The 237337-nt window shown below is 40.5% G+C and overlaps 1 protein-coding gene across 1 annotated transcript; it reads right to left on the bottom strand.

The window, feature by feature from the left end:
- Positions 1-16317: 16317 nt before the first annotated feature.
- On the bottom strand, positions 16318-207303 carry HMCN1 (hemicentin 1; the record flags this gene model as incomplete). Its single annotated transcript, XM_084291227.1, has 106 exons — positions 16318-17697; positions 18482-18608; positions 19218-19337; positions 21618-21971; positions 26023-26172; positions 27008-27133; positions 27461-27574; positions 27957-28091; positions 28309-28428; positions 29793-29855; positions 29985-30222; positions 31695-31816; positions 32127-32264; positions 32583-32732; positions 33161-33331; positions 36478-36648; positions 37325-37495; positions 38721-38891; positions 40442-40612; positions 41145-41414; positions 42578-42659; positions 43388-43578; positions 43788-43922; positions 44459-44672; positions 45046-45236; positions 45592-45861; positions 46133-46267; positions 46410-46547; positions 46801-46908; positions 47135-47299; positions 47497-47618; positions 47786-47942; positions 48351-48478; positions 49438-49582; positions 50673-50814; positions 53719-53855; positions 54643-54724; positions 56333-56523; positions 57058-57336; positions 57761-57858; positions 58017-58200; positions 59748-59872; positions 60459-60618; positions 62020-62169; positions 62401-62532; positions 62663-62744; positions 62998-63200; positions 63336-63449; positions 64529-64690; positions 67670-67766; positions 68664-68851; positions 69665-69778; positions 71890-72093; positions 72834-72984; positions 74934-75079; positions 76425-76538; positions 77747-77920; positions 78651-78842; positions 79248-79334; positions 82866-82979; positions 86181-86348; positions 87526-87807; positions 88505-88666; positions 90475-90597; positions 92653-92749; positions 94321-94496; positions 98510-98633; positions 99420-99571; positions 102315-102491; positions 103891-103992; positions 105332-105455; positions 106767-106921; positions 107163-107332; positions 107923-108031; positions 109126-109407; positions 110026-110304; positions 115004-115158; positions 116037-116163; positions 116684-116831; positions 117500-117630; positions 118673-118867; positions 119282-119377; positions 120441-120713; positions 122517-122644; positions 125015-125189; positions 126940-127099; positions 128176-128288; positions 129786-129930; positions 132193-132320; positions 133800-133898; positions 134827-135021; positions 135741-135899; positions 136633-136746; positions 137456-137583; positions 138661-138802; positions 146885-147160; positions 150588-150709; positions 153934-154078; positions 154350-154613; positions 155208-155328; positions 159159-159265; positions 161126-161297; positions 175167-175289; positions 175644-175802; positions 179908-179978; positions 207039-207303. The coding sequence occupies 106 exons, from the start codon at positions 207301-207303 to the stop codon at positions 17331-17333; spliced, it is 16770 nt and encodes a 5589-aa protein (XP_084147353.1). The 3' UTR covers positions 16318-17330.
- Positions 207304-237337: the final 30034 nt, after the last annotated feature.

Here is a 237337-nt window from a genome sequence, read left to right as displayed (position 1 = left end):
AGCATTAGGGTTGGGGGGGAGGTTCTGAATTAGTCCTCAAATCTCTCCTCAGGTGTACCTGTGCTTGAAGCTGGGGCTTGGTCAAGCTTTGGAAAGATAAAAACTTGAAGGGATGTGTCGGCAGATTTTAAAAGCCCCATGAGTTAAAGACAGCTGGCAGCAGCACAGATGAGGCATGTGGGGTTTTGTATGCATGTGTCTTAATGATTCATTCCCCTTCTAGACTTCAAATTAGGGTTATGATTTGTATTAAAGTTAGATTATAGGAATCTAGTGATTCAGCTTCATGGCTTTCTGTTTTAGGAGTGTGTCAGGCAGACCCTGTTTACTCCCATTTACCACAGAGATTGATCAATATGTTGATGTTATTAAGTATGTATATTGGCTCAGAACACCCAGTTTTGAAGTCCAGTTACTAAAGCTTAACTAAAAGGGTAAAAGGAGGGCTGGGGATTGATGAAGATCTGTTTCACTGTAGGAATTGGTCTTCAAAGTAAAATACAGTTTTTGTAGTTTGCACTATTAAGACCCTGATATGTGGCTACATTGCTCAGTATATGCTCAGCAATAGTGTTACAGTAATGTTTGATTTATGTTTCAGCTTCAGGATACATTTTCAGATTACTTGTGTGTTGCTTACTGTAAACATTGGCCACATTCTTATAACCGGGGTTAGTGTAAGGATGTGGGCTGCAGCTAATATTGAGGAATTTTCAGCTTTAAGAACCAAGAAGCATGGGCAGACGTGCACCACAAAGATGTATTTTACTTTTCTAAAGGGAACGATCTCTGAATATTAAAAAAGATTAAATTTAGGTTGCAAAGATCCAACAATTCAATACACCAGTATATACATTATCAAGGAACTACAGAGATTAGGTTAGAGTTATACATCGGATTTGTGTTGTGTTATACATTGGATAAAGGTTTGTGATTGTAAATGTTCAAGAGCTTCCACTGTTAAGGGCTCTTCAGAGTTAGTCTGCTACCAGCAATTGCTCATGACTTAGGTTTTCTTTCAGTGTTTGAGTGAGGCCCATAAGAATGAGTCCTGTAACTAAGTTACAGTGGCTTAGGACAGAAGTATGAGAATTTTGAAATGCCTGTCTTATCTCTGAAAAACAAGGGACAGGGGAAAGGGGTGTAAAATTATGCTTAGATTAGTAACCATTTAATTTTAGAGTGATTTTAGCTTCTTGCTCTATTTCACAGGCACTGGACATCTAAGCATTGGATTGATGTTAGTAGGAGATAATGTTTCATGTTAGGGGGTGTTTTTGCATATATGAATCCCATACTTATGGCAGAGTTCAAAACCCAAAGGCCAGACGTCTGTAAACCTCATGTTAACCAGAGACATAAAGAAGAGATTTTTTTCATCAGAAGGTCTAGTGCCTTATATGCTGGCTTGGGATGCAAATAATACTTTAGATTTTTATTAAGTTAATTTAGCCATAGGGTTACACTAGAGGCTGAGAAAACAGCACTCCAGGAGCCTTATTTGTTGATGAGTTGAAAAGGGTCACAAGAGTCAGTACTAGTCTGTAGTTGGTAGAGAAGTGGTAGAGAATTCAGGAGTTTGCATCATTCTGAGTGGGGCAGAAGTTTTATGGATAAAACCTGTCATTAAAAAAAAAAAAAAAAAGAAAAAAAAAAAAGAAAAAAAAAAGACCTGCAATAGAAGCTAGGTGTGAAAATGGCATCTTTCCTTGGCTGGACTGTGGTGACGATTCCCTTTTTTAGTGTAGCCTGTAGGAATTCATCTCCATTTTTTCCCCCTCAAAGTTAGAACAAGTTTTGGTTGTGAGGTTCTGCAGTGAGGAAGGAGGTGCCCTTTGAACTGGGATGCCATGAGAAGGTGTTTCAAGTAACTAGCAAGCCATCTTTATAAGCTTCTGCTCTTCCAAAGAAAATCTCATCCATTAGCACTTAAACCACCGTGGGCATACTCCCTTGCAGGAATTCCCTCTGTTGGGCTCTCTAAGTTGGCAGCCAATATCTTCTGGTCTTCAGCTGTATGTCAGTGAGTGATCCTGAGTCATGGCAGTTTGCTTTTTTATTATCATTGTTTCACAGTAATATTTTCACAAAATTTAGAATCTGTTAAGTGCTTTTCAGAACAAGAAAAAGTCCTCACTGTATAGATCTAACAACCTAATTTTAGTATATCATGGAAGATGTATCTGGAGGGTGGGACTTCATTCAGACAGCTTCCTTAGCCTTTCATACCAAGCTCAATAGAAATTCAGATCTCTTGATGTTTTGATTCCTCTTTTTTTTTTCCTTGATTCTTTGAGTATGCAAGGAATAGACACATCAAGTGTGTAAGAATATAACAAGTGTTTCAGTTAAGGATATGCCCCAAATCTGCCATCCTTTTCTGAAGAGCAGTTCCTTCAAAATATTTTGTTTAATTTTTAGATTAAAGTATTTTTAGGAAAGTGTAAGGTGAGCTCCACACTTTCAAAATAGCCTTTTGAATCCTAAAGTTTGACCTCAGTTACTAGGATGAATTATTAGGAAAGGTGTAAGGATGGAGAAGGTAAAGCAGGTGGATTACAGACAGTCTGGGCATTCTGAAATTCATCTTAGAACTTAACAACAGTGCATGACTTGTGTTTACAGGTAAGGCAAGAGCTCCTCTGAAAGTACTGTATTTATTTTAAATAAATCTGTTCTAATGTGGGCTTATGAGACATGTCTAAAAAAGAAATATCTAATATTTAAACACGCACATAAAATAATAGATGGTATGGTAATGTATTCCTGTCTTTTACCTCCTAGCAAAAATACTACAAAGAATCTGAGCCTTTTTTTTTTATCCCCAACATGGAATAGATTTTAAGCATTAGAATGCTTTCAAATTCCCAAGAGTTATGTAAAAGATGTCATCTTCCATTCTAAAACAGTTTTGCAATATGTACGAAACCTGAATATTGTTTTGATGCTTTATTGAGATTATTGATTTTTTGAAACTATTGCTTTTGGTGTGGAAAACTTGAAGGACAGACTGGCACTACTGTCAGGTTGTCCCTTTTCTAGGTGGTGTAGGTTTGTGATAAGGCCTTTTGTTTCACTTCAAAATTACTGAAACAGGTGGTGAAATAAATGGTATCCAGTGTTGGTAGTTGTCTTCTGTTTTGACTAGCTGCATTATTAGATCTAGTGACAAATTGGGCCAATTAAGATAAACTTAAAAAATTTTTTTTAAAATAAGATGTAAAATTTCACATCCTAGTGTGAAGTTTAGCAGCAGCATTACAAGCAAGCTTGAATCCCTGGCAGGAAAGTGCAAGGAGACCTTAGAGGACATAAGTAAAGACTGAGTGGCATTGAAAGCGTAAATGAATACTGCAGTACTGGTGGAGATGAGGTATTGGTTTGTTTGGCCAGTGTGGCGTTGATGTTAAAGGGCTGGGTCGCAGACACAGGACGTGTGAGAAGAAGGAGAACTCAGTGTCAGGAATCGGCCACCAAGCCGTAAGCAGCGGAGACTGGCTGGAATATACAGTCATGAAGGAAGCAGGAACATGCCCTCTGCCAGCAGATAGGTTTATGTTTTTGTCCTTGGCAATCCTATGGGGGCTGTATGAGAAGGCTGTGGAATGTGCAGAGGTTGCAGGAGCCTGGCAGACTTTCAGGACTGATGTTACGTCCTGTTCCAAGGCTCCGGCTTGGGCTGATGACTCTGCCTTACTTCATGGTAACGCCCTAACGTCCTGCTCCTGAGGGCTCGGATTACTCAGCGAAGTTCATTATTTGGCCAGATAAAACTTTGTGGTTATTGTGACATGTTGTTGAGATTTTCTGATGACATTTAAACCAGAACATCGTAGAGGTCCAGTGTCCTAGGTTCACTGAAAGTGGAGATCATAACTTAAAAATATTAACCCAACACCATGGGTTACTTAAATATTAACCCAACACTATATGGGGTATTGTGAGCACATTGGGCTACCTATGCACAAGTTACTGAGACTGAGGTGAAAAAAGGGGCTAAAGCAATAAATTAGGTAATGGAAAGATGCAAGAGGAAATTCTTGAAGGGTTTGGTTTAATTCTAGCAAAGAAGGGCTTAGAGTTTTGTTCCTTAGTACCTCCAGGCAATAAGGATTAGAGGGACTGAGTGGAAGAGGGTTTTTTTAAGCTAAAGGGAACTAAGAGCTAGAAGTCAAGTAGTTCTACGCAGTGTGCAAGTAAATAAGGCAGAAAATTAGAATAAGGTTCCTAACCATTGTGTCACTGAGGGTTTGAAACAGCCTTCCCATCAAATAAGTTTAAAGATGGAGCCCGATGCATTTTCGAGCAGGGTATTTTTGGAATGTGGCTGCGTGGGGAAGGGCACGCACAATGCTGCTCCTGCCCACACTACCCTTGGGCAGCATCACCCAAGGGTGGCCGTGGAGCTGGGGCCGTGCTGGTCACCTGCCACCACTCTGCGAGGCTGCTTCTGTCAGACAGCGCAGTGGTGATGGTTACTTTAGAGACATTACTTCACTGTAAGTGGATGTGACTTGTTTCCACTTAGTAGGTCGTTTATCATGACCATCTGTAGCAAAGACCTCTTTGGGCAGCCAGGAAAGCTTTGCCATTACATAGCTACATGGAGAGGCAACAACCTCGTTGTCTCCAGTTCCCTGGTTCTGGAACTCAAATGCCAGTGGCACTAATATTTTGCTCGTATCCTTTTTCTGCTGAGGGCAGTTTCCTTCTTAGTGTATTTGGGCATCTGGGAAGAGGAAGCAAGAACTCCATCATTCCTCTGAACTTGGTTCTTCTACTTCTGTGCACTCCCTGCTTCTCTTACTGCCTTTCTCTTGCTAACCATGAAATTCAAGCAGTATAAATTTTTATGAGAGCAAGACTCACAAAAACCATGTGTACCACAGTAGTCCTAAAAGATCAGGCATGTAGCGTCTGCAGCTTTGTGTGTCATATAAAATTTTATAGAATATTAATTCTTGCTGTTCAACGCCAGTTCCTATCCAGGTTGTTTTGTTTTGTTTTGTTTTGTTTTTTATGTTAGAAGGAATGTTGAATTTGATTGTTATTGTTGAAGATGATGTTGTTAGAGCTTCCTGAGCACAGTATAAGGCCATTTTTTAATCCAATTTTGGACCTAAAGCTAAATTTAAACTTATATCTTCTTAGTGACAAAGATGATAACCTCCAATGTTATGCACTACTATTTCTCTGAAATGCCAGGTTAGGATAACACATTGCATTTAAATGCAGCTTTCCCTCTTCATGTATTTTATAACAAAATCACATCAGTAAATAGTGGAGAGAAAGTGTGTGTTAGTGATTAGCCCCTCCGTGTTACTGTCAAACAAGAGGAAATAGTTGTATTAGCCCAGCTGTAAAATAACGTTAATGTTTTTGAACATTAACCATTCCAACATTACTTTTTGGGGAAATTAGTTTAATTCATGAGTCTCAAACTTAGCTGTCTCACTTCATTTATAAACAGTAGTCCTTTGGAGAATGAGGACATTCACAGAGCATGATAAAAAGCTGTTGTTTTCTCTCCTGTTTTTGTCCTTCTTTGTGATCGTCGTGTATGTTCACTCTCTGGGATCTCAGACTTGTGCCAAGATGGTAGTTCATTTGTGATTCATATGTGATCCTCAGAAAATATGAGCACTTAGTGATAATTTGGGGGATGTGATGTTACTTCTGTCCTTTTAAGGTTTTTACATTTATTGTAATGGCTGTGTCTGGAGTAAAATTGCAAATAACATTTATTTGGAGAAATTACTCTTTCACAAGACTGTCTGGGAGATTACAGAATTCTTACCAGATGTTCTGATCTACAAATACTGTTGCTTGTCTTTCAAAGCAAAATGATTTTAAATAGGACCAAAAAAAACCATTGCATAATATGTGGATGCAAACTAATATTTTATTTACCTACAAAATCTGTTGAAACCTCCTGAAGAAAATTCACTGAATAACTGTCATATTAATGTTGCTGCTGCCAGCAGAGCTGAAATTTTTATGATGTTTGAATTTTGTGTTCCTTGTGTTGTTCTGCTGTCCAGATTTAATGTAAAAATTGTGAATTAATGTCTTCTGAGAACTTCCAGCAAGAGGAGAGATCCTTTTCCTTTGCAGTGATAATTCAGGTGATAACAATGATTATTTTGCCAAACTGAAGCTGCATTCCTTGCGCTCAAATCAGCTTATTTCAGTGCTTCAAAAGCACTCTGAGATCAGGGATGGGGCACAGTCAGCTTTCTACTTTCACAGATCCGTCTGTTTTGCAACAACTTTTTGGTTACCTGCAGGCTGTTCCCATGACTATCCTTAATTTACCACCTTTCAGCTATCCTTTTGGTTCTAATTCCTACATCGCATTTTCCAAGTTTCTGTTAATTCATCTTCTCATCAGAGTCTCTCAGAAATCATCTGCTGCTCTCTTGGAACATGGGGCCCAAAAATGGATACGATACTCCAGATGAATAATGTATAATAAATAATAGAAAATGAAGCAAGAATACATTGCATATCTTGTATGCTGTGCTTTGTTCAAGTATTGGTAGGAAGCCTTTTCCACCTCAGAGTATGAACATTAACTCCCGTTTAGCTTGTGATTCTGAGTAATACCTTGAAATGCAGCTGTCACCAGGCACTGTACATGTTATTTTTGTACAATTGCCTTTTCTCGTCTAATGCGCAACACATCATTTTTGATCTTTGACCAGCACACTGTTTTTACACAAGGCATCTTCAACTGATCAGCTTTGTAGTTAAAGTCCTAATTCTACTCTCTTCCTCTTGGGTTGTCCGCTAATATTCACCCTGCCCCAGTCATTCATAGAAACATATAATGTGGGTACCAAAACCAGCCCTTGCAAAATCTCATTGAATGTCTCCTTCAGACTGGACAGTAAACAAATAAGCAGTTGAAGGAAGTCTGGTTGCACAAAGTACAATGTGTGCCGTCTATGGTTGCCTTCCTTGTGTTGTATTGTAATTCCATATTTTTCTCTACCCTTAGAAGCCTGAACACAAGAAATGCCAGGTGCTTATTTCTGTTGACAGCCTTACAAATTTGGAAATTGATGTTCCTTACACACATGTCACAATGTTGCAAAACCCACTATTTCATCTCCAAAGTTCAGAACCAAGGTCAAGCCCTATCACTACAGACATGCCTGTCACTTAACAAAGCTTTTTAATAGTGTGTTTATTCTGCTGTCATCAAAAGCATTCCCAAACATACAAAAAATAATACTATCCATTGTTTCAGCAAATATGGACTGACATTCTCTTTTTTGAATTGAAATTGTTCCAGTGGTTGCATGGTTGCATTGCAACTTGCATAGAAATACAGTTGCATTTATAAGCACTCAAATACTCCATCAGTAGTTGCTCCAGATGCTGTGGGGAATTAGTGATGGCTCTCACTAGGACAGGCATCATAAATCCACCGTGTAATACACAACGGGATCCAGTGCTCTCTTACACCTTTTCTGATTTAAATGTAGAGACGGTCTTTGGTTTGGGCTTTTTTTTTTGCTGTTGGTAAGAGACACTCATGTTCATTGATGCTCACGGATCCATGCTTTTTTTTTTTTCCCCCAGTAACGATCACTTGAGACCAGCATGTTGGATAAACCAGATAAAGAGTACTGTTTACAAACATGACATTACTCTGGGAAATGTTTGTCTTCCAAAGCTACAATAATTTTTATTGGAAAAAAGATGATTTCCTCCTTATCATTACTTTTCTTTCTCGTAGGTATGTGTTTCCCTGTACCTTTGTTTTCCACTGTCTTTAATGGTATCCTACCAGAGGAGCACTCTGGAAGAAGCTTTGGAGGAGCGAAATTAAATGCTTTTGTGTGCATGAGGCGCACTTCTGCTATGTACAGAGAGCAATTTGAGGGGAAGAGCAAACTTCTTGTCTAGTGAGTCTGTTTCTTGATGGTAAGGAAAGACTGCAGAGAACATTAAAACAGAGAAGCAGCAGCTCGTGTTATGTGGCTAAGGTAAAAGTCTTTGTAGCAGCAATCCATGTTATGGTGAATGGGGAGAAAAGGATTTGCTGTGGTCAGAGAAAAGGTTATTGCTACTAATGAGAGACAGCTGGGAAGTCTGGGCGCTCAGACACTTAACACTCATTGTGACCATGCTGCAGTGGTCATTATGGCTTTTCATAGATAGCCATGTTGTTATGGTCAATTAAAAAACACCACACCACCACCACCAAAAAAAACCACCATGTTGGTTTCAGAGCAATTCAAACTAAATATCTCATTTGAAGATGATGTCCAGGTTGTGCAGAGTATCAGAAATACTTCCTGAAAGAGGCAAAAGCTGGGAAAAATGCCACTGAGGAAACAACTTTGATTTTGCCAGGTTGAAAAGACATACATCTACCCATTTGGGGATGTCAGAGAAGCTGAGATTTATTTTAGCCAGAAGAAAAAGGGATGGGATTTTCTCAGCTCAGCTTTAAGTGCTTAGAGATCTTTGGCAAAGTGCTATCAATGTTTCCACCTGAAACAGTCCTCCTTCAACTTTTGTAACTGGAAAATTAGCTAAGTATCCAACCATGGCACCTAGAGATCATGAAATAAATCAGTTTAGAGACAGATGGTGATATGCTGTGTAATAGGGCAGGCAGCCCCAAGGTAAACGTGTCAAAGACAAGTGCGTATTGCAAAGTGTTATACAAATTATATTCTAGCCACTGATGGTTTCCCTCATACAAATACACGTAAACATCTAACAATGGTTAATTTCTTCAAATTTCTTTAGATCCTGAAAATGTTTCAGATTGTATCACAACCGATTTAGATTAAAGGTGATTATTTTCTCTTAATTCATTTGTTGCACACAAAGTAGAAGCAAAACCAGTGCTATGTGATTTATTTAGGTAATCAACAGGGCTTTATAAATAAATAGTGACTAATTTGGCAAAGGCTGAACTTCACTGCTCAAATAACAATCTTACTGCTCCAAAAAACTAGTTCCCAGCAACATACAGAGGATTTTGACTCACTGCTCCGTTCGACGTATCTTAAGGCAATGTTTTGCTGTTGTTATCATCTGCTGAAAACTGGTTTTATGATTAAGAGAGATTGTATTGGGCAAGATTTCCAATTCAAGAACATTGGGGTTGTCTAGAAAGGTTGTAACTGGCTTTCACTTGATGCCACTCTGGAAATCACCGCTGTCTTTTTTTGTTTGTCCAGAGTAAAGCTTATAGATGGTAAAGGTACCTTGGCATTCCCTTCCTGTGCAGTTCAGTTGGTGAACACAAATCACTTTTGTGATAGAGCCTCATCTACTAAAGGACATCATTTTTTGCATCCCAAAACTTTTCAAAACATGAGCTGCAAAATGTTAGCTGTAATACTTTGGCAAAGGCTTTGCAGGGTTACACCCAATTTGAGGTTCCCTATCAGCCTCCACATTGCTGAGAGCATCGCAAATGAACCAGTAGGCAAACAAACCTTTTTTTTTAAAAAAGGCCAGACCGCAGAAAACACAGAACACAGTCTGACCGGTATGGTTAGTAAATATTTGAAGATTTGTGAGCTAATTCTGTTAGCAGACAGTAATGAGGAGGGATAAATAAATTTGATGTAATCTGCGTTATTTATGAGGTTCGTATTCAAAGTCCAGTTCCTGTCAGCGGAAGAGGAATCAAAGATGTGACAGTTCAGTTGCAGATTTGTGTGTCTTTTCAGCCCATCTCCTGCTCATATACTCTCTGCCATTTAAGAGTTTTCGTCAAGCGGTGACATGCCAGCACGTTTATGCAGAAACCATACTACTCCGGTACAAGAATGCCTTGCCTCTGCCATTTATCACTAAGGCTCCATCAGCATGTGTTTTTAATGTCTTTCCTCTGCCAGGTGGCTAGACAGGTGGTAAGGCTCCCCCAAGCCCTCCCTCCAGGATAAACTGTTCCAGCTCTCTCGGCATCTTCTCATACGTCAGATGCTCCAGTCCCTTAACCATGGCTGGACTCCCTCCAGTACATCCGTGTTGGTCTCGTACTGGGAGCCCAACACTGGCCACAGCACTGTTGATGTCTCACCAGTGCTGACCAGTGGGGAATCCCCTGGGCCAGCTGGCAGTTCTCCTCCCAGTGGTGGCCTTTGCCAGCAGGGCACATGGCTGGCTCATACTCAGCATGGCACCCATCAGGACCCCCAGGTCCCTTCTGCCAGACTGCTTTCCAGCAGCTGGGGTTGTTCCTCCTCAGGACCTGGTCTTTCCCCCTGTCAAGCCTCACGATTCCCCTCTGCCCACTTGTCCAGCCAAGCCTCTTTCCTAATGATGTCCTTGACTTAGGGCAGGGCACGACTGAGCGCAGAGATTCGTGTGTGCTGTAGGCTGTGGGGATGCCACTTTCAGCCTGCTCATTCATCTGATACCAGATTGTGTAAATGTTGTCCTCGATGTTGTAATGGTAGGCGCTTGGTGTGGAGAAGTGCGAGTCAAAAAGCAGCAGTGGGTGAGATCAGTAGTGTTCACTGTTACTGTTGATAGCTACTGCATGCCAAAAATTTTACACATCTTTTTCACTTCTCTGTTCTTGTTATGTGTGACGTGATGACAAAGAAGATGTATACAGAAACTTCCTCCTTAGTGTCTGGGACCCTAAGCTCATCACTCGGACTCATCACTGGGACGTGAGAACAAGGCGGGCTGCAGCACTGTGGGTGTGCCATGCTCTCACTGAGGCAATCTGAGTGGTGTCTCTTCTTTCTGCATGCCGTCTCTTTCTGTGCCTTATGTGATGCCAGTATTTTCACTGGAAACACGGAGCTGCATTGCTGCGGCTGTCACTGAGACTAAGGGCAGAGGAGTAACCTGGTGTGAAATACAAAGGTTTTTCTGTGGCTGTTGGATTTCCTTTGTTCTGTACCCATGTGCGTACACTACCTGTGCTGGCAGCCTCCTGCTCTCTCAGAGGGTGCCCTGGGATATGCTCCCTGGGGCGATTGCTGCCACTAAGCTCTGCAGCACTCCCCGGCCTTGCCATCGACAGAGGGTAGGGAAGGGATACCCCAGATACATGGTTATTGCACAGTGCTGCTTCAGAGCACATCCAAACTACTGCTCTGGGTGCTGAGCTGCTTCCTGGCATGATTATTCTCCCGATACCTTTGTCAACTGGCAATTCATAAATGATCAGGTGAACCTCTGTGTAAAAGATTAAAGCTATTTATTTCTATATTTATTTTCTATATTTATTTTCTATATTTATTTTCTATATTTATTTAATTTCTATATTTATTTTATTTAAATTTTAATTTCTATATTTATATAATTTGTATCTCTGTGCCTTCGTCTGTAAGCAGGTATTCTTCGTTTTTATTCCTTGTATAAAATTTATCAAATCAGGAGACAAAGCAGCAGTGCATACCGTCTGGCACCGGTTGAATGTTGAAGGTACTGGAGAGCTGAACTCAATGACCTAAAAAAGTAATTGGAGTTGTGTTCATTGCATCCACACATGCAAATGTGCTTATAAAAAACATCTGCTTGCACAGCAGGAATTACATCTAACATTGTTTAGGAGGCACAGCTGGATAAATTGTGCTTGGTTGTTAAGTTTATTCGTGCAATGCTGCTGGCTGTGGTATGCGCAACAGCCCCTTTTAGTTCTGTTAATCTGCTGACACTCTCTAGTGTTTCTTGTCTTTCCCAGCTCACACCCAGAGATACCCTTGGCCTGGCTTTCCCCTTTCTGTTTCAGAAAGTACATCTGGGGACAGAAAGGACAGAATCACAGAATCATCTAGGTTGGAAGAGACCTCCAAGCTCATCCAGTCCAACCTCTGACCTAACACTAACAAGTCCTCCACCATATAACTAAGCTCTACTTCTAAACAGGTAAGGTCATCTGCTGAGGGTTTCTCACATCCCATGTGGAGCAGCAGGGCCCAACAAGCCGAGCTCCCAGAGCACTACCGCAAGTGCAGGAGCTGGAACCCCCTCATGCAAGAGATCTGGCTGTGCTTGAACAAGGCAGTGGCTGCTCAGGCTTTTTACCATTTATGACTGTTGGTGTAAGAACGTGTTTTAGCTTTCTGGACTTCACTTGATTTCTCAATTCGTTGTTGAATAACTACAGATACTAGTCTGTCTGGGTTTGTGCTGATTCTCCGGACAGTGACCAAACCATGTGTGAAGAACAGGTTCAAGCCCAGAAGCCTGGAGGAGCCTCCATCTGCCCACAGGTTTTCCTCAGGGATGAAGCAGCCTGGCCTGGCAGCGCTCAGCCCCACAGCTCTGTACGTCAACACACCTTGGCGGGCAGGCGTGGAACGGAAATGTGCCAGACTCCTGCAGCGCCGTGCCTCGGTGAGCGGCCATGGGCAGTGCAGTGGTGGCGACACATCCCTCCCTGCACCGTCCCACCCATCCTGGCCACGGCCTGCATGCAGCTGGGAGGCGGATGGTTGGATTCCAGTCTCATAAACTAGTCTGTGTATTTCAAAGGTCATAACGTGCTGGCAGTGGTCTTAGAGTGGAGCTGCCAGAAGTAGAAATGCCTCTGAAGTCAAAGGGTGCCAGAGCTCCCACTTGTACCCTGAGAACATAGTCCTGCTGGAATCGCCATGCTGCCGTGGGAGTGATGACGCTCGCTTTACTCATTATCCTTCTGCTTCGTTTAGCATTAACTCTCTGCTCTGTACTTGGCAAGGGGACATAACCTGTCAAGCACTGTTACTCTCGCATTTTCCGAGCATCGTTCTCTTCTGGTAACTGTTTCCCCTTCCATCCATAGTAGTGTGTGCCCTGCGTTGATCCATTGCTGTAAGCATTTAATAGCTTTTATATTCAGCCAGTGCAGGAAAACAAACAGTGGTGAATTCCTGGCTCAAAGCTTTGGCAAGCCAGCCTTGTGGGGGGTCCTCTTACCCATCTCTGGTTCTTGAACACATCCTGTGTAGTCAGTGGGATCATTGCAGCTTCCCGGCCTGCCTCTGGCTCCTGGCCCAGGGCTCCTCCCTCCCCTCCTTTTTGTGCTGTACTCATCTGCCAGGACTTAGATCTGGAAGAATTGCGCAAAGTGCTGCATCTCCGCATGGGCTGTAGTAAGCAAGTCATAAGTGGGACTGGCTGTACCCTAGCAGTATGGTACCCTAGCTGTATGGTGCCCTGGGTGGAGTAACGCAGGGCCATGTGGTGCACAGGGCCGGTACCCAACGCGTACGTGCACAGAGACTTGTGTAACCAGCTGTGTGCCACTGGAGAGCCACAAGATGTCACACTTAAACCACCAGCATATATAAACTCATCTCTTCAACATATAAAACACATTTGCCATCTTTTGCAATGTCTGCTTCATCTCTGTAGCAGTTAGATGCTGCCCTGTTAGTGCCTAGGGGAGGCCCAGGGATGCAGCAGGTATTGTGGGTGTGGGTCAGGATGAGGATCAGAAGGAAAAGCCATGTCCCTTCCCTGAGAACTGAAAGGCAGTGGGAGTAGGCTCGTACAAAATGATCACACAGTCTCTAGGTAGCATGACATGTTACTAGCTTGCTTTTTGGCCTGTCTGAAAGAATTGAGAACTGGGACCACCTGCTTACTTGTTGTTCTAAGGTCATTCAGTGCTCTTCATACAGCTATTGTACAGCATGAAACAGGCACCAGCATATACTGACCATGTCCCTTAACAATTCCAGGATGTGAGCAGGAATGGTGATAGTGCACTAGGACAAACAGCAGGAGCCAGTCAGTTACATGTGGTACAGATCAGAACATTTCCTTTACATACTTCTCTTTGCATCTTTTAACGGCTACGTACTTTGCTCTTTGTCCTGGTGGTGGGGTGGTTGTTGTTTTTAATAAAGCTTTAGGTTCTCCTACACACCACACTAACATGCTAGGAAGGGTGTTTGCTCCGCAATTAGGTAGCCAGAAAGTAATGAAAGGTATTTCTGTCTGAGAAAGAGGCCATGTCTCTAGCTGAACTCTAACAGTGTTCCTGACTCTTTGCATGGTGCCTCCCACTAAGCACAGTGGCTTCAGCACCAGGGCTTTCTTTGTCTCTGCTGTGCGCCTGTGGCTGTGTCCTGCTGGCTGCAAAGAGAAAGTCAGTCTCTGGGCTGCTTTTAATCTTTAAGCCACATGATGGACAGAGATAGTAATTAATTTCTACCATTCCTTGATGCATTATTTAATTAAAATATAGGGTGATGACTGGGTAAGGCCAATGGGGAACCAACAATTTGTTTTCAGCACTGATGCCATTATAAGTGAGGCTCCCTAGGAGATCCCGTATTGCTTGCTGGACCAGCCCCAGTTCTGTAGAGGGGCACTGGCCAACAGGGCTGCAGGTTCGAGCCTACAGCTGCAGTCCTTAGACACTGAAAACCCCATGGAGTTATCAGTTTTAATGCAAAAGATAAAACTCCATCCACAGGATTTTGCTAACCTTACCTAAAGTAAATACAAATACAGTAGAATATTTATTGTTCATTAGGATTTATACAGATTTTGTTTTTAAACACTAACAATTAACAACTGCACAATTTGATGTAGGCATGTACACATGCACAAAAACCAACCTGCCTCTTACCACGCAAGTTTGTTTACAAACTAATGGCACAGCTAACATTCTGGCCTGTTAAGACTAGGGTCAAATCGTTTTTGGAGGTAGAACTGAGCAGATCTATTTGCTCTGCCAGTTAATCCAACATTTGTGAGTCTTAAAGCACAAGAGATTGGCATTTCGTAACATAGAATGAGATGTCCAAGGAAGAGAAGGGCATGGCCCATATCCCCCTTTCTAATTCAGAAGTTCACTTCAGCCAGTAAACCAACTGAAAACCAGACAGCTTATGCCATACAATATACCTAATTTTGCTCTTCCCTCAGGCCTGCGGTCCTCTAGCGCCACCTCAGCATAAGCAACTGCTTCCAGATGGGCAAGTGGCTCCTCCTGTTTGAGCTGCAGCTGAACACCTGAAAAACACAGCATGGGAAAACAACCAGAAGTGACAAAGCTGTGGATCTGTCTGGAAGTGTCATTGATTTCTGTCTGGTAAGTAAGTTCCTAACCCTAAACTAAGTAATAAGGTTGCCATAAAGCATTTGAATCCTATTATTTCTTTATTTCCCCTCTCAAGCAGCGTATAATAGAAGCTGGTTCTTTTCCTTCATGCCTCACAGTGGAAATAAATTCCTTCAAGGGAATAGTTTTCAGTGTGCTTATCAGCCTTAAAAGAAATCGCATGACTGTACTTCTTAGCACTTACTCTCATTTGTAGTTCCTTCTCATTTTTTACCATGTAAGTTATCTCCTTTTTCTTCTTAAATTGCTTTTACTTTTCAAGTCAGGCTTACAAGAAACCAACCTGTTTCATTTGAAATCTGTCACTTGTATAAATAATTTGTACAAAGAGCAATATGATGTTAAATCATCCTTATTTTTCAGGACTGTCTCACTTCTTGCAATGGATATTGAACAAAAAAGCAGCTGAGGAAAACTGGTAGGGCTTTCACTAGGGACCACTATTAAGGGAAACATAGATTCAAAGTTCCATTAAGGAGTCTTTTGGCCCTGTTGTGAAAAAATGCTCTTGAATGCTGGTGATAATCGCTCACTTTGCCTTAGTGTCAGGTGGAGGGAAGACAGCAGCAGTCAGGTGGGTTATCACTGGCAGGAATTATTCTTGGGCTATTCCATGCAGCCCAATCATGCTGCAACAATCTGAGGCTGTCTCAGCAGCAAGGGTTCTGTTGACATCTTGTTCTCATGTTGACTGAAAAACTGTAGAACTTTCACAGGGAAAACTGATAGTTGCCAGTAGGTTTTAATCTCAATGCCCTCTGTGGATTTTTTTTTCCCCATTTTCTTTTTTTATGTACATTGGAATTATAGCAATGTATTTAATGTTTGGCAAGAATATTTACAAATAGACACTTCCTATACATGCAACAAAAATGTAACTTTTAGCAAAATCTATTTCCTCAGAGGAAATGACATGTCTCCTAGACAGTAGATACTGGCTAAACTAAGAGGCCTTGGTGTAAGTAAGAGTACGTATGGTAAGTGCAACAGCCTCCATGACTTCTTCTGAAAAACTGGAGGATGGGGGAAGCCAGAAGATCACTAAGCAGGAGACATGGCTACATTTGTGTCAGCAGCTCCCTGGTTTGCTGGGCACAGTGCCTTTTGCATTCTTCTCTGGTACTAAAGGCCAGTGTGCCTTACACATGGGAAAGATTTTATTTTTTTTACAATGATAAAACTTGCAGCAATCTCAAAGGCAATGGGAACTTTTATTTTGATTATTTCCAATGTACTGACATCGTCCTCTTATGAAAACTTAACTGTAGAACAGTCTTGAGATACTGCATAGAAAATACAAATAGGAAAAAACATATATACACTTTCATAAAAATAGAATACATCTTGGCAAAATTACTTGTGTACAGTGTATTGACATTATTGAACCAAACTTACTACATCTTTGGAGAAAAATGTTCTATTTGAAAGAAAACAAAAAAACAAAACATTTAAACTGAGGTGGGAGTACTGAAGTGGATATGGTTTTGAGCTAAATAAATGGCTATACCAGAATGTCAAATGTCAGCTAAAAAAAATTATAAAATACTTGCTGTATAAAGTAGAAGTAGCCATGTTGGTTTTTTTCTTCCAACCAATAGTGATGTTCCTAAACTTGCACAGGAAACAAATGTACCAGTTCCTAATTCTACGGTAGATTCTTTAGCTGAAAACAAACTTTACTAATGTCATGTTTCAGCACTTGCAATCATTAAGTACAGTGGTATTTGTGTTTTGTTTTGTGTTTTGTTTTTGTTTTTTTTGAGCACATGACATAGTATATGTACAGCCCTAGTTCTATCAGGTATTTGAAAAGAAAAAAAAATCTAACAGATCTAAAATTTAACATACTTAGCAACCTTTAACATATGTAGACCATTTGAAATTGCCATTTCTTCTTCTGGTTAGGCATTCCTTTAGTTGCTTTTAACACAGGCTGCTCCTTGCTTACTGCTTTTGACCATATACTTTAGCTCATACTTTGATTTGTTCTGCTGGTTTTCAGAACAAACTGTGGAAGATGACTACTAATGTAGCCAGTTGTGTAATAAATACAGGAAGCGGTAATGGGTCCTCAAAGCCATGGATTTTCCTCCTGACTTGGAATAATGGGACTGTATAGGCAGCCTTGGGGTAGGAAAAAGAAAAGAGCATAGCACCGTTTTCAAGTTACATGGTTCACAACTGTTTGGCAGGCAGTAGAATCAGTCTGGAAGTGGTAATACCCACTGGCATTTATGAATGTGGTTAAAATACTGTGATTACTGTCAAGTAGTTTAGGCGTTTAATAGGGATAGGCTGACACAGCTATATAAAGAATGAAAGTTGTCTGATACTCAATGTTTCCATCAACGCTGTAGGATAAGGCTCTGACTCTCATGCGGTATGTCTTTGGCTCTCGCAGTGGTCTGATGGTGAATACAACTCCTTTCAAATTCTCGTCTCTCAGGGCAAATGGGATTGTGGGGTCCTCATCTGCCATTAAAAAAGTTGTCCTTGGATGCATGACTTGATCTTGTGTATAGGCAACCAGCCGGATTAGATCCTGACCAGCAGCTATGCCAAAGGGGAGGGAAAGGAGTTTGTATTCCAAGGCGTAGGTACTCAGGGCACACTCCAGATCATTGGCTGGGCAGTTTTTGAGACAGAACCTGGGAATAAACAGAGCACTGTAAGTCCTACTCCAGTACCTGCCATGTGGTGCCTAATCCCTTGGCTAAAGATCTTCCCATTGGTCCTGTTGTGATATACAGATTCAAACTTCCCAAGAGAGCTAACCTCATGCACTCTTTATCCACTCTTCCTTAAAGTTGCATCCCAGTTTAACATCCCATTTTCCTCAACAGGATCATCTCAGAAAACACCAAGAGGATATATAAAAGAAAAAATAATGAATGCAGTATTTGCCATTGAAGTGAATAGTGCATGTTTTAGTGACCCTTAAAAATTACAGTTGACAATATTCGTGTAAAGTGTACTGGCAGCTCCATGTGATGTGTCTGTGTGTTAAATCGTTAAACAAAGAATTTGGAATAAAGAAGGGCAGAATTAATTTTACTTCTACTAATCTGTAGTCAAAATAGAAGGTTCCTTAACTCTGTTCATCAGTGAACGTTTATCCATTTTAATTTAAATATAATTCTAGCTCGTACTCAGAAACCATCTTTTGTGATCAGACTGAACCAAGCTATTTCCCTGCTTACATTTAAAGATTAAAAATAATTAATGTGTTGTTTATTTTCCAGAAGAGGAAAAACATAGAGTAATTTAAAGAAAAACTGCCTATGAACCGTAGTGTTATTTTCACAATGAAAACAATACTTTCAAAGCTTTGAAAATGATGGCAAATTAGGACTTTGGCAAATTAGGATCAAGTATTTGAGCTTGGAGTGGGCAGGAAAACAAGACCTAAAAGGGGCTGCAAATAAAACATACCCAGAAAGAGGCTCTCGCTGATAGTTTGGTGGACAAGGTGTGTCTATGCACTGGTAGCTGCCTCTCATGTTGAAACACATTTGATTTGATCCACAATCAATGTTCTGTTCGAGACACTCATCAATATCTGAAGGTTACAAAAAAAAATAGACAAATTAGTTGCTGGTACCATGAATTTAACAGAATTAGAAACTAGTTGGATCAGTAAAGGCTGAACAAGAAGACAGAGGGCACCTGTACCCATAAGTGAGATTTTTAGAAACCTGTCTTGGTATCTGAGGCACTGGTTCCAATAATATGCATTTATTATATTTCATAAACTGTAGTTGTCTTGTCAATAGAGGCTAATTGGTTTTTGTTGTTGTTGTTGTTTTTTGTGGAACAGAAAATTTGGCTACCTCTTTTTTTTTTTTTTTTCCTGTCTTTCTAATTTTCTCTTTTTTTTTTTTTTTTTGACAGAGACAGTTAAAGATTTTATTGGCTTTGACCCTAGAGTTGCTTTGTACTTGCATGAGTTAAATGTATAATGTAAGGGTACAAGAGGTAACTTCAGAGAATAAGAAGTTGTAGTTGTCTAATTTGCCAGTATTGTAGGAAGTGTTATAACGCGAAATACTTGCCATTTTGAATGCTGTATCTCAAACCAAATTCAACAAGTGCTTATACATGCTCTGAATATGATCTAAATCTTATGATTTACAAACACGTTTCTGAACGGTTAAAGAGACTTTTGTACCTTGGCAGGTTTTGCCATTGGGTGTAAGACGATAACCAGGTGGACAAGTACATTGGTAACTTCCTAGGGTGTTTCTGCATTCATGCTGACAGGTATCTCTGGTTTCACATTCATCAATGTCTGTGGAAAAGAAACATCGAAAGATAAAAACCAGGCTTACCAGAACATAGGTAGTTCTTGTTCTATTTATGTACAAACATATGGGTGGAGTTGGAAGTTACAGGGATCTTGTTTTCTAAGGGGGTTGAAAGACTAAGCTTAGCAAATTCCTTCACAACTTACCTGCTTCCATTCCCTATAGCTTTTAAAGCCACCTGTCCTGGTTCCAGCTAGGATAGAGTTGATTTTCCTCCTAGTAGTTGTTATGGTGCTGTGTTTGGGATTTGGAATGAGAAGAATGTTGATAACACGCTGATGTTTTAATTGCTGCAGAGCAGTGCTTACACCAAGTCAAGGACTTTCCAGCTTCTTGCTGTCCTGCCAGCGGGCAGGCTGCAAGTGCAGCAGGAGCTGGGAGGGGAGAGACCCAGAACAGCTGACCCAAACTGGCCAAAGGGGTATTCCACACCATATGGGGTCATGCTGAACAATTATATGGGGAGGCTGGCCGGGTGGGGGGACTGGCTGCTTGGGGATAGACTGAGCATCGGTCAGCAGGTGGTGAGCAACTGCATTGTACATCACTTGTTTGTACACATTATTATTAGTAGTACTATTATCATTATTATTATTATGTTCCCTTCTTTTCTGTCCTAATAAACTGTCTTTATTTCAACCCGCAGGCTTCATTTTTTTCTGATTCTCTCCCTGGTACCAGAGAGGGAGGGGGAAGGGTGAGCAAACGGCTGTGTGGTGCTGAGCTGCTGGGTTAAACCACAGCACCACCTTTGAGGGGATTCTCACTTCCTCTGACAACAGCTATAACAGGTCTCTACTAGCTGGAGAGACCAGTCTGATACAGAGTTCTGGGAAGAAAAGGGGATACACAAGCTACATAAATCCACAAAGGTTACAAATATAGTCTTGTCCCAGAAAGCAAGTCAAGCTGCCTGACGATAAGGTTTTAGGCAGTATGCTTAGCATATACACATATCAGTTTTCTTTTCAGAGAAAGCCTTCACCCCAGGGAGTTGTTCTTACAGTTAATCCCTCCTCTGGCAAAGCTGTTTCCTTTCCAGACCAATTTCTCTCATGCCATGGGAATGAATCTCAGTATCTGGAAAGACTACCTATAAATGCTCTCAAACCTTTTTTTTTTTCTTTTTTTTTTTTTTAAAAAAAATCTCCCTCTCAAATACGGAAGTAGCATACCACTTTATTTAAAATTTTCAAAGCAGACTAATGTGATTTAGATCATATATAATTATTACTTCTTTTGAAATTTCTGCCTGCTTCAGGAGGGTAACAGAGCTCCTACTCAAGTTACTGTCATGTGCAGGAATTAAGACTTGATTAAATCAGTGAAAGGAAGGTCTTTGCTTCCCCTCTCTTTGTCTGATTTACAGGTCTTGCATTAGATACAAATGCAAACACAAAAGAGAAACAAATGTGACACTAAATATTTAATATGTGTTGTTATCAAATCTTGATGGTTGTCTACTCAAAGGACCCTCTTAAAAAAAAAAAAAAAAGGAACATTATTGGGATGTGTTTTTCATATTAAACAGTAAATTTTAAATCTACATATTTATTCCTTTGAAACAGAAGTACAGGAATATTAACTACCTGGAACTGGAAGCTGGGGTATGGATCATACAGTTCTAGTTCTTTCAATTAAAGCAGCTACACCCATAACAAACTGTATCTATGAGACATCATTATAACATATATACAAGGTTAATCTGATGTCTATTTATCTATATTATCAGTGATAAAAATACATTCATATTTTTCAATATTATATATTGCTATATAATTGTAGCAATAACTCTGGTGGCTGGAATCTAGCTGTAGGTCACTATTTATCCTGGAGGTATATTGCTCCTCCTATGATGTGCCATTGGTATATATATTGGGTTGAGGCACATATCTAAGGCATTACAAACTCCTATGTTAAACGTGCTGGGAAAAGTTCTCATAAGAGCTAGACTGCAGTACCCTTGGTCTTAAACTCAGCAGTATTATCAAAAAATGATTGACTATATAGATAGATAGATAATGATACTCAAAACATGAGTTAATGTGGCAAAAACCTAACCTAAGAGAAGCTTATTTCAGAACAAAAATATTTTTGCTATGCTTGCTTGGGAAATAAAAACATGCATAACTCACTGAATATTCATCATGGTAATATGAAAAAAAATACAGCACCACAAACCATAGGCCCCTAACATATATATAACAGTAACCTAAGAATAAGGTCTAAAATAGAAGAATTGCATAGATATGACTGACATTTACCTACACATGTGTCATTTCTTGCCTCATAGCCTTCAGGACAAGTTTCTCTAATGTTCCTTCTAGTCCTGGAGAAAGGTATTCTGCTGTTCCTATACTCTGAGAAGGAGCTGTAGAGATTTGAGGAGTGCCTGTAATATTGTTGAGGTTGATAGTTGTCTCTCACAGGGGAGAATTGAGCATAGTTATAGCTATTGTAATAGGCACCATTATTTGGCAATCTCTCCAATCCAGCGCAAGATTTCCCATCACCTAATAAATGTTGTCCAGGTGGACAGATACACTTGAAGCTGCCGGGGGTGTTGGTGCATTGAAATGCACAGGGTTTAGGCACTTGTTCACATTCATTAATGTCTGCTCATGTGACATGATCCAGAGCAACAAACCATGTGGAAAGGAAAAAAAAAACAGAAAAAAAAAAACAAAACAAAACAAAACAAACAAACAAAAAAACCACATAACTATATGTGTATATATATATATACATATATACTTAACTCAGTCTGCGTAACAAACTGAAGACAAAAGTGAGATCTTGAAGGCAGTACAATACAAAGAACACAAATGCCAAGCAGGGAGTTTTTCTTCTACCCTGTACAGTAATATACCTTTATTCTTCTTGTAAGGCTACCTGTGACATAAAATTTCTCATATAGGACAAAAAATCTGTTGAAGGTCTTGCCTTGAGAGCTACTGAAGGTAAGATGTGACTACAAAACAGGGATCCAAATCTCTTCCCCTGCTTTTGCAGCAGCAGAGCTGTGTGACAGCCTGACTACTGCTGACTGTAGTGAGCAACTCCTGTTCACCCAAACAGAAATAAGTGACCCCTAGTACCCAAGCCATTCGTTGTTTCCCTATAAGCTGTTCACTGCTACTACAGAATTGTTTTATTTTTTTTCACTTTGTTTAGTGCTCTGCAGATGAGCAGGAGAAGCTGTGGGGCTCCTTCTTAAAGGAGGACACAGCACAAAGCACTCTTGAGAAGTACAGTTAGTCTTCCAGGTCCTTCAAGCTGGTACTGAGGTAAGCTCGAAATGCACTGATACGGTTGTTGCGCTCTGTCAGGGGAAAAATCCCATCTTGAGGACGTGTTGCAGGGCTGCAGGGGAAGAAGGCTGGGTATGTTCTAACCTTTTGCATTGTTATTGGTCGTTCCAGTTATGAATGTTTTAACACTTACCAGTACATATTAATTCTCTTTCATACAATTTAAAAATGAAGTTATTTCTGTTTGCTTAGGAAATCCTTTTCTCAGGTCATTTCTCTTTCCCTTTAAACTGTAATCCCAAATAACTAGACCAACCCTAGCAGTAAATTGTCATCTTTAAAACCAAAACAGAGAGGTGAGCATACAGAGTATAGCAGCAGGTTTAAGGATATAACACAATGAGTGTCCTTGTGTTCTTCAATGAAAATAAATTCAGGATGAGTGCTGGATATTGTAGGATCCACAGTCTCTCTGGCACTAGCAGAAAAAAGTTTACCAAAGTTTTCACTGAGTTTCTCTGGCCCAACTAAAATTTTGACATATATGGTATTCAATTCCAAACTTGCAAACGTCCTATACTAGAAAAAGGCAAAAGATGGCCAATTCCATCCAGGAATGTGCAATTCTGGAATGACCAGAAATAACCTGATATTACTAAGATATTCTTAAAATACATGACATGTCTATTAACTGACATATATCCCACAACTTTTTAAACTACAATTTAAAGGTTATTTTAATGGTGACTCAGTAAGGGTTTATTTCGTATTAGTGGAAAGTGTGTATTTCTAAATTATTACTGTAAAAATGCCATTACACTAGCATTACGGTTTCATTTGAACATATTTTGTGCATAGTGTGTAAACCTATGCATACTAATGCATAGTATGCATGCATACTAATGGTATTCTGAGAGTAATGCTGTTTAGAAACTTGTTTTAAAGACTTTTTTTGGTCTTAGCAATTTAATGCTTTGAGAATCAGAAATCCAGGGGTAATTTATCGTAGAGTACTGCAGTATTATCCAATTGTTACTTCAAAAATGCATAATTTAACAGATATATGTCAGTTATCATTGGTGTAATATTGTCAGGTGTTGTAAAAAAATAACTTTATTTTTAATAAAGTAACAACTAGTATGATTTTTAAGAAAACCAGAGCAAGTTCTTTTGCAAGGAGCAACCTATGCAGTATCAACAAAATTGAATACAACAAGCCATTGCATTTACATCATTGCCATCCTTGTGAAATTTGATCACTTACAGACTGGTAAGACAAAGTTTCCCTGGACAGTATCCCTTTGATCATGTACCATAAATACTAAATATTTACAAGAATAAAGTGAAATGACTTTGAAACTTAAATTCTTGGGCTTTCTTTTATTTTAAGAATATTATTTGATTTTAAATTCTAGGTTACCTTACATGTGTTGGATGCAAAAATGCATTACAATAGCTTTTGACAATGCCCTTCCATCTACAATGTGGCATGTTGACATGGGACATAGTTCACAGAAATGTTATAGTTTAGCTGAGTGGGCACACACAACATATCTATCCATGTTTTGATGACAAATACCTTACCCCATCTAAATCTAACAGTCTGTGAACTGTGTCATGAATGATTTTACACATGGCAGCAGTGGCACAGGTAGGAACAAAGTTTGACTCTTCTGTTTCAGTCTGGGTTCCTACTTACTTTTCAACTCTCCAATGTGCTCACTGGAAACACTAACACTAAAACCTATTTTTATTAACAGGTGAACTAATATTTTTGCATATATGTTTCAAACATATTTTAAACAGATAAAGAAAAAATCAAAGGAGCATAAAAGTCATACTTCATTAATTTAAAGAGGGAACTTTCAGTGGTCATTACCCCGAAAACAGTTTTAGGGCAGCTGCTGGTGTTTTCTGAAAATCTGTAGTCCTAAAGTTCATCCCATTAATTACTGTAAGAAATTTAAATGTTTTTAAGATATGTTAAAGAGTCTGGGACTGATTTTATTTTAGTAGAGAGGAAGCTGGTGGAAGAAATTTCTTGGTCTGCAGCCAAACAGTTTCTTACTGAAATTTAATCTTTAAAAAAGCATTTCAGCCTGGCTTTTGGCACTACAAAAACTTAGGCACTTTAAAAAGAAAAAAAAATCCTATCCTCCAAAGCAGTTATTTATCACTTATGAAGCCTAATATTGAAGAAGTCATCATGGAGGAAAGCTTCTCTGATATGATATGTCAGAGCAATGGAAACTGACTTCACTTAGGTGTCACATACTGACAGTTATAAATGATTATATTTTAGGAGGAAATTCTTCACTGTAAGGATAGTGAGGCACTGGAACACGTTTCCAAGAAATGTTGTGGATGCCTCATCCGTGGAGGTGTTCAAGGCCAGGTTGGATGAGGCTTTGGGCAATCTAATCTAGTGGGTGGTATATCCCTGCCTATGGCAGGGGGGTTAAAACAAGATGATCTTTAACGGCCCTTCCAACCCGAGCCATTCTACAAATCTAAAATTCTGCGATTATGAGCAGGGTGGATCAGCTATTGAATTTTAAATACTCTACATATATAAATTGTGAATATAAATGATCCTAGTACCATGCTGAGGTCTGTGAAATGCCAAGGGATTTTTTATTTTTTTTTATACACTTGCACTGACATCATACATTAAATAAACTCTCTTGCTATCCACATTAGAATTACGAGAGTATCTGTGAAACGCTGCGTGTGTTTGCATGGGCCAAAGGTCTGCACATTTTTGCCAAAGGGTTCTACACAGATAGCATAGGGGAGTAACTACATGGTCAGCATTCCTATGTCTGTGGGGATTCCTCCTGTGATTCACCCAAAATCAGAAAAAGGAGTGTTAATTGATAAGTGCAGCTTCGTCCCATATGGGGAAAACCTTCTGCAATTCCAGAGGGTAGATAAGGGTGGTTGTGACATTTGCTTGCAGATGCAGGTTCTGGGTGTACCACGCCGCTCGCAACACACTTCCTTTAGGTGTTCTCCTTTAGTAGAGTCCACATTGCTCCCTGCTTGACTAGCTTCAGGTGTGAATGGTTGCAGTCCAGTGTAGAGCCAAACATGTGTCACTGTCCAGTCAACTCACAAAACTGATCTGAATTTTATAAATTAAGCCTGTTGTTGAGTGGTAGGTTGTTGCATCTATCCATCAGTACCTTAGAGGTCCTCAGCCCTTGTACACTTTGTTTTCAAAGTATGGGTCTGTAGCAATCTCAGCTTGGAATCACTGAGTTTTGACTATTTGTTTTGACTGGGACACTGTTTTATATGGGTAATTTTGAACTTCAAAGCAGATTTATCTACATAGAACAGTCTTCAAATAGAATAGAGTTGTTGGATGTAACTGCAGAAAGCACAGACAAAACCAGTAGCAGAAAATATGCAATACTAGTGTGATTGGACAGCTTACCCACACAAGGTCTTCCAACTCCCTGGGACCGATATCCTCTTGGACACACACAGCGGTAACTTCCTCGTGTGTTCTCACAAATCTGGTTATAGCGGCACTGATGGGTTCCATCCCGGCATTCATCAATGTCTGCAAGCAATAAGGCAAGAGGGCAAGAATCAGATTTTTTCTTGAAAGTTCCTACAGCTTTACATTTTTTACATGTAATGAATGCAGCTAAACCACAAACAAATTTGGCTCTTTAGATAGATTTTGCTTCTGAATACACTTTTCTCACCATGATGAAGGGTTAATCTTTAACAGTTGTTACAAATCTGTGAAACAATCTTTGTTTCACAACCTGAAAGCAGATTTTGAACAGATACACATATTTTTTAACTGCACTGCATTTACTCTTTCCATTAACTTTCAAAACTTTGAATTGAGGATTTCAGTTCTAACAGTTATGCCATCCAAATAGACATAATCCATCTTTCTCTCGTATCCCATTATATTTGGTAACCTCTGTGATGTTGGTTATGTTTAGAAACAGTCCTGAGTAGCAGAAAGGACCGCCAGTCTTGATTTAGAGCTCCTGAGACAAACTAGTTAGAAAGAACTCACGAGTCAAAACATTTCAGTCAGTGAACGATTTCTAGAATTGAAGGTGACAATGCAGAAGAGATGCCGATGAGAACTTCCCCATTCTTATTTAAGAGCAAAGGAAAACTGGAAGTGGTAAGGATATCTAATGTGTTTTTTGATTTGTTTTTTTTTTTTTTTTTTTTTTTTTTATTTTTGTTTAATTAATTGATATTAAAAGAAGTTAAATATGTATGTTCCCATAAATTAAACAAGTCAGTGCCTTGATATGTGTGAATCTTAATAACTGAAAATGGACCGTCTTAAGGATTTCTTTCAAAATATATTAATAATTGTCCCTGTGTTTACCATCACCATACAGTACACTAATGTTTCTACTCACCAACACAAGTTCCATTTTCTGCTTTGGTCATTCCATTTGGGCACAGATCGATGCACTTATAGCCACCACGGGTGTTTTTGCAAAGTTGATCAGGCCTGCATACATTCTGCCTGCATTCATTTACATCTTATTAAAAAAAAAAAAAAAAAAAAAAAAAGCAAGAATGGAAATGAACATAGTTCCTTATGTTCAATTCCTAAAGAGCAGAATAATCCAGGTGTAATTATGCTGTGTACATACATTTGAATGCATTTCATGTACATTTATTGGTCAGCCCAGTTCCCACTCTAGATTTTAGTAGTACTTCACAAACAAATTCAAAAATACATCCTGGTATCATTTGTAGTAGGAGTTTCATTCATAAGGTTTCAGGTAAGATTGCATATAGTAACAAATACATATCGAACTATTTCCTTTATAAAGAGAGAATGAAAATTCAAAATTGATTCATACCCATGCATTTTCTGCCCTTTAGCTGGAATCCTGGATCACAGCCACACTGGAAACTTCCTATAGTATTGAAGCAACGGTGGTGACAGGAGTTGGGTTCTTGACACTCATTAATATCTGTTGGACAAAACAGACTATCAATGTCATAGCTGTGAATCACCTTGTCATCATTTAGATGAATGGTGTTTTGGTTTAGACAACATTTTGGGCTCTGTTTTGAACTCTATTTATTACACTACTGACATACGTTTGGAAGTGTATACTTTTCTCACTTCTTCATAGAAGAAAATGCAAATGGGACACAAAAGCAAGATTTTAATTTATTTCTAAAGATGGAAAAAGCAAAAGGTTTTTAAAAAAATCTTGCTAGGATAATATTGAAGATTTATAGACACCTTAGTTGCAGATGTATCTTTTTAAAAGTTACTTTTTTATTTTGTGTGAAAGACATTTTCAGTTCATGAAAGCTAACACCAACAACCAAAAGGTAACTCCAAACCTTGGCAGCTAAATCCATCAGCTGTCCTTCTAAAACCATTCCCACATCTAACTACGCAACGGTATGAACCAATGACGTTTTCGCAGTCTTGGCCACCATGGCAGGTATGTCCACCTAATGCACACTCATCAATATCTGTAATTAAAAAGAAGCTGTAAACCTCACCATGGCAAAATGACACAGACTAAGTAGCATTGAACATGATGGATTATGAAATACTTTATTGCAAACATACTCAGAATAATTAGAACACATTTTGTACAATGACAAAACTGCCCAGCCTGAACAAAGCATTTACCCAGCGATTTATTTGCCATGGGGCTTTTTCTGTCAATAACATCACTCATCTTACCTTGGCATGTTCTACCATCTGCGGAGATGGTGAGGCCTTTTGGACAGGAGCAGTGGTAAGTTCCTATGGCATTATGACAGGTATGGGAACAAGGATTTCGCACAACACATTCATCTTCATCTGGAAGAAGGAAATATTAGAAAAAACAGTCAGACTTTACAGGACTTGAGAAACTACGCCAAAATAACCTTCATAGGAGGTATGTGTCTGGTACAGATCCCAGGTCAAGACTAATCTAGCAATTGAGCAGCTTCACAGAACCAGTTCAGCAATGCATGCTCCTTCCTTCCCATCCCCATTCTGTTCCCATGGTAAAGAGCATCTGCCTTGCTCTCTGTGTCACTCAGAACACCCCTTCACGGAGCTCCCAGATCACATCAACAAATCTCATGAACGCCAGTCTCTGCTTGTTTGACCCTGCTCAGCTAAAGCAAAAGGCCGCTGTGGTCAGCAGAACTACACCAGGTGACCACGTGCAGTCATCCTTGGAGTGCTTTAGGAAAGTGAGCAGAGGCAATTAGCAAGGCACAAACCGGAGCATAAAAATGCTGTGACTGAAGTTCTAGTTAAAATCTTAGTAATAAACCCCCCTGAAGCCTCCTTTACATGTTACTGGTGTGAAATGTCCACTGCTACACATTGAGAAGACTAGAATTTGCATATAGTACATTCTCTATGTCTAATTTAAGATCCTGCTCTTTACTGCTACCAAACCTACACTAAGGTCCCAGAAATCTTGCTTGTGTTAGATCTGCAGGCCTGGGCCACTATTGCAGTAATGAATGTTTGATACAATCTATTACAGGTAATCTCTATACAGCAGAAAAGATGGAGTTCAGTGTTATTCTTAGCATTCCCACATAGACTTGCAAAGATTATTACATTTTTTGTATTAAAATTTTAGAACTCACTGTTTTACAGAAAATCTGCAGGTGGAAAACTTTTAAGCAGCTTTATTATTTTCAGCTTTCCTGGTTTTAAATTTTTCTGATGCCATAGCATTTTGTTTTTAATTTCCTTAATTTTTAAACTTTCCAGGGGCAATGAAGTAAGTCCACAAAAGTATATCAAATGATTGTTTCCTAAAACAAACATGACTCAGTTATCTAGAGGAGACAGCTAAAACGCTTGTGAGTTTCTTTTCACACTCACTCCCCAGGCAACAGTTGTTTTTTTTTTTTTAAGTGGGCTGTTGTCTAGATTGGCAACCCTCATCCTTCCTCCCCACAGATCATGTAAGTGTTTCGCTGCCTTGCAGGCTCAGCAGATAGCATAGTTCAGCATCCCCAGCTCACATCTGAAGAAAGGCTGCCTGGGCACTACTTCTGTTCTAGATGAATACAGAAGTGAAGTTCTCACCCACCTCTGGATCCACACCCTGTAATCAACAGTAATTTTTACTTTTTGAAGTATGTACTGCATGCTTTGAAACTGCAAATAAGTTGCTGGTAGTTGATTACATATTACATTTGTTACATCATTACCTGTACAGTAAGGCCCGATTGAGTCCAAACCAAACCCAGCAGGACACTGATTGCTGCGATCTCCTACATGGTAAAGGAATCACATTACTTGTGGATGAAAAGTAAGGATGAAAACTATGATGCTAGTAAATGCTAGTAAAATAGGATATTATTTTTCCATTGCTTTATTTCTGTGAAAGAATTGAACAATACCTTTTGCAATGGAAGCATGGATTTTAAAAGCCACAGTTTCTTCCTGGGGGTTGTATTCTGCTGTGATAGAGGAAGCATGGAGTGTTTCCACCAAGAAAGGCATTTTTCCTTTCGTATAATCATAGGTAATAGTGTGGTTCCATGTATAGGGAACACTAACTCCATCTATAGTGAAGAGACGAGTAGAATGGGCATACAGCTGTCCAGGGCCGGTTTGAATATAGTCCTCTGTGTAATCCTGAAATAGCAAACATCAGCCACTGAGCACAATTAACACCACTGGGGTCTTCATGTTTAAAGATTAAAACAAAGAAACAAAAAAAAAGCAAACACTTTTTCAGAATGTACTAGATGAACAAATTGTATTTCACATAATACGTCTTTACTCTTAATTTGTCTGTTGAATCTTAACAGCCTCTGTATGTTTCTTTTAATAAGAAATAGGATGATGGTCCTGATAATTGGGACTACTATTCTACAAAAAACAAACCTGGCCATATTGTTCAATAACAATATTTTGAGGCCTAAATATTTTTAATCTTCTAAATCAGATTCTGACAACATGTACTAAATAAACAGTCAGTAGAGAAGAATTATGCTACTGAAAAGGGGTATAAATATTGAGGATGCTTCTTATGGAAATGTAACAAAATACTGAGAATTTCATAAATATGTATTGCATTGTAGAATTAATATATGTTTGTACAGGTTACCTACCACCAACTAAGTATCACCTATGTAAAAACAACTTTAAAAAATGCTTTTTCTTCCAGAGTAAAATCAGTTATCAAGCACATGATTCTAACCCAAAATTTTAATACCATGAATCATATTAAGTAAAATGTTTTTCATGGCTTACACTAAACCCAAAAGGTAGAAAAAAAATTCCTTTGAACTTCATCATTCTATTAAGCGTACAGGGCCAGTAACAGAAGCTTGTTTTCTTACTACTAGCATATCCTGGAAAAAACAGACAGATTATAACTTCTTACCATAATGTCATGCAAACCACCCTCTCTAATTATTCTTGAAAAAGTTTGAGAGATTTCATTCTTTGGAAAGGAAAACTCTGGAAAATGTTTCAGAGGCATTGTGTAACGGGACTGTTTGCCATATTAGATACATGCACAAGACCAAATTTTGATGTTATGGCAGAGAAAGGAGCATATCATTAACAGTATCATGACAGCATGCATGACACGAATACGTAAAATGGCCTGTGATGTAATCTGATTTGGAATCTGTTAATGCTGTCGTTGCAATTTTCTCAGCCAAAGAAATGTTTCTCTGCCAGACTATGTATAATTGTAGCTGCAAACAAATCATCAGTAACATTCCAAAGTTTTTTTGCAGGGTGCCGTGGCATAGAAAAACTGATGAAAAGCTGTAAAATTGGAGAGCCTTAAGACACGCTTCATAGCTCTATTAAAAGCCACACATGCCTCTCTGCAGTACCTAGCCCTGAAGACACTACAGTGTTCCCTTCTAACATCTCAGAATTTTGAGTGACCATTACTACCTTTCTGACAGCATCTTTTAGTTTTCAAAGGCAGTGTTAACATCTGTCAATTAAACCAGGCATGAAATAAGTTACATACAGTAAAACATTTTTCAGGACTTAATGTCTAGCACTTTAATATAGACAGGTGAGGAAATATGGAAATATGTATCAATTAGAGAGGAGAGGGTGGCATCTGAGGGCAGCTTTACCTTCACATTAACATCGGCTAATGACTGGAGCTGCAGAACATGGCCACTCACAACGACATCCAGCATTAAGGCTCCATCTGAATCTAAGCCTCGGGCAATATGAGTCATTCGCAGAATCTCTCCTATGAATTTTAAGAGCATGCTGATTTATAAAACATCCTAACTAGGGACTCCTGTAAGCCACACAATATCTGAACCAGATCCCTTGACCACTTATTTTACACTAGTATTTTTATAAGGCATACCATACCTATAATATAAACATTACATGTTCCAAATTAAAGCTCTAAGGGCTATATTTAAGCCATAGATACTCAGAAAACAGCGTCATGAGCACAAGACAAAATTCAGCAATGGTGAGGTGGTATTTTTAAAGGAATGTGGTATCTATTAAGCTTATTGGAAAGAGATGGTGTATCACAGGTAGCTAACCAGTTGCAAACTCCACTTGAGTTTCTCTCTTGAAGACCGCATCGGTGAGTGTAAACCCATTCATTGCTTCTCCAATTTCTTTTGCAGTTGTCCAATAAACTGGGCTCAGAATAGAAACAAGCTTTCTAATGGCTGGACCTGAAAGAAATCCAATATAACATGTGAAGTTTTTTTCCTAACTGTGTATGTTCCACATCAGTAGGTGCTGAAAGAAGACAAGCGCCTGAATCTAACATATAGCCTTAAGATTTAAACCACAAAAATAAGAGGAAACATTTTACAAATATTAATATACTGGAGATAAATAGTGAAGATTCCCTTTTCCCCACTCTGTCTATGAAAAGTTTAGGTCAGTTTCTCCAGTGACATTATGGAAATGAAGTAGTGAAAACTAACATTGCACAGAATTCAATCTAGTTCAAGAAAAAAAGAAAAAAAAAGTAGCAAAAAGCCTACCAAGGCTCTGAGGGATGTTGGTAATCTTTGCTTGTATTACTCTGTTTTCAGAGTCAAGGCTGTCTGTTACTGTGGCATTCAGGAAAGCAATTCCAAATTCAATATTGTTTATGTTTCCAATGATACTGCCTTTGGCATGAGAAGGCCCACCTGTGCAGGGGAGGGAAGGGAGGAAGGGAAAAAAAGTACCATAGGAAAACTCAGTCGTCTGATATTTTTGGGGGAGAGAAAATCCAGAAATATGGCCTATCATGTTAAGAAATAAAGGTATTTCTGCATATGTTATTACTACAATAATCGCAACAGTAAAGTTTACAACCTGCAAATAAGAGGATGCTGTTTATATATGATCTAAGATATACTCACAATAACATAGTAATCACCTTATACAGTCACCTCTGTCAGAAAAGCAGCTATGCTTTAAGAGCATACTGTAGTGCTACATAACAAGTTACAACAACAGAGTTATCCACCTACAGTTGCAGGGAACATGTAAACCAAAAATATGTACCAGTTAGATGAGGAGAACCACAGGCCTTCATGACATTCTCACTCTGTATTGCTGTAAATTAACTCACCTGGACATGCTTGGACATTGCACCTGGAGATCTGAGAGGAGTCTCCAGGACAAGGACGTCCACGATTTAATGGGGCTGGATTGCTGCACAGCCGTACTCGGGTCTGCTCTCCTCCTCCACATGAAGCAGAGCATTGGCTCCATGTTTGCCACTGACCCCAGTTCCCATCCACTTGAAGAAAGAAAGGAGGAGGAAAATAACATCTCAATTAAAATATTTTAGACTGCATCAGTCATGCTTTTGTGTCAATCCTTCTTGGTGGAAACAATGTGATAAAGAAAAGATAGCTAAAAGGATGATAGAAAGACCTTAATGGGTAGAGGTGAACAGTGAACACTTCTTTCTTCAAGAAACACACCACCTTCAAAATTTTGTTTGTATATTGGCTATACTGGAAATGAGGAGACTCCTCCAGAAAGTGCTTCCTGTACAATGGTTGGGGATTTGGCAAGAGCTGGGCAAAATTCTTCCCCGTGTCATGTCGAATAGCTACTTCTTCATGGCTGGCCAGGAAAGTTTTGAACAGTGTGAACTATGCAAGTCCCTCTGCACAGCCCTGTACAACCGCACCAAGGGCAGTGTGTCGAGAGGCCCACAGTGCACAGAATTATCTCAGGCTGCCTCTGGGTGTGCCTATGCATCATGCTCTGCGGGGTGAAGATAATCATAACCACGTAATCAACTGCTGCCTAACTTCTGTGAGCTGCCCTGTCCAAGAGCTTCTGTAGAGATTCCTTTTGCCAGTCTCTCTGCATCTGTCCTGAGAATATCAAGCTACACAGAAACTGATTTCAAAACTAAGAAGCAGTGTTGAATATATGCAGATCCATCAGAAACCAGTTTGTGAATATTGACAGTGGTTCTTTACAATCTCCTATCATCCTTTGTCGTAGTCTTAGTAGAGAAGCAACCAATCTGTTCAGAGCTCTGGGTGCTTTTCCTCCTAAAAATAAGTTATCTGAAATTGCATGAGGATAAAATTGATGGAAGATTACAAGAAACCAAACAAACCATATATTTTGCAAATAAAGAACACATGTAAGAGCTCAATTAGATTTGGCTCAAATTATATGGAGGGGGAGTCTCCATTGCCTCCTCTTGGTAGCATGGCCTCAATCACAACAGATGTAACTATAAGAATGTGGCTGTATACAACGTGAACAGAGTATCTGGAAACGCCTTATCAGAGCTGACAGTTGCCCAAAACTGACAATGGTAAGGAGAAGGTAACAATGAAAAGTTTGCCTAACACAGCCATTGGCCAAATTAAGCAATAACTGGGGAAATACTAGGAGACTTTCTAATAAAGGGGGAAACGATTTGAAAAGTGATATTAGGTTTACATGGCAAGGGGTTGGTAGCAGGGGGGGCTGCAGGGGTGTCCTCTGTGAGCAGAGCCCGACAGCTGCCACATGTCAGATCAGAGCCAGCTCCAGACGGCTCCAAAGGGACCCACTGCTGGCCAGAGCTGAGCCAGGAGGGCCTCTGAGAGAGCAGAGTTAAGAAAGGGAAGAAATTGCAGCTGGCAGAGAAGAGTGAGAAAAGGAGAGAGAATGAATCCCACAGACACCGAGGTCAGTGCAGGAGGTGCTCCAAGTACCAGAACAGAAGTTCCCCCGCAGCCCATGGAGTCCCATGGTGAGGCAAGCTGTCTTCCTGCTGCCCATGGTGTACCATGTCAGACCAGATCTCCACACTGTAGCCTGTGGAGGAGCAGGTGGATCTAGCCTGCAGCCCATGGAGAGCCCCCACAGGAGTAGGTCCCAGGTTGGCGCTGCAGCCCGTGGAGAGAAGCCCACGCAGCAGCAGGTGGATCTGGGGGGAGCTGCTGCCCTGGGGGAGGCCTGTGATGGAGCCAATTGCTGCTAAAGGATGGACTACTTGGTACAGACCAATATGGGAGCAGTTCTCAACTGCAGTCTGTGGGAAGCCCACACAGGATCATATCAGGAAGGATGGCATCCTGTGGAAGGGGCTCCATGCTGGAGCATGGGAAGGGAGTGACCCTGAAAGAGAGGCAGATAAGAAAGCAACATGGGCTGATGCAGCCCCTGTTCCACTGCATGGCTCAGGGGGAGGAGGTAAAAGAGGGAGGATGGGAGAAGGTGGTTTTAGTTTGCTTTTAGTTCTCACTGCCCTACTTTGATATTAATTGGCAATAAATTAATCTTCCCTACACTGAGTCTGTTTTGCCCATACCACTATTGATGAGTGATCTCCCTGTCCTTATCCCATGAGCTTTTTTTTTTTTTTTTTTTTTTTTACATCATACATGTATTTTCTCATTCTGTCCTTCTGAGATGGGAGACTGAGATAGCAGTGTGGTGATACTCAGCTACTTACTGGTGTTAAACCAGCACACAAGTATAGAAGCAGCATAAAAATCTGTGACTGGGGGGAGAAACCTGAATACAAGGAAGGTAAACAATCAAGTCAAACTGACCCTGCCAGAAGTTGTCCCATCTGCAACCTCCATCAAGACCTGATGGAGCACTGTCCCCCTCACACACCATGAGCAGCTGGGATCCAAGATAGAAGAGCTGACGGTATGGGGTGCAAGAAGCAGAGATCCACAGCCCATGAGTATAAATGTGTCCTTGGTAGGGGCTTTGTCACCAATGTGTGGGTCAGCAGGGTGTCAAAAGTGGCACGGGTACACAAAAAAGATGCTGCACCTCCCACAAAAGACAAGTGTGTAAAGGAGTGTGCACAGAGCAGGGGTTTAATAATTTCTTATTATATCAGGAATACTAATAATTTAAGAACAATGCTTTTCTGGGATGAATTATGGAAGGATGTTTAGAACTTTGTAGGTGTTTAGTAAGTCTCTAGCATCATGGTTTATCTCAAATATTGCTGATATGGATTTTGAATGCGTTAAGTTCACTGACTGCCCTTTGGTTTTGTGTTGTTAATACTGCTTTTATCATGACTTGATTTAAACCACGAGCTTAGCATTCTTCCTTGCTCCTGGAATACATTATAAAATTTTGCTGGGAGCCTCATAAACTGTATTTACTGTAAAACAAAAGTAGAATTTCTAGGTGTAGGAGTGATTTTCATATGCTATTTCCTGTTTAGGATTATTCCACCTCATTTTGGTAAAACCTAACATGTGAAAGGGGAAAGCATGGTAAGGTGACAGTCATGTAAAGAAGAAAAAAAAAGGTGAGAATAGATTATTAGGCTGTATGAAAATGTAAATTACAAGAATGTTCTACACTCCTCTCACGACATGAAAATACTGCATACATTATGTGACCTGCAGTATTCCAGAGGAAGCTGTGTTTAATTTCTCTGTTAGGTTGAGGACTCACCAGGGCACAGTTCAGTGCTGCATCTCTGTATTTGCATATCAGCCCCTGCACATGCCCTTCCACCACTGACAGGGCGAGGATTGTCACAGGTCCGGTATCGCCTCATCTGCCCTCCGTTGCACGTGCGACTACAAGTTCCCCAGCTACTCCATGGGCCCCAGTTGCCATGAACTGTGAAAATAAATGTTAGATTTTTATCTGCCTTCTCCTTAATAACAGATACTAAAAACAGACACTCAAGCTAGGAAAATATTCCTATTGGACAGTAATTTTTAAATACTTTTTTCCTAAAATAAAAAACAAAATAATCGACTGACAGATTTATGAAAGTTATCTCGTCCAGCATTCAGTGATTTCTCAGTGTGTATTAACCAGCTTTGGAACATTGTAGCTCATTAACTGACTAATATAGAAAAGCATGAAGCAGATATTGTTAACAAAGGGAATCACTTAATTATGGTGTGAGATCCCGAGAGATTTGATTTGCAGTATTTTGTGACTGGACAGTTGTAACTTTACAGAAGTGCACAACCAGGCCATCTTGATGGTTGGTCTTGATGATCTTGAAGGTCTTTCTCTCTATGAGAAGTCACAGAACATCTAGAGTCTGGCAGGAGCTTATGCACCAGCTGCCACCGGTTTGTGTTCCTACCAGCTGGTGTTTAAAATGCCACAGTTTTGCTGATGCAGAGATCTAGTACCACTTACCTGTGTTCAGATCCTCTTATTTTTCTGTGCACATGGAAAGGGAGTACAAACGAGTGTGTAATTTGTAGAGGACTTCTGTCCTCTTATCCATCCCTACAAACCCAGTAGGTGGATAAGCAGCTTAACCTGAAGCACTTACTGGGACAAGGATCACTGTTGCAAAAATCAATCTGTATGTCGGATCCTTCACATTTGTGACCCCCAAATTGTGGGGCTGGGTCTGAGCAGTGCCGTGTTCTCTGCCTGCTGCCTCCTCCACAAGATACAGTGCAGGCACTCCAGCTGCTCCACGTGGCCCACTTCCCGTCCACTGGTCAGAAAGGCAAAGCATGGTACAGTTACAGTCACTGATGTTAGAAACAACAAAGTCAGGGTTACACCAAGGTAAAGCTTACTGTAGGATGTTATTGACAGTCTCTATAGAGTATCTCAGCTATGTAGGGATTTATACATAGGGATTTCCAGGAGTGAAGGCTGGTGAAAAGCACATGTCTTTTAGATAAGCTGTGAGCCTGACTAGATCCACAGTGAGGGATCACTGAGTCCTTGGGCTCAGTCACCTATTTTTAGGTATCAACGTATAAAGTGATGCCCAAAATTACTGCACTCATGGTACTCGTGCCATCCTAAAAATCTAGTTTTTAGTTGTGTCCTCCCTGGTTGCAGCTGCACTGTCTGAAGATGTGACCATTACCATCATCTCCCTGCTCCTTCTTAGCCACGCTTCCTGCTTCCTTTGACTTACAGGCTCATCTGTTTATGTGAGTTATTGTTAAATTATCTCACATGAGCAGGTCTAAGCATTTGAATAGTAGGGGCTTTGCTCTCCCACCGCATCGTGGCACAAACTGTTATGCATACATCCATGTGAACACTTGAGCTGGTAGCTGAGAAGAGGCAGGTTCATCACAAATCAGCTGGAGCAATAGCATCCTCTGCAGAGGTACCTCTATCCAGGTAAGTGTGCAACATCAAGCCCTCAGTTGCTCAGCTACTACACAAACAGTTCTCTCTTCTACTGCTTAATAGTTACAGGAGACACAGCTTAGGATCTGGCATGAGCAAAATGGAGTGTGAAGCCAGAGGAATCTAATCTGAACTGCTGCATATTCCACTTCATTAAATTTCCCTTCATTATCCCTGCACTCAGCCAAATACAAAGGTCATATTTCAAAAATGAGCTTTCCTATCCAGTCATTGAAATGTGGAAGAAAAGGATAAACGAGTAACAGACCCTAGGAAAATTTAAATTAAAAAACAAGCTTAGGAAACCTGTAATTTAATTGCCAAGGATTCAAAATGCTGCTTTTGCACAGTGGAAGAGTAAAGAAAGGGACTGGAGAAGAAATCCCATGTTAAGTCTCTAGAGGATTGTTGAAGATGGTGAGAGGGGGCCACTGAAAACAAAAGACTTCAGTGGAATTTTTTCTGGGATTTCATTTTTAGTACCGGAAAGCATTAGATTAAGTACAAATTAAGTAGAGTATGGAAACAAGAAGTTTGTCATGTTTCTCTTTGTATTTGATGTATCTTACCTGGGCAGCGTTTCTTGTTGCAAACCTGCATCTGTGCATCAGATCCCTCGCAGTATGATCCATCATGTGAAGGAGGAGGGTTATTGCAGAGCCTCAGTCGTGTCTGAGTACCTTTCCCACAAGTCTCACTGCAAGGACCCCATGGCAGCCAAGAACTCCACTCACCATCAACTGCAAAGGCAGTATAGCCATAAAACTGTTTAAACCATACAGCTACTTTACTTGAAATTATAGTTCCACAGCCTAAGGCAAAAAGAAAAGAAAAAGGGGGGGGGGGGGGGGAAAAAACAACAACAACAACAAAAAACACCACTACCTTCTTCAATATCAATAAATGAAATACTCTGAATAAGCACTTTAAAAAAAAACAACACAAAACTTCACCTTGAGCAACAGCTGAAACAGATCAGAAGTTTCCAAAGGAGAGATTTTTTCCTTTTTGTTTCCTGAATCACTTCACCTGATTACAATCTTTAAACAACAGAACTGAATGCTTGGTCAAGTCTGGTGTTTTCATAAATTACCCGGATCTGAATGTTATGTACTAGCTAGGCTGAAGGTCTCAGTAGGAGAAGGGGGCATGCCAGCTAAAAGCTGGCACACCGGCTTCAGGGGCTACTAGTAAGCAGGAGCCAGAACTGACTTTGTTGCCAGGATCCAGAGAAATCAATCTCAGGCGGTGGATGAACGTTTGGCTTTGCGGTGGGACGAACATCAGGGGAAAAGGGAAAAATCAATATCATAAAAAATGTACAGAAGGAAACATGCCAGTGGTTACAGGCTATGAATAAACTACATCCTGTCAAACTGAGTAGGTAGTACCAAGGCAGAAAGGAAACCTTAACATTCAGTTAGTGAGGAGAAAGACATATGGCTGAAAATTTAAAAAGCAGAGAAAAAATACTGATAATATCTTAAAGTATTAATTAGCATGCTTTACATGGCCTTTTTATCTTTTTTTTTTTTTTTTTCAATTTTAATAGGCTTTGCAGAATAGGTTTAAAGTAGCAAGTTTTACTCTGTGATCGTGTGTAATAAATACTGAAAAACATAAAAATACAGAATTTTATACAGCATTTTAATTGGGTATGGGAAAAAAAAAAAGAGTGCTGAAATTTCTCCTTGTGTTTAGTTTTATGATTTCTATTTCCAAGAAGTGCTCCCATTCAATACATTGCAAATAATGTTAAAACAAACTAAAAAAAAAAAAAGGGCATTTAATTCTTTTATAAGCTAATCACTTGAAACAAATGGAAAGAATTTAGGTTTTCAGAAAAACAAGAAATCTACAGAGAAAGTGTCTTAAGCAGCTAATTCTTAACCAATTTTCCCTTACCTGGGCAAGGCCTAATATTACACATGACTGAATCCACAGCGCTACCATCACATGGCTTCCCACCGTGCTGAGCTGATGGATTGCTGCAGATTCTGGTTCTGGTCCTGTTACCTTGTCCACAGCTCTTTGAACACTCTTCCCAAAGCCCCCACTCTGACCAGTTGCCATCCACTAAGAAAGAGAAAACTCCAGCTTTATTATTTATCTATTTATTTATTTATTTATTTATTTTAAACAGTATATGCTGAAATTTACTTTCCACAAAAGTCAAGATGAATTACACCTTGTTAAAAAAAATCCAGCTGTCATGAAGATCCATGGTGATAATTGTTTATTACTAGGGCACTCAGCATACAGCAAATGCATCAATTCATTAAAGAAATACCTGGACACAGCTTGTTGTGGCAGCTGCGTACATCTGTATCAGGCCCCTCGCACATCTTCCCACCATTTGCTGGAAGAGGGTTGTTGCACTGACGAATCCTCTCCTGAACACCTTGACCACATGTTACACTGCAAGGTTGCCATTCAAGCCATTCAGAAAATCCACCATGCACTGCAGTGGGAAAAATGATGCTCTGTTTGGAACATGTGCTTGTGGTAATAACTCTTAGATTGGCAGAGCAGAGAGAAATATACATTTGTGAAGCCATACTTGGAAACCCAACTCACCCAACTCACTTCGTATCTTCATTACTGCAGAAATATCTTTCTACAGGTTCAGAGAACACCTCAACTGCTCTGAAATAGTGTTCATGTTTCTAAATGCTTTTCTTTAGAGATATGATGAAGTAATGGCTTATGTTCTGATAATGGGATCAAGATCCTTTCATTATTATTTATGTCTCTCACTCCTTCACATTCATCTGTCTCACAAAGCTGGGTGAGGAGCATAATTACATGAAGGAGCAAAATTACATGAAGAACAAACCCACTGACATCTCAGACTAGATTTAACATGCACCTAATGCAATCTGCAATCACCTAATGCATATATGGAAGGGATAAAATAAAATCTTGCTCTTATACTGAGTTAATGCTGGAATCTAGCAGTTTGACAGTCACAGTCCTATATTTTGTGCACCTACCCTGGACAATCAGTGGCACTCTGACAAGAACAGATCCCATTAGATTCCTTGCTACACACTCATATTCAGACGTATCTTCTTTCCGTGCTGCAACAATACGCAAGGAACCATTAGACAGGACAGTCACTCTCTCCTCACTCACAACTGGATGACCTTGACGGGACCATGTGATGGTTGGAGGAGGTTCTCCCTTTGCCTGGCAGTTCAGCATTGCTGTGGCACCAGCTTCAATAACAGTCCCTGCAGGTTCAATGGTGATGACTGGAGGACCTTGAAGAGAAGTAGCACACGGGTACATTTTTTCATTGGGATAAATAACAAAAGTCTGGTCAGAAAGAGGGCACAACAATGTAGTCTTTTTATTTTGACTACAATTATTATTTTGGTCTTCGGCTGTCAAATGGTAGGCTACACGCAAGTTAAATCAATGCTGATAGGCTGTTTTTAATGTGTAGCTGAGGGCCAAGGTTGGGACTGAGGCCTAACGGCATGAGCATACAGTATTCCTATATTACTAAAATCTATTGTTTTTTATAAAACCTGCAGGAAGACGCTATTAATCATACCTGTTATATATTAAATTATGCATAATATATTAAAATTAAAATAGCTGTTATAAATAATATTAATTAATTATATTATTGTAATTAATATAATTTAATTATAAATTTATTAAATTATAATTGTAATTAATTATAATTTAATAAATTTATAATTAAATTATATTAATTACATTAATTATATTATTATTAATTATAAATATTTAATATTATAAATAATATTAAATTATGCATGATACCTATTATATATATATTAAACCTACTATATATATATATTAAACCTGTTATACATTAAATTATATATTAAATCTCACACTATTGTTGTATTAATCAGACGCTATTAATCATTACGATCTTCAGAGGTCCCTTCCAACCTCAGCCATTCTGTGATACCCTAAGACAACTGAGACAGAAGTAATACATCCATATGAGTTAAGGTTATAATAGAAAAAGGATGTTTAGAAACTACCACCAGTGAAAAAATAATTCTAAAATATTATTTCCACAATGCATAAAATATTGTCAGTGAAGGCTGGAATTCATCTCATATAACTTTCTCAATGTGAAAGTTAGTTCTACTTTAATTCTGTTGTATGGACTCTAAGTCAATTATGAGAAATGGACCCCTTCAGAGGGTGATTCTTCCCTATCTAAGCTGGTTTCTAAGATAAATGGGCTAAATCATTCCCTGCATTCTTTCCTTCATTGACCTCAGTTACTAGCTTAACCACTAATGATGAAAGATGAGGTGAATCTTAACCTTAAGTGCAGTGAGGTGCCCAACCTCCAAAATTTCAACAGGAGCTGCATATACCTATCCAAAGGTAGATTACTGCTCCAATCTAGTATTGGACTTTTCATTTTGAGTCTTACTCTGAAGTGTTAGTGTCAGACTGCGTTCCACCACACCAGCGTCATTGGTAGCCACGCACTTGTAGTCACCAGCATCTTCATTCTAAAGAGCAAATAGCAAGCAATCATATAACTCCTCAACATGTTTGTAAAGAAGGTTTCAGTTTATAGTGCATCTCATGTAAGTGAATTTTCTGCAACATGGCATGCACTAGATCCTAAGAGGCACACTGTCAGATTTGACAGTATTCAAACATTTTGTTGTAATTAACAGCAATACTGTGAATTATTTTTACTGTGATTGTTCTATTTCTTACTACCTGGAATTTTTAAACTTTGAGGTATATATATATATTTTTCTCCTAAATCAACTCCAGGGAGCTGTTTTTAACCTTACTTCAAAATACAGGCATGAGTTTATGGTGGGGGGTGCGTGGGAAAGATCTTGTCATTCATATTAGGAATTTTGATGCTATGAGGTTTGCACTTGAAGAACACAATTGCTTTTTAGCTGACCTAACTGGGTAGAACTTGGGCTCTTTTAAGGTCCAAAGAAAAATTCCCATGTAATTGGGCATCACCAGGATTTCACATACCCAAGATTAGTGTGCAGATGCAGTCCTTCTTACAATTAAATAGAATGATGTCTCTCTGGATTTTTTGTCATGATAACTTGAGTGTATTCTAGCCTGAACTAAACCAACATTTGTTAAAGGTAAAAGCAAAACTGGATTAAATGCCTAGCCTCAGTCTTTCAAAATGATACGATCTAGAATGCCTTTATTAACTAACTGCAATGCACAAACACATTGTAACAGTCCAGTGACTCACCACAGTGCCATAAATAGCAAGAGAACCATTGTTAAGCTGTTGGATCCTGTTGCTGATCTGAACATCCACTCCTTTTTTGCTCCACTGGATGGTTGGAGGTGGATCTCCTCTGACTTCACAATTCAGCATAGCATTGCCACCCAAGGGCTCAGTTCGGATAGGATGGTAATCCCCTTTGAAGACTGGAGGCTCTGAAATTCCAAGTGATAGCAAACAAGTAGCAGAGTCAAAATAAAATGCCCTGAGTGGAAACATTCTTCCATGGCTTTAAGACATTCTGAAATGTGAATTTCAGCCTGTTTCTATTTTTTCCACTTAACCGTAGACAAGGTACCAAATAATATGAAGACATCTGCATAAAACTGTGACAGTGATCACAACTGCTGTTATTTATACATACCTTTGACATACACAAAACCAATAGCTTTGACTGAGCCAACTGTGTTTTCTGCTGTGCATATATATGTACCAGAGTCATCTTTAGATACTCTATCAATAACAAGTTCACTGTGTCCATTTACATCATCATACTGTGCTGAAAGGAGAACACAGCACAAGATTACTTCAATGATTTTAAACATATATTTCTTACGATTTTTTGAATTACAGTGCTATTAAGCAGCACAATGGCATCATGCCGTTTAATTTCTGAGATGCCTCAGAAACACACAGAAAAGTCACAGCTACAACATTTGCCCACATGCATGCATTCATTTAAGTTGTCTCTTAATTTCATGCTTTGTGCATCTGTATTCTATGAACTGCTGAGGTTTTCTTCATATTTGAGAGAAATAGCTTTAGCTGTTGGATAAATGTCATCAGTTACTGAAAGTTTTTAATGTGTTACATTATTCACTGCAGAACAGGAACAATTTCTTCATTATCTTTCTTACAGCTGTGTCTCAGGCAATTTAATCATGTAATTGCAGAATACTGAAGATATTTCTCACACAACTGCTGCCTAATAAGTTTCTCTCTGTATTCTTTTTCTCTCTTATGCCAAACTAATTGCAGTGCTGTGTGGGGAAAAAATCTAGAGCAGAATGACCAGTAAGATCCAGTGTTTCCCACCTGGAATGATGTTATTGTTAAAGGTCCATGTTATTTTGGGTATAGGTATCCCAGTTGCTTTGCAAGTTAATCTGAGTTGTTCTCCTTTAGTCAAAGCTACATCTCCAGGCAGTTCACTAAAAGCTGGGAGTATCTGGACAATGAGAGTGACAGTATGTGTCTCTTCTCCAGCAGCATTGTTAGCAATACAGGTGTAATTGCCAGAATCTTCAGGCTGAAAAATCATATTAGGAAGATCTCAGTTTTGATATATCCTAAACAAAATTATCACATGTACTGACAAGAGAAGCTCAAAACAGCATTCAGTAGAATTGCTCATCTGTACTCCTGCTTCCTCTAAATTTGAAAGATGACCTATACTTGCTTTTGCCTTTTCTGAGAATTTATCACTACAAGTTTTTCAGACATTTTACTCTTCAGTTGAAAATGAAATATTTATGAGGACTTTGGAATATTAACAATGAGAAAACAAGCAAGCAAGCAAGCAAACAACAAAAAAATAATCCAGAAATGGGTGAAAATGAAGAGAAGTAGGGTTGTATTATGTGCAAACTAGTCAAGTCAGACCTTAAGTTTAGTGAACTTACAACGACATTGTCCAAAATGAGGTCTCCATCTGGCATGGCCCTGTATTTTCCCACCATCTCTGTTAACAGTGTATTGTCCTTCTTCCAGTTTATTGTTGGTGTTGGAATCCCATCAGCCACACAAGTCAGAACAGCCCTGGAGTCCTCCATGACAGTGTATTCCACCTCTGTACTGCGAATCTTGGGTGGAACTGTGAAAAGATTTATTTAAATAAATAAATAAAGTTACCTCTATGTGTTATCCAAGCTTTACTGTGAAAACATACAATACTGGATTGAAGAAACTTGGATCTTATATATTGTTTCTTGTCTCAATCAGTGACCTCCCATTAAACATGCCAGCTAAATGTGTGAAATAAACGAAGCAAAGCAGAAATTGAGCTCAGGGAATGTAATACTCTTCCTTAATTCAAACAACTGGCTGATGCTACAAACCAATAAACTTCACACATTAAGGAGCATAACTTCTCCCTTACATCCTAGCTCCTCACCCTCCATAGGTTCATGCTGTCATACTCTACACTGTTTCCATACAGTCCCACTTACTGTGCACAATGAGCTCCATGCTGGAACTGCTGGACCCTGCCAGGTTTGCTGCTATGCATGTGTATCGGCCCGTGTCAGCAGGCTGCACAAACACAATCTGCAGAGTGCCAGTGCTAAGAACTCTTCTTCTCATTGACTCAGTTATCTGCTGTCCGTCTTTATGCCAACTGATCTCTGGCCCAGGGTAGCCTTCAGCTTCACACTGCAGAGTGACAGATTGATCTACAGGAACAACATACTCCTTCAGGTGAGACTTGATGACAGGAGGAACTGAAAAAGAATAAAAAATATTTAGAAACGAATCAGATGATGTAAGAAGCATGAAACACCTAAATTCTTTGTGAAAACAACCCTAAAAGCAATCTTTGATCCTAAAGTAGACAGACAAATAAAGGGAATAAACCTCCTAGGCTTTGCTCAGTGTCACATCAAATAGGGAAGCATTAGGTCTTTTTGTGTTGCTCATATTTAGGCTTTGACTAACAGAAAATGTTCATGAATTTCCTGTCCGTCAATCACAATAGTTTAGAAGACAATCTACCTTGAACTTTCAGTTTGATCTTCCCCAGAGCAGTGCCAGCTGGATTTTGAGCAACACACGTGTAAGTACCAGCATCTTCAACAGTTGATTTTGCAATCTGTAAACTGCCACTGGGAAGAACCATGTAACCATTGCCTAAAACAAATATAAGCAAAGTATGACTTTCTTTTATTTAAATGAATGGCTTTCTTAGACATAAATTTGAATATTCATAGAAGAGAGAGAAAGTATCTGAGTTCCAGTAAATAGGCTAGAATTACAGGCTTCCAGAGGATACCTGCTGTGATTACATTGATGCCTTCCTTTTGCCACGTTATTATGGGTTGAGGTGTACCCATGGCTTCGCATGGTAATAGGACGGGATTGTTCACAATGACATCCAGCATCCCTGGTTGAGTTTGGATAACTGGTGGTTCTGTACAACAAAATGCAAGGCAAAATGCAACTGGTAAATTTTCAAGGCTAGATAACACAGAGGATATTAGAAATCACATAATATGAGGAGTCTGAGAAGGCTGAATTAGCAACAGCTTGATTCTGCCAACCTTTTGAAGAGCTCTTCTACTGACAGTCCAATCTGTGCTTACCATTACTCTACAGCACTTGTACTTATTATATAGGTAATGCTTTCTGATAGAATGCATTTTCTCCTCAGCTTCCCATCTTACCCTGAACGTGAAGAGTGGCGTGTCTGTGAGCAGACCCAGCTGCATTGCGGGCCACACAGGTATACCGACCTGCATGCACTAACTGCGCAGCAGGTATTTCAACAGCACCTACATCAGAAATAGAGAACATTACGACATACAGCAATACCCTGTATTCATGGAGAACTCTCTTAAAGCATTCATATTAAGAGGTCTATACTCTTATTCTAATAAAATTGGACAGTGGTGCTTTTTTTGAGAGACTGTATTTAATTTATTGCTTCCAGATATGCACAATCATCTCCCCAAACCCTTCACTAATTTTCTGCATCTGAACTCCATCCATGCACAGTACCTGAAGAGAGTATTCTGTAGCCATCTCCTCTGGGAATCAACTTTATGCCATTTTTGGTCCAATGAACTGAGGGAGTAGGAACCCCTGATGCGGTGCAGGAAATTATTACTGGAGAAAGCTTTGTTACCAACACATCTGTGGCTTCATCTGCTATGGATGGGGGCACTAAAAACGAAGATCAGTGTTACTTGCTCATTTTTATTTGTTGTTAATCATTGGAAATAACTTACTGTCTTTCTTGGGAATACCATAGACTTAAGGATATCAGTATCATAAAAGAACCATATACAAATCTCATTTTAAGATTGGAATAATCCAGTGAAATGCTACACATACACATGCAATAGCAATATCCCCTCTACCTTGAACAGTGAGTTCAACTGCTCTTCGATCTTCTCCTGCATCGTTTGACACAGAGCACTCATAGACAGCTGTGTCATCAACAGTAGGAGAAATGATAACTAAGGAACCAGAAGACAGAAGTCTGAAAAAAGAAAAGAAAGTAAAAGACATTGAAATACTTCTTCTCAGGTAATCAGACGACTGATTTTATAGGCTATTCAAGATTACATTTATGTATGGCTGTTTTTTAAAGTGCCAGATTCATCACTGAACATTTTAAACCCACAAAGAAATGAAAACATCCCTCACCTGTAAGTATTCTGGTTCTGGTCAACACTAAGAAGATGGCCATTCTTCTTCCAGCTAATTGCTGGCCTGGGAATTCCAGTGGTTTCACAGGGCAAAGTGGTCTGCACATTTACAGTAACTGTAATATTAGTATGTCCAGGAGCAATAGTTGGAGGAACTAAGGACAAACAAAACCTAATTATTCAGAATCATTATACACACATGTCCATCCACCCCTTCCTCCCCCCTCATATACACAGAGCTGCACCGCCTGAGCACATTCACTTGATTTTTATACAGAGTAACTTGGCAGTAATTAACCTACTAAACATGTAGTATTGGATGTGTCACGTCTTTCTATTTCCAGTTGGTGTGCACACAACAGATAACAAAGAATAAATATTTTCTTTTCACTTATATTTGGTTGTATTCTTAAAGTTGTCAATTCATTTTTTTTTTATTTTTTAAACAGAGAAACTGAAAAGGGACTAAACTTAATATTGGATCAGGCTGAACAAGAAAAATGATATATCTGGACTTTAGACTTGTAAAAATAAGTGTATTGATCTAAACCCAAAACTTTTACCAAGGACCTGCAGATCAATTCGTTTGCGCTCAGTGCCAGCTGTATTAGTCGCCATACACATGTATCTTCCTGTGTCAGTAACATGTGCTGAGTGGATGTGTAGAGATCCATCCTCTAATATGGAATATCTGAAACAAAGCCACACAATTTTTCCTACTGTCCAATCAACAGAACCATAGGCCATTCTGATAGTACAGACAGAAAAGATGACTGTCTGCACAACAAATAACCTCAACACTTGGTGTCTTAATTTGGGCACATACAGTTTTCTCATTTATTGCAGTTATTATGACTTCATTTTTTCCCAGCACATCCATTTTCTTAAGAAATTATGAAATCTAACTGACATAGTACTCCTACATAAACGATGACAGATTTGCAGATGTCCAAAACTTGTTTTTATGAATTCCCACTGAACTTCAAAAATAAAACAAAACAAAACAAGTTAATGCTTGTATATTTTTCTTTGAAATATAACTGAATTCTTAACCATTTGCCCAGTTCTAGAAAATGCCTAGCTAATTTCCCCTAAAGCATTCAGAAGACAGAAAACATTCATTATAATAAATGAGATCATTCATTATAATAAATGTGAATACTAGAACATATATAAAGTATAATATATTGGAAGCTACAGAGTACACTCAAGGAGCTTTTGGACTGCATGAAATTGCTTGGCTTCATCCTGAATCTTCAAATCTATCAAAAATTGTAAACATCTCCCAGATTTATTGTTCAAAATCTTCAATATCAAAAAAAATCATTACTTTGAGGTTGTCAAAGGAGGCTTTTTTGTTGTTGTTGTTTGTTTGTTTTTTTTGTCTTTCTTAACAGTAAAAGGGTGAAATCTTTGCTACTGCTACTTTTCTCAAGAACAACTTCTTTAGATATCTATTTTTGCCACCGTATTTTCCATATTTGGGTTTATTTGAGATTATAGCACAAACAGCAGTTCTGATCTGTGAAAACAAAACTCATTTACAAGTTCTAGAAGTCAAATCAAGCTTTCTGTAACTAATACATTGTTAAAAAACAACAACAAATAAAGAAAAAAAGGAGAATATTTATTCTGACTATTGCACAATACCTCGTATTGTTTCCAGTAAAAACAACCCCATCTTTCCTCCATGTAATTCTGGGGGTTGGTACTCCTTCTGCAATACACTCCAGAACAGCAGATGCGTTTATATGGACAACAGTAGTCTGAGGGCTACTTCGGATTGTTGGAGCCACTGTAAAGGAAAAATTCCAAAAGGCATCAGAAAAAAAAAAAAAAAAAAAAAAAAGAATTCTGCTCTGACTGAAACTTTACACATGAAAACACATGCAATAACAGGTACAGGGAGGGTTACAATGATGGAACTAAGTTTCTTACCACTCTGAGCAGTACATAATTGCCACACTGCAGTAAGGAATGAAAAACAAAGTCTGTCTTAAATGCACTGTGAAGATCATATTTGCTAGTTACTGTAAAAGTTACTACATAGCTAAATCAGCAGAAGAGTTTAGTATATTTAACTTAGCAAAATAAGGCTGTGAAGTGATATCCTTGATTAAGGAGGAATGAGGAACAAGAATTTTAAATGGACAGCTAAGTACAATCACTGTGGGGGCACAGCATAATGCAGGTACTTATGAGTGAGTTGCTAAAAGAAGAGAAAGAGGAAAAACAGTTTTTCAGCATCACGAGAGTGTGAGAATAGAATAGTTTCTAATCAGTCTACAGTTGAGGAAAACAAAACAAAACAAAGCAGGTTTAAAATGAAATTCAGAACGTATCAGCAAGCTGATGTTATTAGAGGGCATGTATCAGGATGCACAGGGCCCTCCAAACATTATGTGCCTACCATCTCCTGCTTGGAGCTGCAGAGAAGCCCCAGTTTTCAAGTAACTTGCAAAACCAGTGGCCAAAACAGCTATGCAAACCAAGTCCCCCAAGATACCAGTGAACTGCTTTAACAGTTTACATAAATATGCCCAAGAGCATTTCTCTGTCTTGGATCTGTGTGTTCAGTCTGGATGTATCTTGACTCTGTATCAGGATGAAGGCAGGATGCACAGCACCCTCTGTCAGCAGGAAGCACAGAGAGACAGAGAAGGAGCCATGGTGAGTCCCCAGCAGGTCTTCTAGCATGGGGGACAACTGTGAACTGCAATGGTGAAACACGTGAGGTAATACACCTGGTTTCACAGTTCAGATGCAGCCTAAGTGGCCTGCACCTGGCTACAAAGGGACTATTAATGCTTCTTTCTTGCCATTTGAAATCCAGCAGAAATACCATGCAAAGATCAAAACCAACAAGAACAGTTTCATAATTTTACCATGTACTGTCAGCACGAACTCCCTGGTCATTTTTCCTGCAATATTACTTGCCACACATGTATAGCTTGCTGCATCACTGAGGTCAGCATTATTGATTTGCAGGTATCGCCCACTGGATAGGATTCGAACTCGAGGAGTTCCCTAAGGGGAAAGAGAGAGAGTTTGATGGATTTAATTTTATGATTGTTCTCTTTCTAAAGATAGAGCTTTTTTTTTTTTTTTTTTTTGCTTTTTTTTGTTTCAGAGTATGAACAGCCACGAAAGAGAGACAAAGATAAACAAAGGGCTGAATTAACTGCTTGTTTAACTTTATTTATAGCCATGAAGATAATAGGATAAACAAGTTTTTAATAAGTTATCATTTAGCAGTGGTTCCACCTTGAAACTCCTTCTGGGGTGTGTGCCTGAATAAGGTGGCTTTTTGTGTTAACTAATCCACAACGTACAGCCAAAGGGCTTTTGAGTTTTTACAGAAAAGGGGAAGCCATTAGCACATGATTATTATTTTTTTTCCCCAAAAATCCATGCATACCACCAGCAGAAGAAATACCAGTTTCTCCAGACTGTTCTTCAAACATTACAAGTCTCGACCAGACAGAATCCAACATAAACTTAGCCTATTAGGTTTGCTAGCCAGCATTTCTGGATATGAGGAAACCACTCTTTTCAGCTCTGAGAATGTACAGCACCTGCTCAGCAGCCTTTTTTTTTTTTTTTTTTTTTTTTTTAACCACAGCTAGTCTGGATAAGAACTGAACGACTGAACAACTGAATGACAGTAATGCCAACTACAAGTGTTCCAAAAACTGACTGGATAAAAAAACAGGAACCCACCCCCACCTCCCCTTAAAAACAAACAAACAAAAAACTTTACAGTATGCACTATGCACACTTCAGATAACATTTGAAGCCAACATTCCCGTTTGCTCTTTTGGTTAGAAGGTCTGCAGAAAGTTAGAAGGTCTGTTGTAGCAACTACAACAGATATGTGAAACACTTCTGGTTCTGCACCTCTCTGTACTACCACTCAAGTACTCTGCTCTAACACTAGGCACCAACACAGCAAGTCTAAGGATGCAAACCAGACAACACTGTCGGAACCTCACAGGTGAAATGATTCACCACCAGGATGGATTACAGACACAGAAGGCAAAACACAGGCAATGAAGCTATTGTTTAAAACTTTCACTATACTCAAGGCATGTCAGAAACATCAACTTTAAAAAAAATACAAATTCAGAAATTCTTTTAGTTTCTAAATAAAGATGGACTAGGTCCAGACACTCCTATTTACTTATTTTGGTAACACTCGAGGTGCATTTCCCAAAAGCAAGGAAGAGTGCCGAGACTATGACTGCCAAAGCTGTCCCAGGCTAGGTCTTCCTATAGTTCTGCTACTGAAAGTGGTGGTGTTGCACAATTACATCATTAAACGCAGAGAAGTCTAGCGTTTTCAAAATCTGCACAGTGGAAGACAACAAAATGAGGAGGAATGACACCCTCCATTACCAGGCCGTTTCAAAAAGCAGTGATGACTTAAACCAAAGTGGCACTGCAATCTGAAAATCTGACTTCTCCAGTCATCTCTTGTCATTGTGAATCCTCAATGTTCCCAAGATAAGGAGGTCCATATCACAGAACCACAGAATTGTAGGGATTGGAAGGGACCTCAAGAAATCGTCGGGTCCAACCCCCCTGCCAAAGCAGGTTCCCTAGAGCAGGTTGAACTGGATGGCATTCAGACTGGCCTTGAATATCTCCAGAGAAGGAGACTCCACAACTTCCCTGGGCAGCCCGTTCCAGTGCTCCATTACCCTCACTGTGAGGAAGTTCTTTCGCATGTTGGTGTGGAACTTCCTGTGCTCCATGTTTTGGCCATTGCCCCTTGTCCTGTCCCCAGAAACCACTGAAAAGAGGCTGGCCAAATCCCAATGTCTCCCACACTTAAGATATTTGCAAACATTGATAAGATCCCCTCTCAGTCTTCTCTTCTCAAGGCTGAGCAGACCCAGATCTCTCAGCCTTTCCTCACAGGGAAGATGCTCCAGGCCCCAATCATCTTTGTTGCCCTCCACCGGACTCTTTGCAGGAGATCCCTGTCTTTCTTGTACTGGGGAGCCCAGAACTGCACACAGTAATATTCAAGGTAACGTTCCCTAGCAGCACTTAGTAAGACACAATCACTCCTCGTATTCTTACTTCTACCACAGATATTTCATTCTTCTAAATTTACAATAGAAAAAGAGCCTGAAGAACGGGCTGACGCAGGTAAAACAAAGAAGCAGAACTTTGTATGAAGACTACTGATGGGCTACAACTAAGGGAGACAAAATTCATAAGATAAATTTGTTTCCTCTTTATTCACAAATAAAGATCAATATAGGGAAAATTATTAATTAATTTCAGTTAATAGCTTAATTTAAATTGTTCTGTTGTAAATCATCTGGCTTCTGAGTCATCATAAAATGATGAGAAATTTAGAAAAGAAAAAAAACAACACCGTTCTGTTTAAACTATCCTCATCTTGCTCAACCACCAAGGACTCAATGCCTTATATGACACTACATGGAACCATGAGTGAAAAAGATGCATTTGATACAAACCCGTGGTGGTTAGCAATCCATGGTTTGTTTTTTCCCCAATGTAAAGAAATTTAATTCCTTCCTAAATGCTACTAGAATATGAGGATGCATAATATACACAAAGGAAACATATAGTGTAGTCTTCTCTCAGCTACCTTTCCTGGGAAGCCATTCAGGAGTATACCGAAGGCTTCTAGGATTGTTCAGAGGATCCAGGAGGAGCAAGGGATCCCCCTAAAGGAAAAAAGAACAAGTAACAGCGGGATGGCCACTTCACATGCTTGCTAGCTTCAGGTACTCATTTAGGACTAACTGTATTTGTACTGGGGCAACTCAGCTTGAATTCAAGGCACTGTAACTTGACTGCACTGAAGGAGCAAGTGAACAGAATAAGAAACCTCAAGCATTGTGTGTAAAAATTAAAGGGAGCAACAAACTAATACAAATAATATAACTCCTGTACCTCTAAAAGTTCTCCATTTTTAAGCCATGAGATTGTCGGAGGTGGTACAGCATCTGACTTGCATTCCAGTATAACTTGTCTGTTCTGCAACACAGTGAGGTCCTGTGGACCACTGGTACCAGCAATATTAGGAGGAACTGTTACAAAAATGAAGAAGAAAAACAAACACCACAGATATGAGCCACCATTAAAACTATTAATTGAAAAATTTGATTTTATTTCTCAATATTTAAAATAAAGACAAAGCTACAGTGCCACTGATTAGTTCTGCTCTTCAATACTTGTGTTAAACACACCATGTTTGTATAACTGGTGAACCTGTTTCTTACATCACACACTGGAAACTACTGTGACAAATTAATTTAAAGTCCATTCTCAGTGAAGGCACCAGCATTTAAGCCAGGCAGAGTGGGGATCACAGAATTTCCATAAACTCTCCGTCAAGAAACAGGGAAGCTATAACCTTCAAGAAGAAACCTTAGTCATATTGTAAAACTGCATAAGTCCTGGTGTATTCTACCTTAACTGACACTACATTTTATGTATTCATTTGTAAATAGATTTCTTAAGTTTTTCTACTGAAAAACTAATATCATGGACATCATTACACTTTATACTCTTTTTAATAAGCATAATAAACTCAGTTCAAATGACCCCTGATGTCGATTATTGATATCTGTAACCTTCCTGTTTATTCAAAAAACAAGACTTGGAGTAAATCAGGTAGAACTTTCCCTTTTAATTGCTCATCAAGTTTAGAATACTTAATCTTATACAGAAATGTTAGTTATCATATGATATAACATCATTTTCTCAAAACACGTATTTCTTCTTTAGTAATACATTAGCCATTAAATTGCAATACTGTTACATACCTTAGGAGTTTACAGTTTGAGGAATATTTTTTGCCTAAATTAAACTTACCGTGCACTCTTACTAAATATTCCTTATCATCATCTCCTGCTGGGCTAGATGCCACACATGTGTATCTTCCTGTGTCCTCCACCTAGAAACACATGGACAACTTCAGCAAGAATTGCAGTATCTGGGAACAATTCAGAAAAACAGTGAAATATAAACATGGACAGCAAAATTTAAAGGGCAGCACTTAAAAGTAAAGACAACAGATAAGAACTGTCTGAAAATAAATGAAAAAGAGTTCTTAGACTCATAGAATGGTTTGGGTTGGAAGGGACCTTAAAGATTATGTAGTTCCGACCCCCCTGCTGTAGACAGGGACACCTCCCACTACATCAGGTTGCTCAAAGCCCCACCCAACCTGGTCTTGATCACTTCCAGGGATGGGGCATCCACAGCTTCTCTGGGCAGCCTATACCAGTGCCTCATCACCCTCTGAGTGAAGAATTTCGTCCTTGTATCTCATCTAAACCTACCCTTGCTTAATTTAACACCATTATTTCTTGTTCTGTCACTAAATTTCCTGATAGTCTATCCTGTAGGTTACCCATTTTTCCTTTAGGCACCCTTTAAACACTGGAAGGTTGCTATAAGGTCTCCCTGTAGACCTGTCTTCTCTAGTTCTTGGAAACTTGCTTCTGTTACCATGGTAGGATGGTACAGAGATTGCTTAGGAGCAGCAGGGCTCTAAATAATCTCTCTGGGTAATTTGCTTCCAGGAAGAACCTCTTCTCTTTGTGATACTTTCTGTTATAGTTGATCAATGAAGAAGGAAACAGCTGTAAGTATGCATCTACATGTATGCAAAGGTCAGTTCTGGATACTAAGGAAGTTTTTTTATGCACATATCCTAAAATGTCTCTATGCTTTCTCTGTCCTGTAAACTCCTCATTGTAAAGATGAAAAGTGTTTGCTTTAGAAGCAAAACCAGCTCAAATTAATCAAACTGCTCGTCCTTCTTCCTGAGCCCCATCCCACTTGTGTTTGGTGACCTTCAGCCTGGCTGAGTGTAGCTGAATACAGCTTTAGTTTAGTGGTCTAGTTCTGTGCAAGTTACTTTTCCATGGACTCTTTTATTGCCTGAATTAATCTGAAAGCCTTTGTATTGTCTTTATTTATTTTTATTTAACTTATAACAAAGGTGGCTGCAAAGGCATTTTTTCCCCTGCAGTCTATGGCCTATACATGTGAGAAGAAAATAAATCTTAGGAAAATCTTAGTTCTCTGAAAAAGAAGAAAGGCTAAGGAAGAACTATAAAATATGGAAGAAGAAAAACAAGTGACAGTAACAAGATTCAAACAGGCAGAAAATCAACAATATAAGATTACGGACACAGACTAAAAAGAGAAATAAACCCAGAAAAAGGCACAAGTCCCTAGACTTGATTGTTCTTCGTGTGAGAAAGCAGCAATAAATAAAGAATGAACTTGAATAATGCTCAGAAGAGGCAGAAGTACTTGGTCACTCTTAACCCACAATACTACTGCTTGTTCTGTACGGAAAATTCCTAGGCCAAGGCTTGAAAAATATATTCTCCAACTGTACATGCAAGCAGATTAATTGAATAGAGGTTTTTGAGGACCTTTCTTAGGACAGCCCTAATAGCAGACAATTTTGTACACTCCTCTAGGGTTGGCTGTTTTGAAACAAAATGTTTTCAAAACTTTTGAGACTGTTTTGAAACAAATGTTTTACCTGAGCACTGGTTATTCGAAGCACTTCTCTTAGGACATGAACATTGTCATTCTGCAGAAGTGGGCGCCCATCCTTCATCCATGAAATTTTGGGGACTGGAATGCCAGTAGACATGCAAAGAAGTTCAAGGGGGTTGTTGACAATCACAGAGAGCTCCTCTGGTTGATCAGAACCATTGATGTGAGGAGGCTCTACAGAAAGAAAAACATTCATGTTGTTTATTGACTCAGCCTAATTCACCAACTTGTGTTCAGAATTTATAGAATTAGTCTGCATCAGTATTATGCCTGGCTGTACAACTGGGTATATCATGATTTCCATCTGCCTCTGTTTAGAAATCTGCACATTTTGTGAAATTAATTTAGTAGTCAATGTTTTCATAATCCCAGGGAAAAAAAATTTTACATAGTATCAGCAAAGACTTTTATTATCTCTTCGCTGTTGTACCTTCAGCTGTGCTATCAACCTGTCAAGCTGAATTTCCACTAACCCAATTTGTTTGTTTATACGAAATTACTTTGCAAATCACTTTACTGCTAGTTGGCATATTTCAGTACTCCTGAGATTTTGATATGTTAGGTATGTTCCATATCCTATTTGTCTTATTAAATACAGAAGATGTTTATTGAAAATACTCCCTTATCACTAGACAATTTTTGAAATGTTGCCCTGAGTAGATACTCATTTACTGCTTGCATTTTGTTCAGCTGACAGGTTAACCTTACCCAGCACTTTCAGGGAAAAGTGCTTGCTGATATCTCCAGCTTCATTGGACGCTACACAAGTGTATTTGCCTGTGTCACCAATTTCTGCTTTTACAAAATGAAGGACCATTCCTTGGTCACTTGAAGTTAGGTGAGCTCCAAGGCTTAGAGGATTTCCATTTTTAAACCAGGACACAGTAGGGACAGGAGTGCCATCAGTAAAACACTTCATTGAGGTTGAACTGCCTTTTATTACAGTCATGTCCTCTGTTCCTCCAGCATTATCCAAGCTTGGTGGTACTGCAGAGAAACAAAGAGCTGATTCACACAGAGTACACACAATAGTTAATTCTGAATATAAAATAACTGCAGTGCAGCTACCCTTTTGCGTCTCATCACCTGCACTCCTTATTTTATATTAAGTAATTGAGTTAAAATTCACTTGAAAATTGTACTTTATTACTCATTCTAAAAAAAAACACCTGTGACACTTCATGGGTGCCAATTCAAGTAAGAACTCTTTGAGGGTTAAAATACTGCATTAAAACAAAACAAAACAAACAAACAAACATAAAAAAGTGAATGTATTTCTAATGATTATCTAAGTATGAAACACTTGTGGATGTCTGCAACTTTGTGTTTATGAGAAGGAAAAAAGAAGATTAGGTTTAAGAAATTAACTGAGCAATAGATTTTTTACATATAGCTTTTCAGAGAAACTTACCAAAAATTTGAAGGCTGTAATGCTTGTTGTCCACTCCAGCTCTGCTAGATGCTACACAAGTGTACACACCAGCATCAGATATCTGCACTCGGGCAAGTCTAAGGAGAAAATCATTTTAGTTGAGCTGTAACTGGAATACAGTATCACACTTTTATTATGGCATGGTTTGGATCAAATTTTACTCTTGCTTCCAACAATGCTAGCTAGCAAAAGACAGAAAACCCAGCTAGCTATGTTAAAATAAATGAAAACCAACCTTAGAATTTGCCCAGCTGACAGCAACCTGATTTGGGAGGAGACAGACAGAGGAAGGCCATTCTTTAACCAGTTTATCTGCGGAGATGGAGTTCCAGTAGCAGTACATTCAATATTTATGGAGGTGTCCAAAAGAACAGTGAGGTCCTCTGGTTCACCTTTATTATTGGTTATTGCTGGAGGAACTACATTTTGTGAATGTTGAAAAGGAAGATGTTAAGACTGCTTCTTAAAATCATTCCATATATGTAATTTTGCAATACCAGGAAGCCTATGAAATCTTGCACCTAATGTCTCACAGGCATTTAAGAAAGAAGAGGCTCCCCAATTTTTTTAACAGTAAAACCTCTAACAATAATATTGAGCATTAATAAATACTTGCTTGCATATTTAAAACCAGATGCACTGTAGAATGATTATAACACTCCCTCTTATTTGTGCTGGCTGTGGCAAATGAGATCTTTGGGCTCAGAGCCTGAAGCTCATGGGGAAAAAATGGCATTTCAGAGGGGAGCAAGTGGTCAAGAATTGGAGGGAATGCGTTGAACCTCTTAAAGGCCAAATGGGACTTTGCAATTTGCTACCAAAAGTATCTACTTCAATGAACCTTAAATAACATGAAAGCTAGAATCACAAAGGAGGAAAGTTAGCTTAACTTCTAGATGTATAGGCTGATAATTTTAAAGTATACAGAAAACTTCAAAATGACTGGGTAAGTATTCTGGATCATGATTCTAAAAAAAACATTGTTTTTAGCTGTCTTTTTGTTTGGTTTTATAGTCTGAAAGCCTTTTAAGTCTTGGGGGCAAAAAGGGACTCGCTTTATAAAGAAGGTCCAGGCACATGCAGCTCCAAGCTCTGACTGACTTAGGATCCCATTGCACACCATTACAGTTGCATGGTAAGATGACTTAAGTTGATGATTGCTTGAGCCTCAGCCAATACAAATTGACCAAAACAGTCTCCACTATTGTATAGGGATGTGACGTGGTACTTTTTTCAGTATTATTTTTTTATTATATTAAAGGTCATCTTGTTACTCTTCTCACACTCACATTCCAACTAATTCTGACTCTCACTGTATAACTGGGACACATGCTTACACCTCTGTGAAATGCTTCCTATGCAGAACTTTTTCACACTAATCACAGCACATCAGGTTCTTATTTTGCAAAAAATAAAATGTCCACATACAACAATGGCAAAGAAGAATTATGCTGTCTTCTTTATATCATTTTGTGTAAGAAAACAAGAATTTCATCCCAAACTATATCATATTTCTTTTAAACTCTAAATAATCTATTTCTCAGGGAAGAGGGAACCTTTAACAATTAGTGTTCTACCTTATTACTTTGGTTTTACTGATGTACTTTGACAAGAATTAATGCAAATTGATTAACAGAAAAAAAAAAAAAAGGAATATCATGGTAAATCAGCCCCTAGTGAATCTCAGCAAGAAAAAAATTACCAAAAGCAGAATTCCTCTATTATAAAATACACCAAACAAACTAATTTCTGTTTATCCTAAAACGTATTTAACAGCAATTTAAATAATCTTGTCATTGACAGAACATCCTGTGTAACATACCGTGATATCTACAGTACATGAAATTGGAAATGTGCATGTAGTATTATCCTGAAGACAGGCATTCATTTCTTAGCCCTCTCTTGAGTGCACTTACAAAGATAGGATTATGGACCAGATTTTAGTTTCACATCTGTGAAAACTCACCATATACATTCAAGTTGAAAATTTGATCTTCCTCTCCTGCAGGATTAGTAGCCACACAAGTATATTTTCCTGTATCAGAAGTGAGAGCTCTGAAAATGGTTAATGTGCTGCCATCTGGAGTTACTCTGCAAGGAAGGTCATAAAACACGGTGAATTTGTTTATATATTATTATGACCTAGCAAATAAACATTCAGTTTTGTACATTTAAATCAATTCCCTCTATCCTCTTGGGAATTTCACTAGAGAACCACTGTTTTCTGTAAATTATTTATTAGAGATAGGCTAGGAAGCTTTTTTTTTTTTTTTTTTTTTTTAATTCCAAACAGGTTTTTCAAGAATCCATAAAAAAAAAGCATCAAGATCTTTCCCCTCCAAAAGAACTTAATGGAACTTGCAGAGCTTTACAAATTTGAATTAATCTGATGAACTTTCAGGGAACTTATTAACTGAGAAAAAAACAGATATCATATATATATATCTCAGTATAATTTTATTTAAAAAAAATCAAAGTAGTGACAAAGTATACTAGAATGATAAAAGATGAAGAGGGAGATGATGTTCTTAACCTGGCTAACCAGGACTCAGACCCTCTTTAAGCACACTTTAGGAACCTAGAATTAAAGAATGGTTCCTCTTTCCTGTCCTCTTTACACTCTTCGTATTTTAAATTATACAAGAAAATAATTCAGTACCTGCTAATTTTTACTTGCCTTATTCTTTGTAAATCATCACTGGCAACTGTTTTTCCATCTTTAAGCCATTGCATAACGGGTGTGGGAACACCGCTAGCATCGCAGACAAGCTGGATGCTTTCTCCCAGCAGGACACTGACCTCACTAGGCATTTCAGAGCCGACAATATTAGGAGGAACTAGGAATGTAGGATGGTAGGAAGAGAACATTCATCAGCAAAAGACATAATTTAAGCTATAAAAAGTAATGCTGCAGTAGCTTAGTGCTACTACTAATTATTGTAGTACCTTCAACACAAAACTAGTTTAGAAAGTATAGTATTACTTTGTTTCTAGAGGAAGTTCTGTGAAGATAAGTTCAAAGCCCCTTTAATCATTTCTGAAACCCACTCATTTACAAGATTACAGAAATCATGTAATACTTGCTATTTATTTAACATCTACCTACCTGCTCAAACAAGGCTGACTAACATGGACAATAACATTATGACAATCCCAGTTCACGCAACATCACAATACACTAACAACAAAATGCCAGCTTAATTCTTGAGCATATGCTTAGTACACAGTCAAATGCCCTACTGCATCAATGACAATCATATTCCCATCAACAGAGAGCCACTTGCTCCGCCCTAACCAGCAAGCCATTTTCAGTCTGTTCTCCTAAAGAACACGAATGACAGTCACGCTATCTGTCACGCTATCTGGTCCCACTTGTCAAATTTAAGTCATATTAGATGAAGCAAGTAGCTTAATATTCAGTTCCTAAACTTGAGGTAAACAGGCATGTAGACAGGGATACACAAGAACTAGTACCCCCACAGAACAACTGCTCTTTTGAACAGTCACTGGATCTGTGTGGCCTGCTGATGGCTAGCTGTCACATCTGTACCTGCTGGCACACACAACTCACAGCTCCTCTGCCTCTTCCCCAACCAGCAACTGCTGGCCTAGGAAGGGACCACAGCAGAAAGCTGCAGATGCTGTACAAGCAGTGTGTTACTGAACATGGGAGGCTAGTGAAATTAATGGGGATGAGTCATTAAGAACAGAGGAAAGTAGAGGTGCTTGCAGTATAAGAGTGATGTATAGGGAGGCAAGAAATATACAATTCCCTAACAAATAGGGGTTTCTTATTTGACTGAGGAAATAATTTATTCTTTTAATAAGAAAATTCTTCCAGTACTTCTATCTCCTTCTGTTTGCTATGAGGAAAAAAGGCAACAGGTATTATTGCTTCTGGAACACCATGTATGTGTGTTGTTCCACACTTAACCAGTGAAGCTTCAGTGATCAGCAGAAGGAAGGATGTGATCAGCTGCAAACACACAGAGTGTGTCAGTTCCTGACAGCTTTCAAGTTCTCCTACTATGAGAGGTAAATAATATTCTTTTTCATGCAAATTTCTCACTAGATATATAATCTTCTAACCATTTTTTTCCCACTGGTTGCAAATGATAGGAATACTGATCCAAATTCTCCACTTCTCTGTGTATGTTACCTCAGTGTCTCTAGTACAGATACAGCATCATACTCAAAAATTACTAACCAATTCTGCCCACTGCACTCATATGACTTACCTTGAATGGAAAGAATGTAACTTTTCTGAGCTTTTCCCTCTATATTTGAGGCAATACATGTGTAGGTCCCACTGTCCAGAAGCTGAGAGCGAGCAATCTGAAGCTTGCTTCCACCAGATAAAATATGAACTTCAGGAGAATCAGAATTTTCTGAAAATATGTAAACAGGTGGTCATTCCAAAGCAGGCCACAAAGAGTAAACATATCCTGAGAAAATTTTTCATCAAAATTTCAGAACAAAATTAAAAGATTCCAATCACTTAATGTAAGAGTCTACCTAGAGACAGATGAACAACAACAACAACAAAAAAAGACTACAAATTGCACAGCAGTACTCCAAAGGGGGAAAAAAGAGCAGGAAAGAGTATGAAGGAATGTTACCTAGTGGTTTTCCATTCTTAAACCAGGCTAGTTTCGGTGGAGGAATTCCAGTAGCATCACACACGAAGGTAATGGGATTACCGATTGTTTCATTCATCCACTCTTGTTCGGGGCCTTCTATATGTGGTGGCACTACAAATTGAATGGAAGTCTGAATAGTTTGCTTACCAAATATTTTTGTAAATTGATTTTGAATTATCTGCTCTACAATATCTATGACATTATAATAATGACTACTGAAGATAGTATGGAGTATGCTCACCATAAACATTAAGATGGAAATTTTTATCATCTTGTCCTGCAATATTTATGGCTTTGCACACATACTGGCCAGTGTCAGAAACCTAGAATAAAAATTTAAGAAAAAATTAAAAATAATATAAAACAAAACCAGCTTATTATGTAGATCTTATATTAATTCTACAGTATAGAGATATTAACAGATTTTGCCAACTCAAAATCCTTTTCACAGAATTAAAGGCCTCCAGCAAATGTATCTCCTACATATATCTAGTAGAACACACCCATAAAGAACAAAAGAATTGCTTAACAGTAGTGGAGTAGTGGCAGATGCAGCATCCCACAAGCCTGACCTACCTCCGCACCCTTGATTCGCAATGTTTGCCCATCTGCTAAGATCTCCACATTTGCAGACTCTGAAATTATACGCCTGTTCTTGTACCAGGTGATGACTGGTGGTGGGATAGCATTGGATTCACACTCTAACATCATCGGGGTGCCCACTCTCACGTTGAGCACTGTCAGTGAGGTTCCACTATGGTCTTTGATGCTTGGGGGGACTGTAGAAGAAGCTCAGAGTTATTTTTGCCTTTGTTTTGTGAGAGGGAAAAAGACAACCTAAGAAAAAAAACAAAATACTGTATTTTCTAAGCAATAGATATTATCTTAGGAAAATAGTAAAACTAAAACCAAACCAAGGACAGTTAGGAAGCTCCTCTTCTGACTTTCCCCAGCTTGGTTTCTGGCAACACAAGTGTATTCACCATCATCTGATAGTTTGGCTCGAGGAATCTGCAGAGTCCGAGCACCTGAAGTAAAAAGAGAAGCGCTGATATTTATTCTGTGGTTATGGTATCAATTTCAAATACGACAACAGAACTGACAACAGATTGTGTCCAACAGACTGGTCCAACATAGGCACCAAATTAGCCTCAGATTTAAAAATGTACACAATTGCCATTGTTTTTTAAGCTTCATTTATCCATAAAAAAATCAAAGAAGAAAATTTTAGGGTCTTTTACTGGTGCTGTTAACTGTAAGTTTGGACCACTGACACACCTTTAAGGCCTCTTTAATTCATGGTTGCTAAACCCTCTCTGCTAACTTAACTATGCTCTTTTCCCCAAGCTCTGTCACTATCTGATCCTTTACTCCCTATATATCAATTGTCTCCATTTGCGAAGCTACTGTCTGCACCTGGATTACTAAACTGCACATATGCCTCTGCTGCCTTTAAGCAAGTTCCATGTCTGCACTTTAGTCCATGCTGGTAACACAGCCCCCAGCCAAGTAATAGCTGTAGAACAGGACTGAGCACCACAGCAAGGGATCTAGATATTCTGGACTGAACATAAGCAGCAGGAGTAGAAATGACACACTCACTCATCTAATTGAGTGAGGAACTTTGAATGAGTAAGGAGATAGCAGACACAAGGATTTCTTCCTAAGAATTCAGCAGTCACTAAGGGTTCACTCTGTTTCCCATGGAATTAATAGGAGGGTTGTTAATTTTTGCCATCTAAGCCAGCAAAACTAATCCCAGCCTCCATCACTACTTCTGATCATTTATTTGCAAGGTGAGTCAAAGTGCCTCAACTTTAATTGATACCTCTATCAGAGGACCTCTGTTTTACGTGACTTGCCCAACAGTCTTTTTCACACAGTTTATTTCAGTGCTTTCAGTCAGAGCTAGTTCTCCTTAGAAGTGAACCCATCCAACAGCCAAGACATTATTAAATGCTTTAAAAACACAATAGGCTAAGTGTCTTGTCTACTCACTGGAATAATACTAAGAATATATTAGCTCCATAAATGGCTGTCACCCTTATTAATACAAAACAGACAGAAGTCCAGTACAAAGGCTGTATAAATAGCTGAGATTCCTCACCAGGCACAATAAAAGTGTTAGCATTCAAACTGATAGGTTTTCCATTCTTGAGCCAGCTGAGATCAGGAGGTGGAAAGCCAGTGACCTCACAAGTCAGAGAGATGAAATTATTCACCACCACGGTCAAATTCTCAGGATTAGTACCAACAACATTTGGAGGAACTGCAGAGAGAAATACATCAATAGTATCTTTCACAGCATCAGCAAACAATATTCTGCAAGATGCTGATCTACTAAAATAAAGCTGAATTGTTGAGCTTTGCCAAAGGGCAAAGTTGCAAAAATCTTTCACACTTTGTGAATGGATCCTCTGCTTTTTGGATGTATCTGGAAACAATTTCATCTACAATCCTTCTCTGCTTGGAATTTGGGAAAGTTCAGTGACCTCTAAAAGATCTTACAATTCCTGATCAAAGTATTATGAATTTTAAAAGAATGTATTCACAGAATGTTTGTTACACAAGGCAGGGCAAATTTTACTTTGTCAGGATATCTAAGAGGGCTAAGCAACATTTCTTGCTGATATAGTATTTTTCCTGTTCTTACTGAAATATACTATTTTCCCGTTATAGAGAACCAGAGTACTTTTTTTAACCAGACAAACCTGTTGTGTAATAATGAGCTAAGCAGTTTAAAATTCTGACACACATGCATTGCTCATAGGGGTGCATTTTTAAGCTTCCAAGTCCCACTGCTGTTAAAGAGAAGACTATTTAGACATTTGACCTTTTTACAATAACTATTTAAAAATAAATAACTGTAAATCTTTTCTTTTTAATAAACCCCAAGTTTTAGTTTCCACGTTTTTGCAGTGTGGATACATGAAACACTTAAGAGGAAAGCAAAAGCATGTTCTTGGCTCAAACGGGTGGAAAAGTCATTCCAAAGTACACATGGAATCCTCTTCTTCAAAGACAGAAGTGTTAAAGTATTTTGGATCATACCCACCAGAAATACTCCAGCTGCTTTCTGTCACTTGAATGACACAAAGCAGTCATTAAGCCAAGTTTATTGCTCCTCTGTGGCACAACAGAAACAAGAGGAGTCGATGGAAATGGGAGAGTTCATTCCATATTTTTCAGCATGGAATATCTGAGGGTTATTTCCCTAATAACGAGTATAAAACAGTTCACTAAAATTAATGGAGAATTCGGATCTGATGACATTTTATAGATATTTATATTTATTTCCTTTTACAGTTACTTTCCCACAGATGTGATTATTGGCAGTGCAAGACAGTGGAAAATTAAATAAAAAGGGCTAAATCTAAGTTACCTTTTAATGAATTTTGCTTAAACTGCATTTCAAATTCTGCAGGTTTCTACTGTGTAAGCAAAGCACTCATAAATGCACCACCGCAGGTAATGCACATATACAAAAGTATTTTTATGTGCATAAAGATGCAGTAATGGGCTCAATGTTAGCATTCAGTGTAAAAAATGGCCTGTTTATTGTTTGTTAGAGACAGGAATTTTTAAAAGTGGATGCTTATTTATTTTCAGGATTGTTAAGGTTTAATTTTATTTTTAAGGTTTTATTACTCATCTTGGAGGTAAGAATTTTTCAACTTATTAAAGATAAGTTGATACACTTTAATTTTACAAAAGCAATTATGTTAAAAACATAAAAATAGTAGAAAAATAACCTTTTTTTTTTTTCTGATGCTGGGAAAACAAAGATCATGCTGCTTAACGATAATACACTTCCATCAGTGCTTCACCTTTGGTAGTCCTTTCTTAAGAGCATTAGTCTAATTTTTCACATGAAATTGCATTCAAAGATTAATAGCCGCAAATTAGTAATATTGCTGAGCTAGAAATCAAAGAAGCTTCATACAAATATTTATTTTAAAATGACACTATTAGACTATGGCCATTATAAACAAATATTTTAAAGACAAGAAATTTAAGTTAGAACACAAATGTCAAGAAATTAAATTTAAAAACAAAGCTCAAGCATCAGGAAATCTGGGTAGATTCCACTGAAAGAAAAGAACCTCTCAGAGAATAGGGGCAAATTCTTTCCATGATAACACTATTTTTTGGCAAATTAAATCACTGAATTGAAAAAAGCACTGTAATTTGTTTCATTTAGAATGTAAATTTGCTGCAAGATTTTTTTCTTTTGTACGTTATAACCTAAATCATCAGATGTCTCGGATTATGGGACTACACTCAAATAAGACAGAGAAGACTGCACTTGCCTTCTATCTAGTGTGTAACTCTAAGATTAGCTAGCTAACAAGGATATGAGAAATGATCCTTATCATATGTAGAAAACTCCAGAGGCTGGAATAGATGATCTTTAAAGTCCATTCCAACTCAAAACATCCTACGATTCTACGTCTCTAAACTATATTGTGAAAGCAGATAAAAAATTTAGTTGCCAGTATTCCTTGGTAGGTTTCAAAATGCAATTGTGCTGCTGACTTTGGGGGAGTAATGCTTATTTGATCTTCAGTTTGGAATGGAGGGGTTAAAGTGGTGGGATGAAGAGTGAGCGGAAATAAAAGGGGAAGTTACGGTTAACTCTGAAATGTTAATTAGAATTAACATGATCTTCTGAACTTATCAGAAAAGTTTAGGAAGGTGGTAGAGAAACCACCTTTAATATTTTTAAAATAATGAAAAATGTTTTAATTTCTTGATTATATTTGTTTTAGACCTGTGACACCAAAGGCACAAATTTATTTTAACCTTGCTCTAACTCAACAGCAATAAAAAAGAATATAAAGGAATCTTAAAAGAGGAAACAGTAGAATACATAAGGTTTTACAATGCTTCATCTCCTTGGTTTATGTTTCTAATCATAACTTTCTTGAAAAATATTCTTCTTAAACAAATCAAAACAGGCTGTTATTCAACCTGTTTGTAATTCTTAATCATAGGGCTTAGCAACACCTACATGACGTACACACACAATAACAATTTCTACCTATAAAGATGGGGTAGCAAAAGCAATGTACTGCCACGGTACTACAAACTTGTATTTAATTTCTAGTACATGAGAATTTCCATTACATGCAATATGGTGACTTACACACATAAAGCTAAGAATGTACCTAAATGCTCTGCTAAAACATTCAAATTGAACTAACATTTGGAAAAAAAAATACATCAAATTATGGATTATTATACTTACCATGAACATTTAGGTTAAAATACTTCTTGGCACTTCCAGCTATGTTTTCCACAACACAGACATACCTGCCAGTATCTGTTATTTGGGCATTCGAAATCTAAGAGAAAGAAGACTGTTGTTGAGACAATATATATAAGACAACATTGTCAGAACATCAAGTTTTGGGGTCTCCCCAGAGACCCCAAGGGTCTTTGGGGCTTACAAGTCTACAGGTTTGTTTGTTTGATTTGTATTTTTTAGCTAATGCCTTTGTAGTGTTATGAAGAAGTCTACCTGAAAACTGATGATACTTTCACTGATGCTACTCCTTTCAGAATCTCTTCTGCAAAACTGTGCATCTCAAACCTCCGGAAAGGTCACCGTAGTACCTTTCCCATTAAGTTCATTCAAAATTAATAACAAAAATAATATTCACAAAATTATTTAAATAAAAATATTAATATTCCATATGGCTTTTACATTTTATATTATATTCCTAGATCATGCTATGAAAACAGAGAGAATTAAGCTCAGCTTTTTAACTGTTTTATAGTTTGATTCAATTTCATCTACTGACAGGAAGGGAGCAGTTCTTCAGAATACATTTTAAAAAACCAGTAAATTTTACAATAATTAAACACCATTAGTTTAGCACAATTGTTAATTAGTTTAACATGTGTTAATTGTTTAACACAATTAAATGCTCGGATAAAGATGGCAGCACTATGTTGTTCTCCACAAAAACCAATGCTATTTTAAACCGAGTGATTTCATTGATGTGGTTCACAGCATGACACCACAAACAGTTGGGTCAGTACAACTGAGGGAGCTACAGAGGAATGGGAATAAGCAGCTGAGGGACAGGGACAAGGGAAAGAAACTCCTTAGGTTTTCAGCACCTCATAAAAAAACCATCCATAATCACATACTCAACAAATCTGAACAGATTTGTCTTTACAGGTGATTTTTGTTTGTGATGCTAAAAGAGTTCTTTATGTTCTTCACTTAGAGCTACCTGTAATCTTCTTCCATTGGATAAAAATGTGGGTTTGTCATCTTCTGCCAGAAGGTGGCCATCCTTCTGCCAGGTAATACTTGGAGAAGGGCTGCCACTTGCGACACAGTCCATCACTGCAACCTTATTCACAAGTACCGTCACTTCTTCAGGCAGATCACCATCAGCTCCACTGATGGATGGTGGCACTAGAAAAGAGCAAAACATATAAGAATACTGTGACTTAGCATGTTACAGAGGTATTTTTCTTAAGATGTCAAAGAATGGGTTTGCAGAAGGAAACAGTGAAATCTTCAGTGACTACAGCGAGAGATAATAAAATCCCAAGAATAGTTTAGCTCAAAAGAATCCGTATAATTCAAGGGACTGCAGGAGAGCTACATTTATTCACAGCAACCATAAAGAGGAGGGAAAACTCATTTTCCAGCCAATCTGTTAGGTTCTTTGCTGCCAGAACAAAGCAGGATTTCCAAGGCAGGCCGTTCTTCCTAACAATAACTCAGTGCTTTCAGTGATAGATATAGAAATAGAAATAAAGGCAAAAACCTTGATTACATCAAGGGGCAATACAAACTACATATAAATATTACACAAGATTTGTTGTGTAATATCTATAAATCCATCATACAAAATGGACTCTACAGGCATTCAATGGTGGATCTGAATCATCAATTCCCTTCTGACTTTGGGAGTTTTGCAGATATTTTAGAAAATCATGATGAAAATCAGGGGAGAAAAAAGTCTAGAACAAGTCAAATTTTTGAAATGGAAACTGGATAGAAAATAAGAGATACCAAGATAAAACCAGGACTTCTACATACACTTTTCTTTACAGTGAAGTGAAGCATGCTTGGCCTAATGTAATTGAGTTCCTGTAACAATAACCAAAAAACATCCAGAACTAACAATATGACCAATGTCTTCATCTAATTCTATATATTTCTACAAAACTCTAGAAACTTATATAAACATATTAAAAAAAGAAAAGCAGAAAAGCTCACAGAGCACGCGGACATCGTAATGAATGGAATCCTCCCCAGCTTCATTTACTGCCACACACATGTATCTCCCTGCATCTTCAGCCTGTACCCGTGGAATCTGTAACACTCGACCTCCTGGAAGATAAATCCATTTAAGATTTAAATGTAAAATCGAGCCATTTCCATCACTTCCACACCACATTTCACTAGAGACTTGAGCAGGCAAAATTATGAATGGTCAGCATTTGTTCTGAATTATAAGTAACTAAAGACTTTTATTTCCGAGCTACTTTCTGTACTGGCAGATACTTTAAATTCAGGAATGTTCATACTGATATGTTAGAAAAGAGTAATTAATTCCACAGGAAAGAATAATGTTCTTCAATAACTCACAGCCAGATGTTATCTCTAGCACTGTGCTTCTTCACAGATGCTACCCAAAATCATCCTCTGCACAGAAAGACCTTCCTTTTTGTACTCAGCATTATCATACCATGGAATTATGTCACAGAATGGCTCAGGTTGGAAGGGACCTTAAAGATCATCTTGTTTTAACCCCCCTGCCATGAGCAGGGATACCACACACTAGATCAGGTTGCTCAAAGCCCTATCCAGTCTGGCCATAAACACCTTCAGGGATGGGGCATCCACAGCCTCTCTGGTCAACCTGTTCCAGTGCCTCACCACCCTCTGACTGAAGAATTTCCTACTAACACTTCATCTAAATCTCCCCTCTTTCAGTTTTAAGCCATTCCCCCTTGTCCTGTCATTATCTGCCCAAGCAAAAAGTCAATTTCCGTCTTTTTCATGTGCCCACTTCAAGTACTGAAAAGCTGCAAGGTCACCCCAGAGCCTTCTCATCTCCAGGCCGAACATCCCCAGCTCTCTCAACGTTTCTTCGTAGGAGAGCTGCTCCATCCTCTGAGCATCCTCGTTGCCTCCTCTGTACTCACTTTAACAGCCCCACATCCTTCTTGTGCTGGGGGCTCCAGACCTGGATGCAGGACTCCAGGTGGGGCCTCACAAGGGCAGAGCAGAGGGGCACAGTCACCTCCCTCGACCTGCGGGTCACACCTCTGTTGGTGCAGCCCAGGATGCAGTTGCCCTTTGGTCAGTCTTCCCTTGTCAACTGATGCAGTCACTCCATCAGAGAAGGCCACCAGACTGGTCAGGCATGATTTGCCCTTGGTGAAGTCATGCTGGCTGTTCCAGATCACCTCCTCATCCTCCATGTGCCTTGACACTGCTTCCCGGAGAATCTGTTCCATGATCTTCACAGACAAAAAGGTGAAGCTCAGTGGTCTTCCTTTCTACCCTTTTTACAATCAGGAGTGATTTTTCCAGTCACCAGGGACTTCCCCTGACTGCCAGGACTTTTCAAACAGGATGGAGAGAGGCTTGGCAACTCCATCAGTCAATTCTCTCAGAACCCTGGGATGCATGTCATTGGGCTCCATGGACTTGTAGCTATTCATTTTCATCAGGTGGTCTAGAACCTGCTCTTTGCTTATGGTGGGAGGGACTTTGATCCCCCAGCTCATGCCTAGAGGTTCAGGGAAACAAGAGACATGGAAAGCCTGACTGGCAGGGAAGACTGAGGCAAAGAAGGTGTTGAGTACCTTCTCCATGTCTTTTGTTACCAGTTCTCCCTTCTCTTTTATCAGAGGGGGTACACTCTCCTTGTCCTTTCTTTTCTGGCCAATGTACCTATAGAATTCCTTCTTGTTCTTTGCATCTCTTGCCAAGTTCAGGTCCATCTGTGCCTTGGCTTTCCTGATCCCATACCTGCACATCCAGACAGCACCCCTGTACTCTTCCCAGGCCACATGCCCCTGCTTCCAATTATTAGCTCCTCTCTCTCTTTTGCGTAAGTAGAAGCTCATGGTGATTTTGCTACTGTAATATTTCCAAGTCTCTGTCCCTGGTTGAGAGGCTTTTCTACTTTAATTGTAATTTTGTCAAAGCAAAACATATTAAGGAAATAAATTAGAAATACATCAGAAATACAACATATTGTTGTATTTCATTTTTCAACAGTGCTCACATCCTCACCATTTCTGCATTTTAAATGAAAAACGGTAACAGTTTGCTTAAATCTGATCACTGGAAAGAAATTTCTCCAGTCAAGAAAGCCTGAAAGGAAAATTAATGCAATGTTTTCAAGGAGAAAAGTTACTACAAGCATTTGTATGGTAGTACCAAACACCACTTCTTAAGGTCCTAGTGTGAAGTATTTTAATACTCACCAGGTAATATTAGTACTTTATCACTAGAGCTCAGAAGATAGCCATCTTTATACCATGTAAGAACTGGGGGAGGAACAGCATTGGTCTCACAGTACAGAGATAGGGGATTGTTGACAATCACATCTTTATTTTCTCCACCTCTTCCTGTATCTACCATGTTACCAGTTTCCCATCCTCTATAAGGCTTTTGGAAACTAGGAGGAACTACGTTTGAGAAAGAAAAAAAATATAATTTTACAGTGGAAACAACTAGTTATGAAGTCAAGAGATACAGAAGATACTGTAATTGTTAAATAGCAGTAAGTAAAATTAAGTTTATTAAATTAAGCTCCCCCCATTTAGATTAGCCAGGATAATTCTAGTTCTTTTCAACAGAACAAGCAATTGACCAATCTACTGAATGGAGGCTAATAAATAACAATGTAAGAGGACCTGATAACAAGACACAGAGGGTATTGATTAACAATAATTATTTAAATAGCAAACAACCTGCTTTCAATCAAATTCTCATTTTGTTTAAAATTTCAGAAATGACTAATGAATGTCTTGTATTTACACAATGTGTAGGCCAACTGGGTGCTTATGCCTGGAGCCTCCAAGTACTACCTGACACAATTAATAAAATACAACCTCTCAGTTTAAAAGCTAAACTAAAACTTTTTCATGTAAGGCAGAGGAAGATCAGATCTATGACAGCATTCCACTGATTTTACATACACTCCATGTCACAACATGTGAAAGAAAGAAGAATCAAGTACCATATTTCTTAAAGATGAACTAAATATACATGCAATAGAAATCACACAGAACACAAGAGTATTACAATAGACCAAGAAGGGCTAAAGGATACAAAAATTATAAAGAATTCCAACATTCCAGAACATAAATAAAGAGGCTCAGACTACCAAAAAAAACAGGAATTTTATTATTTGAATTCTGTTTACCTTGTATATTTACATCAAATTCCACTTCATCCTCTCCAGCAATGTTGGATGCCAAACAAGTGTAACGACCAGTGTCTGATACTTGACCCTCTTTAATCTGCAGAAAATGGCCACTGGCTTGGATAATGACATGATCATCTGGTTTAAGAGGCTGTAATGTATTTTTAACATGTTAATTAATAATATGGAAATCATAAATTAGGAATAGCCCTATTTGTGGTAGCAGTATGACATCATCTCTCTTGGTCAAATTCTGATTGTTGCAAAATCCTTCCTAAGGCAGTATACTGGGAATAAGAACTTTTTTTTTTTAATTTAAATATTTCCTTTGTTTTGATAGCACTGACAACCAAACATCCTTCAATCTTTGGTTATGCTGTCAGCAAGGCCCACTTTCAATCCATGAAAGGGAAGCAGTTGCTTAGGACGCCGCTTGGGGTGCAGTCCTGAGCCAGGTGCTCCTGGGCTGGCATCCCTGGCCATAGGTGGTGCAGGGGAAGGAAAGCTTTGCCTGACAGCGGCAAGCCCAGCTCTCCTCCTTCATTCCCTCAGCCCAAAAGCTGTTCCTCCTGGAGTAACTCTCGTCAAGCCCCAAGCCCTTAACAGTGGAGACAGTTTTCTTTTCATCTTTGTCAGACACTGTGTATATACACTTTTCTAATCTTGGTAGCTGGTCTCCCAAGGGGATGTTGTTTTACATCACACCTAACCCTGTCTGCTAGCTGCTGCTGAAAGGAGCAATGCCACCCTCATCTGGCAAGTGCTCTTATGGCATCTGATTAAAGCAGGGTGACTCAACCCCTGAAGTCACTGGACAAGCTGATGAGCTGATGGAAAACCTACACATGGAAAACAGTTTTCTGTGAGTTTTACAACCTGATCTAACTCACCCTACAGACACAACCACTATAATCTGCTGCACAGCAAAGACATGGTGTGAACATAAAACTGATGCAGTAGACATACACAGGATTAGATGTTACTGTACCTACAAGTTACATCACACATGACAACACAGACTACAGCAATATAACCTACATCTCTCAATAACAAAAATGGAACACATTAGGGAGTCACCTAGTTCATGGCCTTCAATTCAGTCCACAGATATGAATGGAAGCCATTTTCCCAAGGGCATAGCAAGAAAAAGCTGTCGGATGTCAGTGCTCTGTCAATGGCAGCAAGCTGCTTATAACCACTATCCTTCTTTGGGGCCCTTTCAATTCTCATTGGCAATATAATCAGTACACCCAGGAGGGCCTAGAATTACAGCATATGCTCAAAGCAAGCAGAGTGTATACACAGTCTCTCCTGTGACTTCAGGTTGTTTCTGCATGCTCCTTAAATCCAGCAAGAGCTGGTCCAGCTGCAGAGATGCAGCAGTCTGCCACATATATGCCCTGTCAACAACAGCTAAAGCAAGAGCTGTTATGTTCTCCTTCGTTACACAAGAGTTGCACTGTTTCTTTGTTATTTATAGCAACTCCCAGTAGGCTACATATCAGTATGATTCTGTGGCATCACCCTTCAAAACTGCTTCTTCTCCAGACAGATGCTGCTGCGAAGGCTGCGTGTGGCAGGAACCATGCCTCATTCCCCCTCGCAGAGGATCCAGATGCTTTTGTGGCTTTGCACACTCTGCCAGAACCAAGTGGGAGGCTCTCTGCAACTTCTGCAAGGGCAGCAATTAGAGGAACCAAGCATGGGGCCATTCTGCACCAAGGCCTTTGGGGAATACAAATGATGGCAAAGCAACATGTGGTAATACCACGGGATGCTACTTCTAGGTAGAGCCCTCCCTCTTTAAAGCACAGGCCAGCAGTAGGCCCTGGGAACCCCATGGCTGATGTCTCAGTTGTACTGCCGGGCACCCACAAAGAAACGAGGGTCAATTTGCAAAGATCTGACCAGCAGCAAGCATCCTAACAGACTCGAGGGGTGATTCTGCCAGCAGGAGACAAGGGAAGATGACTTCCTACTGACTTTAGCAGTGCAAGCGAGCGTGCTGCGCTACATGAATGTTCATTAGTAGTGATAATGAATATGCAGTTGTTTCTGTAGGAAATCCACCCATTAGAAGGAATTGAAGTAGTCACTGGCCTGTCCATCCTTGTACCAGCTGATCGCAGCAGCAGGAATGGCATGTGCTTCACACTCCAGGGTAAGGCTGTGGTTTACTTTGATCTTCACTTCTTTAGGGGAGAGACCCATCCCTGAGCTATCACCCTTGTTAATGGTGGGTGGAACTGCACAAAAACAAAGGGAGTGAGAGAGACCTTTCTGAGATACTGTCTTATGCAGAATTTCAAAACTAGCTGGACAAAGGGAAAACCCAGACAATAACCCTGGGAAAACCAAGTGCATTCCCCATATAATCTGGCTCTTTCCCACAGCTCAGTTAATATAGTTCAGCCGTGTTCAATAATTGTAGACATGCAAACCTACTATAGCCTTACCTAGCTACAGCACTTTATTATGCATTTGGCTTAAATTCTACAAAGTTCAGTGTACTGCAGTCATTAAAAAGCATTTTAATGGAAACCAATATTCTCAGAACCATATGTTAGAACCGAAGTCCACACTCAGAGTAGCTGGATAAAACTCAAAATTTCCATTCCATTGAAACCCCAATGTTGCAAAATCTTGTTTCGTTCTGAATCAGAATGAAAACAGAACATTTCAAAATTCTTAAACAACCCCCCAGCCTGGTCTCATAATACCTCTGAAATTATTTTAAATTCTTTCAAGAATTTATTTTTTTTTCTTCAATGTGATATCTTAAACTCTCCCTAATGCTTATAGTACCATAATAGCTGACAGTTGCAATGGCAGTGGTGGGGGGCTGGGCCGGGGGTGCTATATAGTCATACTTCAATTACGAACTCTCTTCTCATTATTCCTAGTCCAATGGGGCCTTATTGTGTAATTACACTTTGTGTAATTAAAATAACAGCATGGTTACTGTGAGGGAGCAAACCAAACTCCAATTCAGACTGAAAGGTTAGCAAATTAAAAAAGAGAGAGAGATGAGAAACTATGCTTGACTGAGCCCATAATGAAGAGTTTGAGCATTAAAATAGAATATTAGGCACAGATGCCCAAAGGACAATGTGCTGACAGGAAAGCTTGAATGGGAAAGCTTTTGTGCATACGGTCTTTTACAGGAAGATATAAAAATAGTATCCTCCTGTTTTACCTTAGTCGAGAAAGTTTTCCATTAGATGTTATGACTCCCCTCCTTTCTTTCTAAAAGAGTTTCAGTACTCATGAGATTCTCTGCTCACATCTATTGTGCTGCATTTGCCTGATTTGAAAATCACGACCAAAAGTATTTCAAAAGAAACTGAAGTTCATCATTTCTTAAATGTCTTCCCCTGGGTGGTACAAAGATTCTTGGCCGTACACCAGCACTTGTAAAGGATGCAACAGCAAACTTTTCAAGTACCTTTCTTCAAGAAATGACATGAGCTAATGCAGATGTTTGGTAAACAAAACCACTAACAGAAATCCCTTTGTGCACCAGGATAGGTAACACTGAAAAAAACGGAAGAATGCAAACAAAAAAAAATTATATTGGAAGCATCTCCTTACTGTAGACTTTCACTTCATAGTGTTTCAAAGTTTCTCCAGCCTCATTTGTGGCTATGCAGGTGTATCTCCCAGCATTGTCCTCCTGTGCACTTAGAATTTGCAGGGTCCGACCACCTGCCAAAAAAGGTCATTCCTTAATAGGGTCTAAGTTATATTTTTTCTTTCTGATTATTTAAACAATTTCTGCAGCATATTTTCAATCCTTTGGTCTCGATTCTACACCCTTAGATGAGCTTGAGAAACTGAATGTTTACCACCATGTATACCCTGCAATAAATGAGTGCATAATTCGCAGCAGTGCTTTGGATCACAACACCTGTTAGTTGGAAAAATCTTGGAAAATCTGTTAACATAGCTTTTTATTAGGAATTTCTTGAAGATAGAAAGAAGTGACTTAGGATTCTGCATTTCATTCACAGAAAATGGAAAAGTAGGCATTACCACTGAAACTAAGCAAAACCAGAATATCCAACATAAATTGGTAGATGTTAGCCTCTGAACTGCATTTCATTTTCAGTGCAGTATTTCATATGAAATAGGCCCCCAACTCTCTCTCCACAGAATGGATAGAAGCAACAGCTACAATGTGAAATGAAATTTAAATATGAATGAATCAGTCGGATTTAAGACTTCAGGTGGCCTCTACAACTTTGATATCCATCAATTTCCTTCCCATACTGTCTTGTTTATGATTTATATTGTCTGCATTCTCAGAGATGAGTCACTGTTTAATTTGGCTGCAGCTCTTTCCAGACTCTATTCCTAAGGATTGTCCCCCCATGTAATAATTCACTTCCTCGCTGTCAATATCAAGACTCACTCCTTCTATGAACAGCTGCAGCTAATAATGCTAAAGTACTGGTTCATGTACATTACTTCAGTGTTACAAGTAAAGCTTTTTCCTGTTTTCAACCTCCATAGATGTTTTAGGTAACAGTTACTCCACAAATTAGAAATTGCAAACTACTAAATGCATAGAAAAATGACACCTCATTCTTATCACTAGCTTTGCCGTTTTTCTCTCTCCATCAAGTTCATTCCCACACTTAATTTCAAGATACTTCCATTCATTAGTAACTCCAATTAACTTGTTTGCCACCATTTAGCTCTATGGAACAAAAGGATAAATACTTGAACACAAATAAAATACACGTAATTAGTCGGTTGTGAAGCACTTAAAAATAATGGAATTGCCAGTGCTAAAATGGTACAAATATTGCACTTCACATAAATATACTTGATTTATTAAAAAAATGTAGCAGTAACCAAACAATAGAAGAACAAAACATTGTATTAGTTCTCAACAAGAACAAAAAATTTACCTGGCAAAATGCGGATATTTCTGTTTGATTCTAAAGGATTACCATCTTTCAGCCAGGTGACTGTAGCTGGAGGATAGGAATAAGCCTCACAAACCAGTGATGTTGGGCTGTTGAGGATAACAGTGATCTCTTCTGCACTGCCATAGCTGTCTGCTCCCACAATGACCGGAGACACTAGGAGCAACAAAATCATCAAACAGAGAAACGACCGCTCTGAAAAGCCATTTTTGTGTTCAGCCTCAGAATCTGGTTCCAGCCTCAAATAGCTGTGAGACATTCCTACTAGGCATACTGAAAACCAGAACCAGACAACATTCATTTGGTTTTATGTTTTGTACTGCAGTCAAAGGTCAGCCCCTGCTGGCGGAATCCATCCACCCTTAGCTCTTGTCAAACACAGGTCAGCAGGATGCCAGCCACTTCTTGCACAGCAGCTGGCAGACCCGCTGCCTGATGATCCTGTGCGCAGCAAACTGGTAGGAGGTATGAGCCTAGGAAATGAGGATGTGGAAAACAAATTCACCATTGTTTGTATTTGGTTATGCAATAACTATTATGAAAAAAGCAAACTGCAGATGGTTTCAGCTTTTACAAAAAGATTACAATCTGATACTCTTTCCTTGAATCACAGTAAGCCAACATACTGACTTGCTTATTCACCACAGATAAGGTCCTCTTACAGCTCTGCATTTTCTACCTCTATATTGTTTAAAGCATGGAACTGCTGTTTCTGTTGAACTACTGTCATTTATCAGTTACATAGCCATTAAACTTTAATCATAGCCAGGCAACTTAAACCTTGCTATAATTAAAAGACGACAAAATTCCAATGAGATTATCTGTTTGTTTGTTTTTTTTCCTGAGATTAATATTTTTTCTCTAAGAGCCAACCCAGCTGTCTTACCAAGTACATTAAGACTGTAACTTTTGCTCTTATCTCCAGCTGTATTGGATGCAATACATGTGTATCTCCCCGTGTCAGTGACATGAGCATTGGTGATTTGCAGGAAACGCCCACTGGACAGAAACTTGTGATCTTCATCCTCAGCTAGAGGTCGCCCATCCTTTACCCAGGTGATCTGTGGTACAGGATTCCCTTAATGGAGTTAAGAGAATTGCAAATATTAGCTGTTGTATAGCCTCCAGGATATTCCAAGATTTCTGAGTAACAGAAAAATTTAATTTTGATGCCACCTTACAATATATTTGTTAGGAAGATGCTTCGGAATATATTCTATAGTCTCTGAACATCCTGAAGTAATATATACCTCCTCTTAAATTCTACAGGACTTTAGAGAAGAAATACCACAGCACCTAACCTCTTGGTTACGTTTTATACTACCTTTAAACAAGGAGTGCATGTGGCAGGACTAGCACCAAGGTTAAATCTGAAATTTAAAAATTCCACTGAAAATTCCATTTAAAACACCCTGTTCAGAACCAGTGAAGATCAACACTATGAGATCAGATCAATAAAGGTATAAATACTGTATATTTTTACCTATCACTTCACATGTCAGGGTAACACTGTGCTTCTCTTTCACTTTCATATCTTCCAGCTTATTTTCACCCACAATCCCTGGAGGCACTGGAATCAAATAAGGAGACAATACCAGCAGCTATTACTTACAAACAATTTAAATATAGCATAGACTTATTCAGGCCATGTGTGTCAGGATGTACTTCCCTTAATCACAGAAATCAATAAATGGCTCCGCTCTGACAGAAATAGCTCCAGATGAGAAACAGTGTAGAGCTACCCTGCCTGGACAACAGCTACACCTCTGTTCTGCACCCCTTAAACATACTGATCCATGACAAGGACAAGAGAGGGCCATAGGCTGAGCATACCACCTCACTTTTTTCACAGCTAAAGAGAGTCAGGGTGCTGAGGCATATTCCCCACATTTCTGAGTACGGTTATTAGAGCAACATGGATGAACACTTGAGTTACTAATAAGGCCAGGTTTGATTGTATGCACCACTAAGTTTTATAAGTTTGCAAACAAATTGCTTCACTCACATTAAGCAGCAAGTGATTCATTTGCTCAAACAATGTGCTTAAGTTTAAGAGTTATTTTCCAACATTAATTGAAAGCATCCATCTAGAAGTCTAGGGAAAGAACAGATTTAAAACAAAACAACAACAAAAGCAGTTGGAAAGAAAAAAGCTTGCTTGTTCACATAATATGTGTGTGGTTTTTTTTGTCTGTTTTTTTCTTACAAGCACACTCAAAGCAATACAATAGATTGCCAACAAGTAGGTGCTCTGTAAAGGCACAAAAGTGTTTTATGCAATTACAGCTGCTGGAGAGGCAGCTGAACAAATTACACATCTTGCTGTGGTACAAATCATGTTTCTCTGGGGAAATAAAAGATAAAGCCATACCATTAAAATACCTATCCATATCCTGAATAGCTTATTCTGTACAAGAAACTTGTACTGTGTGACTGACTACTTGATGACGCGTTTCCAACTAATCCTGGTCAACAGGACCACAGAGACTAACACGTTACTGGATGAGGGAGGCCAAGCTGTCAATGTGTTGGTGAGGAGCCTCTCAGGCCCACAAACTTCCAGAGCACTGATGAACTGCTTCGTTCAAAGTAGAGGTATTTGTAGATCCAGGATAAAAGAAAATGGCACTAGAAATCAAAGTAGGCATGGAGTATTACATATTTAAAAGGAGGCCTGCAATTATAAGAAAGCAGCCCAATCTCCAAGAGATTTGGGGAAATTTTATAACAAAAATGCTGGACTAGGGAGCCAGATACTTCTCTTTAATAATCCTATAAAATGCAAACTTTCAGCCAATGTGGAAGGTCTAAAAAAAGAGGAAGTAAAATATATTCAACAGCTTATTTGTGACCTACCAGTAAGTTGGAATTGAAAGTTTTATTAAAATAACAACCATGATAATATGCAGAATTCATTGTTAAAAGAGAAAAATAGTACGATACATGTGATCTTCCATACTAATGAAGAGTGCAAACTAGAGTAAGGGAAAATGAAAAGTTAAAAGAGATTCGAATTTCAGTTAAAAGAGATTTCAAATTTGAAGCAGCAAAAATGCTGCTTCAGCACATCGAGAAGTTGGTTTCTGAACATGACAAATGGCAAGATGAGGGTTAGCAGAATTTAGTATGCAGGAAGATGTGGCCGGTACTGGCAATTTTACCCCCTTGTGGTACAGTTATGATCACATATGATACGTGTCCTAGTGTTCAAATATGACAAGACAAAGATGCATCAACTGGAGGAATTAGATGGGATAAAATATAACCTATGATTATACAGGTCAGGACATAAGTCTGGCCAGAAGTTAGTATGCATAAACAGAGCAACTCATCACTTTGGCCCCAAAACAACACAGTAAGATGTCAACACATTTCAGAACTAAAACAAAGCCACACCAAATGTTTTGCAAATATGTAAGTATTAGGCTTGTTACACCAAGCTCTCCATGCAATCTGGCTTGCCTGTTGCACCTCCTACACCAATTTAGAGAAACACCAGGATGTCTCTGTATGGTTCCTATTTACAGTGAGCTGGTGAATAGTCTGTGTCAACATCAGACCACATTCCTGTAACTTTCCTCTAGAAGGACAAAGAAATTACTGGGGGGAGGGAAGAAGAGACTGAACAAAGGAATTTTCCACTTAGCCCACTTGAAATCAGCTTCACTGAGCATTTGTCTTCAAGGCAAACAAAGCCTATGCAAGAGAGATTCCCAGAAGCATCATGAACACCCTGCTACTAACACCTTCCAAAGAAAACAGTAAAACAATGAATGCTTTTCAGTGTTTATACATCTCTTCCATTCTACCAGACTTACACTTCCATGAGCTCATCAAATAAACATGAACTGACATGAAAATAAGTTATCATTTACAGACTGAATATGCGTAAGTCAGCTGAAGGCAAGGCAAACTGATAGCACTCAAGAGCTTAAGGCACTTGGAAACTTAAGGCAATTTATATACAGTAATGCTGCAAGACAACTTCCATCAGGCCTGCTAATCATTGATATAAATAATAAATAGCTACTAAACCATAAAGCAGGAAGTGGGAGGGGAATTAAGTAATGTGACACAAATTCACATTATGAGTTCCAAACAGCCTTTAATAAGCCTGCTGTGCTTGTATAATACGCTAGCAGGGTCACCCACTACTACCACACTTAGCTATTTGCTTTACAATACCAAAAGCTCCAAGAATTGAAAATTTCTGCTGGATCAGAGATCTGTTTTTCAAAATTGATTCCATCTCCAGTGTTTAATCTCCCTGTAGGCCCTGGCTTTGCATTCACATCTTTGTTGCAACAGATTATCATCATGCAAGTCAGCGATACACATTACACCCAGTGCTGATTTTAATTCATGAGCATCATCATACAGAGTTGCACTCTTCTGCCTTCAAGCATTAGGTGCAACAGACAGAACAAGAACAGTTTACGTGGTTTTCTGAGGCTGTAGTTTTTTTTTCAACTTTAAAACAGCTTAAATTCAGGCTGATGCCAAAGGAAACAGTGCTACTTCCCTGACCACTCATTCTTGTCATCTTCCTTTCACCAGCACTGGCATTTACAGGCTATGTGGTGAACAAGCAGGGAACCGACCTGGCTGAAAACTAACCAGACCAGGAAAAAACAACCTCCCCACTTTTCCAGATCACCTATAATCTGATTCACGTTGTTCATCCTATCCAAGGCATAGAGAAGCTATGAGCAACAAGCAACTGAAGGGAGGGTGGGAATCAGGCTGTAAGCATCCCCCCAACTTCCATGATACTGAAATAACAACGTAACTGAAGCCAGAGGTATGTTGACACAGATCCTTTTCAGAAAAGGACCAACAAACCACAAAATCTAAGTAACTGCCAGTTATTCTAAATTATGCCTGGAGAATCCTAGTTTTTAAAAACTAAGAACACAGCAAATTCACATGTAAAAGCAATTTCTCTTTAACACCTGATTTTCCAACCATGTTATCAGATGCTTCTTTCTTTCCCCTAAGGACATTTATTTTGGCATAATGATTTTTTAAATACCAGCAAAATATACAGTATAGCCCTGTATCTTTTCTTCTTCTATTGTAACAAAAATTATCATGTACCTACCTAGAACAGAAAGGTCAAAATCCTTCCTTGCTTCTCCTGCAGCATTGGTCACTACACAAGTATACTGCCCTTCATTTGATACAGTTGTGTGTGTCAAACGGAGCGTTCTACCCCCTGAGAATGAAAAAAATGTAGAATTATTAAAGTTCTGCTCCAACCAACCTGCTCCCAAATTGTTAGCTCCAATTTCTTATGTTTTACTTAAATTTACAGGAGTATATTCCTCTTTTTAATGTGCTTATTTTTGTTATACAAGGAATAACGTAAACTGACCTTACTCCTACTCCCATAACTGCTGTGTCCCTGTGCAGCTCCTCAGCTTCCCAGTATTTTTAGACCCATGCTTTCCATTGATTATGATACTCTTCCTATCCAGTAATTGCCAAATTACCCTGACACATCCCTTCTCCCTCCATTCCCACACCTTTATTTTTTTTTCTTCAATCAATTGTTTTCTGGAAGAAATCAACAGATCAAATTAAAATCACTGAAAACTTGCAGAGAAAGAGCATGCAGAGAAAATGCAACCTGCTCTAGACAGGTCACAAACTATATACAAACACATCAGAGGTACAGCCCACTCGAAATTCATTGGTTCAGTGCGGACACTGGATGTATCAGGTACACTGTGTCTGCAATATGCAGGATTTGTGCACATTCCTTCTATGCAGGAAATCATGACAGAATAGTCTAAGACAGCAGGACTTTTGCTTACCTAAGTACTTTGCTGTACTGGAATCTACATGACTGTACAGGAAAAATAATAAAGCAGAGAGAGAAAGAGACAGAGTGATGTACACAGAAAAATAAGTCTATTTTTTATAAACACATGCATACACTTATATGGTTGACCAGAGGACCCCACTTCAACCTAGCAGCAAAACTTCTCATTGCATCCTTTTGGCAGAGGAACGAGCATTTAAGTGTAAAAACAAACATGGTGGCCATCCCTTACCCTTTTCCACTTTCTCATCAGCTGCTCTCACATTAACAATCATTACCACACAGAACACTACATCTAAACTGTTTGTCTGTGGATCTCTACTGGGTCTCATTACCAGGATGTATCCCACAAATTTATGTTCCTGGTCATGTGCTTTGAAGGAAGAAACTTAACCCGCTTGATGGATAGATTTCTTTCACTGAAGAAATTATACCTGCTGGACTGAGGAAGGCTCTGTTCTTGCAGTCTCATGTCACCCTGATCCCTTCTCCCACCCATACCCTGAACAAAGCTACGTAAGACTCAAAATGAAACAGACACCTGCCTGTAGGAGAGTAACTTTCCATGATTTCACACACTTGCATACCCAGAGCTCCCGTGCTGAGGCAGGATATGATTCTTCACATTCAGCTACAACTTAATAAAACCGTCTCTCCTTTTTAAAGCTAATATGAAGCTTAATGCATGGTCTGCAAAACAGCAGATGTGGTGGCATAGTGAAAACTTTTTTTTTCCCCTAAAGGAACCATATCAAGTATCTCCAAAAGGAAGCAGCAGCATAGTATCTGAATTAACAGACAGTTGCCAGCAGTGTGTCCACACATTTAAATCATCTGCAATGCCAAGTATGTTTTCAATCAACAGAACTGAAATATTGCTTTGGCAGAGTATTTTACCTCTTAAATATTAGTCAGTTTTTGTTGTTGTTGTTTTTCTTACAGCTATACAAGCACAAAGGGAGTCTCAAATGCGATGTTGGTCACAGATCACTACCACAATATGTAGATTTCCAAAGAACTATATGAAAGCATGAAGTTTGCTGGAAAACAAAGCACTGAGTTCTGGCTTGCTTCCCCCCTCCCACTGCAGCTAACATTCAGAGACAATAAACATCTACTTGTGTCTCACCCTTCCTGACACTGCAATCCGGGTGGTGATATTAGTGTGGGTGTAGAAATCAACAGAGTAGGAACAATCAAGCCCAGAAAACATTGGTTTTTGTTGATGGCAACTATGCACCAAAAGGAATGCACACTAACTCAGATACTGCATAATAATCAGACACCACCACCCCTTTTTCCATGTGCCATAATTAAAAATAGGAAAGAAGAAAACAGGGCTACATGCAACGTCAAAAGTTACACTGATGGAAAAAATGCCTGATAAATTCCAGCTTCAAATGCAGTCTTAGCTGAGCTTCTAGTTTCTTTACCTTTCTGATAGTTTTCTTATGTTCATGCTGTAGGATGGCTTGTCTTGCATGGTGGCTACGTTAGAATATTAGAAACTTTGTGAAAACTTACTTTCATGAGATTTATGGTGGCAAACCCAAAATCAAAGAAACATCTCTGTTGTTGTCTATATGTATCAGTTCTTAGCCAAAGGAACAGTCCACAAAGCTGATTTCCAGACACAAGAAGCCAAAGCAAAACATGTTGCCTGCTTGGTACACAACTTCCATTTTAATATCAAGGGTTGCTAACTCAATTTCCTATTTTAAACAAAAAAAAAAAACACAACTGCAGCTGCTAGTCAAATACTCTCACTTCCCTACAGTATTGCAAGATGGTTTACAGAAACAAGTGCTAAGGCCTCTTATTTCACATGTGTCTGTCAATTGCTACTGTCATAAAAGGATGCTTGAACTAGTTCTTTGTAGGTTATGCCAGCTTGAAAAACGAGACCCCAGTGAATTGGGACTGTCATTCTGAACACCTGTCATACATTTCTCCAGATCCCTTGGGCTTCATACTATACTTGCTAATGCAATATTCTGTGCTGTCCTTGACTGATCACGCAATTCCAGCTTTTACAAAACGACATTCTGAAGGTCAGATTCAATTAGCTTCAGGGCTAGTAAGTATTTACATGCATTAATTGCTGAGGCTCATGAATAGATTTCCATTTGTTTTTATATACAGACACAGAGAAATGAAAGATGTATTTTGTTTATGGTCATCTGTATTCATCTGAGGGGCGAGGAAATGTCATATTATAGCTTTCTATGTATCAGCACTGACAAATACATCTCCATCTGACGTATTTCTGGAAACACAGATACTGGACTGACATACAGCTAGAACTATGGCTTATTCCATGACAAAGACTGAACAGTTACCACACCTTTGACCCACGCATGTAAAGTTTGGTAACAACTTACACAGTTTACTTTAGCTATTTGATAGGCACTTCAACATGATCTGTTACAATTTACTGAATAGCTTGGATAACAGTTTCTTTTCTCTCCATGTCTTTACACGATTATTAAATGAAACTTTCTTCCATGTGAAATACCTACAGTACAGATTCAGAAGGCTCTTCATTCCGTTCCCTTTTTCAAAGATAACTACAGCTTTAAATATGTGCTGTACCTGAGAGGATGCGCACTGAGCTGTTCAAAGTGACAGGCCAGCCATTCTTGAGCCATGTTATCGATGGCAGGGGAATTCCCGAAGCTTCACAAACCAGAGAGATGGGATTCTTCTCCACAGTGCTGATGTTCTCAGGCACCTGCAGGTCACCAGCAATACTTGGGGGAACTACAGAATAAGAGAAAAGTTACTTCAAAACAAATCAAAAAAGCTTTTGCTCTCAAAACATTCTGTCAAGCAAATAATAATTCACTGAAGCTACGATAAACTTGGCAAGGGAGGATCAGTGCAAAACTGAGATTTATTACAATAATGACTTTTCTTTTTAAACGGTGCAACTGCATGGAAAAATTAAAATTTAATTCTACCAGTACTATTACCTTTATCTAATGCCTTAAGGCACCTAACGAGTAACAGTAGTTCTGTCCATTCTACATTAATTATAATTTCCAGTATCTAACAGAACAATACGGAAAATTCTAACATTGTCAAAAGTACATTTTTTTTTCTACCTAATTTTTCTGTCTAAAGACACTTGAAAGCCTCTGTGATACAGTGGGATTTGCAGAGGAATATTGCAGCTAAACCCCTGTAATCTGATGTCCTGATTCAGTTGCATAGTAACTCCTGAAAGGAGTATCTCCCTTTCTTAGGGATAGAACTCCCTTTCTTTCTTGGTTTTATCCTTTCAAAACATAAATATTCAGAGTTATATGAGGCATAAAAAAACACATGCAAAAAAATGTTCCATTCAAGTTATAGTGGCTGTACCATAGCATCATGCTATAATCCATTCCATCAAGTAATTTTTAGTAATTTTTAAGTAAAATTACAGCAATGAATTATAGTTGGAGGTACCATCTTAAATTCTTCTGAGAGTAAAAAACAAGAGAACTTGTCTGTTAGATACTTGGAATACTGTCTATATTCATGACTGTCTTCTGGTAGAGGCCACACGTAAGGTGTTCTTGGTTAAACCTTAACTTCTATCTCCCAAAACAGAACCCAATAGAATATTTCCTACCATGAAACTCACCCTAATATCATATGAAATTGTACTGTATCTTGCTTTTCTCCTCAGAGAAAAGCAAGATACAGTAGCTAGGGGGAAATTTCTTGGGAAATACAGTAGCTAGGGGGTAGATTGATATTCACACGGACGGAGGTAAGATTTTAATTGGATTTGGATTTTTGTAATACATCTGCAATTGAAACTGCATTATGTATAATGCCTGCAATAAACATGGTTTGCAAATTTAGCTACACAACTATTTCTTGAATATCCTTGGGTGAACTTAAAGGTCTACTTTGTTTGTTATGTATGCCCCACTTTTTGCATACTCACCATGAACATTTAGATCATATTTTCTGTCAGACAGCCCTGCCACATTGACAGCAACACAGACATAGCGGCCTGTGTCTGACACCTGGGCATTTCTCAGTTGAAGAAAGCGACCATTATGAAGTATTCCTATGTCCCTTCCACTGACCAGCGGATGGCCATCCTTCATCCATGTTACTGCTGGTTCTGGAATACCCTGAACCTTGCACTCCAAAGAAATTTCATTTCCCTGGGTGACAACAACCTCTGAAAGGTGGCTACCACTGTTGAATATAGTTGGGCGAACTACAAAAGAAAAAGAAACACAATTTACAAGTCAACTAGAAGCTACTTTTCAGAATATTCACCTGCTTCTGAAAAGAGCAGCAATCAAGCTTGTCGGATGAGCATTTTAATGAAGACAGTTACTGCAGGCCACTACTGCCAGCCCAGTTAGGGGCACTCCGCAATTCATAACATTTTCCACGGAGTTGAGAAGTGACAAATAACCTCTCTTTCCTGCAGCCCACAAAATAAAAGTGTTGTTAAAGTAACTTACAGGCGATTTTAAAAATAAAAACAGGAAAATAACTTGAAATTTTAAAAAAGACTGCTCAATATTCTGTCAATCCATCCATATTTTTTGAGATTATCTTCTTCATGGGATTGTTTAAAAATACCTCGCTTTATTTCTGACTGAAAGACAGAATTAGCAGTAAAACTGGAAGATCTAAGCTCAACTAGTTGTTATCACTAATACAGTGACAAGAAACAGTGCACTAAGTAAAGGGGGCTATATCCCTGTAATCATCTCTGGTCAAATGCATTTTAAACAGATTTCTTGGTCAAACTCCAAGTCCAAATCATAAAAATTATATTTACTTATCTCCTCTGAGTATCTTGCATTTGTTCCAGAGTAGACATTTTGCAGTTTAACATCACTATACAGATGACACTTTCATAATGCACCTTTTTCAGAACAGAATATTTAATGGTAACTTACTGTATACTTGCAAACTGTATTCTTTCTTTGCACTTCCAGCTACGTTTGAAGCAATACAAGTGTAAGATGCAGCATCAGACTTCTCAGCAATTGAAATCTGCAATTGCCTGCCTCCAGATAATATCCGTACTCTTCCTGAAAGGTCAGCCACAATTGGAGAGCCTGCAAGAGACATTCTTTCAGATAAAAACACAGAGAATAGTAATGAGCTTGCTCAGGTGGTGTAAAGTCCACTGGCTCATTTTAAAATTACAGAGCAGCACAATTGTCTATTTTAGAACTGCCATATCAGAGTTTCCCTGGACATCGGAAACCTTGTAGGTAAATTCTGAGGACTTCTCATATTAATTCCTGACTGCATGACACAGAGCAACCTGAGCTAAAGCACAGTAACTTTCGCCATGCTTACATACATCCAAAGTGTCTTGGACACTTCCACAAATTTAGTATCTTCAGTAAAACCTGACTTGTTGCACATATAGTATATGATTGTCTCAGCCAGCCCAGCCAGTACAGCACATCTTACACCTATGTGATGTAGTCTGCACTCCCAGACCATCTGCGTATTGTGTCACATGGCACATGTGAATACACTTCTGCTCAGCAGAAATGGTACAGTCGCAGCTCAGCAAAATGATGTGACATTCTCTGAGCAGAATTTTCAATCTTGGAGACCTAAGATTGGGCAACTATCATCACCTTTATAAACTGCAGGGAGATTTTGTGACAGCAAGAATACACCTCCCACTGATTATTCCTACAAGCTGAATTTCCATTTCTCAGTCACACATTTTAAATCCTCCCTCCGAAAATGTGCACTACATTTCAAAGGTGATGATTAATCTGGCTCCTGCATAACATTGAAAATTGCACTACTTTCTCACCGCCCTTCAAGAATTTCAAGCAGGTTCAAGTTTACTTTCTGCAATTTAAGCGTACATACTTCAGCACTGAAATACATTATTATAACATCTTATAGTGTCCCTTTTTTGGCTTCCAGTAGAGAGGGTTTAAAAAGAGCTTGATAAAATTAATTTTCTCTGAAAATTTTCAGCAGTAAAGAAAGTGTTTTGTAATTAAAATCTGCTCTTTCTACAAGTCATAATTAAAGTAGGCACACACTACACTGAAATGTACCTTCTGAAAAAAAAAAAAAAAGATAAATAAGATAAGATTGATTAATAACACAAAAATTACCATACTGGAAGAATTCATCATTTTACTTTGTCTATTATTCTGTCTTCAACAGTGCCCATGCTTAAAAGAAGGTAAAATACCTACTTTCATAAGAACACATTTGTCGATGATTACTTCAAACCCTAAAGCAAAAAGGTGCGAAGACTACTCTTAAATATTACGATGGGATGAGAGAAAGGTTCAGCAAGCCCCCAAAGCAACTGCTATGCTAGATGCATTTTCATCACTTGGCTGTGTGCTACAGCTGCAAAAATCAAAGTAAATTTTGAGGAGACATCTATGTTATGCAAGTGGATCACAAGGTAGAGACCCCCAACTCAGTCCCACAGTACAGCACTGTGACTCAGAGCCACGCCAGCTGGGATACATGAATAACTCTTGAAGCTGTCCCACTGCACTGTGCAACAAGTAAGTGTATTAAGAGGGTTTAAGTGCTTCACTAACATATATAAACTGTCCAGTTTTAAGTCAGCTCAGGAATCTCTGCACTGCACTGTGTTCCCTCCTCCCCTCCTCCCCCCAACACCTTTAGAAATAATGGCATCTAGGCTAAGCACATGTGAGTTAGAGAATGACATAATCTACTGCTGTAGTTTATTTTACTCAATATTGGGATTGTTTAGCTGGCTACATGTTTGTACTCCTCAGAACACACCACCTAAAATGTCCACAGGAAAAAAAAAAAAAAAAAAAAAAAAAAGGAAAAAAATGGCAAGTCAGAATTATCACATTTGCTTTACAAAAACAGTTTACAGAAATGGATGGTTACTCACCATTCTTTTTCCAGGTAAGACTAGGTGGTGGGATGCCACTAGACTCACATATCAGGCTTATCAGGCTCCCTTCAATTGCTGTCAGCTGAGAGATATCATCTGAGCCATAAATACTTGGTGACACTGAAAAGAAATACCAAATCAGTTCATCATTTGAAATAAAATGGTATCAGCCAACAGTATAACCAAACTGACCTTAAAACAAAACTGTCCCATTGTGCTCTGAAGAAATTACAAGGATCGCATTCTCTTCCTTGCCATGCAAACTAGACCCTGCCTGAATAGGGAATATACTTACGAACAACTGCATCTATCTTTCCAGCCTCTGAGGTCTGGTGTATGCATAGGCTCTACTTCTCACTGGCTTTTGAATAGACTTCCCAGTACAGAGCCATTTCTGTGAATTACGTAAACTGACTTTAAGAGGCTGCCCTGCTCATAGCCTTAGCTCATAAACCTAAATCATATGTCAGAAAATAACTTTTAAAATTCAGCCAGTTTCTCCCTTGAATTTATATGGCAATATACTGGCTGCCACATGCAACATGAAGGTCCCCAACCCTTCAACTGCCCTACTATTGCAGACTGCCAGTTTTGTTAAACAGCTCTGTGATTGTAAGCCAGTTGCAGACAAAAGGGACCACTGTTTTCAGTTTCATTCTCAAGGACTTTAGTCCAGTCATTAGGGAAGGGATAATTGCCTTCTTGAAATGGAGGAACCATTCTCTTTAGATGAAAATAGTGCAGGTAATACTTGAAAAGAGACCAAACAAAGCAGAGGAGAATGTAGGCTGACAATAGAGTAAAAGTTCGCTAGTGAACAACTTAACCAGTGCATTTAAAATGCACATGACAGTAGACAGCTTCTCCTTCTGACACTTTAGACTAACTTTTTTTTTTTAGCCACGACCAGATGTATGGGTTTCAGAATGACTGACTGCAAGCAAAGAGCTTTATTGTACTGGACTGGCTTCAACCTTTTATTTTGTCCTGCTTCAAGTCACAAAGTTTGTGCCATTCTCTGAGGAGGTACATCTTACATCTAACACATGGGCTGTTTCTTCTAGTTCTGGAACCAGAGTTAGCCCTCAGGATCTCATCAGTCCTCAGTAGGATACATTTCCTGGATTTAAAACTTAGAAATATGGCAGGCAGGACTTTTGGTCCCCAGGTGTAAACAAAGACTAATTCTAAACAGTTACCCACAGATGACTTTCACAGGCAACTTTTGGTTTCTATTAAGTTTAGTCCATCAAAGCTGCTAACTAGCAAAGAATTATCCCATCTCTCAAAACCCTACAGAAATGGTCTCACTGCACAAAAGAATAAACCCTATTCCCTCCTGCACTAAAGGTCCTTTGCAACAGTACAAATCTTACAAATCTGAGGAAGGAAGAGATCTGAGATGATGATGACAAGCTCAGTATATGGACATATACTTTAGCATGGAAATATCACATGGCCTTGTATGATACTATAATGTAAACCCCTTAATTTAAACACCAAATAAATAATGACTTTGTTCTGTACTAAGAATTTTAGTTTCATCATTACAAACCCTGTTAGATAATTCTAGCTTTGTGATTTAAAAGCAATAAATTAATTTGCAATAGTAAATAAGGTGTATTTCAACACCTTATATAGTGACAAAGTAATGGTGCAGGAAAAGCTAACCAAAATCAATGGTTTAAATAAATATCATATGCTACATTCATCATGTACTCATAGAAACATTGTACTAATGCTATTACTATGATTTAGATCTAGAAATTTTGCTGAGCAAACAAAGCTAGGTAAAATAGTTTGGTTTTCTTTTTAGATATGAATTTCCATGCTTCAGCATTTAGAAAAGTTGGAGGTTGGTAAGTTGCTCTGTATGAGTGCACAAACAGGAGCTGGATACAAAGCCATTTAGTTTCTGCTCTAAACTATCATCATGCGTGCAAACCCAATCTGACAAGGGCCTACAAAGTAGCTGGTATTAATTTAGAATCTAACCAAAGCAATTTGGAAAATGCATGCACTTTCTTTAAACTGTTAACTACAGCAAATATAATAATGTCACCCTGCACGAACCTCAGCTTTTATGTATTTATGAACTACAGAAAATTTCAGTGTCTCACATCATAACTCCACTCTGAGCTTCATTCCCATTCCTGGAATAAGCTTAAATCTTACCCCAAATATTAACATTATAGTTCTTTTCAGTTTTTCCAGCAACATTTGTCGCTTCACAAGTGTAACGGCCAGTATCCTGTACTTGAGCTCCTTCAATCTAGAAAGAAAATAAAAATCTGGGTTTTTTCTTTTTGCATTGTTGTACAGAGAAGTTACAGGGAGAGGTTGCTCAGTATTTTTGTGTTGCTATAGGTCACAGCCAACACGGGTTCACAAGGAGTAGGTCCTGTTTAACAAATTTAATTTCCTTTTATAAGATCACCCATCTGGTCAATCAAATAAAGCCAGCTGATGTAATCTTTTTGGGTTTCAGTAAAGCTTTCAATATGGTTTTCCATGGGATCCTACTGGACAGAATGTCCAGTATACAGCTACAAAAAAAAAACATCATGCAATGGGTGAACAGTTGGCTGATGGGCAGGGCTCAAACGGTTATGGTAAATGGGGTCACATCGGGCTGGTGGCCAGTCACCAGTGGGGTCCTCCACGGCTCTATTTTAGGGCCAGTTCTTTTCAATGTTTTCATAAATGATTTGGATGTAGTACTAGAAGGTGTTTTGAGTAAATTTGCTGATGATACTAAACTGGGAGGAGTTGTTGACGCTGTTGAGGGTGCAAAGGCCTTGCAGAGAGATCTGTACAGATTGGAGAGCTGGGCAATCACCAACTGCATGAAGTTTAATAAGAGCAAGTGCCGGGTCCTGCACCTGGGACGGGGCAACCTTGGCTATACGTACAGACTGGGGGACGAGACACTGGAGAGCAGCCCCACAGAGAGGGATCTGGGGGTTTTGGTGGATAACAAGCTGAACATGAGCCAGGAGTGTGCCCTGGCAGCCAGAAGGGCCAACCGTATCCTGGGGTGCATCAGCACAGTCGGTCGAGGGAAGTGATTGTCTTGCTCTGCTCTGTGCTGGTGCGGCTTCACCCCGAGCACTGTGTGCAGTTCTGGGCACCACAGCACAAAAAGGACATGAAACTGTTGGAGAGTGTCCAGAGGAGGGCTACAAAAATGGTGAAGGGCCTGGAGGGGAAGATGTATGAGGAACGAGTGAGGTCACTGGGCCTGTTCAGCCTGGAGAAGAGGAGGCTGAGGCATGACCTCATCATGGTCTACAGCTTCCTCATGAGGGGGAGTGCAGGGGCACGTATCGATCTCTTCTCTTTAGTGACCAGTGACAGGACCCACAGGAATGGAGTCAAGCTGTGACATGTAAGGTTCAGACTGGATATCAGGAAAAGTTTCTTCACTGAGAGGGTGCTCACACACTGGAACAGGCTCCCCAGGGACACAGTCACAGCACCAAGCCAGTCGGAGTTTAAGAAGGCTTTGGACTGTGCTCTCAGTCATATGGTCTGAATTTTTGGGTAGACCTGTGTGGTGCCAGGAGTTGCCCTCAATGATTCTTGTGGGTCCAACTCGGGGTATTCTATGATTCTAAGTTTTAATTTTTATGTTTACATCTGTCTCCCTAAATAACAGAGGAGCACTCCTGCAAAACCTCTATAGAAACATCTAGTTGTCTGTGATCTCTCAGTCCTTATCTACAGTTCTCTGTTGCACCAGAGGGCCTGATGCTACCCAGCCTCTAACACATATCTAGCACCATCATGATGGGGATACTCCCCAGGAAGCAATCACTGCTGAAGCCTGACCACCCAATTTACCTTCAGTACACTTCCATCTTCAGAGATGCTAAGACCTAGTTTCTTCAGCAAGGGTCGTCCATCTTTGAGCCATGTCAGCACAGGTGGGGGAACAGCATTGCTCTGGCAGAGCAGCTCCATTGTTTCGCCGATGAGTACAGAGACATTTTGTTCCTCTCCCATGATGTTTGGTGGAACTATAGCAATAAATCAAAACAAAGGACCTTTGAGCATTGCAGACTCCCCAGAGTAAGACATACTGTAGAGCTAACAAGTCTTCATTTAATGAAAACAAAGTGGCAGTTACTACCTTTTTGACATAGAACTTAAGTTTCCTTTAGATCTCAACAAGCACCAAAATAATTTTGTTACCAACAGAATATCCTCTACACAAGATACATGCTTGTAAAATATAAACTATGGAGAAATGGTGTAGGTAAGCTAAGACTTGCAGAAAAATATATTTAGAAGGGAAAATCGCCATATTATATTATATATATATTAGAGAGAGAGAGAGAAAGAGAGAAATACACACCTGCTAAAATCACACACACACAAATAATAGAGAGAGTTAATGAGCATAAAGGTTCACAAGATAATACTCAAACCAAGAAGGTTAAAATGTCTTAAAATGTTCCAAACAATGCCAGCATGCATAGTTGGCTCTAAGGAGAACTCTAAGAAGAATATTGTCCAAAGATGGCCAAATAAAGAAGACACAATGAGAATTTACATGTTTCCAGCCAAGTGAATGGGTTAAGAAATTAATCATCAGTGAGTCATAATTTATTATTACATTATTGTCTATTTGTTTTCTGTGCTGTCTGCTAGCTAATTATTGTGATTGTTGGCACTGAGCACTATATTTAAATTTGTGCAACAGTTGCAGTGGCAGCAAAAATTTTTATCACGTTTCCAAATTACAGGGTAGAAATATCAGCTTTTGGAACAAATGTTGCCCATGTAGAAGACAAAAACACTTCTGGACATTGAAATTGCAGCCCATTAGCTGTTCTCAAGTGGTATAAAGATTCAAGAAAGTGAATACTTTTCCCTCATTTTAAAAATTAGCTGTGTTTTCCAAAAAACAAAGCAACTGAGAAGCAATTGAGAACTAAACCCTGGAACGCATCATGTGAGTAATTTTCCATTGAGAAAGTATTCATGGCTGGAGTTGAAAAGAACTCCCTAAATCAAGGAGGAAATATTACTGAAATATTACTGACAAGATGAGGTTAAATTAAAAGATTAATGACTGAAAACTCTTTGTCGTCCATGGCTTTGTGTCAATATTCACAGCTCAACCAAATGTTCTTTGGTAACAGCGTGCTGCATCACCGCTCACAGATTTTCAGACTTCCCGGCAGCTTTGAGTCGTTGACAAAACATTGCCACAGCAAGAGTTTTAAAATGTTTCAGCCTGAGATACACACACACTCTTAGAAAATTGTGAGAGTGCAGTAGGCCATCATGCTATGAGTTGTTGCTGCTTACTAGCAGCTCACCACTGGAAGTTCCCTTTCCCAGATCAGAGCCAGTGGGACAGTATCTGGGAGTGCTCATAATAAATTTAGTACATCACTAACAGCAAACTAAGAGTAGAAGTGCTTTTACTGGGCTGCTCAAACATGATCCAGAACAGAACTCCTATTTGTGCTCTTAATGGCATGTATGTTCTTAAATCCTTACAGCAACCAATAGGGATTACCTTTGCTTTCTTGCAATTTAAAAATCTAAGGCACGCTCATTACAGACTCTTGACATTAAGACAACATTAGGTTTGCAATTTAAGATTTACAAAATCAAAACTTCTAGCAAGAATTAATTCATCTAGTTACATAGATCTGGTGAGATTTTTATACTCACAATGTACTAGAAACTGTTCAGTTCACCCAATAAAATGTTGACCAGGGCCAAATATAAAAGCCCTTATTGTCACATTTCCTTTACTTTTTATCTTTGCAATCCATTAGTCCAAAAATTGCATGTCTGATTGCCCAAAATACATGGGTATGAAGGAGGGAAGCAGTGGAACTGTCCATGAGAAATACTCTGGGCTTCAATTTGAACAAAAAAGATATTGAATTAATTAGCACACATGAGATTATAAAATGTCCCAAAGCAGTACTCAGTAAACCAGCAATACAGTTCTCAAGATGTCCTGAAAAATAACACTAACAATAAAGCTTTGTTTTTCTTGCACAGGAAGTACTCAGCAGAGCAGCTGATTTCACAGTTTGGAAATAATTTAGGGAAAAGTCTGGTCTCAGTGGATAAGAAATAGAGTAACTGAAAAAAAAATAAATCTGTTTATCTTACTTTCTTTGTAGAATTCACAAAGGCCTAGATTCTTTACAAGTGTTGTGGAACTGAAAATTGGAAGCTAATCCATTACTGCAGAAGGCAAATTTATTTTCCAAACATTTTTCCACCAATTACTTTTCCTCTCAGCTAAATGAATTGAAATGTATTCAAAAGGAAACTGAGTTTATAAAACACAGAAAGACAGATACTACATCATTTGTTTCTGAAGGAATAAGGTTTGAAATTAATCTTATTATGCTCATGGCAACTATACATTATCCAGGCTGTTCCAACTCCTAGACTGGCTTAGTGTACCACTCATTTCTAACCACCTCAGCTCCAAAAGCATTCCAAATTATTTTCCTCCTGTGGCTTCTTAATTAGACTACCCATATGAGGTTAAATCCCAAGAGTGATATTACTTTTTGGTGACAGCCTCACTCAAGACAGCCCTGCAGCTGAGCTCAACCCTGGCCAGCTTCTGTTACAACAGTAATTGCAAACACACACAACTTCTAACTCTTTTAATTTCATCTAGCTAAAAGGGACAGAGGTTCCAAAAAATAGAAGAGGAACAATAAGAAGATCCATGCTATTTCTGCAGTTATGTATACATATACACATGTCCTCAAACTGCAAAATGTACTTTAATATTCCTTGCTCTAGATTAAAATGTTCTAGCCCACTTTAAACTTGAACTTGCTGTGCCAGAATCCTGACTTTCTGAACTGCCTCTTGCAGATGAAAAAAGTAGCCATGACTCAAGTCACGAGTGAGTATCCTAACCACAATGCCTTTGCAAGTCTATTCTGAAAGCCAAACTTGAAAACAAATAACCAGACAAACTGTTCCTATTTGCCTAAGGAAACATCCAAACTTCTAACTCCTCTTGCAAGATTTTCCAGAGAGTCTGCTTACAGTTGCCGTTAAGCTAGAGACTGGCAGACCAAAAACAGTTTTCTCCCAGCTGATCTATTAAAAGCAAAAGAGAACCCACAAAGATTCTTTTATTCCAAAACCTTCTCTCCATATCTGGTACTGTAAGATTTCTAAAACAAGTGGTAGATCATTGTTCATCCTCACTCAGCTGTCCAGGGAAACTTGAGACTTACTACCATCAAGCTCCCTGGCTTCCCTCCTGGCAGTACTTTTTGCTCTTTGGTGTGTGTACATCACCAGTGATCTCTTAAGAACAAAATACAAAAAGGCATCTAAAATCAATCTCAAGAATAAGGAGGAAGCTGGAAATGTTACACAAAATGAGGAGGAAGAATGAATTTACATGAGTTCAGTCAAAGAGAATTCAAAATTAACTGCTTGACACAATTTGGAAAACTAGCAAAGCACAACAGCTAAAGAGTTACATGTCCTGCTTTTTGAAAGAGACAAAGTTGACTGGTTGGGTTCAATATAGCTCTCTACAGCATCATTATTAGCACTACAAAAGTCACCACCATTTTGGCAGGTGTAGTAAGGGCCTGAAAACAGAATGAAAACTTGAGATGCGTATGGCAAATTCACACCAACTCATTCTGGTAAAGACAACTGAGCTCTGGCCACAATAACATCTTTTGTCCATGTGATCTACATGTTATTCACACAAAGACAAATGTATTTTCTCCTAACATTTATAAATGAGCCTGTGTGTATGAAACATATAAATGCACTGCAACTATGTTTCTTCAAAAATACAAAAAAGAATACCCATACTTTAATACCTGACTGTATGCATATATAAACTTACATACAGGCACATACAAACACCTCCTAATCCCTTTGTCTTTCATTAAGAGTTGGAATGATTTTTCTTTATGGTTGTTAACCATCTGGGCCACATTGTGTTTAATTAAAGCTCCATAAGCAGTTTTCATTATTCAAAAAAAAAAAAAAAGTCAGAAAATCTCACCATAAACTCTGAGATCAATATCTCTTTGACTCTCGCCTGCAGCATTCACTGCAACACAAGTGTATTTTCCTGTGTCGCTGATCTGAGCACTGGTCAGTGCCAGGACTCGACCCCCAGACAGAACCTGCAATAGAAGCACACCACATTCAGTATACATGCCTCAAAGTAAAACAGAAGCAGAGAGAACCATTAGGTTTCATATCAAAACAAAATACTTGTTTTGCCATTGCTTCCCACAATCTATATTTTTACCTACACTCTTCCCTGCACTCCATTGTTCTTTTTTTTTTTTTTTTTTCACCAAGACATGCAAAAGCAAAAGTCTAACTTTACACAAGTCTTCATAAACTCCTGGCACTTAAAAGTCTTTGTAGGATCTGGACATTCCTCCCTCTCATTAGTTTCAAACATTGTCACATCTTCTGTCTGTGCCCCAAATGACCCACAGACTTACACAAATTTCCCCTCTCTCCTTTCAGATCATAAAACTGGCTTTAAAGGAGCAGTCATGCCTCCTCCTTTTAACTCAGAAGCATCTCCTTGCATCATAGTCTTCTTTTTTCCTCCCAAATTATTATTTTTTGTAATGAGATATTACCCAATCTTGGACTCTATGTATCTCTTCGGGATATAAATGAGGTCCAATTTACTCTTCTTGCCAGTAAGTAAAAAACTTGCCTATCCTTACTCAGTATGACATCATTTGAAAGAACCACCATGTTTCAACATATCCATAATGAGCACACTTCACACAATAATTACTGTAAACATGCCACAATATCCTAGAGCAAAAAGTCCTATACTCTCATTCCAAAACCTCCAAATTTTTAAGTTTCATTAAACTGCACAAGTTTTAAAGTCTCATACCAAAACAGGAAACAACACAGATGGCAGGATTTGAACCCAGTACCTGGAGTCCGTCGCTAAAGCTGGAAACAGGGCTACCATCTTTCAGCCACGTCAGAATAGGCGCGGGGATGCCTCTTGCTTCACACTCCATTCGCACTAGATTATTAACCACCACTGCCACCATGTCATTGCTGCCAGAGATTGATGGTGGGACTGGAAAAAGAAAATAAATCTGGAGCTGCTACGTAGGAGTATAAATCACAATGAAATTAAATGGGATGCTTACTTTTGGACATTGTTTCTCTTTCTGCAAGGCACTCTGTTGTTGGAAAGATTTCTAATGTTACCACTACTGTCATTTGTTTGCTCTCTGCCAAATCCTGCTCTTTATTGACCTAAAAAGTCAGATAATTTCAATGAAACTACTGTGAGCAACGGTAAGCATGATTGGGCCCACAGCCCAGAGGACAGCTGTGAAACCCGGGAACCAGAACATAAAACCTGAAAATATTCCTTCAAGACTTTTATAACATTCCCTTTAGACCTCGTGAAAGGCATTAACAGTGGTGGAGATTAAAGAGGGAAGTATATAAGATAAACTGCATAAAGCAAATACATGCACAGAGTAATAAATCAACCTTGCAGAACTTACATGAACATTTACCAGATCAACCTGCATAACATCTTCCTGATGATAAAAATCATCTTAATGGAACATCTCAAAACAATTACTTTAGGTATAAGGTCTAGCACATTTTGCAGCACTACACTGAAAGAGGAGGCAGGAACATATCTAAGATTTCCAGTATATTTCTTTTGTTATTTCTATGCTTCTTTCATTCAGGCTGTTCATCAGTAAGCAAGTGTGGGTGTAGCACTGATGCATGGTTATGGAAAGAAAACAGCTTTAAAATCAAAAAGCTGTTTTCAATATATAATCAACATTTGCATTTTAATGTGTAAGCGTTAGAAAAGGAAGATGGTTCATTTACCAGGAGAATTAAAGCTATTATTTGTTCCTACCAATTAAAACTTAGTGATGTAACTTCACTTTCACTGTCAGTCACAAAACATAATACTTGAACCCCGAGAAAAAACATTAGACTGGTGTGTTCTACTCATACATATCCTATGCCAGGAAAAAAAAAATCAGAAATTCTTTAACGAAAATAAGATATGTTAATAAATTCAGCAATTTGTAACAGCCTGTAACTCAGACTACCTATCCTTAGATAAAACCCAGTAATAGCAGAAAAGGTAGAAAAAACACAAGTGTGATTCTACAATCTTTTTTTCCATATATATGCACAGTTTCCCCATTTCATTTCAATAGCATTCATTGTTCTCAAATGCCTGAAAAAGTTCTAATGGTGAGAAAGGAGTGCAAAAATCTTAATACAATGACATTAGAAGAATAAGCTAAGCTGAAATTCAACCAACTTCCTTTAAATAGGCTTGCCCAGTTTCATTCAGTGTTAAGCCTGCAGTATCAGGCTTTATTTCAAAAATCAGTTGATAATTTCTACCATCGCTACTACACCCACAACAGTCTATTAATAACAGAAGTTGTTGAATGCAACCAACAATTGACCAAGATAGGTGCTTACTCACAATGCCAGCTGCCACACAAAAATCTAGAGCAGGCTTTCAGTAAATGCAATGCAACTTTCTGTGTTCTCCCTTTAGTAGTTGTTCTTGCTTCTACCATTAACAGAAAAGAAAGCTTTCTCTTATCAAAATCAAACTCTAAATAAACTGGATGAGAACCTTGTTTCTGTGAAATCGAAGAAGCACTCCATTTTAAGCCCTGTACCACACAAGCTGAATAAAGTAGGTTCATGGATAACTGTTTCAGCTTCCTTTGATGCAATTAGCACTGGCTGCAACTGCATATATCCTATTCTGGAAGGGATTACAATTTTATTTCTCCTGTCTATACAACTAAGTCAGAGAGTATGTGATCCCCAGAAAACTCTGTACATATCTGCTGCAGTTCCACCACCCATAAGAAGACACACATATACTTGGGAGTTATTTTTCATTTCTTGGTCTAACCAGAATAATGACCTTGGCTCTAAGTATTTCCTGGAAATTAATCACTGGGTGGGGTTAATTGCCTTTGACCATGTCTCGAGCCATCAGTTTCTCCCATGATGATCATTAATCCCATGGAAATGTACTGCCCAAGTCTTTATTTGTTAATTAACTTTAATAGGAACTACATACTGGGTATGCATATGAGTTGGGGACACTGGGCCAAATTTGGGACGCAGTTTTGCATGGAAGACTCCCACTGAAAACCAGTTACATGCATATGCACGTATCAAAGATAAGAATTTGGATCAGGGCCTGATCCTAAATCCACTGAAATCAGTGGAAAAGCTCCAATTTGGCTTTTGATCAGGTGTCTCATGTCTACAAACACCCACACTTTCACTTCATCTTATTAGACAGTATATTTTTAAGACTGTTGGATTATGAAAGAACATTTGATTTGTGTCCTGTCTTTATCTACTGTAGGCTTTGAAGTAATCCCCAGCAAAATGCAGCAATTGCAAGTCCTTCCAAATTAAGTGGAATATAAATACCTTTATATATATATATATATATTTTTTTTAATTTATATTTACATATAAATATCTTATATTTATGTTTGTATTTTATAAATATTTTATTTATGTTACCTCAAGTGGTAATATAAATACATTTTCCACCAATCTGGTGCCTCTGCTCATTCTTCCTAAAATTTAATTCCCTCGCCATATCTTCCTAATATTAAAATCGTATTGGTAAAACAAACAAACAAACAAAAGAAATTTTCTCACCTTGACCCCTGCCATATCTCTTCCAGTACAATGGTGTGCTGAATGATGGTAAGACTCCTAAGCAGACTTGAAACTTGAAAAGAGTAAAAGTGGTGCACGTAGGTGTTTTTCACAAGTTTAGCAGTACTTACCATGAACCTGAAGATTGTAAAACAACTCAGCTGAGCCTGCAGCATTGACAGTCACACACTTATAAATGCCAGTGTCAGAGATCTGAGCTCCCTCAATCTGCAGAACCTGCCCTCTGTTCTGGAAAGTGGCACTTGTAGCACTGGTAAGTGGACGATTGTCTTTGTACCATGTGATAGCTGCATAATGGAATGCGAAAGTTATCACAAGAATTCCCCGTTATAAACAACAGGACCAAAGATTCTTCAAATTTTCCATCTGAATTTTCAGATACATAAAACTAACATTTATTAATTATAATGAATATATATTGATTTGTAAAAGTAAAAAGTAGCTAGGAAATGAGAAAATCAGCACAAAACATCTGTGCAAAATACTAACCATGCCTACAGGTCTCAATAGCACAAACTTGAAACTATCATACATGCACACAACGTACACGTGAAAATATGTTCTGAAGATAAAAAAAAATAAAATAACACAAAGCATACTTAAAGGGGTCTACTCACCTCATACTAAGGTCAACAGAAGCTGTTTAAAAATAAACAATAATATCATTTTTATCTTTTACCCTAAAGTACTGCTACACTAAACTGAACCACCTGGAAAATTGATGGAGTCAAAACATGAACAGTCAAAACAAAGTTCATCTTGGAGGCAAAAAAAAATGAAAATGAAAACTGGAAAAACAGTATTATTTCAAAGCAATATATTATAGGAACCTAACAAAAAACGAGGAATTTCTTGCATCTCAGCCAAAAGATGGCACCCTCTATCAGCACAGTGCTGGTGCTAACCAATGCTTTACTGGCATCACTTCACTCTGCAGTTACATGAAACTGCTGCTTACTGAATCATTTTTTGTAACACAAGTTTTCTGTGAAAGACTCTCATTCAAGAAGTAGTCTGGCCTGACTGATGATGACCAAGGCTGTGTGCAAGGTTATAACTACACAAAGCATGAATAAAATAAACCACAAACAGATATACAGGGCCTGGTGTTCAAAACTGATAATATAAGGAGAACTCTGAAAATCCTAAGTATAATCTTATCATCTGGGTATGCCACAGAAAGCATGGCGCACACACACAAAACATTTGCATTTACGCATGCCAGGGGCCCAAACCAAACAGAGACTCCTATAAATTTCAACAGACTTTAGATAAGGTCCTAGATGTGGCCCCACTTGACAGGCACACTCAATACTAAGGTTATTGTTCTAAGTTTGCTCTACACTATAAAATACTATAAAATACTGACCTGACGAGTAGCTGTTTAAAGCGGATTTTGTAGAAGACTAACCATATTATTGCCTATGGAGCAGGCACTACTGTATGCTTGAGGGTGTAGTATATCCTTCTGGTTTTGATTTATTTTACTAAAAATAGTGAATTCCTCAATATTTATTCCACATCACTCAATATATTGGCATTTCCCATCATACAGCGTTTAATACTTCATAGCTAGTTTCAATACCACAAAATTAACTTCATATTCAGAATACCTATTATTTTCAAAAGACATATAAAAGCAAATACATGCTATCAGCCTTTCTTCATGTTCTCAAAGGTGCATACCTGGCAGAGGGTTCCCAGTTGCTCTGCATTCAAGATGGATTGGATTATTCACGACCACTGTTTCATTTAACATTTTCCCTGCATCCTCCAGACTGGGTGGTTCTGGGTAAAAACAAAAGTATTAGGTTTTCATTAGTTCAGCCACCCAGTTGGCAAAGCTTCCAATCGTAATCTGCCTTCTGAGAAACTCTAGGCAATTAATTGCCCAAGCTTTAACTAACTACTGGGTGACTAAGAAATTTCTCAAGAAACTGCACCTTTGGAACTGGACTGCTTTCATTATATAGCCTCATTAGTGTTAAGAGGAATGAAATGTGTAAAATGTGGGTGGTTTATTTTTTTTTTTGGGGGGGGGGGGGGGGGGGGGTGGGGGTGTCAGTAAGAGAAGGCAGGGAAAGTGATTCTTAAAAATGGACTTGTAAGAAATGGGTGCACAACACAGAACAGCAGTTCTTCCAAGGTGGCAAGGTCACTTGAACTGGTAATATTAAACCGAATGTTGTACAGTGCTTTAACAAGGCAAGACTCTGTATTACTGGTATCTGTAAATTTGGAATGTGCCATAAACACCAGACAGTGACACTCTGAATGTGAAGATCACAAGCAAAATTTGTGAGCATGGGACTGACACCAAAATCAACTATGATGCAATTATCACAATATAAGATGAGTGCAGCTTCTCTTTCCAAGTCTCATTCAGGGAGATACTGAAATCTTATTTCTGTTTCAATTTAACATTTCCCAGTTACTGATTCTGTTTGACACTTAAAGTCCACATAATCATACTCATGAACACTTTGCCACAGTCCATCATCACACCTCCTGTATCCTTTGAGAACTGAGTCACATCAAGAATGCACGACACTTCATGACCACTTCTGAGGTAAATATACGTAAATCATGGTGAGCGCATTTGCCAAATTCACGTGCAAACAACAGCTTTTGAAGTTTCCCTGATTTCTTTTGACTTGTTTTTAGCTGAAAAATAAAACTGTTTTTGACATGACAGAATTTTTCTTTCTCAGAGAAATTCATGTAGAACTTCCCCATTGCAAGTTCATGGGCAATGCCATTTTCTCCAGGAGATTTAGATTAAATTAGTAATGCCAATGGTGGGTACATCAGGTCTTGATTCAGAAACATAGAGTATACTTCTGACTGTCTTGGTCAGAAAGCTTCTTGGGATAACAGAAAAGTTAACTGGAAGGTTTCTCTTTCAGTGGCCCTCAGTACCACGCAAGAAAAGCCAAATCCCAAGAAAGACAGCTTTTGCCCTAGCTTCTTATGAATGGAGTGAGACAAAGAATGAAAACTGAAGGATGGATGTGCACAGGTAACAAAAATGCCAGAGAGTTTAAAAGAGAAAGGAATACAGATGTAAAAAAGCTGCCTTAAAACCACCAAAGGTTTAGCTTCTAACTAGAGGCAGAAACATCATTACCGTGCACATGAAGCCGAACGTGCTGTTGGGCTTCTCCTGCAGCATTTGTTGCCACACAAGTGTATCGGCCAGCATCCTCGAGCAGGGCCTTGACAACTTGCAGAATACGGCCTGAAGACTCCAGCTGTACCAAAACAGATAGAAGGGAACCACTTTACACAATGATCACAGGCAGAGGCACTAAGCACCTCAAGTACTGTGTTCAGTTTTGGGCCCCTCGCTACAAGAAGGACACCGAGGTGCTCGAGCGAGTCCAGAGAAGGGCGACGAAGCTGGTGAGGGGTCTGGAGAACAAGTCTTACAAGGAGAGATTGAGGGACCTGGGATTGTTCAGCCTGGAGAAGATGAGGCTCAGGGGCAACCCTATCACTCTCTATAGAATGCCTTAAAGGAGGCTGTAGCAAGGTGGGGGTTGGTCTATTCTCCCATGTGCTTGGTGACAGGATGAGGGGGAATAGGCTAAAGTTGCACCAGGGGAGGTTTAGGCTGGATATTAGGAAGAACTTCTTTACCAGAAAGGTTGTTAGGCATTTGAATAGGCTGCCCAGGGAAATGGTTGAGTCACCATCCCTGGAGGTCTTTAAAAGATGTTTAGATGTAGAGTTTAGTGATATGGTTTAGTGGAGGACTTATTAGTGTTAGGTCAGAGGTTGGACTAGGTGATCTTGGAGGTCTTTTCCAACCTCAATGGTTCTGTGATTCTGTGTAATGGCACAGTAGACATGTATGCTGAATACAGCCAGTCTCATCTTTCTCCTAACCTGGTGCTGATATTCATGCAAGAGGTGTCTTGCTAGTTCAGAGACCTCAGTGTTCCTGGGACAATGGGATTATTTATTAGCTGTACAACTGTGAGAAGACCTACATGGCAGTGAGGCAGGCAAGCAAGGTGAAGATGGGGCTGCAAGCAGAGAGAGCTGCCTCTGGCATGATGTCAGAAACTGCTACAGCCTGAAGTAAATCAAAACCATTACAAGCACTTCATTCCCTGGAGCATGCAAGCACTAGGAAGGGCTGTTCACTGAAAGTTAGAATCTTACAATGAGACGGGAATGTACAAGTAGGTGCTGCAAGGGCAACGCTTATAGAAAAACTCATCTAATCCCACATCATGGTGGCAGGCGGGGAGAGGTATCTTCTAACTGACAGATGACCATACCTTGAAGGCTAAAGTATAACTGAAAGGAGCCAGATAATGAATTTACAGTCACAAACTCTTCTGGTACAGAGGTATCTAATGGGATTCAGTCTGCTTAACAGTGCTACTCAATCTGATAAACCATCCATTCAGGTAAAAAGCCCATCATTCTCCAGGATGGATCTTTTAACATCTTTGTATCACAGCATGAGGAAAGCAAAAGGAAAAGAAGCACTAACACATTTAACTTACTGTAACTATTTTTCATGGTTTTAATTCCATAAAAATAGTACTTACTCTAGTATTTCCTCTGGCTGTGTTTACTGGTTGACCATCTTTTAACCAAGTTATGGAAGGGCTGGGAATGCCATTAGCTACGCACTGCAGTGTTACAGGTTTGTGTATCACAACAGCTCTCTCAGAAGCGCCAGATGATTTGATGGTTGGAGGAACTGCAAGAAGCACCATAAACAAAAATAAAATATCATTTGAACATATACCTTTACATACACAGTGGCAATAGCCTTCCAATAAGAGTAGCTCTATTTTGACTTCATCTACTCTCATATCCTACTTTTCAACCCACTAATAAAAAAAATAAATAAATAAAAATTACAGAAAATTTGAGTATCTTCTTGCCAGCCATGTACAGTAGTGGCAATCTGCTGCCTTTTTGCCCCTCGAATAACCTACCATGTACAGTAACATCAAATTCCTTTTCATGTTCTCCTGCCGTATTTGCAGCCACACATTTATAGCGGCCAGTGTCTGACACTTGAGCTTGAGAGATAAGAAGTTTTTGTCCGTTTAATAAGATTTTATGTCCAGCTCCCTCTTCAACTGGCTGACCATCTTTTAACCACCTACCAAAAAGAAAGTATAAACTCAGACCTCTATTAGAGTAAGAGTGACAACAGTCCTAAAATATGCACATTTCTATTAAACAGAACATGTCAATAACTCTTATTTGCATTTCTAGGAAGGTTTGGAAATCTCAGGTAATATTTTGCTTTTCCAAGTGTCATGGTCTGAAGTGGTTATCATGAGAAGGGAATATAGGGGAACAGGCACTAAAGAAGTCATCAGAAAGGTGACAGCTAGGAAGCAGTACAGAGAGCAGATACAAACCTCCAAAGCAAAGTCAATTGTTGCTGGTAGATGATAAATACACACTTGCATTAGCCATGGAAGAAGAATTCGGTCAACTCTTTTTATCTACACTAACTCCTAGGACATATATTTTGGCACAACCTACCCAATTACTTCAAAACAAAATGGGACTGAAATCCGGCAATGTACATGCCTGTTACTGTCTTCAGTGGAGATAAGAGCTTATCCTCCATACATTAACTATCAATACATAATATAGGCAGTTTAGAAACACTGCCTCTAAGCTCACTTCATCAAATAGAAGATTTTTTTTTTTATTTTACTGTCATACCAATCCACTTACATGATAGTTGGTGAGGGTGTCCCTGTTGCTGAACAATCCAACTCCAAAGGGCTATGGAGAATCACAAAGTAGTCCAAGAGCTCACCCCCACCTTCCACAAATGGTGGGACTGTAGGAGAGAAACATTCATCAGCAGAAATGTTTAAGTATCAGAAATGTCATAAAAGCTTATCAAAAGTAGTAATGTTAAAAAAAATCTTGACATCCATCTCACTTTGGGACATGGACAGATTTGGAGTTCATTAGGAATCATTGTTCCTAAGCAAAACACGTAGACAACGATATTTTCTTAATTCGACTCGCCATTCTCCATTTTTCATGTTTCTTTATTTTTTTCCACATTTGTATGAGCTCTCTTGTGAAAGTGTGTACATGCTAGTGAGGAGAGCCTTTTAGCACCCTCCGTCTGTAAACGGAGAAAGCAAAGGCATAGAGAACCTGTGCCACTCCTGCAGGTCCTCTTTGCTCTATCTCATCCTCCTTCAGGGGTGGGTGGGCTGGGAAGGAAGCACTGCGATATGGCTTCTCCCAGCTCCTTCACTGTCTAGCAAGATCAGAAAGATAAACCTGGGAACGGATGCTCTACATGTGCATGCAGTAGAGTGGCAGTACTCTTCAAGAGGGTACTTCAAAGTGTCTATAGTGTCTATACAGGAAAAATCAAGTATTTTTGAAGGCCTGAAATAAATCCTTCCATGTCAAGAAGGTCTCTTCAACAATTAAAATTTGTACAATTCATTTACCTCACGACAGACAGAAGGGACTGCTGAGATTCAGACCATGGTAAAATATTAAATAGAATGAAGCGGAGAAAATCCTTCTCAAGAAAATGTTCCAAATTTGCAAAACACAATTCAAACTCAAGAGAAAGATGTTCCCCCCCCCCCCCCCCCAAGGCAACTACTCAGTGATCTTTTTTATCTAATTCTTTTCACATTTACAATCTTTCTCTAGGAAGAGAAGCTAGCAGAATTTTAAATGTTCCTGAGAATAATATTTGCCTAACCACATGCATGAAAATTCTCCAAGAACTAACCTGAAACTAAGTGTATTAGAACTGTCCTGCAACCCTGGGCAGAAAAAACTGTGCAGTGCCCAGATTTAACTAAATAAGCAGCAGATTATATAATGATATCAACAGAAATAAAAACTTAATCAGGTTTATATCAACATGATAAATCACTATTTCTGTTGCTCACACACCTAAGATTTCAACTTCATATTTGATTTCTTTTTCTCCAGCTATGCTTGTGGCCACACACAAATACTGGCCCCGGTCAGCCTCAACAGCATTGAGAATCTCCAGCTTCTTCCCGCCAGACATGATGTGGAGGTTGCTGCTTGCTTTCACAGGCACGCCATCCTTTAACCAGGTAAGGAGAGGCGGAGGGTTGCCAGCAGCTTTACACTCTAACGTCAGAGAATTGCCAGCAACCACCTGCCTGCTCTGGGCTGTTTCAGCATCACCCTCAATTACTGGAGGAACTGTAGAAAGGAAAAAATATATTGCAAGTGATTAATTCTGTAGCCAGAAAATGTATTAAGAGCAAATGGGTTAGTTCCTCCCCACCCACTTTGGCTCTACAACCCATTATGTCATGCACAATTTCACGTGAGAATTTGCTGCTGTGGCAAGCCAAGACAAAAAGGAAACAGAGAAGTCAAACGACGTAGTTTAATATTGACCAGTTGTATAAAAGAGAGAGGATATTTGGGGCTTTGAGATGGAAGAACTGAATTTGAAGGTCTTAAAACAGTACACCAAAGATCCTGCCCACAGTGTCTATTTCAGGTAAACATTGTTCACCATGCACATGTGGAAGGAGAAAGGATGCGTGGAAAATAAATTGTTCTGATACATCACTAAAGAAAAGGATCAAGGTCCCTGAAGTCAAGAGCTTTTTAGGAGTCAATTGAAGCACATGGTGTAAAGCTCCCTGTACAAAGACTTGCTAAACAGATCAGAGTTTAAACGCAACCACTGACTGCTGTTCAACCCTTGACAGGCCTGCAAAGGCTTTGCACAGCATGAAGGCAGAAAAACTTTCAGTACACACTTCCTGTAACATGGCAAATAACCAAGTTCAATAAACTCTCACTTACCGTATACATCCACCTCATATATTTTTTCAGCAACTCCAGCAGCATTAGTCACATGGCAAGTGTACTTTGCAGAATCTGACACTTGGGCCCGAGGTATTTGCAGGAACTGCCCTCTATCCACGTATAGAGCTTGGGGGTTGGAAATAATTGGACGACCTTCTTTGTACCATGTAATGGTAGGAACTGGGATTCCCTTGGTTTCACATTCCAAATTTATAAGATTGTTAAGAAGTGCTGATACCTCTGTGGTAGTATTTCCTCCTTTAATACTAGGAGGGACTATTTCAGAAGACAAAACAACAGCATTAAAGCCTTAGTATACATGTCTGTGCAACTTTAAATCAAATAAACATTAAAACATTGTAAGAATAAAAGATTTTTAGCTTAATCAGATTTCCAACCCATGCTGGTGTTTTCTGTCTTTCTCCCCGAACAGTTACACCTTGTCTGTACAACTCCACAGCACACAAAGGTGGAACCATGAAGACATCACTACACAAATGGAATCTAATGTCAAAAGGCCACCCTAGATTTAAGAAACAAGTGCCACAGCATAGGGCACTGGAAAGCATTGCTGCCCCACTGTAGGTACCTGGGACCATTTCTACCTTCTAGGCTCCAACATGCACTAAGTAAGGTCATCTGGGCCTCTGTGACACCTGCAAAGCATTTGAGCAGGGCTCTGTCCCTTCCCAGTCTCTGAGGGGTAAATAAATAGCAATCCCTATATGTCTTGGGAGCTGCACCCTCCCAGGAACAGAAATCTGCTACTTAAAATACCAAATACATCCAAGAACCTCTGTGACTGGAATGGGAACTGCTCGGTGCTCAAAACTTCTAAAGATGAAGTCACTTACTTTGAGACTAAATATGAGCTTAGCAGTCTAGCTTTATGCTCCTATTTTTGAAGCTTTTGGCCCGTAGTCATTTCACTTGCTCACTAGGCAGCAGTACTCAGATTTTTTCTAGCAAACAAGCTCTCGTGTAAATCAGCCAATATAAAGAGTTCGTAAATCTCTGTAGAAGTAATAAAAACACAGTGCAATTGGCAACAACTAAATTTATGACTGCTGAAAGTACCAGACACATCTGGCAAACACATTAACTCCTCTGCTGCCAAACATGCTCAGTATATCCTTGACTTCCACTGACTTTCATAGGACTCATTTAAAATGGCATCACAGAAATGTAAAAGTCAAGTGTCAGTGAAGGGACCTACACCTATGAGATGGATCTTGCCAGTTATCAAACCATGATGAAATATTTTCTTAATATTATCTGTGCAAAAATATGAAAACCTATAAAATATACTAAAATATACCCAGTTCAAAAGGTGAGTGCATTTCTCTATCAATGAATGCTTTCATTCACAGAGATGGGGAATGGTTTTAACACAGTATTGTGGGAAAATATAAAAGCCAAAAGTCGGGTTAAAGATATAAAACAAAGTAAGAACTTCTGCGAATTATCATCTAGGTTCCTCACTTACTCTGTGGGCTTCCGTTTGTCTGGCCAGGCTGAAGAAATTTGAAAGTAAAGACAGATTCCATTGTACTACCACAAAATCATCTCTCCTTGTTGAAGAACCTAAAGTAAGGTCTACTCATCTAGGGGAGAGCTGAGAGGTTTTTATGCCTCTGATCTCATGACAGCCACAACCTCGATCACCAGAGTCCTCACAGCATTTCCTCTGCTCCCAACAGAAACAGACTTCACTGTGATTGATGTACAGCCATATTTCTATGCATGTGGTTACCCCATTTTTCAAAAATGTCCAAATGAGGGAAATAATGTAACAATTTTGATCGGGAACCTCACAGGGATTGGCTGCAGTGAGGGCTCCTGGCAGGGAGACGAACAAAGCCAACCCCAAACCCCCCAATAACGCAGCAGAGATGCCACCCGTTGCAGCGGTTGGTGGTTGGTCTGAGGCAGCAACCCAAACAGAGGATGCTGCCTCTCTGGGCTCATGTGGGCACCCATGTGGATCCCCTGAGGGGGGAGGCAGCAGTCCAGACAGGTGACTGTGGGGAACTCCAGAATCTGGAGGCCTATGTGGGCCATGAGGGAGGAGAGCACTGTTATGGCTGCAGGTGTGCCCTGCTTCAGGGACTCCTTGACTTCAGGGACTGCAAGTGGCTGGGCTGCAGCGAGAAATTGGCAGCCTGAGGGAGTCTCTGAGGGTGGCAGATAGGAGGGGTCTTCCCACCCCTGCTGTTGCTCGGCAGCCCTCTCCTATGTCCTGACAAGGGGTAGAGGCTGCCCCCGTTGAACACATGCAGAACAAAGGGCCAGACTGTCTGCAAGAGTCAAGGGGATGGACCCTTGTCTTGGCTCAGAGCAGAAAGATATATTTATATTGGCTGCCCCTGACACCCACGGTGCCACCTACCTCCACGGTGTCCCTGGGAAATAGATTTGAGGCTCTCAGGGAGGTCGCAGAAGAGGCTGAGGATCTGGACAGTAGTCCAAACCTGGGAAGCAACCCCAAGAAGAGAGTCAAGATTGGGGGAAGTGCAAAACATAAGGATCAGGGCCAGATGAAGCACCGCATTGTAACCTGTGCCACAAAAAAAGAGCAAAGAGTCCTGGTGACTGGGGACTGGCAATAGGACAAAGGGTCTGGGAAATGGAGGGCTCCCCCTGGTGGACGTGGGAGTGGTTCGGGAGCATTTGAGTAGGCTCAACGCACACAAATCCATGGATCCCGATGGGATGCATCCACGTGTGCTAAGGGAGCTGGCAGATGTGATCGCCAAACCGTTCTCTATCATCTTTGAAAGGTCCTGGAGAGCAGGTGAGGTGTCTGAAGACCGGAGGATAGCCAACGTCACTCCGGTCTTCAAGAAGGGCAGGAAGGAGAATCTGGGAAACTACAGGCCAGTCAGTCTCACCTTTGTGTCTGGAAAGGTATTGGAGCAGCTTGTTCTGGATGCCATGTCCAAGCAATTGGAAGAGAAGAAGGTTATGAGGAGTAGTCAGCATGGATTCACCAAGGGGAAGTTGTGCTCGACCAACCTCGTTGCCTTCTATGATGGCATCACCAGCTGAGTAGATGGGGGGAGAGCAGTGGATGTCATCTACCTTGACTTTAGCAAGGCTTTTGATACTGTCTCCCATGCAAAGCTGAGAAAGTGTGGGATAGAGGAGTGGACGACAAGGTGGGTTGAGAACTGGCTGACTGGCTGAGCTCAGAGGGTGGTGATAAACAGAGCAGAGTCTGGCTGGAGGCCTGTGACTAGCGGTGTTCCCCAGGGGTCGGTGCTCAGTCTGGTCTTGTTCAGCATCTTTATCAACGACCTGGATGAGGGAATAGTGTCTGCCCTCAGCAAGAACGCCAATAACACAAAGCCGGGGGGAGTGGCTGACACACCAGAAGGCTGTGCTGCCATTCAGTGAGACCTGGACTGGCTGGAGAGATGGGCAGGAAGAAACCAAATGAGATTTAATAAGAGCAAGTGTAGAGTCCTGCACCTGGGAAGGAACAACCACATGTATCAGTACAGGCTGGGGGACGACCTGCTGGAGAGGAGCTCTGACGAAAAGGACCTGGGGGTCCTGGTGGATGACAGGTTGACCATGAGCCAGCACTGTGCCCTTGTGGCCAAGAGGGCTAATGGGATCCTGGTGTGCATTAAAAGGAACGTGGCCAGCAGGTCAAGGGAGGTGATCCTCCCCCTCTACTCTGCCCTGGTCAGGCCTCACCTGGAGTACTGTGTGCAGTTCTGGGCTCCCCAGTACAAGAAAGACAGGGATCTCCTGGAAAGAGTCCAGTGGAGGGCAACAAAGATGATACGGGGCCTGGAGCATCTTCCCTATGAAGAAAGGCTGAGAGACCTGGGTCTGTTCAGCCTGGAGAAGAGAAGACTGAGAGGGGATCTCCTCATTGTATATAAATATCTGAGGGGTGGGGGACAGAAGGATGTAGCCAACCTCTTCTCAGTGGTTTGTGGGGATAGGACAAGGGGCAATGGCTGCAAGTTAGAGCACAGGAAGTTCCGCACTGACATGCGAAAGAACTTCTTCATGGTGAGGGTGATGGAGCATTGGAACAGACTGCCTAGGGAGGTTGTGGAGTCTCCTTCTCTGGAGATGTTCAAGGCCTGTCTGGATGCCTACCTGAGCAGCCTGCTCTGAGGAACCTGCTTTGGCAAGGGGGTTGGACCCGATGATCTTTTGCGGTCCCTTCCAACCCCTACAGTTCTGTGATTCTGTGAATTTCAGATATCAGCACAAAAGATGCAACAGCTTCAGAAGCAAATCTACAGCTAACAAGGAATCACCCATCAACTTGAGGGCTCATGCAGATTCACACAATTTACACTCTGGACTTAATAGTTTAATCGTAACTATAGATTCCTGCATTTGTTTCCCCCATCATTTCTGCAAGCACTGTATGCTTGCAGTTTTCAGGTATGACTGGGCTTTCATGTGCTCTTTGTCTTCCAAATGGAAAAACTGTTCTTGTCTCCTTTCACTTCTCCTTCAAGTCTTCTTTCAAAAACTCCTTTCTGCTTTCATTAATTTTTCCCTTCCTTTTCTCCCAACTTTTTATTTTCCATTTACCTAAAACTTTTGTGTTTTGATCACAGGAATTAATCACAAGCCTATTCCCCATGCAAAGACTTGGCTATTAGTAAAAATAAAAAAGCACACTCATTGTGCTTTAAAGTTCTTAAAATAACGTTAACATAGTTATCCACTGCTAGTGCTTCTTCCCTTATTCTTCCTTTATTATTCAGTTTACACCAATTGAGAGAGATGACACACCACACTACCTGAAGATCTTCTGGACCATTCTGTTTCAAAGCCTATTGGGTCTGATTCTTACTGGTTTTGCACTTTGCCTTGTATTTTTGCACTGAATTTAGTTTATTCCTGGATAATTAATTTATATGTTTGAGCATCTCCATTCAAAATAGAAATCTTATGTGCAAAATTGAAATACCTTCTAGGATCATGCATTCTGTAAACTTACCATGGATGATCAGCTTTATCTCCTTCACTTGTTTGCCAGCAGTATTAGTGGCACTACACTGGTAACGACCTTTGTCAATCCTTCGAGCACTCCGTATGTGTAGAACTTGATCTTTGTCCAGAAGCTCAACATTCGGATCACCCAAGAACAAGGGCCTGGAATAGAGATTATTTCACTTCACAGAACTCTGACCCCATCCTTTCAACATCAATTTAAACTGACAATAATAACAAGGGGTCCTTTCATGGCAGTAATTGTATTAAAGAGTATCATTTAGCACTAGCAACAGCATTCATCTGAAGAAACACTGTAAAGAGGCAAACTATTATAATTATTTTGATGCTTAGTTTTCAGAATAAACCAAAACACAAAGGTACTTTATGCAGGTCATCCAGAATATCAGCATCAGAGCCAGAGTCCTACTCTGGATCTCAGTTTCCTTTTCTAATTATTAGGTCATGATGGTCCTTTGCCGATAACAAAATGTCCATGTTTACTAGATCAAAGTATCAACATATTAATCTCATATCATGTCAGAATGAGTAATACCCAATGCCTATACTGAACTATATTGTTTTAAATTCATCCTGGAAGATGAGATGAAGAATTGAAACATGCAGGCAAAAACTGTTCTAAAACCTTTAGTGGCACAAGGCACCAGCTAGAAAATTGTTTGACATTGTTACTGTCTACCAATTAAAAAAATTATGCCAACAAAGCACATTTCAAATAATCCAAATAGCATAAACTCAAAGAAATGGTTACATCTATCTTGGTTCACGTATTGTCCAGCTTCCTATACTGCAAATATGCTCTGCAAGTGCCTGCGTAATGGGACAGTTCACAAAGAAAAGCAGAATGCTAACTTTTGATTAAAGTACTTTCCATGTCACTACCAAAAACTGTATCCAGTCATAACAACTCAACATTATGTAGGTAAAAGCATGGCTTGCTGATACAGTGCACCTTTTTCCTCTGTGTTCTAAGGAAGGAATAACCTAGACATACACCACAAAAGCAATGATATACTTACTTGCCATCTTTGAACCAGTGAATATCAGGAAAAGGAAAGCCTTTGGCTCTACATTCCAGGCTGATTTCCTGGTTAAGGATGACTGCAATTTCACTGGGGGTGTCAGCACCTATTATATTTGGTGGAACTTTAAAAAGACAAAATGTTACAGTAAGAACATTTAAATAGGAAAGGTAAGCTATGAAACTGGAATAAATGTATTAGTAGTGAGTCATACTAGTCCCTTGAAACAACTTTTGTTTACACTGCAAAACTACACGTGCTAGTTCACAACATCACTTCTACTACCACATGCATTTCCACACTTGTGCTGCTGAACTGCACAGAATAAAACTCCTTTGTATCATGGAGCACAGTACCCCAAAAATACAAAATAAAGTATTAAAGACCAAAATTCAGAAATGAAAAACAGCATTTTGTCTCTGCTACTGTGAAAATGACAAATTTTAAGTATTCATAAGCCATCATGAAGAGTGCTTCAGCAGCCAATACTTAATGGACAGTGAGAGAAAGAACTTTTTTTTTTTTTTTTTATAATATTTTGAAATTTACTGGCTTCTTAAATATCAATTGTTTTTGAGATCACCATCTTATTAAAAAAAAAAACACACACACACAAAAGAACAACAACAACAGAAAACACTAACCTAGTATATCTAGGTTAAAGAGTTTCTCAGAACTTCCTGCTACATTTATGGCTTTGCATGAATATTGTCCGGCATCATCAGTAGCAGCTTTAAGGAGCTTCAGTATCTTCCCGTTGTGCAAAATCTGGAGAGCACTGCTTTCCACAACCTTAAAAGAACCCAAGATATTATGTGATCCAAGTTACATCAGCCAGATTTTATTTTATTTTATTTTTTTACAATAAAATGGTAATTTCAATCTAAGGATAGCCTATTTCCCTTTTCAGTTACAGCAATAATCTCCTCGGTTTCTGCAATCTAACCAATATGACTTGTAGCTTAACAAAATAGAGGGCGAGAAAACCAACAAAATTCTTTGTTTATCAGTAATGTTTAGTTATGAAGTTGCATAAAGAGGTCTCTCTTCATTTAAACTCACTTATCAGCTATGAGTAGAAGCACAGGACCCTAGGATAATCCTGAGGAATTCAAATCACCTCCAAGAATTCTCATTTCTCCAACTACAGAATAAAGAAAATACTATTACTGGTCCCCCCTACAGGTCTGTCATCTATCGCACTGTGAAATTGCTAAGGTTAATTTCTAGTGAAATCTTAAAAAAAGAGTTTATTTTTGATTTGTTGAATAGATGAATTAATGGATTAGTCATATTCATCTGTCTTTGTGTGAGTGTTCTTAGTGCAGTTTAAATATACATACAAGCATGTACACGTATTTACTTTAAATGAGATCTAATACCAAGAACTCAAAATCAACACAAAATATTCTGAAACTGTTAATGGCTATGGTTACTTCAATTAGCTTAATAGTACCTACCTGGGTGTCTTCTTTATACCAGGAGATGATTGGGAAGGGGTTACCAGACACTTCACAAAAGAGACTTACAGGATGATTAACAACTACAGATGTATTTGTCACCTTTTCTTGATCTCTAATTTCAGGAGGAACTACGAGAAAGTTCAAAATCACGTAATAAGTCTTTTAATCCAGTGATTTCCCACTTCATCCTTTCCCTAAGTCATGGACTTCTATCTTCTACATTTCTCAGACACTTTTCATTCCCTCCCTGATGTTTCTGTTTCCCTTTTGGCTCTGGACATATCTCCCTATGTCCTTTCTTCTCCTTCTCAAAGAACAGACTCTTCTCTTATCCTATAACAGACTCCCAGTGAAATCCACTGAAACACAATCATCAACAGTATTTTAAAATAATAATCTGTAAGATGTCACGTTATTTGCTCAACATATAAAGGAAGTTGGACTCCCTAGAGTCATCTTTCCTCTTCATTGCTCTAGTCATCTCCAATAGTATTTACACATCACTTATCTCACTATGAGTACAAAGAGAATGGTCCTATGTGGTAGATTAGAAAATTCAAATCTCACTGACAAGGCCCTGCTGGCACATGATGGAATTCCTACATTTCTCACAAAAAGATATAATCCTGCTTGGGCATCAGAGCTCACGGGGGAAGTGAACAGGACTGGAAAAAAAAAAACACTCTGTAAGAAGCAAAGTGTAGCATATAAAAACATACCTCACAGCCATCTATAGATTTTTTATTTTGCAATTAGGATTGGGAAAGAAAAATGTCAGGAACAAGTCTTCTATTCTACACTCATTCTGACAAATAACTTATCTCATATTTATGCTTGAAAATGCAGACCACCCAAACTTTAATTTTTACAGTGCAAAAAGTCTTCACTTGTTACTTGTATTAAAGTTATCAGCTATAACCAGAGCTCTTTACAAATGAGACTCACCTAACTCTTTGAGCAAAACAAACATGTTTTGTATACGTTACAGTAAAGAGAAATAATAGAAAATACATGAAGTGTAACAGAATTGTAGAAATATGAGTACTCAGATTCATTTTTTTTTTTTATGAATTAACTGCACATGGGCAGGTTTGGAACACACAATTTCCAACAATGAAACAGAAGATGCTCTTCCAAAACAGTTTCTCACTAGTCGTACTTATTATTTACCATGAACTTTCAGGTTATATTTTCTTTCTGTGTTTCCAGCTTCATTGGTTGCCACACAGATATACTCTCCATTATCAGAAGGTGTTACAGAAGCTATGACCAGCAGTGTGCCATTCTCCAGAATTGAAATTCCTGGTTCACTGCCTGTCAGCTCTCTTCCGTTATGTAGCCATTTGATGACAGGCTTTGGAGTACCTAATGAGAAACACGAGAAACTTCAATAGTTCACTTAGCTCAGAGTAAGAGGGATTCAAATAATTACTATTGCTTGCTGGAAGTCTTGCTGGCAAGCACAATCCAGAGGGAGGCCATGAGCCTTCTAATTTACAGGAAGCCCCTACTGTTACAGTATGATGGTAACATAAAAAAATCTTAGTGCTAAACATTCTAACTTCCGTGTTAGCTAGAAAGGACTTTTTCCAGAGTTTCTATATGCAGTGGTTGTTTTAATAACTGTTAGTTTGAATTTTCCATATAAAGTATACATGCAAAACACTGTGTATATTGTACATTTTTACCATGACAGGGAATACAGAGAAACTTAGTGATCATCAGTGGTCAGCAGAAAAGGATACTTTTGTCACTGGAAGAATTAATAATGATACACACCTCTTGCTGGACATGGGAATGCAATGCGTTGATTTGCTACTCTTTCTTGAAAAGGACTATTGTATGGAGGGTCAAGATCATCTATAGTAGGTGACTCTGAAAGAAAATCAGATTTTCAAAATTTTTTGACCTCTGCTTCCAAGTGTGAAAATAAAGTCTGGCAACTCCTACCCTTTAAGTCTTAGTCACACAAGGTCAGATTCCAATAACCTGCAGTGACATAGCATACTACAAGAAGTTTTGACTTCAAGAGGAGTATTTAGGAAGCAAGCAGTACAAAGAAACTTTCCAGTTTGATTGAAATTGATTCTAAAATCCACTATATTTGTTTTGAAGGCAGAGACAACGTTTCTGCAAATTCTGAAAAATATTAGATAAATTCTTTCCCATGCCACTTAGTATTCCTTCCATCCTTTGTTCTTACATCTCATTTTAAGCTTGTGTGTGGACTAAGACTACACAAAGAATATTGTTTACAATTAAATAAAGTTACTGGCAGTTCTTTGTTGTTCGTAATGAGCAGTTCCCAGCAGCTCTAATCCAATGCATCAGAATGTTGCCTTTAAACTATTATGAAGGAGAAATACTGCCTGCTTAAGTCAGTCATGCTACACTGCTGTATGTCATCCGATCAAGTGATGAGTTACAGTATATATTTAAATTGGCACATAACCATTGTTGCCCCATCACCATTTTAAAAGCATACTGTCTGACAGAGCTCTTCTTTCAGTTTATTTCAGCAAAACTCTAATTCCACTTAAAGCTATGCTATCAGGCTCTGATATTCAGAAATAATCTGTGAAAATGTGAGATGTGAACACACAAAGAATATTTTAAAAGGAGGTTTCCCATACTGAAATCTGGTTTTAATTATCTAGTACCAAACAAACAAACTGTAAGTACCTTTAAGTTAAAAAAAAAAAAAAATTAATATATTTTGAGTTTCTTATTTCTGCTAACTCTGCGAAAACTGTGTGCCTACTCTAATTTTCCTTAATTATTATCAGAACATAACAACATCTAAAACAGGTTTGGATTTTATATTATGTAACTGTCAACAGCAAAGGGCACTGTCCTCCAAAAAATAAACCAGACAGCACTGGCATGACATTATATTCAGACAGGGCAGGAGGCAAGATTATGACCCTAGCAGAAATACCTTGAACTTGTAATGTTATCTCTGATGTGTCGCTGCCCACTGCATTACTAGCAACACACTTGTAGATTCCAGCATCAGGAAGCTGGATGTTGTTGATGCTCAGAGCTCCATCCAGGCCGCGGGTGAACTGCCTGCCATCTATCAGCACAGCACTTCTGCCTCTGAACCAGGTGACTGTTGGCGGAGGGATCCCCTGGGCACTGCAGGGTATGTCAACTCTGTGGCCAGCTTGGACTTTCATAACCCGAGGCCCACGCTGTATCTTTGGAGGAACTATGCAAGAAGACAAGTTAAGTCCACTTAAGTGAAGAAAATGATGTATGAGATCATTCTTGAAGGAAATTCTTCTCCTTGTCATTTTAGACAACATCCATTCTTATTCAATGAAACACAATTCCAAGTGACTAAAAAAAAACAGAACTGCACGTCCTCTACAGATAGGAGGTACAATCACTTATTGCTAAACTTATCTGGAGAAGCTACATTTCAAATTCTACTGCATTACTTGCATGAGTAGTTAAAGCTCATTATAGCGAGCACATTTGAAAAATTATGGGTACTGACTCTTCACAACAACAAAAAAAATCAAAAGCTTTTATGATAAAGTTAATTACAGTTCCCCTTTGACATTCTCATTTCCTTCCCCTAATCCCTTATCTTTGTATGCTTCCAAACACAAGTTCAGACAAGGAGATAAAGTATGACTGGAGAAGATTTTGCTGGTCCCAAAGAATAATACAAGTCTGACTTAACTCTTTTGCTGCAATGTTTTCCTTTCTAAGGATCATTGACAATAAAAAGACTTATAAAGAATGTCTGAAATAATTACAAGTGCCATTTTTTCAGACTGTCTGTTAATGTACAGTTACAGATAAACAAAGATGTGCACTGATATGAGACCTCTCTCTACAGAAAACCAGACAGTAGTCTGTTACAGTCATTGGAACTGAATTAGTGTAGTTGAAGTTTTCAGAACTGCTGAGGGCATGAGTTCCAAGCTGGTACATTTGTGGTATGTGATCCACTTCAAAGATGTGTGCTGGCAACGGGCACTGGCAACAACACTTCCAAACTCTACATGAACCACAATGATAGATCAGCTTTGTCTGTGCTGTGCCAGGCCACGGTTCCAGCACCTGCTCTCCTCTGTACTTTAGCATTTGCAGCAGGTATACTTGCACAACCTGTGCTTCTGTCTGATGCAGGTGAGGAGGAATAAATAGGAGCATAGAGCTAACAATGTGTGACTACATAGGCAGTTAAGAGACTGTGGCTGGGGTCCCACCACAGAGAGAGCAGGAGACAAGGGTGTGAGAATTTGATGACTTATGGTAAGAAGGTGAGTGAAGGGGGCACAGGTCCTGGCTTGAGCAAGAGAGACTAGAAACCTTCAGTGAGGGGCAGAAAGGTGGGTTCTTGTTTGAACAGAGAAAGGATGGTAAGATGGGCTAAGGTATTAGTATGAAAAGGCGGGTACAGAATGCATATGCACACAGCAGGAGACAGCAGCAACTGCCTACCCACAGGAGATACAGCTGCACGCTGGTTTATCTACCACTAAAGCCAGTGTGCAAGCAAACTTAGACATGCACTGCTAACAGAGTTTGGATATGTAATTCCTGTCAAGTTGTTGGGAACTTGGCATCTGCAAGCCTCGAGCAGCTTTGCTATTCTCAGCCAGAAAGTCTGTTTGCAGACTTACTTCTGAGAAACTTCTTGCACAGAGAACATGCAAGTTCATTAGAACAAAAGTTTTCAGTTCTTAAAGCTCGTCTGTCTGACTTAAGTAGAGTCAAATGTCCTGTATAACTATAATTCTTCCTTGAGTCTAAGTAACATTAAAGGAAGGTGTACATATATGTATATACATATACATTTTTAGGTAGTATGTGTGTATACAATAATTTCATTTCATATAATCAATACCAACAATTTGCATATGAAGATAATATGACCAGAAAATACACAGGTTGTTAGCATTTAATGTACATAAGCAAAAAATGTTTCAAGATCTCCACGTGATGCTAAATTCCATATGGAAAATTCCAGATGATCATCCTTTCACTTAAAACTTACCATGTACACTTAGCTTCACTGACTGAGTCACATTCCCAGCAATATTTGTGGCTACACAGAAATACATTCCACCGTCTGAAATTTGTGTCTCACTGATCTTCATTGACCCTGAGGGAAGGTAAGTGTGTCTGGAAAAATAAGAAGCAGATACACTGTATAAACATGTACTGAAAGGTGAATGACCTCTACTTACACATAACTGATTGCAATGATCTATAATAACACTATTCTACACAGCACACTGAGCTGTGCCATATTACTAAACTGTGACTTATTCATTTATTCTAACTCTTTACTGAGCCATTACATTTAGAATACACAGCAAATATCTAAAATATAAGATCCAAATTACAAAATTTGGTTCTAGCTACGTACAGGAGATATTAAACCTGTCTTATTTCTAGAAACAGAAAAAAAAAATCAGGTAGAGAATTGGAGCTCTTCGCCCCACCCCATGACAAATTTATGCTCATCCCATGTTAGCAGGATCAGAATGTTTGGGTTAAACAGCTTGATTCTACTTCATCAAGGTCTTAAAGATGTTATGGTGTTAAAGACAGCGGGTGGGGGATGAGAACGTGTGTGTTCTGGAGAGAGTACTCTGACTCAAAACTGCCAGTTCTGGTGTTTATAGAATTTGTCACTATTCTTGACTAAATAATTAACCACATAGCACTGATTTTTACTATAGCTGTGGTCACAGGCTTGCAACATTACAAAATACAGTCTTGGCCAGCTAAGCCAAAGTCTTCTGCAGAAGTTAAAAGAAATAGAGAAAAAAAAATAGGAGGGAAGAAAAAATGACAGCTAAGAATTAGCAGGAAGTAATTAGCACTCAAAGTTATATGCAGAATTTAGGCAAAGTTGGTGGGAATTTATGGTATCACCCATCTTCCCTTCTCTGGCAACCCTCTAATCAGGACAACGTTATTATATGGGTATACATGGTTGATTTGGAGATTGTAACAAGCTGCAGAGATGAATGGAAAGTGAAATGCACTTCATCCAGGCCACCCATATCTGTCTGATATTATGATTCCTCCTCTGTTGTCCCTATTTTTCCAATTTTTTTTTAATAACCCCAAAAGATACAACTACAGGGGTAACTTACCTTCCATTACTTTGTCCATTTATTATATTTGCTTTCTGATAGAAGTTCCTTTATTTCTGCTTTCATTTTTCTTTTGGTCACTTTTCTAACATCAACTTTGGGTGGTCTCAAACAATTTTGTTTGGACTAATTCTTTAACTTTTGCTGACATCTGTAAACAATTTTATGGAATGAGCTGAGCTGGACTGCTGCTACTCTGGACAACTTGAATCTCTCCACAGTGAGCAAGTAGCCTAATTTATCTATGTCTCCTGAGGTAAAATGAGGACAAGTAATGGACCAAGAATGCAGATTCATTAATTCAAGCAATTTGCTCACAGGACTAAGCAGAAAATTCCACATGGAGCATTAACACCAAATTAACTCCCTGTGCACAAGCCTCTTTCACATAAATTGCTTGCCCAGCAGTTATCTGTTGCTAAGGCTGTTACAGACTCACTGGAATGGGTGGATCTGAGGCCAAGGTCTGGCTCACTTTTAGGTCTGTATGATTCCTTAACATTTCATTCAGATCACTGAGAGACACCGGGCAATAGGCACCGCGATTGCTATAGTGCGCACCTGGCAACATTACCATATCCTGGTTTCCAGACACAGCATAGCCTTTACACCTTCTGAGGTATCTTGGAAATTAGCAAGCACTAACACACCCTGTGAGAGTGCCTGGCACTGAAAATGAGTGCATACAGCCAATAATTGCCCTTTTCCCTCTCTTTTTGTACCATACTAAGATAGTACAGAAGAACTCCAACATCGTAGCCCACAACATATGCAAGACAATCCCCAATGCCACAGTTTCTAAGGCTATCTGTAAAAACTCAACATTTTTATAAGCATTTCAAGAATACATGAAGAGTTTGGGATTCAAAGCACAGTGACCTTGTAAGTACTCCCAAACGTTTATCTATTCTGATGGGGTCACAGACTTTATATTAGTAAGAGACCAGACTTAATATTAATAAGAGACACTGTTGTCCTGAGCATACATTCAAAGTTTTTAAGAAAAGAAAAACAGATTTTTAGAGATTTAAAATCAGGCATAGATTATGTGAGTACCTGGACACCACCATAGTACACGTACTACAGGATCCTCTTTTGTCCTGGCCTCCTGAAATTGCAAACTTCAGAGCAAATGCTGAAGTTCTGTATATAAACATATGCTGGAATGGAAGCCATACAATCACATACAGTCTTAGCATCTTTCAGAAAGACATACACTCAGTTTGGGAAAGAGCTTTTTTAGACTTACTAAAGCAGGGTTCTCATGGAAAACAACTTAAAACTTTCTGATTGATTGTTAAGCAACTGGAAATTATATACCCTTCCAAAAATCTTGGTATCTTAGATGCAATTTCCTTTTTCTTTTGTTTTCATCAAACGTTGTTACCTTGGAGAGAACGGAGATATGAGCTGCATCTCTTTGGCCCAGGTAATTATGGGAGGTGGCAAGCTCTTTACTTCACATGGAAGGGTGACATCTTCCCCTGCAGTTACTGAGATATCTATGGGTTCGTCATATGCATTTCCTTGCTGGTCTCCAGGCCTGGACACTCTAGGTTTCACTATAATAAGGAACATGTTAAGTAGATAAAATGAATATACATATTTGCACAAATGTAACACCATACCATTTTACTTCAGATTACAGAATCACAGAATGGCCGAGGTTGGAAGAGACCTCTGAATATCATCTAGTCCACCCCCCCTGCTAGGCTGGATCACCTAGAGCACATTACACAGGATGGCACCCAGGTAGGTTCTGAATATCTCCAGAGAAGGAGACTCCATAACCTCTCTGGGCAACCTGTTCCAGTGCTCTGTCACCCTCACAGAAAGGGAATGCCCTGCCATATTCAGCTGGAACCTCCTGCACTTCAGTTTGTACCCATTGCCTCTCATCCTGTCACTAAGCACAACTGAAAAGAGATTTTCAGGAGACTCCAAAAAGAGACTCCAGGAGTGGCCTCACCAGGGCTGAGTAGAGGGGGAGGATCACCTCCCTTGACCTGCTGGCAACACTCTTCCAAATGCAGCCCAGGATACCGTTGGCCTTCTTGGCCACGAGGGCACATTGCTGTCCACCTCCCAGGTCCCTCTCTGCAGAGCTGCTCTCCAGCAGGTCAGCGACCAGCCTGTACTGGTGCTTGGGGTTATTCCTCCCTAGGTGCAGGACCCTGCACTTGCCGTTGTTGAACTTCATGAGGTTCCTCACAGCCCACCTCTACAGCCTGTCGAGGCCCCTCTGAATGGCAGCACAGCCCTCCGGGGTATGAGCCACTCCTCCCAGCTTGATGTCGTCAGCAAACCTGCTGAGGGTGCACTCCATTCCATCGTCCAGGTCGTTGATGAGTAAGTTGAACAACACTGGACCCAGTACTGATACCTGGGGGACACCACTAGCTACAGACCTCCAACTAGACTGCACGAATAAGCACAACCCTCTGAGCTCTGCCATCCAGCCAACTGTCAATCCACCTCACTGTCCACTCATCTAGGCCGCACTTCCTGAGTTTGTCTATGAAATTTAACGTTTATTTCTTGTATCAGGTATATAACATTACAATCCTTTTTTTTTTTTTTTTTTTTTTTTTTTTTTTAATAAAAAAAAGATGTTTCTGCACTGGACTTGCTGCTGTAAATCACTGTAATGCTGATGTATAGTGCCTGGTTAGCTCAGACACTGGCTGATGCCTACCTGCAACACCACAAATATCAGCAAGACTGCACTGTCCACCTAAACAGCTGGACAGCAAACAATATATGCAGTTCATGTACATGCTGAGGTCTGTATTGCATAAGTAGTTTGCAACCAATACCTGAATGGACTTATACTGCAGCATCAATAACTACAAGCCATAAACATCTGGCAACACAAATCTAATAAGTCAAATTTTTTACTATACTGGGAGATGGTATGAAGCCTTGGGAACAACGAGATTAATGGATCTTCATTCTTTTATCAGCAGGTACTTATATTTCTATAGAGGTACTTCCTATCCACTTCTATAAAGGATGAAATCAAATAAGCCCAAGTTCTTAGGTCCATGAACTCAAGGTAACAGGCATCGGGAGGTTTTAAGGGAATCACAGAGGCTGAAGAATTGGCCTTTCAATATCTGCCATTTGTAAAATTGCCTAGTATGTAGATCCAGTAATCTAGGACAGAGCCAAAAGCACTAATTGGAGATTAGTTTAAATCCTGTTTGCACTGCGGGTATCATACTTCACTATCTACCTGGAGGGGGATTGCAGTCTAAACTAGAACTCAATGAGCGGATTGAAAAATGACACTAGATTTTAGCTCATATATACCATAGACAGTCAGCTGGACTTTCCGCGTAGCATAACCAGCAGCATTTGTTGCAGTGCACACATATTCCCCAGTCTCTTCACCCCCTGGTGAAACTACATACAGACTTCCATCAGAACCTGCAGAAAACTTCCCATTGTTGGGAAGAATTACTTCTCCTTTCTGTAGAAAGAAAAAAAAAGTCCATAGTGCCTGGATGTTAAAAAATACAGCAAGTTATAAATATTTAATTCAATAAAAGCTAAGCCTTACAGAAAGAAAATCTAATGAAAACATAAAAACTATTACAGGAATATAAAATTTGTTAGTGCCTGTAGCAGCTGAATTCATTGCTGCAACCCATTTGTATGAAGACTGCTGTATTTTCAATATAATGCTGGGTCCAATTTTTCACAGTTCTGTAGACAAAACAACTTGCAGGCAGTCTGACTAAACTAACCAATATGTAATATACATTACAGTACCACTTCTTTTGTTTATGACTTCTATTGTTTATGGCTGAGATGGGCAAAATATTTTGAATTAACTAAGAAGTTTAGCCCCCAAATTCTGTCATTCTTCATTGAAACTCACTAACTTTTTGCACTGTTTTAGGGTCACTGTCTGAGCAGTAACAACAGCAGAAACACAAGGATTCATATCTAGAAAACTTGTTATTTTGCTATATATTCAAATATATATATATATAATATATATATATAATATATATATACACACACACACATACACACACAAAGCAGGACCTAATTCTTAAAAAAAAAAAAGTCAGCATTTCAACTGAACTAATTTTGATATAGGTTTCCAATGTCAGAACAGATCTTGTATACATAGCATAAAAAGTTTCCCAGCAGACGCTCCTTTTCCATATTGAACTTCCAAGACTAAAAATCATCTTAGAGCAAACCTCTTAAACAAAAATGAATTTTCAATCTGTGGCAGGTTGCCTAATCTGAAATTATCACCTCATAACAGGAATATCAACAATTTCTGAAGTATTAGAAAGTATAAAGATATAGGGATAAACCCAAAGAAATCTTTCCAAAGAACAGAACCTTGATTTATGTCTGGACCATGGCCAGGAAGTACTACTCTAAGAAACAAAAGCAGTTACAAATAGAGATTTCCAGATCCCTCACAACGCAGTTTTTTGGTTGCATCTCTTGCCTACAGTTTTATGACAAGTAAAAGATGTCTTCAACTTATTTTCCACCACAAAAAGCTCAAACATGAGATGTTACCTTGGACCAGACAATAGATGGCTTAGGAACTCCACTTGCTTTGCATGGCAATGTCACTGGGATTCCTTCAATGGTGCTGAATATCTGCTGTCCATGCTGAATAACAGGCAGAACTAAAAATAAACGGAAGTATTAAACACATGCAAAATATTTCAAAGCACAGCACAACTCTTGCAATAAAGTCCCTATACTCAACTACTAATTCCTACAGACAGCAAGGGTTGGGAATTTTCAGCCTGTTCTCTGAACCCTCTAACTAACGTTGACCTGTCGCCTCTTCCTCCCCCACTCTCCAGTCTTTTATGACAGAACATGGACCTGTTCATATCAAAGCATGTCAGTCACAGGTTGATTAGTAGATCAGATACACACAGCTTTAAACTAAATGTAGGTATTTTAGCTGATTGCAGTCATTTAAGGCAGTCTTTATCACACCATTCACTGATGACATTTTAGGCTAGATGCCTGAAACAGTACTGTACAGGATCTATCCTATATAGCACGTTTCATGAGAAGAGGCTCAGCATTTTTGTTGCTGAATCAGTTTCTATTGCTGGACAACACTTTGAGAAGAGCAGATTTGAAAGTGAAGAAACAATCACCTTACAAGTTCATTTAATCTTTGTTATAAATGCTACAAAGTTGTAATAACTGCACTGATGGTTTCTGCGTGGACTGGGCAGACAGAGAGGAACTTGAATAAAACCACCAGATTACTTTATTAAATCACTAATAAGAGGTACTAATAAGAGAACCTCAATACCCCTCCCTAACGGAGCTGGTCTTCAGTTAACAACAGAAAGAACAGATTTAAGACATGGTCAGACTTAAGGTTGTAATACCAAGAACTAGATCTTTCAAAGACCAAAATATATTCCCTTCTGTCCTCAGGTTCTAAAAAATTCCAAAACCTACTGTGCACACAGAAGACCTTATCAGACACTGAATATTTGTCTGAATTAACAAGCAACAGCTACTGTTAACATAGAACAGTGTTCCAGCACCTTCAGTGAAGCTTAGAATAAATCTTCCATGATTAATTTAACACATGAGAAACTTTCAGTCTGTAAACCATGAAGTAGATGGGACCCCACACAGAGTTAATGCAAGAATTTACAGCAGAAATACAGATGGGTTACCACAATCCTAACACTTGTCTTGCTGGCAATATAATTTCCAATAGGGCTACGAAAAAAAAAAAAAGGTTTTGCAAAAGTTCTAATTTATTTTAATTGCAATTCTCCCATGAGTTGTGCATGCTTTTATTAGTTATGAAACACACATTGCTTTTCATGGTTTTCAGTAAACTTGCATCTGTTTTGTTAATAAAGCTAAAGATAAGTTTGCACAGCTTGACCTTTCTAGATGTTTCAAAATGAAGATTTTTTACAACCATAAAATGGCGTTATTTTTGTTTAATTTCAAAACAAGTCTCAATTGCTCCATTCTCTCCTGTGCAGTGGACTGCGCTACTTTACAAAGCAACATTACTGAAGAGGAAAACTGAGAAATTAGTATAGCTATAATGAGAAAGCACTAATGAGAGCTCCTGTTAGTAAGATACACACTTTTATCTTCCAGCCAGCACAAAGCAAGACAGTGTTCCTTACCATACACATTAACAGTAGTAGTTTTGTTGTTTGTCCCAGCAACATTACTGGCCATGCAGGTATAATCACCTCCATCCTGCAGCCGAACTCTTTCAAGGTGCAGGCTTCCATCACTGCGAACATTAATGTAGGGATTGGGAACCAGCTGCCAAAAGAATGATGTAACGTGTTGCTAAAGAAAATACTTGCTTGATAATATTTACTTTGGGATGCAGCGCAGCTGTAATTTTACTCTTTCACATTTAAAAAAAATAAAATATGTTCCTGAAGAATTTTACTAGAGCTTTTCCTACTTTCAATCTTTCATAAAAAGTTAATTTTAAATTAGAATTTTAGTAGCACCTTGTATGTAATGCTGGAGTGAGATTAACACCTACAGCAGCAACTCTGCTCTGTCACAGCACATATGCAACTGCCACTGGTGCTTCTAGTCATGTATTAAAGCAAGAACAAACTTAGTTGAACTATTTTACTGCACTTTGTAGTTATACCAGTAATCCAGTGTCATTATAGATCACCTCTGATGAATGCAATGACTTCTTGACTTCTTCTACAAATAGATGACTTTTTTTTGTTGTTTGTTTGTTTGTTTTTTGTTTGTTTGTTTTTGTTTTCTGTTTTGTTTTGTTTGTTTGTTTGTTTTTACAGTTATCAGAACCTTCTAAATACTCTTGGCATAATCATCATGTAAAAGGGATCAGCTCTAAGCATACCTTCACCCTCTGAGCATGTTGTATAGACTTTAGTTGGCAGCAGCAACATTTAAAAAGTATCTATTGTGAAAGATAACGAAGACATTTCACCAAAAGACAGTAATTATCAAAGATTACCTGCCCTCTAGCAACATTAAAAAATTCAGAGATTTTTACCAATCAACTGGAAGAGCTCTGCCTAGAATATGCTCAGCAACACAGACTTGCCTTACACAGAGGCTGTCAGAATGAGAAATTATTCCAGTCCTGCTCTGGTCAGAGAAAACTACATTCTTTTCTGAATGCAACTTGCTCCAACACTTTCCTTGGAGTGGAGTTTTTGTCACGTGCTTACAATTACAGGAAACTAGTACTACTGTACAGAAGAATTAGCAACTCAACAAGGAGGATCCTGCCAGTATTTCTCACAGAAGTTACAGCCTGTGTTATTTGCACCTTCACAGTCTAAAGAAAAGGCTGGTGATTCACAATGACAAAAATTCAGCAGAAAACTCTTACAAGTAAAGGGTCTAGTAGTGTCAGGGTTCTGCTTGGTGGCAATAAAAATTGAGCAAGGTCTCCCTGAAGCCACAATTATGAAGGCAGCATTGCACAGCAGGCTGCTTGAGGAAAAAACATCACAGAAAGCATATCTAATGGAAAATGTGAAAACCCACATGAAGACATTTTTGCTACCTTTTTCTTTTAATTACAGCCATGAAGAAAGGGTGCAATTTGCAAGCAAAATTAAAAATTGGGAATCTCAAATTCAGCAATTCAGCTGCTACTAAAGAAATTAAACTTCACTCAGACAACCAGCCCAGGCGCAGAGTGTGTGCAACCTTCCTGTCTGCAAGAGTTATAAACTGACAACGGTGTGCTCTGAAAGGAGAGAGAAAAAATACAAGGTTTCATGCTCTGAGCACTGCATCACTAAGAAAGGACTGCACGGTACAGGGATGTTTACCTCATGTCAAAAAATTAAATCTACAAAGATTTTCTAGTATCTTTATTTTAAGAAATTAGGGAAAAAGAAATACTTTTCAGTCAGCAGGGTTTAAATTCCAACACTTTTGTTATTCTGGTGGGTATTTTCCACTAGCATTCCTATTTTCAGAGTCAAAAGCTACCAGGCAGGAGCTAACAAGAATGCATGCAACAGCTTTGACAGTAAGTAAAATAGAAGATAAAAGGACAATTCACAAATACTTTGGTTCCAAGTTCATTTATAGGAATTCCTATCCCCCACTACCATCTTCCATTCCCTCATCCATGCTTCAGAATTAGCAATTTCCTACAGTGGGCAGAGATCACAGTGAGGCATAATGGTCAGCATGCCACACTTCCACTTTTGTATTTCAAACACTAATAAATTGTCATTTCTCAAAGGGAATGGCTGCACCCTGAATGACAGCACGTGTGGAAACTCAGAAGCAGCTACTGCCTTACAGATACAGCCACCTGGCTTCTCCTGGGAAAGCAGCAGCTTCCGCTGCATGGTGGTGGTCAGCTGTAACTCAACTCATTGACACCACGTCCTTGTTTCCAGTGAGCCAGACAAATCTCATGAAGCATCTTTATATTAAGCATAAAACCTGTCACTATATTTGAACATCAATTTTTTGAAATTAAACCCAGTTGTTACCATGGCTTAAAATATCAATTGTTGATTTTCTATGCCAATAGATCTTACAAGAAACAAAACACAGTCTTACCACCATACTGTTCCTAATCCATCTCCGGTCTGGAATGGGGTTTCCAGCAAGCAGTACGCATGGCAAAGTGAGCTGCTGCCCCTCAATTACATTGGCTGTGTCTGGACTTATTCCAATCAGAGGTGTAACTTGGGAAAAAAAATAAAAAATAAAAAATAAATTAGAAGAAATAATAGGATTTTATTATTTTTTTTAATATATATTCATGTCCTGTCAGTAATGCTACTAGTGATGCAGCAGCATCAGAAAAAGGTCTCCTCGTGCAAGACACTATACAGATACAGAGCAGGAAATTTTTCTGCAATGAAAACCATATGATTTAGACAGAAAGGGGAAAAAAAGTTAGAAAGAAAAAAAATGTAGCGGTCAACAAACAGCATAGTAAGTACCAACATACTTAATCTTAGGACAAAGCATACCAGATAAGGTTCTGGTATCTGAAATGTCAATGATGAAGGCAGGGAAAAAAAATAAATTAGAATAGCATAGGAGAGAAAAGGAAGCTGAAGGAATACACATACAGTGATCCTAAGATTAAGGAATGGCAGCAAAGAGCTGCCAGTTGAAACTGGATCCAGTCCAGCATTTTCCTGGAAGATCATGTTCCTGTGGATACCAAGTTCATATACCATTTTTCCTTACCTGGGCAAAATACTGAAGAACAAAAGTAGCAGTTTTGGTGAGCACAATAAATAAGCAGTATTTTCCTCTGGGCATAAAATTTTAAAGGCTTAGAACTGAGGTCAATAGCACAGCAGAAAATTCTGTGTAATGCAACAGAACAAAATCCTGTGCATGTGCTTCATAAATTACTTTTAAATAACGGGAATTAATTAACAATTTTAAATAGGTAAAAACATCTCATCTATCAAAGATTATTAGTATTACAGATTTCTACCACATGTTTTAGGTTAACAAATGTTTTCTTTGATGGCAGACAGATCCATTCTAATCCTCCCACAAATGTGTACATTCCATCGCATTATTTTTCCTTTTATTGCCAATTGCCCAACAGAGATAATAAACAACTCCTTAGTAGCACAACTCTTGTCAAAGCTGGACATTTATTGTCTTCTTGGATCACTAAGATTCCTTTCCAGTTATATCAATGCATTGGCCTAAGCAAATTCATTGCTGCTTTTTTTTTTGTTTCCTTTTTTTTAAATATGAATTAAATGTCAGAGAACCAATCATTAGCATTCAGCATTATAGTGATTTTTCATTCCTTAATCAATTTATTTAGCAATAAGAAACAGGACACAAGATAAATAATTTTTAAGGTCTATGCTATAATATGTAGTTGGAATTCATTCAAATTATTGTAGCCAGTAAAAAAACAATGTTCTAATGTGCAAAATTCACTGAATTAATTATAATCTTCCATGCAAATGTTTTCTGATTCAGTTGTTGTGGCCGACTACACATGTAAATGCAGCTACAGATGCAATTATATAGTTACATGTATACCCCTGTTTATGTACATAACCAATAGACATCCTACATATCGTAAAAACACCACTGACTGCCATCTACTCCAGTATATTCCTGGTATGGAAATGCTGCCACTCTTTCCTTTCAGGGATGTCACTAACACCAACCAGTCTTACCCAGTCCAGTTACTGTGATTGTGGCTGGCTGTGACTGAATCCTTCCAAACTGGTTTTCAGCCTCACAGATATAAGTTCCTTCATCACTGACCCACAAATCTAGAGGGGAAAACAAACAAACAAAAACAAAAGATGAGATTGCAGCAGTTGAAACGATACTGAGAAGTTTGCAATACACTAATACCTTATCCTTTTACCTTTCATTTTAAATATTCTCTTTTTGCTAGATCATTCCTTCTGTCACGAAGTAGGGAAACAATGACTATATAAGTGCTTCAGTGAAAATGCATCACACAAATATGATACTTTACATCACTTATATGTTGCATATACTTTAATACTGTATACACTACTGCGTATAAATAATATATAGTAGTTATTTACATATCCACACATACATATACAGTGCATTTTCTGTGGTATGCTGCTTACTACATACAGCATTGGGTGTCTGTATTTGACTAGATACCCACATAACACATGAATTACTGTACTGTACAAACAGAATATGGGAATTACTTTACCCACTCTGATTATGTCTAGAGAGGAATAAAAGATGATTAAGAAAATAGGATAACATCATTTAGTCTATGGGTAACCGCAGTGCTCCAGATAACTGAAATTGCAAAGACACTCGCAGAATTCTTAATTATTACACAAATTAGGACTTGCCTAAAACAGGAAGTTTAAAAACGCTTCTTAAAATAAATTATTATTATTATTATTATATCATCATCTGTGGCTCCTCAGTATCAACACAGACAATTATCCACATTTATTTAAATAAAAGTGCAATTGTTTCTATGAAGAAGAGCAAAGGCAATGACCACTCAAACAGAATTCACAAACTCATGGGAAAACGATACATCTCAACAGCAATGAAATGAGTATCAGAAACACAATCTCTGACAAAATACAGTATTTTTATAGAGGTAACAAATTTATATAGTAGTATAACAACTTAAATGCATTGTATATATCATATTTCCCTTCGGCACCTTTTCTTCATAAAGTTTAGTCTACTTACTATTAATTGATAGAGCTCCTGTTCTGAATTGACTGATAGAACTAACAGCAAATGGTCTCGAGAAAAGGGAAGCACCATTCAGCCGCCTCCATTTAACCTTTGGTTCTGGGTAACCCTGAACATAGCATGGCAGTGTGATATTTGAGCCAATATTAGCAGATTCATCACTGGGTTCTTGCGTAAAAACTGGGGGAGCTGGGAAAGAAGACAGAAGAGTACGGAAAGTGAATCGAGGTTGTAACATGACAGTAAAGTTCTGCTTGCACTACTGACGACCCACATTTATCTACCATTTATGTACAACAGATCCTAGCAACAGATTCCCAACTTCAGTAACAGAACACAAAAGCAGCCTTGTCACAATACTTAGTGATATTGAGGAGGTCAGAAATGGACTAAACGTTTCAAAATAATGAAAATACAGCCATCCCTTTCATATGAATGTGAATGCTCAAGAGTTAACACTGAGTTCCTCCTCTCCTTCAAACAGTTTTGCCCCTTGTTTCAGAAAGTATACATGACTGACAGGAACATCCATTTAATGGGGCATGACACATCAGGCCACAAGCAGTTAGAAAGACTTTTGAAAAGAGGACAGGAAGAACTAAGTTACAATAAACTTACATAGTAACTCAAGTTGTTATATTGTATTCTCTACACAAGAATACTACAACCTATGTTAGGTTGAAGTTTGAACAGTTTCCTCCTTCTCTGGCTCTGTCTTCCTCCTCAAAACTTTTAAGCTTTGCAAAAGAAGAGTGAGGGTAAGTCGAGAATCCAAATAGGATAAGGCAATTTAGCTCAGTGAACACCACCAAAAAGGAGTTCCCAGTACACGCAATTATTCAAGGACTTGTACACACATATTTAAGAGAAAAGCTCAAATAAATAAGGCACTACAGCAAGCTACTTACAGCCAACATCCAGTGTTATCTTTGCAGAAGCTGTCCCTGCATCATTCGTAGCCACACAGGTATAATCACCTGCATCCAGATCTTGTGTTTCCTGGATCTTCAAAAGACCCCGATGAGAATCAATAATGAGAAATGCTGATGGTCTTAACTCTAAGTCACCTAAGTTCAGACAGAAAAAAAAAAAAAAAAAAAAACTGAAATCTAACAGGGTATTTACCAAAATTACTCCTACTGAACTGTGTCCAAATTTGGGATTAGTTCACAACTCGACTGTATTCATTCAGTAGATGAATACTCTGATTTTCATTCAACTCAGTGGGAAAATTCATTCCTGCGTTAGACACAATCTCATTTTATTTGTATCTGTTTTACTGAAGTAGCTTTGGACAGAGATCACCATTAGGATAGTATGCCAGGCTGTACCAGAGACTATTTGTGGCAGCCACTTAATTAGAGACTATTTATGGCAGCCACTTGTCTGCCAATTCCATGCCAAGTTGGAAACTCTGTAAAACCTAGAGAACAGCTCTGCTACATCTCAAGCTCAGCAGGAGCCATAATACTGCTGTGTAACACTCAGAATTGGCCCACACATTGGAAGATGTTTTGTGACTTTCGTAGCATATAGCTAAGCATGAAGCATAAAGCATAAAGCATGAAGCTTAGTTAAGCACAAATGAGGCACGGCTTTTTCTTTTTATTTATGCTAGGGTAAGTTCATTCACTGTATTTAAACAGGAGAGAGAGGTTAAGTGCCATATCTTCTAAATTTAGAGAATTTCACAGGTCAGTCACTGGTTGAATACTACATACGCTTTTGAGAAAAATGAAGTCCCTTCCAGATCATTGTTCTAAATATTGCTGCTAAGGTAAATAAATCAAAGAAGTGCACCTTTAAACCATTTAACTTGGGGATGTGGGATTCCGGTTGTTTTACACTCCATAATAGTTGTGTCTCCAAGAGCAACCAGAATTTCACTCTGAACTACAGTCAATGTTGGGCCCTCTATAAAGAAACAACAGAGAGAAAATGAGTTCCTCATCTAAAGCATTCACCATTATTAAGACATAAACAATGAAAGACTTAACTTTCTCTTGGTATACAAAAAAATATTTGCACTAAAAGTCAAACAGGCTTTAAAATCATGTGAGGTGACAGATAAATACTAGGTAACAGGAAAAAAAAAAAAAGTAGAGTTTGGAATGTCAGAACACCTGGACCTTATATAGAATATGCAGGAATAAAAGGAAAGAATTGGAAGAGTTTGACCATTTAGAAAGTAAAAAGCTTCAAAGCCTTTATCTCCCTCTTCAGCCTAAGTTTGGTCACTAAGAATTTTAGTACTCAATTAAAATATGGGGTAGTATTTAGAGGACATGATTTGGACTAGGACTCCAGATGGCTAAGCACACTACAGGAATATACAGAAACATGATTCCATCTCCAAAGACCTACTCAGTTTTGCATGCCTACCCTACATTAGTATTTATTTATTTATTTATTTATTTATTTTAACAGCATAAGAAACAGAAAGCCACTAATGAATCCTAACAATACTGTTCAAATTTTAACAGAAAACAAAAGGGGCAAATCTCTCCAGAGCTTTGGGAAATTTCTACAAATATGAGCTGCATAGTACTGCAAAATAACTGTACCACCCTGATGCTGTATTAGTTTGCTTTTTTAGTTTCACTACATTACTTCTTTTACTTACCAATGTATGTAAGGGTGGATGTCTGTTTCTCTGTCCCAGCTGAGTTACTTGCCAAGCAACCATAAACTCCCTCATCTTTTGGAATTGCCTTTTTTATGATCAAGGTCCCTTCTGGGGTCAGCCTGTACCTGGAAATACATAGGGGACCAACCAAAAAAGCTAATTAAAAAAAAAAGTGTTACATCTACACTCCATGCAACAACAGCAGCATGACTAGATGGTTTACAAACAGGTACTGCTTTTTCTCATGATAAACAACATAAACAACTTGGTATTATTATTTCTACTAGAGGAAATCAATGTACATTATGAAGACAATTGAGTTAAATCTTGTAAAAAAACATTCCCAAAGCATTCTCCTGGAGAAACTGGCTGCTCAAGGCTTGGACAGGTATACGCTTGGTTGGGTTAAAATCTGGCCGTGTCCCCAGGCCCAAAGAGTTAACGGAGTTAAGTCCAGTTGGAGGCCAGTCACTAGTGGAATCACCCAGGGCTCAGTACTGGGGCCAGTTCTCTTATACCTTTATCGATGATATGGATGAGGGGATCGAAGGCACTCTCAGGAAGTTTGCAGATGACACCAAGTTAGGCGTGAGTGTTGATCTGCTCAATGGTAGATCTGCAGAGGGGTCTGGACAGGCTGGACCAATGGGCTGAGGCCAACTCTATGAGATTCAACAAGGCCAAGTGACAAGTCCAGCATCTGGGGCACAACAACCCCATGCAGCGCTACAGGCTGAGGGAAGAGTGGCTGGAAAGATGCCCGTCAGAAAGGGACCTGGGAATATTGGTTGATAGCTGGCTGAATATGAGCGGGTGGTGTGCTCAGGTGGTCAAGAAGGCTAACAGCATCCTGGCTTGGATCAGGAATAGTGCAGCCAGCAGGACCAGGAAAGTGATTGTCCCTCTGTACTCGGCTCTGGTGAGGCCGCACCTCGAGTACTGCATTCAGTTTTGGGCCCCTCAGTACAAGAAGGACATGGAGGTGCTAATCACAGTATTTCTAGTTCAGAGATGAGGTAATAGAAATTAAAGAGTTATAAAGATGAAAGTTGTGGTACTATTTCCTAAACTTGCAGGCTCCTGTGGCAGAAAGTCAGAATATTTCAGCAACCTTCACAATCTCTTTCTCATACATGAAAAAGGGGGAGAGGGAGAGGGAGAGAGAGAGAGAGAGAGAGAGAGAAAGAGAACTTAACTCCTACCTGTATGAACCAATAATAAACATTTCATTGTGTGTCCATACTACTGTTGGCTTTGGATAACCTGTTGCAGAACATCTGATGGACACTTCAGAGCCTTCTGTAAAAGTCTGATTCTTAGGCGAAATGACGACCCTAGGTGGTTCTATTAGAAGAAAAGAAAAGCAGCAATTAAGATCGATTTTGTAAGCACTTACACATTATAACAATCATTTTAATTCTGCTTCCAAACAGTTCCATAGTGAGAAAACGGTCCTGATAAAGGTCACATGATTGTTTCCCTACAATTGCCTCCACTTAGCACAAATAATGACTGTTAGACACACATGAACTAACTCATAAGGTCAATTACTGTACAGGGCACAGACAAGAACAGCAGAAGACCTCAATCCCAGTTGCTATAGGCTGATTTGTCCCGCAGGGCATCTTACTGCGTCTGAAAGCAAGTTTGCCAAGGAACACAAAAATATCTTTAAAATTTATCAAATATATATATATAGTTTTAAAATATATTAGTGATAACATCAGCATACAAGCCCTGAACATACTGTTATTTAACCTTTGTAGTATACTTTCATTTCAAACAATTGCAACATGCTTTGGATTTCATGATTAATTCACATCTGTTAGTATTTCATCAAAACCTATCTGCAGGCCCCCACCCCACACATAAAGCCCCTCTGTTGAGAGAGGGCAGGAGCTGTGCTGAGGAAGGCTTTTGGCCACGGTCTGGCAGCAGGTGCTGTGGGGGAGCAGAGCCAGTGCCAGGATCCGTGGCCTCCACTTTCAGTTACTGAAGGAACGTGTCAGTGTGTCAAGGATCCTTCAATCCTTGTAAAAATGCATGCAAAACCACACAGCCACACTGCCAAAGGCAAGGAAAAAATTAAGTAATAAACAGCAACTAATTTGCACACAGATTTGCAAAACTAAACACAGATGCATCTACATACTGCCTCATCCTTTTCTTTCTCAAATTCATGGTGTTAAGGTCCCCCAGTTTCATTTTCACTTCTAGAGGGGATTCTGCAGGGTCCTGAAAAGCCTCTCTAGCATCTCGTGAGGCTCTGAATCCTCCCTGGATGAAAGGCACCAGAGGAAGGCAAAGCCGCAGCGTCAGTAATACGGGGATCAAATCCAGACACGAGGGGGTAGGGAAAGGCAAGAAATGGATGCAAGCTACAGGATTGTCCTCAAGTGATTGAGGACGTGCACAGCTTTCTCAGCTATTTTTGTTTTGTTTTAAATCCTGCCAAGAAACACTGGGAGATATTCTGCATGCTTTGGTCTTAAGGCTCCTGTTGATAATAGGAAGCTCTTTGTTTCAGATAGTTACACACTGTGCTGTGACACTGTTCCCCACAGTTATTGTCACACTGCAATAGCACCAGGCGAGCAAAAGAAGGTGCAAGTAATATTTAATATGCAAGCTATTAAATTAATTAAAAGAAATCAACAGACACAGCTGTAATACTCAAGCTACCACCTAGGCCACCCAAGGCCACAGTCAGCACTAATTAACCACCTGGTTTTCTTGCTCGAAAGCCAGCTAGGGGCACAGAATTGGCTTTCTTGTATGGCAGGACAATTTGATTAATTTTGCTTTGCTGTTTGTACCAGAAGGGACAAGATCCATGGGCAGGAGAAGCACAAGCTTCTTACCACACTCATCCCATTCAAGTCTGTAGAGATAAAAATAATATATATACATATAGCCTTTTAAACAAAGATCACGTGATTTTTCTGAAGATAATGAAGGTTGGTGTGGAGACTCCAGGCTCTGAAACACTCACAATTGCACCTTTCCTTGGTCCATTTAAATCATTAGAAGAAATTTAACTTAACACGAATAAAAGGACAACAAATGCCAAATTTTTCTTTTATTCAACATTAAAAAAATATTTACCACCATTTATTAGCAAAAAGCAAACAGTCAATGACAATAATTGTCATTACTTTCTGCATCTTTTTTCCAACAGAAGCTTTTCCCCCAAGCCTCGCTGTAGAGGATATTTGACTTAACTATTACTTGTATCAATATTTTTTGTGCCGCACCCTCAAGGTTATTTCTTGCCATTTTTGCTAAGAGCATCTTTTAAAAGCTGAAGGATTCCAACTGTTAACCTGACAAGTAATGTCCTAACAAGGCTGATTAACTATTTAAACATATTTTAATCAAAACCAACCATGTAATAATGCAATCACTTCAGAAGTTTGCATACACTTGCTGCAGAATTTTTATTTATTTATTTATTTTTACAAGGATTTGATTTCCATCAAATGTCACTTCCTCAGAACCTTACGCACACATATTCTGGCCAAGAACAGACAAAGCCCCTCCCCTGGGCTCTTCTCTGGCACTTCTCTGTCATTTCTACTCATTCTCATTAGCAAACATTAAAAAGGGACTGGACTGAGCTCCCTGGGCTTCCAATTACCTAGATGCTGCAGGAGCAGAATTTTAGCACAAAGCCCTGCTTTTAGTAACACAGCAACTGTAGTCCTGCTGTGAAATATGAGTTCTCTTCTCTACTCCTGTGTAACCACAGCAGTGTCTACACATTCTTGTGTTACTGTGAGTTTTATAGATATGCCTTAACTTTTCCATGTGGGAGCACATAGATGGGATTGCTTGACTTTGATCTCAAACTTGCTAAAAACCTACAGGTTAGTATCAGGAGTGCACACTGGAAGGCAGGGGTGGGGTGGGGTGAGTGGAATCTCATTGTAATAGCTATTAACGTATGTCAGCAAGCGAGACAAGACAAGGGTTATGCACATACTGAAGAACTCTAGTGGAAGCAGATTTCCACTTTGATGTCAGTTCAAGCACAGAATTCAGGTTATGTCCTATGCCATGAAATAATACATGCATACACCACCTCTCACTACACACACAAAAGGAATCCTCTCTGCTTATCTGATTTCTATTATTTATTTTGAATCATGTTTCAGCAATATGCATCGGAATTAATATTTGATACAGTATTTTTCTACTTTTGCTCACTTACAAAGCTTCCTGTTTGAATGGAAGCTGAGAACAAATTTGTTACAGCAGAAATAAAGATCAGAACATTAAATGCAAATAAATATAAAGCAGCCTTCAACATTAGCCAACCAGCCAGACACATTCATCTGTCCTTCTGGCGTCAACCAAGTGAACCTAATGAAAAAGAAATATTGTCTTTGGACATAATTATCCTACCCATTCACTTGCCAGCCATCTCATTTAGCTGCCACTTTCCCACTGTCCCCTCACCTGCACACCCATGCCCACAGAGATGTGCAGATCATCCTGCATCACCCCTCACCCTGGCACTCTGCGCAACACAGCGGGGAAACACCCAGTCCGTAACTGCCTATGCACTAGAGAAAGATAAGATAATTCCCAAAGCTCCCAAGCACAAATTTAACTTCTGTGGGGCAGGAGGTGGAACACCACTTGGGACCCCGTTGATTGGCCCGGAGGGCACGCAAGCTGCAATGTCAGCAGCTCCAGCAGCACGCCCAGGCTGGAACAAGCCACTCTGCTTCAGAACCAGCCTTGCAGCGTGTACCATGACACCACGGCGGTGTGCCAAGAGGTGTGATGGGGAGAGGAGAACCCAACCCATTTGCTCTCTTACTCAGAGGGGCTGCTTCCCAAAAGGCATGTGGATGTGTGCTGTCACCAGGGCTTCTCGCCGAAGTTGTCTCTCAAAACCTCTCTGCACTTCCTTGTGATTTGGCATTCACTGACCAAATGCATACTCTACTAGAAAACATTAAGTGCATGATTTTAAGTATTCACCAGTTGTGAACGAGAGGCCAACTAAGGAAACATCTAACAACACACGTACCACAAGCATGGCCTTTACAGTCCCCAGTCTCCTGTGGACTTCCCTGCAGGAGAAAGGCATGGAGAATGAAAGAGAATGGATTCTGTCCTTCTCATGTCCCTGTCCTGGGTTTGTGCTCAGCCCTGAGGCTGGTAGAGCTGAAATGAACTTGGTATGCACCTTTATAAACCCAAAGGAGGCAGGCCTCCTGCTCCAGCAGAGCAGCACCAACAAGCTGCAAATAAACAAGCATCATCTTGGAAAATAGCATTTTTCAAAACAAGAAATAGGGAATTAGTGGATACTTCTCAGGGGATGTGTCCCTGTCTTCACTGGGCAGATGGCGCACTTCAAGCACATCCAGACTGAATTTGTCCATGCTCCTGTGAGCAATCTGTACCGAGGACTGCACGCAACCCTCCTGAAAGAGGTACCAATGCAACACTTTTCTTACAGCTGTGGGTACTATACTTAACAGCTAAACTAATCATTTGCCTGTGCTTTTTACAACTACTGCAGTAACAGAGGCCAAATACCCTGCAAGAAGCTAGTTCCCATGGGATTTGCAGGGAATGCAATGAGCCACAGGTTTGGGTGGGTCAGCATAAATCTAGAAATGCTGATTTCTAAATTTGTTTCTGCTCCTTCAAATCTCCTCTTAAAAATTCTTCTGAAGAGATAGACTTTCCATGAGAAAGCAACTAGAAAATAATCTCTCATTTGATGTCATGCGCTTGCTCATTAAGATGCATGACACTTAACACATCCTGTTTTGTTTAATGCCTGAATTTTTCATCCTTCATCAAGTCTGAACTCAAATTCATTGTAGTAAGTACTCTCCCTACTATGCATAACCTGAATATTACAAAAATTACAAGAGATTAATCATCACTTATTTAGCTGAATTTGTAAGAAATGATACAGAAGAGACTTGGAAAACCAAAAGATATATTTAGCTGGATGAGAAAGCTTTGTTTGTCCCACTTCTGCACTGATCTATAGAGGATATCACAAAGGAATTTTAACAAAAGAAACGCCTGGAATAATAAGTTCAGGCCAAATCATAAAAACAAGCTATCAGCGACTGGTCTTATAACACAAACCTTTTTGCCCCATCAGCTCCCTTTCTCTGAATGCAGACAAAAACCTCTTATGAACCACAGCACGGGGAGCAGATGAACAAACTTTGGGACTCCAGCTGATTTTCCTGACCTACAGAGAACTTGAGAGGGGATGTTCGGACAGTTCCTGACCCTGCCGCTAACTTGCTTCTCCTGCACAGGAAGCTTGCTTCTGAAGGGCAGCTCACTGACCTCCTCTGAGCCTGCTGTGAGTGGCAATCAGCACCTAGCAGAGGGATACCTACTGATTCATCTCTTTTTCTTTCAGACAATATTGTCTTTTGCATCAAAGAAGTGCTGAAAGTTTAACTGCATTTTACTTCCTTCCCTTTTAGAGCAGGAAGTGCTACGGTGGTAACAGGTTACAAGTCCAACCTGTTGAGAGGAGTTGAGCCATTCACTCTGTGGATCCATCTTGTAATAACGTCCAAAACTGAGGGTGCACTTTAGAAGTCAGAGTAGTGAATCAACACCAATACAACCCTAGGAGGCCCAAGAGACTGTATTCCTCAGTATCTCAAAGGCCACAAGGTCCAAGACCTTTCAGCCTGCTGTGAGCAGCACAGTGCCATGGCACAGGTGGGCACAGCTTTTAACCAGGACGTCTGGCCAGCAGGGCTCAGTGCTGGTGATGAACAAGTCGTGGCTCAGCATAGCAGCTAACACAGAACATGCAGCCTCGGAAAAAAAGTCAACTCCCATTCAAGTATCAGGCTGTATTTGTACAGCTGCTGGTCTAGAAAGAACATTAAAAAAAATTAAAAATCAGATTAACATTCCCTTTCAGGAGAGCTATCAAAAGAAAAAATTTCAAAACAATTCTATTCAAAACAAGGGTTTACTACAACCCACTTGTAAAGCAGACGCTGGATTATTTTTAGAGCTACAAACGTTTGTTCTCTGCCTTAACTCCTACTGCAGAAAGAAAATGAGGATGAAAGCATTGTTTGTTCTCTTATGACCCAAAATTCAGAGGTCTGTATTGGATCTGTGCCAACAATAATAAAGGGATCTGATATGAATTTAATATGACATGCAGAATTACGTGCAGCTACATAAAGCACGAACCCATCTATATTAATAAGACCACAAATTGCCTTCTTTCAGAAGGGAAACATTACAACCCCTTTAAACTTTTTCTTCATACGTGAAGCCATCCTTGACTCTTTTGCTGTCAAATATAAACCATTCTTTTCAATATTCTGGACCCTAACAAACAGTATGGGCTGTGCATGACACAGTTAATCATACATCAGAGTACGTCCAGAAATTTGGTAAAAATCATTTGTTTCAAGCAAAGTAAAACAATACACATACAACCATTCTGACACCACTCAGCTTCTGCATACAGCCATTCAAAAAGTTGTCTGGAGTTTACATTTTCCAAACACCACAAGACAGACAGTGCTGCAGGAATCTGAGTTCAGCTGCAGCTCAATGTTTGCTACATTTGCCACTATCTTTATTCTATTCCAAGCATCTTTCATCAGAAAGAGAAGAAAATGCTTCTCAGACTGCCAACTAATCCTGTATAAACTGTCTAAGAAGGTTATCTCAGGCACGTTTTAAACCTGTTAGCAATACCAGTACCAGCCAAAACGCAATTCTCAACTATTTGATATAATCATTCTACAAATGATTTGAAACTAAATATTCTGCTGTGGCAACACTAAACTTCTCTAGCTCTACTGTAAAAACCTGCCAGATGTAATTTGCTCATCGTGTTAAATCTCCCAGCTGGTCTGCAGACCTTAGGGACAGAATCTAAATCCCTGGAAGAGAGGAATGAGGGAGGGGGCACTTCTCTTGACTTTGACATGCTTGAATGATTGTCTTGATGGAAAAATCCTGTGGAATTCAAAACAGTTTTCCAAACATGTATGGGCTGAGTTTTTTTCATGGATTTCCCCCTCTCCCCCTTTAACTTACTAGAAATTTAACAGTTATAACTCAACCATAGATATCCAAATGGTAATTCAGACAGAGCAGTGAAGAAACACCTCACCACTACATTTTGTAACAGGTCCTACATAATTGATTACGCATCTATTTATTCTGCCTTGACAGATCAATCTACTCTTCCTACATCAAAAGCTGCATCCCCTTAGTAAGTGTTACCATTCCATTTTTGACATCTTTCTTTTAGAGCACCTTAATGCAGGCAATTCTTCTTTTTTCCCCCCCATAATTTTAAGTTTTCCATTAGCTAATAAAGTAGTAGGATTACAGCAAAGAAATTAATAAGGTACCCACTCTGGTCAGAATATCATTAGCAAGCAGAAATACTGTTAGAGTCACTAACAAGTAGCTTATCAATACAGCCAAAACCTAAAAATATAGGACACAATAGTTTTCTATAACATTTGGCAGTTCTGACTCTTCTTATCCACAGACTGCATGCTGGGAAACGAAGGTTCAAACCTCCACATGACCAAGGCAGTCAAAACCAAATCTGAAGTACTTTCAGATTTCAACAGAATTTGCCCCAATTCAAATTACTGCGTTTTTAATTTTTTTTTCTTTTTTTTCAAGTTTGTTCTTGATTTGAAGCAATAACATGGACCTAGAGCTTGCTTGGTCTCAACCCATGGCCTCTTCTTCAGTCCTGACATACTCTGAAAGTCCTTATCTTATGTAGTCCTTCATAAAATCTTGATTGATTCTTAGCTTGTATTAAATGACACAAGATGACAGATACAGTAATACATAGAAACACTTAGAAGTATTATTCTAAGGAGATATAAAGTAATCCAGAAGAACACAGGAACTCTTACCAAGTACGTGCACGTGTATAACAGTAGTTTCACTGAAAGGGGAAATAAAAATCACACATGAAGTCCTTAACTTTTCTCAAAGTCAGGCTCGGCTACAAATATTGGGGACTGATGCTGCTAAGAACATGAGTGTGCACATACACAAACAAGAACAAAATCTGTCTGCAGCTACCTCTTTGTGCTCTACACTTTAGGAGACACTAACAACGAAGATACCTGAGGCTCTATACAGACATACAGCAGAATTAAGCTGGCAGTTTCAGAAGAGGTATCAAACCATGGTTCATAGAGGCCCACATCATGAGGCAGTGTCACAAGCTGAGCGTAAGTCCTGTTTGGTGATTTGCACCAGTATTTTAAAACAAGGAAGAACTACATTACTTTCTACCAGTCTCTAAGTTGTTTCATCAATAGGCATAAACTGCAAAAGTTACTATGAGAGATAGTTCACAAAAAAAGATGAAGCAAGTTAAAACCATATCAGAGGAAGCTTAACAGGCAGTTTTCTTGTTACCTTGTACTGTAAGGAAGACAGATGCTGTAGTAGATCCACCCTCATTAGAAGCGATGCAGTTGTACTTGCCAGCATCTGTGAACTTTACGGTCTTCACCTCTAAAGACAGATTGCTCAGCACCCTTATCCGTAGGGGCTCCTTCAGCCACACATCTCTGCCATTCCTCTGCCAGGTGAGATTGTAACGCACAGTGCTTAATGTTAGGCAGGTCAAGATGGCTGCTTCACCAGGGACAGCTGTGATGTTGTTAGGAACCTGAATCATGGGTGGAGGCTCTGTGTAGAAAGAACAGAATAAAAAAACAAAATAAGGAGAAAAAAGATTTGGGAGCCTTTGCTTCATTGGTAGATTCTTGGTAAATAAGTTCAAGTATGCTATAGTGCAAAACAATTGTAATATTGGTTACTATTTTAGTTTCATTTCACCTTGCTCAACCCATGGAACAGAGATCCCAGGCCAGCATCATCACTCCCTGACATTAAGCTACCTGACGAGAATACACCCGATGTATGTGAAAAAAATATTGCATCACCCAGGATGAAATGCCACATCTTGTATGAGAGGATGTTGTGCTGTTCTTTGAGCTAATCTTGCACCAGGAAAAGCCAACATGAGATCACAGCCCCGCAACCAGGTCTCTGAGTTCTCTGAGGTATGACCATGCATGGTACAATCTGAGTTCCACTCTAGAGTTTTGCGGGCTTGTTTATGAAGAAAAAAAAAGGAAAAAAATGCTACTACAAATCTCTTCTAACAGAGACGATGAAACCAAGTCACCAGCTGCTGCAAGCATCATCATTATGTTCTTTACATGATTGGTTTGTTTCTAAGGATATGTGGAAGGAGACACTGTCTGCTCCTTTAAGTCTCCCTGATCAAGGGTGTTACTGAGCACAGTGAAGGAAAGACAAGGCAGTAAACAGTACGCAGAGACACACACTTGATAGACAAACAGTATCAGAAACAGTGACAAGAAAACTCAGTCACGCTAATTGATGGGCAATCAAGTAGCTTCTGCCATCACTTCAAAGAGGGACGTTTTTAATTGCACTTCTAGAAGGATGCAGCTGCAACAGTATTGAGTACTGGAATTTAGCTTTGAAGCTACAAATGCTAAAAATAGGAGCAGTTGTCTCAATACTTCTTGAGATATCACTGACAAAGCAGAAAACGTTTAAATGCTGAAGAACGTAAATTATGTAATGCTATGCATTCTGTATGCATTCCACGTACGTGGTATGCATAACGTGTTACAGAAATGATATATTCATATATTCCATTTGCTGGTTTCCCCAGCACTACCCCTGACTGTTTCTTGCTAAGAAAAATCTGCAATGAATAATATTCTGACCAGGATGCTTCAGCAGAAGTAAGACAGCTGTAAGAGCAAGACCAAATCTTTACCAGCACACACCAAAAATCAATTATCCTAAGCAAACCAAGCCTAGAGAAAAAAAAATATATGTATTTATTGAGGGTAAAAGTTGCTCCTAAACTCAGAGCCAGCCATAACTCTTCCTCATTTAAGTCTCCTGTGGGGTCTCAGATGAAGTTCACAAGCTTTAGGCCAGCTCTCCGCATACCAATGACTCCCTCATACATGCCACACGCTGGGCATACAGCTCTGCTTCCCTTGGAGCACAGCCCCTAACACCTCTCACTCTCACTACCAGAGCAGTGCATTTCAACACAGAGCAGTATCAAGAAAAGCTGGACTTGCTTACTGAGACTGCAGATCCAATGTTGCACTTCAGGTTAGGGGTGGGGGGTATTTTGGAAGAAAAGATGAATCTTCTCTAGTTTTCCATGGTACTATCCCTAAGAACACGATACTTAAACTTGGAAAGCTAAGAATAGAAAGAGATGAAGGCCAGTATAGGACTAAAACCCCTCCATTATTTGACTGTCCGTCCTTGGGGCACACCTCTAGACTCAGAATAACAGTGAGCACATAGCAATCCCCTGGTCAAACTCTAAACTGAATTCCTGGTATTCAGAGCACTTCAGTTAATGTGTCTGCACAAGCTAACAAACCATTTGACATTTTAAACATTTAATACTAGTGAGACAAAGTCAAACTCAAGTGTTTGCTTTTCCTGAAACTGGAAAATGTTGACACAGTTCCAATACCTTTCACACAGCAGCTGACAAAAATCTGTGATATATTGTCTGTCAGCTAGTCAAACTACGAATACTTGAAAAGATTGTTTACTTTGCTCAAAGAAGAAATTTCAGATACTTTTCTTACAAATGTTTGCATACAAGGCTTTCAAAGCACCTCCCTCACGTTACTCCTCTGTATGGCTCAAAACAGAACTAGCTGCTCATGTTTACACCGTGTGTCAAGTCTTGGTGGATCTTACAGCATTTTGTAAATGAGACAATACAGCATTTTCCCCGCACGCTCCCCCTTTACTCTCAAGTTCTACCACCAGTATCACAGGAAAAAAAGGTTAGGAATCTCTTTCAATTATCTCTAAAGAAAAGGATGGTTGCAACATCCTAACCAAGAATCTTTGTGCACACAATTTCTGGGGGCGGAATATAACAGCTGCTGGTACTGGTACTCCAAAGCACAGACTGAAAGAAGCAAATGTGATACCTTATTCACCAGAAGGATTTTGGTAGATAAAATATGAAACAGTGCTCAGCTAGGACTTGAATAAGTATTGATGTTACTTGAGTACATTGTGTGACTAAAAGGATGTTCCTCATCTCAAATTTACCACTCGCTATAAGAAGGCTGTTTCTCTGCAAGCTTTGCCTTGCACAGAATCAGTGATGTCAGGCTGTTGGTTTTTTTGTTCGTTAGTTTGTTTTTAATATACTCATTCTGCAGTGAGAAGAATGTGCATGGCTGTAAAAAAGAAGATGGAGGGATATATAGGCACAGTCTTCAACTACTGAGAGGGCCATTTTAGAGAATATGATCTCTGAGCACAAAGGATGAGAGCCCATGGTTGTAATATCCATCATGGGAAATTCCAACTAGATCATTACGCAAACTATTTTCCTAGTGAGAGCAATTAACCACTGAACAGGCTGCCCACAGAGCTTGTGAAATCTCTGTCCTTAGAGCCATTCAGTGTTTGATTGGACAAGTCCCTGGGAAATGTGATCAAACTTGGAAGTTAGCTCTGCTATGAGCTGAAAGCTGAACTAGGTAACTTCCAGAGGTCTCTTCAACCCAAACAGTTTTGTGATTCTGCGAGTCAGATTATTCAGGTTAACCATTCTGAATTAGCTAATGTGGGAGATAGAAGACAACCTTGATTTCAAGCAGTTACATGAAAACCTGAGGTTGAATTCAAACTGCTGTGCTAAGCTCTGCTATCATCACTGCCACTTTGACTCAGCTCCAGTGTTTTCCTTATTCAAGGGCACTGATTTACACTTCTACATGGCATCTGGCAATGACTGACATCTCAGATTTCAATTTCTGCTTCTGTGGGCCACATCTATTCTGTAAATCCAACTGCTTGCAGGAACTAAATAAAACAAATCCCATGCTAGTATTCAAAACGGGTTTCCTGAGTAAACATCAAAGCATTTGTGTACATCAGTGAGAAAAAACATATTAATTAAACATATACTTAGAACTGGAAATACTTTTTATTGGTACTAAGTGTCATTTCTTTCTGTTAAACATCCCAGTACAACATGTTACCATATTTCAGCATGGAAGGATGAATTAGTACCCACCTGATACATCCAGAAATGTCTGTGCACGTCCAGTCCCTGCACTGCTAGTTGCAATACATTCATAGAAGCCTTCATCAGACAAGGAGACTTGGTCTATTTCCCAGCTCATGCTAGATGATTCTCTGAAGAAATGAAAAGGCATGTTTCAATAAATTTCTGAAGGAATAAAGAGAGATTTAGTTTCCTGACTGCAGGCAAAGATTTTCACAATAGGTTAGGTTACAGGAAAAAACAGATAAATCCAGTTTGATTCAGCAGAGAATCTATTAACTTTAGTTAAAGAACAGATAAATACATTGTCAGTCATTATTAAGTCAGTATTAAAAAATGCAAGCTTTTGCAGAATGTTTCAGTTAAACTTCTACAAAGATGACTAACATACATGAACATGTGCCATACAGTAACTAAGACCACAGCATTTGCAGTCATTCACTCAGCTGATTGTACCTCATTGTTGCATTTACTACTCGAGAAGCAGTAGTTCTTCTCTCTCCTTAACACCCACCAGTTTCTACATGGAGCCAGTCGCAGTATTGAACCCACAGCTCTTACTAGAAAAGTTAATGAGGGTTCATCTTCCCAGTGAAGAGCTTCTCATCAAATCTTTCTATTTGTAAACCCACTCTTAGGCTCATGGGGTGGGGAGGGTAGCACCTACCCTACTATCTGTTTCAAAGTGAATACATCCAGGCAGCTCTTCCTGCTTTTCCACCTGCAGGGACTACCTCCACTCTAAATATTTAAAATCCAGCAATGAAGTATCCATATGAATATGTCAACTTCAGAGGTACAGCCAGGAGAGCAGAAGTTATGACAAGCACCAACTACATTAACTCAATAATCTGCACATTGATTGCCTACCCACACAAAAATAAACAGTGCAACAACTATAAAGAGTGAATTGATAGATCCAGGACTAAAAACATAGAGCAAAATACAGAAGAGATATGAGCAAAGTGACAGAACATGAATTCAGAGAAATATGTGCAGTTTTTTCCTACAAGTCGTGCAAGGTAAAGCTGATAGGTAATTAATATCATGCATCTGTCACATATAACATTAAAGTGGAGAAGGAAATAAAAACATGACTGCATTGACTGGTGGGGGTCGCATGCTTAAAAGCAGACACTCTTACAGCTCCTTAAAATTCAAAACCACATTTTTTTGTTTTGTAACAAACCGTGCAACAAGCACATGGACAATGACATAACGGAGCAAAGCAGGGGTTTGCGCAGTGCCCCAGCGCTCCCTGGGGCCAGTTGCTATGGTTTACAAACAAAACCAAGGAACACAAATATATCCACCATGGCTTGTCAAGTAATTTCCATGTTATGGGAAAACACTGAATTAGTGACCCCTTGGTCTCCATTTTGCTTGTCAGAATATGGTGATTTATCATCCCTTAGCAGATGCAGAAAGAAAGAGAAAGTGACTTGGAAAACCTAAGGAAATCAGTGGTGACCTTAAATGGCTTCCTGGTTATTCTTCTTCCTTTATATTGATTCTAGATAACCTAGTATATCATATGTCAAATCTATGACATTTAACAGTGCTATGCTGGCAAATGGAAATGGCAGCAACCACAAACGCTAAGGATTAAAACACTATTTCTTCCAAGTGAAAAGTGAGAAACTTCTTCAAGGAAAGTATATTAAAAGTGAAGTTATGCAATCCCATCCTTCTTTATTCCCAACTTTTGCTATATACCAGATGTAGAACACGGAAACCCTGACAATGGAAGCATACAAGGAGTCCAGAGTGGAGAAGATGAACACAGGACAGGGGGTCTGTTAATAAATACGTATAGAAATACAACAGCAGCGATGAGTAACATACACCTCAATGTTTCTGCTGCACAATTCAGCGGTAACTATGCACAACTCCTTGCAGTATGTCTTACAGCGATAAGTCAGCACCTTTCACAGCAGCAAGTTATTTATATACCCAAACCATTTTATTTTCTCCACATACACAGTATATGTAATTAGCTGGTCAAGCTGCTTATCTTTCAGAAAATACAACCTAGCCAATCTGCAGAGTCTGAAGACCAAATCATATCCTGGTTTTTGGTTACTGTAAAAGCCATTGGCAGGGAGCACAGTGATAATTCACATCATATTGAACTTCAGCACTTGGTCACCCCAAATGACACCTTGTCACCAAAACAAAAAAATCAAATTCATCCAGTGCAGAGTGATAATACAACTCAGTTCTGAGTCCAACTAGTAAACTGGACAAACCCCATACAGAACCTCACTAATAAAATGCAGACAAGACAAATTATATCCTGTTTACCTGCGATCAATAACATTTGGCTTGAGAAATATTTTGTTAAATTAACTCAAGTGATCTATTCATTCCTCTGTTCTGTGATAAGAGAAAGAAAAATGAGTCCTGATCATGAAGGTGCTGGGTATGTGAAAAGCAGGGAGAAGATGTGGGTGGTTTGATAACTAAAGAATGGAAGAAATTACAGAGCTACCAAAGTATGTACCAGAGTTGAGTAAACGTAAATGGTACATCATTAAACAAAACAAAAACAGAAGAGCTGCAGCATTTTACACTGCCAACAGCATAAAAGGAAGTTTCAGAGTTTATCTATTTAGTCATCATGTACTTGTTATTGAATGTTAGAACTTTGTCTTCAGTTTTCTCCTGAAATGCTTCAGGCTTTACAAGAGGCTAATGGAGGCTGCTGATGTTTTTTTCTAGTATACATTTCCTTTTGTTTTCAACTAGCAGAATCATAAGAAAGACTTTGAGTCTATTCACTTGATTTTATTTATTTTTTATTCCTACTGCATTCTACAGCGAAAGAGTAGTCCATTTTCCATACAGTAATCTGAAGAGATTTGTGATAGATTCAGTGTAAGGTTTCCTCTTTTGGGGGATTTTCTAAAGAGGATAATTTTCTAGGATAGGTCATAGATCACATGTCAAAGGGATCCATGAAAGACAAATTGAAATAAAAAGTAAATTCCTTTATACTACATAGTCATCTATATATAATTGCAGAAGTGTCTTGGGAGCAAGGTAGTTACTGATCTATTTTACAGAACTTTTAAATATATATATTAAAAAGCATTTGCCTTCTAAACACAGCTTATGGTAATTTAAGAGCACACTTTTGAGGGGATTTTTGACCTAAACAATATCTCTCCATCTATACAGACGGTGTACTCCCTCGTTAAACATGCATATTTACTATAAATCTCTCCATAGAATACAGCTTCCCTAACAATTTTCACCAAAAATAAAAGAACATAAGTAATAGGATATAAAGTATAACAGTAAATAGAAATCATAGGATACAAATAGGATTGGGAAAAAAAAAGTCACTACTTACTTGAAGAACTGATCCTCTCCTAGTTTTACTCCATTTTTAGTAAAACGCTGAGTAAAAGGTATAAGACTTTCTACATGGCAAGGAACAGACCCTGGCTGTAAGTAATACCCTGGAGTCTTGCTGGGCATTGTAACTTTTGGAGCATCTGAAGAAAGGAAACATTTCCCAACAGATTATTAACAGCTACTAACATACCTCGTCTTTTCCTATTATTAAAAGGAAAATCACTTTCTGTTTTTATTATATGTTAAGCATAACAATTAACTTGTTCTTCAAAACTCTGAAAAATGACTTTGGAATAAAATGGAAAACACAGAAAGTACTTCTATAAAACAGGAAAAAAAAAAGATGAGATATCAATTTTAACTAAATCAGATATGACAAATTTACATTACACTGAAGTTCACATCTCTTACCAGGAGTAATACTAGAAAATGAAACGCTTGAAACTCTCTGAAAAAGATAATCATCCTTGTCATAGCCCATTATTTTAACAAAAAAAGCTTCATCTGGTGGAATAAAGTCAGAAATATTCCATAGTCCATAGGGCTTTCTGTCAGGATAGTATTTCACAGGCAAGGTCTTAAGAAGTTCCCCTGTAATACTCAGAAGTTCCAGTCGGTCTACTCTAGCTGGAAGAAGGATTCCTGTGGTATTTAGCAGCACGAAGGTAGGAATCCCTAGAAAAATAGAAACACGCTATTTCAAGTGTGTGTTGTTTAATTAAAAAAAAAAAAAAAAAAGATTAAATGCCATATGTTTGGCCCACCATCCCATAAATGCACCATTCAGTTTCAACCTTTACTTACCAAGTAACAGGAAACTAAACTGTTCTAAATTATGCTCTGCATATTAGCTGTCAAGAGACACAGCACTGATTAGGGCTGAAATTACTGACTTCCAACAGGTGTTTCTGAAATAGCAGCCACTTTATTAACTCCCCACCATGCCACAAAGAGAAAAGCTTTTTCTTAGTGTCCAAAAGTTAACAGAAACAGAGTTGCAATTTTGAGGCATTTCATAGCAAAAATGTCAGGATTTATGGGACATTAAAAATAAAAAACACAGAGCTAACACAAAAATACATGGCAATATGATGAGAGAATAACGTTGGCTGTTCTCACACATTCAAAGCCCTAAGAACAAGAAGGCAGTGGCCTCAAAATTATCACAGTTTGCCACAGAGATCATCCTAGAGTTCTACTTGATTCTGGCGGCCTCAACATACTCTCAAAAGAGGTTACTGCTTAGCATAGAATAAAATGGAAACAAACCTTGCACTGGCCTGCTGGATGTTTTCTTAAAGTCTAATGTTGGCTTCTTAGAAAACCCAGCTCGAAAATCAATAGTGCTGAGACCTGTGATCCGAACAGAGTGCCTTCCACTGCTCGATGTCTGAAAAAGCAAGTTGAAAATCACAGGCACCATGAGCAGTTCAGAACCATGAGCAGTTCAGAAGTTTCTGAACCATCCACCAAGTTCAGTAGATAGAATTCAGCTTTCATTAAAAACAAGACAGAATGGAGGCCTACATCAAAAGTTATACATAAGAAGGCCATAATAATGCTTCACTTTTAGATAAGGCACCTGACAGCTGCAGTGTCTGCAAAAAGAGCCAATTGATTTGTCTCTGAGGTACACAAGTCCAACAATTACTTGTATCATGTCAGTGATGGTAATTGGAAAACATGTCTGGAAGTTAACATTTTGGCTACTTGGAAAGTATATTACAAAACAGGAAATTAAACCTAAGTCAAAAGGAAAAGTCAGTGTAAATTTTTCGCTTATGTACAGAAATAACAATTTATGTCCAGTGCTACAAAAATTTATAGCACCTTTTCTATTTAATAATAAGATCATTTTTTTTTTAAACATACACATAATCAATCTTATCTGTGAGGCATATGCAAACATTGCAGGCTTTGCATATCCTGAGGTAAGCTGCATGTACAGACCAGCCTCATTCAATACTGCACATTAAAGTTCCTCTCCTTCCTGGTCAAGATCTCCGTTGGAAAGCAGAGGTTGCACAAGTACTTCTTGCTCCTCATCCTGCCTGTCCCTACCCTGCCTTAAGCTCATTCCAGTTCTATCAGCAAAACCCCAGAGCACAAAGCACTCCCAGCCAGCCACTCTTGCACAGTGCCAACCACTCTGTGAAAAGCCTTTGATGTTGTCTGGGGGTACAGCGACTTCCATGCAAGTCCTCAATTCTGCAATTTTTGATTCGCCTTCTTTGAGCTACCTTCTGTCACTGCATGCTGAGAAGGAAAAGGCTGCCTACTGCCTGCCCAGAGTGCCCAGAAGCCCAGGGGCTTTTGTCCTCCCCTACTTCCACGCCACTCAGGTATTAGGGAAAACCGCTGTACTGCACTGAGCACACTTGTTAGACTCTACAGACACCTAACACTGACAAACCCACGGATAATTTCAACCAGAACAGTAGGAAAAGACGTGAAAGGCTGTGAAGTGTGATGTCTACAATGCCAATATCTCATCTGAATTTAGTAGAACCTACTCTGATTTTTTCTTCTGAGACAATGCAACCTATGAGACACACAACGTAAAGAAAATCAATATCAAAGTGACATCCTTCCATTAAGATTTATCTAGATAGAGTATTACCTGATCTAACCTAAAAATACATAATTCCTTCAGTTAGCAAGCATCTCCAACACAGCCACACGTTACTATTAAATTAGGCAGTTGTTTCTTATAACTAACTGCCAGGGGAGAGCTGTTCAGATGCTATGACAAATTGCTGTTTATGTGATTAAAACAACCTATTTGCTTCTATTTGGTTGGCCTTTCACCTCAGAAAAAAACTATCTTTAAGGCCTTCTTCTATACAAACCAGCTGTTAACAGTACAAAGAAATATTTAAGTGAAGTGTGTGAAACTCATGTTAGCGAGCATTAATTAGCAGTTAAAATTTTGTTAGATACAGTGACAAAATTATTTTTTATAGCCTTATGCATCTGTATTAGGAATATACATTGCAATTAAACATTTCAGAAGGCTTTTCCTTGCACTCTTAAAATCTTAAGGCAAATGAAAAAAGCCAGCGTAAACAACCCAAGGAAAAATAATCCATTGGGAAATTATTTCTCTTTAGGAATTATTCAGACTTTTGGATACTTGTGAAGTTTTAAGGCAACAATAACCGTATCAAATATTACCATTTATTAACAATAAATGCATCTAGCACTTTCGTAACTAGAAGCTGGCAGTGCTATGCAAACACCTAAGAATAAACTTCATCCCAAAGCACTGCTTTCCAATTAGTAATTTTCTATTTTCAGTAATATGTAGTTTATCAAGGATCGCTGGAATTGTACATTAGTGTTTCTCCTCCCAGGCTGGATGACTGAAATAAGAGTAAACAGATATATGAACGGTTCCAGCACAATACAAAAAACAAACACATATTTTTCAAATGAGTCAGGAAAAAATGCCTTCTTGTCTGGTAAACAACAGAAAATAAAAACTGCCCCAAATGCATCCATAAACATGTTTGAAAAGTGCACAGTTTTGTTTGTTTGTTTGTTTTTTAAAGTAACAAAAAGCACTCATTTTTATATTTGTTTCACACAACTGAAAAAAAATCAAGCTACAATGGCTAAATAATTTTTAATTGCATAGTTATATTTATGTATTTATATTTACAATGATGGAGATATGCAGCTGAATTAGGCTTTAAGGAATGCACTCATTAAGCAGAAATTTTCTGGACTCATTTGTCATTACACTCCTTTGAACCAGCTGCATTTGGCTACAAAGTTGACTTGATCACAAGTTTTTTCTGCTGATTCCTCACTGCTTTTTCTCTTCCTTTCTCAATCACAAAGATGATCATTTAACCCTAACCAGGAGGGTAGATTTTGTGGAATGGTTCAGCTAGAAGAGTCGCATCCTACTGCTTAACAACAGACTTCAAGGAAGGCTGGTGACTTCCCACTTCTGCCTCTCCCCCCCAGACTCACCTGCATCACCCCCTTACCTTTTCAACTGGAAACACCTTCCCAACCTACTTTAAAGAATCTTTTGAGTCAGCAGACAGGACTTTGTGGGAGGGATTTAGCAAAAATAAATTGATGCTCCCTCTTCTATTAAATTACTCAGACTTCTGTTGAGGGCTATCTGATGGTAGGTAATTCAGCAGCGTGACCAGCTTGTCTCGATGTTACACAGTGAGCATTTAAATGTGGCATGCTCTTCTCTCAGCAGCTTCTAGAACCCAGAAATTTGGGTGACACCATGCAGGCACACACAAGTTGGAGGTCTCTTCCAACCTTGACAATTCTGAGATTGTATGACTTGGCTCAGCTCCCAAAGAAGCCTCAGAGCCTCAATGGCCAATCAGGGCCAGGAAGAGACCCCAGAGCTCTCTGCACTCTGCTTCTCTGTAGGGCATGGAATGTTTATTAAATTGCATGTTTCTCCTAAAAGACTACAAGCTATAGAGCTGAGCTGTGAGACCTAAGGCTCCAACTGCAGAAGTTTGCTCAGTACTCAGTATACCTGATGTTACAAAGTCCAGCAGGACCCAAACCATTTTTTTTTTTTTTTGCAGATCACCAGGGTGTCTCCGTACCATTTTTTTCAGCATTTCCAGTCCTGGCAGCATACAAACATCCAATGAGTTCTCTATACAACTCAGCACTTGAGTATTACTGCTAGTCATGTTGATCTTACCTTCTTAATGTTTCCACATCTTTTGGGATTCATTCTGTAACTGAATGTGCTAAGATACCACGCACATGAACAAACTGATTTACAATTACGTAGGACTCAAATAATTTACTGAGAATGAGTTTGAATTAAATGTAGATTTGCTGACTTTGTGAACCCAATAGCAAAAATCTTTGGCCTACAAAGATTATCATCTCCCCCTTACAGCCCTCCAGACTTTGTGCACAGCAAAGCCTCTCAGTGCCCCTGATCTCTACAGTCTCTGCTCACTAGACATCAAAAAATTCAGTATTCACTTCATCTTTTTTCCATCCAAAGAATTTGACCTAAACCAGTAACTTTTAATATGTTAACATCTCATTAAGAATTTCATGCTACTGCCTTCAAAATATATCACATATAGTTCAAAAAGGATATTTAGTGTAACACAATCTCATCTGTGGGTATCTATGATAAGAATATATAGTAAATCATTACACAACTCTCTTGTAAACTCTGGGATAAGTCATACACAATTTCTACAGTAACTATACCTTAATTGTCCATGTTCCAGGCTCTGGGTCTTTGACGTTTACTACCTTTGCAGAGTTGTGGATATTTAGCAGTTCATTCAGTCCTGATCCTTTACTGATCTGCTTACCTAAAAAACAAACAAACAAAAAGAATCAAACAGAGAGTAAATACAGTACTGCCTAAAAAAAGAGTAAATGTAATATTTTTCTTCGTGTCTGATGTACAGTTGATATTTGATTTACTATTCAGTTGAGTCGATGACATTTGCAACACTCAAAACCCCCTGTAAGTTCTTGCAGGGAATAGAACACTAAAAATGCTCCTTTATTTTCACTCTTTTCATTCACGTGGGAGCCTTAATACAGCCTTCAGCATTACAGTTGCTGGGTTTCCTTACAGCTGTAAGTAAAGCAAGTTCTATTCACAGACAGTACTCAGCTCTCAGTGAAAGAAGGCAGCACAGAAGCAATCTCCTTCAAAGGGGATCCTAGAAGACACTTACCCTAACCCATATGGCAGCTGCCAGCCCTCTCACTGGTCCATCCTGCAGACCTGTTCCAAGCTGGATAAACCCCACAATGGATAAAATCCACAAGTAAAAATATTGATAAGCAAGGTACTCTTGGTAGACAAGAATTAGCCTGTGACTAACAACAGCAGGAATGCTTATAAAGTCCTCACAGAAGATTTAGCCTGTTAGACATCACAGACCTTGACAGAAGTTAAGTTTTCATAACGGACCATACCACACTTAATGTGTACACCTTTCCATGCAAATATACGGATGGTTCTATGTAGGAACAGGTTCCCTGTAGAGGAATTTTTCTCCCCCAAGGCTGACTGAGGAGTACGATCATCAATCAAAACAGGTCTGGATGTTTCAGAGCACTGAAGCTTAAGTTATGGATGGGATGTTCCAGTGTCAATTTTTAAAAGCTTTAAGACAAGCCTCCACTACATTCAGTTAAACTACATAGATTTAGATGCATGGAGCTAACCTACGAGAAAGGAAAGCAGACAGATGGGGTCAAAGCTTCAGCTGAGCCTCAGAGTTGCACCCAGGATTGTGTGTTATTGTGATTTGAAGGGACACTGAGTAAATCTTTCTTGTAAAGAAAGAAGAATGCCTTAGTGGAGGACACCTAGATTGCATTGCTGGGAAATAATCCCGTGCATAGAATATTTTCAAGATACTATAACTTATGCTATATCCTCAGCCAAAAATCATTCAAGGAATACAAAGTATGATTTAAATTTATTTCTGGGGGGCTGGCTCCAGGTTCCTAAGGCATCAACATAACAACAAACAATAACAATAAACAGTAGATTTGTTGAAAATACTTTCAACTACAAATTAGCATCCAAATACGTGATTCTCCTTCCCCACCACACACTGTTCAGCTACAGATGCAGCATGAGAGAGGATTTGATTCTGAATGCTCTCTTAGTTCAATGAATGTGGAGCTTGCTTTAGCACTCACTGCATAAAAACAACCATCATGTGCGATCCATTAACAATGGTTCAATGAGTATACAAATATAGGATATGAAAAGCAAAAGAAGAAGTAGCCAGAAATTTGGAATGCAAGGACAAATACCAAGAAAGCAGAAGGAGGTAAGAAGTAGTCAGAATAGGGAGGATTTCCGGGTTCCAAGTGATTCTGTATTAAAAAAAAATACATAATAAAAAATAATTATATATATATAATTTCAGGATATATATATTATATATATATATATAATATATATATATATAAATATTATATATATATATATATATATATATATATATATATATATATTTCAGGATATATATATATATATATATATATATATATCCTGAAATCTTGGTACTGCCTTTCAAAATTGGAAACACATTCATGGATCACATAAATATGGTCTTCCCTGTTTGAAGGCAGTAGGGATTATTTGTCTTTTTCATTCACTTTAATGGTATCAGAAAAAAAAAAAACACAAACTACTTCACCTAATGAATCACGAATCTCAATTGCTGGTGAAGGACCACTCAAGGACACTGTAACCTCTTTTAGACTTGGATCAAAAGGGATCTGCCAAGTATTTACAGCCATGGTCAAATGGTCTGTAGACAAGAGATGCACTTTGGAGGCTTGAACTGCTTCTTCGACCCATTTCAACACCTATGAAAGAAAGTAACCGTCATTATTCTGTTGAAGTATCACAGAATCATAGAATAGCCTGGGTTGAAAAGGACCTTACAGATCAGCTAGTTTCAACCCCCCTGCTCTGTGCAGGGTTGCCAACCACTAGAGCAGGCTGCCCAGAGCTGCATCCAGCCTGGCCTTGAATGCCTCCAGGAAGGGGGCACCCACAACCTCTCTAGGCAACCTGTTCCACTGCCTTACCACCCTCTGAAAGAAAAATTTTCTCCTAATATCTAACCTAAATCTCCCCTGTCTTAGTTTAAAACCATTCCCCCTTGTCCTATCACTACCAGCACATGTAAACAGGCATTCACCCTCCTGTTCATACACTCCCTTCAAGTTGTGGAAGGCTGCAATGAGGTCTCCCCAGAGACTTCTCTTCTTCAACCTAAACAAGCCCAGTTCCTTCAACCTTTCTTCAGAGGAGAGGTGCTCCAGTCTTTGATCATCTTAGTGGCCCTCCTCTGGACCTGTTCCAAGAGCTCCAAATCCTTCTTGTGCTGGGGCTCCAGGCAGGCCTGCACGCAGTATTCCAGGTGGGGTCTCACAAGCGCAGAGTAGAGGGGGACAATCACCTCCCTCTCCCTGCTGGCCACCTCTTTTTAATGCAGCCCAGGACATAGTTGGCCTTCTGAGCTGCAAGGGCTCACTGCCAGCTCAGGTCCAGCTTCTCATCCAGAACTGTCAATAATATTTGTCAATATTATTAATAATAATTTGTCAATATAATAATATTTGTACTGTCAATAATATTTGTTATTGTTTTATGTTGAAGTACTGTCCCTACTGTCTTGTAGAGATTCCATGTTAATTTGTTGTAATACCCCCAACTTTCACCTAGGTTGTTTTGTTTTTTAAATCATTGGACATCACACAGCTACCACATCACACTCAGCAAAAAGACTGATAAAGGACTTGCCTAATACAGTGATAATATATTAATTGCAATGAAGATATTCTACAGACAGTGTAAACAGGATTTGCACTCATATCAGCAGGACGCAATAGCACAGGAATCCAAAAAGAACTGACATTATATCACCTCTGCACTTGGAATACATAGGAAAAAGCACCAACACCAAGCAAAAGCACACTTCTGTTTCTACTTCAACTGCTCACATCAAGAACACACACACATAATATGACAAAACAGATCACCTGTAAAAATAACAAACATTATTGCAAACCTACTGAGGGTGCACTCAATCCCCAAATACCACACAATTTTCACAGAAGATATTAGTGAAGGCAAGATCAACATGGTGTTGAAAAGGATTAAAGAAAAATCTCTACAGAGCATCCACACTTACACCGTAGCATTATATTTTCAAATAGACATTAGCAATACAAATGCAAATACAAATTCTGGTCATACCCTACTAATTACCTGAAGCAAGAAGGAAAGTTCCCTTATTCAAGCAAGTTGACTAATCACCATCCATGGACTTCGTTGCTTTTTGTTTGATTGTTTATTTTTAAATCTAAAGCACCTAATACAAAGTACTGTTAGACATGGAATGCAGGACAGAATGGAGAACAATGCTGTGGAAAATAAAGTTCTGTGACTAAAACTGAATTTGTGCTTTACAGAATTTTAATCTTTAACTATACTGTTTTTAATCAACAATTATCAAATAAAAATTCAAAACAGATGTACATCATCACCTAACCTCTCTGTGAGGAAAGCTGGTTCCACAGCAGGCCCGCCAGCCAAGATGGCGGCGCCTTTGTGAAGGCCTCCTTTGGAAGGGAGAATGCTGCACAGTGCTGAGGAAAAGAAAGGGAGAAACAGCCCTGCAGCACAACGGTGACTGCACAAGATTTTGAACCGAACAATAAGCTAACCTGGATGTGTCATGTACCAGCAATGGAGGGCTCTCAGCAGTGTATTTGTTCATACAGTTTATACTACAAATGCCCAGGAACCTTTGCATCTTTGTGCATATGTAAAAGAATTTTAAATAAAGGTCATCATCCAAAAAACATGTGAAGTGGTGGAGGCATGTTTTCATAAATTATTATCCCCATACTACCAGGGATGCCTCACCTGAGACATGCTGAATGCTCCCAGTGCAACGTGAAGCGAAACAGCATTGGCCATGTAACAACAGCGCTGTGTATACTCCACACAAGGGTCTGCGTTAGCAAGGAACTTAAGTGTACTTTAAAAAGAACATACAAAAATCAGAGTAAAATCAACTATGCTACTCAAAGCCTCTGAAGTAACAGTACCCAAGGGAGAAAGATCATTTCTGTAACAGCTAGTGATATCAGCTATTCAGCAACTGTTTACTTTAGATGAGCTGTTGAATGCCGAAACAGAAACAACAAGGCTTCAAAAAGATCCAGCTAACCTTACATTTTACTTTTAAAAATTATATGTTTGGCTCCAAAAATGCTTCCCAAAGTGATTTCAATCTGCTCTACTTAAGTTGCACTGAGATGACTGTGCCACTTGTTTGTGGCAGGTATATGGAAAGGATTCTAGTTAATTCTAGTTAATTCCACTAAACCATATTGCTAAGTTCAGCATCTAAACATCTTTTAAAGACCTCCAGGGATGGTAACTCCACCATTTCCCTGGGCAGCCTGTTCCAATGCCTCACAACCCTCTCAGTAAAGAAATTCTTGCCAATATCCAACCTAAAACACCCCGGCGCAACTTTAGCCCATTCCCTCTGATCCTGACACCAGGCACATGGGAGAATAGACCAACTGCCACCTCGCTACAGCCTCCTTTGAGGTACCTGTAGAGAGCAATAAGGTCGCCCCTGAGCCTCCTCTTCTCCAGGCTGAACAAACCCAGCTCCCTCAGCTGCTCCTCGTAGGACTTGTTCTCCAGGCCCCTCACCAGCTTCGTTGCCCTTCTCTGGACCCACTCAAGCACCTCGATGTCCTTCTTGTAGCGAGGGGCCCAAAACTGAACACAGTACTCGAGGTGCGGCCTCACCAGAGCCGAATACAGGGGGACAATCTAGACCTGCTGGCCATACTGCTTTTTATGCAAGCCAGGATGCCATTGGCCTTCTTGGCCACCTGAGCACACTGCTGGCTCATATTCAGCTGACTATCCACCAATACTCTCCTTCTCCGACAGGCAGCTCTCCAACCACTCATCTCCCAGCCTGTAGCTCTGCTTGGGGTTATTGCACCCCAGATGCAGGACCCGGCACTTGGCCTTGTTGAACTTCATGCAGTTCACCTCAGCCCATCGGTGCAGTCTTCCAGATCCTCCTGCAGAGCCTTCCTACCCTCGAGCAGATCGACACACGCACCTAACTTGGTGTCATCTGTGAACTTACTGCAGGTGCACTTGATGCCCTCATCCATATCATCGATAAAGATATTAAAGAGGACTGGCCCCAGTACCGAGCCCTGGGGAACGCCACTAGTGACCGGCCTCCAGCTGGATTTGGCTCCATTCACCATGACTCTTAGGGCCCGGCTACCCAGCCAGTTTTTAACCCAACGAAGCGTATGCCAGTCCAAACCAAGAGCAGACAGTTTCTTGAGGAGAATGCTGTGGGAAACAGTGTCAAAAGCCTTGCTGAAGTCAAGGTAGACCACAACCACGGCCTTTCCCTCATCCACTAAGCGCATCACTTTGTCATAGAAGGAGATCAGGTTTGTCAAGCAGGACCTGCCTTTCATAAACCCATGCTGACTGGGCCTGATCGCCTGCTTGCCCTGCAAGTGCTGCGTGATGACACTCAAGATAATCTGCTCCATGAGTTTCCCTGGCACTGAGGTCAAACTGACAGGCCTACAGTTTCCCGAGTCTGCCCTCCAGCCCTTCTTGTAGATGGGTGTCACATTTGCTAGCCGCCAGTCGACAAGGGGCTAGCAAACCCCCGATAGCCAGGACTGTTGATAAATGAAAGTAAGCGGCTTGGCCAGCTCCTCTGCCAGTTCTCTCGGTATCCTCGGGTGGATCCCATCTGGCCCCATCAACTTGCGTACATCCAAGTGCTGTAGCAGGTTGCCAGCCATTTCCTCATGGATAGTGAGGGTCACATTCTGCTCCCCATCCCCTTCCACCAGTTCAGGGTACTGGGTATCCAGAGAGCAACTGGTTTTGCTGCTAGAGATTGAGGCAAAGAAGGCATTAAGCACCTCCGCCTTTTCCTCATCTTTTGTAACTAAGTTCCCCCCTGCATCCAGTAAAGGCCGGAGATTCTCCTTAGTCCTCCATTTTGCATTAATGTATTTGTAAAAAACATTTTTTGTTGTCTTTGAGGGCAGTTGCCAGATTGAGCTCCAGATGAGCTTTGGCCTTTCTAATTTTGTCCCTGCACTGCCTCACAACATCCTTATAGTCCTCCCGAGTGGCCTGCCCTCTTTTCCAAAGATTGTAAACCCTCTTTTTCCTCCTAAGCTCAAGCCACAACTCTCTGTTCAGCCAAGCCGGTCTTCCTCGCCAGCTCATCTTTGGGCACGTGGGGACAGACCGCTCCTGAGCCATTAAGATTTCCTTCTTGAAGAGCGCCCAGCCTTCCTGGACTCCTCTGCCCTTCACAACCACCTCTCAAGGGACTCTACCAACCAGTGTCGTGAACAGTTCAAAGTTGTCCCTCCGGAAGTCCAATACAGCGGTTTTACTGGCCCCCTTCCTGGCTTCTCCAAGAATGGAGAAATCTACCATTTCATGTTCACTCTGCCCAAGACAGTTTCCAACCACCACATCCTCCACCAGTCCTTCTCTGTTTGTGAAGAGAAGGTCTAGCAGGGCACCTCCCCTGGTAGACTCAATAACCAGCTGCATCAGGAAGCTATCTTCCACACTCTCCAGAAACCTCCTAGACTGCTTTCTCTGGGCTGTGTTGTGCTTCCAGGATATGCCTGGGAAGTTGAAGTCCCCCACAAGAACAAGCGCTGACGATTTCGCAACTATTGTCAACTGCCTGTAGAACTCCTCATCAGTCTCCTCATCCTGTTTCGGCGGTCTATAACAGACTCCCACCTGGAAGCTTCCCTTGTTGGCCTTCCCGCTGATCCTAACCCATAGGGACTCAACCTTATCATTCCCAGCCTCAAGTTCCACAACATCAAAACTCTCTCTGATACAGAGAGCCACACCACCACGCCTTCCATGCTGCCTGTCCCTTCTGAAGAGCCTATAGCCAGACATTGCAGCACTCCAGTCATGAGAGTGGTCCCACCATGTTTCCGTGATGGCAACCAAGTCATAGCCTGCCTGCCGCACGATGGCTTCCAGCTCCTCCTGTTTGTTACCCATGCTGCGTGCCATTAGTGTAGATGCACTTCAGTTGGGCCATTGCCTTCTCTCCCAGCCTTGCCATTGTTCCCCCTGGCACAGCTCTAACAAGCCTTGTTTCAGCCCCATCCCCCTTCTCACCTAGTTTAAAGCCCTCTCAATGAGTCCCGCCAGCTCCTGGCCTAGGATCCATTTTCCCCTTAGAGATAGGAACCTGTCTGTGGTCATCAGGCCGGGTGCCAAGTAAAGCGCCCCATGGTCAAAATAATAATAATTCTGTGTTGGCACCAGCCTCTAAGCCACGTGTTTATCAGGTGGGCATTCCGTGTCCTCTCTGTACACCTCCCTGCCACCGTAGGGATGGACAAAAACACCACCTGTACTCCTGCTCCATCCACTAACCGTCCCAGTCCCCTGAAGTCCTGTTTGATAGTCTTTAGGCTTCTCTCTTCAATGTCATCACTGTCAGCCTGGAGTATTAAAAGAGGATAATAGTCAGAGGGGCGAACCAGGTTGGGAAGCTTTCTGGCAATGTCCTTGACCCTGGCCCCAGGGAGGCAGCAGACTTCCCTATGGGTAGGGTCAGGCCGACAAATAGGTCCCTCTGTTCCCCTGAGAAGGGAGTTACCCACAACAATCACCCTTCTTTCTGTCCTGGTGGAGGCAGTCCTGAGGCGTGGAGTTCACTTCCTCGCCCTAGGCATCCTCCTGGGTAGACTTTCTACCTCTTCCTCAGCTACCGATCTCTCAAGCTGCAGGGCCTCAAACCTGTTGCTTAAGGGCACCTGGGAAGGTGGGGCCGGTAGGAAGGGGGGCATCGCCTGCGGTGTCTGCGCTGCAGGGACCTGTTTCCATTCCTCCTCAACTCCTAGGTCCCCTCCCTCTGCCCGACAGCAGCAGGGCAGGGGATTCACCCCCATTTGGGGTGTCTCACCCCAGTACCTGTCCTTCAGGCTGCGCAGGGATTTGCTCCACAAGTCTTTCTCCCGCTCACACTCCCTGATATCCCTCAACCTCTTGACCTCCTCCTTGAGTTCTGCCATGAGGCGGACCAGGTCGTCCACCTGCTTGCACCTCACACACACAGTCTCTCTGCCCCCCGCAGGTGACTGCCACGGTTTTGAGTGGGCAGTCGGTCTGGGTGTGTACAGACTTCCTGGAGAGCGCACTGTGCCTGGTGGAGACCATTGCAGCTGAGCTAGCGGTAGACCACTAGCTCAGCTGCAATGGTGCAGGTGGACCAGGTCGTCCACCTGCTCGCACCTCACGCACACAGTCTCTTTCCTCCCCGCAAGTGGTAGCAACAGGCTCAGGCACTCCCTGCACCCGGAGACCTGAACTGCCGCAGTTTTGAGCGGGCAGTCGGTCTGGGTGTGTACAGGCTTCCTGGAGAGCGCACTGTGCCTGGTGTACACCATCGCAGCTGAGCTAGCGGTAGACCGCCGTTAGAGGAGGTGTTCGTATGGGCCTGGGGGGGGGAACGCTCTGCCCTGCCTGCGGGAACTGTCACACCATTCCCTTCTGACGCACCACGCCCTGTTCACCCATGCTCCCTAGGGGCAGCTTTTGAATGGCCGGGGAGGGGGCGCTGCTGGCTCCGCCTACGCCTCGTTCTCACCTCGTTCACCTCCCTCGTGAGGGCTGTCAGGTCCTTGCGGCTCCCTCAAGTGGGCTCAGTGACAGAAAAATTAGCCCTGCCTGTCCAATCCCCGCATCTGCCCCAGAGCTGATCGCCTCAGCAAGTAGCCAAGGAGTCTCTACTATAACTAGATAGTTTCACGCATAAAAATAAATTTTGAGGACGTAAAAATACTTGAACGTTTACCAAGGTCCAGTCCAATTCCAGAACAGAGATTTAGCTCAAACTGTAAATCTTTACCAATTTGCTTTCTGTTTTAAACAAAAACCGTCTTCCACCATGTAAGAGTTTTCCAGATACCCTGAGAACTATTCTGCTATAGTTTGATAATTTACCCAGCTGGAATGGATACAAAATTAAAAAGACTGGTTTCATCTCAGATAGTTTCATCTCAGATATGTTACATGAATTTCAAGGATACTAGATTTCCATTGAGTATCTGACAGAACAATAACGTTTACCTTCTGGTTCTGCTTGCCTACTAGTATTACGACTCTAACTCAATCCCTTCATCATCTTTCTGGGCACACAAAGTAGAAGGTGCCAGGGACCACTCAGCATGGATTTTCCCAAGGTGGTAATGGTTTAGGGATTGAATTCTACCCAGGTTACCATTAATGGGAGTTTGGTCTTTCTTCTTTCACTCTAACAGCTAGGCAGTCAGATGAGGACATGAATACACAAATCACTGCCAGGATTTTAAAAGTAGTACCTCCTACTTTTATAGCTTCTGACATTCGTAGCATTTAAAATAAATAAAATGAAATCATAAAAAAAAAAAAAAAGTTTGTATCTTCCACTTTCCAAGTCTATGAAACAAAAATCAGTAGCGTCACCAAAACGAACAGTGTTTCTGAAGAGCAGCCATGCACATTTCAACCTATTGTGAATACACAGGTAAGTAGTGTTGGCTTGAGAGTTTCAGGAAAATCCAACAAACAGTAAGCACCAGGCATGGGCTCTCAACCACATATTATGCTAATGTAGTCTGATATTAGGCACATGGAAGCGTATTACCTTATACAAATATACATAAAGTATAATCTTTAGACCCTCTAGTTCCTTCTCTGTATTTTATATTCACTAAGTTGTCATGGGTTCTGTCTTCATTCCTTTAATTTTAGTTTGTGTAGTTACTTTGTGTAACTGCCAAGCTGTTACATTAGCCACACCACCTTAATTCCTTTGGTACTCTTTTACCAGAAGAAGAGGAATACCTTTGTATCTCTCAGAACTGTTATGGAAAAAGATACAGCAACGCTTAGGAAGTACTCTGATACTACAGTAAACATTAGCTAAAATTCCACTTTATGAATTGTATGCAGGCTGGCTGATGGCCATGAAGCTATTTCAATTCTCTTATGGTAGAATTTGCCCTTAAAGTAACTTTTCCCTGGGATGATGCATTTCTGTTGTGCAACTGACATTACAGAAAAAAAAAAAAAAAAAAAAGCGCAAAATCACCTTTGTTTTTAACACAAATATACATCAGAACTGGAAGCTACTGTGAGTAGCTTAAATTCAGAGCAGAACCTAACCTCAGTTTTTAAGCAAATGTTTTTGAGAATTTTTCAAGTTCAAAAGTGAAAATGGAAGCCAAGAGAATGACCCAGCTGTCTTTAGTCTGGCAATAATTTGTTTGTGAAGTTAACTTTTTTCCCCCCCAAAGTTCAACAGGCAGTTCTGAGAGATGCATTTCCCAACCCTGTCATTCCAACAAGGTTTGCAATACTGCTGTAACACTGGTTTTGAAGTAGCTTTTTTTCCTTTGGGACGCTTACAGAAAGCCCCCAAAACAACTGCAACTTTTGTTGTTCTGCCAAAATCTGACTCGATTAGTATTATTAGAGGGGGAAGGGCAAACACAGAAATTTATAACACTTCTCCAGAGAATTTGCTCTTGCAACCTGCCCTGCTGTCAGGTCATTTCTTGGAATGCATACTGAAACCTGGAAAATATATGGAGAATGGTCTCTATTCTCATTTGTTTATTCTTAGTCTCAAGAATATTTCTCAAACAGTCAAAGCAACAGGATTTGAAGTTAACTGTTTCATTGCTTAACTATATGTAGGCTCTTACTTTCATCCAAAGAGAAAATATTCTAGTAATTCTGTTCTAGAAAAATATGACCAAGATACTGCATGTGAAAATTACACTATGAAAATATGTCCTAGGTTGTACATAAAAGTATACATTATATAGACCAAAAAACATTACTGAAATAAATGTGTTAGTACTGAATCTCAAGCACTTCAAAATTAGGAATACATGGGAATTAAGTCTGCCTGCTTTCAACTATCTTTAAAACATCCTCTTTACAGTTGCTTTGTGACAGCTCTTAGATACATGATCAGAGTATTTCTTCCAGAGAATCCAAGTTCCACATAAACCAGAGAAAGAACAGCTGTAACTACTTTTCTTGCTTGGCATTTACTGTACAATCCATGTCTCCAGAGTAGAAGCATACTCGCCCAGGCAGCATTCAGCTGTCTCAGCCATGAAACCAATCCCTTTTTCTGTGATAATGCACGCTGACTGCTAGGGAAGGAAGGAGGGAGCAAGAAGGCAATAAGAAACAGGGCTAAGCAAGTGACATTAACAATATGCTGCAGTTTTGTGCTTTGACTTCATGGCCTTCCTGTTATTCTTGTAAAACGCTGGAGGGGCCTTTTACATTTTTAGCAAAATGAAACAAAACTTAAAATGATTTCCTCATGCAGCGACATCTAAACATACACCTGGTGTTCATCCGCGCTGCAGACCTTTAATACTGACCCGGGCCATGTAGGTGTAACTCAGAGTAGCTGTCCTCAGTGAGGACTAGCAGCCAAGAGAAGTAGGATGCTTTCCAGCAGGTTTGAGACTTCTGTTTGGAGCAAAGAATTAATTGCTGTGAAGAATACTGGGCTCCATGCCAGATCCGTGTGAACCTACAGACATTCGCCTTCTGCCTGCAAACATGAATCCTTTTGTACCACTTCTTTTAACATGTTCTGTTACTGCTTGTCCAATCTCTGTCCTCAGCTCCCTTCTTAGCTCCTCTCACTCACATCATCGCTTATGTTCACCCACTTGAATTTCAACCTTTTTATTTTTATTTTTAAATATAGTCCCATTCCCCTCTCCAGTCACTCAGTAACACCCTCTTCTACACCAAAGTCAATACAATGTCTCTAGCCACCTTCACAGTCACTTTCAGTTCTCCTCCCATCAATGTTCTAAAGCCTGTATATGAAACATCCACTTCTACTTATTTCAAAAATCATTAGGAAAGCTGTATTTTTAAGCAGCCCAGGAAAATTTTCCCTTCTTATAGCAGGTAGGAGCAGAATATTTAGAACTCAGGTAACAGTAAGGTAAGAAAAAAATCAAGCAAGTGTTTCAACACTAAAAGAAATACAGAACTCTGCTAGCTCACGTTCCTGTGAACTCCTGGCTATAGCCATACCGACTGCACATACTCATCAGACCCAGTAATGACTCATGTTTACCACAAACAAATCAAAACAACCTGGAGGCATGATCTAAACCACTGATGACTCATTCTCCACAATTTTTAAGCCGTACCAAATTCACATTCTGCTAATTGTCACTGTTCATCTTACTGCCAGTTGTGGCATCAGTACAAACCTTTGGCATCAGTCATTTCCAGAAATTTACTTACTTATTCCCCTCATAACAGAGTTCTGTAAGTGGGGTGAAACATAACTTCAGCTCATGTCAAATTTAGTATTTTCTGGGAAGATACTAATAAAATTGGATGTGGGTATAAAATATGCAATCTGTTGTAGAGGGAGAGTCTAACCCTTGTTTAATGAGGATACTCAATGCATTTAATTTGGAGCAATTACTGATTTTGTAGGCTCTGACCTTAATTTGCAGCCATGGAACATTACTGCAGCCAAGGAAACCTTAGACTACTGAAACACCTTTCAAGATCTGAACTTAAATGCTTTGATAAGACAAGCATAACCACCTTCCTAAGACAGAGGCAAAAACAAGAAAGCTATGGTTCTTTCATCTAGAAGAAACTTCACTTTCAAATTGACTCACTGAGATAAATCTCTGAAGACTAGGGACCAGCTGGAAAACTTCAAACTGAAGACTGCTTAATGAATTTGTAGTTAAGTGCAATCACATTCACAAATCGTTAATTAAAGTAGAACTTCAAAACCAAAATTTGAACAGTAAATCTTTCCCTTTTAAGAATCATGAAATACTTTTATGCTCTGACAGACCTGGAACCATATAACCCATCAGGTTTTACCAAATATGGTAAAAACTTAGTTGGACTCATACTATTTGAAACCTGTAATGTTTTCTTTCTTGGATAGAGTTACCTCTGCAGATGATGGTAGACCTAACCCAAACCTACAAGAAATCTAGAAGGAGGTTTAGGTAACAAAACCACAACTTGTATTTTGGACATTGAGAATATTCTTATTTATCCATGCACATAAACCTTTCCAATTTCTTCTACCAGTAGGAGAAGAATATCATGTTTTGAAGATCTTCATTCAGCAAATACATGAATAGCTCCACTTAGCTCTCTTATTTCACACTTTTCTGGCCTGAAGCCAACGCAACTTGGCCAACTGACAATAATTGTGACCAAGTTAACTGTAGCATTATCATAATAATCTTTTTTGCAGAGGTGGAAAAAAGGCAAAAAGCTTTCTTAGTCCTCTTGACAACACAAGCATTGGAAAAGTATCAAGTACTGTTTTGTTGTGTTTCCTTGTAGCTAGTTATAATATTGCTTAATTCTGTTCATTCTGAACTTAAAGCACAAAGGGCAAGGATGAGAGCAATGGTTTGAAACTTTATACACTAAAAATAGCTTTGTTTATTTGGGGGGGTGGGGGTAGAATACTCAAAAATGTTGAAGAAAACAAGACATCGGTTTGGCAGGGTATTCACAGTCTTGGTTCTTTCCTGGTCTACAATTCAGCATTAGTCGTCTCTAGGCCCAAAACAGTGACTGTGCTTTAACATTTATAAACTTCATTCTTCACACATCATTGACTACTCAGATAAAAAGGAGAGAGAGATCTGTGTCTGATGAATCTGAAATATATACCATTAACAGCTAATGCAGATTACTACTACAACTCCTATTCATTTGCATCCGCACAGTAGGGCATATGTTCCTCGAAAAATAGTATTTCTGATCCAGAACCAAAATCTGCAGCAAAGGTTTTATTTGAGACTGTAGACTTTTGGTAAGCTCATTTTCACAGTCCCCTATCCCAGGAGTAGCTGTATGTAAGCTCACTAAGGTGTTGTGGCTTTTTGTTTTTTTTTTCTTTTAAAATGCAATTTGTTCAGCAGTTACCGTGTTACCATGTAGGACTTCCAAAAGTATTGTAGAGTTTTACCAAGGGGACCATTTGCAGCCTATGATCACTGAAAGGAGGTGTAATTATATAATGCAATGCATTCTTCCGCCACCACCACCACACCCCCACCCCAAAAAAACACAACCACAACCTGCAAGAATAGCACCTAATGATATAATCACTTGTCTGTATCACCCTCTGGCTCTTGTACAGGCTATGGGTTGTCTACCCCAGAGATGAGAAGCCCCATTCTTTGCCCAAAGAAAATGCTGAGATAAAGCAGGAAAGAGGTAGAAATGGCTACTGAAACTCCCGGCTTGAAACCTTACTCAAAATTCGCAGACAGACCAACAGTTCAAACAGAAGCTGGTATTCTTGGAGATGGAAAAGTGCTAAGTTCAGAAAGCAGAAGCAGACAGCCAACAGAACAGTGTATGTCAGCTCTTCTTAACAATATGGTACTGCCTAATACATACAAGTCACTTCTGCTCACTTACCTCCCAAAACCAGAAGCAAAACAAAACAAAAATACTTTATCCTCAATCTGCAGACCTGACAAAGAGTATTTCCCATTGGCAGTATCATGACTATTTCAGTATAAATGGATTTTATGGAGTCTCACAGACAGAAGTTTTACCCTTCTTACACAAAAAAAATGCAAAACGCAGATCAGAAACTGCATAGTCCTAACTGCCAATTTCTTTTCCTCTAACTTTTAACCTAATTCTGGGAGGATAAACCCTTCGGGGAAGTTCTTCCTTTTGATCACTTTCACATTATTGCCAGTACCTTATTACATTCCCGGTAAGAATATCAATCTCACTAACCAACAGCAGAAGAGAGCTGCAATGCATGTTCAACATTTGTCACCGTCAAAGTTTTAGAAAGAAAAAGAAAAGGAACAAACTGAAACTAAAGTTTTATTTAAAAACCTCATCCAGTTATGGCCTATACAAAGAAGTCAAAAGGAAACATTTACAACATGTATAAACAACTGCAGCTCCCCAAATAACTAATGTGTGATTTCATCTCTCTCCAAATTATTTTCTCATGCACTACTGAAATTTCATTTCTGTCTAAGAATCACTGGAATTTTCAAAGAAAATATTCGTTCAGGGCTGTGAGTCAACAATTACAACAAAGCATTTCACCATGACTCAAAACTACCATTTGACAGCAAAAGCGTCAAAACTGTTGAAAAAACAACCTCAATTAAAAACTATCACAGTTGCTTTGTGAACAATGGAAGCCTGCTAGCTTACCTGTCCATAACCTTATATCCTGGCTTATTAGTCATCCTTTGCTTGCTAACAAAGTGTTCATTTAAAGCTGATATTGTACTTGCATTCAGAGAGGAGTAAAGCCACTGATTTGACACTCACAAAGCACAGAACTGTCCCTTTATATTAAAGGCTTTCCTCCTGGAAGCTTTCCAACAAAGACATATAGTAGTTCAGACTTCCCTAATATAAATAAAATTAATAGAATTGAATCCTGATATAGCAGATGGAAAGATAGAACAAAATCTATATACAAACTTGAGAACATTTAGATTTTCTCCTCAATCACACTAGCCCACAATCAGGTCATTTAAAGACTTAGAGAATAAACCCCTGCCTTGTTCTATATAGCAGAATTTGGGCAAATTTACCTCATTAACTTGCTTTTTGTCCAAGTGAAAAACTTGACCAGAGCTCGTTGAGGCAATTTCTTCATAGACTTTGTAACCAATATGATCCCTGTCATCACAGTCTCCAGTTAGCACAAATACTACCTGTATTTAAAACAAAACAAACAAACAAAAAAGAAAAATCAAATCCAAGTCACATTGGACATAGTGAAAGCTTTTGTAGGAAAACATTTTACAGTTAGTACATAGGCCTGACAAGAAAAGAACTGTATTGCTCAGCAAGGGTTCATATTACTTTGCATATAAGGACAGACATACTGTATTCATTGCTGATGAAAACAACAACGCAGAAAGAAACAAACAAGAATAACTTTATAAGTCACACTCTTCTATCAACACTCAGACTTCACCGAACACTCATTTCAGAACAATATAAGGACATCCACATAACTGGAATGCTGACCATATACCAGCTCAGAATGTAAATCCCCTCTGTACCTGTGATTGTTTCTGTTGAATGAGCTGAAGTACTTCATGTGCAAGTCTATAATCTTTGGATCGTGCATCAGTAAATACATAGATGAAAGAACCAGGAAGAGAAATTTCTAGAGCGATCTTAATTGCCCCAATGCTCATCTCTGGACAGTCTCCACCACCCTGTTCACAATTAGAAGAAAAAGAAATTCTAAGATAAAGAACATACTAAAAAATATATCTTTCTTCTCAAACATTCAAGGCAGATACTTTCTCAGCTTCTAATAACTTATTCACTTTTTTTTTTTCCAAAGCACTGTACAGTTTCTGCAGAGTGTAGTCACAAACTCACAGACAAGCAGCAATGACAATAATTCCTTAGGGAAAATAAAGTCAAAGGAGGAAATTGTAGTTAGCACTGAAAATGGCTGGTGTCTCTTATCTCTTCTGGGAGCACCCAGTTCCTGCGACAGCTCCATTTCCTATACTCACACGCTCCCTTACTGACTGGCAAGTTAATGGCTCCAGTAGTGCGCAGCAGCCCCGGGAGGTCACAGTTAGAGGCGCAGATGCGAAGTGACCTCAGCCCAGCAGCGCTGCTCTCCAGGAGGACACTCCAGTACCAGGACAGCAGGAACTTGACCTAGACACTGTGGGGCGGGCAGTGCCAGTGCTCAGTAGGTGATGTTCCTCGTGACCTGCACTGCTGCGTAGACAGCTGCACAGCTGGAGATTTTTCAGACCATGGATTTAAACAATACACTTCCAAGTATGACTGTATTTAACTTTATGGGAAGAGAAATTGACCCTTTCAGGAATCAAGAGTTAGAGAAAAATACTATTTAAATAGAAGTTCACTTTCACTTACGTAAAAGTTAACTTGACTTATGGAAGACAGAACTTTCCAAACAGCTGAACACAAACTATAAAACCCAGCCCTGCACACAGCAACAGATCTCTCGCTTTCAAAATTAAATACAGAAGTCATTCTTGTGTTTCTATAATCATCATGACTTCACACATTTTACACACAAAACTTCATAGGCTGGGAAGGAAGAAGAAAAAAAGATAACACAATTGTTGCGTCAGTTTTTAGTTCTTCAGATGCAATCAGAAATTATGCTTTGAGATTAAAAGTTCACATGGCAGGGGAGGGGGATAAAAAGAAAAATCTGCCTCCCACACTCCCCAGACTTTAAGAATTTCAGCTGACCCCACCAAAATGTTCACATCAGTAACAATTTTTAATCTATCAGTATCTCTGACCTGATTTAGAAACAAAATATCTCCAAACTTCTCATTTATGTTAAAGAATAGGTACTTCGTCATTTTTCGTTTTTGTATTTTGGTCCTTTCTAAAAGTAGCCTTACTTTAATGGGAGAAACAAGTGGCAAACTCCAGAATGCCTGAAAGTCAGGAGATAATTCTGATGTGCTAAAAACGTTTTTGGAGACCTTCATTTAGGCAATGCTTATACAATCCTATGGGACAAAGCACAGGATTTTTCACCCAAATGATTTTCTTCCTCCTCTTGCAAAGCAAATGTCATCTTCAGCAAAAGACTATCCTGCGTTAAGCTTTAATTTGTAGGCAAAAATCAAGATAATATCTAATTTCTCAGGTACTGAGAAGGTGGCTGTAAACTCTCTATCCCACTTTTGGTCTACTAGATTACTGTTACCATCAAGCTAAATGGTTGTTCTGACAATAAGCATGAACGTGTCATTTTTATAATGTAAAAGAGAAGTTTACTCAAAAGGCAGCTAGGCAGAACTAGTAAACAAAAATATATCAGTTTTATTACCAACAGTTTTCCTTTCAACATTTCCTGCTTTTCTTTCCAAATTCCAATTAAATATGATTACAATTGCCTTGTGAAGTTTTCTGGAAAAGAACAGGGGTGACAACTACAGCTCAGAAAGTTTTATTTTCCTCTCAATTTGGACATGCACACAGATATTTGGGTTGTTAGCTCAGCTCATCTGTATTATTCCCTTTCTTGGGTCTGAATTTAATATTGATATAACTAGTTATTTAAATAGCATTGTGTTCACTTATAAAAAGATAACTTTAGTATCTAATTTGAAAGGTGTTATCAAAAACTCTTAAAGACAACTGATTTTGGTAAGTAATTTGTCATTTTTATTTTCAGGAACACCCAAATAAGGCCTTTTCATAACCGCTCACGCAACTTTATAGGCATCTGTACCAGGGGATCATGCAGCACTCCCTATGCTTTAAAAGACTTTATATGGACAATATTTCATTATATTGCTTATGCAAATAAGAAATAAAAACTGTAAAAATTCGTAAAAAAAAAAAAATAAAAACTCTATTTAGTATGAGGATACACAAAAAAAATCTGGTTCCCTCTTAAAAAAGAAGTGACACTAAGAATGCAAGTACAAGTTATTGTCATGCTGCCCCTAAGAACGATTCACACATCTGTTTATCTGTTAATGACAGATAAAACATGTGCAAAATACTAACAGCTTACCTAGTGTCAAAGGGGTACTTTCTTCATCAATTTAAACATAAAAAGAACAGGACATACTTTCTTTAGTCTGTATACATTTCACTGATCTTTACTGTTGTCAAGTGCCAACATAATTTCCAAGCCTATTTCCAATGTCACATCCAAACACTCGAATTGTTCTGCACCCAGATAGATTTTGTTGGAAAGTAAGAGCTGGGTTTGTCCTGATAACTGGGGAGGTCAAGTTTCACAGATAGAAATGTGCTAGGAAGACTGGCTTGTTTTATATATACATAAGACTAAAATAATTTAACTTCACCTTAATTTTAGCCTTGTTCACTAAAATCTGTTCTACAGTCTTTTTCGAAATGCATCTATCTCAGAATTTTCCCTTCCTGCATGTTATTCATTCTTGCATCTTTTTACCACCTCTCTAGGAAAAATACCCATAATGGACTTCATGGAAATGTTCATATTTTCTGGGAGAACTACTGCAAGATATCCTATCAGTCCTGACCTAACCACTTATTTAATTTTTACTTTGGTCCTTCATCAATGTAAAGAAAAATAGTAAATCAGTTAATGCCTTAAATCAGTGGAATGGGCACATCTTCAAATTATGAAATACGTAATCAACCAAGATTAAAGACAGAAATCTTACATTCATTAGACAGTGACTTTTAAACAACTTGCTAGCAAATTAAGAGTTTTAAATTCCCAAAAGCTTCATCTGATTCATACGCTTTTTCAAAACAGTTACAGTTATTTTCCAGAATAGCTATTACAAAAACAAAAAATAAACACTAGAAGGATTTTTAATTTCCCTACAAAAGGGAAAAGCACAACAACAACCGGCATTTTCTCTCTCCTTATAAATTTACTTCTGTTTTATCAGAATTTCAACCTTTCTGCCAAATTTTAATCTACTCATTCTCTCACTCTACCCCAACTAGCACCATTGACTTCCAAACAACCTTTTATTACAGGGATTAAACCATATGCCCATTTCTAAAACACTGTTCTTCAAGTCAGAAGTATGTCAAGCACCACTAACTCAGGCAAGGCTCTTCCCGAAACAGATGCATTTTGCTTGATTGAAGAAGGTAAGAGAGTAGGATCTTTCAGTAAAGGTAACTCCACTCCCATACCTCTCTTTCCTTCCAGCACCTGATTCCACCAAGGGAAACATAATGGTATACTGGCTCAAAAAAAACAAACAAACAACAACAACAAAAAAACTGCTCATCTCCAAAGCGTGGCTGGGGAAGCAATTCACAGAGCTTGGAGCTTGAATAAGACCAGAAAACCTAAACAAACCTGTTGTTGCTTTTGAATCAGGAGGTGCTGGTTAACACAGGGCAGCAGAGGAAGCGCATATGTCACATTTGATGGGTCTTAAGAGTCCTGCACATGAATTAGTTCGCTAACTGGAACTAAGGAAATAACTTCCAGAAAACAGTAAAACATACTGTTCATAAAAGCATCTGTGAACAAGTGGCAGGACTAATAAAATGTAAAATAAATATTGCATTAAGTAACTAGTCTTTCTTGTATTACTAATCAATTAACCAAGTCTCTGTATACAATGGAAACTAAGACAAAGTAAATCGTAATCACAAAGTAAATTGTAATCATAAATTAAAAAGACCAGAGAACAGGCAGATGATAATTAGTGCAGGTAAAATGACCGAGATTGACAGCCTACCTCCAGATGAAGCATTACAGCAGAAACACTAACAAGAGAGGAAGGATTAGAAGGAGGGAACAGGGCCTGGTGCTAAAACCACACAGAGAACAAACATGTTACTCACCTGAACATAAAGCTCCCTGAGTTCAAACTGAAATTTCTTGGGATCTGTGGTTATCGTCACTGGACCAATTTCTGGGATAAAAAATAAAAATAATAAAAAAAAGGAAAACATAACATGAAGAAGACAGAAAGCTATCAAAAGAATTTCAGCTGAAGAGTTAATGGTTTTTCAATTTGATAAAATTTGATAATAAGAAAAGAAAATATTTAACAGCAGAAAGGAGGACTTGAGAAAGATATATCCCACACTGCAATCTGTAATTCCAAACCTAGTAATGCTACCATCATTCCAGCATTGCTGACTTGTAAGTGTCCTAAGGATTTATAGGTACATATGATGTGCTGTGTTGTTTCTCTCACACACATTTATTTTTGACCCATCATTTCACTGCTCTCAGGAAACACAAGGGAACAAAAACCCACAAAACAAAGGTGGCAGCACCAGAAAATCGTGTATTTTATCTATACAACTCTTTCTGAAAATCATGAAGGAGAGGCTACCTGAAAAAACTACCCAGCAGCAGTTGCCATTAAGAACTCTGGAAGCATCAGCTTTACTCATGGTGTTTGCCATGTCATTGTATGCTGAGCAATGGCATGGCACCATCCAAATGATGCCAGCCAGGTCAGCACAGAACAGCAGCACATGTTGAGAGCTCCACAAGCACACTAGCTGCACCACTAGCCTCCCTCTGCTGCTCAACAATTGCCTTCCTAATTGGTATCAAATGTGATTCTAGGCAGCTCTTTTCCTGAGGCTGCTATTTCCGGACAGTTTACCTCAATCTAACTTGGCACCCCCACACTCCGTGCACTGCCTGCCCCAGGCCCGCATTCCTGCTGCTCCCAGCACAGAGACAGGGCAGGGCACTCATCTAGCTCAGCAAGCTGGTTCACGGCACTGAGCCAAGCACAAATAAGTAAGCACATCAACAAGAGACAAAAATTGATTTCCACTAGCTTAGTGCCCCCAAGCCACCTCATAAAGAGATCAGCTGAGTACCAGCACACAAAGCGGGATACGATTACGCAGTCAGGATGAAAGAAAAGCATGAGACTGCCATGGTGCCAATTTAATTCAGCTGCAGCTTGCATAGAAGTGCTGCCTCAGCAGACCATGCAGTGCTTTCCAAGCTCTATAAACATTAACATGTACTTATCATCCATGTAATCTAGACATTTGTCTTTTTGGAACAGTCCAAAGTTTTATTTCACTGGAGTTTCAACAACAGCCATCCTTAAAGTCGACTACAATCACACTTGAGTTTGCTTTAGGGGTTGTATTTATGCATGCCTTAGCTGAATGTAGGCTTTAAATTTGGTTAAAAGTCACTCATTAGATCACAGAAAAGCTCTCCTAGAATATTAAAGTGTCTTGAGGGTTTGTTGTATGGCTTTGATTTGAGCTATTTCTCTGTGAGTGTTACTTATTACCCAAGTCAAAATGCTACGCTACCACCAGAAGAGCTGTTCCAAGGACTCATGCACAGAGCTCTGAAGTAATTGCCTAAAGTGACTAGGAAAATTAAACGAGTATTCACATTTTAAAGAAAATGTAAAGCACTGAAGAAGCTTACAGGGTGCAGTGTAGCTGCACTACCTAAGCATTCCCTAGGCCTCCAACCTTAGATGTCACCACCACTGGGGGCACCTAGTGTGCTGACTAAGGAACAGCATGGAGCGCAGAGAGGAGTGGAGACACCGCGGCTAGGCTCTGTGACAAGAGGGGGCATCAATTGTTCTTGTGCACACTGGGATTGGTAGGCTGCACATTTGCTACCCTGAGACAATGGCCTGTCATGGTTTTTACAAGATGCTGTGCTCTCGTGAATTTTGCTCATTATAATATCATTATAATACCAAAACACACCTCCATCCCAAAAGCCACCCGCCTCCAGGTGCGACCACCCCTCACTGCGCATATGCTCTGAATGTCTCAGAGCCTGTACCTTTAAATGAAAGCGAGAAAACTTTTTACCAATCATAAGCAAGATATATGCGACTAGAGTCACTCAAGCTCCACCTAAAAGATAGAGAACAATATAAGCTGGCTTATAAGAGAGAGGAGATGTTGGGGAAGACATTGTTGTGACTTCTGGGATCATTTGATGGGCTGAGCCTCTCTTCCCCCACATTGGGACACGATGGGGTAAGATTTGAACACTTGGTTATACCAGGCGTTTCTGCAGAAACTTAGAAATCTCTATAGAGTCTTTGTGCCTTTTAAAATGTTAATAGCCAGACTATGTACCTGTGTATTTCATGCATGCCAGCCTGCTTTTGTAGACAGTGAATTTATTGCTGGCAATCCAAAGAACCTCTGTAGCTGCAGCTGTAATAAAGTGCTCTTCACTGCATTGTTCCTAGCCATGATAGTTCTCCTTGAACACGACTAGAGTGAGGGCATGCTATGTTGCTGGTGAATCCGCGACTGTGATAGTTCAGTACCCCGAATTTGCTCGGCCCCATAACAGTTAATCAGCTACACCCCTTCACACAAGCTCCTCCTGCTGCTACTCAGCCTGGTACCACATTACAGGCATATGCCTGTACTAAAGCTATCTCTGAAGTGTTTTGCTTAGCATCTGTCCCCTGCCAGCCATTGTTCTGAAGCACAGAATTGAGTGGGTTTTATACATGTAGTAAAACCACAAGCTCCATTATGCCCCAGCAGTCTAGGGATTACATTTTTCAATTCTAGAGCAGTAAATCCTTTGGAAAGGCTTTCTTTCCCTATAAAATAAAGATCTGAAAAGTAACGTTACTTCAGCTAAGTTAAAACAGCCCATCCAGCTTAGATGGGAGGAGAATGTTGCCTCTTGCTCCACAGGCAGCCAGTGCTCACTCCAGCAGCGTGCAGACGCCAAGCGGGGCCCTAGTCAGCATGCCGCAGGATCACTGCAAGGCACTGGCTGCCCTCTGGTCTGCTCTCAGCAAAGAGCAGATCTTTGGGATGGCACCTAGCTCCGAGCTCAGAACGGGACCTCAGGACAGGAGGTCAGGAAGGGAACCCAGGCTAGGCAATGTCAAGCAAGGAGCTTTGTCAGGAAAGACCCGAGACGCTCTTGAGAGCTGGACAGAGCACAGATATCCCCGAGCAGCTCTGCAGTGGGGGCAAGCAAGACCCCAGGCACGAGTGAATGGGCTACTTCATTCCTGGAGAGATGCTGGACTCCTCTGAGGGACGAACAGCAGCAACATAAGCAACAGAGCCCCAGAGCAAGACCGCAACCGAGCCTCCCAGCACCAGCTGTTAAGAGGGACATCAAGATCCACTCACTATCCATGAAGAACTGGTTGGTGACCTGCTACGGCACTTGGATGTGCACAAGTCGATGGGGCCGGCTGGGATCCACCCAAGGGTACTGAGAGAACTGGCAGAGGAGCTGGCCAAGCCACTGTCCATCATTTATCAGCAGTCCTGGTGATCGGGGGAGGTCCCAGTCGACTGGTGGCTAGCAAACATGATGCCTATCTACAAGAAGGGCCGGAGGGCAGACCCTGGAACTACAGGCCTGTCAGTTTGACCTCAGTACCAGGGAAGCTCATGGAGCAGATCCTCCTGAGAGTCATCACGCAACACTTGCAGGGCAAGCAGGCGATCAGGCCCAGTCAGCATGGGTTTATGAAAGGCAGGTCCTGCTTGACAAACCTGATCTCCTTCTATGACAAAGTGACACGCTGGGTGGACGAGGGAAAGGCTGTGGATGTGGTCTACCTTGACTTCAGCAAGGCTTTTGACACCGTCTCCCACAGCATTCTCCTCAAGAAACTGTCTGCTCTTGGCTTAGACTGGCATACGCTTCGTTGGGTTAGAAACTGGCTGGGTAGCCGGGCCCTAAGAGTCGTGGTAAATGGAGTCAAGTCCAGTTGGAGGCCAGTCACTAGTGGCGTCCCCCAGGGCTCGGTGCTGGGGCTGGTCCTCTTTAATATCTTCATCAATGATCTGGACGAGGGCATCGAGTGCACCCTCAGTAAGTTCACAGATGACACCAAGTTAGGTGCGTGTGTCGATCTGCTCGAGGGTAGGAAAGCTCTGCAGGAGGATCTGGAAGACTGCACCGATGGGCTGAGGTGAACTACATGAAGTTCAACAAGGCCAAGTGCCGGGTCCTGCATCTGGGGTGCAATAACCCCAAGCAGAGCTACAGGCTGGGAGAGGAATGGTTGGAGAGCTGCCTGTCGGAGAAGGACCTGGGAGTGATGGTGGATAGTCAGCTGAATATGAGCCAGCAGTGTGCTCAGGTGGCCAAGAAGGCCAACGGCATCCTGGCTTGTATCAGAAACAGTGTGACCAGCAGGGCTAGGGAGGTGATCATCCCCCTGTACTCGGCTCTGGTGAGGCTGCACCTCGAGTACTGTGTTCAGTTTTGGGCCCCTCGCTACAAGAAGGACATCGAGGTGCTTGAGCGGGTCCAGAGAAGGGCAACGAAGCTGGTGAGGGGCCTGGAGAACAAGTCCTACGAGGAGCAGCTGAGGGAGCTGGGTTTGTTCAGCCTGGAGAAGAGGAGGCTCAGGGGCGACCTTATTGCTCTCTACAGGTACCTCAAAGGAGGCTGTAGCGAGGTGGGGGTTGGTCTGTTCTCCCACGTGCCTGGTGACAGGACCAGGGGGAATGGGCTAAAGTTGAGCCAGGGGAGTTTTAGGTTAGATGTTAGGAAGAACTTCTTCACTGAAAGGGTTGTGAGGCATTGGAACAGGCTGCCCAGGGAAGTGGTGGAGTCACCATCCCTGGAAGTCTTTAAAAGACGTTTAGATGTAGAGCTTAGGGATATGGTTTAGTGGGGACTGTTAGTGTTAGGTCAGAGGTTGGACTCGATGATCTTGAGGTCTCTTCCAACCTAGAAATTCTGTGATTCTGTGAAGATACCTCCAGCTGCAGGAAAGTACTCTAGGCAGGCCGGCAGCCACAGGCCAATACAAGACCAAGCAGTCACAGGCTCAGAAGGCATTTGGAAAGGCAACACCAACCATCTCCAGACTGGTGTCACCTCATTGCCCTCACAATCTGATGGCACAGTTATGGTGAGGTTATTCAGTGCCCCCCACAAGTAACTTATGGGACCACTCTAGGTATAACGGGTGCTGTGACTGGCTCTCACTACCTGAATGCCCACTGGCCTGTACCAAAAGCACAGCACCAACTGTTTTCCAAACACTACCATGCCTCCATTGAGCGTGTGTGACATGCATGCCCTAAGGGCTGAACCAGCCTCCATCGAGCTTTCCTTGGCCTTGTTCTGCTACTCCCCAGCTGCAACCCAACAGGACCGTTTCCCCAGTGCAGATGAAGACGGGCCTTCAACGCACTCCAAAGAGGGATGACTTCCAAAAAGGACTTGAAGAAAGAACGGTAACTCCTCTCATGTAGTGCTATAGAATTCTTACAGACTGTCAAAGGAGCAAGACAGTAAGGTCTCTGGAACTTGAAGTCCAAATCACGTTACGGCTGTCAGGCCAGACATGGCTCCACGGAACAAATAAGCAGAGGCAGGTCAGAGAGGCAATGCAATCAAGACACTACTGCTAAAGTACAGTGATATAAAAGAATGACAGGCCACAGTGGGGAATTGTTCCTGGCACTTCAAAAGATGCTGCCTGTGAAGCATGAGTGGGTGGGCAGAGCTCCTGAAGGAATTTGGAGGATTTAGCAGCTACCGTCCCACACTGTACAGGTTCACCTTGTATAAGGACTTCCACTCAAAACGATATGGAAATGCTTTGTAGAATTAAACTAAGATAAGACATGAAAAAACGTATAGTCAAGCTACATAAAATAGTCAATATTATAGAAAAAGAGGAACATATCTGCATTCAGAACACTTTTTAGTGCCCTGAGAGCAGCAGTGAAAGCACAAGGCTGTTCCTTTGTGCATCAGTAATAGCACACATATAGCCAACTCAGAGATCTAACTGCACATTCACCCACATCCAAAACTGCCTGAAGTCTCAACAGCTACATGCAGAAATCGAGCACACAAGTCACGCATTCCTCAAATCAAGCATACATACAAACATGAAACTCTAAATACAGAATGTTTACACTTACACTAGGTCCTGCAAACATGCCAAGAAAAAACAATACACACACACATTCATATACATATATATTTATATTTACTTCACTAGTTCTTCACCAGATTGATAGCTGAAACACTACAACAGAATAATACATACATACAGGTGTTGCGATGCAAATCCATGTTTAGGTGCTGACATTGGAACATTTGGGACTAGTTTGTTATGGAGGTTTTCCACACTGCTTGTTACCACAAAGCTCTCCCTGGTCCTTCAGCAGTGATTATGGGAAAGGTGAAAACCCTGATACAGATGCAGCAAAACAGCTTACCTTCATTAGACAGTAACTAAGTTCTCTTGTGTGGAAAGTACAACATAAATGACAGTTCTTTCAAATTGACATGGTGATCCGAGGATTATCATCACACAGAGAACTGATAACGCAGGAGAGGAAACATTTTAAAGGAACGGTTGCACGTTGTTAAACAAAGACTGGACTTTCTAAATCAACATCATCAAACTCTATACAACCAGTACAGCATTGGAGCTTGTACCTAAGCAACTGAAAAAATACAACAGCATAAAAATGAGTACCTGTCCATTGGATAGATATTACGAATCTCAATGCTGGGTTTTTGTGTCAAATTTGATAAAAAGTTCTCTCCCTCGGAAATAAGCAGAGAGGTCCCCAGTAATGCCAAGGAACTGGCCATTCTGAAAGGCTCTGATGCTCTTCCATGACTTTCTGCCACATCTCAAATGACTGCTTCTTTATATACATGCCAAACAGCAAACACATTTGGACAGCCACAAACTACCCAAAGACACACAGTCGCTCATAATTATTGCTGAGGGTGTTCGCAGATTTGGCTCTCCCTTAATCCTTACCATGCAAGACATCTGCTCTATATAGCTGGTTTGGAGAGCTGGATGTATTAGAATTTAGCAGAGAAAAACTGCAGCCATTTGCCTACCTCTAATCCATTCAGAATACTGAATTTGTTTGTTCTAGAAGGAAAAAAAACACAACCACCACCTCTAATTGGTGCTTAGCAGCCAAATGGATTTCGGCAGAGAAGCCAAATCCTGCAGAACACTTTCACCCACAGAATTCCTTCTTCTAATTCAGAGCAGGGACATTGTTCTTATATATCCAGCATTAAAAACAAGTAAATAAGCACCCAAAACAAGCAAACACAACCCCAAACCTGTGGATACCTTCCAAACAGGAAATAAACTTCAGAACTAGTACCCCATGGAGGAGGGCCAAGCACACACACACAAGCAACAACAACCTGATATTTTTAATAACCAATATAATTATGACAGCCTTTTACTGCATGTTTGGCTACATCATTCCTGTTTAGCTCTATCTTTGCAATAGAGTCAAAGAGTAGCTCTCCATGGCCCAGAATTGTACAGGAAGGCTGGGCACTCCTCAAGAAGGAAATCTTTATGGCTCAGGAGTGGTCTCTCCCCACACGTGCAAAGACAAGCCGGTGCAGAAGAAGACTGGCCTGGCTGAACAGAGTTGTGGCTAGAGCTTAGGAAAAAAAAAATAAATAAAATAAAATAAATAAAAGAGGGTTTATGATTTTTGGAAAAGAGGGCAGACCACTCAGGAGGACTGTAAGGATGTTGTAAGGATGTACAGGGACAAAATTAGAAAGGCCGAAGCTCATCTGGAGCTCAGTCTGGCTACCCAGCCCTCTTTGACCACTCGTGAGATGCCTTCAGAAATCTTTCACAGCAAGTTTCTTCTCTTTTCCAATACTGGAGCAAGATGTCACAGCTGCAACTACAGAGAAAATATTTCTCGTTGCAATCTTTCAAATTATAGTGAACCTTTTTATTTCTCAAACAGCTGTATTATGACAGAACCAGATAAATTACTGTTTTCAACATTACTGCAATTAAAACACTGCTCCAGTTTTAACCAATTCCAAATTTCCTTAGTAGACCACTCAATGCAAGCATCTGACTGAACACCTAAGTTAGGCTAAGCAATGCTAACCACCACCTAGAGGAAAAAAAATAAACAAACAAACAAACAAACAAACAAACAAAAGCCTTACAGCCCTGTGCTTCATCCTCTGTAGCAAAGGACCCCTCAACTCACAGTGAAGCTGAGAGCTATGCAGACAGACACCTCGCTGAAGCCTTCCTGCAGCGCAAGCAGTAACTCTGGGGGTGCTGCCCACCTCCACCACCACCACCACCACCCACTCCCCCCAGGCTAATGCAAGCCCCACTGGCAGCATCCTCCCAGGGAACTTGAGGGGTGCTGGAGTCAGCCAAGATGCTCAGCCCTAGTATGTGCTACTGGCTATTTAGTTTCTTCCTAATGATATTCCCTCACAACTCGGTCACTTTTCACTTTCAGGCTCTAAGCTATGTATAATTATATTAATGTTTAGAAAGCCCAAGAACTGCAGTGAGCAACTTCTGCCAGATTCTTAACCAAAGAGAAAAGAAGCCAAACCAACCCAGCAACATCCTGTTCCTTTAACACACTTTTTTTTTTTTTTTTTAATAACTCAGTCTCATGACTTATGACTATTGACTTTAACATGCAGCTTCAACTTAAGACTGGAAGGGGTCTGTCTGCACAGGAGCCTTTCCTCCTGTCGCTGGCCATCCATACAAAACCCATGCAGATCATCCAGACAAAGAGCAAATCACTGCCAAGCAGCCTAGCGTGAAGGCTTGCCGAAGGTCCATTCTCAGGTCACTGCTGGACACAGTCACCACCCTCATCCATCTAATTCTCCAGCAGTTACCTCAGGGCAAGTGGCCAAAGCATGGATGAATCCTAGAGACCAAAGGTATAAGAGAGATTTTGCTAAAAATCTGCCTTAAGTTATTAATTATTAGTATCTATTATATTTCTCATTCTTATAACATTTAAGAGCCTTATGTTGGTTTTTATTTAATAAAGAAAAAAACAATGGCAAAAAAAATGACACTGTACATGCTTATATTTCTTGGAAAAGGAAAGCCAGATTGGGGATTTCCAGTGAAGAAAATCTTTCATCTACTACAGCCAGCACTAAATTCAGCTTACGGGTCAAAAGTGTCATTTTCTACAAGTTATTTACCAAATGCAATAACCAATAATAAAAAATAGGTGCTTGTTTGCCTAGCACAATAGCAAGCCTATTGTTAACTTCTCTAAGAACTACAGAAATAAAATAGAATATGCAGAATAGCCTCATTGTCTACAGAGACAGTTAAAATAAATGTTTTCTACAAATTCCCTGTTAATTGGCTGATGCACAAAACAGCCTTACAGCTTCTCCAGTCCCTAGCACGGGTGGCACCACATTGCACTCATTATGGACCCACCCACAGAAGACCTATTTCCTCAGGCTGGAAATAAGAAAAAGAACACCTGAATTAAGTAGGTCTCCAGGATGATTTTTGTTACAAGAAAACAATGCACTTGAACATTCCCTCTGGTTCCACTGTTAGGGGAGAAGATTTTTGTCTACTGCTGGTGCACAAATACCAGGCAAGGAGACCAGAAACCTTGACGCTGTGTGGTTAAAATTCAAAGCAATGCCAGAGGCTGTTACCCATCCCAAACATAAGGAGACTGACACAAGGCAAGGTTTTTCATTCTGGGGACAACAGACTCTTCTGAGTGCTGGCACCTGCAGGGGACCCCCCTTCCTCCCCCATCCCCTGGCAGCTCCAACAGCCCCCCAGGTCCCTCCTCACCAGGGCCGGCAGCCAGCATTTCTGAAGCGACGCTGGCCATCTCCAGCCAGCTCTCAGTGGACAATTGCCCACACTACAGAACACACAGCCACAGCTGGCAACCCCTGGGAGAAGCCAAGGGACAGGAAGAGCCACGGGGATTACAGAGCCTCAGCTAGGTGGTCCTCTGCATGCAGGCCTGCAGCTACCCCACGGACCCAAGCCCATACACAACTGCTGCCCGTGCTCATACGCATCTCCTCCTTGCAGGAAGTCTTTTGGTTTTAGGCTTCTTAGCCTAAGAGTACACAAGTTTGTGATGCTTCTTTTCTTGTCTAATAACAAATCACCAGCGGACAAGAGGAAAATGCATTTGTTGACTCTATACAGCACGCAAGCATTGCCAAGCTGCTTTGCTTCCTTCAGCCCTACAGTAAGGGATAAACAGCTGATAAGAGCCGCAACCGCCGCTTCCTTACTGCGCAGCAGGGGAGCAGCAAGCGTTTACTGAAGCTTGCCCACGCTTGTAGCTCCCAGGGAACATCTGAGAAGGTCATCAGATTACTTTCTGCTTGTGTTTATTTCCCTTGTTAACAACAATCTGAACTGAGTAAAATTCAGTTCATAACACTCTTTAAATTCTTTCTCCAGACTGAACTCCAGTTCAGTCCAGGTCTATTTCTGTCTCATCTCTGTGTCTGTGTATTTTGGCAATACTCCTTCAACACTTGTAACAGTGCTGGATAAAGAGCTTACACTGAAGGATAAGGCAGGAATGAATGTAACTACAAATTTTACAGTCCTATTTTGTGATTAACAATCATAACATGTTGAAGTCAAATCAAATTGTCTTTAAAACTCAACTTTTAAATCTCAATTTACACTTGGCATTAGGTTACGGGGTCACTTATTTGCTGCAGCATCCCACAAAGCTCTGCGTCAAGCTGCTGCCCATGCAGCTGCTGGCCGGGACCCTCCGAGCTCTGCCGCCAGCAAGCTCTGCAAGTTTCCCCAATGGCTCTGTCTGCGCTCACCTCTGCTTCCCACCACATTCCCTGAACACATCCCAGGACAGCAGGGGTCCATATGCTGAGCGACAAAAAAGAAAGTCATGCCTTATTTTTCCAGAGTCAATTAATTCAATTACAAGGTCTTAATTAAAAGCCTGTGCTGCTTGAATAATTATATTCACCAATTAGTTTGCTCAAAGAGACTTGGAAGATCCTTGGAGAGCGCTACCTCACTCAAGGCCAGGTCAGCTTTTTGATCAGACACAACCAGAACCAAACAACTGGCTCACGCTGGAACTGCAGCCACATGGCTTTCATGAAGGATAGGGGATAACTAACAACCTTAATGATTCTATATGGTTAAAAAATATAGATTAAAAAGATATCACAGATGTAACAGTGCCATACTTAAATGGCTCCATTGGGGTTTCTTTGCCCACAGAAGGTTAAGTGATGTGGGACAAGGCAGAACAGCACATGACTGACCTAATTCAGATGCCAGACACAATCCTTGAAAAGTTATTTAAATAAAGTTGTTTTCTTGCACTCTTGGCAATTGCACGTGCACTTTCTTGCACTCTTGCAATTTTCTTGCATTCTTGGCAATTATCTGCAAGCCACACAATTAGCCAATCAGCCCTAAGGAGAAAAGATAATGAGACTATAACCACAGACCTAACTATCCTTGCATAATTAAAACAGAACTAACTAAGTTTTCCTCAGTTTTCATACCAAGCCACCGGTTTCTCAAAAGAACACACACACAGAAGATTTCTGACAGAAAATTCTAGGAGAATGAAAACAATGTTCCATGCCATGAGGCCTTGCACATGTGTATATGTGCATTTCTGTGCTATAAAATGTTTTATGATGTATCCAATTGCCATTTTTTGAGAATGGATATTTCCAAGCATAACAAAAATAAAGTACTCTGAGACCAGCTGCTAGGAAAGAAGGTACTACACTCAGTACATGGCTCCTTGTATTCTGCATATGGATTTACTCTGTATCAAAAGTCGTCTTTTTTTTTTTTTTTATATACTATCAAAAAAGCATCTGTATTCAAGTCAATGACAAAGTTTTTCTTGATTTCAATTAGAACTGACCCATGCTCCCAGTAAGTCTTACACCAGATAATTAATGGCTAAAGGATTACCAATGTAAAACCATTAGAAACCCAAACTGTTCCCTTTCAGCCATTATAACTGTAAACTCAAATCCTCATACCTCATTCTAAGTAAATGTCCACTTCACAAAACTAATCCATCTGCAGCTGGCAGCACATGCAATTTTATGGCAAATAATGCTGTCTGTATACACTGCTCATTCACTCTGACAACACCCAGTTGTTAGCATTACCCCCAGGGCTCTAACCATGGTTCAGCACTGCCTCAAATACAGCCGTGAACAAAGGAGCAACAAAGAAGCGACAATTTGCTTAAGTTAAAGCATCTATTTAAAGATATTTGATAAGGGCCAGTAACTGGTGTGTCTCATTAAAAGCAACTTTTTTTGTCCTTTTTAAAATCTACTATGAAGATGGATGACTTTGTAGATATTTTATTTCTATTTCTACTTACAGACATTCATTATCCCTGGCAAGGCTCTATTGCACAAGTGACAGGAAAAAGCTGCAGAAAACACCTGCAAAACTCCTCATCCGACAAAGCCAATCTGTGCAAAAAAAAAAAAAAGATTCTGAAACATTTTAGGTCTATTTTTGAAAAGATGAGGTTTGGATTGAAGCAGTGATTTGAAAAGAAAGATATAGCAAGTTTTTGAAGGCCAGCTAAATCTCTCAAAACCCTTACTAGAGAACTGCTTATTTTGGTAGCTGATAAGTCAGATGGAAGCAGTTCTCTCTCATCCCTTTGCTTTTGCCTATATCATTTGCAATTGTGTAATTTTCTAAAAAGCACCAACAAAAACAATTTTAAGCAGCAGAAATCATTCAGGAAGGAATAAACTTACTGCAGAATTACACACAAGGAAGCCTGAGAAACTTCAATGGCCACCACAAACCCAGGGAAGGATTTGCACAGCCAGCCTGCGGAGTTCCTCCAGGGCTGCCAGAACAGCTGGGTGGTGACAACGGCCTTATGCAGCTCCTTCCTTTCTGGATACAAACCACCAAAGGTGCCTCATGGTGCGGTTTCTGCTTCCTTTCACCGCTCACACTCAGAACAGCTGACCAGCCACATCCTGGCACTCACAGTCCTCCTCACTTTAGCTGCTAGGAGCCATTTCACAGCTGTGCAGAAAGGAGTGAAACTTCTGCCACATAAAGAGCATTTATTTAATCCTTTTAATCTGGGGGAGGAAGCAAAAAAGCAGAGCTTGTCCCCCAAGTAGTCATGCAATTAGTGTCTAAGAGTATTTGTTAAATAAATCCTGTTGTGTAGAAGTCTCCCATCCTGACCACAGAATCATAGAATATCTGAGTTAGAAGAAACCCACAAGGATCATCATGTCCAACTCATGGGTCCCCAAAGGACCACCCAAATACCAGACCCTGTGCCTGAATGCGTTCTCCAAACGCTCCTTGAACTCCAGCAGCTTGGTGCCATGACCACTGCCCTGAGAAGCGTGTCCCAGTGCCCCACCACCTCTCAGCAGTCTATCCCTACAGTCCTCTTGCAGGTCATTCATGTTTATTGACCATTTGGGAAAGAAAACCTGCAAATTCCCTGACCTTATGTTCGTGCCACGGCATGTAAACAATCTTCCACTTCAAATCCAATTCTCTGCTGACAGTCATTTGGGCTATTGAATTGAGACCTCAGACAGTAAAACACTATCATGTAACAACATAATTTTAAAAATCCGATAAGGCTAGAAAAGAACCAAACCTGGAAGTCTCGGGCATTTGTCAGAAAGCTGTTTGAGCTTGCTTGGCCAGCTGTGGAACAAGAGTGGAACAGCAGTTTCATCACCAACTGCACAGGCATGTGTGCAGTGCAAACTGCACTTGCAAGCCACCTCAGGGTGAGAAAGCCCCACGCAGTAGTCCCTGTCCTAAAACTTGATTTGTCACTTTCTTGTCCATTCTGCAGGCTCTACCTAAAATCATTTGGGCTTGAGCAGCTTTTGAAGCAGACAATGCTGCCCTACCAAGCCAAAGGACATCTCTATGGAACAGACATAAGCAAAACAGTTTTGTACATTGTACGGGTTAAAGCTGAATCAAGTCTGGGACTCCACTGCCAAACACACAGTACTACCAGTTAGTTACTTCTGAGCATGCAAAGCAGCACACTTCCTTTTCTACTAGCTCTCCTACGGAGTTACGCAGTAACTCTGGGCAGCTCATTACAGCAAGATTCATGAACACTTAACTGGTTGGCTACAAATCCATCCAGATTTACCACGCTTATCCACACAGCATGGCTCATCATGCCAGCAGGATCCCACTCAGGTTCTGCGCAGATTTCTGTCACCCCTTTACGGTGTCACAGTGCCCTGCCCACAAGAACGGGACACGGCACATCCCGGGGGGGGAATGCCCCAGCAGAGCAGGGGGTTGATGCCTGTAGGGGAGCTGTTGCTTGGCTTCAGGAGAAGAAAGAGGAAGATAGTGAGAATACATTTGCTCTTTGCAAGAATTCAGATTTGGGGATGCCATCAAGCACCCTCTATAGGGCAACAAAAGCTGATCCTCCTCCAGACGCAACACAACGCTGAAAAAGCCCCACTCTGTGAGTGGGAGGGTGCTCTAATGCACCCTCTGACAATTCAGGCCAGGATACTTTAACTAGGACCTGCTCCAATGCTCGAGTCAGCCCCATGGAAATGCGGGTGCTGGCTTCCAAACAACAGCTGCCACATACCAGGACTGGGGGTGCCACTGGCAAGTAGCAGAGTGCTCTCGGTGCAGCCTAAGACTTCTGTCATCCTCTGGAATTTTCTCATACCAGCCACGAGGCTTCCACCACCGAGGGCCTGAGAAAAGGGAGCCAACATCTGGCCCACAGTGCAGACCTTTCTAAGGAGAAAGCACAGCTACCCGAGCTGATGGCTGCGCTACCGCTGCTCTGGGCTTCTCCCTTACGCATTATCTCTTGCCTCCAAAAGAAGGTTTGAGACTAGATAAAAATTCAAAATCATGAGAAAAAAAAATAAAATAAAACACAGCTATGAATGGCACTCCCAAAGCAACCCAGAGGTCCCACACACAGTAACAGTCAGGCTAAAGTGCCTGACGAACTCTAAGTTACTGTCTGCGTACAGAATCAAGGAGCTGTCTGTTTCTACGAACTGCCCATCCGTATGCTGATGGTGCAGACTGCAGCTACCTGGAATGCAGGATAGATTCAGGTACAGGCATGAATATTGATTCAGGCTTTCCATAAAGCTCAGGTTCAGGTTTCTGCAGTGTAAAATGCCACCCAAACGATTAAGATCGTATCATTCAAGTTCAATCACTTGCTCTGCCAAAGATTCTCTTTGTAGCCTGAGGCAAACCCTTAGGGCCCCATTCAGGAAAATGCTTAAGCATATGAAAAAAATGCATCAAAATCAACAGAATATATCCAAAACCATTTGTATGTGTTTTGACACAGACTTAGCTCCTTTCTGCCCACGGTCTCCAAATCATGAGAGAAGGGGTGCTGCTCTTCTCTTGTCCTTGCTTTACCACCATAGTAAGAGCAGGATACTCTGGACAGGACTATACATGATCAAATGAAGGTCAAGACACTGTAACAGTATCAGAGTCATCTAGGTTGGAAGAGACCTCCAAGATCACCTAGTCCAACCTCTGACCTAACACTAACCAGTCTCCCACTAAACCACATCACTAAGCTTTACATCTAAACATAGAGCAGCTTAGTTACAGTAGAAGCCCAACTGTAAAGCCATTCATACCAGTGCTATGATCACATGGACCAAGACCCCAGTGGACCAGACAAGCTACATACACACTGATAAAAACCACCCAAGCATCCAATCTTAATAGCAAACCCAACAGAATAACCCCAATGAAGCTCAGATGTCTCTCACACATCCCAAGTTAAAAGGCTCTGTTGCAGAGCTCAGAGTGCACTTCTACAGAGCTAATGTACATGTAATGTCAGGAAATAAAAACAAAAACAGGAACAATTTAATTCATCCTGCTCTCCAAAGTCACATCTAGCATTTGCTAAGCTCTTCCAGAGGCATTATGGTGCTGATTAAGAGGAATGCCTTCAGGCACAACCTTTTGCGGAACTTCAGAGTTAACAATGCCTTTGAAATGTCACTGAGGCATACGGTTCTTTCTCAATGATAACATCGAAGGGCAGCCTATAATTTAAAACACCGCACTTCTAATTGACAAAATTGAATCAAGTAGGAAAAGCAGGATGAATGCAGATCCTATCTCAAGTACAATGAAACTTCAAACAGGGCTGAAAAAATAAGAAACAGCTGAGCTAATAAAAAGCAGACCCTGGGTAAATAATCTTTCAGCAAGTACATTTTACCTACATTGTTACTCTTGGAATTTGGGAAAGGAGGAGGAGACAGCAAGGGCTGAAGAGGAGGTTAGAAAGGATATTTGGGAAATATGCAGTATTTAGGAAGATAGGAAAGCTGACAACCCAAGCCAGACTCTGACCTCAGTTATACTGGTGTAAATCCAGACTAATATAATTTCCTGTAAGGGAATTACTCTGCATTTACTCCACAGTAACCGAGATCAAAACCTGCTCAATGAGACAGAGGATCAAAGCGGAAAAACTGGCTTTTATATCTAGACAATGGGACATTTCATTGCCAGTAACTAAGGGCCTGTTTTAAGGCAGCAAAGCTACAGCATAAAAGGTGAGATGCACTTGAGACACCACAAATTTTGGCTGTGGACATTTATGATGTTAGACTTCAAGTGCACAAAACCTTCCAATCTGTGAACAAGTTTTACACAAATAAGAGAGTTAACTTAAAATGCACTTAGAGCTTCATACTTTGTTTCATCTCAAATCATTCCCATCACGAAACGAGACCCATCCCCATGAAGTAAGCATGCAACAGACGCCTCCCTTGTGCCCTTCCCACGCCTACCCTGCAAGAATTTCTGTGCTCCCAGTTAAAACTGGGGCAGGCACCCACATCGGTGGCTATGCTGAAGCCCAAAGGGCTGGAGCGACCCACTTCAAAGCACTGCTGCTAGACAAGGGCAGAGCTGGAGGCCAAAGAGGAGAAGCCCTACTGCCGGCCCCCTTCCCTGGGAGGTTCAGCTTCCTGCAGCCACTTTACCCCACACGCCGTTACCATGCTATTCCCAGGGAGTCGCTCCTTCCATGATAAAATTGCTCATTGCTTTAAAATGGCACAGAGCCAGCATGCACTGTTCTCACCTTCGTGCACTGTGGCAGCAGAATAATACTCAAGTGTTACAGCAGCAAGGCCGCCTTCCCTTTCCACGCCTTGATGCCGGCCCTCGGGCAGCACGCCATGAGGTTGGGAGGCAGTGCTCATGCAGGCCGCAGCAGCGCCATCAGCACCTCACCCCATGCAACCTCCACCAGCCGCCTGCCTCTGCCTCCCGGGGCCAAGCAGCACTCCTGGGGTTTCAACTCCGGTGAGCATCAGCACAGCGATGCTGGAGATCTCCGAGTTAAACCACACTGCCACTGTCTCAGTGCCACACGGGCCAAGTATCACACAGAATGATTTCGAGTGACGAAATGCAGAGCCGTTTGCCCAGCCAGCCCTTGCACGCTTGCCTGAAGCCACGTGCACACCCAACCCGCTCACCTACTTACAGCCTAAGATCTAGCTGGGACACCAGTTAAAAAGTCACAGCCTCCTTGAGGGTTTAGTTACAATGCAAGTTAGTATGGGGACATCAGGGAACTCAGAGTATTCCAAGCTGATCTAAAGCACCTCATTTTTCTTGCACAACTTTCTCCTCTTTTTCTGTTCCTCAATAAATTATAAGTGGAAAAGCTTACTAGTTCAGTGAACTATACCGAGACCTCACTAACTAAACAAAAGGCTCTGTCCTTTGGAAAACAGATTCGGACATACCATTGTGCAGCTTAAGAGAACTCAGGAAATGTTTTAGTGATATTCAGCATCCCTAGAGACACTTAACTTCAGCTCATGAAAATACACTGGTGTCCACAGCATGAAAATTACAATGGCTTCCTGCTTACACCCCCCTAGGCCATGAATGTAATTTAAACAAGATGGCAGGGATCCAGCAGTAACCTGTGGTTGCAGATTAGAGCTGCTATCCCAAGCAAACACAGGAGGCATTTGGCTAAGGCTGCAGCTACCCAAGACATTCCTTCATTTTCACTTAATTACGCAAACCCGCCCCCACTCCCGGCACTTCAGCTGGAGTTTTCCAAGCTGAAAACATGGGGTCCCATTCTGCTCTCCGCTACACCTAATTGCATACTAGTGAGGTTGCGGGAGAGCTCTACTGACTGCAATTTCTCCTCTAATTATAAAGCTGATGCTGAGGATTTGGCTCTACTGTGTATCAGGCTGCGTGAAGCTGTCTTTCAAAGCCGGCTTCGTACTTTGCACTCCTGTGGCTGGAGCAACAGCAGAGGCAGGAAGCGTTACAGCTCCCATGAAAACACTGAAGTGCAGAAGTACAGAGTGAAAGCTCAGACCCTCTCCACTTCAACCCCGCAGCAGGCCCGGCATCATAAGGGGGCAGCTGTCTGCCCCAAGAGCCATCACATGCTGTAAGGAGTGGCTTTAAATCCTTAAGAGACCTTAATGGGAATGCATTACTGACAGTAACTTCAGCACTTTCAATTCTCTTTCATTGTGTGCGATGTATGCAGCTTATTGGCTTGGTGTCTGGGAACATGTCACATTCAAATATGCAAATATTTTACCAGTAATGTGTTGCAGACTGAACTCTGCGGTTCGGTATATTTTAGGAAGATGGCTACAACTCGCGTAGAACTGGAAAACTGCACACAGTGTCTCTGCAAAGAGGAGAACTAAGGATGCCAAAGAAAACCAACATGGAAGAGTACATGGACAATAAGTTAACATCTCCTCAGAACCACACAGCCTGGTGACATTTGTAATACACATTACCAAAGTGCATCATAGCCCCCATCTGTGGTCGATCCCACGGATAGCATCAGTCTCAGAGTTGCCAGTTACCCCATCAGCTTGCACAGAGAGGGGCTCTGGTCAACACCCAGGGTTCAAACTGTGCTGACAACCTGTGTGAAGGGCACAGGAGATGCACTAATGAGCCACATCCTCCAGCAACAGTTGTCCCCGCCACCCTTGGCAGAGTAGACTTGCAGGAGCCCCTACACTTGTGCTGGAGGCCCATCACTAGAGCCGAGCATCACTCCACTTTAGCTCAAAATGCCCAACCAGAAGAGGATCTTCACAGGGATGGAGTAGTGGTCCTGCTTTCAGTAGCAAAAAAATAAAAATAATTTTAAAAATGACTAATAGCCACTGAGATACTGGCAGTTCTTCAGCACCTTCCCACAGCCATACCCCACTCCAAGGGGCATGAGGGTGCCCCAGGGCTGCACCAGGGAGGATGCCACAGAGGGGTGTAACCCATTCCCCATGGGAGGTGGGCTCACCTGGGTACTCCGTGTGCTATGGCAGGGCAATTCCAGGACAGAAGAAGCCCGAGGGACAATGAGCTGGACAGCCAGCCCCAGAGCAGGAGGAAGGCAGCAAGCAGAAAGCCTCTCACTTGACTTCATTGCTCCTCAATTTGGGGCTTCAGCTGAACTAACTGTTGCACCCTCTGCAGTCAGTGAAAGCAAATGAACCATGTGCACTTGGCGGCCTCATGTTCCCTGACATAATGCAATCCCATTCAAGTGCTTCAGGAGCATGGAGTCACTGCACCTCTCCTTTGGAAAAACATGGAGAAGCTTGGCACAGATCTGCAGTCACCAAAGAACAGGTTGCACATGTTTGTCGAGAGGCAACAAGAGAAGTTCAACAATAGACCACGAGGGGATACATGTGATTTAAACTCCTCCAACCCCACTTCAAAATACAATAAGGCAAACTAACCCTATACAACGTGCAAACCTTGGGCTTCAAGTCTGACCCACAGCAACAGCCCAACGTGGACTCGCAGTAGGCAGAGCTGAAGGAGCTCACAAATCAGGTTTAAAAGCAATGCAACTGACACAGGAAAACCTAACCACTGGTTGTATTGCACAAACTCAATTATGTTCTACAACGTAATTGAGGGGTAAAGCCCATCCACCCTGCCAGTAGTAAAGAAAGCGTATGAAGAACACATTTTGTTAAAGCCATCCTATTTCTTCTAACAAAACTGTTGATCATCAAGGCATGGCAAGGCAATCAAGTAACACCATCAGTCTCTTTCAACATAGAAATTGTTTTGCCATTTGCAAACTCAAAAACATATGTTCCCAATTTTTTCCTCTGCTGTATGCATCTCCTTCAAACCCAAGCTCACAGAATATGCCAGAAATCAAAGCATTGATTAGAAAATATGCACTAGCTGGCATCTGAGGGCTTTCACCATCTGAAAGGTTCCTCCTGGCATTCCTTAGGTCACATACAAAATTCATTAACTAAATAAAGAACCTGCTCCTTTTCCAGGAATCCAGCTTGTCCAGACCCTCACAGACTGAGATGAATCCGCTCTAGCAAGAATTCCAAGCAGCCTCCAACGCACACACACACACAGTGTCAAGCATGAGCCAGGACACTGCAGAAGCTCACACCTCAAGTTGACACAGCACCCTACAAGCAGCCCCGAGGCTGCTAAGGAGCAGGCACAGCAGGACAAAGACAGCCACAGCCACAGCATGTGCCTCCGACCCAACAAAAATTTTCTCTGCTCACAACTGGTTCAGAGACATTCAAGCACAGCCTATCCCAGCAGGCTGGATCCAGCCCCATCGCCCCGAGCTTCTCCTCCTACAGCTATCCCAGCTCTGTGGCACCAGGCAGGACATTCAGGGGGAGCACAGGGATGTGATCCAAAGGATGGTAAAGAAGCACACAGAGCATGGAGTGCCTGAGCAGCCTCTCAGGTGTTTTCTTCTTCCTTCTCCTAGACAGCCACTGCCACAAACAGGATTGGCTTGGCCTCCATGTGAGACTTCACGTGGAAACACAAAGTGCTGCAACTCTGGAGAAATGAAGTCTAAGTGGAGGAAGGAGACGGAGCAGAAGAACAGACTGGTAAGCCGGATGGCTATGAAATCAGCTCTTGTACTGTCATTCCCTGTTACAAGTGCCTTCCTCAGCTGCCTCAGGCAGGCAGAGAAGACTGCTTCAACAGACGTTCCTTCCACCCTGCCTTTTAAAAGAATTGTACCATAGCTGCTGCCTGGGTCATTCATAGGATCACAAAACAGTTTGGATTGGAAGGGACCTTAAGGATCACCTGGTTCCAACCTCTGTGCCATGAGGGTTGCCCACTACATCAGGCTGCCCAGGGCCCCATCGAGCCTGGCCTCAAACACCTCCAGGGATGGGGGCATCCATGGCTTCTGTGGGCAGCCTGTGACAGTGCCTCACTGCTCTCTGAGTGAACAATTTCCTCCTAACATCTCATCTAAATCTCCCCTCTCTTAGTTTAAAGCCATTTCCCCTTGCCCTATCGCTTCAGTGCAGGACAGGGTGAAACACTGTGCCAGCCACTTGTTACATGGGGCAAGTCTTTGCTGTTCTTTACCTATACCATCTCAACCGCTCTCTGGCCTGGGTCTGCGCTGTGTAACGCCTACCTCAAGATCAACCAGTTAAGGGTGAGGAATCACAGGATAGCCGCCTCAAGCAGGAAGGCATGGGTAAGTCTCTGTGCAAACAGCAGCAGCATAAATGTTGACCATAGCTTCACAGGGTCACTCAACAGACACATGCTGCTCCCTATCTTTGTGTTTTGTGATGCATGCCTACACATCTACCCTGATGTTAGCAAGGACAGCAACAAGTGGCTTCTGAACAGGCTCTGCCTGCTGTGAGCGACGGCAGCCACACATCAACTTCCTGCTCTGCCCAACTCGCAGGACCCTACAGAAGAGCCCTTCTTTCGCCGTTGGCTGCTCTTTGGCAAGCATCAGAGTTGTATGCAACACAAAGAAAAGCCCACTAGAGCTGGAAGTGAGTAAGTCTTCAAGCGCACGCAGGGATAGTAGCGAGGGTAAAGATTTTAAGACAAACAATAAAAAGCTTTCACAACAAAAATTACTGTATTCAGGAGTGAATTTTAAAGCCTACACAGTTACCTGGTTGCACACAGAACGGTTGATCTGTAATGGCACTTATAGGGATGTCTGCGTGAGAAACAGGAACATATGAGGTATTTGTCTGGAGTAAGCATCCTCTACATAAATTCAGGGAGCTACAGAGAACAGGCATGCACTACTAAACAGCAAGGCTCATTTGCACAACTACATCAGTCATAATTATTGGGACATTGTAACACTGGGATGCGTTACTAATGAGCTACAGAGCTTTTCACTTATTGCCACCACTTGGAGCCAGGGATAGCAAAGCAAAACAGAACAAGTAACTTCTGTGCAAGTTCAGTATGCAACAATGTCAGATGCAACATGAAAAATAATTCATAATGCAATGCAAAAGAGAATGAAATCCTTTATATCTTTCAGCAAAAATAGAGATAAAAATCCCTTCCCTTCAAAAAAAAAAAAAAAAAAAGATTCAAGAATTGAGGGTAAAACTTGCTGATGTGCATACACAGACTTTAGGTGGTAGAAAAACAGAATTTAAAGTGATGTTCTCTCATCGGTCTTTGGATGATGGCACCATATTTCAGCTGTCTCAGATTCAGGAGCTTCTGGCGCTGGCAATCTACATAATTAGCTACTTCTAGAGGGACCCGGATAAATCCCTCCAGAAGATGAAGAAAACATCCATACAGTTACATACAAATGATTTTATAGATACCACAGCAACTCCATCAAGGACAACAATCAGGTTTCAATGGGAGAAGGTTTTCTACAACTGATTTCTATACATTCGGGCTTTGCTTAAAAATGTTAACAGCCACATTTTTACTTCTTTAAAATTTTTTTCTGTTAAAAATGTGGCTTTTACTTCTTTTTTCTTTACAGCCAAGTTTTACTTCTAGCTCTCCTGTACATTCATTTTGTCGCCCTAAGTGGATAACTTCAGTTCAACACTCTGTTCTGATCTGAACAAAGCAGCATGTTTTCCTGTTTGTCACATAGGCAATACATTGCCTGTCCCATTTGTAAGAAGGGACAAGAGATGCTCATGTCAGACATCCGTAGACATTAGGAGTATTAAATGGCATTAACACCACCCTGTGCACTTAGAAGCTCAGAGCCTACATAACCACATAGCTACACTACTGTGAGAACAGTTAAATTCCCTGAGAGGAAGTTGTGGGGAGCTGGGGGTCAGCCTCTTCTCACAGACAGCTATAGAACGAGAGGGAAGGGCCTCAAGCTGTGCTAGGGGAGGTTTAGGTTGGAAATTAAGAGAAATTTCTTCTCAGAAAGAGTAGTCAGGCATTGAATGGGTTGCCCAGGGAGCTGTGGGAGTCACTGTCCCTGGAGGTGTTCAAGGCAAGGTTGGATGTGGTGTTTAGGGACATGGTTTTGTGGGTGACATTTGTAGTAGGGTGATGGTTGGACCAGATGTTCTTGAACGTCTTTTCCAACCTTAAAGGTTCTGTGATTGTGTTAAATATTGCTGTGTGCGTACTCCTATGCACAAGCTCAGGCACAACAAACTCTGGCAGCTCAGGCCAGGTCTCCAAAAACCTTATATTCAGAATGCAACTTAAACAAGACCTTTCTTCAAGATCACAGGGACGAGTGAAGAGTCAGTTGTCCTCTATATTTGTTCCATGGGAAAAAAAAAAAAAAAAAAAAAAAGTATTTAAATTCTGGCTAACCCATTAGAACAACATTTATAGTAGTGGGTTACCTCAAAACTTAATGATATCACTTAACATTACATATATAAAAAAAATGTGTAAAGCAACCCTATTCTCTTCATTATACTTGTAATTAAACGGCTGGAGTTTGGTCTTTAAAATAGTCATTCACTCTAGAAGAATGCTTGATTGAATCATACAGAGTCAAAGTTATTACTGGGATAACTCCATTAGCTTTACAGAAAAATGCTAGGGATGAATGTGTCCTCTTGGGCTTATTTTCCGTTCCAAAATTCCTTAATGGCATAAAGAAAAAACAGAAAAGCTGGCCACAGATGTTAAATGGAGATGTTCCGAGCCCAGTTCTGTTTCCACAGGATACAATAGGAGTGAGTTAGTAGGAGATCAGGACCCACAACACGCAACTACAAAAGCATTCAGTTATCTTAAGCCTTAGCTCCAATACAGTATTTTCCTGTGCCAACTCTCCTTGATTTGGGAGATATTTTTTCATTTTTTTCCCCACTGAATACAAGTCTGGCAAGAGATTTCTTTGTCAAGAGCCCTTTTCACTACCTACAAAACTTCCATGACAGTGTTCAGGCATTGAAAAACCACAACAGAAAAATTCCTGTGATCTGCTGGCATATTCTGACACACTCAAGACAAAACCAAAACCAAAAGACTTTTCCAAAATAGGGATCTCAGCATACCCACAGATGGCTCAGTGGCATCAGCACATGAAACCCATTACAAGTCTTTTCTGTAGGCCGTAATTCTGCACTGTGCCAAAAACCTCAGGTTCAATTCAACAAAATAAACTTGTCAATCATTACTGCTTTACCAAAACACCGCAGTGCTAGCAAAGTACCACAGCGGTGGTCATGACACTACATTTAAATCTACCATCAAAGGCCACCACAGTGCATTGGCACATCACTACGCAGCATCAATACGCAGCATTTTAGTAACAACACATTTGAAAATCCTGCTATATCCTACTGCATAACTCAAATTATTTGTAATCCGGATGTACCTTGTGCAATGTCAAATACTCTTTCAGGACAGATTAATGCATGGTTTTGATCAATACTCTTCTCTTTTCACCAGAAATCTGTCCATCCTGAGGCTGGTCTGAAAGTACTTGAGCTGTGCCACCAGCAACCAAGCAGTGCCACAGAGCGACTGCCCCTGGCCCTGAACAGGGAATGGGGTGTAACATCAGTGATGAGACTAAAGGAGTTACATTTGTAATTACCCATCAACAAACAGTGTGTCTGGATCAGGACAGCCTTGTACAAACCAGAAGCTCCATGAAGCTCAGGTTCAGCTGCATGTTGTGCTCCTCCTAGCGTCCCATTCACCTCTGGGCCACGCTACCTCACAGAAACATCAAGAAAGCTTGTCTGCGGGACAGCTGTGTACAAAGGTTTTTTCTGAAGAAGCAAAAAGAAATCACCCAATTGTGCAAATAAGCTGACAACCTGGGGGGAAAAAAAAGAAATCTCATGCTCATCAGTTTAGTTGAGCTGCCATCAGACAGAACAACACTAGATAAGTGAATTGGACGCTGACATACAAGCCAAGCAACTTCAGTTTTAAATTTTTATTTTATATTTTTTAATTAATTTACTTCCTTTAGGTTCATAGAAGGTGGTAACGTTCACAACACTATTTCCTTCCTTTTCGTTTGAAGAATCTAGATTTGGTCATCAGTAGATGTAAAATACCAGATTATCAGCAGCTACGTCCATAAAGTTCAAAACACCAGCCCATGCTGTGTCCTACTAACTCTAAGAAAGACATACAGAAATAATTTTCAGAACTCAAGACAAAGTCAAGTTTAAACTTAAGCACCTTTCAAACCACGTTAAGACCTAACAAGCCACCCGAGACAGTGAGAAGCATGGCCCCCTGGCTGCATGAGGAAGCTGGACTTCCCTAACAGGAGACACCAACGTAGATCGCTGACAAGAACTGTCTCTCTTTGCTCAGCTCCCCGTGGACCGAAGTTTCAGCTACTCTGCTGGATGCAATCTGCTGAAGAAAGGGATCTCCTGGGGAGAGAGAGCAAAGAGGGCAGGAGAAAAAGGAGCCTGCGAGGGGTAGAGATGTGAAGCAAGGAGAGCAAGTGGCAGCAAGGGATGCAGGGAGCAAGGTCGTGGTGGCACAGGAAAGCGTGGTTACAGGGCTCTGGCTGTAACAGACACAAAGACCCAGAGAGCCAGTGGAAGCAAGGGGGTCAGGGAAGAAAGGAATAAAATGGAGAAACTGGCCAAAGGGAACAGCAAACGAGGAAACAAGCACGTGTGGGATGAGCGAAAAAAAAGAAAAAAAAAAAGCAGTGACTGCAGTGACTGAAACAAGGGATTTGAAGCTGACCTGTGATGAAAGCTAAGCACTGGAAGTATCAGTGACACCATGTCTGCAAGTTTTTTTCTACACAAACGCACAAGAGTTGCGAAGAAAGGACCAGGCAAACAGACCCACAAACTAAAATCACATCACACAAGGCCATCTTCTGGCTCTCAGGGTTGGTGCAGATATCCAAGCCCCCTGAAAAAGTGGATTAGCAATCCTCATAACGAACCACTTCAGTGAGCAGAAAGGGACAATGTAAAGAGTAAATATAAAGTGATAAAATGTAAAAGTAAAGATATAAAATCATGGGAAGAAAAAACAAAACCACCCCAACCACCATGGTGGTCTTCTGCCCCATCCCAGGGAGAAAGAGCTCCAGGGAGAACTGCTAGCGTGGCTTTGCAGCAGGGCAGAAATAAGCTCTGGGTGCGACTGCCGCAAATCCTCTCCCCTCTTGCTCGCATCTGTGGTATGGCATGCTTTACGTTCCACATAGGTTTGTCTCATAAAAGAACAAAAACACAGAAGTAGAAGAAAAAGATGTGACATCAAAGGTGAAAATAGTAAGATATGTAAACAGATGTTTTTCTGATACAACAAAGACAGGCTCTTCTTTAAAGGAGAGAGAACCTATGCAAGCTCATGGCTAACAAAACAGAAAAAAAATGAAAGTTTTTCCCTAGTTTTCTAAGCAATTTGATTAAGATATTGGTAACAGTGGCAAGCAAATGCTTTGCAGGCAGAAGTGCTCATGGCTGGGGAGAAACAGGAGGGGCACCCGGTTATGTTCGAGGACATTCCTGAAAAAAACGAACTCTAAAGCACCGACCTCGGGAATACCCTGCAAAGTCCCATGGAAACTAGCACCAGAACGGCTACTTTCGGGGGCCCTTACGCCCCATCCTCCTCCGATTTCTTTTCCTAAGAAAAAGCGGGCGTTTGCGGCGCCGGGTAGCGCAGGCATCACCGGGCTGGGGCATCCTGCTCTGGTTTCAGGGCTGTGGCAAGGAGGGAGGCAGACGGCCGGGGAGAAGCAGAGCAACGGGAACCAGCGACGGTGGGGGGACAAAGGTGGGCCCGCGGGCGCCAGGCGAGGGGCAGGGAGCGGGTAAGGAGGAGCCCCCCGGCGGCCGCCCCGCTGCCGACTCCCCGCTCCCCGCTCCGGGGTGCCGCATCCCTCCCTCAGCGGGGCCCGGGGCGAGCCCTCACCTGGGTCGTGGAAGGGCACCAGGGCGAAGTTGTACAGCGGCCTCTTAGGTCGCTTCAGCGACGTCTCCAGGATCTTCGACGCCCCTTCGATGACTTGCACCAAGTCGTCGTACATGGAGCCGGTGACATCGAACACGAAGGTCAGGGTGGAGGCTCCCTCGGGAACCGCCTCGGCGTCCGGCTCGGGCTTAGCACGGGGGCAGAGGGCGAGCAGTAGCAGCAGGAGGGAGCCCGGCCCCGCCGCCCGCGCCCCGCCGAGAGCCATGTTCGGCCGGCCGCCCGGCTCCCCTCAGCGCGGAGCGCAGGAAACGCCGCAGCTTTTGTCTGCGCGCCGCCGCAGCCCCGCTCCGCCTTTCTTATCGGGCAGGGCCGGGGCCGGGGCCGGGGCTGGGGCCGGGACCGGGGCAGCGCCGCCCCGAGGGAGAAGGCAGAGCCCCGGCCATGCCGCGGGCTGCGGGAGCTGCCGCGCCGCAGGGAGCCCCGGCTGCGGCGCCGCCCAGCCCCGCCTCCCTCAGCCCAGGGCCCCCGCGCGGGGCGACCGCCGGCGGCCGAGGCTGAGGGGCAGGGGCCGCGCCGGCACCTGCCGGGGAGGGGAGGGGAGCGGAGCGGAGCGGAGCCCCGGGGCGCCAAGAACCCGGGCCGCTCCTCCTGCGCCGCCGCCGCTCGCCTCCACAAGCGCTACCTGAAAGGTGCGGGCCGAAGCCCCGGTCCCTCCCGGACCGAGTCTGCCCCTGCTCCTGCGAGGTGGTGCTGAGGGAGGGCGGAGAAGCTGCAGGCACCGCTGGAGCAGGCAGCGAGGGAAAGCAAGCAAGCGGGCGGCGCGGTGCTTCCCGCCTGCCCTGCAGCCCGCAGGCAGCATGCTCGATTTAAGGCCAGGTTTTTCAGAGATACTTCGCTGCGTCCCAGCAGGCACATAAATACCTCCTGAAAATCTGACCCTAAGTGCCTGGAATACCTCCTGAAAATCTGATCTAACCTAGTGCTGCCTGAAAGTGGAGCGGGGCTGAGGTGAGGTGGCCGCAGCCCCACTCAGTGCTGGGGTCCCGGCCTTACCGCCCACCGGTGGAGGCCACCGCGCTCCCAGGTGAGCAGCATCACCTGGTTGTAGTTGCAAAGCAGGAGGAAAATCGCATCCTTAGTTTTTGGTGGGATGAGGCAAGCAGGTTCTTGTCAGCTGTGTTTGATGCGGCTGGGGAGGTTGGGCGATGCAGCAGAACCTGCCTCATTAGCAGAATCTGCCTCTACGCATCTTGAAATTGGTGCTACAACTGTGCGCTCAAACCATCATATTGTGACTGGAAAATTAATCACGTCGAAACATTGCTTATCCTAATCAAGTTATAAGCCTGGAATTGAATTATAAAAAACAGATGTTTACATTCTTTCTCCCCTTCGGCACTGATGTCATGAGAAGGAAGCACATAACCAGAGCTGTGCAACACATTCACCATAAAACCCCAAACCATGGAAAACTTGCCTCATCTGTAACTTTCCTACCAGAAAACTCAGACCAGGTTTGTCAAAATATTCACAAATCTTGTAAGTAGAGACACGTTCAAGCCATAAAGTAGGAATATGTATTTTGAACACCCTGGAGACTGGAAGCACTTGGATTTAAAGATTTTGTTTAGTCCTTTGTGAAGATGGATTCCTGTTACATTTTTTCTGACAAAGAAAGCTCTCGTGTTCTTTCTGTCTTAAATTATTTCTCATTTAAATGTAAACAAGCTAGAACAAACCAAGGCAGTGTCCCTGTGAAAAAATCAACTCTTTGACACATTGTGTCGCTTCTCAAAACAACGTCATTTAATGCAGGTTTTAAGGTACAACATAAACAATAATAAATCTTTCTTTGCAACAGTGGGAACTGATATTTGTTTTGGTTGCCTAACACTTTCCACTATAAAATATTCTTGTAGCTTGGAAGCTCTAACACTATTATTCACAGCAGACCTTTGAAATTTGCAGGAAGAAAGCCCTGTAGCAAGAGAATTTTTTTTTTCCTTCTCCAACGAAATTATTTTCATAGTTTGCCAAAGAATCGTCTATCAATAAAAATCACCATGCTCCTCTGTAGAGCTGCAACCGCGTGCCAGAGCCACAGCTGAGCGGGGGCCAGGCCTGTGTCCCTGGCACAGCGAGACCCTGCTGCAGCCTGACTCTGTTGAGCGTGATTGCCCTGTTCCTCCCCCTGCACTTACATCACTCTGAGTGTGAGTAAAGCATTACCCACCTGGACTGATAGGTGGCTATATAATTGCCATGAGTGGCTGTAAATTGTTAGGAGAAGTGGAATAAAGAGTTAAGCGGTTTAACTCCTTTCTTCCTAGCTTGTCTCAAATATAAAAAGTATAAAATTTGTACACTGTGGGGAAAATATACTAGTTCAGAAGACTGGGAAGGAAATAAAGTACATTTCACCCTTTGGGCCTTTGTCTTAATCTGCTCCATTTTGTAATATGCAGCTAAAATATGTTACTGTCTAATGGCTGCTAACAAAGACAGAGTTGCTGGTTTCAATCCAGTTCACAGTAAACAACCGTCCACTTCAAAACTGAAGTTTCCATCTGAAGGAGAACATCAGAATGATTGTTTTTAAAGCTGGTACTACTCTCTAATTACAGAGGAAACTGCTGATACCAAAACAGATTCTCCTCCTTGGATCCCATGGACCACTCTCAGCAGGCTGCGCGTATGGAGCTCTTTCTCACGACACCTCTTTGCTGGTCATCAGACTCTGCACGTATACCAGATACTCTGAGCTGTTTTGTCACAGACATTTGACAAAAGTTCCTCTGTATCTCCACGCACATTAAAAAGTTTTACTCCCACTCCTCCTCCAAGTCATCATGCTCCCCCACCCCATTTTTTTTAATTTTATTTTTGCTTTGTTTGAACTTCATTAATTGTTGTGGAAAAGGAGGGAATCTTTGCTGTTTGTTTTGGGGATGTTGCTTTGGCTATCTAATTAGTATACTTACTGTATAGCAAGAACTCTCCAGTTCCAGTTAATAGACAGTGTTTTCTCAGCCAATCTTGAGTCCTGTCTTTGTATTTTATGTATATTCACACTCCAGTCATGCACATGAGAAGTGTAACTTTGTATTTGTCAAAGACATTCACTACTCCAAAACTGAAAACAATGTTTTAGGTCTCAAATTCTGAGATTTGAAGTATCCTACAGGCAGAACTTATGCTTCATTTGGGAGGGACAAGGTTAAGGTGCCATCCTAGATGAGGAAAAGGAGTTAGCTGGTATGCCAAAGAGCCTGAAACCCAATAAGGCTGCTGCTAACAGCTCTGCAACAAAAGATAAACAAGGAGCAGAAAAGAGGAAGGACAGACAGGTGAACCTGTGGTTATATGTGGCAAAATCTTCACATTTATATACAAAGAACCTAGCACTGCTTTTGGGGGGAGACTTTATCATGTGAATGCAATTACAGGATCAGGGTTCTAACTCAGAAGTGACTAAATAAACACTGCCCCCTTCCAGCTAGTGACTTCTATTTTGTAAGCCACACGGCTGGCCTCATATGAAGACAGTATGCTTTTAGCACTCGTCTTTCCTCTGGATGAAACCACTCAACCACTTCTGTTTTATAATTGCAAGCTAAATGTTGTCAGGTATAGAGTCATTTACACTGTGTCTGAAGAGCTACTAGGGAATATCCTTCCTTGTAAACTATATTCAAGATCAGATCAGTATCGTTAGTTGCAGCTGGGCCTTGGCTGACTGCTGAGGAAGGGAGCTGGAGGTGATAGGTTCAGAGAGCAGGTACTGGCGCTAAGCCTGGTGACTGCCTCCCATACGGCGAGTCCTGTGCACCTGCATGCATGACCACTGCTTCACGTGTGGATCTCTTCCCTTCTAAGCTTTTGAGATAGGATTTTAGAAAGGAATTCAAAACTGTTGCCTGTAGGTCCTATTTGAAACAACCTTTCCAGCAATACCAGCAATATAGGCACTAGATTTCCGTACAGAACTACAGGGTTGTTGCTCTGCAGCTGTAAAAGAAAGCAGAGACCACCACATGAGAGGTATGCAATATAATTCTGTACAGATGCCTGTGTCAATGAGAAGAATCACCTTACAAGTCACCCATTTAATTCCCCCAAGAAATGCCCATGTGTGTACATTAAATCACACTCACAAACCTTCCATTAGCTCACATGCATAGAGAGCTAACGCACTGGAACCAGCTAGAGGTTATCATGTTACAACACTGACTGCTTTCACCACTACAGTAATTGCCTGCTGAATGCAGGAATTTTTGCAGACCTCCTACAGCACTATTATAAAGGTGTTTTTTGTTGTTGTTGTTGTTGTTTTTGTGTGTGTGTGTTTTGTTGTTTTTATTGTTTTTTTGTTTGTTTTTTCAAATCATTGGAAGTTAGTTTATCCTCAAGAATTTCAAGTCAGGATTTTCAAAAGAGTTTACAGACAATTAGGCAACCACGCTGTATTATGAAAATAACTGTAACAAGTTTAGATTGAGCTTCAAGAACACCATCTCCCTCTACTGGTAAATCAGAATGAAACTGGATTGCAGAAAAGTATACATTTTGATTCTTATTTTTAATAGAGAATAACATAAGATTTTTTTCTTAGTTAAGGTTGAAATAAACCTTAAATTATAAACAGAATTTCCCACAAACACACAGGAAAAAATGGTCTGTACATAGCAGTTACACTGGTCTCTTTTACAGGAAAAGTTTTCTGCCAAGTTTAGTTGGTCAGACTGATTCTAGTGATAAGAGAATTCAAAAAGTTTACTTTTTACATTTTAGGGGAAAAAAAAGGGTTTTTTACAGCATACTTTTTCAAAACTGGACCAGAAATAATACATTTAATTAATTTGACCAGAGTAAATCTAGCAGTTATGAGTAGTTTTATGTTGTCTTATTAATACTTTTGGGTTAATTACAGTGGACTTTTGAAATTCTGAAAAACTACAAAACTTCTATTACGCTATCGTCTATAGTGTGCAAACGGCAACTATCAGTATGAAGAACTATTCTTGATTATCTTAATATTATAAGCAATTCATACACATTGAAGAATAATATCTTAGCCACTTAATATTATAGCCACTTGCCAAGGCCATCGGCTCCAGGGCAGACGCGTTCTGCAGCGGAGCAGGGTATCGGACAGGTAGGGCTAATTTTTCTGGCACCGAGCCCACTCGAGGGAGCCGCCAGGACCCGGCAGCCCTCACGAGGGAGGTGAACGAGGTGAGAACGAGGCGTAGGCGGAGCCAGCAGCGCCCCCTCCCCGGCCGTTCAAAAGCTGCCCCTAGGGAGCGCGAGGAACCCTAGTGGTGCGGCAGAAGTGAGTGGCGCGGCAGTTCGCGCAGGCAGGGCAGAGCGTTCCCCCCCCCCCCCCCCCCCCCCCGTCCATACGAACACCTCCTCTAACGGCGGTCTACCGCTAGCTCAGCTGCAATGGTCTCCACCAGGCACAGTGCGCTCTCCAGGAAGTCTGTACACACCCAGACCGACTGCCCACTCAAAACCGTGGCAGTCACCTGCGGGGGGCAGAGAGACTGTGTGTGTGAGGTGCGAGCAGGTGGACAACCTGGTCCGCCTCATGGCAGAACTCAAGGAGGAGGTCAAGAGGTTGAGGGATATCAGGGAGTGTGAGCGGGAGAAAGACTTGTGGAGCAAATCCCTGCGCAGCCTGAAGGACAGGTACTGGGGTGAGACACCCCAAATGGGGGTGAATCCCCTGCCCTGCTGCTGTCAGGCAGAGGGAGGGGACCTAGGAGTTGAGGAGGAATGGAAACAGGTCCCTGCTCGACACTGCAGGTGATGCCCCACCCTACTGGCACCACCTTCCCAGGTGCCCTTAAGCAACAGGTTTGAGGCCCTGCAGCTTGAGAGATCGGTAGCTGAGGAAGAGGTAGAAAGTCTACCCAGGAGGATGCCTAGGGCGAGGAAGTGAACTCCACGCCTCAGGACTGCCTCCACCAGGACAGAAAGAAGGGTGATTGTTGTGGGTAACTCCCTTCTCAGGGGAACAGAGGGACCTATTTGTCAGCCTGACCCTACCCATAGGGAAGTCTGCTGCCTCCCTGGGGCCAGGGTCAAGGACATTGCCAGAAAGCTTCCCAACCTGGTTCGCCCCTCTGACTACTACCCTCTTTTAATACTCCAGGCTGTCAGTGATGACACTGAAGAGAGAAGCCTAAAGACTATCAAACAGGACTTCAGGGGACTGGGACGGTTAGTGGATGGAGCAGGAGTACAGGTGGTGTTTTTGTCCATCCCTACGGTGGCAGGGAGGGGTACAGAGAGGACACGGAATGCCCACCTGATAAACACATGGCTTAGAGGCTGGTGCCAACACAGAATTATTATTTTTTTTTGACCATGGGGCACTTTACTCGGCATCCGGCCTGATGGCCACAGATGGGTCCCTATCTCTAAGGGGAAAAAGGATCCTAGGCCAGGAGCTGGCGGGACTCATTGAGAGGGCTTTAAACTAGGTGAGAAGGGGGATGGGGCTGAAACAAGGCTTGTTAGAGCTGTGCCAGGGGGAACAATGGCAAGGCTGGGAGAGAAGGCAATGGCCCAGCTGAAGTGCATCTACACTAATGCACGCAGCATGGGTAACAAACAGGAGGAGCTGGAAGCCATCGTGCGGCAGACAGGCTATGGCTTGGTTGCCATCACTGAAACGTGGTGGGACCACTCTCATGACTGGAGTGCTGCAATGTCTGGCTATAGGCTCTTCAGAAGGGACAGGCAGCATGGAAGGCGTGGTGGTGTGGCTCTCTGTATCAGAGAGAGTTTTGATGTTGTGGAACTTGAGGCTGGGAATGATAAGGTTGAGTCCCTATGGGTTAGGATCAGCGGGAAGGCCAACAAGGGAAACATCCTTGCGGGGGTCTGTTTGGTCACTGAGGAGCAGACACCAGACAAGCCTGGCCCACACCCCATGAGGGATGCTGAGGTAAACATGGGGCGAGGCCCTCAGCCCAGTGCTGACAGCACCATCCAGATTGCGGCAGGACATCCGAGCACACAGCTGTTCAACTCACCTCCTTAAATCCACTGAGAAAGCTGAGCAGTCGGGTTCCTGTTATTAGGATTATTATTTATTTTCCTTTGTCAGATGAAAAACTTCAATTTTAATATTTCCTACAAGGCTCTGTATATGCCACTGGCCAGGTACTCTGATGTCTCCAACCACAAATATGTCCTGCCACTCAGAGTTTCACTTCTTCAGGCACTACAAGAAGCAGGAGAAATGTCTGGTTGAACAAAAAGGCCATGTACAGCCCTCCAGCTACAAAAGCTGGAGACCACAACCCACAGGTTTCCCTATATACAACCCATTTTCTGACATATTTTCAGGTATCATTTAATGTTCTTGATTGTTCTTGCACTACAGGTACCATGCAGTATCTTTACTGGGGTGCTACAACATATATACACAACTGTCTTTGTTAGATCCATGCTATTTCAGTTTTCAAGAGCCATTTAAAGCAAGCGTTCCAGCAAAAGTTGAACTAACTACACTTAAACTAAAAATCATCCGATTTCTCCCAGCTAGTTTATCAAATCTGATTTAATTAGTTGAAATATGTATTCATTATAGGCAACAGATTCAAACAAAAAAAAAAAATGGGCATCTAATTTAATATGAATAATCAATGACATATTGAAGATTAGACTACATTATTTAGTAGCAACTTAATAGTCTCCTACTCTGATTTTAAAAAATAATAATTTTCACCCATACGCAACTGTAGAAGAATCTAGTGTTTTTTCACAACACAATTCTTTGAACAAGCAAGGACAGAAAAGAAAGCAGGGTATCACATACTGTGTTTAGTAACTAAACATGTAAAAAGCAGTCAAGCACGGCATTGCTAGTCGGTCGAGGGAAGTGATTGTCTTGCTCTGCTCTGGTGCAGTCTCACCCCGAGCACTGTGTGCAGTTCTGGGCACCACAGCACAAAAAGGACATGAAACTGTTGGAGAGTGTCCAGAGGAGGGCTACAAAAATGGTGAAGGGCCTAGAGGGGAAGACGTATGGAGCAGCTGAGGTCACTGGGCCTGTTCAGCCTGGAGAAGAGGAGGCTGAGGGGAGACCTCACTGCGGCCTACAGCTTCCTCACAAGGGGGAGTGGAGGGGCACGTATCGATCTCTTCTCTTTAGTGACCAGCGATAGGACCTGAGGGAATGGAATCAAGCTGTGACTTGATAGGGGAGGTTCAGACTGGATATCAGTAAAAGGTTCTTCACTGAGAGGGTGGTCGCACACTGGAACAGGCTCCCCAGGGACACAGTCACAACACCAACCCTGTCGGAGTTTAAGAGTTTGGACTGTGCTCTGTCATATGGTCTGAATTTTTGGGTAGACCCGTGTGGTGCCAGGAGCTGGACTCGATGATCCTTGTGGGTCCCTTCCAACTTGGGATATTCTATGACTCTGATTCTACGTGAAGCCATAAAACCTGTCAGTATGAGAAAGTGTTTTGCTGGTGGTGTTTTGTTTTTCCTCTTTTTGCCACTCCAGAGATAAGGACACAAAAGTCTGTCCCACTGTGGGACTGGTAGTCCTTCAGAGAGACTATGGGAAGGATTTGGAGAGAGGGGAGGTGGTATTGCCTTGGTAAGAACTGAAAGAGTGGGCCTCACATAAAGCTCCCTCAGAATGAGGGTTGCTTAGCTGCCACACCCTGCCTTTGGGTTCCAGCCATAGCCACTCGCAAGGATGCTGCATGTGGGAGCGAGGAGCCAAATTTCTCAGAGCAGCCAAGAGCTGTCATGGGTCAGCTCTTCCCTCCATTTCTTCCACTCTCCACATGCTTTGCCAGTTCCTGCGTCTGACAGGGCTGAACTCCAACCCTGGTGCCCCTAAAAAGCTCTGTCCGTACAGCACTTCCATGCTAACTAAAAGCAGAAGTTATCTGAAGAGTTATAAACTGATTTTTGATGGCAAGATTTCAAGCTCATATACTGAAACTCAATAAAATCTAAGTGTATGCACAAATACCCACAAACACAGCTGGACTTCTACACGGCCCTTGCAGGCTCTTTGGCTTTACCTTACAAAAAGCTTACCACAGCCAAGTGGCTTGTCTGCAACCACAGTGAGCATAAAATGAGTTCCTATATGGCTACTGGGATGTCTCTGGAGCAGCATGGCGAATGAAACCACAAGACAGCAGCAGAGAAAGCAGCAGCAACACTTTTAATATAGTTGCTGGATCCCTCAGCATGGCAGTGGTTGCTGTCACCGCTTCAAGACCATGGTATAAGATAAGATTTGCAGGTGCCACATCACAGGCTCAACTTCTCTTATGAAGACTAACTTGTGAGAGAGAAATTAGGTTTGAAGCCAAAACACAGCGGCACATGAGAGAAGCAAGCCTGTTCTACTCTAGCTCAGCAGAGCATCAAGTCATTTGGTCATTGCCTGTGTTTTGTCTCTGGTCCAAAAGAGTTAGCTATGTTTTCTCCTTATTTTGTATAACTTGATGACAAGCCCTTTCCAAAGAACCCCAGCAGATCTTTATAAGTTTACATAATGAATAACTAACATTGGCTGAGCTGGAGAACTAGTTGTTCCTGCAACGACAGTTGCTGGCCTATACCTGAGAAATTTTTCTGAGTGCTTGTAAGCAAATTACCATGGCTACACTTAAAAAGACAAATTCCTGTTTAAATGTTCCTTTCTTGCCACATGTCTCTCTGGTAGGATTTACCTACTGGCTTCAAGTTCCTAGGACTAAGCATCTGAAAACCCAGGATTGTCTGCTGTGCAGAAGGGGTTCAGAAATAATCCTGATCACAGCTAAATAGAAATTGTAACTCACCATTGGCCAGGACTGATGCTCACTGAGATGAATGGGCTTCTTCCATTTGCTTTTCAGCCATCTTCAGATCAGTGTTGCCTTTTATACAGCCAGTGTGATCATAACAAGAATAAGCTGCAACTCAGTATGAGGGAGTGCATGAGTCTACCTGGCAGATCAGATGTAGTCAGCTAAACTTTTCACGTCTCCTAACCATGTACTGAATTTCTATCATGAGGTTTTCTGAATCCATTGACTGACCACCTCTCAGCGCAGAACTTTTCCATAACACCCAGCCTGATGCTCCCATCACAACTCCATGCCATTCCCTCAGGTCCTATTGCTGGCCCCAGAAAGAAAGTTCTGCCAAAGAAGAAGAAATGCTCACAGAACAATGCACAGGAATGCAAACAGCATCCTCCTATTCGTTTTAATCTCATTTAGAAACAAGACAGAGAACTGAATCCCTGGTAGATGCACACATTGTGTCAGAAGACTCCAAATGTCAAGCTATAGAACTATCAGTGACATTTTTCAGCAAAAAGTTCAGCTGAGCTTTCAGGCAGTGCCATTTCATTGCACGCTGAGCACTATGGCAATCCAGTGCTTATGAACAGCACTGTCTTGTCCATTAAACACAAGAATTTCTTCCTGTTCACAGGTGTGCAACAGGCACCAACACTGCAGTGCATCTTTTGGTGCTCAGTAGAAATGACCACAGCAAAGGCTGATGTGAAATGATTTCTGCCTTTGAAGACAGAGCCTCTCTCTTATGGCCACTGATTTCTTTGTCCCTAAAAGGCACCCTTAAAGACTAGCAAAGATCAATACAAGGTGATCTTGAACAAAAGCCTACCAGCACAAATAAGGTATTCCATATGACACAGACAGAGATAAAAGCCCAGGTCTCTCTGAAACTATTGTATTTTATGGCATCCTCCGTGGGCATTTAGTGACAAAATAAAAATCCAAGTGTCACAATATTGGCTTCTAAATCCTACTAATGGTAAGTGACCTATGCCACCAAAGAGAAAGTCAAAAGGAGGTTGCTTCATGTGATATGATGGGTATTTTTATTTTCTTACAAGAGTGAATGACCTGCCAACTCTATACACGCTTGTACAGTGACATGGCTTGCCATTAAGCAGAGTGGTATTGCCCTGCCTGAACTCTTTCCTATCCAGATCTCTGCAGAACAGGCAAGTGATGGCAGATTTTGTCCCTAACACCAGGTTCCTTGAAGACAGAGTTCTCTATGCACGGCTTCACACACACACCAACCTGGAAATAACCTCTGCTTCAGCATCCTCTCAGTGTGAATGCATGCATCTGTGCTCACCTGCTGCAGCCACATAGACACCCTAAGGGAATTAATGTGGAACAGGGTTAGCTATGTTGGTGACAATTTCTGTATAGATGGGTTCTTATTTTGTGCAAAATTTTTCACTCAGGATCCACGGTGAAAAGTGAATTCATTGATATACTTTATAAACAGCTTGTGTGTTGTCTTCTACTGGATCCAATATGCTTACAAACAGCTTTTCTAATTACCAGCTCAAACTTAAACACAGGATCTTTTCTTTGTGCATGTCATCCTAGAGATATGGGCTCACAAGTCTCACAGCATCTCAGTTACACTCTGCTGTTTTAGGGTAATCAGCAGATGTGAAACTAATTGGCCCTGCACTGCAGCATAGCCTGTAAATTTGGCTTTGCTGCACAGAGAGGTGTAGAACTTTAGCACATCTCTTCTCACTTACACTGGACACCATATTTTTGTCACTCAGACAAATTCTGAGACTGTCTCAGAAGAGCCAGGGAGACGACCATCTTTGACATGTATGCACGTCTTTAAGGATTCACAAAGACTATCTAGCAAAGTCAGAAGGCAACCGTAAAATGTGCAGCTTGACTTCTGAAGTGTTGAAATTACAGGAAATTAATGATGCTTCTAACTCGAGAAGGCTGCACGTTTTACACTGCTAGCCACAAGGTGGAGGCCTTTACAACAGATTAACCCAAAAAGTAAGCGCTGCTGGGAATACGTACACCTGTTTATCCAAGGTTGGGTTGCTAGCACCTGTATATACAAGCTATTTCTGCTGCATCGCCGCCGTCAGAGGATAGCATAGGGAAATGCTGCATCTGGCGCTGCTTTCTGCATTTAAGAATCACTTGCAGAACGCAAAGCATGCGAGAATGGCACTTTCCTGCCAAGTGTCACATTAAAAAGGACATCCACTGTTACTAAGAGTGATCATAACCACGGAGGAGAAACGTTTCTTTTCTGTTCAGAAATATACCTGTGTTGCTGCAATCTACTTATTCTTTTTGATAAAGTTCCTTCATCTATGATTGGTATCTTGGGGCTGAAAGACTTGCTTTTGAAAATATGCATTTATATACTATATATAAGCCACTTCTTGTGGCTTTGAAAAAAAAAAAAATACATAAACCTATGTTTTTCCAGCAGTAGAACAGATTATGCTTTTACTTTGCTGCTTTACAAATTATTTTGAAGGAGTTTAATTTCTCTCTCACAGATTAATAATTATTAATATTGCTATTTCCTTTGCCCACACTTAAACAGAAACAACAGGACATACAGTAAGATGTCCCCTCTCTCTGTCCAAACTTCCTTTCTTCTGCTCCCCTTGAAGTCTCTAAGGTAGTATCACCTGCCTACCAGCAGAACAAGCTTTGTGGAAGGTATTATGATTTTACTGTTCGTAATCCAAGACTGGCAAAAATATTCAGTATAACTACCAGACAGTTACGAATTTGACCATGCCTGTTTACAGAAACCTAAAAGGAAGACTAGCATTACAAAATATGGAAGCAATATTAGCAACGTTGTATAGAAAAATAAATTTAGCACTTAGGGAAGACACTAGACGGGCATGCATGCCCCTCTTGATCCTACAGCAGAGATTAGCACAGCCCCTTCAGGCCCCACCGGCAGCTCACGTTGATGATTCCTGACTGCTTGGGACGGGTGGAAGGGCTAAATAAGCAGCTAGATGCCTGGTGTTTGGGTTCTGAATTGTTATCCTCACAGGTCAAGAGAGAATCTGAGGAAACTCTACCCATGTCTTTGCTTGGGGTAGAGGCTGTGGTGGAGGCATTTGAATTTTGACCAGGTTTGCACGTGACTGCAGAATGTAGAAAAGAAATGAGATCCCAAGGAACTCTACCAGAAACTGCCTTGGTCACTGCCCCGATAATCATCAAACGCTGTCACTAAGCCGACCTGGTAGTTCATCTAATATTCCACCTCTTTATTCCACCAAGTGCAGGTTTTCTCAATCACAATGCACGTGACATTAATTCAGCCAGCTCCATCATTCAACCAAAAACAGACACGTTGCTTGTTCAACAAAACCTACCTTCCGTGAAACCCTACTGATGGGCACTGAATATATTTTTAGCCTCTAATTCTTTGCTGAGAGAGTCTTAGTAACTGTCCCATGACTTTTACCAGAACTGACACCAAGCAAACACTCCAGTAACTTTCTGGGTCACCTTTTTACCCTTTTTAAATATTTAAAGTATATTGGCAAACCTCCAAACCGTTAATAATCTTCCTATTTTCTTTGGGTTTTGTTAAACACTAACACCAACAGCTCTGAGGATTTTAAGAAGGCAGTTGATGAAATTAAAAGCAACAGAGATGGACTCTGAATTGTTTGGATTTACTCTGCATTTTTGCCTGTATTCCCAGTTACATTGCATTTTGATATTAGTAAAGAGCTCTACATGAAAAGCAAAAAAATGCATTTGATACATTGTGTTTAATTTTTTGCTTTGACAGTGAAGCAACTGTAATTTTCCTAACTGGGATTATAGATAACCTGTATACAGGAAGTAGCAGGCCATGGGTTGAACTGCAAGCTCTAGTATTAAGTATATTCATGCAGCAGGAATTAATATTTTTTTCCCAGAGTTTTGAAAAAAATACAGGGCTAAAGATTTTTGTGGCAATCTGATTAAATACATGAAATTAGTAAAAACAATGTTTACTATGTAGTGATCTACAAATAGGCTTTCAAAATATGCAACTACTACAAGCTGACTGAAAAGGGCTATGAAATACACACCATGTGTAAAACACAGGAGGCATTATTATGCTACAAACTAGATGCTGCGAATTCTTCGTTGCCATCTACTGGCATTTCAGTCATTGTATCCAAAAAGGCAATCTCCTGTCCATGACCCATTCTTTCAAGAATAACCCACTCTTCTTCATTAGTATCCCCCACCACCACCTGGAGCTATTTAACATGCCTGGCCATGCTGAGCAAGCACTCACATAGTTACCAAATCTCACTATATTTTATAACCAGTCCCAGATTTCAGATTTAGCTGATCGCATAAATCAGAACTTTCATAAATAAAAAAGTCAAAATTATGAAGACCACCCAGCCCAAGAATATCTGTGTGGCACCAAAAAAGGCCAGTCCTACATAAATATCTTCCCCAGCCCAGCTAATAACAGTTTTAAACCAATTTTAACATTTGCATCTTTCACGAGTTTCTTGAATACTTAAAAAATGATAAATTATGGACATAAATGCAACTGCTCCCCCTCTGAAACACAGTCCTTCCTAGTCATCTCAAAGGCACCTGCAGCAGAAAGCAACAGAGTATGTCCCCCCTCATCCCCTCCTCCCCCTCCTTTTTTTTTATTGTATTTCCCCAGCAGATGAATGAAAGGCTGAAATTTATATTTTTTTTAAATCAGGCCAACCAACTCATAAACAGTAGTCACAAGATTCTAAAGTTTCACATTTAAAATCTGACACTAGAACTATAATAATACACACTTAATTGACAGAAAATCTCTTGTATTATTAAAATGCACAAACACTTCCATAATGCTGAGTATTGTGATAAAAATAACTGCAAGAAACAGTTACTCAGCTCCTTACAGAAGCAATTTTGGATTTACGTCTTGTGTTAACTTAGCTGAAGTATTTTTCAGCACAAAGTATTCATTTTTATAAATTTGCTTAGCTTTCATTGACCTCCAAATAAACGCATCCACAGACCTTGAGAGGGATATGGAAATGGTATTTCAACTTTAAGAACGACTTGAAAACAAGATATCCATAGGAAAAGCAAGGCACTGCCAGCTTTTTTTTTTTTTTTTTTTTAACATTAACTTCTCTAATTATCTTTTCTACTTCACCACAGCATTATTGTAACAATTGCAAAGAATCAGACTCTTAACAGAGGTTGCATTAGATGTGTATAAATGCACAAGCCTTACCTGTGCTACTTGCTCTAGAAAGCAGGGATTATCTCATGACTGTCTCCCTAGCAAGCAGAAAAGGAATGCATTAATTCAGTTTAGCTCCAGATGGGCATGTTTTGCATCAAAAACTGTGTATGGCTAAAGTTGAGGCATAGCTTTCATAAAGTACTCAATGACTGGCTGATCTGGAATATCTCAGTTTTGTGGATGCCTCTACAAAAACAGCTTGAAAGACACTAAAGCTGTCTGAAACAGAGCAAGCCAACAAGCAATCTGCTTATGCATGTTGCCTAGGATGAACATACCCTGCTGAGAAAGGACTTCAGTTTCTAGTGCTGCCTTTTGACATTTTACAAAATAAAATGTGTTTATGCTGTATAGTTTTTGGATTCATGAGCTCACTTGTGGGTTTTGTACATCTGCTCCCAGGTACATCTTCTTTTCTCACATAAACATTATTAAAAAAGAGCAGGGAAATTCTTAATAAGGAAATGATGGATGGCCATAGACAAAGCTGCCTGTACCAGTAGGCTGGTGGTCTGCTGCACTGGGTAAAGCATTATTTTCTTGAATGCTGAGTGTATAAATTTAATAATCCAAAGGCAAACCTTACTGCGCAAGAGCCTACCTTATAGCACCAGCAAGGTACATGTTTCCACATATCTAATTCACTTTTCTTTACAAGTAGTTTTATATATGACATACTCTTGTGTTCTAAACACAGCTTTCTCAATATCTGCTTTCATACACACTCCACATATCGAAATCAGGAACTGATAAAGCCAGGAGCTTTAGTACATACAAAGCTTAGTGTTTCTTTTAATTAAAGGAGTAAAAGACTGCTTAATACCAGATGGAATCATAAAGGAGAAGGAACACAGATGATAAACATGCCTTGGAGGCCAGATGTAGTTTACCATACAAGTTGCTTAGTTGAGGTTGAGTTAGATCTTGCAAAATAAAACAGAAAAAGGAAAGTTATTTTTTTTAAAATAAAAATCCATAAAAATAAACGTATTACAATATTTGTTAGAGGAAATACAGACCTGTTCTATCACTGTTTCTTAACCAGTGGTCCAGTGATCCCCAGGATATCAGCAATTAGTCTCAAAGCAACTACACAGGAAAACAACCTATCAAACACATTCCTACGTTGTAAGCAAATGAACAAGTAAAAGGGAGGTAACGCGAGGGGAACAAATGGAACCACTGATGTTAATTGTTAGCTAATTGTAAATGCAAAGAACCTGCATGAACTGCATTCATGTTTGTTTGCCTGTTTCCCCCAAAAGGCTAGGTAGTTCCTTTTAAAATTGTGAGTCTCTTTGTACTGTGCAAAAAGAATGGAATTGAGGTTATGTCATAGAGGTATAGGCCCCCAAGCATAAATGAATATTTTGCCTCAATTAGCAATAAAGATATTGGATGTATTAATCTGAAACAAAATGTCCATGAACTGATAATGTGATGCAATGAACAAAGGAAAAAGCAAACCCAACCTTTGGCACATCAGAAGCTTCCCATTAAAACCACGCAAGCACTAGAACCATTGTGCTGACACTGTGAGACTTCATTTGTGTATAATTTTATCATCTAAACTCACAAAACATGAAAGAAAGTACAGAAGGCAGCTTCAAGAAAGATCACAAAAGGAGTCAGCTTATTTACATTGGAAAAAATAGTAGGGAGCCAACCAGCTGGTCCCAGTTTAACACAAGGGGGTACTAAACATGACTCTGAGCTTGTCATTCAGTGGACTTTTTAGCTCTGCAGATAATCTGTGGAATTATGTTTTAAAAGCTTATGTTCCAACTTGTAAGACATAATTGATCTGAAAAGTCCACAGCTTGCTCTAGCATATTGCCAGATGCAGAAATACTGGACTGAAGGATAAAAAAAAAAAAAAATCTTTAGCATATAGGACAATAAGAATACCAACTGGTACCGAAGGGTGTTAAAAAAAGGCCCACCTAAAAAGAGTCTTGGCAAGGCCGTGGTATGTTTCTGCCTAAAACAGCAATGGACATTTGATTTCTTTGTGAATCAGCAGTTACGGCTACCAAAACACCCATGCTTCAGTCTCATCCCTTGTGAAGTTCCTTTCAAAAGGGACCTATGTACCCTGAGCAAGAGATGTGTCAGGTCTCACATCATGGAAACAGACTGGAAGGCAAGGCATGCAAACAACTCAAAACTGTAGACTCCAACCATTTCAGCAAAAGAAGAATTTTTACAGCATACAGTAAATAGCATACCAATATACCTGAGAGACCGGAAGGAGGAATCCTCCCACTCACTCAGAATCAGTATTAGGAGACCACATTCAGATGAGAAAGCTTCCCTTGCATAGACACTGTGATGTTTAAAGAAAAAAAAAAAAAAAAAAAAGGAAAAAAGTAGTTTACTTTTCCCCTTTAATTCTCCTTTGCTAGGTTCTGCCAGTTACAACATTTAAGGCATTTTCAACTTTAAAGCAAGGAGCATGAACTCTTCTCACTATGAGTTTATCAGCTTAAACACAAAGGGCACAGAGTAAAACAGCATCCCCTGGTTTGAAAGAAATTATATCTTTTTATTTTCAAAAGAGATTTCAGTAGGAAAAAAAAAAAAAAAAAAAAAAAAGGACAGAGATTACCTGCAAAAATTAAATATCCTGGCAAGAGCAATGCCCTGCCATATGACTTAAGCATCACTGGGATTAGATATTAAGTATGAATAATTGCAACCATACAACTTTCCTCTTTATCTCCCTTATGCAACACAAATCTAAATAAATCTGAAAACAGTGACTCATACTCATCTACTGCGCACTAAACCTGATGGTATGTAACCCCATTGTTCAGACTTTAATAATTCCATTCAGAGCTACCTTTTGTTCCTCTGCTTTGTCAGTCAACCCACTTTAATACCCATAGAGGCTGTTAAATCTATAAAGCTTCTGAACTTTTGCAGGGCTCATATTGTTACAAAAGCTTATTACACAACATAGCAGTTCTTTTCATGGTGCACACTGATTAAGAGTGGATACACTGCTGCTCTGGCAAAGCAGGAGCACCACACTGCTCTAACCAAAGGATGTGTTTAGGGTAACAAGGTACATGGTCACCAGTCCTGCTGCTACCCGTATGTTTCGCTGTAGTCAGCCTCTGCGTATCATGTACTTTTGTAATTTTGGTTGCTTAAGGAAGATTCCTTTCTCTGCAAAGCAAAACATATGATTTAATGTTCTCAATTGACATAGACATTTTTTTGGTGAGGGCAGGCCTAAAAACTGATCCAGCACTGTAAAAAAGAGTGGCTGTATTGCTTTGCTGAGGATAACAAAAACAACTTAAAATTTTAATTAGTATTTTCAAGGTATCTCAAATACCAAGTCTACATCTCCGAGTAAATGGGAATGAAGCAATTCAACAATGAGTTTCCAGTTGTCATATTCCCTTGAACAGAACCCATGGCACATGAGAGGTGAAAACTACTGGGTTTGTTCAGCTCCAGGAGGAGAAGTCTAAGGGCAGATGCCTACAACCACCTTATGAAAAAGTGTGGAGGAGACAGAGCCAGCCTTGGAAGTGCTCTGTGAAACTGCAAGAAGCAACAGACACAAGTTGGAATGTGGGAAATTCCAGTCACATGCAAACAAAATCTTTTTCACAATGAAGTCACTTTTTCACAAAATGGCACAGGCCCAAAGTGTGTAAAAGCCCCATTACTGGAGACAAGCACACCTGGGCTGGATGAGGCCCTGAGTAAGTAGATCTAATTTGACCCAGATCTAATTGGACCTGCTTCAAACAGAAGGTTGGTCCTACATGGCCTACAGAGGTCCCTTCCACTCTAAACTCTTCCGTGATACAATTATTCTGTGATGACAATTATTTCTTTATTCTTAGACAAATATTCCAGGAACCAAAAGAGAAGGAAAAGGTATCTTCTGCCAACAGATAATCTCTCTCCTTTCCCCAAGCCTTTTTCCTGTATTTTTGCCAAATGCCAAACTCTTAACCTTCTTCAGAAACACCCACAAGGTAACTTCAACTATTTCTCTCTGTGATTAATTCTTAACTTTGGAATAGCATATTTTATTTTCCCATTTCATCTCATCAGGTGGCATTCCAAATATAAAGTTAAGAGGGAAAAGAGGGAACCCTTTTTTTTTTCTTTTTTTTTTTTTTTTTTCAGTGAGCCCAGATGAAAACCATAGGCCCAAGGAAGTTCATACTCTGGTGTTAACCAAATGTAGTACAAGTATTTCTGAGTTGGACTATTCTGTGTTCTTACACTGGATTTATGCTAATTTCTGGTAAGAAGTCCCAACTCACTCACTATTGCCATATGCATTGTGGGCGTTATTTTCCAGTAGAGTTTTAATTACCTTTTGAACCTGGTTAAACAACAACAAAAATAATAATCAAGACTCAGTTCATTAAACATAAGAGAAGACAGACATGTTCATTAGCTTGGATCAAGGCATACTGTTCATTTAATTTTCTAACAGTTTCACTGCTTTCCAATGAGACATTTACATTAAAATAGCCTCTATTGTCTCCCCCTTTCAGGAAGTTTTATCTATTACATAACCTACTTCATTTAGAGATCTCAAAGCACATTTTATTCATGAACAAAAAAGCAGTCAAAGAACTTGCCAAAGTCACAATCTGCAGTTCATTGTTAAAACAGAGCTTCATACATCCAATTCCCTGCTACTCAGCCCACTCATCTTATACAAGTACCCACCTCAACAGTCAGGGAAAACTTTTGGATGGCTGCTGTTAACCAGATGTGGAAGGGGAGTGGAATATGAGCAAATTTGCTCAATTTGCAAGGCGTCATGCAGCTTTCCAGACTGCAATCTCAGAAAATGTTAGTATTATTCCAACAGCAGAGCAACTTTGTTCCTGCACATGCTCCTCCAGAAGTGTTCTTGCCATCCTTTCTCATGTGCAGGCAGAACATTTCCACAAACTATCCCCAGGCAGGCATCCTTTCACAGCCTGCCTATGCCACTCCAGCTGCTAAGGTCAAAATTTCTCTTTTACAACAGTAAAGTGTAGTGTACACTGAAAAACACTATAGAGAAATATTGTGAAGTACTAGTAGTAGTTCTTGCTTAAACAAAAGAAACTCAGTGAAATTCAAACAACTGTGAAAATAAAGAGCCCATCACCAGCAGCTAGTAAAGACAGATTATCTGCACTTCTATATTCACAGCAGCATTATGAGTATTAGGGAGAGATAGAACTGTGACTATTCACAAAAGTTCACTAAATCCTTTCCATTCCAAAACAAGATACATTTCTCATGCATATCTCCATCATGAGCTCTGTATACAGAAAGGACGCAGCTCTGCTTTCCATGTTCATCAACATGCCTACTATATTTTTTTTCTTTCCATTTGTGCCAGGTCACTGAAACAAGACAAAAAACATTGACAGCAAAGACTGGGGGACTTAACAGAGAGATTTCTTTTCAATTTTTGTGCTTCTCTGTCCTTGCAAGCTCAATCTGCAGTTAGAACTACTTTGCCTGAGGTTGGAGGATATTTGAATAACTTAATTAGTTTTATAGAAAGATGGTCTCACAACACAGTGACACAGTTTTACTATTTTTTTTTTTAGCTTTTAATTACATCAGATAATTACATCAGAGTTTCATTTAAAATGTACTAGCTTGGTGGCTCCAGATGATAGAGCTGTTAATTGATGCAGCAGGTCAAGCTTAAACATAGACTTTGTCCACACTGGTGCTACAGTACATCCACCCTGAGATGAATGAACCAGGCATGGCTTTAATGAAGAAGAATCTGGAATGGAAGGAGAGGAGAGAAAAAAGGGGGTCTTCAAATAAAACCGGCCTTCTCAGCACTAAGTTTTCAACCATCTTTCTTTATCTGGCCATCTTTTCCAGAAGTCCCAGATGAATGGTCATGGTGCACACCCACAGCACTTGTCTTGAGAAAATGGAGTATCTCTAGTGGATGCAGGAAGCACCCATCCTTCTACTCTGAGGGGAGGACTTGAGTCACACCACAGCACAGAGTGAACTTTCCAATCACATATGACAGCCCATAGCTCTCCCCAATCAGAGTGGATCTGTATGTATCTGTACGTGGCATTCAGAGCCACACTCCCCCTTTCACCAAGGTGGAATAATGCCTCATGTTGTGATGCCTCATGTACACAATGTGCCATGAATACTTACAAGGGTGCCAAAAACTGGTCAACTGATGGGGCAGTCAGCATGAGAAACATCTTCATAGTGCTTGCTGGTCCTTATGCACTGCTGACTTCAACAAGTCTAACAATGATTGAAGGTCTCTTTCTAAAAACCTCCTACCTACCTCTCAACCGGGGCCTCCTCTCACTGCCCTTGCAGATTTAACTAATCATGTTGTTCTTTCAAAGCCCTCAAAATTTAATTTGCTATTGCATTTCTCAATTTAAAGCTCCTGTACACAAAGCACCAGCTGCTTGCAAGTTGAACTGATCGCTGTCATGTTAGCAGAGACGCTGGCAGTCAAACATACTGATTAAAAACACTTTTTAAAATTTCTTGAACAATGAACAAATCAAGATATAAGGAATTGAGGGTTAAACTCATATCTGCTACGAGAGACAGAGACAAAGCCTTTCTCCTGCTCTTTGCGAAGTAACACCAACATTGCGCAGAACCCAAGACCCAGAACTCAGGAGCTCAGGAAGAGCAATGTGGTGTGGGGCTACAAGAGCTTTTCCACTTGCAGGAAGACACCTGGAGCAAAGTTTCTGAATAAACATTTTTGGAAAGGTGCAGGAAGCAGAGGCAGGGCAACCATATCAGTCCTAACAAAAGCTAGCCACATTGTTTCATCTGAGAAACTTCAACCTTTAATGGCTTGAAGACAAAATGACAGTTAGTCATCACAGTTCTGAATTTAACTTTTGCATTAAAAATGAGAATACTTGCTTATGAAAAGCTACACTTACACCACTGGGAGGAAATAAGAGGGAAAGCTGGCTCCTGTTACTCCAGTTCTTCCTCAAGTGAGAAGGTTTTAATAGGAGAGAGCATTCCTGTCAAAACAGGGTAATAGATCAGTCTTCAATCCTATTAGAAAACCTGTTTCTTTTAGGAGCCAATATTAAAACCAGTCAAGTCCTACCACTCCTCCTACAATCCCCATACTCAGTGATGAACTTACCCAATTAAACAAGTTAGAAATATCTTCCTGACTCCACCTAGGGATGAGATTTGAAGCAGAAGAATAAAAAGCTTTTCGTTATTTCCCAGCTAACTGCAAAGTAAGCTCAGAAATTGTTTCCTGACACGAAGAAAACAATATGTTGGCAGCATGTGTTGGTGCACTGTATGAAGATCCATTGTTTGGCATGTCAGTATGTTTGTGTACATAAATATTAACGAAATAAAGGCCAAACAGGAACTGAACTCTCTCTGGGAACTGCTCCTTCATGGCATACCCAGGGAAGCAGGACAAGAAACTTTCGGCAACTGTGCAAAACAGTGCTGAAAAACAAACACTGCTATCTTCTACTAAGGCTACCTTCAGCATAAAAATAACTCTGAGAAACTAAACAGGCATGTTTATGTTCCTCTCGAGTGAGGTTTCTTGTTGGATTTGTTTTGTTTTAAACTAATTTGATTTAAAAACAGGAACAGCCCAAAAATTATTCTTATTGAGGAACTTACAAAGGAGAATTGTCTATCAATGCCAAGCAAATTCTCTAGTACAATTTATGCTTTTTAGAAAGTATTTGGCAAATATATAAAGCAACAGTATAAGCTTTTTGTACTGCAGAAGAAACCTAGTCTTCTAATGATTTTCTCAAGAAGAAACAACACATATCAACAGATAGTATTTACAGGGGAAAACTATTTGTTCTGCTGTACAATGAGACAGATCTAAATAGCTCTTTAAGGATACGTTAATTTTTATTTACTGTCATTTGTAATTTGCTTTAAACAGTTGTTGGAGCTCCAAAGTGACAGGATTTTTACCACTCTGATGACAGCTATGCCAAACTCCTCCACTTTGTGCTGGTATATCTTTTACATTCATTTCCTATCTTCAGCCTATGTCTGTGCTATAACTGATAAACATAACTGATCTGTTCTTAGGCACTCTCTGGTACTAATGGCTAAGAAAACACAGGAGCACACAGACTTGTCCTTGGTGTCCAGGTCTGTCTTGGGCACTAGGTCTTCTCTCAAATGTATTATGCTGCAAAGGCAACGGCTGTATGAAAACACAAAGATTATTTAGAAAGGACTCAATTTCCCATACCTCAAACAGGAAAAAATGTGCTTTCTAGGGACAGAAAGTCATTTATCAAAAAAGCTTCCTGAAGGGGAAATGTTTTTTGTTCCGTTTGTTTTATTTCTGAAGTGTTTATCAAAATGATTAAGTTCCAAGGTTCAGATTTTGAGAGAATGGCCACTTGCAGAATGGGATACCTTCCAGATACCTTTTAGAGGTATCTGGAAGAAGCCACTTTTTAAAAATCTTTCTTTAAATCTGCTGTGACTGAAAATTTTCGTAACTATGACAACACTGTACCATCTCTATAACAGGATCCTGTTACAGTATCCATCTGGTAAGAAAAGGATTACTTCATCAAATCTTACATTTAAAAACCCATGCAAGTTGGAAACATTTATGCTGCATGATTTGAATGGAAGAACACAAGACAGCAGAAGGGCTGGCTCCTTTGTCACAGAATTGGACAGACCATCAAAATAACACCAAGGTTTTGAGATGGTTAAATGATTAAAAATGAGCCATTACATTTATTAGATTACACCTCCTTCCTGTCATCTCTTGCCAGGGACACCCACGTCTGCCAACAGTTTAATTCAAAGCTCTGGTTTCAAAGAGCTGATAGGCAACACCTAAAGTAACAGCACAGCTGAGACAGGAAAATGCTGTGCTTTTAATATTATATTATTAACTGTTTTGTATGGAATACAGAAACCTGGACTGAGGGTTTGTCATTTTTTTTCTATTCCGATTTATTGCTTGAAAGATCAGGTTAATACTTATACAAAGGATTCATTAGTCAATTTTATAAGTGAATGAAAACACCCAGAACAAAGAAAGGAATTTATTATACTTTGAAAAGAAAGCCATGGGGGGAGAAAGAGAAGCAGAGAGAGGGAGAGCAAAGCACTTCTAAAGGAGCAATCCAGTGACCTTTTGTGTTAGTTCTGTGGAAATTAATTTTTTCTTTTTTTTAAAGAAAAATGAGATAGGACCTATCCAAGCAACAGGACGGCCTGTCACATATTTGACTATTAGTTCATCTCTAATAGGAGAGCAAAAGAGTGACAATCTGTGGAAAGAAAAGATACGTAAGTCAAGAGAAAAGGGAAAAAAAAAAAAAAAAAAAAAACGAAAAAAATAAACACCTTCAGAGAACATCACAGAGTAGTGGCAGCACTGAATTGACACCAACATCTCCTTGGGCTTACACATCCATCAGGATCAGCAAACAGCACTGTCTGGGGTGAGACAGGTCAAAAACAGACTGATGGAAAAGTTGATCTTGATGGCTTGACAATTTTCCCAGCCAACTGCTTCAAGAGTCTCAGTCCAGACTCACCTGAACATTTAAGCCAAACTGAACTTTGGAATTTAACCACTGATTCTGTCTCAAAAGTGTAGGTTGTGTTATATACGGAGTGGTAATTCGTGTGGAGAAAATGGTTGATATTAATAAAGAAGGGGGAGATGTGGGAGTGTGGCCATGGTGGTCGGAAAGCCCTGTGGTTAATGATAACATTAGACTCTTAACGATGAGGCCATCAGGAATGTAAAAGAGTTTAGAGAGCACAAAGAAGGGTTATTCAGGAGACTCCATGCAGTCTCGGGTTGCTTGTTCTCCAGCCATTAAGGCATGGAAGTTTCTGGGTGTTTACTGTTGCTGTTATTTGCAAAGTTGTTTGACCAATGAAAAGTTGTTTTGAAAAGAACTGCTGTGGGGAGAAGGATATAAGAGGGGAGCCTGTCCTCAAGATAATAAAAAAAATAATAATAAAAAATAAATAAATAAAAAAAAGGCAACGCGATGTGATGAAGTTATGTCATCAATAAAGAAGCAGAAAGAAGGAATGAAAAGGAACAGACTAGCAGAACGGAGACCAGGATGGGAACAGGCACATTGATCACCTCATGAAGATAGGTTTGGCCAAACTCAGCAAACCGCTCAGAGAAGCTCGTACTGAAAGTTGCTGGAAATAGGCGCACCGAAGCTGGAAAGAAGCTCAAGCTGAGAGAAGCAGACCCACGCACACAACTGCCCCTCGCTGGTAAGCAGCCGGGCATTATGGGGAATCATACGTCCTTAGGAACAAAGGCTGTCCTGGTAGCCTCACAGCTTATTCTCCTTATTAACAATCAGACAGTTTATGAGCCTGAAATAACGGGACCAAATTGATGTCAAGGTGTGGGACTCTGAAACTAAAAATGACAAGGTTGCAGTGGGATTGCTCGGCACCTGGCGAGCAGTCCCTGAGGCCTTGAAGAGCCCTGTGGGACCACAGTCAGAAACGTGTGGTTTGGCAGACAGTGAGGGAGCTGCGGGCTCCTTTACTGATCCGACTGCTACGCCATGGGCCCCTCTGCCGCTACAGCCATCGAAGGCTTTTGCTGTTACGCCCCCTGCTGACCTGGATGTGCCTTTTGACCCAGGCCCTATTGGCCTTGAAAAGGAGATGAATATGCTTTTCTTCGATCCGGGAAGAACGGGATACATAAGGCCCAAAGGCCGAGTTGCTTGACAACTTAAAGCAAGATGTTGTTCAAAAGGAATGGAAAATAGAGACTATTAAGTCATGGAACTTAAAGGATTGTTTGTTACCTTTTCTGATTGTACATATGTATAGGCATACTCGGGTTTAGTATGTAAAAACAATGGTCTGTATATAATCTGTTGATGTTTGTGTGTGCGTGTTGGTGGAGCATAGACTCCCCGCACATCCAGCGCTGTTTACTTGCCTTTTATACCTTTTATAAATATTCCTTTTATAAATATTACTAAATTCTGATTGAGTTGAGATTTCATTTATAACAGCTATGACATACAATCCCCAAAAGGTGTAGGATGTTTAAGGCTCCAGGTGAGTGCTGCCTACTGCTCAGCCCATTTCACAGAATCACAGAATCACAGAATTTCTAGGTTGGAAGAGACCTCAAGGTCATCGAGTCCAACCTCCAACCTAACGCTAACAGCCCTCCACTAAACCATATCCCTAAGCTCTACATCTAAATGTCTTTTGAAGACTTCCAGGGATGGTGACTCCACCACTTCCCTGGGCAGCCTGTTCCAATGTCTAACAACCCTTTCAGTGAAGAAGTTCTTCCTAACATCTAACCTAAAACTCCCCTGGCTCAACTTAAGCCCATTCCCCCTCGTCCTGTCACCAGGCACGTGGGAGAACAGGCCAACCCCCACCTCGCTACAGCCTCCCTTGAGGTACCTAAAAAGAGCGATAAGGTCACCCCTGAGCCTCCTCTTCTCCAGGCTGAACAAGCCCAGCTCCCTCAGCCGCTCCTCGTAGGACTTGTTCTCCAGGCCCCTCACCAGCTTCGTCGCCCTTCTCTGCACCCGCTCAAGCACCTCCATGTCCTTCTTGTAGCGAGGGGCCCAAAACTGAACACAGTACTCGAGGTGCGGCCTCACCAGAGCTGAGTACAGGGGGACGATCACCTCCCTAGCCCTGCTGGTCACGCTGTTCCTGATACAAGCCAGGATGCCGTTGGCCTTCTTGGCTACCTGAGCACACTGCTGGCTCATATTCAGCCGACTATCCACCATCACTCCCAGGTCCTTCTCTGCCTGGCAGCTCTCCAACCATTCCTCTCCCAGTCTGTAGCTCTGCTTGGGGTTATTGCGCCCCAGGTGCAGGACCCGGCACTTGGCCTTGTTGAACTTCATGCAGTTGACCTCAGCCCATCGGTGCAGCCTATCCAGATCCTCCTGCAGAGCTTTCCTACCCTCGAGCAGATCGACACACGCACCTAACTTGGTGTCATCTGCGAACTTACTGAGGGTGCACTCGATGCCCTCGTCCAGATCATCGATGAAGATATTAAAGAGGACCGGCCCCAGCACCGAGCCCTGGGGGACGCCACTAGTGACTGGCCTCCAACTGGACTTGGCTCCATTCACCACGACTCTTTGGGCCCGGCTATCCAGCCAGTTTCTAACCCAGCGAAGCGTGCGCCAGTCCAAGCCAAGAGCAGCCAGTTTCTTGAGGAGAATGCTGTGGGAGACGGTGTCAAAAGCCTTGCTGAAGTCAAGGTAGACCACATCCACAGCCTTTCCCTCATCCACCCAGCGCGTCACTCTGTCATAGAAGGAGATCAGGTTCGTCAGGCATGACCTGCCTTTCATAAAGCCATGCTGACTGGGCCTGATCGCCTGCTTCCCCTGCAATTGCTGCATGATGACTCTCAGGAGGATCTGCTCCATGAGCTTCCCTGGCACTGAGGTCAAACTGACAGGCCTGTAGTTTCCCGGGTCTGCCCTCCGGCCCTTCTTGTAGATGGGCGTCACGTTTGCTAGCCGCCAGCTAAAAAAAAAAACCAGCCCAAAAGAGGGGAAGGCAGCAAAAAGTGCTTAGTGCCACAAAGCAGGTGGGGTAAGGTCTTCACAGCAGGGCTGCTCTACAAGCACCGGTATCCAGGGCACCCTGTGGGGTCCACACACGTGTGGGGTCCATCCCAGCATCAGGTTGCTTCTGCCCTGTAAGGCAGACCTTGAGGTGCAGGGGACCCTGGTGGAGGCAGACCCAGGTGTGCTTGGGTTTGTGTCACTCCTGGTGGGTTTTGTGGGTTTTAGGAGAACAGCGAATACCCCGCAGCCGGTCACAGGTGGGTGCCAGCCCCACAGGGTTCGCTGGCGGTGCCCAGCAGAAGGCAGCACCCTACGGCACCCTGAGCCCCCCGCGTCGGCCGCTCGCCAGGAAAGGGGCGTGCTCTCATTAGCATGCGGTGCGGTGCATGCTGGGTACCTCGCCCTGACCTTAAGGCAGCAGCAGCGCGAGGCTTTATATATCCCGCTTGGCACTTTCAATTATGTTTAGGGTAAGCTGGCTGCTGAGGCCACGGGGACGGCGGCATTGAATGGTGGATGCTCCGCAAATGGTGCAACGCTGCCTCTTGGGGAAGGTTCGATCTCTTCCGAGGGAACTGGCCGCAGCAACGCCTTACCGCCTGCGTTGGGTGACGAGAGCCACTAGTAGGGGAGGGCGCCGTAAAGTGTAGGCCTGGGCAGGAATTAAGCGGGGCCCAGGGGCCAGCGTCCCCCCAGCTTCCACCGCCCCCCCCACCCGGCAGTATGCCTGTGGCCGTGCGGTACGACAGACTCCCGGTTGGAACAGCCCCATAACCAAGCTCAGACTACTCCTTCAGGAGTGCCTTTTTGTGGTGGCACCTCTGCCCACCATCTTAGACACCCATCTTGTGACCAAAACGCCCACCTGCACCTCCAACACTTGGACAGAAACAGCCCCCCAAGCCAATACCTAACATTTTATGACAGCAGCACCCCCAACACCTGCACCCCTGTAAAAGCAATGTTCTGTATATTTAGAAAGTTTGATCGTGTGCACATGTTGGTGGAACAGTAGACTCCCCGCACACCCAGCGCTGTTTACTTCCCTTTTATAAATATTCCTTTTATAAATATTCTTTTATAAATACTACTAAATTCAGATTGACTTGAGACTTCATTTATAACAGTTGAAAAAGCATTACATTTCTGCTCACCAAGCCCCTTTGAGTCATAGTCTTGTCAGATGGTACACACTTCCACCCCTATTTTTTACTGAAATTATTAGAAATGTATTTCAGTCAGTTTAACAAGAAAAGAAGTGTAGTTCCAATCCTTAATTAAGCACATCTTTGGTGTAGCTTGATGACTCAATAATATTTTTGATTCCCAAAACTTTAGAAAGAGAATATCGCCCATGTATGAAGTTACCCCTATCTGCTGTTCTTTGCAATATGACAGAGGTGGGGCAGAGGAATAAAAACATTGCTTGACCTGTGACCACCTTTGGATAAAACTTTCAGACACAAAAATCTTGTGCCTAAAGACGTGATCTCCACTGCTCCCTGGCACGGGCACTGCTGAGTTAGTGCTCTACGAGCGGAAATGATGCAGAATTGCTTCCAAGGTAGACTGAGGACACTATTCATACATTTTGAGTTACATATATGTTCTTGAATTAAAAATAAATAAATAAATCAGGCTTCTCAAAATGTCCTGGTATAAGGAATCCTGTCAGCTTTGTGGGATACTGCATTTGCAATTATATTTAAAAACAATGCATTAGTACCACAACATTGGCTTCTCTGGTTTTCTCCTTGAAAAGCAATGAAATATTGCCCGTCCTTTAGCACAATGCGAGGAGTACTCCTCCTGTCTCTTGGCTACCTCTTCTTTTCTCCAGCTGTGTATCATAACCATTTTACATACTTGGTTCCACTCTTGACATTCAGTGAAATGGAAACATCGGTCTACCTTATTTTCTTTAAACTCACCTCCTGATAAACAAAGGTGTCAAAAAGGAGGCTTGTTTAGCACGAATTAGCAGTTTTATATGTATTAATGTTTAACCGCAGGGAACTCTTTTGATATCTAATAATCTGGGTTGCTTTCACCTTGCCTTCTTGCTTAGCATCCCTTCCTCATTCATTCTGCTGTCCATATCATAGCCGAGGAGATGGATTTTTACCAGTAACTTTAGAAAGTAAGCAGCGCTAAGAGAAGTGGAGCTTCCCACTCCCGCCCTTGAGCAATTTGCTTCAGTGTCAGAGATAAACTCTGTTTACATTCCTGAAAAGACCATGAGATTATTTAGATGATGTCTGGACAGTGCTTTGAACTTTTAAAAGAGCCACATAAAGCTAAGCATTAGGATGAATAGTCTCCCCTTCCTTTTTAATACCCTTATTTCCAAATACATACAGGCAGCCAAAACAGAGTTGAGTATGCCAGCAGTTCTGGTGTAATCCCTGGCATCACACATCAATATGCTCTCTCATGTGAAATTAAAATCTCCTCTTCGAGCATTAGTGGAAACAAAAGATGGGCACTTGAACAGTCAAAGGACAAACAGAAAATGGGAAGAGATGTGATTGGAACAAATTGAACTGAGTTAACCTGTCTATTCAACCCTAACCAAAGGGCAGCTGGAAAGAAAAAAAAAAAAAAAACACATTCTCTGCTCAGCTGCT

This window comes from Netta rufina (genome assembly GCF_964035555.1).
Source record: "Netta rufina genome assembly, chromosome: 8".
NCBI classification, from domain to species: Eukaryota; Metazoa; Chordata; class Aves; order Anseriformes; family Anatidae; genus Netta; species Netta rufina.
This window is presented reverse-complemented; position numbering and strand designations above follow the sequence as displayed.